This window comes from Ostrea edulis, chromosome 8 (genome assembly GCF_947568905.1).
Source record: "Ostrea edulis chromosome 8, xbOstEdul1.1, whole genome shotgun sequence".
Lineage (NCBI taxonomy): Eukaryota > Metazoa > Mollusca > Bivalvia > Ostreida > Ostreidae > Ostrea > Ostrea edulis.
This window is the reverse complement of record NC_079171.1, coordinates 58513209-58762125: the sequence shown is the minus strand read 5'-3', so window position 1 is coordinate 58762125 and position 248917 is coordinate 58513209. Positions and strand designations below refer to the sequence as shown.

The 248917-nt window shown below is 35.4% G+C and overlaps 3 protein-coding genes and 3 long non-coding RNA genes across 9 annotated transcripts; 4 read left to right on the top strand and 2 right to left on the bottom strand.

Moving 5' to 3' along the window:
- Positions 1-11178: 11178 nt before the first annotated feature.
- Positions 11179-188747, top strand: LOC125663411 (receptor-type tyrosine-protein phosphatase mu-like). 3 transcript variants are annotated; one of them, XM_056146744.1, is made up of 18 exons: positions 11179-11260; positions 11335-11435; positions 12765-12937; positions 13029-13116; positions 13290-13366; positions 13698-13734; positions 13932-14029; positions 14522-14650; positions 15886-16028; positions 16786-16921; positions 17795-17944; positions 18071-18170; positions 18283-18356; positions 18546-18671; positions 18915-19037; positions 185617-185741; positions 186635-186770; positions 187109-188747. In XM_056146744.1, the coding sequence occupies exons 2-18, from the start codon at positions 11360-11362 to the stop codon at positions 187178-187180; spliced, it is 1863 nt and encodes a 620-aa protein (XP_056002719.1). In that variant the 5' UTR covers positions 11179-11260; positions 11335-11359; the 3' UTR covers positions 187181-188747. The 3 variants fall into 3 exon arrangements, with proteins under 3 accessions (XP_056002719.1, XP_056002720.1, XP_048748561.2); XM_056146745.1 differs by lacking the exons at positions 185617-185741; positions 186635-186770; positions 187109-188747 and adding exons at positions 20216-20340; positions 23344-23479; positions 23840-26363; XM_048892604.2 differs by lacking the exons at positions 11179-11260; positions 11335-11435; positions 12765-12937; ... (10 more) ...; positions 18546-18671; positions 18915-19037 and adding exons at positions 175526-175622; positions 176709-176881; positions 176972-177059; ... (9 more) ...; positions 184172-184297; positions 184541-184663.
- On the bottom strand, positions 33688-38375 carry LOC125663410 (uncharacterized). The gene is made up of 3 exons (XR_008797849.1): positions 38139-38375; positions 37183-37365; positions 33688-35004 (listed from the first exon to the last, which is right to left on the bottom strand). It is a non-coding gene; the product is annotated as an uncharacterized LOC125663410 (long non-coding RNA).
- On the top strand, positions 46870-53390 carry LOC130049326 (uncharacterized). The gene is made up of 2 exons (XM_056146746.1): positions 46870-46934; positions 47145-53390. The coding sequence occupies exon 2, from the start codon at positions 47176-47178 to the stop codon at positions 48838-48840; it is 1665 nt and encodes a 554-aa protein (XP_056002721.1). The 5' UTR covers positions 46870-46934; positions 47145-47175; the 3' UTR covers positions 48841-53390.
- LOC125662044 (uncharacterized) lies at positions 92219-94725 on the top strand. The gene is made up of 3 exons (XM_056146758.1): positions 92219-92663; positions 93317-93461; positions 93727-94725. The coding sequence occupies exons 1-3, from the start codon at positions 92321-92323 to the stop codon at positions 93953-93955; spliced, it is 717 nt and encodes a 238-aa protein (XP_056002733.1). The 5' UTR covers positions 92219-92320; the 3' UTR covers positions 93956-94725.
- Positions 125588-141306, top strand: LOC130049340 (uncharacterized). The gene is made up of 6 exons (XR_008797844.1): positions 125588-125656; positions 127952-128687; positions 128865-129002; positions 129936-130070; positions 136873-136911; positions 136946-141306. It is a non-coding gene; the product is annotated as an uncharacterized LOC130049340 (long non-coding RNA).
- LOC125667573 (uncharacterized) lies at positions 128079-137090 on the bottom strand. 2 transcript variants are annotated; one of them, XR_008797847.1, is made up of 3 exons: positions 136992-137090; positions 130148-130306; positions 128079-128134 (listed from the first exon to the last, which is right to left on the bottom strand). It is a non-coding gene; the product is annotated as an uncharacterized LOC125667573 (long non-coding RNA). The 2 variants fall into 2 exon arrangements; XR_008797848.1 differs by lacking the exon at positions 128079-128134 and adding an exon at positions 129924-130047.
- Positions 188748-248917: the final 60170 nt, after the last annotated feature.

Genomic DNA, 248917 nt, shown 5'->3' with positions numbered 1-248917 from the left:
TTGCAGTCAATCTGGTTCTTAAACCAACCTTTTCTGCAAAAGCGACAATGAGTAAGACTCCGTTCCGTGGCCTAGGAGCTTCCCATGCAATTGATGGAGATACAGGCGCCAAAAAATCATGCACTACTATGGACGTCTCTGGGGAATACGAAAGTGTCTGGTGGAAAGTGTGGCTGCAGAGGAATTTTAACGTTGCTGAATTAAAAATTTATTTTCAACCATCTAGTAATGTATTCACTATAAATGGGAGAATACGTTAAAGGCAGAATGTAACCTACAAACAGAAAGTGAAAAAAAATTTAAAAGGGACACATTCACAATTCAACGGTTATTGAATCGTTACCTTGTTTTAACTCTTGGCATCATTCACCATTCAAAACATGGGTTTAGGGACAGAGGATGACGCAATAAGCTAAAATTAAATAATCCAATGAGATTCCTTGTTTAAGATGCGAGTTTCATAAGAGAAAAACATAATTATTTCCATGGGTACTTTTCTCAACATAATGAACATTGAGTGTTGATTTTATATGCAATTCAATTGACATTTCACATTTTCGTCCCTTAAAAGTTGTACCTACTTATCAATATATTTCAACTATAGATAACTTGATCAATTTGTTGAAACACAATCGACAAACATAACTGGACAATCCATCGTTTACATGCAGTTCGTATTTTAAAACTTCTCAAAATGAATTTCCGAAAATCAATCGGCGGTCACAAAGTCTATAGGATGGTGGTGATACCGTGCCATGCTTGTTTAGTTTCGTTTTAGTCCGATTATAAAAGCCGCTGTCTGATTGGTTCCATGCTACAGGATGCAAACCTATCATGTGTTCTGTCTCGAGCCTATCTTTTGAATGGTGACTGATGTCAAGGGTTAGTCCCAGGAAACGAATCAATAACCATTGACTTGTGACGATGGAGAGATAAATGTTGTTTAATACCCACTACCCCACGATTGGGGTATCTAATGGTGTGGAAAATAGGTTTATGTTAAAATTTTAGACAATTGTGACATCTGCTTCTCTTTAGGCTACCCCTCTTTTTGGAAAACGAATGCTACGTGTCTAAAACATGACTGAATTTCAAATTATCTAACATTAATCGTTTCAGCGATATATCGGTCAACAGGATTTTCAATATACGTTTATAACAATGAGTCCTATACACCTCCTAGTGATGTGTCAGGGACACTGGTGTATCAACACGATCCAGATACTGGTTGCCCACCATCACAAATGACCATAATTGTAAACAGAACGGGACAGGGCATAGCTTTCTATAACACTAGACAACGGGCCATAAACTCGTCGTGCACTGACAGAAGTCCGGATAAAAAGGTGGTAGAGATTTGTGAAGTAAATGTACTTGGTACGTCTCTCTTTCTCTCTATCTCTCTCTCTTCTCTCTCTCTCTCTCTCTCTCTCTCTCTCTCTCTCTCTCTGTGTCTATCTCTGTATCTGTCTCTGTATCTGTCTGTCTGTCTGTCTGTCTGCCTCTCTCTCTCTCTCTCTCTCTCTCTCTCTCTCTCTCTCTCTCTCTCTCTCTCTCTCCAAAATCTAGTTTACATTAACCCTTCATTTACATATACTGTGACACTCACAGACGCATATATGTACTTTGAAATTACTTGGTCGTTTCATAGACAAGATATTCAATAAACTTAGATGTAAGTTATTGCTCATTGTTAGGATGTGATGACACGCGGTATGGAAATTGTTCGCAGTTGTGTGACAAAGCATGTCGATACCAACAATGTGATGCCTATAATGGTGAATGTATTTATGGATGTAGTAAACCGCATCATACTGGGCCAAAATGTACAGGTATTGTTGAGATTTTATGTTTCTTCAAAAAGAGCTGTATTTGGAATGAAATCTAACGATACATCATGGTCACTATTGAGGGACATGAAACTATATTACATTTTTAATAAAGTTTAAAGAAAACAATTGCATGTTGTCAAAGACATTGGGTTGGGTATTGTTTCACGTCCCGTTCAATAAATTTTTCACTCATAAGGAGACGTCACCATTGCCGATGGTGGGCTGCAAAATGTTGGCCTATGCTCGGACTTTATGGCCTTTGAGCAGGAAGGAATAATTCTCAGAGCACACCTGTTGTGACACGGAACCTCGGTTTATTCGGTCTCATCCAAAAAAAAAACGTCCTATTTACTCGTCTCTTACGAAAAAGAAGGGATATTAGGAAAGTACTCTAACCCGGATCCCAATGGGACCAAAGTAGTCTCGGCTGAAATTTGGCTTGGTTGAATATTTGGATTGATGCCTTGACCGAATCTCGGAGCAGTTCTTCATAATTAATGTATGGAAATTTACTTTGAGCTTTGAACGGTTTTAGGATTTAATGTGCACTTAGCTGAGATTAGAACCAAAGGTAGATCACTGCATACTTCATATGACCATAGATATAGTTTCAATACCTCGGTCTGGAAGATTCACGAACCAAATATATGTGGATTGACCTGAAGGATCCAGAATGAACACGTTATATAAATTCAGTCTCCGATATTCAAAACTACATTGAAAAGTGAAATACTTGGATGTTTCTAATTTTTATGATAACGATGTGAAGACGTGATAAAGATACACAAAACACTTGTGTTACCGTAGGTTCATATTGTGCAGTATGGAATGTAGGTCATGTAATATTGTATAAAACGTTGCTGAATCCCACAGCATAACTACAATTTCAACATAAACATTTTACAATCAAGTGTTGTACGTCTTCTTCATTTTTTATGCTCGTTTGTAGATTGTGCAGACGGATACTATGCAGAAAATTGTTCATTGGTCTGTGGTCACTGTAAAAATAACATGCCTTGTAATCAGACTGGATATTGTCCTGTTAACTGTTCCAACGCTGGACATTGGATGTATCCAAAATGTCAAGGTAAATTTATGATACCCCATAGTTTGTGGTTTGATATGATTTATATCCAACAAGGAGTGTGGTTTAAATTGACTGTAGCTGTCCTAATGGGGCTGTTATGCCATCAGGAGTCATTTATAGGGAGTGTTTTGCATACCGTATTGCTGAAGACCAGATGGTTTTCAACATTATTCATGAAAGGTGAAACTAACGAACATTGATCAATCTCATAACTCATATAAGCAATACAAAAACGGGAGTTGGGCACACACGAACCAATGGATATACCAGAGGTGGGATCAGGTGCCTGGGAGGAGTAAGTATCCCCTTTCGACTGGTCACACCCGCCATGAGCCCTATATATTGATCAGGTAAACGGAGTTATCCGTATTCAGAATCAGTGTGTCAAGAACGGTCTGACAATCGGCATGAAGCACGTTGGACAGCATTTGACCCAATGACAGGTTGCATTGGCAAACATACATCGTTATAATGACCATAGAATTTGGAAAATGCTAACTTTCAACTAAACAGTCGGAACCTTTGCACCATCAACGTGTTCATCAGTAGCCTGCTTTGATTTAAAAATTGACCATCAACAGAACAAGCTCTTGCGTATCGAATCAGTTGAGAAATATACGTGTGATAATAGAATATTGCTACATAAATATGGGAAGTTGACGATAGAAAGGTTGAAATCACCCCGTTTGTCATAAAGTGGATTTGTTAGTTTGCCGTTAACATCTACTTTCATTAACATATTTAAGTCTGAGTCAGAAGTTGACGACTCTGTGGTGTCTTTTATTTCGAGTTCACTAGGATATATCGAATCGACATATGAATGAAAATTATTATTGTTAATGATACGTCGTCGATATATTTAAATATCGGATTGAAGGCCACAGTCAGATATTCTATCTTATCATGTACAAGTTTTTAAAATTAATTCTGCTTCATAGAAATGTAAAACAGGTCAGCTAACAAAGGATCACAATTATTGTCCATGGGAATTCTAACAGACTGTTGGAAAACGTGATCACCAAAGACCACGAAGATATTGTCAATGAGTAACTCCAGCATATTTTTTATTTGAACTTCAAAGTACTTGTGTGGAATCAGAGTGGCATTTAACAAAAACTAATTTTTGGATGATTAATCACTAAATAGTAATATTTGTGTTTTCCATTTTTGTTGAAGAAGCAACAGTCTATGATGTCAACAACTCTAATGTTCAATTTATTGTGAGGAATGATCGTGTAAAGTGTTGAAAAGTTATACGTTTTGATGTCGTTCATTTGAGAAACGTTTTGCTATTTCAAGTTTACTAAACGTTCTTATAGAACATTGTTAAACCAATTAAGGCTTTCTAAGTAACCCGGTGCAAAGTACTTGTGCACCGACTCTAAAACTTTACTTCCTGCTTACTATAATAAAATCCACCACCCTAAATTTATAACTTCATCATATACGTATATTCAGTAAACAGGGATACTTCATACACATGTCATGCTAATCCACCGCTATCAAATACACATTAATGAAAGGTGAATATAACGAACAGTGATCAATCTTACAACTCATATAAGCAATACAAAGTAGATAGTTGGACAAACACCAACCACTGGACACATCAGAGGTGGGATTAGGTGCCTAGGAGGAGTAAGCATCCCTGGTCGACCGGTCACACCCGCCGTGAACCCTATAATTCTGTTTCATAGGGATGTAAAACAGGTCATGTAACAAAGGAACACACTATAATACAAAATATGTATTGTGACCCTAGCTCGAGGCCTCTGCAAGTCGACTTTTAGTACCCGATGTCTCTACAGCTCAGTGGCTAAGTGTTTCGTTACTAGCTTGAAAATACGGATGTATATTTAATTGGTGCGATAAAATTTAGAAATTAATTTCAAAATTAAGGAATATCTCTCTCTCATGCATAGCTCTGATCCTTGGACGAATTTGGCTCCAGTTTTTATGGCACTCTATTTTCCTTTTAGCTCCTACAAGTTTATTGTTATTTCCAAAATTTCGTCTTCAGCATCACTGAAGAGACATGACTTGTCAAAATACGCATCTGGTGCATGAAAGTTGGTACCGTGTGGGTTTTACATAATTAATGAATTCTAAATTCAACACACCGGAAATATGTGGTTCCTGTGCAACTGAATAGCAAATTCTAAAATCATCCCAGTTTGCTAATTCATTAGAGTGTAAACAATCAACGGTCCAATTAGATCCGTTAAAATTAACAAATTTAATACTGACTATAAACTAACTGGGGGAGACGTTCTTGTGTGTTTTTCAGGACAGAATACCGAGTACACCTACTATCAAAATTCACGTCAAGAACTGATATTAAATCTCTAATTAATGAATAGATATATTATTCCTTCAATGCCTTAACGTTCCCTTTCTTGTACTATCTGCATAATTTCTAATCTAAAGCTGAGCACTTCGAAATTCATTGCTTAAAACAATTACTTAAGACAGGAAATATCTCATCTTCGATGCATCAGTCGGAGCCAACTTTTGTCATCTGGAATTGCAGGACTCTGTCGACGCGGAATACGTTTCGCGGTTTTTATATCTTGACGCATTGATGCAGCTATTACGCCATGTACCGTACATGAAACACCTAAAACAGTATGATGAAAAGAATGATATCTTCCGACTTACTTATATAATTCGTATATAACTTGTCAAATCTTTGATTTTTAATTCAATCTAAGCATTTTGTTGCTAAAGTATCTAAAATTATCAACGTGTCAGTATGTCATTCATAAATTCGGAAGATATTCGACTTTATCATATGAATTGTCTAATTATCCTGCGAAAAACATTGTCGAAGCCGAAAGAGATGTAACTGCGCATGTCTGGTGTACCAAACAGTGACTTGTGATTACAGAATGCTTAAACTTTATTAACCAGACATGCGCACTGAAGGTCCAGAAGCAAGCTAGGGATGCACAATTGGGTTTCGGAAGGTAAACAGACATCTACTTTGGTTGATGATCAAACTAGGCCCTTATGATACACAAGTAATAGACAAGAAAAAAAATATTACACTTTTAAGTGATATCAATCTTCAACTTTATCGCAATTACCCTAATAAGATATATCTCACGAGCGGAACATAACGTTAAACATCTTTTCCCTCTGGTCCACAGATACATGCATACAATATTTCAAATATGCCCCAGAGTGCATGAACTCCATTGGGATCCTGGGTAGGGGGCTAGTGAGAGGCACCAATTCCGTTACGACGGGTCAAAGTGTTAATAATGACAATTCCAACACCTGACATGTATGCCCATTTATGTAAAACCAATGTTATTAATTAAAAGTGAGCTGTATATATGTTATAGACAGGACTACAATGTAAATTAGTTCATATAACTGATTGTGCATTCCTGTATAAATAAAGGATAGTATTATTATTACTATTATTATTATTATTATTATATACAAATTACTTTATCAAAAGTGCTGCACAAAGGGGAAAACTCAATGCACATATCCAGTGCGGCCATACAACTGAACAACGCACATATAACGTTAAAGTTGTTAATGATGGTCTGGGTTTGAAACTTTTCGTTCATTCCATTCATGATGTACAATATTTTTAGTCCAGTATGTTAGATGTACGATGATTAGATAGAGTAGGAAAACCATAAACATGCATCTCAAGTAAATTCCATGGTTTGTCTCTTCAATAGAATGTGGAATTGGTTTTTACGGAGAAAATTGTACTCAGAAATGTGGACACTGTATCGATATAAATGATTGTAATGACATAACAGGAGTATGCAGAAGCGGGTGTCAGTTACACTGGAATGGTTCTAAATGTGATGGTAAGTCCCCATCTATAGAAGAATATTTGATTGTTTAATTAGACGGAGCTCATTATTGGTTTTCATCTGAACAGTCAACAGAGGTTGTCTTGACGAGATCATTTAATCGCGAGGTTGCAAATGTCGCCCATAATTATTGATACCATCTAAATATCCAAAATGTATTCCTGGAAATTTAACTTTTTTTCAAATATTCAAAGAAAGAAAATTAATTAAAGAATATATCAAAATAAGTTCGCAGTAGGCTTGCTATTTCTTTTTATCTGATGTAGATTTATTTTCCATAAATTTGCTTAGTTAACGTTGGCAAAAACGCCAATGTATTATGGGATATGTATTGATTTTAATTTTTTTCATACGCCTCTAATTAACAATGAATGTTTCGATATAGTGCCTATTTACGAATGCAAAAGAAAGGGGGGAAACTCATATGAATATATAGTTTCCTATAACCTATTATACTTATTACGATGTTACAAAGTAAATCATAAAACATATTTTCAATAATTCCAGCAATGCCACAAAGTTTTATCGTGAAATGTATGTATTCACACGTGAACATACGACACTAAACATCGGATCTAACTAGATTTCAACAAAATGTTCCTTTATTGTCGCAAATAACCAACAATGACTTTTAACAGAAATTGCAGAGAAAACACGCAACGAATGTAAATATAAAATAACTAGTTTTCTTAATGGTATATAATAAATTATCAATACTTGATAGCATTCCATGATTAATTTCGAACATTCTACCTAAATTATACTTACATTCATTTCTACGACGGTTTTACTGATATTTAATCTGGTGACTGTCATCCAGTGGTTAGAAGCAACATGGGGTTAATCTGGGTTTTTTTTTAACTTCTCATTCGAAAGACTAGTGACTCACTTTCAAGGAAACGATTACGTTGCATCACGTGGTTTATTGATGTGGTATTTCAAATTTATTTTGGTTTCTGATTCCGTAATACATTACATGCGTAGTTACTATTAGTGGATGGTGTAGTAAACACTAAGACATGTAAAAAAAAAAAAAAAACATACGCAGATGAGTGTGTTTAGAAACCTACCAACACGTTGTTGTTTTGCTGTATATGAAGTTAAATGAAGCTCTGAACCCAAATAATCAAGACCATTTCTCCTGATAAATTCCATAAACTGTATGCAGCTTTTCGGATTTAGAAGGTGGGTGGGTGGTAAAGATGGTCAGTTTATATTAGGAATATAATGTGAGCACATGGATTGTCCTTTAAACTCCTCTCACAATTTCAAAGCTGGGTGCTTTGTAAACAAATTGAAAATGTGTGCATTGCAAAGATTTGCTTATGAACATGTGGATATCTTGTTAAGAGAAGTTTATCGAGGTGGATTCATAATGAAAGGAAAGTGCTGGATTCATATAATAATGAGTTTATGTAAAACATGTTTTTTTTTCTTCATAAATTCTTAGAAAAGCACAATTTATCTTTACATAAAAAATCCCATTCTGCAAGATTCAAACCTATGATCTTCAGGTTTATAAGTTAACCTATATATTGAATAAGCTACCCTGAATAGATAAATGTAAACGACTAGGTAATATATTGCTGACTTTCCTTTAATCATATGTTACAAAGCAAAACATATCACCGCTTGATGATGGTTGATACATTTATCTATTCAGGGTAACTTATTCAATATATAGGTTAACTTATACAACTTCTGGTATTTTGCCATATTTGCTAATCAATGTCACAAACAAATCTTATATCAAAAGACCCGACATAACTTTCGAACGGTGTACCGTTGATAATTATATTGTTACATTACGATAGGGTTCTGAACTTCTAGAAAATAAGTTGATGTCACAGGCATTTCAACAGTTTTGATTTCAATCACCATTTCACAAATTCTGTGGCCGTGGTCAAATAAAAACTTAGGCTCCTGTTGTGTTTAAGAATCCGTGCTTGCCCTATTTTGAATTTGCATTTTTATAGTAATTATGAGATTGATTCTGTTTGTTATCTTCACCTTTTCGTTTAAGTGTATGTTTGTTTGTTTTTTAAGTTTGTGCTGACGGATACTATAATGACAATTGCACCCTGCGTTGTGGACACTGTAAAGATAACATGCCATGTAATCAGACAGGAGAGTGTCCTTTAAACTGTACCAGCGTTGGACATTGGCAATATCCAAAATGTCAAGGTGAAATGTTAAACGCTTGCAAGCATCTACACTGTACAAAAAGCTCCTCTGAGAATAGATACCTCAACGACTACAGTGGCTGTTAGGATGTCCGGAAATGCGAACCAAAGTCTAAGTTGATACTATTCATTATGATAATAATATTTGCATTGGCTTACGCGATTCAAATTGAAACGAAGTTTCTGAATTTGACAGTTAAATCATGTATGCATGAATTTCCCTTGTCGAACGATGAGTGTCGAATTTGAAAGAAATGGTGAAATCAAACGTTAAACAACACGGGGTTGCTCCGAGTAAATATTGTAACCATCCTTGATAATTACGTACCTACCATCTGCATCAAAAAATCCTCGATTGCAGTTTTTATTCCTTTAATGGATATTCCCTCTCTCTAGAAAATCCAAGTCAAATGTAAGCATTGAAATTTAACAACTTAAAGTGATATAGAGTTTTCCTTTCTTGTATTTCTTGTATCTTATGATTGCATTTTCCCCACAGCATTATTTCTTTTCAATGTCAGATTGTGTGGATGGTTTTTATGGATTCGAATGCAACAAGACATGTGGGCATTGTATGGACAATACACAATGCAATAAAATAACCGGTCATTGTGTTAGTGGATGTAAAGGACACTGGATGGAACCGAAATGTCAAGGTTAGGAATATATATATATATATATATATATATATATATATATATATATATATATATATATATACAAAGTACTGAAATGACCAAGGACACGAACAACTAGATTGTCAAATGTTCGTCGGGACAAACGAAAAGAATTACATAATGTGATCAATACTAACAGAGAATAATAACAAAAACTACATATAAATACATCTAGCACAACAACTACACTGATCTACAAACGTATTTATAACGCAGACTACATGCTCTTTTGGTTTTTAGGCTTGCCAATCAATATTAAAAGTGGAACGAATTCGGACATCCCTTTTTCGTCCAAAGAGCTAATCCAATATATATATAAAGCACAGAAAATTTCACTTTATTTGGATACGCACTTCCGCCCCTACCCGGGGTTGAACTCGCGACCTGTGGAACCAAATCTCCTAGCAGCATACAATCAGGGCGCTAGTCCGCTCGACCATCTAGGCAAGTCAAAAACTTGCTTTCGATGACGATGGAATTCTCGCCACGCTGCCACACGCTACACGGCCATTGAGAATGGAAATGTGATACAGCTATTTAATGTACATTTAAGAGAATCATACATGATACACATTGGATTTGAAATATTTTATATAAAGCATGGGGATAGCAATGAACTCTTAAATGAACATAACTGACCTAAGTGAAGAAATATTTAACACAAATCTTTATTTCTAGAAAACAGCAAAGTAACAGATAACCCCCTTTCTATAACCCTTCATTTGTGCTTTGTAATTGTACATATTTGCAGTTTTCATGTTGACTGATTCCAAAATTGAATTTTGATGGCGACATATCACTTCACGTGCAAGTTGGAAAAGGAAACAAAATGATTGATTGCAAATATAATAATCATTTCCTCGTTTTTTAATGAAATGCGGCAATGCAAAATGTGTTTTAGATTTGTAAAGTTGATTATTTCTAGTCTCCAATAAAATCGATCTATCTACCGCTAAATTCCCCTTGTAATGTGATACCACAGCAAAATGTTCCAGGAAGAACCCCCTATATTTGCATTTAATTGTTAAGCCGCTCTTTACACAATCAATTACTCCGTATATCTTATGAAGATGCAGGGCTCACAATCGACAAGGGATGCGTACACCTCCTAGGTAACTGATCCAACCTCTGGTATGCTCATGGGCCCGTGCCTGCCCGACTCCTAATGTTGTACCCATTATAGGGATTATGTAAGTGGTCACTATTCGATATCTTCACTTTTCATGCTCCTTCGCCATTTGCACGACACATAAAGGGTACTTTTGGATATGGCTTTTAAAAGAGGGTGTTGGGGTAGCCATTGGCACGATACAGAACCCCTAATGTCCTTTCCCTGACCACGATGCATAGGCCAGGATCTGTTGTACTTAAATTTTAAGCTGACTTCGTTCCAATCCAGAATTATCGACCACAAGTAAACAATCAATATATCTATCAAGATCATTTGCTGAGAACATTCGGAAAAAAAATCTTTCAATTAAGCGGGTATTAAAATATATCTAGCCGTTGTTGATATCTGTATACATTACTGGTGTCCGTTTTTAGTTGTAGAACAAAACTCCGACATCGGTGTTGTTGCTGGGGGAATCGCGAGTGGATTGTTATTTGTGGCAGTAGGAGTGACTATTTTGATAATCATAAGGTAATAAATTTCCAAGGTTTTGCAATTGAATCCATATTAAGCGTCAGAGCAGTGATGAATTCATTGATTGACAGACGACGAAGATTGGGACAAAAAGCGATGGAATCTAGGAATTCAACACCAGGAGCGTTTTGGAAAACGAAAAACAAGGCAAATGGAAATAAATATACGGAAGGTATATATTCATGTATTCCTGTATGTCTGTTTAGATTTATCCACTATGGCTATCAATTCCTCAAACTCAATAGGAAACAGATGTGTAAGACTTTATAGTGTTAAATGGACTTATTTCGAATTTAATTGGATGCATCAACCCGAGATAAGAATGATAATGAATATCGCTAATCGGTAAAACGCCGTCGATATAACTTAATGTCAAATTGAAGACAACTGCAAGATATGTTTTCTTTTTCCCATATAGAAGCTTTTAAATAAACGATGACTCGTATGATTATAAAACAGATCAATTAATAATGGAGCACAATTCGTCCAATAGAATTCTACATGTGATTACCACTATACAGTGAGGATGACACAGCTAAAATCACTATAAACATATGTCCCATAGATTGATGTCTTAGGCAGATGTGAAATAAATCCGGTATACGAACGAACGTCAATGATAAAGCAGGTTGGTTTTATATTGTGTTATATCCCGTTCGAGAATGATTAATTCATATTAAGACGTCACCATTGCCGGTGAAGGACTGGAAAACTTAGGTCTATGCTCAACGCTTACGGTCTAAGAGCAGGGATGGTTCTTTATCGTGCCACACCTGCTAAGAAAGCAAGGATACCGAGGGTTTAATCCAGATCCCAACGGAAGATGCCAAATATTAAAAAAGCTGCTTTCAAGTCTGCTTTCTTTAATATATATAGTATAATCATATTAGGAGTGATTGTTTCTTTTCCAAGCTTCCGGAAGAATACCCCCATGAGGATCCAGTTACAATAGGTCCTCAGTACCCCTTGCTTGTCGTAGAAGGCGACTAAATGGGGTGGTCCTTCGGATGAGACCGCAAAAACCTAGGTCTCGTGTCACAGCAGGTGTGGTACGATAAAGATCCTTCCCTGCTCAAAGGCCATAAGCACCAAGCATAGGCCTAAATTTTGCAGTCCTTCACCGGCAGAAATGACGTCTCAATATGAGTGAAATATTCTCGAGAGGGACGTAAAACAATATTCAATAAATCAATCCGGTAGAAGACAAGGTTACTAGTCTTCAAAAATGACATGTCTTGTCACAGTAGGTGATGACATGATACAGAACTCTCACTCCTACGGTAGTAAGTGTCTTTTCAAAAACCATAACCGTTATTCTTATATTTTACGCTGGTGGATTACTTAAGGGACAGTCACTACTTATGTATTCGGTATCTTGACGCAGCACGGGAACAGTGCATCGAACACTGGTCTATCGGTGACAAAGCAAGTAGCTTAACCTCTCTCTTTTATCTCAACAGTTACTTTTCTTTAAAAATGTGGACGTACATCTGTATTTTAGAAACCCCTGACACTGGATCACTAGAAGAACAAGAACTGACGGTGACTACCTCTTCAGATGGTGGTTATTACAACATCGCATCTGTCAATTCCTGCATTCGCGTTGAGGATCTTCAGAGAATAATTGCGGAAAAGAATCGTAAAGAAAACAACATATTCGCTGAAGAATATAAGGTAGCCAGCTATATTCAATAAAATATTTATATATTAAAAAAATATCGTCCGTAATGAATGTTGTGTAGTTATGTAACCACTTCATTTGCAGATATTACCGACGGGAAACACTGAGATTTGTCGAACAGCGCAGAGACCTGAGAATGTGTCAAAGAATCGCTTCAAAACAACGTTTCCTTGTAATGTTAATAAGTTTATTCTAATTTATGCTAAGGTTTAAAATTAGAGAACGCATTTTTAGTTATTCCTGGTTTAGTCTGATCCCTTTCTAAACGTCACTAGCTTTATGTACCAAGTGCAAAGGAAATTATATTGTTTCCCGTTTTGTTAACATATATTCGCCAATTAATAGATGAACACTCGAGAGTCGTCCTGGAAGAGAAATGGAATCCGTCTGACAACGACTACATCAATGCAAACTATATCAAGGTCAGTTCATTTAAATGTACATACGTGTAATATACATGTACAACCACTGTGATAGCTTTCAAAATCAAAACAATATCATAACAAAATCGTGACCTTGCTCTGAGCTTCATTGCCGCTTTCATTGTTGCAACCGAGATGTTCTCAAGAATCATCCAGGTATTCATTTCAAAAAATAATTGTTATGATCTTAGAAACAAGATTAAGTCTTATCTACCATTGAAATTGATAAATCGACACAACAAGCCTAGTTAAAGTAATGAAGCTATACTGAATAATGAATCGGGATTGAAAAAATTCAAAGTTCATACACACTCAATAATCATATTTCCAGGATAATGACGGGAACGCACGATTTATAGCTGCACAAGGTATGTTCATCAATGAAATTATGTGAAAATCATTTAACATAAGTGTTTGTACTTAAAAAGTATTACTTGTATATCAAAATATGTGTCATATTGATTTTTCAGTTACAACAGAAAAAGATAATAAAGAAACAACATTATTAATAATTCTGTTAAAAATTATCAAACAATTTAGGATTCCAATCGATTTTTGCTTCTAGGTCCTAAAAAGACGACACTTAAGGATTTCTGGAGAATGATGTGGCAGGGAAATATCAAAACGGTTGTTATGCTAACAAATATTGTTGAAAACGGAAAGGTGCATATTCTTTATTATCAGTACCAGCTTTAGTTAGAACGGTGAAACGCACTGATTTGATGATTTAATGTTCGTTGCATTCATCAGAGTCACATTAAAAAAATTAAAGTTTGATGAAGTGGATTAGAATGTCGATAATTCTTTGTTATCAAATGTATCTTTGCAATTAGAAAATATAAGTCAAGCGATTCAGAACATAATCCCTTTCTTTCAAAGTATTTGTAGTGTCGAATATCAGACAAGTAACTTCAGCATTGCATGGTGGTCGCCACATCGATTTATAAAAAACAACAACATTGGTCTCATAAGTATAAATAATGCAAAACAAAACAAGCTATCGGATAGAGCTAAAGTAGTTAGTGCGAGGAGATTGACAAATATCATGTCAGGGCCAGCTTTCATTCGACAGACTTTAATCAGGTCGGTCAATAAGATATTGCATTTCTTTTTTATATATATAGATATTTCATAAAGAATTGTTAATTTTTTCAGAATAAATGTAGCATATACTGGGCAGATAAAGACGAGCCCCTTTGTATCGGCCCGTGTACAGTAACTCTGTCCGAGGAAGTTGTTTACTCTTTCTATGTTGTTCGAAAACTCTGTGTTCAGAACAAGGAGGTAAGCTTTATTGTTGTGCATTTAGATTATATATGCCCCTTTCTCGGTTACAAAATTGAAACTATCAAAACTACTCTTTGATTTCTTTTCTTTTTGATCTCAATCTGAACCTTAAGTTTGATGGAGATATTCATTTATTATAGTTTTACTGCAAAAAGAGAAAACTACAAGTCTTAGTTTAATTACACTTGAAATATATCTTAGCATTTGCTTTCAGAGAGGGATCAAGGAAGCCCCCAATGCAAAATGCATTTTAAGATAACTACAGTCAAAACATACACTATTTTTTTTTTATTTGCTATTGATTTTAAAATATGTAATCTTTTTGCTATTATCTATATATTATGTAAACATTATATTGCTTTCTTTACAAGAGCATCAATAAAATTCAAGAACAATTATCAATAATTGGCCCTGCCCTTGAACTAAAACCTCCATCCCTGGGATCCTGAAATTTGCAATGTGGTAAAGTATAGCACTGCCCTTTTCAATGTCATTTAAGTGTTGATTTAGTGACAATGCATTAAATATGATATTGATATTGCTTACACATGATACTGCAGTCTGAACCTCTATCTTGGAAAATATTTCGCCATTTACGATTGGTGGGAACTTCCTCGTTCTATGTGATTGTGTTTCTAATTTCTCTTAGAGATTTGCGGTCCTAGATGTTTTCATTTTGGAAAATGGTAAAATGTTTCCCGCCCCCAGACTCTGGAGGTAAAGGAGTCCTGAAATTTATTATGTATGTCTCCCTTTTCCCCAATACCGAATTCGTAATTATTGGAATGGTAGTTATCAAGAAGTTTAAAATGTTCAATAGCAAACGGACGACGATGAACGCAGACTGATCACAATACGGTTCTTACGAAGAGACAGCCACTACCTATTTCACAGTACATTGTTCAATTGCATTTCTTACGACTGCATGTGCCATAAACTTAGGACTTCAAAGTATGTAGTAATTGCCCCTTTGTCAAACGTTCAACATTTAAAAGTGATAATCACGGGTCTTTCGCATATGACATTGATAACGGAGATCTCATGTCGCGGCAAGCGGTGTTGCGATAAAGAACCCTCACTGCTACAGTCCTGAACGCTATGCATAGGTCTATAGATTTGGAACTTTACCTACGGCTGGTGACGTTTCAGTATTAATGAAAAATGTTCGACGGGATGTAAAAAACAAACAAACAATCTAGCTAGCTTAGCTTGTTTTGTATAATGTTTCACAGGTCATTCGTAAGCGCACCATCACACAGTATCATTACACAGCCTGGCCTGACCACGGGACCCCAGAAGAAATCAGTCTCAATCAATTTCACAGAGCTGTGCTAAAAACACACCAGCGAAGGTCACCGTTACTCGTTCATTGTAGGTAAGTTTAATATTCTAAAAGGATCCAGACAGGTAAGATTTGTTTTCTAAACTTATATAAGTAATTCAGATAACTTATCTAACAAGATTCAGGAAAGATTAGTATTCTTATAACATTTGGTTAAGATAAGGATTCTAACAAAATTCAAGTAATGTATATATTGATATTGAGAGTTGTGTGGGTTCAGAAAACGAAAGAATTGTCGGAATGGTATGATCGTGTATGACAAAGGTGGGGATAACAAAGAATACGAATATAAGAGTAGGAGAAACACGGGGCGCCATATAACCCGAATAAACTGTAACTGCATTTTGTGATAAAACAACGGGCTATCTATGTTTTTTATTGTAATTAAATTACAGAATTCAAATCGTAGAACGGTTTTATGGTTTACTTTTAATTCATATTTTCGATGAAAATCTGAAAGTAGGGAGCATAAGGAGCTAATTACATTTTTTTTTTTAGATAAAACTATACAAGAAATATTTATAATGAAACCGCTATTATGTATATAATGTTCTTAGGAAGCATGAATGACATTTATTATGATGATATTGAAATGATTGTATACTACTTAGTGGTGGAGTCGGAAGAACAATGGTTATCTATTGTGAAATGATTGTACATTGCTTAGCGCCGAGGTCGTCTTTAGTGAAATGAATGTACATTGCTTAGTACCGGTGTCATTTATAGCACAATATTTTTACATTCCTCATTGCCAGGATAATTGATAGTAAAATGATTGTACATTGCTCAGTGCCGGTGTTGGAAGGACGGGAACATTCATTGCATTGGACACACTGCTGGAAGAAGGACGGAGATCTGGAGAAGTTGACGTGTTGGAGTTTGTGAAATCGATGAGGGAGGACCGCATGACTATGGTTCAAACAGTTGTAAGCTTGACTTATTTTAGTACTGACACAATGGTGCCTTTCAGGTGTATAGAACTCATCAACACGATTATAATTCATTCAGCCCAGAAGCTAAGTACTTTGTTACTAGCTTGAAAAAACGGATGTATATTTAATTGCTGTTATAAAATTTAGAAATTCATTTCAAAATTAAGGAGTATCCCCCTCAAGTATAGCTCTTATCCTTAGACGAATTTGACTCCACTTTTTGGCACTCTGTTTTTCCCTAAAATAGCTAAAAAAATTCATTGTTATTTCGGATTTCAACCATTTCGGTTGAGCGTCACTGAAGAGACATTATTTGTCGAAATGCACATCTGGTGCATCAAAATTGGTACCGGATAAGTTTTACATTATGACCTCTGGGTCCTGCTGGTGGACTGTTAGTCCCCGAGTGTCTCTACAGCCCAGTAGCTAAGTACTTTTTAGTTTTACATTGATATCTGATTATTAGCTCACCGGGGCGAGTGTATTGTAAACTGCGTAAGTACACACTTTATGAGAAAAAAACTTTTACCTTTGCAATACTTTTGAAGGTGTGTATAGCATAAGTAGGATATATATATTTCACAGAAAGATTCATCATGTCCATTTATTACCACGGCATTTGATCTAGTGACTTTACTTTTGACCTTACTTTAAAATACTATGACCTTGACTGTATAATCATTTTGACATTTCACATACTACTCGCCTTGCACTTTAACCTACTTTTCAAAAGCTTAAAACTTAGCTACATGTATTTATATAGAACCACGGACGACATAGCAATTATAGTGGTGGTTTTCCTTTTCATCAGAAATATGAACTTTCTATGAATGAGTTACAGGTAAAATCGTTTCACTCTGCCTACAGGAACAATACGTCTTTCTACACAAAGCTCTGTTGGACGGGTTACAGGGATCCTGCGCTGCGATATCAGAGAGTGATTTCCAACTCAAAGCCAAGGACATGCTGGAAGAGACCTTCCCTCTAAATCAAAGACAAGTGTACTGTGAATTTAAGGTACGCTGTGACTGAAATAGATTGATAACTTATTATGAATGATCATAACCTGTGATATCTATAAATGTTTGTAGAGTGTAATCATGGAAAACATATTTTTGACTTCTATTTTTTGCTATTGTTTAGAAATTATTGACACTAAAGCCTGTCTATGACGATGAGGAGAAAGAAGATTCTAAAACACCTGAAAACCTAACGAAAAACGTATCCGTTGACATCTTACCCGGTAAACATACTCGTATTTGAAAGAAATTTTGTTGAACAAATGATCTTGAACAATCTCGTCCAATGCAATCAATGATGAATATTTGTATTTAGCTCAAACTCTTTCTTTTTAGTTTCAAAGCATCGTCCCTATCTAGCAACGTATATAAAGGGCCGGAACGACTACATCAATGCTGTGATAGTTCCAGTATACATTAGTTTGATATAGTCATTTCTAATGCTATTTCAATTTAGCAACATTAAGTTGTTTACTCACTTCAAATGTATAATATCTAAAATAAATTATCTTTTAAAAGTAAATTCACTCAATACGTGGTTTACAAGAATAGTGGCTAGTTTGTAAAAGCAAAATGCGATTTAAATTTCTTTGTTCCAGTCCTTCACAAACCCCATAGGATTCATACTTACCCAGAAGCCTCTTGTGGACACGGAAGTGGACCTGTGGCGGATGTGCATGGACCACGATACTGACGGAATAGTGGTTCTCAATGATAAAGACGAGGTGTGTATATCAGGGATACGTAGAGTAGTACTCAATTTATCAAACGTCCATGTCATATGGAGAAAAAATATACCTTTTCAACTTCACCCAGGAAGTCTTACAAATTATCAGCAATCTTACAAATCATAACAAATTAATGAATGTCTGTGTATCTACATAATTGCAGTATCCTATGGTATGATGTTTGTTGTCTCGTTTTAATTCTTCTATGGATATGACAAGCTTCGCCATCTTATTTCAAAGGAGAACATATGGGTCCCGTCTAGAGGGTCATCACGGACTGTACCGCCATTCAACATTACAGCAAAGGACACAGGGAGCACGATGAATGACGTGATACAAGGTGTCATTGGAGTGTCTGATCAAGTAAAGTACTGATTACTTATATGTACACAGTGGTTTAACTCATAAATCATTTGGAGTATATAAGGATTTCACAAATTCTGACCGACGTGACGTGAATTCGGATCCCTGTAACGAATTCAAAGTCGTCAAAGGGAAGGGTTTTATTTTATCATGTAAACATATACCGTGACATGGAACTTTCGTTTTATATATCAATTTTAGATGGGTTTATCTTCCCTTCATCTCGATATTATGTTCCAACTCTATTAAAGCACACACATCCCCATACCATAACTCTGAACTTACAGTCGCTTTGCAACCGTGGCACTACAAAAATCTACGTCGGGACTCCAACCCTCTGCATTTTTCTCCCTTCCATAAACACGATTGTTTTCACATACACATATAAGATATGTGTCTGTAAGAAAAACAATAGACCGCTGATTATGTGCTCTCTCTCTCTCTCTCTCTCTCTCTCTCTCTCTCTCTCTCTCTCTCTCTTAATCATGACATGCATTTCTGTTGACAATTGCAATTTTGGAATACACCTCTAGAGAAGCAATTTTCTTTAGGTTGAACGTCCCAATCACTAGTTTACTGCTGCCAATTCCTATTGAGATTAAACTCCGTTTACCTGATCAGGATATGGGGCTCACGGCGGGTGTGACCGGTCGACAGAGTAAGCTTACTCCTCCTAGGGCACCTTATCCCACCTCTGCTGTGTCCAGGTGTCCATGTTTGCCCAACTATCTATTTGTATTGCTTATAGGAGTTATGAGATTGATCACTGCTCGTTATCTTCATATTGCATCAGGATCAAGTATATTTACAACAAAATACTGTACCTCGGTGATACCTCAATGGAAGATTTTATTCTTAAATTTAAAACAACTGCGGGAATGGTCGATGTAGACAATGAACGTTTTGCCACATTTTCAAATTCTTGACGTTAAAGTATAAAGATACTAATACATTTATTGACTGAGATTGGGGATGTCATTTTATATTCCATAGTCATGAATTCTTATGTCGCCTTTCATATTCGTCATGATAAATGACACTTGCTTTCTCTTTTAAAAAAATCGCATCTTTGTGTCACACTGTATAGCAAGATACCATGTGGCTAGCAATCATATGTCATGTGACTAGCGTATTTGAAATTTACTGATCTACTGTTCATTGTGGTTATTTTTATTTAGGATCGTCACAAGTTGATAGACGTATTTCATCTTCCTGCCAATGACGACGAGTCAATTCTGAAAGGAATAGAACTGTTACTGGAGAAAACAAAAACATCAATATACAGAACGATCGTGATAAGCAAGTATGTCCCTCTCTATAGTGATAAGCATATAGTGTATCGGTTGTGTTATTTACATTTATTTTTTTGTTAGTATCATTGTAAGTCCCATTTTTAATGTTTCGTCTTTGTGAAGAGAGATACTACCAGTCGTACGTGCAGTCCCATAAATTATCACCCCTGTATGGCGATCCGCTGTGGTAGCTTTTTATTAGGTCATTGTTTACCATCACAACAATGACAAAGGTCGTGTTGTATCTCAGTTACCATCACAACAGTAACAAGGGGCTGTTGTATCTCGGTTAGCATCACAGCAGTAACAAGGGGCGTGTTGTATCTCAGTTACTATCACAATAGTGACAATGGGCGTGTTGTATACCAGTTACCCTCACAACAATGACAAGGGTCGAGTTGTATCTCAGTTACCACCACTACAGTGACAAGGGGCGTGTTGTACCTTAGTTACCATCGCAACAGTGACAATGGGCGTGTTGTATGTCAGATACCATCAGAACAATGACAAGGGGTATGTTTTATCACAGTTAAAGGATCATTGGATTTCAGCTATACTACCAAATGCTTTTAAAACGACATCTAAAAGCATAGCTGCAAATATCCCCACTAAACCAAGGAGAAAGACGACTTTTATTTCTCAATTATTCATTGAATATTCCATAGTACAATACCTTTGCCCTTGGTATTTTAGCTCACCTGAACCGAAGGTTCAAGTGAGCTATTCTGATCACATTTTGTCCGGTGTCCGTCTGTCTGTCTGTCCGTCTGTCCGTCTATCTGTAAACTTTTCACATTCTCGACTTATTCTCCAGAACCACTGGGCCAATTTCAACCTAACTTGGCCAAAAGCATCCTTGGGTGAAGGGTTTTCAAGTTTGTTCAAATGAAGGGCCATGTCCCTTTCAAAGGCAAGATAATCACAAAAATGCAAAAATAGGGTGGGGTCATTTAAAAATCTTCTTCTCAAGTACCACTGGGCCAGAAGAGCTGAATTTTACCTGAAAGCTTCCTGACATATTGCAGATTCAAGTGTGTTCAAATCATGGCCCCCGGTGGTAGTATGGGGCCACAAGGGGGGGTCAAAGTTTTACATACAAATATATAGGGAAACACTTTAAAAATCTTTTTCTCAACAACCACTAATCCAGAAAAGCTGAGATTTACATGAAAGCTTCCTGACATAATGCAGATTCAAGTTTGTTCAAATCATAGACCCCGGGGTTGGGATGGGGCCACAATAGGGGATCAAAGTTTTACATACAAATATATAGGAAAAATCTTTAAAAATCTTCTTCTCAAGAACCACCGAGTCAGAAAAGCTGATTTTTACATGAAAACTTCCTGACATAGTGCATATTCAAGTTTGTTCAAATCATGGCCCCCGGGGATAGGATGGGGCCCCAAGGGGGATCAAAGTTTTGCACACAAATATGTAGGGAAAAACTTTAAAAATCTTCTTCTCAAGAACCACTAAGCCAGAAAAGCTGAGATTTACATGCAAGCTTCCTGATATAATGAAGATTTAAGTTTGTTCAAATCATGGGTCCCTGGGGTTGGATGGGGCCACAATAGGGGATCAAATTTTACATACAAATATATAGGAAAACTCTTCAAAAATCTTTTCAAGAACCACTAAGCCAGAAAAGCTTATTTTAACATGAAAACTTTCTGACATAGTGCAGATTCAAGTGTGTTCAAATCATGGCCCCCGGGGATAAGATGGGGCACCAAGGGTTGAATCAAAGTTTTACACACAGATATATAGGGGAAAACTTTAAAAATCTTCTTCTCAAGAACCACTAAGCCAGAAAAGCTGATTTTTACATGAAAACTTTCTGACATAGTGCAGATTCAAGTGTGTTCAAATCATGGCCCCCGGGGATAAGATGGGGCCCCAAGGGGGGATCACAGTTTTACACACAAATATATAGGGAAAACTTTAAAAATAATCTTCTCAAGAACCACTGAGCCAGAAAAGCTGATTTTTACATGAAAACTTTCTGACATAGTGTAGATTCAAGTTTGTTCAAATCATGGGCTCCGGGGGTAGGATGGGGCCACAAGGGGGATCAAAGTTTTACATACAAATATATAGTTAAAATCTTTTTCTCAATAACCACTGAGTCAGAAAAGCTGATATTTACAAGAAAACTTTCTGACATAGTGCAGATTCAAGTTTGTTCAAATCATGGTTCCCGGGGGGGGGGGGGGGGTAGGATGGGGCCACAAGTGGGGGGGGGGTCAAAGTTTTACATACAAATATAGAAAAAAGCTTTAAAAGAACCATTGGGCCAAAGAAGTTGACATTTACATGAAAGCTTTCTGACATAGTGTAGATTCAAGTTTGCAAAGGGTAGTTTGGGCCATAATAGTGACCAAGGTTTTACATGCAAATATATATGGAGAGTCTTCAGATATGGGGCAATGTGACTCAGGTGAGCGATGTGGCCCATGGGCCTCTTGTTATCAATTGCAACTGAGTTACAGTTATGAACAATGAGCGTATGTTGATAATATAGTATGTTTAGGTTAGCGACCGGGAATTCTGATAGAAATGAAAGTAAAATGTTAAAATGTAAAAGAATCAGTATTGAAAAAGCATTCGGATATGAATTTAGACGTTTCACACACTCATACTTTTCATGAAGAGTTACCATCACGTTTTTTTTCAAAATAAATTTATTTCTTAAATATCTTTTATTTATATCTATCAGCCATTCAAGTGTTCAAAACGTCAAACAATACTGTAAATGGGAAAATGATTTTAAGTTCGCTATGTTGGCGGTTGGGGATTTTCCCGCTAAATTAAAACAACCACTAACAGTTTGCAAGAGTGACACAATACCATTTGAACAATTTTAATTCGGCGAAAATAAAACCACGGGAAGTCCACCAATATAAAAAGCCGTAAACATTTAGCACCGCGAAATTAAAACCGCACACGGTATCATACTGCATGCTTATTAATATAATCTACACTATGTTTTCAATAATGATCACGTTTTTCTATAGAGATGGCGCAGGCGCGGCTGGAATATTTTGTGCTGTTCATAATGCAGTTCAAGAATTAAGGATGGATGGGGAAATAGATATGTTTACTATTGTGAGACAGATCCACGTCAGAAGACCGGAAGTTATTGGGAAGCTGGTGCGTATGATGCGATGCAGATATTTTATCTGTTATATCTTAAGAAGCACATTGTAATTGGAATTATCATATGTTATTTTGATACGAAATTCACGTTCTGGTTGAAATCTTATAATATTATACGGAATAACAATTTACAACTCACATTCTCCTTGTTATAATGATAGATGATATTTGATGATAATGCAAAATTCGGACCGTTTTTTTTTTTTTTTTTGTTTAAAAATATAAAAACTATTTACAATTCATTGAGAAATTTCTTTCTCATTTCTAAGAATTGACAGTAATTTTTTTTAATAAATTGTTAACCGATGAAGTACGTTTTGAAATAAGAACTGTGAATTATATATTACATTGTAGGATGAGTACAGGCGTTGCTACGGCTTGTTGATGACGTTGTTGGAAGCTCAAGGAATATATGCAAATTTATAGTTAAGCGCGAGACAACCTCTGTCGCTGTCAGCAAATTATCTTCAGTTTTGTCATCTACGTATTTATCGACGGTGCGCCTTTAAGTGTTCCTAGACCATTTGTGTTTCCGATTTCCCTCGGGAGTTAACGCTACAGATTCTCGTGTTGTTGTGATGTTTTTATCTAGAAATATAGGTTATCCACTTTCGTTGTCGTATTTGGATAGCTATTCCAAAGTTTTTCCTTTATGTAATTCAAAGCTCCACACCTTGTAAAAATGCACGTTCTTGTAAATGTATATTTTATCATGTTTGAACATTTTGAAATTCCCGATATGAATGAGGAAACAATACATTTTATTTGTCCTTTTGTCTGTACGTTAATCATCTGTGAAATAGGTCAAGCATTTTTTTATTTATACAAGATGTACACTTTATACTTGATGACCGTAGAGGCCAATGTTGCAGCTGTGAGTTTGTTATCGAAAGGACCAACACTATTTAGAAAAGTCACATTCGGCAAAACTGAAGTTGTTGTGGTCCAGTGACACAATTCAATGTGTAGGATGCAAGGTGAAGATAACGAACACTGATCAATCTCATAACTCCTACAAGCAATATAAAATAGATAGTTGGGCAAACACGGACCCCTGGACACACCAGAGGCGGGACCAGGCGCCCAGGAGGAGTAAGCATCCCCTGTTGACCGGTCACACCCGCCGTGAGCCCCATATCCTGATCAGGTAAACGGAGTTATCCGCAGTCAAAATCAGTGTGCCAAGAACGGCTTAACAATCGGTATGAAACACGTCAGACAGCATTTGACCCAATGCGAGGTTGTATTGACGAACTACATCGTTATAACGACCATAGCATTTACGAAATGCTGACTTCAATCGAGACTGTTGAAATCCCTGTACCATCAACTTGTTTGTCAGTAACTTACCTCGATTGAAAAACTGACTATATCCAGAACAAGCTCTTGCATATCAAATCAGATGAGAGATATAAACACCATATGCAGGTGACGATGAATTACTTCTATATAAAATTAAATATGGGAAGTTGACAATGGGGAAGCTGAAATAATCCCGTTTGTCATACATTTGAGTTGTTAGTTTGCCGTTAATGTCTACTTTCAATAAAATATCTAAGTATGTAGCAGAAGTGGACGACTCTGTGGTGTCCTTTATTTCGAGCTCACAGGGATATATCAAATCGACATATGAATGAAAGCTATCATTGCTAATAGACAAAACGTCATCGATATATCTAAAAGTCGAATTGAGGGTCACAGCGAGATATTTTTTTCTTCTCACGTAGAAGTTTTTGAATAAATTCTGCTTGATATGAATATAAAAACAGGTCAGCTAACAAAGGATCACAATTCGTGCCCATGGGAATTCCAACAGACTGTTGGAAGACCTGATCACCAAAGACCACGAAGATATTGTCAATGAGAAACTCTAGCATATTTTTTATTTCAACTTCAGAGTACTTGTGCGTGGAATCAGAGTGGTGTTTAACAAAGTTTTTGAATGACTAATCACTAGATATGAATATTGAATATGGATAGAATAACACATGTTACTTCTAAATCAACATGATGATGAACACCACAAAATTTCATTCAACAGAAACCGTTTTCGATAATTGAATGTTGTATCAAATGTTTATGTTAATTGTTGGTTATCTATTTGTGTTATGTTCTATCGAAAACGTGTCGATGATATTGAGATGTCACCTTATGACCATTTCAACCTATACCTGACACTAAGGATCGGTGCAATGAAGATGTATTAATGTGTTAACATCTGCGGCTATCTGTAAACTCCGATTTGAAGGTCAAATATTTGCGACAGCCGAGCGTTTTGCGAAAGAGCAACCATTACTTATTTTTAGGTGGATGCTGTTTTGCATTAGCGGGACTCAAACTCGGGACCTAATTAAAAAACAAACTGCGACCGTTTGGGATGTTTCCTGTAATTGTATAATGTTTGTGTTCATCGTTACTCGATCATCAGTTTGTAAAACGTGTCAGGATCTCCCATCATCTGTTTACATAATTCAATATATTGTTCGTGAATAATAAGTAAATCACTGTTCGAATACCAAGTTCAGTTAATTTATCACTGCTGTCCATATGATGATGAGGGAATAAGTTGGAAAATCTAATCAACGTCACCAAACACGTGTTATCACCTCTAAACGCCAGTCGCCATGTTCCTGTCGCCCCTTTATATATTATAATTATATGGTTTTTAAGTTTTTGATGCACAATGGATTTTTTGTTTTGTTTTTCTGTTATTGCTTTATATCGTCTGAGATGTTTTTTTCACTGCATTCGTAATCAATCAATGTGTTTCCTGTCGCATTCATAATGGAAACTTTAACTATGTGTATGTCAAAGACATAGCTTTAGTTGAAAATGTATAATAATCCGAATAAACGACCATTCCTATCCATAAAACAGTGACTGTGTTGCGTTTTTTTTATTCTATAATATATCTAACGATACCAATATCTTATGTAAAAACTTTTACTTATGCAACATTTATAAGAAAATCAGAGTTTAGTTTACGTCAATCGTTAAAGAAGACGTTTATACGAACTTCGTTGTGTTGGAAATTGTATGCTAATTTGTTACATAGTTTAAGTAAAATCGTGCTTCAGTTTTAGACATATTTAATATCCCAGTAAATGGGTCGAATGGACCTGTACTGGATCCCTAAACTACATAAAAATCCTTACAAAGAAAGATGCATTGCTGGATGCAGTAAGTGGTCTACCAAGCCACTATAATTGTTCCTCACGAAAACAGCTGGGAAGGAGAAACGCCAAACATACAGTTCGATTAAATATGCCAGAATGTGGATTATAAAAATTCTAAAGAACCTTTAGTAAATTTGAAATCGAAAAACCTTTCTCAAATCAAGAATATCAAAACGTATGCCTCTTTAACACTTTACACGACCATTCCTCACGATAAATTAAAGACTATATTTTTTTGACATCATAAACAGTTGCTTGAACAAAAACGGAAACAGGACATATTTATATCTAGTGATCAGTCATCGAAAAAACTTACTTTGTGAAACAACAATCTGATTCCACGTACAAGTACTCTGAAGTTGAGACAGAAAAATATGCTAGAGTTCCTCATTGACAATATGTTCGTGGTCTTTGGTGATCAGGTCTTCCAACAGTCTGTCTGAATTCCCATGGGCACGAATTGCGCTACTTTGTTAGCTGACCTGTTTCTGTATTCATATGAAGCATAATTTATTCAAACACTTCTACGTGAAAAAAAACGTCTACGTGAGAAGAAAAAACCCTCTTGTTGTTGCATTCAATTCGAGGTTTAGATATATCTACGACGTTTTGTCTATTAACAATGATAATTTTAATTCATATGTCGATTCCATATCGAATTAAATAAAAGACAGCATACCGTCGTCCACTTCTGCCCCATACTTAGATATCTTATTGAAAGTAGACTTTAACGGCAAACTTGCGACTCAACTGTTTGCCAAATAGGATGATTTCATCTTCTCCATCATCAACTTCTTATATTTATGTAGCAATATTCCATCATCCCCTGTATATGGTGTTTATATCTCTCAACTGATTCGTACACAAGAGTTTGATCTGCGTCTCGTCAGTTGTTAAATCCAGGCAAGCTACTGACAAACAAGTGGATGGTAAAGGGGTTACAACAGTCTCGATTGAAGTCAGCATTTCACAAATTCTATGGTCGTTATAACAATCTAGTTCGTCAATACAACCTATCATTGGATCAAATGCTGTCTGACATGTTTCATACCGATTGTTAGGCCGTTCTTAACACACTCATTTTGGCTACGGATAACTCCGTTTACCTGATCAAGATATAGGGCCCACAGTGGGTGTGACCAGTCGACAGGGGATGCTTACTCCTCCTAGGTACATGGTCCCGACTCTGGTATATCCAAGGGTCCGTTTCTGCTCAACTTCCTAATTTTATTACTTATAGGAGTTATGAGATTGATCACTGTTTGTTATCTCCACCTTTCATGTATACACCATTTCAGCGTTAGGGTTTGTGATCATCACAGCTATTTTGTGTAGAAGTACCATATCTTATCAGGCGAAATAGTAGTCACAGAAAGTAAAGAGATAGATAAATGAAATGCTTTTAGATTACGTGAGTGCAGGTGCATGTATGTGTCTCTGTCTGTCTGCAAGCGTACGTGCATGCGTGTGTGTTCGTAACATTTTGAGACTAACGTACAGATATACATTCAGTGGTTATACACTTCCAAATCTTGATCAGTTTTCGTTAATGGTGCTACAAAAGCAGTTGAGCTTTGAAGGAAGATGTGTATAAGTTATGGAATCAATAAAGTGGAGACCAATATTACATTAAACATTTCCACTAAACTAAACACCCATACCGTTCATATTGATAACACTGTTGTCAATGTTGTAGAAGAACAATGGTTATTACAACTGGTTATTACAACTTGTCAATGCATCCACTAAGGATTTCTGTACCGTCATTACATTGACTAAAGAAATATGTGACGTCATTACATTGACTAAGGAAATCATTGACGCCATTACACCCACTAAGGAAATATGTGACGCCATTATATCCACTAAGGAAATATGTGACGTCATTACACCCACTAAGAGAAGCCATGACGTCATTGCATCCACTAAGGACATCTGTAATGTCCATCAATTAAGTTCCCTGCTGTTAACACTCTGATAAAATCAAAATATCTTGTACCTTATTATCCTCGTTATCCGAGCTGGAAAACAATAAATCCAAACAGTCGTGTTCAAAATCGTGGTTGTCACATCACTTTGTTTCGGCGTCCTCTTTAAGAGTAGATTCTGTATATTTCCTGGATAACAGGGTTAGGTATACATTGGACACATCTTGCGTGTTTTACTGCAGATGACAGACCGCGTACTACGATGTTCTGGACTTGTATGCAGAATGTGGAAGAGATCTATTTTAACAAGTGTATTTCACGGCCGACTTCTTCACAAGGATATGTCGGTAAGTATCATCCTACGATAACACTGATTCAATTTTTGATGTAAGGAAAAACGTTTACACCAATGATTATGCAACGCTCGTACCCTATCTCTACATCAAAGATAAACTTCAAATGGCAACACGTACTTCCCTTAACTTCAAATTCGCTTTACAGTGGCTGAAACGAACAAATTTTCTCAAACTGGTATACCATTGTATCAATTTCACTTGCATATGACTATTCAGGTTTGCTGGGTACTGCCTGCACTATTGCATTGTTTCGGATGTTTCACAAGCATGAGGGATTGTTATGGAAAAATAAAAACTGGGTTTTCCAAACTACCTAATCCAAAAGTAAAAAGAAAATGTCAATCAACTCGTGCCGAAATGCAGACGGTAACATGTTATCATATGCATATGTTTTCAAACTATGTAACGGTTCCTCATTTCATTACAATGATTTGGACAAGACAAACAATTTCTTTGGTCTAAAACCCTCACCTTTCATTGAGTACAATTCATGGAATGCTTAACATTTTATATAAGTCAAACATTGGCGACAAAGGGGGGATAGGTATCGTATGAGGTCTACTCCGTAGTGAAATCCTTCAGACGTTTAAATCATTTACTACAGCTTTAGCACACTTGTCCCCTGCTTGAATGATAGATAAGTCTTTGAAGCATCCATGCGCGCAGTCGGATATGTGGGTGTTGAAGAGGAAAGCGGTTGCAATTAAGTAATTCGTAAGTGCATTTTAAAGACAACTTTATGACAAGCAAGCTGATTTCAGAGAGATATTGTCCAAAGAATCTTTTTTATGATAATTTCAGAGCAGTTGTGCGTATAATCAAATTGGCGTTTAACAAACCTGAGGCGTATGTAACGAACAGTTAGAATGTTGGACCATTCTTAACACATTGAATTGAATGCAGATTACTCTGTTTACCTGATCAAGCTATACAGTTCATGCCGGATATGGCCGATCAACAGAGGATGTCTTCTCTCCTTTAGGCACTTCGTACCACGAATTGTATATCAAGGCGTCCGTGTTATTCCCGCTCGTACTTGGGTCAACTGTATGAAAGGTGAAGATAAAGAACAGTGATAAATCTCATAATTCCTATCAGAAATACAAAATTGAGAGTTGTGCAATCACGGACCCCTGAACACACCAGAGGTTGGTTCAGGTGCCTAGGAGGAGTGAGAATCCCCTGCTGACTGGTCACACCCATTGTGAACTCGATAAGATAAGTTTAATTCTGGGGCAAGTTATACAAGGATAACCTACTTCGGGTCAGTTTACGTTTTATAATCCCCGAATTAACGTCATTCCTTATAATTTAATGCAAGAGACAAAGATGCTAACCTTCGTTTATCAAAATGTACATAAACTTGGAAAAATACAAGTCATCTTAGCCGCGCGATGATTCACTTAGCACCAACGACTCGAAGCGTTTTGCTGTGAAGGTCGAAATCTTTAATCTTAGTTCTACGGGGTCTAGTCATTAATCAAAATACTGTATCGAAAGTGAAGTTTGTCATGATAGAAAATATATGCAGACTATGCATGCAATGCGTATTTCTTTGCCCTTTAAAGATAGAGATCAACTGATCTCCGACCGATTGAGAAAATGCGGGAAATTGCATTGTTAAGGCCTACCCAAAATACATTTTCAAATATCAGAAAATGCATTAATTTGCGGTTTCTAAGTCTGTAAAAACTTCTATTACATGAAAACCTACCTTTGTATGCAACTTTGTCGCTAATACTAAATCCGACACAAGAAAATATGTAAGCAAGTAACAAATCGCGATGCATATAAAGCTTCAGTCCTAGACTGGTGTACTGCAGGGTGGGAAATAATATGGAAGCCAAATAGTAATTCAATACTGTATTATGGTTATGGCTTCACAAGAGGAAAACAACTGAAATTAAATATAAACCACAAATAAATTCCTGCACAAAAAATTCCTGATTTAGAAACATTTGACAATTTCACTTAACTGGCTTTGGCAACAATATAATATGGCAAATCTAAACAGTATGAAAGATTCCTAGGTAAATCCATCAATGAATTTCTGCTCTATTTTCAAAGTAAACAATCGTTTAACACCTAACCCGAATTTTCTCACCTATGTTTCAAGAATTATCGAGCACGTGCTTGGTATTACTAAATTATACAACAACATATATAAATGCATTTACATCAGTGTTCTAATGAAAACTTGCATTGGTGTGGCACCCAAATGATTAAAAAAGAACAAATTTGCAGTAAACGTAGCAGCCTGCTACGTTGACGAAGTCCCGTACTCATCCGTATGGACGGAATTGAGTTTTCCGGAAAACACGGCAGCACAATCCACATGTCAATGTGTCTGACGTCATGTGATAAATGTGACGTATGAATTTTTGTTTGCTCTTTTGAAAGACGGATCAAGCAATGGAGCAACCCCTCCCCCTTTCCCCAGTGGTAAATGAACATGGTAATGCTTATTTTGGGAAATCATTAATTCGAAGAGATATCCTTGTTTTAATCTATTATTCGACCATACATACAGAGAAAGATGTTTAACAACAGTGATTTGCGTACAAGTATATGCTAATATTGACAACGAGAAAACAACATGTGTATCAAACCAAAGTATCTTATTGTGCACGTTGACTTTCTATTCCATAGAAAGCTGAAAACAGAGCTGCAATGTAAATTTAGAAAGAGAGAAAAATAGTTTTGGCATCTGGTTGTCAAGGATGGGTGTCCCCATACCAAACCAGGTTATACACAAATAACTTGCGTTCCTCAACTGGAATTTGACCAATCAGAGACAAAGATACAATAAGAATTAAATTATTATAAAATGATTATCCTAATATTAATTTTACTGCAAATGATAACGATCTGATCTTGTAAAATTATTATTCTAATGCAAGTTTTCTTCGTGTTGATTGATTTAATGCTAGTTTCATCGCGATATTTGTGCTTGCATGCTAGCTTTCTCCAAAATTCTGATTTGTTTATGATTTATTTATATCACTCACTTTGCATTTGACCTATATTAATGTATTAATATCTTTTTTACATTGATTTCCTATCTACTTTTGACCTACATTCATTTCTGATCCGTATTCATTAATTGAAACAATACGTCGAAATATAATAATGTAATTCAATGCCTAGGGAAACTTAACACATATGACCAACGCTTACACTGAGGTTGAAAGATTTTATTACAAAATCCATCCATCCATCAATTTCTTCATAGTCGTACTGGCCACTCCCCTCCTGCGCCTGTCGGGGGTAAGGGTGTTGACGTCATTAATGCAGCTTTGATCATCATATTCGGGATATAATAAGGTAATGAAATCATTCCCAAAGTCCTCCACGACTGTTTTCAAGTTGGTATACTCAGCTTCACCACATCTGTATCTGGCGACTCGTAAACGCTGCCGTATTTTCTCCTTGGCCACCCTTCAACAAAATCAACGTATCAGCGAACACGTGTCTGAAGCAGCATCAGTAATACTAAGGACAGGAAGTCCGGATCAAATACTTTCAGTGTTTTAAATCTCCACCGGAAATGGCTGGTGTTTTATTTCGATTTTCATCTAGTAGACTGACAAAACATTTTGAAGTAAAATATCTCTTAATGCATGCGACTCTTCCAATTTCTGAAACAAAACAGTATTTTATACAAATTCAACATCTTAACTTGAGTCTCGTAGAGATCCGCGTTTTAGTAGGTCCTCAGTACATTTGCTTGTCAGAAGAGGTGACTAAAAGGAGAGGTCGTTCAGATGAGAACAGAAAAAGCGAGGCACGGTGTCGCAGCAGGAGGGACACGATAAAGACCCCCCTCTCTTCGAAGGCTGTAAGCGCCGAGCATATACCTACATTTCGAAGCCCTTCTTCGGTAATGGTGACGTCTCAATATGAGTGAAAAATTCTCGAGAAGAATGCTAGATAATACACAGCTGGTCAATTTACAAATCTTAATTCAACGGTATTAATACCCGATTCACTTACGTCTCGTCTGAGAAGTTGGTAGAAATGAACAACTGAAGATGGCAAACAGCGTCCAATCTCATAGAGCATGACAATGTGGAGATAACAGTCATCAATCTTAAGTCCTATAAGGAAATGTGAAGATAACGAACAGTGATCAATCTCATAACTCCTACAATCAATAAAAAATAGATAGTTGGACAAACATGGACCCCTGGACACACCAGAGGTGGGATAATGTGCCTAAGAGGAGTAAGCATCCCCTGTGGACCGGTCACACCCGCCGTGAGCCCTATATCCTGATCAGGTAAACGGAGTTATCCGCAGTCCAAACCAATGTGCCAAGAACGGCTTAACAATCGGTATGAAACATGTCAGACAGCATTTGACCCAGTGATAGGTTGAATTGACGAACTAGATCGTTATAACGACCATAGAATTTGCGAAATGCTGACTTCAATCGAGACTGTGGAAACCCCTGTACCATCAACTTGTTTGTCAGTAGCTTACCTCGATTTAAAAAAAAATGGCAATACGCAGTACAAGCTCTTGCATATCGAATCAGTTGAGATATATAAACACAATATGCAGGTGATAATGGAATATTGCTACATCAATATGGGAAGTTGACGATGGAGAGGGAATAGACATTCAAGATTTGGACAAATCCGGACCCCCGGATATACGAGATGTAGGAGGAATAAACATCCTCTGTCGACTGGTGACACCCACTCTGAGCACTGTATGTTGATAAGGTAAACGGGGTAATTTGCAGTTAAAACCAGTATGTAAAGAACGGTCTAACAATTGGTATGAAACACACCAAACAGCTTTCGACTGAGTTATAGATTGTATTTGCAAATTAGATTATGACGGTCATATAATTTGAAAATAAAATGTTAACTTCAAACGGCGTTATTGAAACTCCTGTAACAATGCTATTTCTCGATATCCTGTCTCCATGTTACAATATTGATTATATGCAGATCATGCTCTTGAACGTCGAATCGTCTGAATGGCATGTAGATGACAATGGAATACTGCTAGACATACATAGCATGTTGACAATGACAAAGCTGAAGTAATATCCTCTGTCATAAAGCTCACAATAGAACAGATGATGTCATCTCCTTTGTCATAAAGTTCACAACAGTAAAGCGGACGTCAGCTTGTTTATCATAAAGTTGTGTACAGAATTAATTTCACAGTCGACTACTTATTTGCAACGATTCCCACCTTCCTCGTCTTCAACAGGGCGCATGCATTCCTCATAGAAATCTTTATCATTGAAGCAGTGAATAAGAGTGTTCATGGCTGAAATAAAGCATTGACAAGAGTAACGATTTCACTAGGATGTACAGCTAGCTTCTGTGAAAAAACAAGAGTTCTCAATAATACTTCTCACCTTTTCCCGCCGTTGTTTCAGTATAACAAAAATGTTAAACATTGTATCATTTGCCTTCTATTTCTGACGTAATATTTTTATTTGTGTTTAATTGTCAAAAACATTGTAATGAATTGAAGACAGTTTAAGCCTGGGATAAAAGGTAGAAATAACGAACAGTAATCAATTTCGTATCATAATTGTTTTACCGTCTGCGTTTCGACACAATTTGATGGACATGATCTTCGATCCCTTCACTGCTTTCCTCGAAAAACGTGGCCCGCATGATGTCGATTTCATTTTTTCATAACAATCACTGAGTGTGGCGAAATATCTGATACGCAATAAGATGTATATGTGATTATCCATCAAAATGAAAATTCATATGGAAGTGAAATTAACAAAACCTAATGATAGTTTGATAACAATTTGTTCATTTTATCCATGCACTATAAACCGGATATAACAAATCCAACACTTACCTTTGGTGTAGATAAAGAATAATTGTGTTGCAACTCATATTTTTTTCTCTTTAAAACGAAGTTAAATGTTGAATTATAGGAATGCATCACTTACTCACATGCCCTTGTGAAGAAATCGGGCGGGAAATACAAACTCCCATCAGATGTTGCGACCAGTTTTACATTCTCCTCACTCACATTCTCCATACAAGCCCTGTACCTTCTAGAACAGTATCCGTCAACTGCAATTGAATAAACTATATGTTTCCAGTGTGCATTTTCCTAAAAATGTTGTTTTTCGATAGCACAAAAATGGTTGATGGGTTGTATGTTACTTAACGTCCTGCTCGAGAACTTTTCGCTCATATAGATGTAGATAAGCCACCAATGCCGGTGAAAAGCTGCAAAATTTAGATTTGTGATCGGCACTTACGGTCTCTGAACAGGGATAGTAGAGGTGAGCAATGTATAGGTAAAGCGGAACAGTGTCACCCTGCATTGACAAGGGGGTCTATAGTGAAAGAAATATGGAAGTAATAATTCACCAATCATACACAATATACATATGGATATCGATAAACTCGTGACGGATTTTCAGAGAGAGAGAGAGAGAGAGAGAGAGAGAGAGAGAGAGAGAGATAGTACATCTCTAAATTTGTCATGTTTGGGGTAGTGTTTACAAAGATACCCTAGTCTAAACCGTATATTTCAAAACTCGAGTACAAAGATAAACAGAAAACATATATTTGCTTAACCCTTTCTCTACCGGTACTTTTTAGAGGTTTTTAAAGACAAGATGACAGTGTCTTTTAAATCGATTTAAATCAATATGTGCCTTCATTTGATGTAGGCATATGACATATATTTTTGTTCACAATTGGACGGAGAACAATTTTCTAAAAATGTTGTCAGGATATTCCATGACCTTAAAGAGGTCTACAGGGTCAAAGGTCAAATAAGTGCAGATTTTTCAAACATTTTTTTTTCAGAAATATATATATCATGACCCCTCTCACTAGATTAGAACCAAAAATAGGAAATTCTAAATGTATGAGCTGATGTGCCTTTTAAAATACTACAACAACATTACAATCAAATTAATTAATTTTATTGAAATATAAATATTTTTGGTTGCTAAGTAACAACACTCGCAGTGCAATTTTGACCAAAATTTGCCTTTCTGCGGCCATTTGATACAATTTAAACATAATTGCATATCATGGTTATTAGTAAATGCCACATTATTTTGAAAATATAATATGTAGGCAGATCTTAATGATTTAATTTTTTTTTAACAAACATTATGAACACATGGGAGATAATTAAGGTCAAAGGTCATAAATTCAAAAGTTGTACGTAATGTACGTTGACATCGTTTTTTAACAATATGATGTTCTGTGAATATCTTCCACTAGATAGAATACTGCAACATCAAAAATAAAGATCTCTAACTGTTCATTCAAAATAATTTGATTGTTTTTTTTACATCAACTATATTTGGTTGCTAAGCAACAACACCGTAACAAATGTTATTATAAGGTACTACCCGTTTTTCCTCTCCACGTAGGAATGTTCAAGTACATGTACATGTACTTGCTTTGAATCACTATATCTAACTGCACTTACATCATGTTTAACAAGAATGTGCTTATTGTATGCAACCTTTTAAAACCTCTGGTGGTTAATTACATGTACACAAGCCATTTAACATATTGAAACAAAAATGTACATGCAGTAAAATATTACAGATTTTAAGAACTACACACATTTTATGTGTATTGCATTACATTCACTTGTGATACATCTGACATCAGAAAAAAATATGCATTGAGAACACAGTATATTCATAATTTTCTCTTTTTACATGACAAATTTGCACAATTTCTAACATCTTCCCCTTCTTTACTGTGCCATTTTTTTAAAACAATTTGATCATTTGATAAACAAAGAGGAACTTGACATGATACACAAAGTACAGATGTCTTATAACTTGGAACCTTCTCATTCATAAAAATTGCCTCAGCATTACAAAATGTACAGTATTTCCTTTTATCTAAAAATTCAGGTATACATGCAATAGGACTTTCTTTTGATACACACTTTTCATTTAAACCCATCAGTGACATGGAAATTGATTCGCGGAATTCAAGTTGTCCATATACAGAAGAACAATTTGTAAACTGATTGGCATGTAATTTTCTAAATTCTTCAAACATAATATAAGAATTAACAACCATGATATCATGCAAATGAAAAAACAGAACTTTCCACCAATGATACTGTGTTCTAATATAAGACGGATATTTACTTGTATAGCCAGATTAATTGTGGTAGAGGGTAATTTTATTGCAATGCAAATTATAATTCACTTTAACCTGAAAATCATTGTAACAGTACTGGTACTATAGAACTATCAATACCTGCACAGTTCCTCTTCAGTGAGAGGCTGTCAACTTCCTTGGGAATCATACGACAATATTTCCCCTCTAGATACAGCCATTTCAGCATAATGGTTGGTGGCAACACAGATGGAAAAAACCAAAGCTTCCGTCAAAAACAGCTTCAAAAAATCTACTGGTTCTCTGAACAATCTGGCCCCATATCTAAAAGAAAATTCCAAATAAAATTAGTATTAGCCGTCATTCCCTATTTCATGCTAAAACAAATCAGTTATAGACATCTAAAAATTCTGTGCACATGCACGCACGTGCTGTTGAGTAATTTGACCATGTTGATGTATTTCAAGTCTAAATATACATGTATGACTACAACAGAAGTTTCACAACAGTTCAATGAAAAATGAGAAATTAACAGCAACTCAAAACTACGAGGACCAAAATCAATGCATGTGAGCGTAAGTAAGACACATTATTTTGTTGATGCTATTCAATAGGTATTTGATCGATATACTTACAGTATAAATTTCATATTGTTTCCATCATTTAATATAAAAAAGTTATAGTGATTTGAAAATCGACCAATCAGAATTTAGCATACGTGCATGCACGTGCTGGAAAGTAATTTTGACTATAGATTTGAGTTAAGAACATCAAGATAAATTTTTAACCTAAGTTTCAAAAGATTCTGTTGAAAAACAAAGAAAGTCATGGTCATTCAAAGAAATGAACCTTCAAACGACAATGCACGCGCATGTGCATGTACATTTGCAATTTTTATTACACCGATCTGTAGATATTTGGCACGTAGACAAAAAAGTCACAAGAAGAAGGAATAATAATACTAAGAAACAGAGTAAAACCAATATGTTCCCAAACTCCGTTTGGGAAACATGCTATGTGTTTGTATCTTCTATGTTTCGCATGTACATTTATGTGATATCTAGTAATGCAACAATGGGTTTCACCCTATACACAACCTCAAGAGTTGTCCCATCTGAATGCCAGGTTGTCGTTCCGGGTGAAAAGCTACAGTTCTTGGATCCGGTGCCCCTGTGTCCTCTACATTAGCATCCTTCCAATGCATGTCTGGATTTCCCAATGGATCCTCGCTAGCGGAAGATAACTGGGAACTTCCCACTGAGGACTGGGATTCCAATACCCTTTTTAAAGATGAAAAAATAATTACAATTAAACATTCCTGATCTAAGCTTTAAAGCAATGTAATCTTCAAGGAAGCAGTGGATAGCTTCGCTTGGAAGTATTGGTCAATTCATTTACAACTAGAGATGCCCAGTGGCGGCTTTAGAGGGGATGCAGCCGCCACCCCCCCCCCCTTTAAAATTTTCAAAATTAAGGTAAATCGTGGTATTGTGCTCAGAAAAATGTACTAAAGAATGTAAGAAGCAATAATTTCTTCCACTCCCGGAGAAATAAATGACAAAATCTATTGATTTCTTGAATTACTTTATTGGGAGAAGTTAATTTTTTTCAAAAACTATTAAAATTTGCGTCATTTTATTAATTTCACCTCTTAAAAAATGATAGACAATAGTACAAAAGATTAAATAGGAGATATATTTAGTCAAAATTAGAGAAATCTAGGCAAGATGGGGCACTTGCTCATCATCTCATAGCACACTGGTTTTGAATAATCAAACTATGTCTCAGTAAAGGCCTCGGTTCCATAGGACATAATCATTTCAACGATAGGCCTAGAGTATTCTAATACTAACAGCACACCTGCCACACCAGCACCAGCAGGTATGGATAACATGTGATTTATTGTCATATATGATTAACTACATGGGTATAAAATGCATGTACTTAGATACAATGTAAAAGGGAACCATGATTTTTCTATTAGCCTTTCGAAAATCGACCCCCCCCCCCCCCGCATTTCGTTTTTGCTACAATATGAAAAAAATAATTCAAAATATGATAATGAATTATATCATCACAATATGATTTTTCCTAATTATTCATGTTTGATTTTTTTTTTTTTTTGTGGAAATAGAAAGATAGGATTTTGATCAACATAGAAAATCAGCACACGAGCGACCATGAATGCCGGGCCCGGACAAATTGAACACATTAAATCATATATGTTCAGCTCTTAATAAAGAGTTGTATGTTGCATACTTGGTGTAGATATCATACATATAGATACTTTCTTTCACGAAACGACAAATTATGGCATCATATTGTAAATTTCCATAAAACGACAAAACCACAAACAGCTTTTCGCGCACTTTTTCCTAGTCAACTTACATGTCATTTATAGTGAATGCAGAGTCGCTTGGATCGTCATCAAATGTATCCTGCAAAAGGAGGTCCAATGCATCTTCTTCATCTGACGATAGCAGGTCGTTTTCCATAGTGAAGGTTGTATATAAGCGTTAAAGCGTTGAAATCTTAGCGTTCGCTGTGTTGTTTTCAGTCAAACGGAAACACGTGTTACTCCTGCACACTCAGTAAACCCCGGATCCGGATCACGGAAAAAAGCGTCGGACTTGTTAATTTTTTCTTTGTTTGGCAGAAAAAATATATAGCTATACCGAAAAATGTTATATGATATTTATATCTAAATCTGATGTATTTTTTTTCAATGTATACGTACTCTACCGATACATTCTCAATATGTGTTTCATGAACTTACAAATGGTTTGTGTAAAGTTCTGATATATAGATCTACTTGTATCAATAATGGTTTTATTGGGGTTTTTTTAAAGCAGAGAATACCAGGGTAATTATTTCATACATGTGTGTATATTGATTTAGTGTATCAAAAGCAAGTAACCAATAGAGGTCAATACACATATTTTACACTACCTTATTGTGCGACGCGGGTCGATCGGATTCAGCGACGTTATTTTGTCAGTAATTTTGATAAAAACCGCACCGCATGTCCCAATTTCATTTTATCGTTGTATAAAAACTACCGAGAATTATAACACGAATAAGGGCTCATAAAAAAGGAAATTCCCTCTATTTTTACAGGCTGTATTTACTTTTCCCTATTTCAATATACGAATATAGGTAAAACGCCGATTCGTTTTAAAATTGAGAAATTAAAGCGTAAGAACACGTATGTGTGCAAACAATTGCTATTTTCTTATTACATTGCCGGGCATTATAAATAATTTTTATATACACTGAAGGCAGGGAATATATGCTTTTCAAACATATAAAAAATATTGCATTCAGAGGGACAATAAAAAAAATGGTATCGAGGGGGAAAATGACCTTGCGACAAAGCGTTGCGTCATATTTAGACGAAGCCATCTTTCACTTTAAATGCTTTTATTGATTTAATGGTTTTATTTACTTAATTAAAATTTACATAGTTAAAAAATAGAGAAAATTTCCAAAAATATGATATATAGATCATATATCTTATGGACGTAGTTTCAAAGATTTAGAGGCACTCTTTTTGCGTAGTCTTGTTTTTACGCGCCACCGGTCAAATTGACCGGTACGGTAGAGAAGGGGTTAAGATAGTGATTCCATGGGTCATTGAAAAGTAATGAATTTATGAATCCTTTTAATTTTTACATATTTTGTAGTTGGCAGTATCTCTAACTCATCATGAAAGTATCATACATGGTTTTCACGGAAATTGTAACGCTACGGTTGTCATAGTAACCTTTCTTGTCAACTTTCTGTAATAAATGGTATAGGTGTTTTAGATGGTGTTTAAAAAAGATACAACAGGAGTAAGTGATACAAATTTTATATAAAATTGATATATAATTTGTATTAAGATGTCCATTTATTTCCATATGAAGTAGTAACACGGCTCCTTATGAGCAATTATGCAATTTTCAGAAGGCAATTATTCACCAAAACAGACATATTTTCACCACCTGAAAAATAAGTGACTAATGAATTGTTTTTATTTTTATATATGTTTTAACATATGTTAGTAGAATTTTTTCCTGAAAGTATCAATACTGGTTTTCATGCATACTATGGCCCTATGAGCACTACAGTTACCCCCCCCCCCCTCCTTACATAAATTATGTAGGTGATACTACGATAAATATGCATCTTACATGTATTTATTTTAACTCTTGTTAAAACTATAAATGTTTTGATGTTTACTATTGAATTAATTTCACATAGAATGATAGTACTGTTGCTTTTGGGATGTTTTTATTACCCTCTGTTTGAAATTACGTGTATATTCATGCTCTGTAAGTGTGTGTTAAAAAACGCGGGAAATGACACACAGCCGATGTAAGCTGTGCATTGTGACGTCGTATTACCTGTGACTTTTTCTTCTTCTCTCTTTTCAAACCAAGCGATTATCAAAAACAACAAAACTTTCATTATTTTTTTTTTAAATTATAAGAAATAACTAAACTAAATGAGAAAAAACATGAACAACAAGTGCTGTTTTCGAAATGCACACCTTTTTATTTCTTTTAACATGAACGTTACATAATAATTAGAGTCCCTCGATTCTCCGACGATCTCAAATTTAAGTGGAGGATGGGAATATTTGTAGCAAAAAAGTGTTTTAAATCTCTGTATAGTGTACTTAGGAAAGATATGATTAAAATTATTGATATTTTTTGCTCCAAATGACGCTATTACATAACGTGTTTCCTCGGCCTAAAGGTTTGGATTGGATATTACATTTATGTGCACAAACACCATATACATGTTATGAAAATAGCATTATATATCATAATTTTAATAGGCCTAGTGGTTTGCGAATTAAATTTAAGTTTTGTAAGACTGAAAATTAACCGGGGAGCGGGGGGGTGTATATGAATCATGGAGACGTAAACTATTACTATTATTTAAAACATAGGCCTAATTAAATTTTCATTTGTATTTTATTTTACTTTTATATTTTTAAACATATTTTCACTTGATCCTGTGTTTGGTTAGCTTTATCCTGTGTCTGGTTATATCTGACAAGTCTTTGTTTCCATTGTCTGTCATCATTACTGATGCTTAGCGCTTGATGTATTCCGGAATCAGAAATGAAAATAGTATCTTTTTAGATAATACATTAATAAAGCACGTGATGCCATGCAATCACTACCTTAAAAACATCTACCAAGACATTTTAAATCAATCACACGAACATTAAACAATTTGTTAAAGTATAAATGAAATGATTTGCAAAATAAATGTAAATCAGTTTTTTGTAAGTGAATTCATAAGTGAACTAAATAATATCTATGATTAAATATTACTTAGATCCAAGTTATTTTTATTTCCTTTCTAAAATTTCAAGATTCAGTGAAATGGTAAAACAAATATAAAAACCGAATTCCCCTTTCAAATGTTCGCTTTCCTACAAATGAAAGAGTGAGTAAAACATATTTCAAAGTTAACATCCCCGTCTTCCTATGAGTCGGAGTTTTCAAACGCACGGGTCTTACAAGAAATTGTCTCTTGGAAGCGGTATGGCTTCTCTGCTAAACAACCTGAGAGTGATCTGGTCGGAAATGGCCCCCTCTCTGATTATCGTTTTAAAACTAGTGAATATTAAGCACCATTGAGACTCGAGTTCGATCCACGTGATCGGCAGTGGTTGTATGTGAGAAGGACAGTTTGTCTTTTACCTGTCTGCGTTGTTTCTGTTCTCTTAAAAGCCCCGGCAATATTTGTGGTGGCGTCGTCATCATCAGTAGAGTTATTGTACCAACATTACCGCCATGGTTTCTAAGAAACCGTTCCACCTTCATTGGTGCAGAGAAGGTGTTGCGCGTCTCATGTTAATTTCCCTAAAGGTGTTGCATGGACAATCGAACAAAATAAGTTAAAAGTGTATGTTACGGCGCTTTTCCCCCTATGGGAGGAAATATATCCCGGGCCTGTTTTTCCGGGGTGAGGGGGTGAGGTCTATATGCGGGGAAAAGTCTACGCTACAACACCGGAGATATTTAAGATGGCGTCGTCATCATCAGTAGAGTTAGTGTTGATGGATATACCAACATTACCGAAGTGGTCTCTAAGAAACCGTTCCACCTTCATCGCTGCAAATTTGCTCAAAATATTCGCCTAAGCGCCCTCCTCCTCCACCTATGAAAAATAAAGAAGTCAAGTGTTACATGTGCCAAAACGTGCCTATCATTTAAGATATAAAGGAAAGCAAATATATATATAAATATATGTGTAAGGTTCTGAGATAAACATCCCCTTACACCGAGTATATGAACCGAAAATCGTGGTTTGACCATTGACCTTTGTACACACACAAACATACACAATAGTATGAGAAAGAAGTCATACTATTCTTCCACTATGTATAATGGGATGGCGTCGGGGGTAGGGGTAATTAGATGATATGTTTAGAACGACTTAATCAGTTTGATGTAGTTTTCTTCATGAGAGGTAAATGACTATAACAGTTCCATTTAAATGTGCCTGTGATTTAATTAAAGGTATCTAGGAACGTTTTCCCTTGTTTTCTGCGGATGCGTTATACTTCTAAATGCCGAGCGTTTGGAAAGGATCAATATTTACCTAATTTAACGGCTTAGGTTTGACGCCTCCATGGTACGGGCGGGACTCGAACTCACGACCTCTACCACTTTTATTACCAATTTTAGCCCCAACCTATTTCATAAGGGGGGGGGGGGGTTGATGAAACTTAAATCTCCTCTACCTAGATATATTAGCATATCAACACGATTAATCATGGTTTTCGTCTAAACGTGAGAATATTCTATTATATCTTACTATTATTATCTATTTATTTATCTATTTTGTATTGCTTATAGGAGTTATGAGATTGATCACTGTTCGTTATATTCACCTTGCATTAATCTGCATGTAAAATTACTACTAGGAATCATGACTTACGAAAACTTGAATCAACTTTATGTCAAAAACCTTTCATGTAAACTTTGACCTTTCTGACCCAGTGGTTCTTGAGTAGAACTCTATTTTTACCTTTTCTTGATTATGTCCCCTTTAAAGAGGGCAGTGCCATTCACTTCAACAGACTTGATTCCTCGTCACCCAAGGGTTGTTTGTGCTAAGTTAGATTGAAATAGGTCCAGTTCTTGAGGAGATGCAAATGTGAAAAGTTTACAGACAGACAGACAAAACAATGTGAGAAAGAGAGGTTACTAGAACTTTCAGGTCAGGTTTACAGACGGACAGACAGATCACTGTCAGGTGAGCTAAACACAAACCATTCTTTATTCATCTTTTAATTCACTAGTTCAACAGAACCTAGACTATTTATGAAATAAAACTCAAACACGTAATATAGGATAAGCTCGCATGCACGAGTGCAACAGCAGTTTAATCATACACTATAAATTTACATAGATATCTGGAGGTTTATTGTTGCACTCAATTCAATCTAGAACAGACAAAAATACAAAAACATGTAACATTTTTCTTGTCATTTTCTCACTATAGGGCGCGTGATGCAAGCTTTACTTACACTTTAAAAACACACAGGTAATCAGTGGCGGATTTAAGGCATCCTTACCCCCTAAACTTTTCAAATTCAAGGTAAATCGTGGTCTCTTGATTAGAAAAATGTAAACGATAAAAGAAGCAATAATTTCTTCCCCTCTCAGAGCAATAAATGACAAAATCTTTCAATTTATTGAATTACTTTTATTGGGAGAACTTACTTTTTTTTCCTATCAAAAATGACAGAAAATAGTAAAAATGACTAGATAAGAAACACATTTGAAACCCTATAAAATCTGTAAAATCCAGGAGCTTCAAGGCGGGCCCAAGATACCCTGCGTAGTTTACCTATTGCTTAACTGTATACAGATAAGTTTGAATTGACTGGTGATGAATAACGTGTATAAGTAAAACTTGTGTAACGCGTCCACTGGTGATTTCAATATAATTATCTGTCCTGATAAGAAGTAGCTGGCGTGCAAATTCAAAATGTTGCATTTTAAAACAAACGTTGAGTGCCATTAACACGGCATGCACACTTCATTCCCGGATATATGATTTCCGACCATCTTTCGATAAGCTCTTTGCCTACATTTCCGAAATTGATACGGTGTATTATTTCAGGAACACCCCCAACAAAAACCTCGGTATTTTGGCTTTACACATGTGCAGATCTCTTAAAGTCTGCTTATCATGTTAAGTTTATAGTCAGTATACAGAAAAGGCTGTACAAGTCTGCTGAGCGTGTTAAGTTTATAGTCAGCATACACAAAAGTCTGTAAAATTCTGTTTAACGTGTTCAGTTTATTGTCAGTATACGCAAAAGTCTGTAAAATTCGGCTTAACGTGTTCAGTTTATTGTCAGTATACAGAAAAGTCTGTAAAATGCTGGTTAGTGTGTTAAGTTTATTGTCAGTATACACAAAAGTCTATAAAATTCTGCTTAACGTGTTCAGTTTATTGTCAGTATACAGAAAAGTCTGTAAAATTCTGGTTAGCGTGTTAATTTTATTGTCATTATACAGAAAAGTCTGTAAAATTCTGCCGAACGTTTTAAATTTTTGGTCAGTATACATAAAAGGCCGTTCTGATTGCTGTACACTATTTATAGTAATATTCTGTAGTTTTCTGTTTCTTGCAATGATAGGGACTATTTCATCATTGTCTAACTGCGATATCATGTTATAAATACAAACAATGGCTTGGGATCTCTGAAGACTTTTATCCGCCTCCACAAATCCGACTTCCATCCATACACGCCCTCCACATCGGCTTGGAGGGGGTGTACATTTATTGTACCTGTCGAACGGGAGGAGTACAGTTTCAGCAAATTCAATGCATGAATGTAGTTTTTTTCGGATATAAAAACTCCCAAAAACGTCCTTCTACCAATTACGGGTGGGTGGGTTAATTTGCCTGTATAGTACGATGTTGTACACCATATTGACCTGGAAATATGTAACAGTCGATTGATATTTATCTATCTATCTATCTATCTATCTATCTATCTATTTATCTACATATCTACCTATCTATTTATCTATCTATTGGATATAATTAGGACAATATGATTAATCTAATTCATTTATGACGCAGGGTATAAATGATAATTAATTTGATATTAATGTAAGGGGATGTCAGACGTTTGATTTTGCCTTTAAATATTTACAATGTATCGCTTTAATGTTTTGGAAAAAATTAACAATACCATGATTTTCTGAGTATAGATAAAATGTTTACTGGCTACATTTACTAAATGATTTAAATCTCAGTATCGCGTCAATTCGAAACTGTTTAATATGCATGTAGTGATTGTTCCTTCGCGAAGCACTCAATGGAACTATGTTTATTTCTGTGAAATTCAGATACATCTAGAACTATGTAAATTTGTTTGGATTTTTACTCTCGATGATAGTGAAAAGAAATTAACGTCGCGCCTGTACATGTATAGTCTTTCAGATATGACCTTGAAAACGTAACTCCTGTGTTATGTTAGGCATTGACACGATAAAAAAAAACCTTCAATGTAAGTGCTTCATCTTAATCAGGAGTTGCCTTTTCATGAAACTGAGACAATAGTAATAATTACTATATAAACATCCCCTCCCCCACCCCACATACCCACATATACTGTATACACATAAGCACTACTAATATGAGTAAGTATTTTTGTATACGAACAATAATGAAGGAAATCATAAATACATTGAAACGATTGAAACGATTATATCTTCTGACGTCAATGTTGACAACGCTACCCAGCATGATCTAGGTCAAATTCTATTTAAATAGATAGTGTATACAGGCTGACGCACTGCACAGGTATTTAATCACAGGACTAGACGGAAGGTCGAAATAACAAGGAAGCCATGTTGGATTTTCAGGTGAGACGAAATATGTGTCCATATTTTTGTGATCAAATAGATGAATCTGTTCATTTTTACAATAATTTCTTAAAGGGAGAGGGCGTAATGTAATACATTGATGCCTGTTATATAAATAATTGCAGTTTATATAACATACTGTAAATCTGGCTGGTCATGCGTTTCAACAAGTCAAACTCTCTAATTGAGATTCCCTATTTTAATTAATAGTGAACTCCTCATGTGACCCCTGAGATCAGAAATGGACCCGTTACGCAGAGCCCAGATTATCCTATTGTGTGACCTCTGTAAAACTGCCCACCTACAGAGTCACTGTGAACGTTGTGATATAAATCTATGCCAGACCTGTGTTGGGAAACACCTCTCGGATTCGTCGATAAGACACAAAGTCGTGCCCTATAAATACAGAAAGTCTCTTAACTACTCAAAATGTCCAGACCACGCTGAAGAACTCTGTAAACATTATTGTAAGAAATGTGAAATTCCTGTCTGTTCTACCTGCGTCTTCTCAAGTAAACATGAAGGCCACGATATATTAGATATTCTGGAAACACTCAGCGCTAAAACAGAAAGTTTACAAAAAGATCTGGAAGAACTCGAGACAAAAATTTACCCGCGATATCAAGAAATGGCGTCCGATGTCCAAACTGAGGAAGCCGAGTTAGAAGCGAAATATGGGAAACTGATCACAGCCGCTGACCAACAAGGAGAAATCTTGCACCGGGAGATCACCGCCATTGTCAACCAGCGGAAATCTGACATTCAGGAAATGAAAAACAAACACTTATCTACCCTAAATAAAAATACAGATGAAATAACACAGAAAAATACTGAACTCAAACAGATCATTTCCGAATTGAAATCAATTCTAAAATCAAATGACGTCTCCTTAACCTCTACTTACAAATCTAGGAATTCCGAATTTAGAACATTACCGCCTAAAGTCCGAGTTACAGTACCCAGTTTTTCTCCTCAGAAAATAAACAAAGATCACCTCAATGAAATGTTTGCTTCTCTGTCGCCATTATCGATTAAGACAGAACATGGTGAAATAATGAAGTTCACAGAAGCTGTATCGCCTTCTCCAGTCAAACCACTGCTCGATGAACCGCGCCTCACAGCCACCATAAACACAGGGTATAGAGCACTATATGGTGTTAGATGTCTCAGTGAAGAACAAGTCTGGACACGCGGGGATAACAACACCATGAAGCTTCTCAACCTCTCGGGTAACCTCCTGACATCAATAAAAACCAAGTCGATGAACTGGCCACGGGACATAACATTGGGACGGGACGGAGGTCTTGTTTTTACCGAACCTATGAATAGAACTGTGAACTTAGTGAAGAATAAACAGATACAGACCGTAATCAGACTACAGGGGTGGATTCCCTACTATCTCTGCAGTACCTCGTCTGATGATCTCCTGGTTACCATGATGAGTGATGATTCCAAACAATCCAAAATTGTGCGTTACTCAGGTTCCACAGAGAAACAAACCATTCAGTTTGATGGTGAGGGTCGTCCTCTCTATTCATCTCTTCCTTTTAATACCATTAAATACCTCAGTGAAAACAGGAACCTGGATATCTGTGTGTCTGACAATGCTTCTAATGCAGTAGTGGTGGTCAATCAGTCAGGAAAACTCCGATTTAGATACACAGGTCATCCCTCTAATACCAAGCAATTATTTGATCCAGTCGGCATCACTACAGACAGCCAGAGTCACATCCTGGCAGCAGACTGTAACAATCACCGTATCCATATCCTAGATAAGGACGGACAGTTCCTACGTTACATTCACTGTGATTTAAAGCTTCCATTAGGTTTATGTGTGGACATAAGAGACAACCTCTTTGTGGTTGAGCGAGTCACCGCTACAGTGAAGAAAATCCAATATCTATAAACACGGTGTTAATTACACATATCTACGCAGTGTTAACTACACATCTAAATAAGGTGTTCATTCCACATCTAAACACAGTGCTAATTACATGTCAAATGAAAACGTCATTTACATATGTGTGTTGATTACACCGACTTGTTCACTACATCTGGTTGTTAATTTCAACTTAGTGCACTTTACATTACTGTGTTAATTACAGCTCTGTGTTAAATACAGACCTATGTTTTGTGATGTGTAATTAACATTTACGAGAAAAAATAAAAACAAATTTAAAGAAACGCGGCTACTCAAACAAAGAAGTAGAAAAACAACTTTTATAAGTAGATAAACTAAATCGTTCAGATCTGCTGAAATATAATAAAAAGAATCAATGTGATCATGTTCCCTTAGTACTTACCTATTCAAAAGGGCTTCCAAATATTCACAACATCTTAAAGAACCGTCACCAAATCCTGGAAAATTCTGATCGTCTAAAAGACGCGTTTAAATCCAAATATATTGTTGCCTTTAGAAGAGACAAAAATCTTAAAGACATTCTAGTTCATAAAAGAACATAATCATTTATTTTTTAAGAAAGGAAATCTGTGCGAGCCGTGTCGTGCTAAGAAATGTATTATTTGTAAATATGTTGTCAAAACAAGCCAGTTTGGGGATGATAATGGAAACATTTATCACATCAAAAAATATATTAATTGTAAATCTTGCAATGTAGTGTATGGAGTTTTTTTGTAAAAAATGTAAAAAGATTATGTATGTGGAAAAAACTGATGGGACTTTATATCAGAAACATGTCTTGAATTTATCACTCATCAGAAGGGAAACTAATGACGCTGTGGCTGTTCATTTTTATTCCGATTTTCACACCATAGATGATTATAGCATAATAGGCATTGAAAAACTGTACAAGAATGACATTTACCGGAAAAATAGAGCAAATCTATGGAAGAAAAAGTATAATACATATGTACCAGTTGGTATAAACAAAAGGGAACATTACTGTCTATAAACTATCTTAATGAAAATGTTTGCGTGTATGTAAATGTGTACTATCTATTTAAGTTTAAAAAAAAATATATGTTTATTTATATGCAAGAATTTACTTTATACCAATTAGAGTTCACTTACATGTATGGTTTAAATAGGTTATTATAATAACTCTCGCAATTTTTCGGATATTTTTGGCGCAATTTTGATACATGACGCTGCCTTTTAGGTGTATATACATTGTGACGTCATAATACGTTGTTCATCTTTAGTTGCTATACATTTTAATAATTCCAATGTTATTTATTACAATTGTTTTGATTGGAAAACATTAAAGCTGAACAAGAGGTTACACATCAATAAATCCGAAAACGCGATGTATTCATATACGCATGAAAACAAATAACATAGTGCGAGGAAACTATTCATTTTTTTTGCAATTCTTAATAAAGTGAATTCAGTTTGTGAGTAAAATGTTCGGAGTTTAAACATCGATAAATTCTTCAAAAATAATGTTTAATCCTATAATAAACACGACTGATGAAGGCCGGTAACACGGTTGAAATATTTTGAAAAGTGTTTTAATGTTTTTTTATTCTTCTTACAAAAAAGAAGAGACTTTGGATATATATATATGTAAGACTCTGAAGTGCGATGGTTGCTCCAAAGTGCGATGGTCACGCCAAAGTGCGATGGTCTGCGCCAAAGTGCGATGGTTTCTTAACGTTACGGACGCCAAAGTGCGATGGCCACGCCAAAGTCCGATGGTGCGGAGTTCAGTAACGTTTGTGACGTCACGTCACTGTGACGTAATTCTTTCAAAATGAAACCAAATGAATGCAACACGGACGGCAGCAACGGCAAGGTTTACACTGCTGAGGATAGTGAGAACGGCAAAGAACATTTGTTGTCAAACTCTCTACTTCGCCCAAACATTCTTTAATTCATGATCATTTATTACTTGTGACGTACACATAATAAAATCCTGGGGATATGCTATAATGCAAAACATTCTAAACGATTTCGCTTTGGAAATTTTTGTGTTTAATAACACGACAACTAGATGGTAATGAAATAAGTTGAACTTCTTATTTTTTATGCATGAATTTTGCACTGATATTTTAGTGAAACAACACACGGTTGGTACAGTCTGTACCAAAACACTGTGTCGTTTACAAACCAATGGATTTCGGCGTGTCACACCATCGCACTTTGGCGTGTCAGACCATCATACTTTGGTGCATGAGTGTCGACCATCGCACTTTGGTGTGTCACACCATGGGGGTTTGACGCAGACCATCGGGGTTTGGCGTGACCATCGCACTTTGGAGTCCCATCGCACTTTGGAGTATTATATATATATATTATCCATATACAAACTTCTGTTAACTAATTTGAATGTGTTACTAATTATATATTTATATACAATCTTTTATGGACTAATTTGACTGTGTTACTAGTTATTTATCTATACACAATCTTTTTTTTTGGGGGGGGGGACTAATTTGACTGTCTTACTAGTCATCTATTTCTATACAATCCTTTGTGAAATAATTTGACTGTGTTACTTGTTATTTATCTCTATATAATCTGTTGTAGACTAATTTGACTATGTTACTAGTTATTTATATATATTCAATCTGTTGTGGACTAATCTGAGTATCTTACTAGTTAACTATCTATATACAATCTTTTGTGGACAAATTTAACTTTGTTACTAGTTATTTATCTCTATACAATCTGTTGAAGTCCAATTTGAAAGGTGAAGGTAACGAACAGTGATCAATCTCATAACTCCTATAAGCAATGCAAAATTGATAGTTGTGCAAATATGAACCCCTGGACACACCAGGGGTGGGATCAGGTGCCTAGATTGAGTACATATATGTAAGCATTCCCTGTCGACCAGTCACACCCGCCGGTAGCCCTATATTCTGACTATGTTATTAGCTATCTATATGCATTTTTTAAAACTAATTTGACTGTGTTCCTAGTTATCTCTCTGTATACAATCTTTTGTGGACTAATTTGACTGTGTTACTAGTTATCTATATACAATCTTTTGAGGACTAATTTGACTGTTACTAGTTATCTCTATACAATCTTTTGTAGACTAATTTGACTGTGCTACTAGTTCTCTGTCTCTATACAATCTGTTGTGAACTAATTTGACTGCTGTGTTACTAGTTATCTATACATACACAATGTTTTATGGACTAAGTTGACTTTATTACTAGTTATATATGTAGGACTCCAAAGTGCGATGGTCACGCCAAAGTGCGATGGTCTGCGCCAAACCCGATGGTGTGACACTCCAAAGTGCGATGGTCCACACTCATGCGCGAAAATGTCATGGTTTGACTCGGCGAAATCAATTGGTTTGTAAACGACAGTGTTTTGGTACAGACTGAACCAACTGTGTGTTGTTTCACCAAAATATCAGTGCAAAATCAATGCACAAAAAATAAGAATAAGAACTTCTTTCATTACCATCTAGTTGTTGTGTTATAAAACACCAAATTTCCCAACGCGAAATCGTATAGAATGTTTTCTATTATAACACGCCCCCAGTAATTTAATATGTGTACGTCAAAGTAATAAATGATCATGAATTAAAGAATGTTTGGGCGAAGTAGAGAGTTTGACATCAAATGTTCTTTGCCATTCTCACTGTCCTCAACAGTGTAAACCTTGCCGTAACTGTCGTACGTTAAGAATGATGTAACAATAACGTGACGTCACAAACGTTACTGAACTCAGCACCATCGGTCTTTGGCGTGACCATCGCACTTTGGCCTCCGTAACGTTAACAAACCATCGCACTTTGGCCCAGACCATCGCACTTTGGTGTGACCATCGCACTTTGGAGCGACCATCGCACTTTGGAGTCTTACATATATCTCTATACAATCTTTTGTAGACCAAGAGCAAGGTACATTAAGCTCCAGTTTTCGCCTCAAAATTAGGGTAAACATAAAATGAGGTTTCACTTGGTTTAATCATTATGATTATGCACTAGGGCATTCACCCTGATGATACATGTGGAAATTAGTGACTTAATATCTTATGTGAGGTGACATCATTTTCGTCATTTGCGATTGAAAAGATTTACCGAATTCGGCGAAATTGGCTGTTTTTCTTGCCTTTAAAATCATTTTTAAGATAGAACACGTGCATCAACCATAAAGATGTTTTGTGTGCACTTAAATCATGTTGAAAGTCAGTAACAAGCAACATTTCTACGTTGTTGATAAATGCGCAGACTATCAAATTTAACGTAAACCGTTCCCCACGTTCGGTTCGGGTTAGAATAGGTCCTCAGTACCCCCTTGCTTGTCGTAAGAGGCGACTAAATGGGGTAGTCCTTCGGATGAGACCGCAAACACCGAGGTCTCGTGTCACAGCAGGTTTGGCACGATAAAGATCCCTCCCTGCTCAATGGCCATAAGCGCGGAGCATAGGCTTAAATTTTGTAGCCCTTCACCGGCAGTGGAGACGTCTCCATATAATTAAATATTCTCGAGAGGGATATAAAACAATATTCAATCACTCATTCATCTGTAATACAAATTTCGATGTTGATGGTGTTCATATATATATATATATATATATATATATATATATATATATATATATATATACAAGTTTAATGAATAAATGATATCGATATGTACAGCGTATTAAATTTTATAAGACTCTACGTAGTTTGCATTGAAGAAGATAGTATGTATACAGAGAATTGGAATCTTCGGGACGCTATTTCCGACTCTAATTTTACTCGTTTTATGTTTGATACGGATACGCAATGGTATCAACGCAATTAATGTAACACATGACAAAGTTTAATCACATATTCTTTTTTTATCATGGATAGTTCATGGTATGAGTTATCTCTTTAAATTGCTGTGCATATACTGTGCCGGCTACAGTTCGTATCTAAATACATGTCTAAATACTCCTTGCCAGTCATAATATTCTAACGTGCATGTAGGCTAAATATCTCTTATTGGGTATGTTGCATTATAATTTCAAATGCTATTCTAATATTGTATTAAGCATTATGTCAGACGCATCTAATGATTGCCATCTGGGAAAAAAAACACTCATTATACATAATATGTATGTTATCAATATTTTAGTATTTTATTATGGATTTGGACTGGGTTTTTTTTAAATGCACATCTGCAACCGAATGCAATCTTTGTTTATAAAATCAAAAGTTTAATATTACAAATATCGAAAATGAAAGTCGCGATAGCTTAATCGGTACCTTTATATCAGAGCATAATAGTGCGACAGTTCGAATGCAAAATTCAGTTATATTTTCCCCGTAAAAATTGAATTAGTAGCAAGTCAAACATACAGGCTTTAAATATATACACTTGAAAATCAATTCACTACAATATATTTTTCATAATTTACATGCTGCAGTAGATGTATTTTTATGACATGCATGTTTCCTATCAAAACCATTCCAATGTTATCTATCTGTCGTTTATATTACAAAGTTGGCGAACTCATTTTGGAAAGGTTGCTTCATGATATATGGTAATGAGATACTCGCATCTACTCTGCTGTAAGAGTGAATGTTGGTAGTTGATAGATGAACGATGTAATATTTAGATATCTAAATTATTACTAATTTGTAGCTCAAAAGATAAAGCATACGCTTGTATTGTGTGTTCCATGGGGGCAAAACCCAGTGAAGCCCGATCATTGCATGCAAAAAATAGATAAAAAACATTTCTTCAGAAAACATTTTGCAATTGATGTCAACATATCTACAACTCTAGTCGTTTCTCGTTTAAATTTTCGCAAGCATTAAGTACTACCATAAAGGGGGGGGGGGGGGGTGATAAATCAAAATTTGCATGTAAAATTTGTGGAAAAACTACATTCTCAAATCAAAAGAATGTGTGGGCCAAATCCTCCTGTTGCTACGTGGTTGTAATAAGTATTTGTTTATAGAATCACCTTACATTTGTTGATAACTGGCGCACGTGTTCTGTGACATAGTCTTATTTAAGAATACATGATCGCTAATCTTTGGTTATACTATTTTCCAATCCGATTAAAACCAGATCATCAATCCGCTCCTCTATTGGCCATGTCGCGTTCATGGCCAAAAGAGGCGCGGATTGAAATCTGATTTTAATCAGATTGTATTATTTTCATCATTAAATCGTGGAACTGGTTTTGAAGTAGTAGAACACGATTTTCACACATAAGGATACCTTTATTTTCCTGCATTTACACTCTAACCATCTCACTCACCGTCGGTCACTCAGAATTTAGTGGTATGTGCACAAAACATCGCTTAATCGACTACTATAGTATATCCGAATCATGCTCAGATCTAGAGTGGGGGTCTGGACCACCCACCCCCACCCCCCACCCCTCTGGAAGTAAAGTTGCATGTAATTTGTGCACAAAGTGATGAGGACTGAACCAGATCACAATATTATCATGAAATCATCTGTATGCAAGGTGAAGATAACGAACAGTGATCAATCTCATAACTCCTACAAGCAATACAAATTAGATAGTTGGGCAAACACGGACCCCTGGACACACCAGAGGTGGGATCAGGTGCCTAGGAGGAGTAAACACCCCCTGTTGACCGGCCACACCCGCCGTGAGCCCCATATCCTGATCAGGTAAACGCAGTCAAAATCAGTGTGCCAAGAACGGCTTAACAATCGGTATGAAACACGTCAGACAGCATTTGACCCAATGCGAGGTTGTATTGACGAACTAGATCGTTATAACGACCATAGAATTTGTGAAATGCTGACATCAATCGAGACCTTTGAAATCCCTGTACCATCAACTTGTTTGTCAGTAGCTTACCTCGATTTAAAAACTGACTATACCCAGAACAAGCTCTTGCATATCGAATCAGTTGAGATATATAAACACCATATGCAGGTGATAATGGAATATTGCTACATAAATGTGGGAAGTTGACGATGGAGAAGCTGAAATCATCCCGTTTGTCATACAATTGAGTTGTTAGTTTGCCGTTAATGTCTACTTTCAATAAAATATCCAAGTATGAAGCAGAAGTGGACGACTCTGTGGTGTCCTTTATTTCGAGCTCACAGGGATATATCAAATCGACATATGAATGAAAGCTATCATTGTTAGTAGACAAAACGTCATCGATATATCTAAAAGTCGAATTGAAGTTCACAGCGAGAGATTTTTTCTTCTCCCGTAGAAGTTTTTGAATAAATTCTGCTGTATAAAACTGGAACGATTGTTTGATATATTTTCCTAGCTGCAGCACTGTAACTCTCTGACAAAATATTTTGACGGAACTTTTCAGAGAGCTACAGTGCTGCAGCTATCCTTTTCCCAATATACATAATTACCGGTGATCAATGTAAACATACTAACCAAGCAGTATTCTTGACTTTATTCAATTTCACTAGAAATCTTTGTGGAAATAATGCATGTTCTCAACAAAGCACAGGAATTTGAATACAGCAATGCTATATTAATTTCAGCAAAGTATGATATTTTGTAGCATTAAAGTTTGAGCACTCGATATTTTCGTTGTTTAAACTTCAAATAATTCAAATAGCCGACGTTATAAAAATAAAATAAAAACATTAAACAATTGTTCAGTGCACATATTCTCAGATCCATGGAAATCGTCCAGCATGCAGAAAATATCCCGAAGAGGTGTCTGACAAAATCAAGTGACGAAGTCCTTGTACACAACTATGGCTTCGAAAAACATGTGCCGGCCATGATTACGGTCTCATGATATCGTGGTACTTTTGCACGATGATGAATATCTAATATGAAGATCGAATGAAACTTTATTGGCTTTTTTATAACAATTTAATTATTTACATATTGTTAAGTATAACATTTTCTACAATTTTACGTTCTCTAGTAATTTTCTTGAGATCGATTAGGTGAACAACATGAACAAGCATACGATATGTCTCCGAGTGAAACATTACTTAACCGCCGAGTTTCACCTAAAAAAATACAGTATATTTGGTAAATAATGCGCACCCCTTTCTCACACCAAAAATCCTTTTAAAAAATGCATATCATCTTCGACAAAATACGGTACTATGCTACACAACAACGTATTCTTCATAATAGCCAACCATTAATATGGTGGTTTGATGTGAGAATCGGGAAAAAAGAGGCTAGATTTGGTCATCAAATTTCTTTTTTGGGGGGAGGGGGTCTCAAATGAAAAATTTGCATCTAGGTTTTGTAATTTTCCCCACACCCCCACCCTCTATAAGAGGGAACAAGCCCCCATCCCGCAATCTTCCCCTCGTCACAAATCAACAGGACTAGTAAACTATAGATTCTAGTAGTCCTTTTGACTAGTGTATTGAAAAAAAACCTTGGAGGCAAGAACTGATTAGATCTGTGTAATGAGTTCTTCTTGGATTTTGTCAGATTGAGCAAATACTAACGCTGAGTTGTAGAATAAACAAGAACAAATGTATTGTTTAAATAAATAAATAAAAAAAAAAGATATACACACTCACTCCTTTCACTCTCAACACAAATTTACATGAATAAGGAATTGGCAATATAAATATCTGATACGTTGTAAACAATTCTTTTGGAAAGTTCGATAGTACGTATGCAAGGTGAAGATAACGAACAGTGATCAATCCATAACTCCTACAAGCAATACAAAATAGATAGTTGGGCAAACACGGACCCCTGGACACACCAGAGGTGGCAGTAGGTGCCTAGGAGGAGTAAGCATCAATTGTCGACCGGTCACACCCGTCTTGAGCCCCATATCCTGATCAGGTAAACGGAGTTATTCACAGTCAAAATCAGTGTGCCAAGAACGGCTTAACAATCGGTATGAAACACGGCAGACAGCATTTGACCCAATGCGAGGTTGTATTGAAGAACTAGATCGTTATAACGACCATAGAATTTGCGAGATGCTGACTTCAATCGAGACTGTTGAAATCCCTGTACCATCAACTTGTTTGTCAGTAGCTTACCTCGATTTAAAAACTGACTATACGCAGAACAAGCTCTTGCATATCGAATCAGTTGAGATATATAAACACCATATGCAGGTGATAATGGAATATTGCTACATAAATGTGGGAAGTTGACGATGGAGAAGCTGAAATCATCCCGTTTGTCATACAATTGAGTTGTTAGTTTGTTGTTAATGTCTACTTTCAATAAAATATCTAAGTATGAAGCAGAAGTTGACGACTCTGTGGTGTCCTTTATTTCCAGCTCACAGGGATATGAATATTTCCGTTTTCTGTTTTTGTTGAAGAAGCAACTGTCTATGATGTCAAAAAGTATAGTCTTTAATTTATCGTGAGGAATGGTCGTGTATAGTGTACATCGATTATGGATGATGACAAATATGCTAACTTCATACAAAGCTTCTATCGTCAAGGAATGAAAGTACAACCAGCAATAATAAACTAGGATTACTAAATTTCAGATTTAAAACTAAAGTTAGTATATTTCAGATCTAAAACTAGGGTTAATAATGATAATATAGTCCATTTCAGATTAAAACCAGGATAGACAGATTCCAGATTTAGAACCAGGCATGTGAAATCAGGATAAGTGTTTTTCATGAAGGGACATTAAATTTCATATTTCAATAAAGGACTAGTAAATTTCAGATTTAAATCCTGAGATACTGGTTTTTAAGTTTAAATACGAAATACCAAATTCTGGATGGAAAACACAAAGTATTGAATTTTAAAACCACGGCTAGAATAAATTCAGTAAAACAATTGCTCATCAATTTCAGATTTAAAACCACGGTTAGTAAGATTGCAGGTGTAAAACTAGGACAAATAGATTTCATATTTAAACCAATGCTAGTAAATTTCAAATTTAATAAAAAGGCTAGAATATTCCAGTTTGAAAACGTGATCTGGTAAATTACAAACGCGTAAGAATGATATGGGTCCCCTGTTGACCCGTTACACTGATGAAGAATCTGAAATTATCCCGTTAGTCATGCAATATAATTGGAAGTTTACCGTTAAGATCTATTCAATAAATGTTTAAATATAACATAGATATGAGAGACTATCTTGTGTTAAGATCCATTCAATAAATGTTTAAATATAACATTGATATGGAAGACTCTCTTGTGTTGAGATATATTCAATAAATGTTTAAATATAACATAAATATGGACGACTCGCTTGCGTCTTATCTGGAGTTTACTGGAATTTATTGAACCAACAAATAAATGAAAATGAAGATTGTTAATAAAACGTATTACTGTTCGTTATCTTCACCTTCCGTCTTGAGTTGGAGATCATAGCAAAAGATTCTATTCTCCTCGTGTAAAAACTTTTGAATAAAGTCTGCCTCAAAACAATATAAACATGGTGTTAGGTAATAAAGGAACACAATTCGTGATCAGAGGAATTTAAACAGACATATAGCAGACAGGGGATGCTTACTCTTCCTATACAGCTGATCCCACCTCTTGTATAGCCAGGGGTCCGTGTTTGTCCAAGTCTTTATTTTGTATTGTTTATAGGAGTTGTGTGATTGGTCACTATCCTTTATCTTCACCTTTCACCTTTCACCTTTCTCGTAGATAGTTAATGTAGGTCCAAAGCACCTTTTTATGATAATTTCAGAGCAGTTGTGCGTATAATCAGATTGGCGTTTAACATAAATGAAGCGAATGTAACGAACAGTTAGAATTGGTACTGCACTCGTCATATGTTGGGTCATTCTTAACATATTGAATTGAATACGGATTATCCCCCTTACCTGATCAAGCTCTACAGTTCATGCTGGATATGGCTGATCAACAGAGAATGTTTTCTCCTTAAGGTACCTGATACAACGAATTATATATGAAGGCGTCTGTGTTTGTCCCACTCGTACTTGGGTCAACTGTATGAACGGTGAAGAAAAATAACAGTTAATTGAAATAATACGAAGAAAATAGAATAATGCAAGGTGAAGATAACGAACAGTGATCAATCTCATAACTCATAATAATGTTATTTAATGCTTGCGGAAACTAAGAATACATAACCAACGATTACACTGAGGTTGAAAGGTTTTATTACAAAATCCATCCATCCATCATTTTCTTCATAGTCGTACTGGCCACGCCCCTCCTGCGCCTGTCGGGGATAAGGGTGTTGACGTCAATAATGCAACTTTGATCCTCAAATTCGGGATATAATGAGGTAATGAAATCATTTCCAAAGTCATCCACGACTGTCTTCAGGTTGGTATATTCAGTTTCACCACATTTGTATTTGGTGACTCGTAAACGCTGCCGAATTTTTTCCTTGGCCACCCTTCAATAAAATCAACGTATCACTGAACACTTGTCTGAACAAAATTAACGTATCAGTGAACACGCGTCTGAAGCAACATCAGTAATACTAAGGGCAGGGAGTCGGGATCAAATGCTTTTAAGTGTTTTGAATCTCCGCCGGAAATGGCTGGTATTTTATTTCGATTTTCATCTAGTAGACTGAGTAAACATTTTGAACTCAGTATATCTTAATGCATGCGGCTCTTTGAATTTCTGAAACAAAACAGTATTTTATACAAATTCAACATCTTAACTCGAGAGTAGGTCCTCAGTACACTTGCTTGTCATAAGAAGTGACCAAAAAGGAGAGGTCGTTCGGATGAGAACACAAAAAACGAGACGCGGTGTCGCAGCAGGAGGGACACGATACAGATTTCTTTCTGCTCAAAGGCTGTAAGCGTCGAACATATACCTACATTTCTAGGCCCTTCGGCAATGGCGACGTCTCCATATGAGTGAATAATTCTCGAGAAGAACGTTAGATAATACACGGACAGTCAATTAACAAGTCTAAGTCCAACAGTATTAATACCCGATTCACTTACGTCTCGTCTGAGAAGTTGATAGAAATAAACAACTAAAGATAACGAACAGCGTCAGATCTCATAGAGGATGAAAAGGAGGAGATAACAAACAGTCATCAATCTTAACTCATATAAGGAAAGGTGAAGATAACGAACAGTGATCAATCTCATAACTCCTACAATCAATACAAAATAGATAGCTGGAAAAACACGGACCCCTGTACACATCAGAGATGGGATCAGGTGCCTAAGAGGAGTAAGCATCAACTGTCGACCGGTCACACCCGTCGTGGGCTCTATATCCTGATCAGGTAAACGGAGTTATCCGCAGTCAAAATCAGTGTGGCAAGAACAGCCTTACAATCGGTATGAAACACAGCAGACAGCATTTGACGCAATGATAGGTTGTAGTGACGAACTAAATCGTTATAACGACCATAGAATTTGCGAGATGCTGACTTCAATCGATACTGTTGAAATCACTATACAATCAACTCGTTTGTCTGTAGCTTTCCTCGATTTAAAAACTGACTATACGCAGAACAAGCTCTTGCATATCGAATCAGTTGAGATATAAGCACCATATGCAGGTGATGATGGAATATAGCTACATCAATATGGGAAGTTGATGATGGAGAAGGAATAGACATTTAAGAGTTGGACAAATACGGATCACTAGATATACGAGATGTAGGAGGAATAAACATCTTCTGTCGACCGGTGACACCCACTCTGAGCACTGTATGTTGATAAGGTAAACGGGGCAATTTGCAGTTAAAACCAGTATGTAAAGAACGGTCTTACAATTGGTATGAAACACACCAGACAGCTTTCGACTGAGTGATAGATTGTATTTGCAAATTAGATTATGACGGTCATATAATTTGAAAAAAAAATGTTTACTTCAAACGGCGTTGTTGAAACTCCTGTAACAATGCTATTTCTGGATATCCTGTCTCCATCTTACAATATTGATTATGTGCAGATCATGTTCTTGAATGTCGAATCGTCTGGAGGACATGTAGGTGACAATGGAATACTGCTAGACATATATAGCAGGTTGACAATGAAGTAATATCCTTTGTCATAAAGCTCACATTAGAGCAGATGGTGTCATCTCCTTTGTCATAAAGTTCACAACAGTAAAGCGAAAGTGAGCTTGTTTATCATAAAGGTGTGTACATAATTAATTTCACAGTCGATTACTTACTTGCAACGAATCCCACCCTCCTCGTCTTCAACTGGGCGCATGTATTCCTCATAGAAATCTTTATCATTCAAGCAGTGAATAAGAGTGTCCATGGCTGAAATAAAGCATTGGCAAGGGTAACGATTTTACTATGATGTACAACTAGCTTCTGTGAAAACAAGAGCTCTCAATGATACTTCTCACCTTTTCCCGCCGCTGTTTCAATATTGCAGAAATGTTAAACATTTTATCAGTTGCCTTCTATTTCTGACGTAATATTTTGTTTGTGTTTGTTGTCAAAGATATTGTATTGAAATGAAGAAATTTTCAGCCTGGGATGGAAGGTGAAGATAAGGAACAAAATCAATTTGGTATCATAATTGTTTTACCGTCTGCGTTTCGACACAATTTGATGGACATGATCTTCGATCCCTTCACTGCTTTCCTCGAAAAACGTGGCCCGCATGATGTCGATTTCATTTTTTCATAACAACCACTGAATGTGGCGAAATATCTGATAAGCAATAAGATGTATCGGGGATTATCCATCAAATGAAAACCCATATGCAAGTGAAAATAACAAAACCCAATGATAGTTTGATAACAATTTGTTCATTTTATTCATGCACAGTAAACCGGATATAACTTGGGAAGATATCCAACACTTACCTTTGGTGTAGATAAAGATTAATTGTGTTGCAACTCATATTTTTTCCTCTTCAAAACGAAGTTAAATGTTGAATTATATAAATATATCACTTACTCAAATGCCCTTGTGAAGAAATCGGGCGGGAAATACAAACTCCCATCAGATTTGGTGACCGGTTTTACATCCACCTCATTCACATTCTTTATACAAGTCCTGTACCTTCTAGAGCAGTATCCTTCCACTGCAATTAAAGAAATGTTTCCAGCGTAAAATTTCCTAAAATGTTGTTTTTTGATAACAAAAAAGTTGGTGGGCTGTATATTATTTAACATCCTGCTCGAGAACTGTTCACTCATATATATGTAGATAAGCAACCAATGCTGGTGAAAGACTGCATAATTTAGAGTTATGATCAGCACTCACGGTCTCTAAGCAGGGGTAGTAAAGATGAGCATTGTATGGGTAAAGCGGAACCGTGTCACCCTGCATAGACAAGGGGTGGGGGGGTGGGGGTCTATAGTGATAGAAGTATACAAGTAACACTTCATCAATCATAAACAATATACATACGGATATCCATAAACTAGTAACGAACATCCAGAGAGAGAGAGAGAGAGAGAGAGAGAGAGAGAGAGAGAGAGAGGCGGGGAGACGCGCTCACGCTTCACTACAGGTTGGGGAAATTAAATGCTAGACAAATAAATATCGACACAAGATTTTATAAAACAAATGTCATATATAGTGAGCGCACAGTATTCACTCACCTTTCCAATTCCGTTACTATCGTCTCATAATCTCGCATGACAAGACGCGCGGTGGTACCTCTACACAAAATAGCTGTGATGATCACAAACCCTAACACTGAAACAGGAGTCATGTCTCTGATAGTATGGTAGTATGGTGTATACATGTGTTACATCTATTGTCTTATAAACACCTGTTTCCCAAAATTAATTCGACAATTACGGTTGTTAGTAAAGTCATTATTATGTATTTTAACACAACCATAACATTCTCGAATTGCAGAAAATTGTCTCTTGTTTGTTTACTCCAGTGTGAATAAATTATTGGTGAAGTTTAATTATTAGCAACTGGTATATTTATACTTAATATAAAGTAATGGAATGTCAAATGAAACATTTATATGGCGAGTGAAGAGTTCAGACACCCAAATGTGCTCTTTAATGTGGCTTCTATTGCGAATTCAACGAACTTAATGTCAAACCGTCCTCACTGAGAGTAATTCTGTGTCATCTCTAATCACTGTACATCAATAGAATGAACGTGATGATAAATCCAGCTGTCACCATGGTATAAGACTGATAGTCTACTGAAGACATTTTTTTTTTCAAATTGATCTTATCAATGAAATATTGACATTTAAAAATCAGTGAAATTCAAATTGAGATTTAAAATTCGATTCAGAATGACAAAGAATATTCGTGTGATTTTAACAAGGCAAAGACATATATTGTTGTTTTTGTCATGAGCACTAGTGTTTTGTTATATTCGTTTGCTTATCGAGAATTGTCAGGGAATTGTGAATTACTCAACTTCACCTTCCATCCCGTTTTTTTTTTCTCTCTAAACAATGTTACACACTAGACTATAGTTTTATATATGTATATGATCTTTCAAAGTATGCACAAAAGTCATATTCATTTACAGAAGAACGAAAAATACAAATCATTTTGACATTCACAACTCACCAATAAAAAAACCCCATAAATTTCACAGTTCATGAAGAGGTCATTACGAACATCATAACCATGCATTTGATTTATCTCGCATCACTGTGAAAGTAGAGAAGAAAAACTTAAGTTTAATACATTTTCACTACATGGTTATATTGGCCCAACCGTATAGGGCCTGAACCTCTGACGCAGGGGCCATGCATTTCACAATTCAAGTAGATAGCGTCAATCCACCCTAATTATGATTTTAGTTGGGTTTTTTTAAGTTCATATATCTGGCAGTAGAGAATATTTTTTCTGATGCATCTGGTGCATCAAAATTGGTACCGTATAAGTTTTACATTATGACCCCTGGGTCGAGGCCTCTGCTGGTGGACTGTTTGTTCCCGAGGGTCTCTACAGCCCAGTAGCTAAGTACTTCGTTACTAGCTTGAAAATACAGATGTATATTTAATTGCTGTTATAAAACTTAGAAATTCATTTCAAAATTAAGGATTATCTCCCTCATGCATAGCTCTTATCCTTGGACGAATTTGGCTCCACTTTTTTTGGCACGCTGTTTTTGACTATATTTAGCTCTAAAACTTCATAGTTATTTTGGATTTCAAACATTTCGGTTGAGCATCACTGAAGAGACATTATTTGTTGAAATCCGCATCTGGTGCATCACAATTGGTACCGTATAAGTTTTACATCCAATACATTTTCACTAAATTGCCATTTTGACCCCGCCCTAGGGCCTGAACCCTAACCCAAGGACCATGAATTTTACATCTTTTGAACACCATAAACATACATTTAGGAGAAGAGAAGAACATTTTCTAAGATTTAATACATGTTCATTATAGGGCCTGATCCGCTCATTAAAGGGCCATGAATTTCACAATTTGAGTAGAGGGTTTCTTGGATATCATAACCTTGCATTTACTTTTTTTTTCTCTCACATGTGTGGGAATAGAGAAGAACATTTCTCAAAATGTGTTGGTTTTTTGTTTGTTTGTTGTTTTTTATGCATATTTTGTCCCGTCCTTGAAGCCCGGGGGGGGGGGGTATTGTTATAATTTCACAATCTATATTCCTCTTATCCTAGAAATGCTTCATATCAAAAGTGGTAATGAGTGATCTTGTAGTTTTCAAGTAACTAAAACTGTAAAATCTTTAAAGGACGACGCAAGTCGACGGATGAAAACCGATGGAAATATGTCACCTGAATTTTCTCCGTTGACCAAAAGACTCAAAGGAGATGTAAAACAAAGAAAATTGTTCTGATAGTCAAAACTATTACAACAATATTTCTTACTGAATTAGCAAGTAGCAATTTAGCTCGGTGGTGAGATGCCTTCCAGATTGTTCAGTTTTTAAGGTTTCCTGACTAGAGATTTCCCGACATTGGATTGACATTCAAACGCGATCCCTTGCATTTCCTGTAGATAGCAAATTATTATGTTTACAAAGATTTCGAGTTCACTGGGATAGTCAGCTTGCAAGGTGAAGATAACGAACAGTGATCAATCTCATCACTCCTACAAGCAATACAAAATAGAGAGTTCGGCAAACACGGACCCCTGGACACACCAAAGGTGGGATCAGGTACCTAGGAGGAGTAAGCATCCCCTGTTGACCGGTCACACCCGCCGTGAGCCCCATATCCTGATCAGGTAAACGGAGTTATCCGCAGTCAAAATCAGTGTGCCAAGAACGGCTTAACAATCGGTATGAAACACGTCAGACAGCATTTGACCCAATGCAAGGTTGTATTGACGAACTAGATCGTTATAACGACCATAGACTTTGCGAAATGCTGACTTCAATCGAGACTGTTGAAATCCCTGTACCATCAACTTGTTTGTCAGTGCTTACCTCGATTTAGTTCATTGTCTGACAATTAATACTAAATTCACATAATTTTCATCACCTCTCCGCCACTTTCAAACTAAACTTGATGAATGTTGAAGATAAGGATAATCAGGGTGTGAAAATCGAAGTTGGGTGACATAAACTTACAGGAGTTTTACCTCCCCCTCCACTAACTATTTAAATTTAGATTTTTATCCTACAATCAATGCGATGCAGTGATCATGCTCCTGGAAAAATCTAAATATCATACTCTGATAAATCTCTTTCTTTCTCTCGCACTCTTTTAAAAACCAAAATCAAAGGGATATGGGTGTGTTGCAACCTCCGCCCCCACCCCTCCCTTCTAGATCAGCTTCTGTAATATACATGCGTTGGTTGCACATGTAATTTCTGCATATCTAATCGTGTTTTGGTTGTCCATTCATTCATTCTTTATTTCCTCATTATGGGATTGAATATAGATATATTAATTACATGCAATTACATATATATGACAAAATATAGAGGAAAACAAAATGATAATAAGCAGGGTGATGATGATGATATATACAATGAACAGATACAGAAGAAAGAATAAATATTTTCATACAGACTGACAAGATCGGTTGAGTGATTAGTTAGCCATCACTGGCAGATGACGTATGTAACGCTGATATGTGGCTGTAGCGTTGCTTAAAAATTTGAAGTTTTAATTTGAAAAACCTCAAGATCACAAGGATCTAAATTAGTATTTGATATACGACCCAGGATAATACAGTATATATCTTTGTCTGTAAGGCCACACAGTTCTGCAGAGAGATCAATGCAATGGTTGTTTGTGATGTCATTCCACCAATTACCTCGAATGTCGGCAGTTATTGAGCACGAACAAACAATGTGTAAATAGATTTAGGAAAAACACACTCCACACAGCTGACAATAATCCGGGGAATCTCGACGTCGATCAGTAATCAGTTTGCAAATGAATTTGCACAATCGAATTTCGAAACAATTATTAGGTATGTACCAAAATGACGAGGGTTGACGCCCGTTAAAAATTGTAAGAAATCGTGAGAAGTCATGGTCAGAAGACATTCTCAGGTATCGCATTTCTCTATGAGTTCTGGTGGTAGCAGAGCGTACAAAAGTTTTCCAGGATTGTTTGGAAGGAAAGGAACCGTTCTCTATCCACTGATGTAAGTAGTCAATGAGGTTATATATGGTCAGGAGCTGGACGAAGTCAGGTATAAATCCTACTTGGTTATTTGTTAATCTCATTAAGTATGAAAAAAGTCTAATTAGAAAAGTTTGTTTCGGGAGAGCTTGACTGGACATCCGACATAAACGACCAAAGAACAGAAGTTTCTGTGCGTCTATTTCCACTGAGATTGGAATAACGTTGAAAAGACTTTCGCACATGTCAGATCGTATTTGGCGCGGGAGATTCTGCGCCGATTTACAAATAGAATGTTGAAACACTTTGAGACGTTGAAAATCTGCTGTTGACATGTTGTTCCAAAGTTCACAACCGTACAGAACAGAAGGTAGCACAACGGATTTGTACGGTTTTGACAATGATAAAGGGTTGAGATATGGAGAGCCGATATCTGTTAAGGCGTAGAATGATTTTTTTCCTTTCTCACAGGCATTCTTGATATGGTCTGACAGAGATCCTTTATTATTCACAATTATACCCAAATGAGTATGCGAGTCCACACGGGATATAGTTTTTCCCCTAGAGTCCATATGCAATCCTGGTTAGTATGTCTGCTTTTGGAACGGTACACAGCAGCAATTTTAATGGACCATTGTAAAGCCTTTGACTGCCTTCCTCATGAACTACTTCTTCTTAAACTAAAAGCATATGGTCTCTCAAAAGCAGCACAAGAGATGTTGAGTATCTATCTCTCATGTAGAAAACAGTGTGTTAAAGTAGGGGAGCACACCAGCATCATGTCAAATATAATCAAAGGTGTGCCACAAGGGTCTATCCTCGGCCCCATACTCTTTAACATCTTTATCAATGACCTCTTTCACTTTGTAAATAAATGTAATCTCTACAACTATGCAGATGACAATACTTTATCAAAATCAGATAAATCTTTAAATCATGTAATAACAGCACTTCAAGATGACAGTAGATCTCTGATTAAATGGTTTAAATCAAACAAAATGCAGGCAAATCCAGAAAAATTCCACGCTATCTCTATTGGAAACAAAACACACAATGAAAACATAGTTTTTTAATTAGATGGGATAAAAATTTCATGTGATGAAGAAATAAAATTGTTGGTAAATTGAAAAGATTCAGGAAAGAGCTCTGAGGTTTATCTATGGTGACTATAAAAGTACATACGAAAACCTATTAAAACAATATAAATTGCCTTCACTGAAAACCAGAAGAATGTGAACAATAGCTTTAGAAACTTTTAAAATTATCAACAAACTGTCCCCATTTTTTTTTACAACATCTAGTTGTTATAAAAAACCATTCATACAAATTTAGATATACAAATACAGCGAAAGTACCAAGACCTAGAACAACCAGGTACGGGATTAAATCTTTCAGATATGAGGCAGCAAAGCTCTGGAACTCTTTGCCAAACGAAGCAAGAAATATTACATCATATAATCTATTCTCAAATTATATTCAAAATTGGTATGGGGAATTGAATTGTAAATGCAGCTCATGCAAATTCCAGCCTCTCCTGCCTAAATCTTAAAGTTTTGATCTAACTTCTAACTATGCTTCTAAGCTTACATGTACAAATTTTACTGTTTTATTTTTACTCCGCTCTGTTTCTTAGGTATGCATATTTATTTATTCTATGCATATATTCATATTTTTATGTTTGTGTTGCAAACTGTTTTCAGTGCTGCATGCGCATCTTAATATAGCTAGTCCCTGCGTATATATATATGCATGACTTGTGGTGTCTGTATACATGTATGCGTCCTGTTTTATTTCAAATTTCTGTTTTCATGTCTATGCATGCAATTATATATCATTAGTGCTTTGTGTTTTTTTAATGCTATATAGTCGGTTAAATAGCTCTTAGCTCATGTTTAGTTCCGACTTTAAATAAAAATTACTTACTTTTACTTACTTACTTACTTGCAGTATACAGGATTTGTCAGCGTTGAATTTGAATTGCCATATTTTTGAATATTCGTTTGCTATGTTTAACATACTTTGCAAAGATATTGGTGTTAGGCCTATCAAAGAAATATCATCTGCCAATATGGGACAGTTACTTGCCACATTTAATAGCTTTGTACAAGTAGAGCAATGTTCTAAGGTATCAAATAATTCATCAATGAATACCAAATATAAGAATGAGGACAACACACCACCTTGATATACACCCTGTAGCACATTGAACCATCTTGATTGTGTTTGATTTACAACAACGGAGCCGGATGTATTTATGTGACAATCATTAATAATCGACCAGCATTTGCTAATTACACCTAACTTCTGCAGTTTGTAGAGTAGACCATGTCGCCAGACAGTGTCAAATGCTTTGGAGCTATCTAAAAAACCTACATAGACATGGCTACCTTGTTCTAAGTTGTAATTGGTTGTCTCTTTTAAATTGAAAGACGCAGTTAGGCAACCTAGTTTCTCTTGGAATCCCTGTTGCTGTTTATTAGGAAAGGAATGATTGTGGAGAATAAACTTTGAGATTCGGTCATTCAAGACACTTTCGAAAATTTTAAGGAAGCATGGCAATAGGGTAACCGGTCTGTAGCTATTTGGGGATGTTTTAGGTTTATTTCCTCCTTTATACAAGGGAACAATGATTCCTTGCTTCCAAACAGATGGTATCTTGCCCTGAGATATGATCGAATTAAATAGTTTGATAATGCATGATGTTAATCAATTTCCTCCAAATATTATATGTTCATATGTAATTTGATCTGGGCCTGGGGCTTTCCTTCTTTTTAGTTTGTCGATAATTGGGAAAATGTCAACAAAAACAATTGGATCACCGGGAATGCCACCTGATGTTTTGGAGCAATGTGATTCTATTTGTTTATATTTATCTTCGATGTCCTGAAGAAATTGTTTATCAAATATATCATCTTCAGATGGAGTGTATATGTGTTTATAGTGTTTGACAAAGGCCTCCGCAATGCTTTTGGGGTCGTTGTACACATTTCCGTTATCATCATGAATTTCTGGATAGGTTCGTGTAATTCTCTTCTTTCGTTGTTTTACAAGCTTCCAAAATAAACGAATATCGCATTCAGCTGCAGAATCCAGTTCACGATAGACCTCTTTCATATGGTGCTCGTACTCCGTATATAATGCAATTGGAAATTGTCTTTTGGCGCGTTTATATTGCCGGTATGACTCGTGAGTCATTACTCTTGGTCTTCCCTCTGATATCCAGATGCGACGTAGTCTCCTTTCGTTTGCATGGGGGTCTTTGATCTCTTTTGTCCACCCGGGGCGTGTGTGTGGATTAAAATTAGAATGAGGTATACTACACACTGCATTGTTTAGGAGAATTTGGACGAGGTCGTCGAAGAATGAATTTGCGTCGGAGTCAGATTGAATTTGACGAGTTTGCAGTTTCTCTAAGGAAGCATCGTTCCGTGACTTATATAGTACAATGTTGTCGGAGTTTGCCTTATGCCATGCCGGTATTTGTAAGTTAGGGCAAGCTAAGAAAAGGTTTGTATTACGAATTTCTAGCTCCACAAACACAGGTAAATGATCAGAAATACTTGAGAACAAACCCTGCTCATATACTTTGTACAAAACAAGTTTGTTAAACATTGGTGAAATTAAACATAGTCTAACATTGTGCGTTTTGGAGCAAAAGTAAACTTTTCACCACAAATATCAAAATGAACAGTAGGAATAATAATACCACAGCGGATCATAAAGCTAGAAAATATATCATGTTTGTTTGCATTTGTATGTAATGAACTAATGCAACTACTATTAAAGTCACCTGCTATCATGACGTAGCCATATTCTTTGTAATAATTGTACAAACTTTCAACAATATTAAGTTCGTCAATATAAGAATCTATGTTGCTATCTACTGGTAAATAAACTCCAAAAATATAAACATTTTCCTTACCACATTTCAGTTCCAGTCCTATAACTCTCTTTGAGTCAACATGAATTTCTTTAACTGTATACACAAGTGATTTTCTGATCAAAAATGCAACACCACCCTTGCCAATGAAATAACTATTGCCTTCTGTATATGTATCATTGGTATCTACTTTGACAATGTTGAAATAGTCATTGTGAATGGTATTTAAATACATTTTACCGTTGTGTTGATTTTCAAGCTTGTGTTCTGATATAACAGTTATATCGCATTTTGTAGTGTCTAATAAAGATGACAAACACATAGTTCCATGTTAGCACACGCATGATGGTTATAAGAGGCAAATAAAGTGGCAAAAAGTTAGCTAACTTTATCATAATAATATGATGTCATTCTCTGTTGTAGTTTATTGGTTTCACTTCACCAATCATCACTCTGATGGTTTGACCCACATTTCTCTTCCCATCTTCGTTGGCTAAGCCACTGTCGACATCGTACACCTTGTGGCCAGAAATCGGCATTTTCCACTAGGTCTGAATGTTGTGCAGAAACATTTAATTTTGCCGAAAGAAAACGTCCTTTCGGTTTTAAAAGTACAAAATGTGAAATTCTGGCCCCCTTCTTTTGGATGTAGTTTTGGATACCAGAGTTTGTTGATTCCATGTTGATCCCTGATAAATAATATCTCGCAGTTTTTTAAACGTAACACAGGCTTGTCCATTGTATTGTACTGACCTAAACAACTTATTGGTTTTGTCTCCTGTTCCCATTCGACTGTCATGTGTGTGTTCGGATAGTGTATTCTTCCTAGACCGTGACGATTTTACATGTACTTCGTCTGGCGGGGCTCGCGGCAGGAAAACTTGTTCAACTTTCAACTTTCAAGTTTTGATTTCATATTGTCAATGGTTTTGTTTTTCGCTGATATAGAAGTTTCTAAATCATTCACTCGTTGTAATAATGATTGTACAACGACTCTTAACTCTATGATATCGACTTTTGACATGTCTGTCGCCTTCATTTTTTGTTTGTCAAACACATGTTCAATACCTGTCTTGTCACCCTGAATAAACATATGTAAAACATAACAATCTCCTGCATATCTCTGAGCACTTTTGGTTGATTTCCTATTTAGGAGGTTACCTTTCGGACAATCATTATGTGATCTTGCTCGAGAACAAAGAACGTTCCGGTACCAACATATCATGTCCTCATTATATGAGCTTGTATCTAACAGTTTAGCTATATACATGTCCTTCGGAAGATTTTGTAGACAACTGTCTAACCTTTCGATATCTGTTTGTTGAAGAATGACATCATTAGAGCTAGGGAACTCTGAATTAGCCAAACTGTCATTAATGTTACTTTGAGTATTGCACTGATCGTAATTACTACTCACAGATTCTGAAGTGAAAATGCGTGTAAACTCGTTGTTTTCCTCATGGAAATCACATCCAATAGAATTCACTAGTAAGCTAGTTGCTGTGGAGGGATCTGAATCAAGATCTGGATATACAGAGCTTTGCAATGTTGATGAATTTGTCGGATCTTTGGTTGTCAGTAGAAGATCGTCATGTTCAGTGGCAGTCATTTTTCCCCAGGTTCTGTAAATGACTGTATAATATAGAATAACCTCCTTTCTTATAATAGTTAAATACGTCTTGCCGTTTCTGGGGTGTTGCTAGTCTCTGACAGTTCATCGATGAAATGTTTATAGTATTATTCATTAATAGATCAAGCAACTTCCAAGCAAAATATCCCATACAAAATGCCCGATATAGCACACATCACTTTTATACTGTAGCATTTTTGCATTTACCTGTACAGGATAGCGAAAAAATACAATAGTACCGCCAACGGTACATAATACGCCCGTGAAAAGCTAATATAGGGTGTTCTTTTTACACCATTTGTAGACCTAATATCAATAATCATCAAGCTATCAAAAATTTGATTTACAAAGTGATCAAAAGTTCATTGTCTGACATAAAATACTAAATTCACATAATTTCCATCACCTCTCCGCCACTTTCAAACTAAACTTGATGAATGTTGAAGATAAGGATAATCAGGGTGTGAAAATCGAAGTTGGGTGACATAAACTTACAGGAGTTTTACCTCCCCCTCCACTAACTATTTAAATTTTGATTTTTATCCTACAATCAATGTGATGCAGTAATAATGCTCCTGAAAAAATCTAAATATCATACTCTGATCAATCTCTTTCTTTCTCTCGCACTCTTTTAAAAACCAAAATCAAAGGGATATGGGTGTGTTGCAAACCTCCGCCGCCCACCCCCACCCCTCCCCCTATATACATGCGTTGGTTGCACATGTAATGTCTGCATATCTAATCGTGTTTTAGTTGTACAAAATATTGAAAATCAATAATGAAGAATTGATTATATGCTAGAAATATCTTGATCCTCGCCAAAAAGATGTAGACGACTAATATTTACAGAATCCTGACCCAACATTGCCTGCAAAAAAATCACAAAATGAACACATAGATAAGATCAATGACTAAAATTATTTTACAGTCACGTATTAGTTTTTAATAATTACAGAAAAATCCCTTAATAGGCACTTAAATCGGATATACTAAATCCTTATATTGACGCTATGAATTGTAAATCGGATATACTAAATACTTATATTGTCGCTATGAACGTGATGTGCGTCTCCTACATTCAGAGGGAAATAACTCGTGCAGCATTATGACAAATATATTCCATTTAGAGGTCTAATTAATTAATTTTAAATGCAACGCCATGCACGGAAATGAAATTATATTTAGTCGAGGTGAAGTCTTTATATCGATCGATCGGACCAGCGTAAACTTCCCGGAATAGGCCGAGCGATGTTCCGATTGACGTAAACTCTGCATGTATATAGCCTGGCCTCAGCCTGGTCTGGGTTCAAGAGTAGGGGCTAGGTATGGTGGCTGATTTGTGCCATTTTACAATGTGTTGTCTTTTCGTTATTTTGAGGTGAAAAGTAACTACTAATATCACTTTGTCGTCTTTTCGCTATTTCGGGACGAAAGGTTACTAAACATCATGTTGTCTTTTCGCCTGGAAATAACAAAAAGACGATAAAGTGTAAAATGGCAAAAATCATCTGCTATATCTAGCCTCTAGGCTAGCCGCTACGATTTTGAACGCAGTCTACTATTGATTTTGGAATTGTGAATTAAGTTAAAATCTTATAAGACTAGTTATATTATTGAGCTACCGATAACTTGTTACTTTATGTAATTAGCGATTTTTTTTTTCACTTAGTTCGTTCATCTCCGGATTCGATCAAAATATTTCTAAATTTTACTATCCTTAACGTTGTAATTTTCTCGCGCTTTCAAACAAAGAGATTCTTTGGAACACCTTTTCTGATACTATTTAGTTGTTACATTTCCCAAAATATTTCCGGCTCATAAATATGGTACTTGCCCCAATGTTTCTTTTGCTACCTTTTTCAGTCCCGTCAAATGTTCATGACCTGTAGTAAGAGTTACCCCTCTTCCCACGTAAACGTATTTCTTATCCTCTTTTTTTCACGTTTTCAATACGTATGTGATTACTGATGGTAAGGGAGATGATCTTTTTAATGCAGCATTGAAGAGGAGGGGGTATGAATTGCGTTATAAGCATGAGTAATGTATAGCAAACAATGTGTGTATTTAAAACAAGATTTGTATTCTAGTGGGAAGTTAACATAGCATATTATTCTGAGAGAGAGAGAGAGAGAGAGAGAGAGAGAGAGAGAGAGAGAGAGAGAGAGAGAGAGAGAGAGTGTGTGTGTGTGTGTGTGGATGTCTCTAATTTGATCATGTTTCGGGTGGCGTTTATCGCGACACTAGTCTAAACTCGCGCGCACAGGTAAACAGAAAGAATTACAGAAACTTAAAAAGCAATTAACGAGACTATTTGAATCAGTCACGCGAACATTATGTCTAACAATTTGTTAAGGTACAAACGAAATGATTTGCAAAGTCAATGCAAATAACATTTTTTGCAAGGGAATTAATTGATCTATTAAGTATCATAGAAGATTGAGTTTTGTTTAAATGTATGGATTAAAAACAAGATCCGTGTTCTCATGCGAGGTTAATACAAAACTGCTAGCTCTTTTTAAGAGAGAGAGAGAGAGAGAGAGAGAGAGAGAGAGAGAGAGAGAGAGAGAGAGAGAGAAGGTATATTTCCAAATTTGTCATGTTTCGAGTAGTGTTTACAAAGAGTCCCTAATCTAAACCGGATATTTCAAAACTTAAGCACACAGTTAGACAGGAAGCATTATATAGGCTTTAAAAAATTTACTGAGACAAATTAAACCAGTCACACGGACATTAAATAATTTGTTAAAGTATAAATGAAATGATTTCCAAAATAAATCTTTATCACAGGTGTTTTTTTTTTTTTTGGTAAGAATTCATAAGTGAACTAAATATTAACGAAGATTAATTAGTACTTAGATCTAAGTAATTTTTTATTTCATTTCTAAAATTTCAAGATTTGGTTAAATGAAAAAAAAAAATATAAGACATGGATTTCCCGTGTAAGTGTTCACTTTCCTACAAATAAAAGAGTGAGTAAGAAAAATGTATCAAACTTAACACTCCCGTCTTCTCATGTGTCCGAGTTTTGAAATACACGGGTTTTACAAGAAATTGTCTCTTGGAAGGGTATGGCTTCATCGCAAACACAAACTGAGAGTGGCCTGGTCGGAAATGGCCCCCTCTCTCATTGTCGTTTTAAGACTAGTTAGTATTAAGCACCGCTGAGACTCGCGTTAGATCCGTGTGATCGGCGGCGGTTGTATTTAGAGGGTATGGTGGTCGCCCGCTCGGATAGTATGTCTTTTACCCTGTCTGTGGTTTTGCTCTCTTAATAAAGTTAAAACTGAGATAATTTTAGGACATAGACCCGGTGTTGTAGCATATAATTTCCCTCAGAAAAAAACGGGCCCGGGATAGACATTACCTCCGGAAAGATAGGTCTGGTATAGAATTTCCCTTAAAAAAATCGGGCCCGGGACAGACATTGTCCCCGGAAAGATAGGTCTGGTATAGAATTTCCCTCAGAAAAAACGAGACCGGGATAGTCATTGCCCCCGGAAAGATAGGTCTGGTATAGAATTTCCCCATAGGAAGAATTAACCCGGGTCCAATCCCCCCTCCGACTAGGAAACACCATTCCAGTATAGAATTTCACCCTGGATGACAGTAACCCCCCCTTTCTTACATTTTAGCTATGTATCCGTTTCCAGTTCTATTACTAGAATTATCTTGCTTATCTAGACCCAGGAATTGTTCGTATTATTGTTTTATTATTTTGAGCAGGGTCTTGTGTATCACCATCATCATCTTATGTTTTCTTTATATAAAAAAGAAAATTATTGAAATTGTGTAATGGTATATCAAAAATAATTCAGACATCCCAAGTTTTTGTCGTTGGTTAATAGTATCTAACATTTGAAATAGTGAATTTGGAAAGAAATCAATGTTGTTGTTTGTTTTTTTTAAATTCAAAATTTGGAATTTGAATAAACGGGAAAATTGAATTACTTTAATTTATACAGTGCGTCTATTTCATTTTTTCTCAGATATTTTAATTGTATATCTTTTAGTCGACTTTTTACAAAAATCCTAATAATAAGTCTTTTGGGAAGGCTGTTACATTTACTATATGCAATTCAAAGTTTTCAGCGAGAAAACAAAACTTCAGCATCTTAAAAAATATTCGTTTATTTTTTTAATATCGTAATACATGTATTAATGAACGCATATCTTTTTCATTAAACTATAACAATTTAACAGCACATATTTGTTTCTTTTTTAAAAACTCTTTTAATAACATGTACCTCTTCATAACAATAATAACAAATTCCATTGATTGTTATGTACTATTGCATGGGTTTGCTTCATTCTATATTTATTCAAAAGCTTATGCACGAGAAGAAAAAACCTCTTGTTTTGGCCTTCAACTCGACATTTAGATATACCAACGACGTTTTATCTATCAGCAATGGTCATTTTCATTCATATGACGATTCGATATACCTCGGTGAAATCTAAATAAAAGACACCACAGTCTTCCACATTTGCTTCGTACTTAGATATTCTATTGAAAATAGATGCTAACGGCAAATTAACAATGAAATCCGGATACAGGAGGGGGATTTTATATCAGGGCGGTTTCTCCGTCCAGTGGGAACTCTATACCGACTCTGTACATGTACATTATTTGCTGGGGCGCTTTTTCCTCCTATGGGAGGAAATCTATCCCGGGCCTGTTTTTTCCGGGGTGAGGGGTGGGGTGGGGTGTATCTGTTACAACACTGGAGATATGTGCGGTGGCGTCATTATCAGTAGAGTTCTTGTTGATGCATGTACCAACATTACCGCAGTGGTTTCTAAGATACCGTTCCACTTTTATGGCTGTAAATTTGCTCAAAATATTCGTATTTGATTATTCTTGGGTCTTAAGTTCCCCCTCTTCCACCCGTGTTGGTAATAGGTATAAACTACCTTTTTCTGAGTGTAAAAAACAAATGGCATGACAAACCGAACCATATTTCTACTTCGATGTCCAGTGCGCGTGACTTTTGACCATTAGACCCCCAAATCGATAGGGAACATCTTCATCCCATGGGTAGTCCATATGTATGATATGGTGACTGTAGGTGGAAAGGATAACGCTTTAGAGCTCAGAAACATTATTGCTACTTCGATGTCCAGTGCGCTTGACCTTTGACCTTTTGACCCAAAAATCGATAGGGAACATCTTCATCCCATGGGTAGTCCATATGTATGATATGGTGACTGTAGGTGGAAAGGATAACGTTTTAGAGCTCAGAAACATTATTGCTACTTCGATGTCCAGTGCGCTTGACCTTTGACCTTTTGACCCAAAAATCGATAGGGAACATCTTCATCCCATGGGTAGTCCATATATATGATATGGTGACTGTAGGTGGAAGGGATAACGCTTTAGAGCCCGGAAACCATATTGCTACTTCGATATCCAGTGCGAGTGACCTTTGGACCCCAAAATCGATAAGGAACATCTACATCCCATGGGTACCGTAGTCCATATGTATGATATGGTGACTGTAGGTGGAAAGGATAACGCTTTAGAGCCCGGAAACCATATTGCTACTTCGATGTCCAGTACGCTTGAACTTTGACCTTTTGACCCAAAAATCGATAGGGAACATCTTCATCCCATGGGTAGTCCATATATATGATATGGTGACGGTAGGTGGAAAGGATAATGTTTTAGAGCCCGGAAACCATTGCGTCTACAGACGGACGGACAGACAGACGGACAACGTGATTCCAGTATACCCCCTCCCCTCACAACTTGTTGCGGGGGTATTAAAATATATCAATATATGTGTGGGGTCCTGATATGATCATCAATATTGGTAACATATTGTATAACAATGAAAAACGTTGTGAGGGAGTGTGTTCAAATTCCATTTCTTTTTAACTCAAAAGCGCTGTAGTTTTACCATTCAGCGGCGAAAGCAATGCTTCTATTACGTCATAGGTGGCTTGATAGGCGAAGTTTCCTAAATCTTTCCATGAAAAACTCTAACCATTTATTGTGGACTCACCTTACACCCAGATGTCCTGTCTTAACTACCCCGGGTTCAGACTTTCAAGTACCCCGGATCCTGACTTTAACTACCCCCGGTCCTGACTTTTTAATATCACTTGTCCTGACTTCTAACTACCCCGGGTCCTGACTTCTAACAACTCCGGGTCCTGACCTTTTACTACCCCAGGTCCCGACTTTTAACTACCCCGGGCCCTGACTGTTAACTACTATGGGTCCTGACTTTGAACTACCCCGGGTCCTGACTTTTAACTACCCCGGGCCCCGACTTTTAACACCTTTAGATACTTACACAACACTACGATTAATCATGGACCGGACCTTATGCTGTTTCTAACGGTGTGTCTCTATACTTCTCACATACAACTTTTATTCCCTATTGACGCCCCATCTATTTCATGGTGGTGCAATTTGAAGAAACGAATCCGCACTACCTATGGATTAACGATGGTTTTCGTCTACACTTGAAAAGAAGATTCTAAAATATTTTAGTATACATCTGCATGTAAAATTATTCCCAGGAACCATGATTTACACAATCTTGAATATATTTCATATCAGAAACTTCTCATGTAAATTTCAACTATTCTGACTCAGTGATTCTTGAATAGAACTATATTTTTAGCTTTTCTGGATTATGTCCCCTTTGAAGAGGTCAGGGTCATTCATTTGAACAGACTTGATTCCTCGTCACCTGAGAATCATTTGTACCAAGTTATGTTTGAATTGGTCCGGTTGTTTTGGAGAATATTTGAAAATTTTACAGACGGACTGACAGACAAAAAATTGTGATAAGGTGAGTTTACTTGAACTTTCAGCTCAGGTTTGCAGACAGACAGACGGACCAGCGTCATGTGAGCTAAACACATATCATTCTTCTTTCACAACAGAACCTAAACTATTTATGAAATAAAACTCAAACACGCAATATAAGATAAGCTCGCATGCGCGAGTGCAACATAAGTTTAATCATACACGTGTAAATGTACATAGATATCTGGAGGTTCATTGTTCCACTCAACTCAATCTATAACAGAAAAAAAGAGTAATAATACAAAAACATGTAACGTATTTCGTGTCATTTCCTCACTAGAGGGCGCGTGGTGCAAGGTTTACTCACACTTCAAAAATACACAGGTAATTTACGTATTGTTTATCTGTATACAGGTAAGTATCGCATTTACAGGGAATGAATGACATGTAAGTGAAAGCTTGAGTGACGAGCCCTCTGGTAAGATGGTAAGACAATGATTTCAATAAGCAATGTAATCTTATTAAAAAAAAAACAATTAGCTAGCGTGGATTCAAATTGTTGATTAAAGTGCCATTAAAACCACAGGAACACTTCAATCCCAGATACATGGTTTCCGATAATTTTTATAAGCTTTATGTTTACATTTCAGAAATCAAAGTCGCATATCATTTCACCCCCCCCCCCCTACACACAGTCCGTAAGGATCTTAGATAGAGTAGATCCCTAGTACCCCTTGCTTGTCGTAAAAGGTGACTAAATGGAGCGGTCATTCAGATAGGAGCCGCACGTGTCACAGCAAAGATCCCTTCCCGTTCAAAGGCCATAAGCTCCAAGCATAGGCCCAAATTTCGCAGCCCTTAGTCGGCAATGGAAATATCTTTATACTATACGAATGCAAACTTCTCGAGATGGACGCCTACACAATATACCCCCCCCCCCCCCCCCCCGACTGTCAGACGTTGGATTTTGCCTCTAAATGTTTACAATGTCTCGCTTTAATGTTTTGGAATAAATTAACAATACCATGATTCCCGGTGTATAGATACGATGTTTACTGCTTACATTTGCTAAATGATTTCAATCTCAGTACCGTGTCAAATCTAAACTGTTTAATATATAGGTAGTGATTGTTCCTTCACTAAGCGCTCAATTGGACTTTGTTTATTTCTGTGAAAGTCACACGTCACTCACATACATGTAAGTTTGTTTGGAATTTTACACTGGATAATAGCGAGAAGAAATTTACAACGTCGCGCAAGCATAGTCTTTGGCACGATAAACAACCCTCAATGCAAACTAGTCTTTGGCACGATAGAAACCCCTCAATGCTACGTCCGTAAGTACTTCGCCTAAATCAAGAGTTGTCTCTATATAAAACTCTGTCCAAACTGAGACAGTAGTAGTGATTACTATATGACCCCCCCCCCCCCCCATTACTATATGAACACCCCCCTCCACCCCGTACACAGGCACAATTGATATTGTGAAGTATTTTTGTACACGGACTATTTTCTACACGGACTATAATGAATGCATTGATACAATTATATCTTCTGACGTCAATGTTGACATCGCTACCCAACATGAACTAGGTCAAAACAAACTTTAAAACTCTATTTAAACAGATAGTGTATATGACGCACCGCACGGGTATTTAATCACAGGACTAGACGGAAGGTCGAAATAAAAGGGAGGCCTTGTTGGATTTTCAGGTGAGACAAACTTGATATCCATATTTGGGTGATCAATAAGATAGATCTGCTCATTTTTAAAATAATTTCACATAACTCTTAAGAAGAAGGGGGGGGGGGGGCGTATTCAAAATGCATAGACGTCTCTGATGTAAATGGTGGCAGTTTATATAACATACTGTAATTCTAGTTGGGCATCTGGTTCAACAAGACAAACTCTTTAATGAAGATTCCCTATTTTCATTAACAGTGAACTCATGTGACCCCGGATATCAGAAATGGACCCGATCCGCAGAGCCCAGATCATCCTATTGTGTGACCTCTGTAAAACTGCCCACCTACAGAGTCACTGTGAACGTTGTGATATAAATCTATGCCAGACCTGTGTTGGGAAGCACCTCTCGGATTCGTCTATCAGACACAAAGTCGTGCTCTATAAATACCGAAAGTCTCTTAACTACTCAAAATGTCCAGACCACGCCGACGAACTCTGTAAACATTACTGTGAGAAATGTGACATTCCTGTCTGTTCTACCTGCGTCTCCTCAAGTAAACATGAAGGTCACGATATATCAGATATTCTGGAAAAACTCAGCGTTAAAACAGAAAGTTTACAGAAAGATCTGGACGAACTCGAGACCAGAATTTACCCGCGATATGAAGAAATGGCGTCCGATGTGCAAACTGAGAAATCCGAGTTAGAAACAAATTACAGAGAACTGACAACAATTGCCGATCAACAAGGAGAAATCTTACACCGGGAGATCACCGCCATTGTCAACCAGCGGAAATCCGACATTCGGGAGATGAAAAACAAACACTTATCTACCCTGAATAAAAATACAGAAGAAATCACACAGAAAATAGCGGAACTCAAACAGATCATGTCCGACTTGAAATCAATCCTAAAATCAAATGACGTCTCCTTAACCTCTACTTACAAATCCAGGAATTCCGAATTTAGAACATTACCGCCTAAAGTCCGAGTTACAGTACCCAGTTTGTCTGCTCAGAAAATAAACAAAGATCAGCTCAATGAAATGTTTGGTTCTCTGCCGCCATTATCCATTAACACAGAACAGAGCGACCCAATGACGTCAGCAGAAGTTGTATCGCCTCCTCCAGTCAAACCACTGCTTGATGAGCCGCGCGTCACTGCCACCATAGACACTTGGTATAACGGACTATACAGTGTAAGCTGTCTGAGTGAAGATCAAGTCTGGACACGCGGGAATAACGAAACCATGAAGCTGCTCAACCTCCAGAGTAAACTACTGACACCAATACAAACCAAGTCAGGGAACGAACCAACATACATAGCAGTGACACGGGACGGATATCTTGTTTATACTGACCCTAATAAAAGAACTTTAAACTTAGTTAAGAATAAACAGATACAGACCGTGATCATACTACAGGGGTGGGTACCTGTCTCTGTCTGCTGTACCGCCTCTGATGATATCCTGGTTACCATGGTCAGTGATGATGACAAACAATCCAAAGTCGTGCGTTACTCCGGCTCCACAGAGAAACAAAGCATTCAGTTTGATGATCAGGGTCGTCCTCTCTATTCATCTAGTCGTTACACTAGTAAATACATCAGTGAGAACAAGAACCTGGATATCTGTGTGACTGACTAAAGAGCTAGTGCAGTGTGGTGGTCAATCAGTCAGGAAAACTCTGATTTAGATACACTGGTCATCCCTCTAATACCGAGCAATCATTTCGTCCAGTCGGTATCACTACAGACAGCCAGAGTCACATCCTGACAGCAGACTATCACGATCACCGTATCCACATCCTAGATCAGGATGGACAGTTCCTCCGTTACATTCACTGTGATTTAGAGTATCCATGAGGTTTATGTGTGGACATCAGAGACCTCTTTGTGGCTGAGTGCGACACTGCTAAAGTGAAGAAAATCCAATATCTATCAACACAGCGTTAATTACACAGCTCTACAGTGTTAATTACACATCTAAAAACCCTGTTAATTACACATCTAAACACAGTGTTAATTGCATTTTTGTGTTGATTACATCTGCTTGTTGATTACAGCCCTGTGTTAATTACAGCCCAGAGTTTGTGATGTGTAATTAACATGTACTTGTGTTTGTGAGTTTAACAGATAGAACATTAGTCTCTCACTGCTGTTTAGTAATTATATCTTACAATATCTGTATTATTATATCTAATCTCAGTATACTAATTAATAATTAGATTGTTTACTAGTTAATTATCTATATACAATTAGACACATGTTAATCATGAAATGTAAATAAAGGTATATCAGTTCTTGTGATGTACTAAGTCACTTTGTCAGTATTTTGTGTGTAGCCTTGAATTATAGTACATCTATACAAGTACACATATACTTGCTTGTGTTGTGATAAAATACTAATTATTCTGTTTGTTAAAGGACACATGACACAAAAAATCATTTGTCTGTAATCATTGCCTTTATAATCCTTAAGTCAGATTCTCACACTGAATCTGTTAAACACGCATCCGTTTCACAGCTAAAGCTGTAACACTGTACTGATAAGCAGCCTGACCTCAATATGCATATTCTAAACCCCAGAGATCGGAAACAGTCGGGGTGACGTCAGAGATGAGCTACAGCATAGAGATGCTAAATGCTTCTACAGAAGAGATACTATAAATCTTTCGTATCACTGATCAAGACAAACAGTTTCCCTACTTACCAGTAATGCGTTAAATGTTAAGTCATAAACAAAGAACATGCGCACTCATATTTCTTTGTATCTTAAGAGTTATTCATATAGTTTGTGAGGATGCCGTATTGTGCTGTTTATAATTGTTCAACCTCTTCAAAAGTGGACAAAAATGTGTCATTTTTTCGCTTCCCAAAAGATGCAGGTCTTCAAAAAGCATGGGTACATTACTGTCGAAGAAGAGACCTTACATTAACCAAATGCAGTAAAATATGTAAGAAACACTTTACGCCAGATCAGTATTCTCGTTATCCACCCCGTTTAGCTGAATTAGGTTATCCTAATGCTCGTGCTCAGTTAAAAGATGATGCTGAACCCGATGTTGAGTGGCCTACCCAAGGTGAATGTTCAACTTCATCAAATACTGAGAAAAAACCATCTGGGTATGGTGCATATAAAAAGCGACAAAGACTTCAGGTAAAAAAAAACTTCTTTTTTTTACAATATGATTACGCATGTGCTGCAAGTTAACTGCTTTTTACTATTCGTATTTTGTATCAGGATTCAAATTTAAAATTGGGGAGGGGGGTGCAAAGCTAGAGAAAATTGTTACCAAAAGAAAACTAAGATCATTTTTTATAATCCCTATGTTATGGTAGGTTTCTTACATTATTTATATGTGAGATACATTTTTATAGATAAGGGGTTCAGAATGCCATGATGTCAATGCATTAGACATGTATAGAATTTTTGTGGATTTGTTTTTCAATATATACATGATATACATACTGGTACATATCTATATATGTTTAGCAATTTAGAACTTGGGAGGGGGGGGGGGTCAACAACCTAAATCTGCTGCAAATGTGAATATCAAAGTTTAAAGTTTATTACATGATTTTCAAGAATATTTTACTACAATTGAATCTTTGTTATTTCTTAAATGACTTTGTATATATTTAAAAACAGGTATTAAAAGAGACTATGATAGAAAGTGATGATACTGATCTCAGTGATCATAATGTTGCAGAAGAAAGTGTAAATGTAGATGCAGATGTTTCTGAAACTCAAGCAGTAACCCCTTCATCTTTGAGTAATGTTTCTGCAGAATTTGAGCCATCAACAGTTGATAAAGCCATCCAGGTGTTTATTCCTGACATTAAAGTCAAAACAAAAACAAGAAGAATACAAACAGGAAAGTCAAAAATAGGTTTCAAGACAGTTGATGCTGAAGTTCAGTGCAGTGAAATTCAATACTGTGTTAAGTGTGGTCACACTGGTCTAGAAGACAATACAAATAATGCAGAAAGTCAAAATTATAGGGTCTAATTTCTTCTGGAGCAAGGGAAAATCCTTCTGATAAGTCTTCAGCCATTGTATTGAGTACGTTACGTTACGGTGAGAATTTGCAAGAAGCTCACCTCTGACGCATATAACACACACGTGACTATTATCTCATTAACTGTCCCCACTGCTCAGAGAACTGTTTTGGCTGGTGTTTACAGATTACTATTTCCAGCTGTGTCTTGTTATCAGATGCTCGTTTAACAGATTCAGTGTGATAATCTGACTTAAGGATTATAAAGACAATGATTACAGACAAATAATATTTTGTGTCATGTGTCCTTTAATTATGTATTTCAATATCTGTTTGATTTTACAATGTATAAATTAGATAAACATGATACAGAGTTCAGTCTTACATTATTACTGAGTACTTACTTAGAATTGTAGTACTGTAACAGAGAGTGACCCCAAACGTCCAATCTTCATCACAGATTTTCACATTCAAGGTCACAGTCTGCTGTTGACCATCAATAACATCACAACACTCCACAGTCCTACAAAACACAAAGTGTAATTATATCTAACTGTATTGTCAACAATTGTCTGTATTTCAGAACTTAATTATCTTACAAAATGTCCAGTCTATTACAGTGTGTGGTATATTTACATGTTTATATATATATGTGTGTAAATGTAACAGGAAGGAGAAAACTCGTGCTTCAACTGGAAATCAAATCCGAGACCCCTGTATAACTAGTCAGGTGCTCCAACTATTGAGCTACAGTGACCGGTCTATATCAGAGACCCGTGTACATGTATTACTTATCAGGTATTCTAACTATTGAGCTACAGTGACCGGTCTAACAGAGACCCCTGTATTACTAATCAGGTGTTCTAACTATTGAGTTATAGTGACCGGTCTAACATAGACCCCTGTATTACTAATCAGGTGCTCCAACTATTGAGCTACAGTGACCGCTCTATCAGAGACCCATGTATTACTAATCAGGTGTTCTAACGTATGAGCTACAGTGACCGGTCTAACAGAGACCCCTGTATCACTAATCAGGTGTTCTAACTATTGAGCTACAGTGACCGGTCTAACAGAGACCCCTGTATTACTAATCAGCTGCTCTAACTATTGAGCTACAGTGGCTGGTCTATCAGAGACCCGTGTATTACTAATCAGGTGTTCTAACTATTGAGCTACAGTGGCCGTTCTATCAGAGACCCCTGTATTACTAATCAGGTGTTCTAACTATTGAGTTACAGGGATCGGTCTAACAGAGACCCGTGTATTACTAATCAGGTGTTCTAACTATTGAGCTACAGTGACCGGTCTATCAGAGACCCGTGTATTACTAATCAGGTGTTCTAACGTTTGAGCTACAGTGATCGGTCTAACAGAGACCCCTGTATTACTAATCAGGTGTTCTAACTATTGAGCTACATTGGCCGGTCTATCAGAGACCCATGTATTACTAATCAGGTGCTCTAACTATTGAGCCAGTGACCTGTCTATCAGAGACCCCTGTATTACTAATCTGCAGGTGTTCTAACTATTGAGCTACAGTGGCCGGTGCACCAGAGACCCGTGTATTACTCATCAGGTGCTTTAACTATTGAGCTACAGTGGCCGGTCTATCAGAGACCTCTGTATTACTAATCAGGTGTTTTAACTATTGAGCTACAGTGGCCGGTCTATCAGAGACCCGTATATTACTAGTCAGATGTTCTAACCACGGAGCTATCCAGATCGATATCCATGGTTCATCTTAATATCAGCCTATGGATAGGTCAATAGTTAGAGCACATGATTTGTAATACATGGGTCTCTGAAAACTGGGCACCTAACTAATAATACAGTGGTCTCTGAAAAACTGGGCACCTAAATAGTAATACAGGGGTCTCAGATAGACCAGTCTAGGTAGCTCAATGGTTAGAGCACCTGACTAGTAATACAGGGGTCTCAGATAGACCGGTCATGGTACCTCAATGGTTAAAGCAACTGACTAGTAATACAGGGGTCTTGGATAGACTGGCCATGGTAGCTCGATGGTAAGAGCACCTGACTAGTACAACATGGGTCTCTGATAGACCGCTCACGGTAACTCAATTGTTAGATCACTTGACTAGTAATAGAGGGTTCTCCGATAGACCAGTCATGGTAGCTCAATGATTAGAACACCTGACTAGTAATACAAGGGTCTCTAATCGACTGGTCTCGGTAGCTCAATGGTTAGAGTAATACAGGGGTCTCTGATAGACCGGACACGGTAGCTCAATGTTTAGAGCACCTGACTAGTAATACAAGGGTCTCCGATAGACCGCTCACGGTAGCTCAATGGTTAAAGCAACTGACTAGAAATACAGGGGTCTCTGATAGACCAGTCATGGTAGCTCAATTGTTAGAGCACCTGACTAGTACAACAGGGATCTCTGATAGACCGGTTATGGTAGCTCAATGGTTATAACACCTGACTAGTAATACAAGGATCTCAGATAGACCGGTCATGGTCGCTCAATGGTTAGAGCACCTGAATATTAATACAAGGGTCTACGATAAACTAATCACGGTAGCTCAATGATTAGAGCACCTGCCTAGTACAACAGGGGTCTCCGATAGACCGGTCATGGTAGCTCAATGCTTAAAGCAACTGATTAGTAATACAGGGGTCTCTGATAGACCAGTCATGGTAGCTCAATGGTTAGAGCACCTGACTAGTAATACTGGGATCTCAGATAAACTAGTCATATGGTAGCTCAATAGTTGGGTTTTTTTTTGTTTTTGGTAGCTCAATAGTTAGAACACCTGACTCACACAGAGGTCTAGGATAAACCGGTCACGGTAGCTCAATGACTGGAGCATGTGACTAGTAATACAGGGGTTTCGGATAAACCGGTCATGGTAGCTCAATGGTTAAAGCAACTGACTAGTAATACACGGGTATCTGATAGACCAGTCACTGTAGCTGAATAGTTAGAGCACCTGACTAGTAATACAAAGGTCTGCAATAGACCAGTCACAGTAGCTCAATAGTTAGAACACTTGATTAGTAATACAGGGGTCTCAGATAGACCGGTCATGGTAGCTCAATGGTTAGAGCACCCGAATAGTACAACTGGGGTCTCTGATAGACTGGTCATGGTAGTTCAATTGTTAGATCACCTGACTAATAATACAGGGGTCTCTGATAGACCGGTCACTGTAGCTCAATGGTTAGAGCACCTGACTTGTAATACAGGGATCTCTGATAGACTGGTCATGGTAGCTCAATGGTTAAAAGATCCGACTCATACAGGGGTCTCAGATAAACCGGTCACGGTAGCTCAATGACTGGAGCATGTGACTAGTATTATAGGGGTTTCGGATAGACCGGTCATGGTTGCTCAATGGTTAGAGCACCTGACTAATGAAAGGAAGTAAAAGTGATCAAGTTCACATACCCCACGTTCCAACATTGCTTAACAATGTCTCACATAATGAATGGTAATGCTATGCATTGCCGCAAGAACAGCACAGACGGGCTCAAAATTCAAAAGGGGCATAACTCCAAGAAAAATAATTGAATCAGAATTTTCTGGGAATATGCACATCTACACAGTGTGTCCTTATTAACTACAAATTTTCATCAAATTCTGTTAGGGCTGTTCCATTAAAACATATGAGGTACCCGGGGAAGGCACTTTAAAATTTGGGTAACCACCCATAGAAGCATAAAAATGTAATGAGGGACCACTCACAGAAGCAATTTTAGATAGTGCGGCACCACCCATAGAAGTGAAATGAATGTATAGTACACTTTTTCTTTAAATTCAATATGTATGAATGACTATGTATAACCCCTGAATAGAGGTCTATTTTCAGATGTTCCCAAGCATGATAGTAAAGAGAAGAGTATCTTGGGTCTCATCACCATTCAAATAACTGGCCATCAATGAAGCTTGATCATAGAACCATCGATTTATTTTATCAAGACTGTCTTTCTTAAACACGATGAACTAAATCAATTTTATAAGTCTACCTGTTCATAAAAAGCCTAGTATTGTAAATGTTCAAAAACAACTATTAAAAGTTTTAAAATTGACTAGTATTTTGAGTATTAAAAAACAAGAAAATGTGTCTCTGCAACACTGATGTCTTAGATATTTGTTACACTACGGCTCATTGCATTGTTCACAAGGATGTTATGGAATGACAACTGGATCCTGTGATCTTAACCTTTGTAAAAAAAAAATAATAGGGTTCTATGTCATTCTAAAAACTATGTACCAAGTTTGATAAACAGTCATCACTGAATGAAGTTGATTTTAGAGAGTGTCCAAATGCTATAGAATAACAACAACTTCTTTGGGAAAATGATAATAAAAAGCTGAGGGACTTGATCCATTTCTGACAGTTGAAGACTTTTGTATCCCTCTCCAAAATTGTGTATTTCAGGTGGTACCCAACACCCAAAGGAAATAACTCTGTAAAAATTAGCTAAACCTTTTAATTCGATTTGATATCAAATTTAGAGCATCTCAGTGATCAAAAGTGTGCTTGATGAAATTTCTACATGTATATATCTATTGAAATTATTCAAATGAAAATGTGTGGTTGAAATTTCTTGAAATTAATATAAATTTTCCTTCATTGGTCAAAGTAGATGAGTATAAAACAAATTTTAAAGAAAATTAAATGAGCGAAATTTATGCTAGTAATGGTGTTGGGTAACCCCATTAAAATCAATAATTCTGTAGTCATAGTTCAACATAAGATGACAAATACTAATATGAATAGGTAGAACAAGTTTTAATGATTGGAAAAATATTCTTTAAACTTCAACACAAAATACAGTTCTAATCTATATACAAAAAACAGTGCACAACCAAAACTATATAGATTGTCCAAACTCTAACTTTGGTACTTTATACTCCAACATTAAGTCAATTATTTGAATTGGCATGCTACACAACAATCACCAACTTTTTTATATACCAAATCACCCAGGGTGGACACAAAATTGAAAATAATAATGCCAATCCGAATAAGTTGCCAATTTGACAAAGACAATTATTCTTTAAAAATGGCTATTCAAAAATTGGATAAAGCATTTGTCAAATTTAATTGTAATATGACTGTTCAAGAAAGGCCATTGCATATTGCTTTAAAAAAGTCACTGACTTGTGTATATATCGGTAACAAATACCTAGAATTCAAAACCATGTCTATAAAATAATAGGTAAAACTAGCTGCAAATTTCTGAAATTCAATGTCACGATTTTGACTTCCTAAACTTTTGAGGGAAAAGTTTTTCCAGTGTCTCATATAAAGAAGTATCAGATATATTTATACTTTTGATTTCCTTGTCCACAGTAACTAAAAAGTCTGCCTTAGATTTTCTTCCAGTGTTTGTTGGCTTTTGAAAGTGTGTGTGCAATACCTTTAACTCAGCAATTGTTAGTAACAATATTGGACTGTCTTTAAAACTATCTAACAATTTCTTCTGCTTTAGTTTATTTCGTTCCTTTTCTTTGACATCTTCAACATACTTCACTATTCTGTCTTCTTTTGCTCCTATAAGATTACTGATAGGTACAAGATCTGAGCTTGATAATCTATCTGGGTCACTCTCCGTCAAATACATTCAACTTCCGATTGTGAAGTCATTTGCATATGCCATATAAAGTAGTATTTACATCAATGGACAAGTATGGAGGCGAAAGCTATTTCGTCGGTATTGAAAAGGTTTAGATTTAATATCAAGTTAAAAACCGAACAGCAGACTGCAACAATATGATTTCCTTTCTTAGTCGAAGTGGTTCAAGTAACTAAATTTTCGCGCCGATTCTCAATGTTAAGCCTTTTCATTAGATCCACCTACGAGATTTCGCGATAACAAGCATGACGGAGCAGACGAAGAATTTTGCATGCTGCGCATTATAATTAATGAAAAACACCTTTATTAGACATGCCCGAGCACAAAGTTGGTACTCCTTTTGGTGTAAACAACATTTGGGACTAGATCTAATGCACAGAGTTTATTATCGGTTATTCATAAAATTATTTTGCACCATTACGGAGATCCTATGGAGTTGTAGCCTCATCCCGAAAACGTCAGAATAAAAAAAATTGGATAGGGCTACATTATTGCAGCTAAAAAAAAAATCAAAAACCGTTTCAATGGACCACGAGCACGTTTCGTTTTCCATTTTGGACAAGGGAGATAATCCTAATTTCCGGTCGCTATAATTTTAGAATCAAACCGGAAACGATAACCGGATCGCGGAACCTCATCGACCGAGATAAAATGAAGACAGAAAACGGCGTTTGTTTCACATTCTACTTTCAACCCTTCCCTTCTCTTGTTGCATTCCTCTCAGTTTCGGTAACAAAAAAATAAAGATTTTATCAAAACAACCACCCACGGATGCAGTTTTCTGGCAGTAGGTACGCACCATAGATGCACTTTTCTACCAATGACAAGTACCCATAGATTTTTTTTAATTGCCGTCCCCGGGTACCTCATATGTTTTAATGGAACAACCCTTAAGCGATCTCTGAGGAATTGTACTGACAACAACAGGACAGACGGACTTGAAATTCTAAGTTTAAAAGGGACAATCAGAATTTCCTGGGAATATGCACATCTACACACCATGTTTCTATTAACTACAAAGATTCACGAAATGATGTTGAGTGTTCTCAGAGGAGTTCCGCTGACAAGAAAGGTTCAATAGCATTTAAGAAGATGTAATTTAGGTGTTTTACACACCAATACTATATAACATGTTTGGCATCGCCCTGAGGTCAGAACCCCTACCCCAGGGATCATGAAATTTACAATTTTGATAGAGGCTTTCCTGCTTCACATCCCTATGCATTTAGTTTTTCTTACACATGTATAGTCGTAAAGAAGATTTTTAGAAAATTGGTCAAATTTGGGCAGTTTTTGCCCCGCCTCTAAAGCCACAGGAGTCCAGGGCCGGGATTCATAAAGATTCTAAGATTTTTCTTAGATTTCCTACTTAAGTACTAAAAAAATTCTTAGCTAAGAAAAATACTTAAGTATCAATTCATAAACAAGTTAAGCACTGTTCTTAGCTAAGTACAGTTCTTAGTAATTTAGAAAACTTAAGTTGAGTCACCCTAGCAACGCATAGTATTTCCCAAACTAAAGGTGGAACTCTTGTGCGATGGAGGTCGTATTTTTAACATGTTTTACGTCACATCTGTCAAATTTCGCAGACGTAAACATGGAAAGCCACAAACTCAAACGAAAGCCAAACTGGAGTAGTGAGGAGTCCTTGGCACTCACTACTCTTGTTGAAGAATACAAGGATGTTGTGAGAGGGAAACTAAGTCCCCAGTTAACCTCTCAAATGAAGTCGAAAGCGTGGGGGGAGATTGCGGTAAAACTTCGTGCTATGAGTGTTGGGCCAACTGGAACGGCAGCAGAAGTTGAGAAAAAGTGGCACAACATCTTCTCGAAGACAAAAACGGAGATTTCCAACCACAGACGTATAATTACTGGTACAGGTGAGTTGGTGATGAAATTGTAAATTATGGTGAATACAAGTTTTATGACCAATAGATAGGTGCATAGGCCTACATATACTGACGAGTACGCGAGTGTTAGGAGAACTTGTGTATCACATTAAATATACAAGTATACTTATGCATCCCATTAACACAGTGAGATTAAAAGGCGTATTTTATCCAGGCAAATCTTTCATTTCATTTTCATTGCAAGGAATTATACCGATGAAAAGATAATGTGGGGTATTTACCTTTGTTCGTTTTGGCCACTCATTTCGCTCACAAGTCGTTTCGGCCCCTAGTTGTTTCGACCCCTTTATCTTTTAAATTGTCTTAATCATTTAAGGAACTTGAAAATCATAACAGCATTCCTTATGACATTGTTATTCAACAATCATACATGATTTCAGAAATTAATGTAACATTTCATGTGATAAAAAAGACCACCCCCCCCCCCGCCAATTAAATATTTGACATGTCATATGCTTTTAAATTCATGTTATTTAAAACACGTACATTTCTTTTATAATTCTATACAGTGCATTACAGTAATATTATATTTTAACACTTTATAAATCCTGTAGGATAAAAAGAAATCCACACAGTATGTAGCAATTCAATACATTTTTACAGAAGACATTTTTTTTTTGCAGGTGGTGGTCCTCCTCCGAAGTCATTGAGTGCTGTAGCGGAAGCTGTTACTAGTGTAATTGGGGCAAATAACACTTGCCTAATGGGTATAGAGGGAGGCATTGATACGTCCCTGCTAAACCTAGATATACTTGGTGATGAATCTGTGTAAGTAACTTAATGAGTAACATCATTTACTATTTAAAATTGTATCATAATAGGTGTCAAATTCTTTGATTGATTGGAATCTACCATGACAGAATTAATGTTTGTAATTTGATTTGTGTAAATAAATTAATGATATATCATATAAACATCAAAATAGAAATAGAACAACAATTATTAAACTAATCATCCAAGTCATCATTTAATCATTCTCAAATGGATTAATACAAGATTCATAAAGAATAATATATTCCTCTTCCCATCATAGGGGAATCCATGTAATTGAAGGACCTCCAGATACAGATCCCCACATTCTTGGATCAACTCCCCTAGAAGTAACATCTGTCCTGGAGTCTTCATTGCCATTGGTAACCTCAGGCAATAGCAGCAGGGACATTAACCTGAAAAGAAAAATGGAAGAACTAACTTGCAGGAAGCTGGAACTAGAAGTCCAGTATTTGGAAATGAAAATAAGAAAGCTTAAAAAAGAGGAATGAACCATCCTTAGATTAAGAGACTGATCAATATTTTTGCTGTTGTTTGTCAGCATCTTCAGGCAGTTCAGATTCAAGTATTCAAATTCATGGCCACTGTGGTTAGGGTGAGACCAGAGTAGGGGAAACATTTTATATGTGACTATCAGAATATGATATATTTTAAAAACTATTTTCTCAATAGAATCAAAGTTGCAAGCATTGTCGAATGTTCATATTAGTTCATTTTGTGAACCCTGAGTGTAGGATAGGGCCACAATAAGGGATCAGAGTTGTACATGGGATTATATATTTAAGTTTAATTTTAAGTCTTTAAAAATCTTCTTATGCACTGCTAGCTATGATTATAGTCATGATGATAAGCAAGCATCCTCTGCTATTGTATATTCAGTTTATTCAAATCATGGCTCTAGAGGGTACAGTGGGGCCACAACAATGGATCAGATTTTTACATGTCAATATATTGGAAACATTTTTTTAGAAATCTTTTAAAGAACTGCAGGGCCATGGTTGTCATATCAATGTAGTATAGGAAGAGGAGAACAATTATAAGAACAACTTAACAGATAACAACCCAAAAACAAACTGTAACTTTTTTCTTACTGTGTGTTACGATTTTTTAATAACTGTAAATCTTATATGACTTTTTAAGGAAATTTTGCATATTCATATAAACTGTTAATTTTTTCAGTTTCCATAAAGCTTGATAGTTTGTGACATTGTTTATCAAAGAATTATTTCATTCTCATTACTATATATAAGTCAAATTGAATCCCTAAAATTGATGACTATATATACATGTGACTTAATTGTCCAAAATTTATTGTTTTACATTAATTATGAGTATCATATTACAGATATAACTATATCGACAAATTTCTGTTACAACATATTTTTAAAATAATTTACAAGACATACAATTAGTACTTGTATATGGTAACTGTTAAAACTCTGCTCGCTCTTATGAAATTTGTAAATGTGAAGTTTGTGTATGTGTGATACCAGAATTTTTGCATTCTGAAGAAAACATGAATGAAAAGTTTTTTTTTTTTTAAATTTAGTTGCACACTGTATACCAGTAAAATATATGAAATATAATATCTGCCTTTGACTGTTATTCATGAAAATTATTTATCAATTTATTTGACTCAACTTTGTATAATTCTTAAACTAAATAAATTGATGATCATGATAAAAAACATGTCTGTAGTAGATTTGTTTTCATTCTGGCCAAAATTGAAATATGTTTGTTTGTCCATTTCTGATTGGAGGATTATAGACAATAGTTAAGAGGGTAGGAAATATTTTACATGTACTTTTTTCTTTCTTTTTTTAAATTTTGATACAATAATCAATTGGTATTAGTATAAAGTAATGTTGAATGTCTGATTTAAAGAAAAAGAAATTTAATGTATACTAAAATGATTTAAAAGGAAAACAGGGGTTGAAAATTATCATCAGTAGGTCAGATATAAGGGCAAACAAACAATTTCTGAAACAAAGCCACATTTAATAATGCATGAATTCAGTTTTTAAAATATGTGAAATATAATTTTTATGCCCTCCTTTGAAAAAGAGGGGGCATATTGTTTTGCACCTGTCGGTCGGTCGGTCGGTCTGAATCCAGTCTAAACCTTTCCACAATCATCAGCTGGGCAAGGTATCTGTCTAGATTTGCATATGTTGTGCAAAACGCAGCAAGCAATGATGACTTAGCACACCTTTCCTGGAGAAAGGCGGATTTCTCCATGCAGAACATGGAATCTTCTCTTAAGTTGGCCTATCCCTCTCTCTACAACACTTCTTGTTTTCTTGTGAGCCCTATGATTGAATCAAATCTATATAATATATTAGGAAAACTATAATAACAAAACAAAAAAATAATAATAATAATGGTATGTAAAATTTATGAAAATGGGATGGGGGTAATTTGAAAATCTGAAGAAAAACCATTGTCAGGGTGTCAAGCCACTTTTGGTTTAAATAATATAGGATTATAAGATTATTTTTTTTGCAGTTTATTGGGCAAATATTGGGATTTTACTACAGATTTAACCACAAGTTTGTTATATTGAGCTGACAGAAGGACTGACATTGATCAGCATATAGACAGTTTCAAAATGTTAGAAGTGGATAAATTGAACATTTGAAATAAAATAGAAAGGTTTGAAATTGCTTATTTGAAACTAATATAATGAAATGGAGAAAAATATGATCTAGATGACATGGTATAATTTAGTTCATATTTGCCCAGTCCATTGATTTTAATAGCAAGCCATGCTTATAATGACAATCTTCAAATGGATTGCTGATTCAGTAAATGTTAAAATAATAAGAATATATGCTAAAATGTAAATTAAAGAAGTTTCGAGATAAGTATTTCAGTTTCTTAAAAAGCCATTCTCTTAAATTAGTGTTGTTTTGTCAAAAATACATGTAACAAAAATACATATCTGAATGTATCATAGGTATGTTTGTATCAATAAGCATATGGCTTAAATTTTGCTGCCAATTGGCTACACCTACATAGGGCTTTATAGGGGGACTTAGAGGGAAAATATAGGAACCTTCAAGTTTATAGGGAAATATAGGAATAAATAGGGACTTTGTACTGTGCTGGGAATGACAAAATTTTTAATAAAAGCAGTATGTTTCATATGAATTATTGTAGTAAAAAAAAATTCCCACCCACCCCATATAATCAATGCTCATCTATTTTCTTTAAAAAAAAAAAAAATCTCCACATTTCTTTACACTAAATGTTTTTATTGAAATAATTTTTAAGTTTGAATTTTTTGATTTAAAAAAATAATGGACATAAATATCTATTCTGGTAAATATTACCCGAGTTTGTGACACAGGTACAGGTGACATGGCTATATAAATGTACCACTCTTTTATTTACAAAATAATATTAGTAATGTACCCTTTACATGTCAGTTAAATATAACAATCAAAGTAGATTTACATTGTTAAAAAAAATCTTGTAAACATAATGTTATTTAATGATTGCTAATAGATAAGAATACATTTTTAAATGTCAGTTTGGATCCGCCACTATACTGAGTGTAGAGGGCGCTTTTGAGCAAAGAGAAAGTAGGACTTTCAGTACAGCCATGAACGTGGATCGAAAAACAATGATTCTCACCTGTTATGATTTGTCTGACAACCTTGATTGGGATGCAAAAATGGAGTCAAGAGCCATCTCTTCGAAGGATACCCACTATCTCCTAGTAAGTGTGTATGGACAGGTAACCTTCCTTGGTCAAACAGTACTTTGAGACCGCTTTCGTTCAGAATCCTAGCGTCATGCGTGGAACCCGGCCATTTTGTTACGACATCAAGGATTTTGTAGAATGGATCAAAGACCACCTGTGTGTTGATGCTATGGTAATGGTGTCTATTTACATACTCATTTTCATATTCACTCGGGGCAATTATTTGAATGTGAGTGCCGTCAATGGTCCCAACAACTCCCGGAAACCCAGCGATAGAGAAAAATTCCTCTTGGTTTTTACGAATGTCAGGAGTATTCTGTGGGAATTTAATGAATTGTGTAACAATTCTTTGGGAGGACAGACTTTGGAGGGTTGCAGTTATAGCCCTAGACACGGTGGACTGGGAAACACCCATGTCGTCTCCGTTACACAGCTGCATCTTTCCAGTGGCAACAAATCGTAGAGTCAGCAAGATTTTCTGAAGTGGCGATACTGCATGATTTCTCTCTGAACTACTGATAATTTCATGTGCAATCAAACTTTCAATGAAATAAATACCGACTGAATCCAGTCTAAACCTTTCCACAAGTTGTGCATCACTGTACTGAGCTAAATAGTCCTTTCTTTCTCGAAAACATCGCCTGTGTGCTCTATTGGCGGCCATTATGATTCTTGACTTAAGTTTTTCTTAACAATTTAAGACTGCTAAAGACTACACTTAAAGTTAAGAACTGTTTAAGAATTTTCTTACACTTAAGTTGTTTTATGAATAAAACTAAGTAGAAAAACTCAAAATCTTACAATTACTTAAGTTTTTTATTGGTTTAAGAATTTTCTTATACTTAAGTACATTCTAAGACTGTTTATGAATCCCGGCCCAGGAATTCTGAAATTTACAATTTATTTCCCCGTTGTCTTGAAGATGTTAACACACCTAACACGACAGGCAACGCATGACAACGGATGTAGACCAATTGCAATAGGTCACCTGAGTTTCATTAAAAATATTAATGCTATTTTACATATGCCCTGGCCATTTCATGGACCATTTCACATGTAAATCCCTTAACAAACCTGACATTTCATGGAACATTTACATGTAATTCCATTAACAAACCTGGCATTTTGAACACCGGTAGAGCTATCCAGGTCCTGCAATATTTCAGAGTCTCGGGAAAATTATCCTCATCAATCAACAGCATGTCTCCAGAAACCGTTACCCTACAAAATTCATTTTCACATTAAATATTGGTTAACCACAAACTGATCCTTTACACCATTATATCATGCTTTTAGATCACAAATTTATACTCAAAAGATCGATACTATGATACTGAATGTATCAAAATGAGACCAAACCAGTGCACATGTATGAATACTGAGTCCTAGAAGTTCTATGAAAGCTCTATCTTAAATAGTTCAGGAGATAATGAAGAGGTCAGATTCTTATTAAAAGTAGATTTAGGTCATAAGGTCAAACACTAAATCAAAGTCTTGCCATAAAAATATATACACAAAATATAAAACCTTTTTCCTTAAATAGTTTAAAAGATATTAAGTAGGTCATTTTTTTGGAAAGTAGGTGGAGGTCAAAAGATCAAATGTGATTGTACCACAAAGTCGTCTTGTCAACAAGAACCTATAAACAAAATATGAAAGCCCTACCTTGAATACTATTGAAAATATTTGGTAGGTTACAGTATGAAAATATAGGTATTGTCATAGAAATTTAAATACGAAATATGTTCAGGAGATATTGAATACGTCAGAATGATCGAACTCCCAGGTTAAGGTCAAACTTCACAAAATAAGGTTTTTCCATAAAGAATATATATACAAACAAGAGGCCCATGGGCCATATCGTTCACCTGAGTCACCTTGGTCCATATCAGAAGACTTTCCATATATATTTGCGTGCAAAAACGTAGTCCCTTTTATGGCGCCAACCTACCCCTGGAGACAATGGTTTTTGCAAACTTGAATCTACACTATGTCAGAAAGCTTTCATGTAAATTTGAACTTCTTTGGCCCACTAGTTTTTGAGAAGAAGATTTTTAAAGATTTTCCCGATATATTTGTATGTAAAACTTTGATCTCCCCTTGTGGCCCCATCCTACCCCCAGGGGCTATGATTTGAACAAACTTGAATCTGCACTATGTCAAAAATCTTTCATGTAAACATCAGCTTTTCTGGCTCAGTGGTTCTTGGGAAGAAGATTTTTAAAGATTTTTCCTATATATTTGTATGTCAGACTTTGATCCCCTATTGTGACCCCATCCGTTCCCCGAGGGCCATGATTTTAACAATTTAGAATATGTTCTATATCAGGAAGCTTTCATATAAATCTCAGCTTCTCTGGCTCAGTGGTTCTTAAAAAGAAGATTTTTAAAGATTTTTCCTATATATTTGTATGTAAAAATTTGTTCCCCTTGCGGCCCCATTCGACCTCCGGGGGCCATGATTTTAACAATTTAAAATCTACACTAAATCAGGAAGCTTTTATATATTAAATCTCAGCTTTTCTGGCTCAGTGGTTCTTGAGAAGAAGATTTTTGAAGATTTTTCCTATATATTTGTATGTCAAACTTTGATCCCCTATTGTGGCCCCATCCGATCCCCGGGGGCCATGATTTTAACAATTTAGAATCTGCTCTATATCAGGAAGCTTTCATATAAATCTCAGCTTCTCTGGCTCAGTGGTTCTTAAAAAGAAGATTTTTAAAGATTTTTCCTATATATTTGTATGTCAAACTTTGATCCCCCTTGTGACCCCATTCGACCTCCGGGGGCCATGATTTTAACAATTTAGAATCTACACTATATCAGGAAGTTTTCATATATTAAATCTCAGCTTTTCTGGCTCAGTGGTTCTTGAGGAGAAGATTTTTTAAAGATTTTTCCTATATATTTGTATGTAAAACTTTGATCCCCTATTGTGGCCCTATCCGATCCCCGGGGGCCATGATTTTAACAATTTAGAAGTAAATGTTAGGGGTCTAAATACTGATGTTAAAAGGAATAAGTTATATTCATGGCTATTAGAAACGAAAATAGATATTGTAGTTTTACAAGAAACACATTTTGTTAAAAAGTATGGAAGTAAATATAATCTTGGTTGGAAAGGAAAATCATTCCATAACTACAGCGACTCAGTATTTAGTAAAGGGGTCTCAATTTTATTTAGAGAAAATCTTGATATTGAAGTTTTGAATGTTAAAAGGTCTTTAGACGGTAGAAAAAATCTTTTAAATGTTGATAGAAAGGGTAGTATATTTTCTATTGTTAATATATACGCTCCCAATACGAGTTGTAAAAGATGTGATTTTTTCAAGAATTTAAAAAGTTTTATTTAAAAAAAATGTTTAAATGACAAAATAATTCTCTGTGGATATTTCAACTGTCAATTAAATGATAAACATGCCAAAAGTATAGATTCGCTTAATAATATAGTAAATAGTTTTGATTTAATTGATTTCTGGATAAGAAATTATCCCGACATGTGTGGTCTGACATGGTGTGATGCTGATAATAATCCAAAAAGTCGGATAGATTATGTTTTCATTAATGATAACTTTTGTCCCAAATTTAGCGGAATGATAATAAGAAAAATTCCAGGCACTCACTCCAAGGGATCTCGAATGTCTGATCATAGATTTTTAAAATTTCACTTTATAATTTCAAACGATAAGAGAGGACCAGGGTACTGGAAATTAAATGTATCACACTTACAAGATGAGAAATATAAAAACGGAATTAAAAACGTCATAACCAACATTGACAATTCATTAAACCCAATTGATAAATGGGAACAAATTAAACGCTCAGTAAAAGAATTTTCGATAATTTTTTTCAATATTTAAACAAAGATCGGTTAAAAAAAGGATTAAAGCAATTGAGGAAGAAATTGAAAAATTAGAAACTGGGAGACCCGAAGACTTGAAATACAAAAAACTTAAAACTCTAGAAGCAGAGCTAGATTGTATTTATGATAAAAAATCTAAAGGCGCACAAATAAGATCAAAAGCTAAATAGATAGAAAATGGAGAGAAAAGTACTTCTTATTTCTTAAACTTAGAAAAACGGCATCAATCCTCAAATGTCATTACAGAAATCCTAAACTCAAACAATAAACAGATAAACAAACCTAATAAAATATTAGGGGAAATGGTTGATTTTTATCAAAATTTATATGCTAGTAAAAATTAACTTAGATGATGAAATCATTGACAGTTATTTGTCGGAAGTAAATATACCACTATTAAGTGATGAAAATAAAAACATGTTGGAACTTTTCCCAACTTTCGAAGAATGTACGGAGGCGGTTTCTAATATGAAAAGTGATAAATCACCTGGACTTGATGGTTTGCCTAATGAATTTTACCAAATTTTCTGGAATGAAATTGGACCATATTTTTATGATGCTCTAAAAGAGATTTTTAACAATGAAACAACGACACATACTCAAAGATTATCAGTAATATCATTGGTTTTTAAAAAGGGAGCAAAGAATCAATTTAAAAATTATAGACCGATAAGTTTGACAAATACTGACTATAAAATAAATGCCATTATTTTTGCTAAAAGACTGCAAAAAGTTTTATCAAGTATAATTAATGAAAACCAAACTGCTTATATTAAAGGACGTTATATTGGGGAAAATGCAAGACTCCTACTAGACATATTTGAATATTGTGAAACTGAAAATTTGGAAGGAATAATACTATTATTAGATTTTGAAAAAGCATTCGATTCTGTGGAATGGAATTTTCTTTTTAAAGTGTTGAATAAATTCAATATAGGAAATAATTTTTTCTAATGGACTAAAATTCTATATACAGAACCAATCTTTAAAATGAAAAATAATGGATGGCTTTCTAGAATATGCTCGATGACATTTAGGATTAGACAAGGGTGTCCTCTATCAGCCCTCCTTTTTCTTTTTGTAGCAGAAATCTTAGCGGTTAGAATAAAAAACAATAACAGCATTAACGGTGTTGTGATAAATAATTCTGAAATAAAGAGTATACAGCACGCAGACAATTTAACAGTTGTGGTAAATAATGATATTTCTATGAAAAATGCCCTAGATGAAGTAAATAAATTCTGTGAAAGTGCTGGCTTTAAAATTAATATCAACAAAACTGAATGTATTTTGCTTGGAAGATTGAAAAATCAGTTTGAAGAACTTTCTGGTATTAGAGTTACAAGTAAAGCGGTCAAGTGTCTAGGCATTTTTTTAGGTCACGATAAAGAAGAATGTTACAATAAAAATTGGATGAGAATATATAATGAAATGGAAAAATTGTTTGAATCCTGGAAAAGAAGAACATTAACACTTTTTGGCAAAGCATGCATTATAAATACACTTGCCATTTCAAAATTAACATATGTATCGTCAATTCTATGTCTTCCTGATAAAGATTTTATTAAAAAAGTACAACGATTAATCTTTAATTTCATTTGGGATAAAAAAGAAAGGATCAAAAGAAACACTTTGGTTGGAGAAGTAACAAGAGATGGTCTTTCAATAGTAGATGTAAAATGCAAATTAAAAGCATTAAAAGCAGCATGGATACCGAGATTATTAAATTCAAAGGGAGTCTTACTTGAAATTTCAAATAATTATTGTAGAAAACTTAACTTTGATATATACTATATGTTAAAATGTTCAACTACTGATGTGGGGAATTTGAACAAAACTAAATTACCACTATTTTATAAAGAAATGCTGTGTTGCTTTAATGAATGTAAAATCCAACTTAACTTTGATAAAAGATTACCTGATGATATTTTACAACAACCATTATGGAATAGCACAAATCTGAAATATAAAGGAAAACTCATTTTCTTCGATACTTGGGCGAGATCTGGTATCTTATATGTTAGTGATTTATTTGATGATGGAATTTTTAAACCGCTAGAACATTATTCAAACATTAATGACAAATCTAACTGGCTATGTGAATACAAAATTATTATGACAATCACGAGAAAAATTCGATAACTAAACGATTTTTCAAATTCAAGCTGTGTAAATAAACAAAATGTCACTAATTTTAACTTCCTTCTTGGATTTACCAATATACTTAAAACATCAAGTAATATTTTTTATAACAAGAGGCCCATGGGCCACATCGCTCACCTGAGTCACCTTGGCCCATATCTGAAGACTTTCCATATATATTTTTGCATGTAAAACCTTGGTCCCTATTATGGCCCAAACTACCTTTGGCAAACTTGAATCTACACTATGTCAGAAAGCTTTCATGTAAATGTCAACTTCTTTGGCCCAATGGTTCTTTTAAAGCTTTTTTCTATATTTGTATGTAAAACTTTGACCCCCCCCCACACTTGTGGCCCCATCCTAACCCCCGGGGACCATGATTTGAACAAACTTGAATCTGCACTATGTCAGAAAGTTTTCTTGTAAATATCAGCTTTTCTGACTCAGTGGTTATTGAGAAAAAGATTTTAACTATATATTTGTATGTAAAACTTTGATCCCCCTTGTGGCCCCAACCTACCCCCGGAGCCCATGATTTGAAGAAACTTGAATCTGCACTATGTCAGAAAGTTTTCATGTAAAAATCAGCTTTTCTGGCTCAGTGGTTCTTGAGAAGAAGATTTTCCCTATATATTTGTATGTAAAACTTTGATTATCTATTGTGGCCCCATCCAACCCCCGGAGCCCATGATTTGAACAAACTTGAATCTGCATTATGTCAGGAAGCTTTCATGTAAATCTCAGCTTTTCTGGCTCAGTGGTTCTTGAGAAGAAGAATTTTAAAAATGTTCCCTATATATTTGTGTAAAACTTTGATCCCCCCTTGGGGCCCCATCTTATCCCCGGGGGCCATGATTTGAACAAACTTGAATCTGCACTATGTCAGAAAGCCTTCATATAAATCTCAGTTTTCATGTAAAAATCAGCTTTTCTGGCTTAGTGGTTCTTGAGAAGAAGATTTTTAAAGTTTTTCCCTATATATTTGTTTGTAAAGCTTTGACCCCCCCCCCCTTGGGGTCCCATCTTATCCCCGGGGGCCATGATTTGAACAAACTTGAATCTGCATTATGTCAGAAAGTTTTCATGTAAAAATCAGCTTTTCTGGCTCAGTGGTTCTTGAGAAGATTTTAAAAGTTTTCCCTATATATTTGTGTGTAAAACTTTGATCCCCCCCTTGGGGTCCCATCTTATCCCCGGGGGCCATGATTTGAACAAACTTGAATCTGCATTATGTCAGAAAGTTTTCATGTAAAAATCAGCTTTTCTGGCTTAGTGGTTCTTGAGAAGATTTTTAAAGATTTTTCCTATATATTTATATGTAAAACTTTGATCCCCTATTGAGGTCCCACGTCGCGGCAGGCATTGGCACGCTAACGAACCTTCACTGCTACGACCCTGAGAGCTAAGTATAGGTCTAAGTTTGTGGTACTTCACGTACAGCTGGTGACATCTCAAAAGGAGTGACAAATTCTCGACCGAAAATTCATGTTCCCGGCCTTTTCCGAAAAGACCCGAGAAGTTGTTATTGCTTTCAAGATATAACATACAGATTTTAAAAGAACTTTTTGTACCAAAGAAAGTGAGAGAAAATAGAAGACCCCGAAATGACAAAAGAAAAAAACATTTTGTCTAAAATGTTGAACCATAGGGTTTGAGATGCAATTGTCGTGCCTTCTACGTCTAAATTCTCTTGCAGCGAAACAAAATTATAAAAAAATTCAAAGTGTCATTGACTAGCGTGCAGTTTTACCTGTGAAAATTCCCTCCACATTTTAACACCCCCCATGGTTGTGTACCAGAATATTTTCAGTTAAAGGATTACCCCCCCCCCTCCTATACAGGGGCGGATCCGAAACATTTACCAAGGGAGGGACGCGACACTATATTGCACTTTTTCCGCCAATGAAGTTTCCTTTTAAAATAATATCTGCTTTTTAAAATCTACCAAAAGGAGGGGGGTTAAACCCCTGGTCCGTTATTTCCCGCCCCTCTAGATCCGCCACTGATTAGCAGCAATACGCGATCAAGAGAGTGATCTATTCAGGTTTTGTAAGTGACATAATGACCATTACGCAACAACACAAACGGAGAAATTTCATTTTTTTCTTCTTTCTTGTTTAAATCGGAATTTCCTTTTCAAATCAAAACGAAACCCCGATCGAGAAAGTTTCTCAAACTCAAAAATGAGTCGGAGTGTTTGTATTTGTATCGAGGTAATTCAATGAAATAATCAATCTAATCAATAATTATAAAATGAAGTATGCTACTACAAGGGAAATGAGATTTTTTTTTTCTTCATAATTTGCTTAGATGTAATTCATTTTTGTTTTCACGCATTTGTTTTCACTTTCCCGTCTTCCTAAGTTTGAATGCTTATAGAAAATCAATACAATATGTTAATATTAAATTCAAACATCAATTTTATCATGTTGCATTTTTACACAATACCGAGAACTGCATTTTATTAAAACTTTTCGCTATTTTTGAGTAAACCAGGGAATGGATAATGCGATATTAAAAGACAACTGCTCTGCATTTCTTTTGGGAACCTCCGGGCCCCCATCATGGCGTTTCATTATGTATAAAAGTACGCGAGCGGACCAATCACTGACATCTAAGGATCATAACTCAAGAGATATAACTCTTAATCAAAACTTTCCAATTCATTTCGCCAGAGTTGTCTTTCTTTTATTTTCATTTTAACGGACTAATATTCGTTGACACTCCTACTTGTCATTACTATTTTTGTTGTTTTAATTGATAAACAGAATTGATAAAATGGTCAGTTATGGAGTCAAGCCTTCAGAGCCCCTGCCTGGCAATAGAACCGACACCTGTAATTACACCCATGTATGTATTGTCTACATTTTAACGTGATTTAGGACGAACAGTCTGATTTCGGATTGAGAAAATCAGCCAATTAAATAGTACGCATGTGTTACACCCTAAATCGTCGCCCCATCCCAAATCGTCGCCGGCGACGATTTGGGATGATATTTCACCGACAATTTCGGACAACATTGCAATATGCGTTAAGAGTAAAAGTTTTCCTAAATTATTCACGATTGTGAATAAAAATGTTAACGTTGAAAGAGAGATAACTCTTGCAGCAGCTCGTGAAACTAAAGATTACTACACTAAACAGTAGTTGCTTAGCTTTGATGTCAGAATGTTTAAAAGGTACGTTCCTTTGTTTCTGCATGAAATATATTCTGTAGATGACCTTGATATACTTTTTAAATTTCTGTCCAGTATTCCGTGTGTTGTAAATTAGAATGGACTCTGTGAATGTCACGGGTTTCTGTTTTAGGAATTTCAGGGTACACTTAGACTTGCTCAAGTCTCTATGTTTAATAATCAGTGCTCTCTTTAATACTTTTTATTAATGCCAAACTTCTCTGAATTAAAATGAACACGGAAATATCTAATCTTCTAAAGCCATATCATAAGAATTAAATGAGTTGTCTATAAGTGATTTAAAATTCAACCAGAAACTAATCTCTTAGATGTTCCATGTCCATAGGATTGAAACATACTTCCTATTGTTCACTTATAGTTTGTCGTAAGTTTCAAAACACTTTCATTCACCTTATTGACTTTACTTGCACACTTAAGGCAAACTTTATCAGTATGGATGTCTGGATTTATATCAATGTGCAAGTAATATCTTCCAATTAACACAAAATATTCTTGCAAAATTACCATTTTTGTACATTCTTTTCTGCTTTTCCAAATTATGCAATTAGTTTTTATACTGCATCAGTAAACTTAAAGAAGTCCTTCAAATGATAAAAACAATAATCACTATAATAAGTTTGGCTCCACCATAAAACCAAACCCTTACCATCTAGAATCATGAAATTTTCAATTTATGTCCCCCTTGTCCTGAAGATTGATTGATGTTCTACGTCATGTCCCGAAGATGCTTCATACCAAATTTGAAAGGAACTGGAACAGTAGTTATCAAGCAGTTAAAACAGTTCTATTTTTCACACGTTTAATAACTGGCCATTTTGGCCCTACCCTGATACTAAAACCCCTACCCCCTGAGATCATCAAATTTACAATTTTGGTAAAGGACTACCTTGTCTTTCTAAATATCCATTGAGTTACAATTTAGTATCAATAACACAAAAGAAGATGTTATCTAAGCGTTTTACACATAAACACTATATATCACGTTTGGTTTTCCCTGGGGTCAGAAACTCTATCCCGGGGATGTTGACATTTACAGTTTTGGTAGAGTCCTTCCTGCTCTGTATCACAATGCTAAGCCAAGATTAGTATACGACGCAATTTATAACTAACCCCCCCCCCTACATTAAAATGATTATCTCCCTTGCCATCAGTAATCTTGATAAATATATCAACAATAGATTGAAATCATCAAATAAAATAATCGAAATGAATAAAACTCGAATTTGTTCACGGTACAAAAATCCGATTCAATTTTTCAACAGCTGGTAACACATCTAGGGACAGGTAGCTGAGAGTTCGCCCGCGGTTTACCTCATTGTGAGTTTTCCCGTTGTGGGAACCCGATAAACAGTGGTTGTCCGTAGTGTATTCCCTGAATCTGTGTCTTCGCTACAAATAAATCTGTCAAATTGTTTATGTTTCTCAATTATTTGTCTTACACCTATTATTATAATAATAATGAAATCAACAATTTTCGATTTATGAAGAGAAACATCAATTCGCGTTTAATTTCGTTAATATATGCGGCGAAGATAAGGTATTTGCATTGGGAGGAAGATTTTCCTAAATCAATCATGATTGAAAAAATCACGTGACATGTAATTCATCATTGAAAAAATTCACTTGACATTTAATTTTTGATAAAAATATTTACGTGGAAAGATAGGTAACTCTTGCTGCAGCTCATGGAATTTGATTGGATTATGACTGAGGATGTACATGTATAATATACAGATAATGAATAGCAATCGAATGGCATTGATGTTAACATGTTTTCAAAAGTATTACTACTGAGATAAGTGTAGGTCGCCGTCTCATTCCGATAGTCTCTGTCCATAAACACGCCGGGTGTTTGGGTTCTAAAAACTAAGTCGGACACCAAGATTTAAAACGCCTTTTTGGGATTCACTGTCACGGATCTCAATATTCACAAGATAAATTAATTCAACAATTATCTTTGCTATAACCGTACGTTGCTCTGACATTTTGAGTGTTGTAAATGGATTTGAAATGTACACGGTCGTTTTATTATCAGAAGTTTACGAGAAATCAACGAATGTTTCACTTTACTCGCCTATATGTAGTAGAGGAGAGCGAGATTCGATTTTATGTGTGTTTATATACCCCACCAACCTATAATAGACCATGCATTAAACTATTAGCTTTTATCTCATAATCTATATCTTTATAACAACGGATTAAAGAAATTGAGCACAATAGAGTTCGGGTTCCCTTCTGTTCAGTGATACTACGATGCCAATCTATAACATAATCGATAATTTTGACTATATACCTAAATATAGAAACAATCTTCCCATTAAAACCCCACCCCTTACACCGTTACGAGTGCATGTGAAATATAGCATTTACTTGTACCGACCGACTGACATGCGCCGATGATGAAGGAGTTCGTACAAAACTAAAGCAGTTTGCGTGTGATAAACGGATATAGAATTTGTAATGAAATTTATTGTTCATACCTGACCCGACTACTACAATCTACTTCGTTTGTACTCAAACGTCCTAACACAAAGTTGGAAAGGTCCCACATTGGGGAATACTCACCAGGGCGATAGGATAAAGGGGTACTGAAGAATCATTTAAATTCGTGGGGACCAATTTTTTGTGGATTGCTGAATTTTTACGGGTTCGTGGGGACGTAATTTCATAGATTGATATATTTGTAAGAAAGATAACTCTGGAATGTAATTATGATTTTTTATTCGTTGAGGATGTAAATTCATGGTTGAGGGGTACCCACGAATTCCACAAAAAATGATCCACCACAAATTCTAATGATTTCACAGTACTTAGAATAATCTAACTGTGTCTCAGGACACGCCCTCACCACCGGGTCCGTAGGACAAATTATTATTTTAACGATAGGACATTATATCTAGGGGTGGGGGTAGCTGCAAAGGGTTGGTAAAGTAAAGATATCTAACCCCTAAAATAAAACTCAAAACAACGAGTTTAACTAAATCCAAAGCTTAAAATCTTTAATAAAGTGTGTGTGTATGGGGGGGGGGGGGGGGGGGGGGGCTTTGGTGCATGGATTCAATTCATCAGTTCAAACTTACATTTCATATTTTTAATTGTCCTAACATAGCATTGTATGGATGAAGAAGTTGACATACAGCGGTCAGTTTTAATTGTCCTAACATAACATTGTATGGATGGACAAGTTGAAATACAGCGGTCAGTTTTTATTGTCCTAACATAACATTGTATGGATGGACAAGTTGATATACAGCGGTCAGTTTTAATTGTCCTAACATAACATTGTATGGATGGACAAGTTGACATACAGCGGTCAATTTTAATTGTCCTAACATAGCATTGTATGGATGGACAAGTTGACATACAGCGGTCAGTTTTAATTGTCCTAACATAGCATTGTATGGATGGACAAGTTGACATACAGCGGTCAGTTTTAATTGTCCTAACATAACATTGTATGGATGGACAAGTTGACATACAGCGGTCAGTTTTAATTGTCCTACCATAGCATTGTATGGATGGACAAGTTGACATACAACGGTCATTTTTAATTGTCCTACCATAGCATTGTATGGATGGACAAGTTGACACACAGCGGTCAGTTTTAATTGTCCTAATATAACATTGTATGGATGTACAAGTTGATATACAGCGGTCAGTTTTAATTGTCCTAATATAACATTGTATGGATGGACAAGTTGACATACAACGGTCAGACATGTACAGAGAAGAAGACCGGAAATCATCACAAACCTGGTTAGACAAAACTGGAAATCAATAAAATGTAAGAGCAGCCAAATTCATATGTTTCATGCAGAAATTGGTACCAGAAGTATTGTAATTGTCAAAACAGCATTAGATACTAAAACCTTGATTTTTTTTAAAATACCATTTTATTGCCTATCGTTGTTTTTTTTCTTTCTTTCTTTCTTTTGTAAATTGTGTTTGTAACGTCACGTGATCATAAATATTTTTTTTTTTGAAAAAGGAGATTTTACTGTCCTACTCCGTGATTATATAAATAGATAGGAAAATGGGCTACATTTTAATCCGATCAGTGATTTTATAATTTTCAGAAAGTATATAACTCATATAACTTGTTAAAAACACAACCACATTTATCCCAGCAATAATATAAACCAATATCACATAGGGGCGAATCCAGGAATGTGCGGTTTGGGGGCGCAACTTTATGAGGCAGGGGTGGGGGTTACCTTGAGGCCCTCAGTGGGTCCAGTGATGCCCAGGGTACGAAGCCCCTGGAAGCTCTTGGATTCTACAGGTTTTATAGGACTTAAAATATGTCTCCTACGTAGTCATTTTTACCATTTTCTGTCATTTTTGATAGAGAGAAATCAATGAAATAACGCAAATGTTAAGGGTTTTTGAAAAAAAATATATATTTTAACAATAAAAGTAATTCAATAAATCAAAAGATTTTGTCATTCATTGCAAGTGAAAGAAATTATTGCCTCTTTTTTTTCTTTACATTTTTCTAAATAGAGGACCACGATTTACCTTAAATTTGAAAATTTTAGGGGGGGGGGGGGCTGGTGCTAAATCCCTGTCCTTAACGATTTGCTATATAATGCATTTGGTCTCCCTGATAAAAGGTATATATTAAGGATTTAGAATTTGTTTGCTGTGTATCTTGTTGTCTATAATTATTTGGATAAAAACAGAAAACATTTTTACAAGTTGTGTGTCAGAAAAATATAAAGCCCGACACCACACCTCCTTTGCAGTTCAAGAAAACCTTGCTGTGATTCATTCTGAGAAAAGGTACAATGTAGTTTTATGTTGTTTATTCAGCACATGCACATGTAATATCAGTGATTTATTTTGGAGTGCGTCCCGTATAAATTACGCATTAACTCCGCATCCCAGTGGATGCATAAAAATTGAAATTTAAAAAAAAACGGGATATCATTTAATTTGGGAACAATGCTATTTCTGGAAAAACTACTAAATTTCTATTTCAGCCTGAGTGACTGGTTAGTTAGTAGCTAAGTATATCAATTATCATTTTTTCTTGTAGTGTAGAGTACATTTATGTAAGTATATTTGTATGTATGTATATACCGAATAAACATTTATTCAGTTATTTATTTTATCTTATCACCTGGTGTCGCTGTTTCTGTCCGAGGATGGAATATATGTAAACATGTGACGAGGATGTGACTTACAATCTGTCCAACAAACGTTTGAATTTTTACCATGTTTATACTTATCTTTCTTATGCTAGTGCTCAGCGCTTTGAATTCGTTATTATTGCTTGATAGATTTATCATATAATACCGAAGGTTGACGGTATATTGTAAATTCTTTGCAGTCCTATTTTATATATTTTGATACGTACAATCGCTTTCAAACAGTATTGTCAATCAAATAGAACTGTATAATCAGATATGAATTGGAGTTCTGAGTATGTCTTTTCTGTGTCTGAATAGTTTTTGTGATGTTAAGAAAGAAATTATTTTAAGGAAAGAAAGAATGTGCGCGTTCTATATAAAAAGAAAAAAAAAATATATGTTTCGTAAATTGAATTGAATGTAAATTATACTATGCAAATTGATCTGTTCTTAAATTGTTGCATTTAAATATATACCTTTTGCGTATATTGTATCTTGACATATTTGATATCCTACACTAGGACTCTATAGTGGTCTACTAAAATTTCGCAATTCGGTGGATTCTTGTATTTTACAATGTTTTTATAATGATGCACCATATGTAGATGCACAAAAATATTAATCAGAAATTATATAAAAATATTCTTTTCAGCGAACTTATTTCATTTACTGAGAATTGAGACAAAAAGTCCAATACGCTACGAGAGAAAATAACATAAAATCATCCCCATAAATTATGAAGTCGCCATGGTTACTACTTGTACAATCTATATCAGAGATCTGAATCTATTGTTTTATTATTTTGTTGATGAATAAATCTGATCAATGTCATTCATAAATGGATTGTGTTCTTTGTTGCGAAATACAATCAGCTACGTTTTCGTTATAAATCGGGTATCGTAAAAGTTTCCAGCATTCTGATTCTTTATATCTCATATAAGGAGTACATTTGTCTTTTGAATGACATGTGGATGAAATTGGCGGCAAGATAAAGAATACCAACACAGTCAAATGATCCCCAGACAATTGTGTTTTACAAGTGAAATGTAGTCTTTTACCAATTCCAACAGTATACAGGAAAGTAAATCAACGTAAAATGTTTCTATTTAACATCCATAATTTTGTATCACTATCACCGTCTTTGAAATACATAATTTACACACTTAGTCATTAACACATGGTTCATGTGGTGTTTCCGAGATCGCAATACCCGTATCAACCACCACCATACAAAATAAAAACACCGCACGTATTCACATCCACTGAAAAAAAAATGAATATTAAAGTGAAGACTTGATAAACAACATAAAATTCTACTACGAGATGTATTCCGTTCAAAAGCACCATTTATTTCAACAGTAGTTATAAAAAGAAGGAATTGGTTGGGAGTTTAATAAACTTCTTAAATTCAAGATTTGATCGTAAATTTAACGATAAATATTTGTCCTATCAAACTTCTTCACTTAAGCTACGGTGGAATATCTTGACTTTACGACAGCCTATGGGATATATTGTGTGTCCAGGGGTCCGTGTTTGCCCAACTATCTATTTTGTATTGCTTATAGGAGTTGTGAGATTGATCGATGTTCGTTATATACAGAATTCTAAAGTCAGTATTTTTCGTAGAAGTTTAGCCAGATCTTTTTAGACTTAAAAATAGTTTGATAGTTCTTGGTTGTGGCAATTACAACAACAATCAATCAGTGTATGGAATTCTTGTATTACTAGTTAAGTGATTTAACCACTGATCATGAGCTAACTAGACAATGTAATATCACTACATGTAAAACAATATAACAGTTAAACCAGATATCATACAAGAACTCTTCATATCGAGGAGGCGAAACACAGTTTCAGAAATAAATGGTAAAACATCGCCATGCTATCCTGACAGGAAAACAACAATTCAAATTCAATATTTCTTTGCACCTACTGCTTATCAATCACCATCAACTCCATTTTTAGACAATACAAATGTTTCCAGAACAGGATAAGATTATAGTTTTAGTATTCAGTTATGTAAGTCTTGGTAACAATAAAAATTACCCTGTAAACTGTTCAAGACAATCGACAGGTAATGTCAATAGACTCATGCCTTGTAACTCAAGATTATCTGACAATGTGTGAATTTTGGAACGTACATCGCACAATACAAAGTGCATGTGAAAAGTGAAGATAAGAAACAGTGACTAATCCCAGAATTCCTATAAGGAATACAAAATAAAAGTTGGGCAAACATGGACTCCTGGACATATTAGAAGTGCGATCAGGTGCCTAACAGGAGTAAACACTCCTCGCCAGCCGGTCACACCACCTTGATGCCTATGTCTTGATCAGTTAAATGGAGTAATCCATAGTCAAAAGCAGCGACAAAAACAGTGTGTCAATAACTGCTTAACAAATAGCCCGTGGTTGTTCTTCATTACTAAATCACTGGTATCTCATAAAATCAAATGATAGATATGCTGAACGAACCATGTACAAGAACTCCTGTAGAAACATGATCATGTCCCCTGTGAAATTAAATATATGATGCATATAACGATAGTGAAATATGTAGGTTATGTACTAGTCAAAGACAATCGCAATGCTAAGCTTGATCTTCCAAGATACTGAGTAGATATTTCCAAGTAACCAGTCATTTGAGTTGTGAACTTTGTCCCGGTGACTTGTGGATCATTCATAGGAGTTATGAGATTGATCACTGTTCGTTATCTTCACCTTGCATTATTACTTTAGGGTCACTTATGTACCAAATCAAATATCTCCAAAGATATTGAGCGAATTATATTTTTTTTATGTTCAGACTATCTTGACTTTTAATATTGTGACCTCCAAAAATGAATAGGGGTAATTTACTTATCAGTATTACCAGTGTATCAATTTCGTTCGATGTCTTCTGTACAAAGGCTTCTCGACATATTGATCAGAAGATGTACTTACTTTGTCCAGCTTCATCTTTGACCTTGTGACTTCCAAAATCAGTTGGGTACATCTACCTATCTAGCATATACAAGAGTGTATCACGTTTGATGTTTATCAAGCAAAACGGTTTTAAAGATATTGACTAAATATTATCTTACTTTGCCTAGTTTAGCTCTTAATCTTTGCTTCTGTGGCCTGAAGATCAAAAAGGGCATTTACCTTTTAGAAGGAAACTAAAGTATCGAGATTGATTTCTGTCAATGATGGCTCGTCAATCTACAAACGTTTAACATTTAGAATGAGCTCTCCCGGCAAATAGGTGAAAGTAACAGGCCTTTAAGAATAGAGCTGAAAATTCTATACTTACCTCGAATAAAAATCCTAAACAAACACATACGTATTCTTTAAAAAGGTAATTGGTGGATTGAAAACAATATCTGTTGAAAGAAATAACCTTATATTACTGAATATTGGTTAGAAAAGAGAATTGAAGAGGGTGGCAAACAGTGAATTTCCGAAAGGGCGATGTGGAAATCAACTTTCTCTTTGTACAGGGTTTGAATGTTTTCAACCTTATCACCTATATATGCCAGCAATGCTTTGTAAATTTGTGGCGAAAATGAAGGTGCTCGGAACCCCGTCCCCTCTAAATCGGCCATTGGACAATATATCCGTTCAAAAAAAATAGAATCTAGTTCTGTATAATTTTTGCAATATATACTGCATTGTAACCTTTACAAACTGAAAAACCATGTCTATGATTACAAATAATATAAAAAAGAACGCTTTTGAGCAACGGCAAATGAAAGTTGCCTAAACGGATGTTAAAAGCCTGTATCGGAGGAGGGATCTAGTGGTAGCATTGATTTTGTGAACCATATTCAGATAGCAGAGAGTTATTGATCAATATTAGAATATTGACTCAAGTTCATCACCAGAATCTTGAAAGAAGGTATGCTCTTCTTGTAAGTTTGCATCTCTGGGCACAGAATGGATTTACTGTCAACATTCTGATAAGCTGTATTTTACAGTGAAATTCACAATTGACAGCCAGTGGGCGTGATTTACTTTGTTATGGTTTACACCGGATGATACCTGAACAGCTCGGCCATGGTTACATACAGAGTTAGCTATGTTTGACATACTTAATATCAGCCTCCAAAACATAAATCGAAAATACAATTTTGTTTTCTATTTGCATTGATTGTGAAATCATCCCTTTGTACATTTCATAATGCTGAGTGTTCAAAATCCTTACACCGGGGTCACTGACTGTCAACTATGAAATAAAAGATTAATTCTCAAATAAATACTCCAACAAATGACCCATGTTTTGCACATCTTTGGTAGCATTGTTCTCACAAAAATTCAATCTACACATATGCATAGGTAAAATGTCCGTGCCATTGATGCCCTGGGTGAAAATATTCCGCCTTGAAGTTTGGAAGTTATTTTTTCTCGACATATTGTTGGACACTCCATCTCCGTGTTGTAAAATCATTCCCCAAAGCCTGTCATGTATCTTTCTTCCCCAGTTTTGAGTCCCGGAATGAGGTGGTGTAAATAGCTCCATTTCCCACCGTAATTGCCATGTGTTTGTAACTGTGATGCATGCATAGTTTGCATAGGCTGAATGGACATTCTTCTTTGTTACTCGGTATCTTAAAGGATGATAAACTTTTTTTCATCATCATTATTGACACTGCATTAAATTCCCAAACACCCAGTAGATTGCATGTCTGTTTGCACCTCTTTGTCCGCGCATTGTGGTGGTACACATGTTTAAATGGTTTTGTATCGCCAAATGTATCTTCCTGTGAGTGTAATGGGTCAAACTAAGGGCGAAAACTCAAATAACTATACAAGTTTTAAGAGGTATTTTTCAATGTATTTCACTAATATCCAAAATATATTTCTGCTTATCCTAATTTTGCTTAGAAAAGACCACAAAACGTTCTCTAAATGATTGCTCAGCAGGTAGTATTATAAATTATAATTGATGTTGAGATGTGAAGTCTAATCAACCTCTTACATGATAGGTTTATTACTTCATGAAATTTGGCCCCTTAGTTATCGGCATGCTGGAATTTATTTTTAACTTAGCTTCTGAAATAAACACCGCTCAGCACCACATTTGCTTAGTTGCACTACCAATGGATTTTCAAGTAGGTCTTGATCGGCCTTTAAAGTTTGTTTGACAAATTGACAATGCTTTGAGAGCATTTTATTCTGGATTGCATCAAATCTCAGTAAAAAAAAAAGGATTCAAGAAGCGAGATACCCTTAAAGTAAACAATGCAATAACAGTCATTCTTATACGCTTTTAGGAATTCCTAAGTTTTCAGAACAACAAATATTAAGAGTAGAATCCATTGTATTTTTAACAGTAGTACGGAAAACAGTCTGGTTGTTTAAAATATAAATACAATCTTGTTTTTACAGAACTCTGACAGTGTGGATCATCTTCAATATCAACACCAGGTTGATTTCAGGGCAATGTTAAGGGTATTAGCGTATTGCTTGAGGAATTGAAAAGTATCTTATATAAGATAAGGGTTGCATCATCACCACATATCAATGCCCAACTACATCAAATGCACAATAACAATGGAGGGAATAATAAAAGTACGAGAAATATATGGGGTCAGGGATATGGACGACTATCAGGAAATGCGCGTTGTCACTGAGTAACCTCTACAAAACTAAGCTTCCGCCTATCTCAATTTATCTTCATGATACGAAACATTTATTTGCATACCGTCACGTTTTTTTTTTTAAATACAATGATAAGGGCATATGCACGTATTTCGCAGGAACTAGACATAAACCGAATAAAAAGAAGAATATGTCCAATAGTACGTAGTGCATGCAAAACAAATATATCTGAATAGATGTATCACTCTAATAGTTGAACATTTACTCCAATAAACTTGAATTATAAGATACATTTATTCATATGTTGACGCCTTTCTTGATATTTTCGGAAGATTTTAGTTATTTGATAAATGATAATAAACACAATTTGCTCGAGGCAAAAACACAATACAGTCCACGAGTACACCCCGAAAAACACAATACAGTCCACGAGCACACCCCGAAATACACAATACAGTCCACGAGTACACCCCGAAAAACACGGACCGCCGTTGACCAAAAACCCATGCTTCACCGTGGGCAAAGAAAAAAGTCGGTGCCTTTGAAGTTGCGATTTCCGTGCCAGCCTTGAATCCGAGAACCCTCCGCGTAACACGTTGTGTCCACGGAGGATAATATTTCAAAATACTAATAAAATATTAATTATTCAAATCAATATATGTATTCCATGGCCGATTTTAAAGTGTTTAAATATTGATTTGATTTAAATGAAGATTTCTATTTTACACATATTTGAATAATTTGTAAGTTGTGGAGTAATTCCTATTCATATCAACTATCGTTCTTATTGTTATAATTTGTTTATTTGATTGAGGGCATCGTGCATTGAATCAATACCATGTTCGAAAGTTCTAAACTACCGAGAGAGACCGGTTTTTATCAATACCGACGTTTCCAAAGCTCCGAACAACCGATTAAAGACGTTTTGTTTTTATTGTACGGCTTCCTATGAAAAAGACGCATGCGTGATACTTACATTACCTAGAGTACCCGCACTATTGGACGGAAAGTGTGCTGCCTACTGTCACTGTGTTGTTGACGCTGCTAAGCGTTCATGATTACTTCTACTTTTAATGTTGGCACAAAAATCATGTTGGTGCTGCGAAATGCTAATAATTACTGATACATTTTAATGCTGCGATGTTTGTGTTTCTTTAATTCGTAAGTATCCATATCGGTGTATCAAGTATGAACTTATTTCAATAAATACACGAGGTACAAACTGTCGGTTGTGTGCAGTGCTGGTTTATAGATATACACGCGGTTTGGATTTGTCTCTTTGCAGGAGGTGTGAAAATCGGCCATGGACATTATAAACCAGGTTATTTAAGGTGGTGTTTAATTTGTGTTTCTAAAACAATTTTTCATGATATGTGTATTGTTTTTTAGAGTATTGAAAGAATTACAACGGTACCAAACACGATCTATGTTCTGTGAAAACCTGGTGTTGAACATTTTCATTTTAATCCCTTTCCTTAATTTCTTCAATAAAATATTCTTGAATTCATTGTTTACTAATTCTAAGGAGTAATGCAGGTAATTCGTGTTTTGAAATGTAAATTAGTTTTCAGTGAATGAAAAGCATCCACATTCTAATTACCATCTCTCTCTCTCTCTCTCTCTCTCTCTCTCTCTCTCTCTCTCTCTCTCTCACGCAACACACACACACAGAGACAAACAAACAAACTAACGAACAAACAAACACACAGACGCGGTGTTTAAGGCACAGTATTTCTTCATTATATTGTTTAGTATGCATCTAACCAAATGATGAAAATGAACTTAATTCAATATATAAATCAAAATCTATGATTAACAAATAGGAATTTATAACCGTCATTACAGCATATCAATAGAAGCAAAAATCCAAACCATCAAATGATATCTTTTTGAACATAGATTCCTTAATCCTATCGACTTAACAAATTTGTTGGCAATTCAAATGTTGGACGAGTTTGGCAGGGACTACATAATGTGGCGGAAGGATTGTTTAATCAAAAAGTTCTAAATCTGCATGATTCTATTCTTTCCGTTTTATCCAATATATCGTCAATATTTATACCCCTATACTTGTACTTCAAATTATAATTTATTATAATAGTAGTAGAGACTTAAAACTAATTCAAACGTTGTAATTCAATAATTTGGTCGACGAGTTTTTCCCAAACACTTATTCTAAGCTTGAATTAACATACCTGATATGTTTATAAAAATTAAGTACTTTTGTCAATAATTAATAATAATAAAAAAACAATCTACGCCACCCATCTTTAAAGACTTTGTAATGTATGTGTAATTTTGAAAACAAGTAATACCCCTAAAATATCTTCTAAACTATCAAATGATAACGTGAATTTTTGGTACCCCAAGTTCAAAAACCGTTATTCATTTCCATTAGAAGTATTTTTAAGGTTATGTATATGTTTTATTCAATGATCGGGTTGTGTTGTTTATGCTGCGTTGACATCAACAGACAAATCAAGGATAGGTGATAGAATCGACAGGGTATTTAATTTTTTTTAAATGGCAAGTTTAAGACACTTAAATTCATTAACAAGCATTATAACCCAAGTTTTTTTTAATTTCATAGTTCACCTTCAATGTAAAATGTCAAAACTGTCACAACAATCGTAAGCCCTATATCTTCATTGGGTAAACGAACTAATCTTTAGTTTCTTTTGTTGTGTTCAGAGATCCATGTTTGCCCTACTTTAAATTTGTTTATAGTTGAATATGAGATATATCCTGCATGTTATCTTTACTTTTTCTCTTTTTAAATTGTGTTCCGGTTTGTGCTGATGGATACTATGGCGACAGTTGTTCATTGTAATGTGGTCACTGTAAATATATCATGTCCTGCAATCATGATGGATTATGTCCTCTGAGTTGTTCCGACGCTGGAGATTGGCAATATCCAATATGTTAAGGTGAGCAATCTACATCCATAGCTACCTTGAACAAAATATATGGCAAATATAATTTAATTATAAAAATCTACATCAGACAATACAAATATCCCTGTTATTCTATTATTAAAACTGGCATCAAATAAACTTGGTCTTAGTTTGTAGGCCCCAACATCCTCTCATCATTTCTGAAGATCCCATGTCTCCATCAGTCCTGGTTCTCAAGTTATTCAATTTCTACGATCAAAGTTTACACCTATGCTTAGTGCTTACGGCCTTAGGACTGGAAGTTTTTTAACTTGTCGACGTCTGCCACATCAGGGAGCCTACATTCCGAAGGTCATATCCGAAAGATCTGTGACTCTTACTTCTAAATACCAGGCCTTTGGAGAAGAGGCAACCATTACCTATATATGAAGGTAAAGGCCTCACGGAAATTGTGTCTGGTCGATAAGGGATACTTACTACCCCTAGTATCTTATACGTCTGGTATAAGATTTGATCAATGTTCGTTATATTAACCTTTCCAGTTTTTATTTGAAAATACTATTTCATTATATATTTGTCGAAATGCGCATTTGGTGCATCAAAATTGGTACCGTATAAGTTTTACATTATGACCCCTGGGTCGAGGCCTCTGCTGGTGGACTGTTAGTCCCCGAGGGTCTCTACAGCCCAGTAGCTAAGTACTTCGTTACTAGCTTGAAAATACGGATGTATATTTAATTGCTGTTATAAAATTTAGAAATTCATTTCAAAATTAAGGATTATCTCCCTCGTGCATAGCTCTTATCCTTGGACGAATTTGGCTCCACTTGTTTGGCACGCTGTTTTTGGCTATATTTAGATCTAAAACTTCATAGTTATTTCGGATTTCAAACATTTCGGTTGAGCATCACTGATGAGACATTATTTGTCGAAATGCGCATCTGGTGCATCAAAATTGGTAACGTATAAGTTTTACGTATTAGTAAAGTTAGTAAAGTAATATGCAATTTGTGAATGTACCTTCGTATTATCAACAATTTCCTTGAGCATGAAAGATGAAGATAATGAACAGTGATCAGTCTCACAACTCCTACAAGCAATACAAAATATATAGTTGGGCAAACACGGACCCCTGGACACGCCAGAGTTGGGACCAGGTGCCTAGGAAGAGTAAGCATTTCAGCAAAACTATTGATCGCTTCATGGTTCTATCTGTTGTTGTACTGTGCGTGAATTCTGCTACAAATGTGATTCCGGTTTTCAACGATAACATTGAATTTTATATTACATATTTCTGTTGAGAAATCTTTGAGCAATGTTTCCTGAAATATCAACACAGATTAGTCTTGGTAAATATATAAATTAAAACACTGTGTTTCTCTTAATTGCAAATGGGGAAATAAAACAACTTTTTCGTGTATCTCGAAGTTAATGCTTACCATATCTCCGCGGGAATATTTTTAACTTTTTTCCTGATGTACATGAAATAATTTAATAGTGTTGGTGTATTTGCAGTGTGTGCATATGTTTAGTATGTACATGAAGATAAGGGATGCTTACTCCTCCTAGACATCTGATCCCACCTCTGGTATATCTAAGGGTCCGTGTTTTTCCAAACTCTCTATTTTGTATTGCTTATAGGACTTATGAGATTGATCACTGTTTGCTATCTTCGCCTTTCATGATTGTATACCGCTAGTGTATTTGTAGTTTGTGCAGATGGCTACTATGGAAAAGGCTCTACAGAAATATGTGGCAAATGTGAGGACGGCAGTACGTGCGATAAATCAAATGGGAGTTGCAATTTTAGTCGCAAAGATCAATGGTTGCCTCCAATTTGTCAAGGTAAATGTATTATGTAACAATGAATTTGATTGCTTAATTGTCATTCAGTGACATCTGTATGTCGTCAATGACATAATGCAATATAAGGTTGTGGCTAGTGTCGGAATGAAAGTGGATGTTTTGATAACATCGTCCTTTATTCAATTCAATTGTCTGATCACGTTGCAAATGATGATTTGGAATAAAGATGCAACATTTGGAACATGATACACTATTGGGGGTCAGGCTTGGACAACGCTTAGTAAAGTTGATTCATTTGATGATGAACTTATTTTTGATGAACTTATTTTTGAATTACCTTTCGTGAAATCAATGCTGATATGGGCACCTGATACCACCTCTGATGTGTCCAGGATTTCGTGTTTACCTACTTGCAATTCGTATTCGTTATGGGATTTATGAGTTTTTCATATGGATCACATTTTGCAATCTTCATTTTTCACATGCATTATCCAAATAAAGCAGTTTTTCCTATCTGGAGTTTACTATCTATTGTTTTTAATTGTGCCTTTGATTGCGGACATTGTAAAGATGGATGGCCTTGTTCCACTGACAATGGAAGTTGTATAAATGGTTGTGAAGAGGGGTGGAGAGGCATATCGTGCTTGACGGGTCGGATACATATCTCTATTTCTTGTCATCTCATCTCAGTAATGTCATTATGCAAGTATTTGATGATTTCAAATTTTAAAAGACTTTAAACATTAAGTGCGGCTATAAAACTTTCATTAGGACTGACGTGGTTTTGAATTCCCAAGTGCTAGAATATTTAAAATATATAAATTTACACTTTGAATAAAGTCGATATTGACTCAACGTCTTAATGTTGAAAACGTTCCACGTAGGATCACAACTCATAATTTTCATTCATATATCGATTCGACACAACCTTGTGAACTCGATATAAGACACCACAGAGTCCTCCACGTCTGCTTCTTACTTAGATACTTAATTGAAACTGCGTATTTTATGCGGAAACTTATAAGATAACAAATGGTTTACACAAGGTTTCAGTTTGGAAACCTCAATTTTACAAGGGTTTACGGAGTCTGTAAACCTAGGCCGTCCCCAATTCCAGGTGGTTTAAATAGCGGAAACTTGCTGAAACCTAAGGTTTCTGTACTATTTCCTCACTACTAAAACTGGTCGCCACCCTAGGTTTCAATAAGGTTTCCACACTACTCACACTACTTTACAGCCTTTGTCTATGCAGTGCGGAAGCCTCCAGAAACGTATTAACATGAATAGCCCACCCTTCTCTAAAATATAACAACATGATTGAATCAAGGCCATGTACATCCAGTCACACTTTAGTATTAATGCAAGGTGAAGATAACGAACAGTGATCAATCTCATAACTTCTACAAACAATACAAAATAGATAGTTGGACAAACACGGACCCTTGGACACACCAGAGGATATGTATTGTGCTCCTGAAATTTACAAATCTTTGAGCAAGAGTTTATGCAAACCAATTCTGTTTAAATAAAATATTACTTTAGGATTTCGGTTTTTTGTTCGTTAAGGAAACTAACCACTAAGGTTTTGAGCAGAATTTCGAAGTTTGTTATAACTGTTTAAGTACTGTCTCAATACTTATTTCATTGATCCACATATATTATGTATTTATCCAGTTAAAGCTATGTTTGTCAATTCAAATTTTAAACGTGTTTCGAAAGGAATTCATGCTGTGGCGGAAGTATTGTTTGATAAGATAAAATATCTACCTCTGTCATTTCCCTGTTATCGAGTAGTTTGTATAGTTTTATACCACTATACACTCATTTCAAAATAATTTTTTGCGATTGAAATATTTCTTTCCTGAATTTGGTTGTTATATTTTTTTTTTCTAAACAGGATTCCTAAATAAAAAAAAGATCAACATTACTTTACTAAAATTGTGTATAATTTTTGGATTTCCGTTAGAAAGTCAAACAATTGATACATAATTCCACTTTTCTAAGTGTTCTTAGTTTCATTTGAAATTTAACAACAATATTTGGTAACTTGTATACAATTTTAACAGGATACCCACTGGTCTTATCAGTCAACCGAGTATGAGTTAAAAATATCGCTAGTCAAAAGGGTATGGGACATAGAACACATTTCATGTTTTTCATTCCTAAGCTAAATTCTGATATTCAGCAACAGTATCAAACAACATGTGTTCTGAAAGTGACTATACTGATGAAAGATGTTACACGATACATGTACCATTAAGACAGTGCGACTAATTGGGAGTTGTCTTCGAATCAAAACCCCGGAGTTGCAAAATTTACAATTTTGATACATCCTTTCCTGTTTTACCTGAATACCTACTGCAAACATAATAATTTTGGCCCCATCCTCGAAATCATCAACCAATCCCATCCCCATCCCCACTCCCACCTGGGTTTTTAAAAAAATGCAATTTTGGTATAGGATGACCAACTCCTAATCTTTTTTTAAAATATGAATTGCATTAAAGAAGACATTATTGAAATATTTTACACATATACACTTATAAGTATATACAATACTAAGTTTGGATTAACCCTGGGTTCAGAATCATTACCCTGGGACTTATGAAATTACCCATTTTGGCAGTGACCTTCCTACTCCACATTACTATATATTTAGTTTGTCGTAAATTTACTTTTTGTGGCGAAAAAGATCTCTAAAAACTGGTTATTTTTGGAAGTTTTTAGCCCATTTCCAAATCCCAGGAAGTTCTGAAATTTGCAATTTATGCACTCTTGTACCAAAGACACTACATATGAAATCGGAAAAGAATTAGAATATTACGTAGTTACCAAAAAAGTTAAAAATGTTCAATTGTGAACAAATGTTTATGCTGGTCAATTGGTAAACAATTCACCAATGAATTCGTACAATATATCTAATATGTTTATAACTCACAGATTATATATGATGTTTTTTAACTACCAACATATCGTATATAGCTATACTGCCATTATATAGGTACATCACTTATTAACTATCAATATTGTTACAAGACAGAGGTGTGTATCAATTTCATGATCGATTCGTATCCAATACGTTGTGTTGATTATAATCTATACTAGTAAGTAAATTATATGGGTAAAAAGTAGATTTCAACACACTTAAGTTCAAGAACGCGATGACTCCATGTTTTCTTTCGAATTATATAACCTCTTCCAAGTAGAGCTTAAAATGTACTTCAAAAAGAAAATGACAGTACAACCTATATAGCATATTTGTTTCATTTATTTCAATTAACATGCACAATGTAGAGAAATGCTTGAGATAGAAGGTCAGATAAGGAAGTTAAATATGTGTAAAGTATTAACATGGATCAGAACATTAGATTAATAGGACAAAGATAACACATAACAAATAACGAGTAGCAAGACAAAAGCAACAGACATGTCATAACTTTGCAGATTCAGAGCTTGTTTATAAATATATATGTTTGTGATATTTCAGAAATATTAATCGGAAAACAAAGTTCCGTTGTAAAAGTATTTCTTAAAATGCCATTTTAAAACACGATCTCCTTCCTGTCATCTTTTATCAGGAAAATCTTAATTTAGTATTATTTCTGAAGCAGTGTTCCTGATACTTTCATATGCTTATTGACAATATCTGGTCGCTTTATTGACTTAATGTTTTATGTAAAATGCAATGTGTTAGAGACGGAGAATTTCATGACTCTGTTATTTCCAGCATAATATACATTACGTTAAACACACAGCTATGAGATCAAAGCCATAAAGCTAGAATTGTTTAATGTCTGACACGGATGTATGAAAATGTGGGTTCTGAAACACGTGTGGGTGCTGTTATTTGCGATGAATTGTGAATGTTTTGGTAAGCCCTCTCAATATCTCTATTTCTCTCCCTTAATTTAGTAAACGAAACGATAGTGTAGCAGTAAATGTTAAAGGCATTTTCTTTTTATTACACTTTTCTTTGTTTTGTTTTGTTTTAATTTAATTTAGGATTTTGTTTGGTGCGAGGATTCCTATTTTCTGTATTTTTTTTATTTGCCGAGAATAAAAAGTGATATTTGCGTAGCAAAAGAATTCAAAGATTGCCACGACAGAGTTTTATTGCAATTTGATAAATTAGTTATAATAAAACAAGTAGACCTATGAACAATCTTTCTAAAATTATGTTTTTATTAATCAGTGTCTAGCCATGTGATATACAATATCAATAGATTTTTGAATTATATCATCACATTTATAAAGTACTCACCACTATCAATAATCTTTATTTAATATTCATAAAGCGGAGGAATACGTGCTGTCTTACTTCTACATTATCCCCTACATTTCTCTCAGATGGGCTATTTTACTCTACCCGCAATATGCTTATATATACTCCAATGTGATTATTGCACCCAGTGACTTTCTAGCTAGATCGGACTGGGCTAATAGTAATGAATAGGGAATGTGTATTTTTCGAAAATATTACAGTATATTTACTCTGCAAAACCTACTCCATTTATATCAAGTATTCATGCTTGGTTGCGACAAACTCCACTCGTGCCAACCAAGATGTCTCCGATGAGGATGTTATCAGAATCAAATAGTGCTTCCTGTTTTGAATGATTGACTGGTCAGATGTTGTGCAGTTTATACAAATCAAGAATCTGATCAGGAAGTACAATTTATATATGGTTTCATATCAAACATGAATACTATTCAAATATAAAATACATTATAAAATACATTTGGACGAAAATACGGATATTATTCGCGCAATCCCAAATAGACAGTTAATAACACGCACGCATAACACCTGTCTTTGAGAAACACATAACCGCTTAAGGTCAGTTTGTGTATACATAATCAAATTAACAATATATAGATGGAGATAGTTATACTTAGATGCTTTATATACCTCTGGTATCTTCTACAAGAGTAACATTGATGTTTTTCTTCGAAAGTAATATTAGTTTTGGTTTGGACATAAACAAAATCAATTACTGGTGTGGAATAACAGGTCTTTCTTTAAGGTAGATTAACAATACATGAAATGCCTACCTTAAACAATTCAGAAAAAAATCTTTAAGTTACGTCTTTTTTATAAATGTAAGTCAAAATCCAAGATCAAGGTTTGGACGACAAAATCAAAAGGGAAAGGTCTTGTCAGAAGGAAGACATATGTGAAATATGTGTCACTCACTATACCAATACTATGTGAAGGTTAGGCTTGAAATCAAACTTTTAAAACTTCGGTCAAACTACACGATGAAGGTAACAAGTTAAAAAGCCATGGCGTCAAATAAATTGTATTCGCATAGGTGATCTTAAAACAAAGTATGAAAGCGTTACAATAAATAGTTCAGAAGATATTGTCCAGATTAGATTTCCCTAAAGGTACGTCAAACTCCATGATGAAGGTCACATGGTGAAATATATATATATCTATTTCTTTCCTTTCATTTGCTTTATTTGATTCATTTAAAGCACGTATTAATTAAAAATTAAACGTATCTGAGGATTATAAAATGAAAGCGCTTGCGTTAAATTTTTAACTTTGTGTACTGTTTATTTTATTTCTTTTAGTATATATATATATATATATATATATATATATATATATAGCACTATAATCCAACTTAAAATTGTTCTGCGTATAATCAGTTTTTAAATCGAGGTAAGCTAATGACAAACAAGTTGATGGTACAGGGATTACAACAGCCTCGATTGAAGTCAGCATTTCGCAAATTATATGCACGTTATGACGATCTAGTACGTCAATACAATCTCGCATTGGGCCAAATGCTGTCTGACGTGTTTGATACCGTTTGCTAGACCGTTCTTGGCACACTGATTTTCACTACGGATAAATCCGTTTACCTGATCAGGATATAGGGTCACGGCGGGTGTGACCGCTCAAGAGAGGATGCCTACTTCTCCAAAGCACCCGATCCCACCTCTGGTGTGTCCAGGGGTCTGTATTTGCCCAACTATCATTTTTGTATTGCTTATAGGAGTTGTTAGATTGATCAGTGTTCGTTATCTTCACCTTGCATATCCGAGTAAATCAAAGATACTTTCTTGAATTATATCAACACAATTGAAGTCAGAGTATGTTAAATTCCGTAAAATCCGGATATGATGATTGACGGAATATTGATTTTCTATTTTCTAGTTGATCTTGTTGATGAATTTGGAGGCAACGCGACGATGAGTGAGCGTCCTTTTTATGATTACGTGGCTTCCAATGCAATTAATGAAGATACAGGCGCCCAGAAATCATGCGCCGTCATGGACGTCTCAGGGGGATATCAAAGTGTCTGGTGGAAAGTGTGGCTGCAGAGGAATTTCAACGTTGCTGAAATAAAGATCCATTTTCAACCAGCTAGTAATGTTTTCACTCTACGAGTAAATGGGAAAATACGTTAAAAGCAGAATGCAACACACAAACGGGAAATTGAAATAAATAATAATTGTTGTTTAACACCCACTACCCCACGCTTGAGGTTTTAATCGTGTGGAAAATGAGGCATATGTTGTAAATACAGTGTGAAATCAACTTCTCTTTCAGTTCCCTCACTTTTTTGTCGAAATACTATGCTACCTGTCTGAAACATGACTTGACGAATTTAATAATATCTAAAATTATTTGTTTCAGCGATATATTGGTCAACAGGATTTTTAATATACGTTTTTGACAATGAATCCTTTATACCCCCTAATGATGTGACAGGACGTCTAGTGTACCAACATGACCCATCTACCGGGTGTTTACTACAGCATATGAATATAACTGTGCACAGCACACGGCATCGCTTTCTATAACACTAGAGAAAGGGTCCTACAATCCAACTGTAACGACAAAAATGAAAATAGACAGTTCGTAGAGATTTGTGAAGTCAATGTACTAGGTACGATAGCTATCTTTCTGTATCTCTTTTCATTTCAAATATAAAATGTTTGTATTACTACTTCATTTAAACATACTATGACACTCTCAAATACGTAATATGCGATTACTCGATCATTCCATAGCCTAGATATTCTATCAACTAAAAATTAATTATAACAACTCTGTTGATTGTTAGGTTGTGATGCCACGCGATACAGTGAAAATTGTTCTCATGAATGTGACAGAATATGTCTAAACCAACACTGTGATGCCTATAATGGTGAATGTATATATGGATGTAGTGAACCGCATCGTGCTGGACCACATTGTACAGGTATTGTCGGAATTATTTTACCCATCATAATCTGAGAGCATTGATAGACATGAATCTATATTGTACTTATTCAGAAAAGTTTTGGAAGCAAAAATACATGTTGTCAAATACATTAAGGAATAAAGTACTATACATAATGATATAAGTTCATGAATGGAAAATGCTTTCCGAATCTTCTACACATAACCTGTATATGCTACTAGATGTGTTTGTTTTCAAACGTGGATAATGGACTACGTTGAATTCCACAAGCTGCGAACATCACTAGATAATTTAATGCACAAATCCAATATGAAATTTACAGGAAATAGCAACAACAATGTAACATCGACACGCGTGTCATACACCATAGAAGTTTGATTTGATGTAAAATATAGCATTGACAAAATGAAAACTGACTTTGGTAATCACCTTTAAACATTCTGACAATGTCATAAATAAGACATGCTTTCAATGGAGTAGGCCATAAAAATAAAAAGATGCTGAATAGCACAGGGTTCCTGCAAGCTGCAAGCCATGACAACGTTAGATAACTCTATAGCAATGTCTCCACTGCGCAATAATAATCATAACTCCTGATCAGATAAAACATAAAAATTACAAAAAATGCAATTATGAAACACGCGGATGTTTACCTGACCCCATCCCTGGTATATCCAGGGGTCCGTATTTGCCAAACTTTTTTATTTTGTATTCATTTTTGGAATTACAGAATTGATCAGTATTCGGTATACTCGCCTTCCATGTACATAACCACAGTTCACCGTGCTGTGTATCATGCCAGCGTGCATTTAAAGAAATAAGAAAAAATCAATATTTCACCAAGTTTTGATCATATTGTTTTAACTTTGAAAATATGTAACATCCTGAAGATTACAAAACATATGTAAAATGATTTGAATTCGCCACCCCCAATTTTGTATCTTATTATAGACTGCCAAAAGGGATACTATGGCGTAAAATATACACATAAATGTGGTCACTGCATCGACAAACACGACTGTAATAAGACAACTGGCGTCTGCTTCAAAGGATGTCTGCCGCACTGGAACGGGCCGAAATGTGATGGTTAGTATTTCAATTATTTACATTTGGTGATATAAAAACGTTACATATGCATTTAACGTTGTGTTTCCCATATATACCTGTAGCAATCAGCTGTGTTCGATCGCTGGTGCCAAGATAGTTCAGTTGGTAGAGTAAATGACTAGAGATTCAGGAGACCAGGGTCCGAATTTCGGTCTGGTCGGATGTTTTCCCTTCTTGTTATAGTGAGTACCGTAGACTAAGATCTGAGTTGATGTCTGCAAGTATGAAGGCATTTAAAGAGGAGTGAACGTAGCAGTCAGTCGCGTTACATTTTCTCCATTCCCGATACACACCTTTGTAAACCACTGCTGTAATGTTCTTGATTTCATTTGGAAATTCGACATTCTTACTGTTTGCTAATGTTTGGTAGTTTTTTTGACTGCACTCTCTTATATGTATGCTCGTTTGTAATTTTTGCTGACGGATATTACGGAAGAAACTGTTCGTTGCGTTGTGGTCATTGTAAAAACAACATGCTCTGCAGCCAAGATGGATTATGTCTTGATAACTGTTCCGACGATGGACATTGGAAATATCCAACATGTCATGGTAAATAAAGGATATCCATTGATCGTTTGGTATGAATTGTAGCGAACGAGGTGTGTGATTTCTATCTCTGATGGGGTAGAATAAAAAGTCTACCATAACTACCCTAAAGGGATTAAAAAACCCAACTCAGCAGCACTCATTTATATGGTAACATGTAAAACATTGCATTGCTAAGAGCAGAGAACAGCATACTCGTCAACATATTTCACATTTAGGCAAGATACGAGATAATCTAAATTCCCTTATTCTCAATACCTATCAATAGTCATGGTGTAAAAGAAATCTATACAGTTTTTCAGGAGAATTAATGTACTAGTACGTTCGAAAATGTCCGGATAAACAGACAGACAATAGACGCAATAATTTCATTATACATATCCCAAGGCGTACTACACGCTTCGTTCTCGATTAGAATCGTTCCGTTCTGTTCCCACATCACACATTTCCGTTCAATTCATACAGTGTTCCGTCCTCAGACCAAATTGCTCCGTTCTCAGATCTAGCCGTTCTGTTCTCATTTAAAACCGCGTTGGTTCCATCAAACTGTATGTTTCCGCATCCACAGTACACGACACGAGTTTTATGCGTGTTCCACGCAACGCGGTGGAACAAATTTGCCCCAAACACGGTGGACCTTTAAAATTGTCGGCACCTTTGAAGTCCTATTTTTCCGGGCGAGCTAGACATTGAAGTCCACGGAGGATCTCCGTGGATGCCACCGCGCATCTCCGTGGATGTCACCTGTACCTCCGTCGATGCCACCGTGTACCTCCGTGTGATAAAACAAAGAAATAATTTCCGAAATGATTCACCCAAAAAACCTATTCGCTTGGCCAGCATGCATGCCCCCACCCCATTACTTATTTAGAAATTAGCTATAAATCATTCAATTCTTGTAATTGTTGTTTAATGATACGTTGGTGTTTTCGGTACATATCCGTATGTAGACTTCCCAGCAGACGTTCACACCTTTTTATGAAACGCCCAAATTCTCGACATCCTGTATATAAACACCTGTGTTATTCCTACCACTCGTCGGTACATTGTTTCACGGCACGTGCATGCAGCACAATTTCACCAAATAAAAGAAGGGTCATGAACAACGACAATCACATGCCAGTAATTTCAATTTGATAAACAGCAGTTCAAAGAAATGTGTACCATAAGCAATAGTTTATTTTTACGTAAATTTTTCATTGTAATTAGGAATATGTGATTAAGGTCAGCTATATACAAGTACATGTTTACATTGGATATGAATTTCATTATGTACTCAACGTGAGCAAAGAATCAAAATTTTATCACCTAAATAAATAAATATTGAAAACATCTTTACTTTTAAACAAACCTTTAGAAAACTCCGTACTTTCATTAAGAAAATAATAAAATAAAATGTGCTCCCCTACCTAGAATACCCATACTTCACATTAATAATAATACGTCTTTTTTAGTTTTTTTTTTCTAACTTGATAAATAATTTATTACACTCATGTATTATTTACTAAATGTATATATAACACTTTTTTGTCTTATATTTTTGTATACCATTGCATAATGGTGATGAGATCCAATAAATTGAATTGAGTACATGTAGTCTTGAAATATCACAAAGTAAAGAGTTGACAACGATTGAAATAAAAATGCAGACGTTTTCTCGTTTATTCAGTAACTCAATAACTTGCGCGTCTTCTGAATGACAGTTGTAAAACAAACGTACTAGGTTTTGGTCAGTTATAACATAATACGGGGGTAAATTCATCTAATCTCCGCTAACAATGGGTTTTGAGTCAACTGTGCCTTCGTGGACGAATAATCTCGACTAGCGAATATGGGAAACCTAGATAGTCCGCTTGCATTAACATGTATTATGAAGGTGCAATCGAAAAATTATCCAGTAAATCCAATGATGTTGCAGTATATATAACATGTATTTATTTCATTTTTGACTGAGAAGGAGATAGACAGCTAAGCACGTAACATCGTTTTAGAAGGGGGGGGGGGACTCATTCATTAGTCCTAACCCGGACCAGCCAAAAAATTTAACATTGAAAGAAAACAAAATGGGAAGTAAAAAAAAATATCACAATGAAAGGGGATGGATAATTAATCAGAAAGAAATCGTACTTTCAAGATTTATACTGAACGTATTAAACTTCCCGTATCTGCATACATTCATGAATATTATAATCAATGATTACCAATGCTCTCTCTCTCTCTCTCTCTCTCTCTCTCTCTCTCTCTCTCTCTCTCTCTCTCTCTCATTATCTAATGCATCTAAAGATTAAATTAAAGATTTTAATAATCGATAGCGTATATGAACAAAAGCTAATAATCGTTAAGTCATTTCTGTTTATATGTATATTAGTTTTTTTTTTTTTTCATGAACTAGTTGCATTTGACACCGAGGATTTACTTCCTTAAATAGTGATTACAAGCACGTAGAATCGGAGAGGGTGTGCTTTGAAAACTTGAAAGGTTTTCGTAATCGGACAATTTAAGCACCATTTTTGTTGTTATTTTATTGTTTATCAAGAAATTTTCACAACTTAACCGGCAACATACCCCTTCTGATACATTGAAAAATATAAGTAATGTTAGCACGGGGCTCTATAAAGTCCATTCTGCAGTTTGGTCATACTTCGTCATTCAATAACTTATTCAAAATAAAAAAAAATGTACTATGATGTATGACTATAACAATTGCCTGTGTATAACTTGTACATTCCTTGCAAATTCGAAGGGGTTTTCGCCTCAGTAGAACAATGGAGGTCAGCTAATCCGTGTATTGGAAATCAATAGAAGTGCTTAGCTTCTTGCGGAAAGTGTGAAATATATTGGGTCGGCGCAAGATACCCGTGACTAGAACTGATATCGCGCCGACCCAATATATTTCACACTTTTCATGAGAAGTCAAAACCCAAACTAGTTAACTGTAATTTAGTTATACTGTGACAAGACCCTAGCAATTTGCATGGTATATACTTATTATACAAAAATCATTGCATTATCCAGACACTCCCGATGAACATTTTTTTTAATGAAAACCTCTATTAAAGTATATCGAACATAAGTCTCGGTCAAATGTAATTAACTCGGGATTTTAAAAATAAATAATTCCATTTTTTGTATTTTTGCTTCTATTAATTACGTAATAAATTAATTCCAATTTGTTAATCATCGACAATGCTCTAATTTATATATTGGATCAAGTTATATTTGTCAAGATGCATATCAACACAATATGATGGAGGTAATTATGTTAAACAGCGCATTTGTCAGAGAGAGAGAGAGAGAGAGAGAGAGAGAGAGAGAGAGAGAGAGAGAGAGAGAGAGAGAGAGAGCACATCGGTAATTATTAAATATCCCTATCACATGTTGTACATGTATGTTTTTCATTTACTGAATATATAAATTCGCATTCAAAACAGGAATTGCCTGCAAGTACGCATTATTTAAACATAGAATTTAAGAATATTTTAATGAAGAAAGAAGATTAAAAGAAAAAAAATCAAAACCAGGTTTTCTTAAAAACATAATATGTAGTGTTTGGTATCGTTGGAATCGGTTCAATATGCTGAAAAACAATATAAGTATCAGGGGGGAAATTATTGACATTTTTTCTTTTTCTTAAAATTCCACCCTTATCTTGATTATTTGGCTTGCGGCACATTTTCACATCTCCCGCAAGGCGCCCGTGGCCAGAACAAAGCTCTTAGCAGCTGTGTGTATTCGCAAATAACACACACCGTGGAACACGGAGGACAGGGTGTATCTCCGTGGATTTTCCACCGTGGTCTTTCCACGGTGGGTTGTATAAAACTCGTGTCGTGTACTGTAATTCGGAACTCTCCTAGCATGATTGAGTCGTTTATATCAACATGCTGCTCAGTTAGGGACAGAGAAGTTATTTTTTGGATGAAAAAGATAACATCAATGTGTCATAGTCAATGTTTATTCAGGATCAGATTGCAACTGGGTTTCAAAAGAAACAAAACGTCAAATTACATGCTCATTGTAAATGCGATTAAGTCTTAAATTCAAAAAACAAAACCACATATTGACATAATTGTTGGAAAAGAGGAATTATTCAGGTGTTTACCTGGCCATGATATAGGACTCATGGTGGGTGTGACCGGTCGACAAATGATGCTTACTACTCCTATGCACATGATCCCACATCTGGTACAACCAGGGTAAGTGTTTGTCAAACTATCTATTTTGTATTGCTTATAGGAGTTACGAGATGTGTCACTGTTCGTTATCTTCACCCTGCATTCATCATTTTTATCCATTCTTTATTTTGGCAAGAAAAAAGAAATCTATGTAAACTCGTACGCGTGGATAAATCTCAATTAAGTAAACATTTATGTCACTGTTCGTTATGGTCAGCTGTCCTTCATTTGTTGTTTTCAAGTGCGAGTGTGAATTGAGAAGCTATGAATAACTAATGCAATGTTGTTTTACTATACGAATGAATGGACACGGAGTCCAAGATCAGGTACAATTAGCCTTCTTGGTATATCTCTCTGGGTCATTAAGTATAAAAACAACTACTTACATGAGCTGTATATTACATGGATACCATTACATATCTGTATCGTCAATTTGTTCAATGCAAGCACAATCCCTTAAAAAAAATAAGAAAATGCCCAGCGTGGCTTGTTTATAAACGTTATTCAATTATTTCTTTAAAACAACAGTTCCGTATATTTTTTATGTTAAATCATTTTGAAAATATAACTTGCATCATGATAAATCATAGGGGCCTCCGTGGCTGAGTGGTTAGAGCATTGCGCTCAAAATCACACGTCCTCTCACCTCTGTCGGCGTGGGTTCGAATCCCGCTCGCGCCGGTAAGTGAGCAAGTTTCCCAGTTTACTTTCGGAAGGTCGGTGGTCTCTTCCCAGGTACATTGTATCTGGGTTCTCTCTTCCACCAATAAAAACTGGGTTCCACCATATAACTGAAAAATTGTTGAGTGTGGCAGAAAACATCAAAACAAACAAAACATGATAAATCACCAATGTCATTCACATTGCGCATGTACATCAATATTGACTATATTATTTACTGGGAACCTTTCACATATCTTAAAGCATACTATCAAACCAGTAGAACGGTGTACGAACGTTGAATGACTTAGGAACGAACAGTTTTGATTGGGACACGAACGGTTAAGGTTTGAACGGAAAGATTCGCAGCAAGAACGAAGCGCTTTCTATCAAGAACGGGACGCTTTAAGATGGAGAATGAACAGCTTAAGACGGGAGCGAACGGTTTGGCCTTGATTTCAAATCCCGTATTTCGATCGATTCTTTCTATGTCGAGACATTGGGATCAAGAAAGATGGGAAATAGAGAATGAATTGAAGTTTTTCAAACGATTTATTGGAAAATGTTACCGTTTTAAAATAAAAAGAAATGGGGAATGAAAATGAAATGAAGCATGATATATTTATTTATGCGGAACTTAAGCTCAGAAACAATAATTACCTGTGTAACGTTATTGATACAGACATTCTTTTAAGAATAATTCTGCTTGGACCTGTTCAGGTTTTGTAACGCTGTGTTATCTCAGAGACACTGCTCTTTTTATTCTGGGTGCAGCATACTTTGTGATGACACAGGTCTTAAAAGTGAATAATAAGTAGAAAACTGTCCAATATGCCAGATTTCGAATGGGCCAGTACTGGTCTGAAAATTTTGCGCCTTAAAACTTAAGCGTATAACCGTAATTAGATTGCACACTACCTGACAATGTCCACGAAATCAGACCACTATTCACGGTATAACAGTTTTCAGTTTGTCATTCATATAATGCACTACGTTTTCGATTATTCCGTTTGAGGAGAAGAAACAACGTGCATTCAAAACCTTGCCCTTAAATTGTCGCACAGGAAAAAAATAGAACATTTGATTTGGAGCGCGAATTGACTTCCTAATAATCAAGTTTATTTACTGCATAAGATATCAATAAATATACCTGATCCACCATATTATTAAAAACAATGATAAATTCATTGGAATTACATATATCGTTAATTCAATTCATGTGCATAACAATTCAAACTCCCATTTAAAAAGTCCTTCCTCTGTGTTATAATATTTAATTTTGATTCCCCGTGTGTTTGCAGAATTTCATCTAGTAGATAAAAAGGAAATAAAGATCAAAACATTATATACATGTAGAAAATTTGCATAACATAATCTTTAGTATTGTTCTTTATTTTTAGTATATCCTGACTCGAGCAGTTTAGCATTTGCCAAATATGGTAAGGCGTCATTTTGGATCATTTGTAATTTCAGAGAAAGGTTCCTCCAGTGGATTGCACATTGCTATAATCTCTGTTACCCCAACACTCCTGGTCATCTCCGTATTGGTGAACGTTATTCTAGTTTTCCGCAAACAGAGACGGCAATCCTCAACACAGCATGTAAATAACCAACCAGAACAAACTCATACCGAAATGGAGGAAACACGAGAGTACGACAAAATAGGTGTCAGAAATACGGACGAGTATCAAGAGATGTCGCCCACTGTCATTGACCAATCTCCTCAAGACAGAGCTTCCGCTTATATCAACTTATCGTGATAAGTAGCGCATTTTCCCACACAAATAATTGTATCTTCTTTTGAGATAACGATAAGGACACCTGTTACCTAATTGACAATCCTATCAAGTTTTTTTTTTATGGTTTAGTAGAATAAAGTTAAGAAGTGTTATCCGGAAGTAAACATATTTTATCGACACTGAAATGGTATGTCTATTCTGAACTTTACCTCAAGGATTGTACCATGTTTTTGTTTATATATAGATTGCTTATTATAGAATATAACGTTTAAGACAAAATGAGTGGTGCCAAACTCTAGAAGCTGTTTCATTGGGTTCGGAATTAACTTTCAAATAAAAAATATGCCTTAAACGGAACTTGTACTTGCATATTCAGTCTATGTAAACAAAAAATGCCACGCGCCTTGTTTACATATCAATGAATTCTGAGCTCTGTATCTCCCAAACACCGTATTAACTGACACTCAACTTCTTGTTGACCGCCAGAAATACTTCATCTTAGCCTTCTAAACAATAAAAAGGAAAAAAGAAACATAATTTGAAAAGGTTCAGCTCAAATCCTGCCCATGTCCCTTTCAAAATCATAGATAACATAAAACAAAACTTCAACTAACTTACTAATGTTAAACAAATTGAAACCGTGTATAGTGTTTTATTTTTCGATATTCCATAGTCATGATAGTTATTTCTTAATCAGTTACACTGTCACTGGACTACCAGTAAGATATTTCCTCCAATCAGTTTTACTATTACCGTACTACAAATACGAAATTTCTACTTAATCGATTACACTATTACCGAACTACCTCTACGATACGTGAAAAGTGTTGATCACTCTCAATACTAGCTGAGGTCCGTACATGTGTCAGCCGAATTATATATCCGGTGTCCAGGTTGATATAGCACCTCACTAAATATTCAGGGGGCCCGGGTTCGAATGTCAGTGTGGTCCGTTGCATTTAACCCCTCCCGTTATTTCCTGGAACTGACAGGTGAAAATGCCTGCCACGGGGTAAAAATCCTTGGTTGATCTACCCAAGTGCATGAGATTTTTAGTTATCTTCAAATTCAGATATCCCGTGGTGATCAGGGTTAGAATAAATCCTCAGTACCCCCTTGCTTGTCGAAAGAGGCGACTAAATGGGGCGGTCATTCGGATGAGACTGCATAAACCGAGGTCCCGTGTCAAAGCAGGAGCGGTACGATTAAGGTCCCTCCCTGCTCAATGGCCATAAGTGCTGAACATAGGCTTAAATTTTACAGCCTTTCACCAGTGGTGACATCTTCATATGAGTGAACTATTCTGGATAGGGACGTTATACAATATTAATGAATTAATCAATCAAATTCGGAGACTTTCCTTATTTGTAATGACAATGCCTATGGCGTGCTGACGTTAATTTCTCGAATCAAACATCACTGCATGGTAACTATGATTTCCACGGTGTGGAAACTATGCGCAAACTATGTGAAAACTTAAGATAAGAAATGGCTTACGTAAGGTTTCAGTTTGGGAACCTCAAGTTTACAAGGGTTTGCGGAGTGCATAAACCTAGGCCGTCCACAATTCTAGGTGGTTTAAATACCGGAAACTCGCTGAAACCTAGGGTTTCTGTACTATTTCCGCACTACTGAAACTAGTCGCCACCTTAGGTTCCCACGTTTCCACACTATTCACTTTACAGTCAAGGTTTATGCAGTGCAGAAGCCCCCAGAAACTTATGAACATGAATAGCCAACCCTTTTCTAAAATATAATATAATTGAATCAAGGCTATATACATAAAGTCACACTTTAGTATTTGTGATACATATTATGCTCCTGAACTTTACAAATCATTCAACAATGGTTTGTGCAAACTAGTTCTCTATTAATTGAATAAATTGTTTTAAATCTAAGATATTACCAACCACACAGACGTTTGGATATTACTTTAGGATTTCTGGGTTTTTTCTTCGGTAGGGAAATTAACCCCTTTGCTTTTGAGCAAAATCTCGAAGTTTGTTTTAACTGTTTAAGTACTAGCTCAATACGTATTTCATTGATTCACACATATTATGCATTTATTACTTAATCTTACTCAGTTCAAACTATGTTTTACTAATTCTTTACAAGAAAACTATGTTTTACTAATACTTTACAAGAAATACAAGACAGAGCTCTTCTAATTTTACCAATTTTGGTAATCATACTTATACTCCAACTGCCCTTTCAAAAGACGAAATTCTTCAAAACCATGCTTCAGTTTTAGACACATTTAATATTCCAGTCAATGGGTCGAATGAATATGAGTTACCGTACCTATACTGGATTCCTAAACTACATAAAAACCCTTACAAACAAAGATACATTACTGGATCCAGTAAGTGCCCTACCAAGCCCCTATCTTTGCTCCTTGCGAAAATGTTAACAGCTGTGAAGGAGAAACTTCAAACTTACTGTGCGACTACATCCAGAAGTGGTGTTAATCAAATGTGGATTCTAAAAAATTCTAAAGAACTTTTAGTAAACTTGAAATCACAGAATTTTTCCCAAATCAATAGCATTAAAACCTATGACTTTTCAACACTATACACGACCATTCCTCACGATAAATTAAAGACTAGACTTTTTGACATCATAGACAGTTGCTTCTTCAACAAAAGCGGAAAACGGAAATATTCATATCTAGTGATCAGTCATTCAAAAACTTACCTTGTTAAACACCACTCTGATTCCACGCACAAGTACTCTGAAGTTGAAATAAAAAATATGCTAGAGTTCTTCATTGACAATATCTTCGTGGTCTTTGGTGATCAGGTCTTCCAAGAGTCTGTTGGAATTCCCATGGGCACGAACTGTGCTCCTTTGTTAGCTGACCTGTTTTTATATTCATATGAAGCAGAATTTATTCAAAAACTTCTACGTGAGAAGAAAAAATCTCTCGCTTCATTCATATGTCGATTTGATATATACCTGTGAGTTGGAAAAAAAGAACACCACAGAGTCGCCCACTTCTGCTTCATACTTAGATATTTTATTGAAATTAGACATTAACGGCAAACTGACAACTCACCTGTATGACAAACGGGATGATTTCAGCTTCTCCATCGTCAACTTCCCACATTTATGTAGCAATATTCCATTATCCCCTGCATATGGTGTTTATATATCTCAACTGATTCGATATGCAAGAGCTTGTTCTGGGTATAGTCAGTTTTTAAATCGGGGTAAGCCACTGACAAACAAGTTGATGGTACAGGGATTTCAACATCTCGATTGAAGTCAGCATTTCGCAAATTCTATGGTCGTTATAACGATCTAGTTCGTTAAGACAACCTTGCATTGGGTCAAATGTTGTCTGATGTGTTTCATACCGATTGTTAAGCCGTTCTTGGCATACTGATTTGACTGCGGATAACTCCGTTTACCTGATCAGGATATGGGGCTCACGGCGGGTGTGACCGGTCAACAGGGGATGCTTACTCCTCCTAGGCACCTGATCCCACCTCTGGTGTATCCAGGGGTCCATGTTTGCCCAACTATCTATTTTGTGTTGCTTGTAGGAGTTATGAGATTGATCACTGTTCGTTATCTTCACCTTGCATTTATGTTACAAGAGCCAAAACAGAATATTTTAGAAGATATTTGATCATTTCAGCAGCAATTTTATGGAACTCGTTACCCGATTTTATAAGGAAATGCACAACTACCACATATTTTAAATCAGCCTATCTAAGACATTATCTTAATCCTCAATGATGCTCATGTTATTGTCTCTTTTCATTTAGTTCTTATCTGTATGTATATAAATTGTGATATTTCCATGCTTTGTGATATATGGTCTCGATATGTATATATGTTATAGACAGGACCACAATGTAAACTAGTTTATACAACTAATTGTGCAATCCTGTATAAATAAAGGATATTATTATTTGTCAATTCAGATTTTAAATGGGTTTGGAAAGGAATTCATGCTATGGCGGAAGTATTGTTTGATAAAATAAAATATTTACCTCTGTCATTTCCTTGTTATCGAGTATTTTGTATATTTTTATACCACTATACACTCATTTCAAATTAATTATTTGCGATTGAAATATTTCTTTCCTGAATTTGGTTGTTATAATTTTTTTAAACAGGATTTTTAAATGAAAAATTCTACACTATTTTACTGAAATTTTGCATAAAATTTTGGATTTCCGTCAGAAAGTCAGACAATTGATACATAATTCCACTTTTCTATTTTTTTAAGTTCCATCTGAAATTTAAAGGCAAGATTTGGTAACGTGTGCACACTTTTAACAGGATACCCACTGACCTTATTTGTCAACTGAATATTAGTTAAGAATATTGCTAGTACAAAGGGCTGTGTAATATAGAAAACATTTCATGTTTTGCATTCATAAGCTACATTCTTATATTCAGCAACAGTATCAAACAACATGTGTTCTGAAAGTGACTATATTAATGAAAATTGTTACCTAATACATGTAACATTAAGACAGTGTGACTAATCTGTCCTCGAATCAACACCCCAGGATTGCAAAATTCGCAAATTTGATATATTCGTTCCTGTTCTACTTCAATCATAATAATTTTGGCCCCATCCTAGAAATCATCCCCCCCCCAGTTTAGAAAAATGCAATTTTGGTATAGGATGACCAACTCCTTCTAAACATTTATCTTTTAAATATGAATTGCATTAAAGAAGACATTATTGAAATGTTTTACACATATACACTCATAAGTATATACAATACTAAGTTTGGATTAACCCTGGGTTCAGAACCATTAACCCGGGGATTATGAGATTACCCATTTTGGCAGTGACCTTCCCGCTCCACATTACTATATATTTAGTTTGTCATAAATTTACTTTTTGTAGCGAAAAAGATTTCTAAAAACTGGTTATTTTTGGAAGATTTTGGCTTCTGTAATTTGTAATTTATGCACTCTTGTACCAAAGACACTACATATCAAATCGGAAAGGAATTAGAATATTACGTAGTTACCAAAAAAGTTAAAAATGTTCAATTGTGAACAAATGTTTTTGCTGGCCAATTGGTAAACAATGTACCAATGAACTCGTACAATATATCTAATATGTTTATAACTCACAGATTATATATGATGTTTTTTAACTACCAACATATCGTATATAGCTATACTGCCATTCTATAGATACATCAATTATTAAATATCAATATTGTTAGAAGGCATAGGTGTGTATAAATTTGATGCAATGACCGATATTTTATCCAATACCTTGGATTGATTATAATCTATACTAGTAAGTAAATTATATGGATAAACAGTAGATTTCAACACACTCAAGTTCAAGAACGCTATCACTCCGTGTTTTCTTTCGAATTATATAACCTCTTCCAAGTAGAACTTAAAATGCACTTCAAAAAGAAAATGACACAGTACAACCTATGTATTTGTTTTATTTATTCCAATTAACATACAAAATGTAGAGAAATACTTGAGATAGAAGGTCAGATAAGGAAGTTAAATATGTGTAAAGCATTAACATGGATCAGAACATTAGATGAATAGGACAAAGATAACACATAACAAATAACGGGTAGCAAGACAAAAGCAACAGGCATGTCATAATTTTGCAGATGTTGAGCTTCCTTATATATATATATATATATATATATATATATATATATATATATATATGACTGGCGTCATGAGAAAAGGGCCCTTATTTTTCGACGTCACAATTCACAGAAACGACGTCAAAGTTCGTGAACTTGAAACGTCGAAATCGCGGCAACGTAAAAAAAAATATGTTTGTTGGTTGCATTTGCTTACATTCTGGATGCATTAATTATATAAATAATCACATGGCAGTTCCAACATAGACTGTATATGTCCGAGAAGAATTCTAGTTAGATATTATGTGCCATTAATTGTACTGAACGGGTACAAATACTTGTGTTTGTTAATACATATGCAGTCTAGTAAATACGTACGGGTTTCCAAATAAAAATGTTATACACCACGCTTTGTTAATATGCTGAGTCGTACCGATATTTGTTAATTACGCCAGTTACAAAACACGGACAAGTCACGTACGCACGGAAATAGAAAAAAATGTACAAATCACTGATTCATCTTGCACGTTCGAAGTCAAAAATCAATAGCATATTCTATATTTCAAAAAATGCACGGAAAATTTTATCATCTGTGCAAAATGAATCCGTGATTTGTACTATTTTTATCTATTTCTGTGCATCCGCGACTGTCCGTGCTTTGTCAACCTCGTAGTACATATTGTTCCTAGTTTTGATGCACCTTTAATTTTAGATTTATCTCACATTTACAGATCTATGTACAGTCCTGTATACTTGTACCGTACATACACGTAAAAACTAATCGAAGAAATCGATCTATTTTCCAAACATACTGATATGTTATATGGAGCTGTAAAATTAGATTTCTGATAATCCACCATTGTAATTCAAATTGAGACAAACATTTCAGGTCAAATAATAATAATACAGTTACTAATTATTTAGTGGAAGTTTTATGTCTAGGGCTCAAAAGGTGTACTATTGTATGTACTTTAGATGATTAAACACAACTTAATATCGCCATTTAAAGTAGTAAATAGTATCTATATATATTACATTTAACCATAACGAATATCAAATAATTTGATTTCAGCTTATAATAACAAAAATTAAGAAAAAGTGCTTACGAGTCACGTAGTACAAAGTAAGGGGGGGGGGGGGTTACGGAGAAGTTGGCTAATATTATCGACAAGCCAAAAACAAACCTCAGATAGATGTGTTATTTTGTCCAAAGGTCACAATCCCGGGGGGAAAGGGGAAGTCACTAAATAGATCTTGTTTAATGTAAAAATAACTATGCATGTAAAAATAGCGGAAAATGAACGTTCTGAAAACAAGGGGGACAACCTATCAATGCATAAGGCTCTTGCATATTGTACTTGTAAGAGTACTAGCATTATGTATAAGATTATTTCGTTGTGCATGATACTTGTATGAAGCATGTGAAGAATGAACTTCCAAGTCACATGGCAACAATGGACTCGCCCTTTCGTTTCCGTACTTGATTTTCCAATACAGTGAATACGGATTGCCACTCCCTGCAGTACCCTATGTCAAATATACAGCCCAAATCTCATGCACTTCTTTTGCCAGCATCCTCGAAAATGATATGATTTTTCACAAGATACAATTCTGTGAGGGAGCAATTGTAGATCTGTCATAATTCATGTTAGAGGCGGAACTAGCTAAATTCATGTTTATTTGGTAAAGTTCTACAAATTTTAAAAAGAATATTTATTTAAATGATCTCTTTTTACAGTTGCTATGGTGTCCTGAAGATATTGACAAAATAGGAAAAGAATTATATCAAGGTTCAGGTGGGATTCTGCATTTAAGCCAAAACATGCTAGTTTTCGATCCATTTCGCCTCCCCAATGTCAAATACTTGCATATCTATGTAAACTTTTACTATTTCACGCACACAAACTGAATAAATGCGACGTGTGAACAGCGAATATTCATACATAACCGCTACATGTATTTCATTTTATTACTACATGTCCGGTGGTTACGCTGCCATATTGTGAAACATTGCATCTATATCTTTAGTGCAAATTATGATGCAAACAAAACAACAAATAGTAAGGTGGGGCTGTCAACAATTTATGTTTTCTTTACATTAAAATCGCCCGTCTCAGATTTAATGTTTGTCTAAAATGTAAATTTTACTCGATGCCGCGTGTTGGTCACTGTCTCAAAGGAGGAGAAACGAAATTTCTCAAGGTACAGTCATATACAAAAGTAAAAACTTTACGCGCTTCAAAAAACATTCAAATTACCACATCATATGTGACTGCTGTATTTCAGTTTGATTTTTTTTATTCACATGATTTTATTTTTAACTTTGGGAAAACGGTTTCTAAGTATTACAAACGATCTATTGCAAAATAACGGAATGCATTTTTGTTTTCAATTTAAGATATAATTCCATGGGTATGAAGTTCTAAATATTGAAATATTTCTGCATCTCGACACGCAGTTTACTATGAATGTGTAAACCTTACTAGAGAGAATAATAGCACGTATACGTGCGCGCCCTCCGATGCCTCTTGCTCAAAACAACTGTCTCGGGTTCATTAAACCTTGAATTTCTCCCCAAAATTCTAGATAAGAGGGACCCTCTAGTTCACAACACCAAGAAAAATTCACCTTTTCGGGGCATTTATGGAAGGGGCGGTAAAAATAGTAAAATCCCTACCTTATTCATGAAGACTATAAGATCGGCGTTGGTGGTTCAAATGCCGTCCCATCGCCCTAACACTGTTTTATTCATGGTACATCATACAGATGTCATATGCATTCGCGATAGTTGTGCAGGTTAAATAATACATGTATATAGTTTCTCTGTAATTAATTGATAAACATATTTTGTGTTGGATAGCGCTCTTTTGTATCAAGTCTGATTCTTTTATTTTATTAGATCAGAATAGAAATCGCTACGTTATGCCTTACTTTTGTTGGTGCATTTTGGTCGGACCATATAAAGATTTCATCTGCCTGACCGCATAAAAAATCTAGCAGATACTGGATTCTCGTACATTTATTGGTATCTCTCAACGACAGTAGTTTTAATGCTTTATTTAGTTAAAATATAGTTTACATTTGCGATAAACAATGGTTTTCTTCAATCTAATTAAAATCAGATCCTACAATACGCTCACAATATCGCTACGATACGCAGCGTATACGGCGCGGATCTAAGAAGTCTGATTTTAATTAGATTGTGGTTTTCTTTCAAACCTGGTAAGAACAGTGTAAAGTGAAATGCACGCGCGTAGTCACCGCTCACAAAACGTTGCTGTAGTGGAACTGGAATACACAATTTTTTGTAATCTGTCGGGTATTTCAAAGTGTGCTATTTCGAAATTTTCACTTTCTTTCCGGTGTATGACGAAAAGCTAATTACATTGTGTCGAAACAGAGCTGTTGATATATTTAACAGGCGACTACCGCGGGTTTTATCTAAAGGTGAGATAACTATATATATGATTAAATACAAAATGAACTTATATTATCATGAATCAAACTCATAAGACAAAAATACATGTACCGTCAGGCAAGATCGTTTGTAAAAAAAAATCAGTCAAAGATGTACCGTGTCTCGCAGTGGCGGGTCTAGAGGGGGGGGGGGTTGGGGGTTACGGGGATTGCACCCCCCCTTTTGGATTCGCTAAATTAAAGAGAGAGAGTGAGAGAGATAGAGAGAGGGGGAGGAGAGAATGACTATAGAGTTATTTATTTTTTATATAGTTTGTATCTGTAATATTTTATTTTATTTAAAAAAAACCGAATTACTGGGAGTAAATCGGAATGCATTTTAAAACAGGATTCGTTTTAAAATCAAGAGTGACAGATCTACGTCTGATAATTATACAATAACATTAATCCAAATTTGAATTAAGAAATACAAATTGATAGCATCCCTGTTAAGTTGTCGTTTAATTATATCAACGTACGTTATAGCAACTCTCATTTCAGTGGCGGATTTAATGGGGGGGGGGGGGGAGCCGCCCCCCCCCTCCTAAAATTTTCAAATTTAAGGTAAATCGTGATATCTTGTTTAGACAAATGTACTAAACGATAAAAAAAGCAATAATTTCTTCCACTCCCGGATAAATGAATGACAAAATCTTTTTGCTTTCTTGAATTACTTCATTGGGAGAACTTAATTTTTTCCAAAAACCCTTAAAATTTGCGTCATTTTACTAATTTCACCTGATTAAGAATGATAGAAAATAGTAAAAATGACTTAAATAGGAGACATATTTTAAGCCCTATAAAATCTGTAAAATCCAGGAGCTTTCGGGGGCTTCGCCCCTGGGCCCCCACCCTGGACCCACTGGGGGCCTCAAGGCGACCCCCAAACCCCCTGCCTCATAAAGTGGCGCCCTCGTAACAGCAATTCCTGGATCCGCCCCTGCATTTCCTCTTCACCCCCTTTGAAATTTTTTTTAAATCCGCGCCTGTCTCGCTCTGCCTGAGGAATGAATGATCGCCGACAAGTAATGTCACTGAACTATATTTATTCATTTACTATTTAACCTTAAATTTATTCATTCATTTATGCATATTTGTGTTTAAAGTGAGTTCTAAACACATAAGTAGAATGATTGCGTAAATGTGACCTTAATCTGGAATGGTAAAATTGATGCTACGTCTTTCCGTGCGAATTCACCGGTGTTCCTGGTCGTTGGAAATTAAAATATTACCATTTCTATATACTGTTTCTTTTTCCCCACAATATAAGATCAAATATTTGTGTTTGAAATGAATACATGACAGTAATTGGAATTCATTTCATGGACACGCAATACAATCAGCATAATATTTGACGTATGATGTTACAATTTTTTTACTTTGACGTTTCTAATATTTTTACAGATGTGTCCCAAAAATTGCCATTAAAACGTTAAATAACGTGATATGAGCATAAATTTGGTATTTTTGTGAACAGAAAATGATACATAATAAAATTCTAGGAAAAACTAAAATTGTGAAATTTTGACCGTAAGGGCCCTTTTCTCATGACGCCAATCATATATATATATATATATATATATATATATATATATATATATATATATATATATATATTAAAAGAAATAGAATAAACAGTACACAAAGTTAAAAATTTAAAGCGAAATTTATAACTTTGTGTACAGTTTATTCTATTTCTTTTAATATTTTATACCGGACACTGTGATTTTTAAAAAAACCCACAATACAGATGTATATATATATATATATATATATATATATATATATATATATATATATATATGTATGTATATATATATATATATATATATATATATATATATATATATATATATATATATATATGATATTTCAGAAATATTAATCAGAAAACAAAGTTCCGTTCTATAAGTATTTTTAAGCATTTTAAAACACGATCTCCTTCCCGATCTCTTTTATCAGGAAAATCGTAATTTAGTATTATTTCTGATGCAGTGTTCCTGAAACTTTGATATGTTTATTGACAATATCGGATCGCTTTACTGACTTAACGTTTTATGTAAAACGCAATGTGTTAGAGACGGAGAATTCCATTACCCTGTTATCTCCAGCATAAGATAGATTACGTTAAACACACAGCTATGAGATGCAAACCATGAAGTTAGAATTGTTGAACATCGGACACGGATGTATGAAAATGTGGGTGCTGAAACACGTGTGGGTGCTGCTATTTGCGATAAATTGTGAATGTTTTGGTAAGCCCTCTCAATATCTTTATTTCTCTATTTATCCCCCTTAATTTTGAATGTTTTGGTAAGCCCTCTCAATATCTCTATTTCTCCATTTATTTCCCTTCATTTAGTGAATGTTTTGTTAAGCTCTCTCAATATCTCTATTTATCTATATCCCCTAATTTAGTAAACGAAACGATAGTGTGGCAGTAAATGTTAAAGACATTTTCTTTTTATTACACCTTTCTTTGTTTTGTTTTGTTTTAATTTAATTTGGGTTTTTGTTTTGTTCGAGGATCCCTATTTTCTGTATTTTTTTTATTGCGTAACAAAAAAAATTAAAAGATTGCCACGACAGAGGTTTATTCCAATTTGATAAATTAGTTATAATAAAACAATTAGACAGGATATAGGGCTCACGGCGGGTGTGACCGGTCAACAGGGGATGCTTACTCTTCCTAGGCACCTGATCCCACCTCTGGTGTGTTCAGGGGTCCGCGTTTGCCCAACTATCTATTTTATATTGCTTGTAGGAGTTATGAGATTGATCACTGTTCGTTATCTTCACCTTGCACCTATGAACAATCTTTCTAAAATCATGTTTTAAGTAATCAGTGTCTAACCATGTGTAAATATTAATAATTTCGTGAATTATATTATCAGATTTATTAAGTACTCACCACTATCAATGATCTTTATTTAATATTCATAAAGCGAAGAAATACGGGTTGTCTTACTTGTACATTGCCCGTCTACGTTTCTCTCAGATGGGCTATTTTACTCTACCCGTAATATGCTTATATACTCCAATGTGATTATTGCATCCCAGTGACTGTCTAACTAGATCCGACCGGACTGATAGGAATGTATAGGGAATGTGTATTTTTCGAAATTATTAAAGTATATTTTCTCTGATAAATCAGCAAAACCTACTCCATTTGTATCAAGTATTCATGCTTGGTTGCGACACACTCCACTCGTGCCAATCAGGATGTCTCCGATGAGGATGTTATCAGAATCAAATAGTGTTTCCTGTTTTGAATGATTGACTGGTCAGATGTTTTGCAGTTTATTAAAATCAAGAGTCTGATCAGGAAGTACAATTTATAGATGGTTTCATATCAAACATGAATACTATCCAAATATAAAGTACATTTGGGCGAAAATACGGATATTATTCGCGCAATCCTAAATGGACAGTCAATGATACACACGAACACCATCTGTCTTTGAGAATCACATAACCGCTTAAGATCACTTTGTGTATACATAATCAAATGAACAATATATAGATGGAGATAGTTATACTTCGATATTTTATATACCTCTGGTATTTTCTACAATAGTAACATTGAATTTCAAACAACCCTAGTAAAAAAGTACTGGTATCGAATAGCAAGTCTCTCATTAAAGGACACACCTCATGTTCTCAAAGTATGCAAAATTATATGCATTTTGTCTTCTTTTTGCTTATAGTAATTAATTCTAGTAGTTCGTTTGCCGAAATTTTTCGATAATTAACCACAATACAAACTTAAATCTAAGCCTCGATTTAAAAAAAAAAAGTCTAGTTAATTAGATAGGCAGTTACGTGGTACATTGACGTTATATGCGCCCTTCGGATTGTGAAAGTGCTGTGAGGTATTATTAAAAGCTCAGCTTTTAGGGGCCTGATTTATTCACCATGGGCAACAATTAAAGAACACAACGCATGTTTCTAAACTTTTTCATTTTTTCAGCAAAAATAACTCTTTTTATGCCTAAAACTACTTTAAATGTGTTTTAAATGAAATATTTTGCGTACTTTTCGAGTTTGAAAGCGATGAAATTCAAATCTTGCGATATGCATATTTTCGTTCGCTAGTTTACGTGCCATTTTGTGTGACGTCATATGCGCCCTCGGGTTTGAAAACATCTATTAGTCATTTCACAGATTAAACAGATTAGATTTAATCGACAAAAAACCAATTGTCACGTTAACGGTTTGTAAATAATAACGCATTAAGATGTTTTTTGCCGTGCTCGGGTGTACTAGTTGTCGGTAGAAAGGATTTGAAGAGCAAAACAGAATGTATGCTATAGGCCTACCATTGTTTATAGCTTCGATATATCCATTTTCTCGCAGTTTATCAGGGTCTCTGTCCAAGCGAAGTTTGAAAAGGTGACTGGGTGTGTTTTTTTAAGGTAAAGTTCTTGCTCCAACAAAAAAATTATCCACGTCTTTTTTCTCGTACCTTCCTTCGAAAAATTGAAAAATACGCAGTCTAAATCCTTTCTACCGACAACTATTACACCTGAGCACAGTACAACACATCTTAATGCAATATTATTTACAAGCCGTTAACGTGATAATTGGGTTTTTGTCGATTAAATATAATCTGTTTATGAAATGGCTAATATATGTTTTCAAACCCTAGGACGCATATGATGTTACACATAATGTCGCGTGAAATATGCATATCGCAGGATTTGAATTTAATCGCTTTGAAACTCGAAAACTACGCAAAATATTCCATTTAAAACACACTTAAAATAGTTTTAGTCATGAAAAGAATTAATTTTGCTGAAAAAAAAAAATGAAAAAGTTTAGAAACGCGCGTTGTGTCCTTTAAGGTAGATGAACAATGCATGACATCCCCACCTTAAACACTTCCAAGAAAATTGTTTAAATTCCGTTTTCTTAAATGTAAATCAAAATCCAAGGTCAAGGTTGCGAGGTCAAAATCAAAAGAGAAAGATCTTGTCAAAAGTATGTATCACTTACTATTCCAATGTCATGAGTTTATTAGGCTTGAAATCAAAATTTTAAAATTTCGATCAAACTAGACAATGAAGGTCACAAGGTCAAACATCATGTCGTCAAATCAAGTTTCTTGACATAAGGTATAGTTGTACAAAGTGTGAAAGCGCTATGATATATAGTTCAGAAGATATTGTCCAGGTTAGATTCCCTTAACGGTAGGTCAAACTCCATCATGAAGGTCACATGTTTAAACGACATATCATATCACAAGCAATCTCTCTCTCTCTCTCTCTCTCTCTCTCTCTCTCTCTCTCTCTCTCTCTCTTTCATTGAACTTATAGTGATAAACGCATTCAACTGTGAGCAAATTCTTAAGATATCAGACTTTATAACGTTAAGAAAAAACAACAACCGTAGAACTGCTATGTGTCCTAATCATGCTGAAAACAATTAAATTAAAGAAATGTTAGATTGAAAGTACTGATAAGAATGATTAAACAATTAAATTAATGAAATGTTAGATTGAAAGTATTGATAAGAATGATTAAACAATAAAATTAATGAAATGTTAGATTGAAAGTATTGATAAGAATGATTAAACCAATAACTTGTTATTGGAAACATTGATAATGGAATTAAACCAATGAAATAGTATTGGAAAATATTGATAAAGAAACAATCAAATCAGTGAAATTCTATTGGAAAATATTGATAAACAACAATCAAATCCCTGGAATTTGTTTGCAAAATATCAATAAAAAACATCAAAATAGATCAATGCAAGATGATTGGAAAATAGCATGTTTTATCTGCCCCTTGTCTATCTTTTTTTAACACGTGCATGTTATTTAGAACGTCAAACTATTTTTATCATATCGATGAAGTCATCACGGACATAGTACATTAAAGTTTAGATTTATCAAACATGTCAATTCATCAAACATTTCAGCGTACTTTTACATCCATGGCCTGATGTCAGTTCATATACTTTGTATTGATCATTTTTGATATTGAAACTCGTCACATATACATGGAGAGCTCTGTAAATCTCAATATAAGAATAAAAAATTCAATGTTACCTTAATACTGTTACATGTATCACAAGCGATGAATTACATCACATACAGTACATCACATGTCTGACCATCTGCAGGAGAGGGGTCGCAGTACTCCAGTGGTAGATCGTTCGCTTTGTAACCGGGAGGTCGGGAGTTTGAACCCCACTACGACAAGAAAAAAAGAAACGATTGTAGTATAGGGATTCCCGAAATATGGCGCGAAAATATGTATATATGTATAACACGTATACGGCACTCTTTGTGTATTCGTATCTTGAATCAGAAGAGCCAAACTACACGTGCGAAAGCGCGAACTATAATTAATCAAATGAGTACTTATTTTTCGTTGGATATGAAAGGTAATGTAAATGATATACATATGATGGGTAAAAAATCGCAAAATTAAGCCCAAATTGGAATTCCTTGTGTAAATTGAAGTTTAAAAACTGTGCTTTTAAAGAGTTTTCCTTTTTAAAAATTGAAACAAAACCAGAATGAAGAAGACGTACAGTTTGATTTGTTAAGTCATTCTCCTGAATATTCACGTCACTGTTGTTGATGTAAGCATGTGGGATTGTGGGAGGATATGTATTCTTCCTATTTTACAAAAAAATATTGGAGCAAATACGACATTAAAGAAATAAATTAATAAAACGTTTTTATTGACAATTTCGCTCACAGACACTTCCGAAATGGAGAAATGGGGCAGCCCCCAATAATATTGCTTTATCTTTTTTAAATCTATATAATTGACTTACACTCGGGCGCCCCCAAACTCTCTCTTAATTACGGTCAAACGCCAGTGGGACTTCTAATCAATTTTATTATATGGAACATTGGCGAGTTTCACGTCTCGGCATCCGATGCAAATATGCAAATCATGGTGATTTTCATTTTAAGATGTCTTTGAATAAGTATAATCGGGTTCAATATATTTGTATAAAGTCTAAAACAATAATATTTGAGTCCTCGTCTGTTGAAAAATGATGATGATTACCTACAGTGCTTCATGAAGTTATGGGTTAACGGAGTGCATGGAACTTTAATGAATATTTGAAGCTAAGTTTGAACACAAATATAGTAGGAAAATAAGTTTAAGGACAATTTGGTATTAAATTGATGAGACGACGATGCAATAATATAACATATAAGACCTGAACCGTGCACATTTTTTTATACGCTGTAAATCAAAGGTTTTTATAAGGGATGGATATGTAGCTCTCTGATCTGTCCCAACAATTTCTCAGAGAGCTTAAGTTCTGCAGCTAACCTTCCTACGTTTTGTTTTTGCTTGGATTTAACCATAGACATATAAGAAAGCGACCGCTAACTGGTGACGCCCCCTGGGATGTGTAGGAAGCAACGTCCTTTGTATGAACACACTGTTGTTTTAAGGAAAATAGACACACAGGGATTTAGCTATGGCAGCCTTTCAAAGAGATTAATACACTGTGTGGCTTGCATGGTCGAGGTTTATTGAATATTTCGAACAATATTGAAACAGTGAATTTTGAATTATTTATTTTTTCATATTGTTTTTAGATTGCAGCTGATTGATGATAAATAAAATTTGAAAACAAAACACAATCTGGACTGGCCTTAGAGAGTTCTCAGACATATATGAGTCAAAAGGAATAAATATTGCTGGCCTTGGCGACCGGAGGCGAGAGCTTATGTGATCCTCTCACTCAAACGTGCATGTATTTCGGATCAATAGGTTATCCAAACATTACAATGACATTGTGGTAGCTTTTAAAATTATTTAGCTCTTTTCCTTGGACGAATTTGGCTCCACTTTTTGGCACGCTGTTTTTGGCTACATTCAGCTCTAAAACTTCATAGTTATTTCGGATTTCAAACATTTCGGTTGATCATCACTGAAGAGACATTATTTGTCGAAATGCGCATCTGGTGCATCAAAATTGGTACCGTATAAGTTTTACATTAGCAAAGTTTTGATAAATGACAAACGGAGAAACTACAGGCCCCTGAGGTGTGGATAGCCTGTGTAGTGTAGAGATCTGCTGTACTCCTCCTTCTAGAATGGTTATTTTTACAGAACCAATTATGTATCCAAAAATATATTATTTCCCACCGATCACCCCCATATTCAGTTTCTATCTTCTGTAAGCTTTTGAGATGAACACATGTGAAAAACTAATATATGTAAAGGTGTGCAACAAATCATATAAACAAACAAGGGGCTACCTGCTTCGAGACCGATTCACGACGTATAAACCAACTTCATCGAAGGAATTTCTGCGAAGATCTCGTTAGGCTAATGTTGTTCTACCTGATATGTCACTTATCCAAATCCCATGTCATCTGTTTTATTTGTTGTATTCTCTCAGTTTTTTTTTATATGGGAGATATTAATGAACATGAACTGAGTTATATGGGGTTCAGTCAACGAGGCCGATTTAGATGAAGAGGTGTTTAGCTTTTTACTTAAAATGGAGCCGAGTCGCATTTCACCGTTCCTACGACACAGCCAATATCCAACATCTCCTCCAACATAATGCAGCATACAACCAGTCACCACTATCTACCTTTATATCTAATTCAGCTTCTAACCATTGTACCTTTAATTTGGTATATAATCCATTTGATTCTACATAGTGACCGTACCTGACCTGAACGCACAGCCAATTTTGTTGATGTTTTTATTGTAACGGATATGAATTCCTTCGTGCTATTTCAAAACCTTCATTCACGCTTTTGGATGAGAGAAACTATGTTTTTCTATTTTTAAAGAATAATTAAATGATAAGATATAACAAATATAATTCTTTTTTATACATGTATCAAACGAAAAAAAATGGACGGACCATTGTTTACCAATGCGACATGATGAAGTTTTGCGTCCAATTGTTCGTTTGATGCATGCATCAAAAAGCAATTATAAGTTTCATTTCTTAAATACTGTGAAATGTTTGCTACCTCATATATATATCTAGATGTTTACATTATTTTGTTTCCCGTTATTCCGATACTTGTCTATGCTGTTCATAAACACGAATTCTGCCGTGTAAATTTGTGCTCGTCTTTCCGATGTAGAATTGGTATCTGCCTCTACAGGTTATAACGTATATAAGAGTTTTGAATTCAAAAGACGTCTGATTTACATGATTTTAGATTACAACAGGGAAAACACATTGCAGATAAAAACAGTCCCGCGTGCTTAGTGCAGATGGACTCTGGACGATTTTTCTTACTAAGAAATCAAATGAATTTTTCATCCAATCGCCATTGTTGTTAAGTCAACACTTCAAAAGCTATTGAATGATATACATTTTCGGGAAGTTTCTAGTATACCGGTCCCCAGAAGCACGCGACTGTGCATATACAGTTATTTCCCGTGCCGTTGCTAAGCGGAATGTAAACACGCTGCCATTTGCATTTTCGCCTTGGATGCTGGGCAATGAAAATTGTGCGATAAATATAAAAGCCCAACGGCGTTAGAGTATACTAAGCGGGTGCTTGGGGCGGCAGCCCCCGACAAGTCAAATGTAGTTAAAATTGTCTTACCTTACAACATAAAATACTCTATAAGCTGATGTTTGCATTAATCAGATCAAGGGGTTGAAGAACTAGTCGTGGTTTGGCAATCAAGGGTTCCGAAGTAAGGTTGGGTACGAGTATCGAAGGGTCATATACAGATTTAATGAGTTCTAGAAATTTAAGGAATATATCTTGGCAGTCTGTAAGATATTTTTTTTTCTGATGCAATACTGACTAAAATAAGTATCGTACAGAGATTTAACTGTTCTGCTGACCGGTAATGACTTGTTTAATACACAAAGTAGATTCTATATTATTAGTGTGTGCCCCTGTATCGGGATCTACAAACTTTATAATTATAGTTGTACCGGACTGTATCTTGGATTTTATTATTTCAATCAGAGTTTCTCGTGTTCGATCTACTACTGTTGTAAAAAGGCACCTTTTCGTCTCCCTTTCAATGCCACCAAAAACGCGGACACCGTCAACTTTCTGTCCCTTGTGAAATGTTCTTTTACCAAATTTTGTCAATATAAAAAAAATCCTACTCCTATTTTTTTCTGAATTCTTCTCTAAAATATGCAGGTGCACACTTCTCTGGAATAATTATACCAATCAACGACAGTTTGACTTACAATTTCAAGTTCGTGTCTCACGAAACTTTTACTAGCTTTGTATATCCAGAAATATGTTATTAACAAAACTTTTTTTAGCGTTAATTTGTGCTTTTCAAACCAGTTACCAGTTATGGTGGAAATTTTGTTGTTGCATTTTTTGTTAGAACATCTCCATACAAATCCGTTGATTGAATATGACGAATCCTTTCTTAATTCAAATTCCCCGTTGTTACAGCTGCCACAGATTTTGCCGTCCAAATTTATCAAAACAGATAATCCTAGTGAATCAGCTCTCTTACATCAGCAGAAATAGAAAAAAATTCAGTTTTAGAGGCATTTCATCGCAAATCAGCTGTTCAATTTGTTTACATCAACAACGGTGACGTCGTATCATACAAATATTCATGAGAATTACGTATACAAAGCGCACGTGACCCTTTTACTCAACAACGTATTCCATTTATTTTGAAGCAAAAAATGCACGTCTTCTTGCATTATTTTTCATTTCGGATTTTAAAAACTGATTTAAAAACAGTTTTTTAGACTTTAAAAAAAAAAGAATTCGAATTTGGACTTATTTTTGTGATTTTCCCCCGTTTTAGCGATTTTACTGATCGCTAACGCGATCGTATATATATACTAAACCACCTTCGGCGGCACACATTTTAGCGCCATATTTTGAGGACCGGTATACTAGAAGTGATCCACATTTTCTCTGAAATTAAAGGAGGTCCCTTGTGCCAGACATGTGCTACATCGTAAATCTTTACAATTTCTTACAGGGTTAGTCGATTTTCTGAATTTGGATAGACAGAGCATTCTCATTAGGTTATTTGGTTTACAATCTGAATATGACGCTCATCGTCCGTAGTCTCAATGAAATTTTGAAGCAGATGAAGAAATACAAGGCGTACTTTCTAATTTTAAACCCATTAACGGCAAACTTAAACATGCATCTTTTTATTGAATTACATTTAAACAGATGACATGGATGTGTGTGTTTAAACATAATATAATTTATATATTTTATAGTTAATCTGGTTCAGGATCAAGGCTTGACAGGAACAGCAACAATGAGTAAGAGTCCTTGGAACATTGGTCTAGGAGCTTCCAATGCTATTGATGGTGATACAGGCGCCAAAAAGTCATGTACCGCTATGGACGTCTCTTGGGGATACGAAAGTGTCTGGTGGAAAGTGTGGCTGCAAAGGACTTTTAACGTTGCCGAATTAAAGATCTATTTTCAACCTGCTAGTAAGGCATTTACTTTGAATGGGATAATTCTTTAGAACACGGAATGCAACATATAAACTGAAAATTAAAAAGAAATGTTTGATACCCACTCCGCAACGATTAAGGTTTTTAATGGTGTGGAAAATTATGTCTATCTTTGTTTTACTTGCTTATTCAGAATTTTAGAGAGTTGTGAAATCAACTTCTTTTAGACTGCCCTTTTATTTGAGAAAGCAATGTTAACTGCCTAAAACATGAATTGCCCAATTTCATCATATCTAAAATTTTCTGTTTCAGCGATATATCGGTCAACAGGATTTTCAATATACGTTTATGACGATGAGTCCTACAATCCTCCTAGTAATGAATCAGGAAGTCTAGTGTACCAACACGATCCATCTATCGGGTGTCCGCCAACTATCACGACTATAATTGTGAACAGAACAACACAAGGCATCGCTTTCTATAACACTAGACAAAGAGCCATGAACTCCGCATGTAAGCCCGGGGATCCAGATAAAAAGGTGGTAGAGATTTGTGAAGTCAATGTACTGGGTATGTCTCTTTCTTTAAAGAAAATATCAGCTCCTTATATTGATAACCCATTTACATGTATTTTAACGCTCTCCAACGCATACTTTGCAATTACCTGATCATTTCACACATCAAACAAAAAGCATGAAATTTCAAGTACTTGTAACCTAGCTCCAAAGAAACACACGTTGACGGCCTTTGAGCAGTGGGGGTTCTTTCCTACACCAACTGTAACACGGGACATTCGTTTTTAAGGTCAGTTCCGAGGACCCGTGACATTCACACCTGATGACTAGCGTTTGGCGATGAAGCTCTCACTACTTGTTTTTAGCAAAGTTCTACAATTATTTATAAGCATTTTAAAACACGATCTCCTTCCTGTCATCTTTTATCAGGAAAATATTAATTTAGTATTTTTTCTGAAGCTAACAGTGTTATCAATCATGAAAGTTTAACCGGTATTTATTCTCAGTTAGATTGCACTTGAGAATTCTATTAGATTTACATATTAAGTCAAAATAAAGTTACAAACTTGATGTTCTGGAGGCTTTGCCCCCTCCCCCCTCCAACCCCCCTCCCCCCTCCGACCCCATCAGGGCGAACGGGGACCGAAAGACGACCAACATACCTCTTGTCTCTCTGATATTTCCCACGCCTCTTTAAATTGAAATCCTAATTTGTTATCTTCACCTTTCATCAGATTGTCCTTGTAAAAACTTCGATTGATTGACTGTATAATTTGGGAATGCTTAAACATTTTAAGTTATAAAAAGGTCAGTAGTTTATTTATGTTGGTTGAATCTTTCTTCTCAATGCACCGAGTGCAATCCATGATGTTTATGTTCCTGCTCATTCTTTCTCCTCCATACCATTAATTGATTGATTGTATCTTGCTTAACGTGTCGCTCGAGAAATTTTCAAGGGTTTGACGAAGAAACTGTCACTACCTGTTTTGACGACTTAGGCCTGTCACGGCCAGGTTTCGAACTCCGGCCTTCCGCATGCAGGGCGAACGCTCTAACCTGTAGACCACCGCGGCAGTGTAAAAACTTCAAATAAAGTCGTCAATTCATAATATTCATTTAATAATGGATACAAATCAAAATTATTGATTACAGTAATAGCGTCATGTTTCTATATTTCAATATTTTAAGAAGCTTTTATTCAGAACTTGTATTCATGTCATCCGTAAGGAATTATTTATGAAAATCAAATGATTTCCTATTTCCCTGTGCGCACTTTCTAACACAACCGCAGATAGGCCTACAGTGGCAGATCAAGGAATTGCTGTTGGGGGGCACTTTATGAGGCAGGGTGTCCAGAATTTTGCAGATTTTATAGGGCTTGAAATATGTATCCTATTTAGTCATTTGTATTATTTCCCATCATATTATGTAACGTGAAATTGATAAAATTACCCAAATTTTAAGGTGTGTTTTTTTTTTAAAAATAAGTTCTCCCAATAAAGTAGTTCAGGAAATCAGGGAGTAGAAGAAATAAATGCTTCTTTTATCGTTTAGTACATTTTTCTATACAAGATACCACAATTGTCCTTAGATGTGAAAATTTGCTGCGCCACCCCTCTCCTCCTCCCCTATTAAATCCACCACTGACCAATATTCAACCTAAGTTACATATCATTGCACTCTTTATTGTTAGGTTGTAATCCAACACGATATAGTCAAGGTTGTTCTCAGGAATGTGACAGAAGATGTCTCAACCAACACTGTGATGCCTATAATGGTAAATGCATATATGGTTGCAATGAGCCGCATCGTTCTGGACCGTATTGTGCAGGTATTGTTCAAAAAGGTTGATTCAGAATGAATTTCATGGTACGTTATTGATATCATTGATGGACAGTTGTCAACAGGCGTTCATGCGGCAACGTAACTTGTGGAATGGTTTACGGCTACCACAACCACGGCGAGGCAAACAATGTGATGTCAATTCGCGAATTATATGGTCGTTAATAAGATGTAGTTTGCCAGTATAACCCATCTTTTGGCCAAATGCTGTTTGACATGTTTCATATCAATTCTAAGGCCGTTCTTGGCACACTGATTTTGATTACGGACAACTCCGTTTACCTGATCAGGATATAGGCCTCACGGAGTGTGACCGGTCGACAGAGAATGCTTACTCCTCCTAAACACCTGAATCCACCTCTTGTATATCCAACGATCCGTGTTTGTCCAACTCTCTATTTTGTATTCCTGTATGGAGTTATGAGATTGATCACTGTTCTTTTTCTTCACCTTTCATGAAAAGCAATTCACCATAGAACAATTTATCGAATATAGAAACGTCATGGAATTCTCGGCAGAAAAGATACAAAGGTTTACAATTTAAACCCAATCATCGGCGTTACAGAGCGAAGTATATATTTACTATTAAACCAATATAAGATTGGAATATTCTACTGTTCTGCATCAACGTTTACCACTACACCTTTTTTATTTTACATTTTGTTACAGATTGCAAAGACGGATACTATGGAGTAAACTGTACACAGGAATGTGGTCGTTGCACAGATATACACGACTGTGATACGACAACAGGTGTCTGCTTAAAGGGATGTCTGCCGCACTGGAATGGATCGACATGTGATGGTTAGTGTTGAAAGTAATGTACAGGGAAAAGGTCCGTGAAATAAAATTTATGACAAATGTAGACTACTGCGTATTTTGGTAGGAGAAAAAGCTTTTTAAAAAAATAGGTAGTGATCTTAATTATAGTGCTTTAATTTGACAATTTTACTGATATAAAATGTTATAACATTTCGGTTGAGCATCACTGAAGAGACATTATTTGTCGAAATGCGCATCTGGTGCATCAAATTTGTTACCGTATAAGTTTTACAATACGATCGTATACCATACTGTCATTTAATTTCATTTAATAATGTTTTATTGTTTTATTCTAGTTCTATTATTGTGAAACACATTGGGATAATTTGTTTTACATATAGTGCTATCTAAATATTATCATTATCATTGTTTTTATCGTTATTATTATTAATAATGATGATAAAAACAATGATAATATTATTAATAATATGATTTCAAGATATCGATCTTGCAGAATCACAGACCATGGATTGATTCAATTAAGGGATAAAGAATGAGATTCATTTAAAAGTTATATCATATCAGTCTGATATATCCCAAACTACATTGAAAACTTAAACACTTGAATGTTTTTGATCCGATACTTATGCAAACAAGTGATGTATATCATTGATAGAATGTTCTTACTTTCGTCTGAATATTTATAATGTTTACGATGAAGGTTTATTAAAATGTCTTTCGATTGTAGTATGTCATTTATATATTCGTTTGTAGTTTGTGCTGGCGGATATTATGGGGAAAACTGTTTATTGCATTGTGGTCACTGTGAGGATAACAAGCCCTGTGATCAGCATGGACACTGTCCGGTTAACTGTACCACCGCTGGACATTGGATGCATCCAAAATGTCAAGGTGAATACATGTTTTCCCAGAGTTTGTGGTTTGATATGATTTATATCCACCAAGAAGTATGGTTTCTACCCTAAAGAGATTGAGAGGAAGATTATAAAACTTTATAATAAAAGTATACTACAACTGTCCTAACGTGACTAAATATGCCCGAAAGAATAATTTATAAGGGGCATTTCACATTTTGTATTACTGAAGACGAGAAAGTGAAGGTTTTCAACATTATCCATGTTTCAAAATTATGAATACAACACACAGGATAAACATAATTCCTCTAATCGCAACACCTATCACTGAGCATGATGTAATAAGAAGTATTTACATGTTCAGGAAAATTTATGCACCAGTCGCAAAAAAGAAATTCCAAATAAAATCGTATCCGGGGACAGACAATGGACATAATTAGTCCATCATACAGATGATGAAGTGTGCTAATACACTAAAATCGTTCCGTCCCCACACCAAACCGTTCCTTTCAAATCGTTCAGTGTTCCGTTTCACCGTTTCGAGACCAAACCATTCCATTCTCATCTAAAATCGTTACTTTTCCATAAAGTGTTCGTTTCTGCAAACCGTACATTCCTGCGTGGTCATTCGGAGTTCACTTAGCTTTATATAATCATTGTATACGAACATGGCGCTCGGTCGGGAACGAAGAAGACGAAATAAATTTATTGATGAAAGGAACACAAAAAATGTGCCGTAAGCGATTTTTATTCCGAGTATTTCTTTAGTGTAGTAAACCGACTGTACTAACGGACTGTACCCATACACTGGTACTAGTAGAAAGTTTAACCAGGGTATTCCTGAACTATGGTCAACACATCGGAATGAAAGCACAAGTGAAGGAGTTTATAATCAATTTCTGATATTGGGTTAATTTATTTTGTAATTGATAAAAATAACAATTTACTTAGACAAATAAGTGTAAAGTAGTATTGAAATTGAAATAACAAAAATGGAATATCCATAGTTTTAAGTATCCATTAACTGACTAAATTAAAAAAGAAGGACTCAATAGTGCAAGGTGAAGATAACGAACAGTGATAAATCTCATAACATAATATGAGAAAAAAATATGTAAGGAACTGTAACGAAATCAAAAATGAAAAACAAAATCTACATATGCCCTTACTGAGCCTCAATAATACTGAACATTTTAAAAAATAGAAAGGAAACTAGCTACATCTTAACCTGTCAAGACTATAAGTTATCTAAAGTATGATTGACTCTGAAAAATATTTATACTACAAATATAAAACTTCTTACTACTGTCCACTAAACTTAGAACCAGGACTTACTAGGGAGAATTAATAAACTTCAAAATATGCTGATAGCCTATCAAAATAGTGTTGAATACTCTTAACCTTGATGCTGTTTTGCAGTTCCAAACACCTACCCATGTTTATTTTATGTTTGACCTATTCAGAGCTTTAAAACCTTCAGGTTTATTTGCTCAGAATAAAAGAACCACGAGGTAAATTCCTAACCAAGTAAGTGAAATTGATCAAACATTCTTGTATACCTTGGATTATATCCACTAATTTAATTATATTCAATAACTTAAACCAATCAAAACCAAACAAACTATGCTGGTTTATCCAATCGCGAAACAGATAGCTTATTCACATATCCAAACATGAAAAGTACTCAAATGTAATAAGAAACTAATTTTACAAATCATGGCTTTGAATTAAATTCAACTCTACATAATAAAAACATCAAATCCGCAAAAAAGCATATGCTAACTGTAAGTGCATTTAAATCTTCCATTGTTAAAAAGTGCATGTTTTGCCGATTTTTTTGCAAAACAAAGATGAATAAATCACTGAACATTTAATGTTTAGGGAATCCCTGCTAAAATTTGTTTCCAAGGGGATTCTGATAATGTTTTCAAATATATTGTCAGAGGAATACATTGAAAGATTGCTTTATAGGGTACCCTGCTCAACGCGTACAATTTTCAATATCGGCCGATCTGAACGAAATTTGGTACATGTATGATGGAGTAGATAAGGATGGGAAATACAACTATGAAGTTGCAGATTCCAAATTCTACAAACGCCTCAAACTTCTGAATTGGGGAACCCCTGTATTTCAAGCATCGACAGCTGTCTCGCTTCCCCAAGTTGCTCGCTGCTAGACTTTATAAGTAACAGGATAAAATGGTTTAGCGAAATTTTGCATCTTGAACAAAATTAACGAAACATGATCTTCCTCAGTACAACATAATAACTGTTCTTAAGGATGGAGTCTTGTCAAATTCATTGTTATTAAAACGTTTTCATTTTATTTTCACAGAATGTGCATTAAGATACACTTAATTCAAAAACATGAAGAAATCATGAGGTCATCAGCCTTAATTTTGCGTCAAAGTGAACGGAAGTTCACTTTCTAAAAATAGCATTTCTTTGGATAAAATTGCAAAATTGAGCCATACCTTACACAAGTGTTCATAGACAAAATACTTTATGTTGATTTTCAAATATCTAAATAGTATGAATATACAGTACGATATGTCAATTGTATATTTTAGGGGGAAACATTGATATATACCTTTAACTTGTTCATATAAATTCGAATTTACTCTGTCTAATTTCAAAATATACCTTTTTTGAGCCAAAAACATTAAATTATATAATAACCATATAATTACAAATTCCTATGATTTTGCCTAATGATTGGCAATTCCTTATAGTTTTTCTGCAAGAAAAAATGTACGTCATCACACATTTCAGAAAGGTGAATATAACGAACAGGTGAGATCAGGTGCCTAGGAGGAGTAGCATCCCCTGTCGACCGGTCACACCCGCTGTGATCCCTATATCCTGCTCAGCTTCACGGCGTTATCCGTAGTCAAAATCAGTGTGCCAAGAAAATGGGCTTTTTGGAAATTGTACATTCTTTTAAAGTGACTATATTTATAATATCAAAAATTATCAGTGTTATAAGCAAATTAGCAGTCATGATTTGTTATGATGCTTTGAAAAATATGATTTTTTTTTTGTAAAGAAAAAAGTAACGATCATTTGCTAGCTGCTTTCGTGAACTAAAATTTTCAAGCAATCTAATCCGAATTTTCTCTATATTTTTTTCTTAAAACTAAAATACAGTTTTTTAAAACTCATTTATAATTATAACGTAACTTAGGCATTTTAATGGTAAAAACACTTTGTGTTGAAATTCAATCATTTTCATTTAATAGGATAATTCGATTTGGTACATTTGTATCAAAATTCAGAGAACAGTATCACAGCCGTGTACATCGATATTGATGCAGTTTGCACATCATTTCTTGCAGTGATCTCTCTCTCTCTCTCTCTCTCTCTCTCTCTCTCTCTCTCTCTCATAAACATAATTTGTTAAATTGAGTAGGGTATACAATAAGCATTCATATTGTTAACATTCACACATTGCTGTTGTAAATGCATAATTACTTTAGTTTGGAATTTTGAAACAAAATTAAGCATCTATTCCTGCTGAAATTTTCAAAGAATTGAGTTCAACATCTTTGATTCCTATAATTTATGAGGCTTTTGTTGTAATAAGTATTCTTGGAAAGAGATATAGGCCCTGAAGCATACCACTACACCACTTGCACGGAATGGTACGAAACGATTCTTGCACGGAACGGTGAACGGTTTGCACGAAACGCTGAACGATCTGCAAGGGACGGTGAACGGTTTTCACGAAACGCTTTACACGAAACGCTGGCCACTTAATAGGCGTGACTTATACGCTTTTTGAACGGTATGCACGAAACGGTAGGCGTGGCCTGCCTGCTTTTGGTTTTTTTCGGTATTATTTGGTTCATCCTTGGGCTAGTTTAAACAAGTAATAGTTTCAATAGAATGACAGTATTCTAGATATCAAAAAAGGCTGAGAAAGAAATGATAATGATTCATTTTAAAATGGTTGCTCATGTACGATACGGTATATTTCAGTTTTACTTATTAGATCATTGCCTTATGAACACGTTGGAATAAAAGCAATTTTTTTTTTTATTTCGGAAATAAAAGAAAAAATATACAGAATCGTACCATTATGGAATATTGATTAATCACATTTTATTGATTCATTGCTATATTAGATTCATTGAAACTGAATATGAAATGATCGCGTCTGTTTCGCTATTTTTGTACATTCATTCTAAGTGTTGTAAAAATACGTTTACAATTTTTATATTCCAGGCCTCTTCCGAAAGACTGATGTTAAATAGACCTATAAATTTTATATGCATGTGTACGTGTATGAAAATAGATAAAATGATTTCAAAAAACGTCACATCAGGATAGGTTGAAACATTTCTGGACGGGGAGAGGGTTTTGAACGGTCTGCACGAAACGATAGGCATGGCCTGCACGCTTCGATTTGTTTGGCATTATTTGTTTCACCCTGGGGTTAGTTTAAACATGGAATAGTTTAATAACTTATAAACACATTGGAATAAACGGAAATGATTTTTTTTTACTTTGGAAATAAAGGAAAAAGATGCATAGACAGTATTGTCATGGAATATTGATTATTCAACTTTATTTGTTGCTCTATTAAATTCATTGAAAAGAGTTGCGTCTGTTACGCTATTTTTGTACATTCAATCTGAGTACGATTTGTATATCCTATGCTTTTTCTCAAAGACATATGTTGGATTATCCTTTAGAATTCCACATACATGTACATAACAACAAATAAAATGATTTTTAAAAAGATCGTCACGTATTATAGATTGGAGCATATTTTTGTTTTGGGGGGTGATGGGGTGGGGGGTAGGGTTGTATCTAAACATCATATTAGTCAGTCAATAAGATCCTGTTACCTTGGATAAGAAGGGAAAATAAGATACAATCAAGCATATAAATGAATAAATAAAACAAATAATGACTACGTGTAACTACAAAATAATAAGATACAATCAAGCATATAAATGAATAAATAAAACAAATAATGACTACGTGTAACTACGGTAATGATCAACATATATGCGAGCGGATCTAACATCCAATATTAATCAGATTCCTGGATTTGCCTCAATTCTAACCTTATAGAAAACTGCATTCATTTTTGAACGAATCTAACATCCTTCGTTATCTTTACCTTGCATCCAATTTTAATTAGATTGTTGCATTTGCCTCACTTTTAAAGCTATAGAAAACTGCATCTATTTTTGAGAGACAAAAGATATAAACACCTCTTTTGTCATATTTCATTTGCCTCCGCCGATTTTCACATCTTCTGCACGAATGCTTATTTCATATATCCGGATTAGCTCAAGCTGATCACCTTGAAATTTACAGAGAATATGCATTCAAGTTATACACAGGTCAGTCTTTCCATTATACGGACATTTCCGATAAACAACTTTGATGACTATTTTTTTTTCTTTGAAGAGAGAAATTTACCATACAAGTGTAACACATAAATTAATACTATATACAAAAAAAAAAAAAAAACTACCGAAGGCAGAGATATACAAGTCCCTGCAGTTGCTAAAAACTACCAAGGGTGATAAAATGGTATCGGATTTTGCTCTGCCTGATGGTTTTATAATAAATTAGGTTTCCCCCTGATTATTTCCAAATGTTCACCGTTGAAAGCCCGTCTTAGAGATAGTTTGAAATGATTGTTCAAATTCCAAACAATGTTTACCTGTCCTACATTCCATTCGGAAATTACTTACACGGTCTTTATGTTTCTCTGGGCGTAGATTGAACGATCTGTACGTTTCTATGGACGTGGCTTGATCATACACGGAACGATTCTTGCACGAAACGATTTGCACGGAACGCTGAACGGTCTCCACGAAACACTGAACGGTTTGCACGTAACGCTGAACGGTTTGAACGGAACGCTGAATGGTCCGCACGGAACGGTGAACTGTTTGCACGAAACGAAACACTTTGGAGGTGTAGTAGCACGCTTCAGGGTCTGTAGCAAGAACACTTTTCCTCACCACACACGGCAGCTAACTGTGTTATAGGAGAGTCGCTAGCTGGAAAACCAATTAACACTAACATATGATACATGTTTTCATTTAAGAACTTCTTTTTTCAACTGATCAATCAATTTAGATATTGTACAGGTAGTAAAAAGTAACAAACCTAATCCTGTTGATTCCAAGTCAAAGAATACAAGTGGGGTGTTGGAGGAAAATGGTGCTTGCTGGAGTGCTGTTTGACAATTGGCTCTGGTGTCATTGTCATACCAGTCTCATTAAATGCAGTCCCACACTTGAAATGTTCTCCATCTCTCGTCTCCATCACTACCTAAAATTGTGATAGTCATCATTATCTAGCTTTAATGAAATGTTGTGATGAGAAGTTTATATTCTTAATAAGAGAAAAGTATCAACGTTTTTTTTTTAGTTTGGAAATTAACTTTTCTGCCAGTTATCCACTGTGAATCTACCTAGTGAAAAATACAGTTCAATAATTTAAACATGCATAGAATATTTTCAATTCTTTTTTGATAATTTGTAATCAAACATTGAATACTTATGAGCATGAAAGTTGAAGATATCGAACAGTGGACGATATCATACCTCCTATAAGCAATGCAAAATATACAGTTGGGTAAACACGGACCTCTGGACACACCAGGGGTGGAACAGGTGCCTAGGAGGAGTCAGCATTCCCTGTCGACCGGTCACTCCCACTATGAGCCCTATATCCCGATCAGGTAAACGGCGTTATCCGCAGTCAAAATCAGTTTACCGTACATGGAACTCCTAAAGCACAATTTTCTCAATAATGTAATATCTCCTGACTTACTAGAGTGATTAGCATACAACTTGTTAGTTTATATATGAATTTTAATGTAATCTAAATATTTTATTTATGAAATATTTTATCTAAAACTATTGACGTGTCAACAGGGTATTCCTTAATCTGGAAAATGTCTAATTTCATCATTCGGATTCTGTTATTTTCGTTCGAAAAGCAGTAGCTAGAGTTGAACAATATTATTATCGAACTGCCTATGGGCGAAACCGGAAAAGATGTCACTGTGCATGTACAGTCTACCAAACAGCAACCTGTGCTTATATAATGGTTAAACTTTAGTAACCAGATATGCGCACTGAAGGTGTGGAAGGAAGCTCGGCATGTACAACTAAGTTTCGGAAGTCAACTAGACATTTACTATGGCCTAATAACATCCTGGTAATAAACAAAAGACAATGTATTAAAAGTGCTGCATAAATGAAAAACAAATGAAGGCACATATCCAGTGCAACGATACAACTGAAAAATGCTACATAAAATCAAAGTTTTTAACATTCTAGTTTCTGAAACCATTTTGTTCATGCCTAGTCCAGCATCATGTATACACGAAGAAAGAAAACATGCATGATCAAGGTAATTATGTGGTATTTTCTATTCAACAGAGTGTGACATTGGATTTTATGGAGAAAATTGTACGCATAGATGTGGACACTGTGTGGATATAAACGATTGTAATAAAACATCAGGCTTATGCAGGGACGGGTGTCAGTGGCATTGGAATGGGACTAGATGCGATGGTAAGTGTATATCTATGTAAAAATATTGAATTACTGAATTAGAAATAGCACCCTATTGTTTTCATCTCAACAGAGATTTCCTGACTTCAGATCATTTCATTGCGAAGCTGCATGTATCGCCCATAATTCATCGTGTCAGCTAAATACTCAAAGTACAAAATGTACTCCTGAGAAACTTACAGTATGTATCAAAATAAGTTCGCAGTAGCCTTGTTATTTATTTCCCATACATTTGCATAATTAACATTAGTATACTTTCATGTAAAATAGTCTAACCTGATTGGTCGAGAAGCATTTGAAAAAAGCATATTGTTACCCTCTGAGAACAGAAAACACGCGCCCCAGGATGATAATATCTAGCAACGGGTAACAGTACTTGACAACTGGTGATATTATTAAAAAATATCACATGCGTCAAATTTATGCGCGTACGGTTCGCCGTATATTGCTAGACGACGTCGTTTCAGCGTTTGCAATAAACGCGAGTACTCGCATCGAAATACGAAAAATCGCATGACAGTGATTGATCAAATGTCAACAGACGTACGTTTTTCTGCTTTCCAGTTTACATAACATTCAGTATAATAAAACAAATATTGGGTTTCATTTATTCACAATATGCAGAGACTCCAATGTGTTATGGAATATGTCTTCATTTTGATACTCCTCTATTAATCAGCAATGAACTTGTCGATATAGTGCCCAGCGCGGTGCCGATTGAAGAATGCAAAAGAAAAAAAAGTTTATATGAATATATAATTTTCTATAATCTATTGTACTTCTTACGAGGTAAAAAATGAATTATAAAAAGCATATTTTCAATAATTTCAGCAATGCCACAGTTTAATCATGAAATGTATATATTCATGAAAGGCGAAGATAACGAACAGTGATCAATCTCATAACTCTTATAAGCCATACAAAACAGATAGTTGAGCATATGAGAACATACCATAGGATCTAACTAGATTTCAACAAAATATTCCTTGATTGTCGCAAATTTTAACAGAAATTACACAAAAAACACGCAACGAATGTAAATATAGAATAAGTAATTATCTTTGGTGTATGATATATTATTAATACTTGATAACATTCCGGATGCACATCTAAATTTAAACATTCTACTAAAATTATACTTACATTCTTAGTCAATGTACTGTGTTCATGTACGCATTCAGTCATTTCTACAACGGTCCTATTGATATCTAATCTGATCGCTTTGATCCAATGGTTAGGAGGAACATGGGGCTAATCTGTTTTTAACTTCTCATTCGAAAGACCAGTGACTCTCACAGATAAATTGTATAAGCTGCATGCAGCTCTTCGGCTTTTTCGGGGGTTGGGGGTAAATATTTTTAAAATAAAAGTCACGTTGTTAAAGATAGTCAGTTTTCTTTAGGAAATATAATATGAGTACTTGGTTTGTCCTTTTAAGTCCTCTCACTGTTTTAAAGCTGTGGGCTTTGTAAACAAATGGAAGATGTGTGCATTGCAAAGATTACCTCCTGAACATATGAATATCTTGTTGAGAGAAATTTAACGAGGTACATTCATAATAAAAGGAAAGGACTGCGTTTACATAATAATAAGTTGATGTAATATATTCACATAAAGCATCAAACCTACGATGTTCAAGTTTATAAGTTAACCCAAATAAGCTTCCCTGAATATATATGAAATTTAAACGACTAGGTAATTAATATATTGCCGATCTTCCTTTAATTATATGTTACAAAGCAAAGTATGTTACAGCTTGATGATTGTTGATACTACCTTAAGTAAAGTTATATGCTTTTAGGAAATAAGTTGATGTCACAGGGATTTCAAAAGTTTCTCTATCAGTCAGCATTTTGCAAATTCTTTGGGTTTGGTCAAATAAGAATTATTACCCGTCGTAGGCAATTGTTGTGTTTAGGAATCCGTGTTTGTTCTATTCTAAATGTGCATTTTTATAGTAATTCTGAGATTGACTCCGTTGTTTTCTTCACATTTTTCCGTTTATGTGTATGTTTTGTTTTCCAGTTTGTGCCGACGGATACTATGGCGACAGTTGTTCATTGCGTTGTGGACGCTGTAAAGATAACAAGCCTTGTGATCAGACTGGACACTGTCCTGTAAACTGCACCAATGTTGGACATTGGCAATATCCAAAATGTCAAGGTGACATATTAAACACTCGCAAGTATCTACATTGTACAAAAATATCTTCTGAGAATAGATGCCTTGACGATTACAGTGGCTGTTAGGATGTCCGGAAATGCGAGCCGAAGTCTAAATTGATACGATTCATTATGAAAATCATATTTGCATTGTCTTACGCAGTATAAGTTAAAACGAAGTTCATGAATTTGACAGGTAAATCATTTACGCATAAGGTTTCCTTGTCGAACGATGAATGTCGAATTTCAAAGAAATGGCGAAATCAAACGTATGAACACCACAGGGTTCTTCGGATTAAATATTGTAACCATCGCTGATAATTACTTGCCTAAAATCTGCGTCAAAATGCCACAATTGTTATTCCTTTAATGGTTATTGTCTCTCTCTCTCTAGAAAATCCAAGTCAAATGTAAACATTGAAGCTTCACTACTGAAAACGAAATAGGATTTTCGTTTCTTGTATCTTATGATTGCATTTCCCCCACAACATTCTTTCTTTACAATGTAAGATTGTGTGGATGGATTTTATGGATCCGAATGCAACAAGACATGTGGGCATTGTATGGACAATACACAGTGCAATAAAACAACTGGTCATTGTGTTAGTGGATGCAGAGGAAACTGGATGGAACCGAAATGTCAAGGTTAGGAGAATATATATATATATATATATATATATATATATATATATATATATATATATATATATATTGATATATTGAATATTAGTATTATTGGTATTCATTATCATTACCATGATCTTTATTGTATTTTTGAAAAGGTTGTGTGGACTACTTTTATGACGAAGTTTGTTCAAGTAAGTGCGGAAGCTGTGCAAATAATGCAAGCTGTAACAAGATGAATGGGATATGTGATGATGGTTGCAGTGGGAATTTTCAATTGCCACTGTGTCATAGTAGGTACTAATGTTATCGAAAATGTACTCACGTTATGTATATTGAAACAAATACAATAAGTTTTAGTTTAGTGGAGAGCATATTTGCAAGGTAATGTTATCTGTTTGCAGAACAAATCATCATTTATGAAATTACCACCCTATCTACTTCAAATTATACGATTGATAACCGTACTGATATCGAGAAAAAATATGAAATAAAGTAAATAAACTTACAGATCCGCCCAAAAAAACACCGCATTTTCATAAAAAAAAAAATATTTCTAGAAAACAGCAGAGTAATACATAACCCCTTCCTATAACCTTCATTTGTGCTTTGTAATTGTACATATTTGCAGTTTGTTTACATGTTGATTGATTCCAAAATTGAATTTCGATGGCGACATTTCACTTCACATGCAAGTTGAAAAAGGAAACAAAATGATTGATTGCAAATATAGTAATCATTTCCTCGTTTTTTATGAAATGGGGCAATGCAAAATGTGTTTTAGATTTGTAAAGTTGATTATATCTAGTCTCCAATAAAATCGGTCAATCTACCGGAAAATTCCCCTTGTAATGTGATACCACAGCATAATGTTCCTGGAAGAACTCCACATATTTGCATTTAATTGTGTACAAAAAATAAAGAAAATGTGCCTTTCTCTGATTGTCATCATTTTCGCCATGACAAAATATCTTGAATGATTTTCACTAAAAACACATACATATAGTATGCAAAGGGAGTTTATTCTGCATCAAAAACGCAATCCTTGTTAAGGACTTTATAAACAACTTGAAAATTTTAATTCTCAACAATTTTCTGATTTTATTTGAAGTTTGAACGTGTTGTTAAACCTTAGACAATTTTCAAGAAAATATTTTTCGTATAGAATCTTAATTTGTCTATCTAACTTCTGTCACAGTTTTAAGTTAGGTAGGATCTTTTCTTCGTGCGATGCAAAAGAAAGTATCTTAATAAACGTTGATATCGGAGTTAGAAGGAGTCCGCAATACCCCTTGCGTGTCATAAGAAACGACAAATTAGGGTGGTCCTTCGGATGAAACCGAAGTCTCAAAAGGGACATTAAATAACACACAGAGAAAGAGAGAGAGAGAGAGAGAGAGAGAGAGAGAGAGAGAGAGAGAGAGAGAGAGAGAGAGAGAATGTGTGTTACCAAGACATTCACAAGATGTTGCATATATTAACAGAGAGAAAATTTAAGAAAGGCTTATAAACCTAGGTAAAGTTCTACAACTCCTGGCTGAAGAATACATCCTATATGATATTGTGACGATCATATCATGTGCCATTTCCAATATTTTTGTTTTTAGAATGTATTGAGTTTTATGCACAGTTTCTTGGATTTTCTTATTCAAATACCTAACTTGGTGCATGTTATGCTAGCAGATTTTATGTATTTCTAGAATGTGTTGGTAATTTTTACGGCCCACATTGTAATTTAACGTGTGGACACTGTAAGGGAAATGGAACGTGTGACAAAGGGATCGGGAAATGCACTAGCGGATGTCAGTCCTCGTATTCTGGAGATTTATGCCAAAGTCTTCGTTAGTATATGTGAACGTTTCTTACATTGTTTCTTACATTATTTCTTTACTCTTAGTGTATTGTTCATGCATGTCAATATAAATGAGAAACAATATATCTTAGGTATGTCATGCTATTATTGAAAACAATAAGATAACCGTTAATATGATATATATATATATATATATATATATAGAGAGAGAGAGAGAGAGAGAGAGAGAGAGAGAGAGAGAGAGAGAGAGAGAGATTTCAAAAAGTTTGGGTGAACATCACTGAAGAGACACTATTTGTCGAAATGTGCATCAGGTGCATCAAAATTGGTACCGTATAAGTTATATATATATATATATATATATATATATATATATATATATATATATATATATAGAGTCCAACTATATTACCTGTCCTATTAAATAATTCTAGGTGGTTCTATCAATATCCCGTTTTATTAATCAACTTGCGCAACTTATAGAAACACATAACTTTCAGATTGATGTACATGGCATGTATTTGTTTTTGTTGTTGTTGTTGTTGCATAAAATCAGTGTTAATGGTCGTTTATTTGATGTGACAAAAATTCAAAACATACGGTAAATGAAATACCCTGCACTCTGCCGTATTCTGTATTTTTCCGTCTCTGTCTCTATGTGTGTGAGGCTGTGTTTTATACGTGCGTTGCAGCTCTCTGCTACCACCCAACATGAGTTAAATATAATAATTCATCTTAGTGGTTGTTTGGTTGAACGCTTAGTAACTGGAAAGTAGAGAAGTAGCGAATTTTAGCTCCGCTCGTGCGATGGTCACGTAAAACCTAAAATAAAATAAAGAAAGTGATATGATAAGTATGAGTGTATTCGGCGTATGAACAGCTTTCTACACCAAGACAGGCTACTGGCAAACAACTTAATGTTACAGGGATTTCAACAGTCTCGATTAAAGTCAACATTTTACAAATTCGATGGTTGTTTTAACGATCTATTTTGCCAGTAAACATTTCATCGAGTCAAATGCTATTTGACATGTTTCATACCAAATGTTAAGCCGTTCTTTACACATTGCTTTGGTTACCAATTACTCCGTATATCTGATCAAGATACAGGGATCACCTTGGGCGTAACTGATCGACAAGGGATGCTTACTCCTCCTAGGTAACAACTGATCCCACCTCTGGTAAGCCCATGTGCCCGTGTATGCCCGACTCCTAATGTTATACTCATTATAGGGATTATGTGAGTGGTCACTATTCGATATCTTCACTTTTCATGCTCCTTCGCCATTCGCCATATAAAGAATACTTTTGGATATGGGGGTGTTGGGGCAGGAATTTGCGCGATGCAGAACCCCTAATGTTCTTTCCCTGAGCGCGATGCATAGACCAGGATTTGTTGTACTTAAATTTTCAGCTGACGTCGCCCCAATGCAGAATCATTGAACACACGTAAACAATGATGATATCTATCAACATCATTTGCTAAGAACATTGTGACAAAAATCTTTCAATTAAACGGGTATTAAAATATGTCTAGCCATTGTTGATATATGTATGCATTACTGGTGTCCATTTTTAGCTGTAGAACATAACTCCGACATCGGTGTTGTTGCTGGAGGAATCGCGAGTGGATTGTTATTTTTGGCAGTCGGAGTGGCTATTTTGATAATCACAAGGTAATAAATTTCCAAGGTTTTGTGCAATTGAATCCATATTAAGCGTCAGAGCAGTGATGAATTTATTGATTGACAGACGACGAAGATTGGGACAAAAAGCGATGGAATCTAGGAATTCAACAACGTAAGGTTTTTGGAAAACGAAAAACAAGGCAAAGGGAAATAAATATATGGAAGGTATATATCTATGTATATCTGTCCAGTCATATCCACTATAGCTATCAATTCCCCACGTGTTACATGAACTTATTTCGAATTAATTGGATGTATCGACCCGAGATAAGAATGATAGTGAATATTGCTGATAGATAAAACGCCGTCGATATACCTCTGGTGTGTCCAGGGGTCCGTGTTTGCCTAACTATCTATTTTGTATTGCTTATAGGAGTTATGAGATTGATCACTGTTCGTTATCTTCATTTTGCATCTTAGTCAAATTGAAAACAACCGCAAGATATTTTTTCTTCTTCTCATATAGAATATTTTGAATATAAAAACATATCAATTAATAATGGAGCACAATTCTTCCAGTAGAATGCTAAATGTGATTACCAGTATACAGTAAGTATGATACAGTTAAAATCACTATAAGCTCGTGTCCCATACATTGATGTTTTAGGCCGATGTGAACGAAATCCGGTATAAGAACAATGGTAAAGCAGGTTGGTTTTATGTTGTATTATATCCCACTCGAGAATATTTCACTCATATGGAAACGTCACCATTGCCGGTGAAGGCTGGAAAACTTAGGTATATGCTCAACGCTTACGGTCTACGAGCAGGGAGGGATCTTTATCGTGCCACACCTGCTGTGAAAGCAAGGATACCGAGGGTCTATTTTAATCCAGATCCCAATGGAAGATGCCAAGTATTTACAAAACCTGCTTTCAAGTCTCTTTTCTTTAATAGATATAGTATAATCATAAAAGGAGTGATTGTTTATTTTCCAAGCTTCCGGTAGAAGACAAGGTTACAAGTCTTCAAAAATGACATGTCTTGTCACAGTAGGTGATGACACGATGCAGAACTCTCACTCCTACGATAGTAAGTGCCTTTTTAAAAACATAACCGTTATTCTTATGTTTTACGCTGGGGGAATCCTGAACGGACAGGCATTACGTATGTATTCGGTATCTTCACGCAGCACTGGGGAAATCCATCGAACCCGGACCTATCAGTGACAAAGCAAGTAGCTTAATCTCTTTCTTTTATATCAACAGTTACTTTTCTCAAAAACCCGATGGACGTACATCTCTATTTTAGAAACCCCTGGCACTGGATCACTTGAAGAACAAGAACTGACGATGAGTAATTCTTCAGATGGTGGATATTACAACATTGCATCAGTCAATTCCTGTATTCGGATTGATGATCTTCAGAGGATAATTGCGGAAAAGAATCGTAAAGAAAACAACATATTCGCTGAAGAATATAAGGTAGCCAGCTATATTCAACAAAATATTTATATATTAAGAAATATCGTCCGTAATGATTTTTTTATAGTTATGTAACCATTTCATTTGCAGAGATTACCGACGAAAAACACTGAGATTTGTGGAACAGCGCAGAGACCTGATAATGTGTTAAAGAATCGCTTCAAAGCAATCTTTCCTTGTAATGTTCATAAGTTTATTCTAATTTCTGCTAAGGTTTAAAATTAGAAAACGCATTTTTTGTTATACCTGCTTCAGTCTGATTCCTTTCTAAACGTCACTAGCTTTACGTATCAAGGGCAAAGGAAATGATACTGTTTCCCGTTTTGTTAACATATGTTAACTAATTAATAGATGAACACTCGAGAGTCGTCCTGGAGGAGAAATGGAATCCGTCTGACAACGACTACATCAATGCAAGCTATATCAAGGTCAGTTCATTTAAATGTACATACGTGTAATATACATGTACAACCACTGTGATAGCTCTCAAAATCAAAACAATATCATAACAACATCGTGATTTTGCTCTGAGCTTCATTGCCGCTTTTATTGTTGCAACCGAGAAATTCTCAAGAATCATCCAGGTATTGATTGCAAAAAATGTTGTTAAGATCTTAGATACAAGATTAAGTGTTATCGACCATTGAAATTGATAACTTAACCCCACAAGCCTAGTTACAGTAATGTAGCTATACTGAATAATGAATCGGGATCGAGATAAGGAACTAAGTTCTTATATACTCGAATAATCATATTTTCAGGATAATGACGGGAACGCACGATTTATAGCTGCACAGGGTATGTTCTTCAATGAAATTATATGAAAATAATTTAACATCAGTGTTTGTACTTAAAAAGTATTACTTGTATATTAAAAGATGTGTCATGTTCATTTTTCAGTTACAAAAGAAAAAGATAATAAAGAAACACCATTATTAATAATTTTGCTAAAAATTATCAAACAATTTAGGATTCAAATCGATTTTTGTTTCTAGGTCCTAAAAAGACTATGATTAAAGATTTTTGGAGAATGATGTGGCAGGGAAATATCAAAACGGTTGTGATGCTGACAAATATTGTTGAAAACGGAAAGGTGCACATTCTTCATCATCAGCACCAGCTTTAGTTAGAAACGGTGAAATGCACTGGTTTGATGACTTAATGTTCGTTGCATTCATCAGAGTCACATTAAAAAAATTAAAGTTTGATGAAGTGGATTAGAATGTCGATAATTCTTTGTTATCAAATGTATCTTTGCAATTACAAAATATAAGTCAAGCGATTCAGAACATAACCCCTTTCTTTCAACGTATTTGCAGTGTCGAATATCAGACAAGTAACTTCAGCATTGCATGGTGGTCGCCACATGGATTAAAAAAGAAATAACGACATTGTCTCATAATTCTAAATGATGCAACACAAAACAAGCTAACGTATAGAGTTAAAGTAGTTAGTGTGATTAGATCTGACAAATATCATGTCAGGGCCAGCTTTTATTCGACAGAATTTAATCAGGTCGGTCAATAAGATAATGCTTTTCTTTTTTTATATATAGATATTTCATAACGGGCTGTTCTATTTTTCAGAATAAATGTAGCAGATACTGGCCAGATAAAGACCAGCCCCTTTGTATCGGCCCGTGTACAGTAACTCTGTCCGAGGAAGTTGTTTACTCTTTCTATGTTGTTCGAAGACTCTGTGTTCAGAACAAGGAGGTAAGTTTTATTGTTGTGTATTTAGATTATATATGCCCTTTCTTCGGATATAGATTGAAACTATCTAAAATTTCTCTTTGATTTGTTTTTCTTTTTGGTCTCAATTTGAACCTTAAGTTTGATGGAGAGTTTCATTCATTATAATTGTACTACAAAAAGACAAAACTACAAGTCTTAGTTGAAATATACTTGAAACATATCTTAACATTTGCTTTGAGAGATCGATCAAGCAAACCCCCGAATACAAAATGCATTTTAAGATAACTACAGTAAAAAAAATACACCAATTTTTATTTGCCATTACTTTTGAAATATGTAATATCTGGGGTTGTTTTTGCTATTATCTATATATCATGTAAACATTATATTGCTTTCTTTACAAGAGCATCAATAAAATGCAAGAGCAATAATTAACAATTGGCCCTACCCTGGAACCAAAACCCATATCCCTGGGATCATGGAATTTGCAATGTGGTAAAAGATGGCAATCTCCTTTACAAGGCCATTTAAGTTTTGATTTAGTGCCAATGCATTAAATATGTTATCAAAATTGTTTACACATCATTTTGATTGTATCGTCAAGGTTGGTCCTATTCTAAAGTCAGAACCTCTATCTTGGAAAAGAATTTACCATTCACAGGCCTCTTTGTTCTATGTGACTATGTTTCTAATTTTTCTTGGAGATGTGCGGTCCCAGAAGGTTTCAATTTGGAAAATGGCCAAATGTTGTCCCGCCCCAAAACCGTGGAGGTAAAGGCCTCCTGAAATTTATTATTTATGTCTCCCTTTTCCCCAATACCGAATTCGTAATTATTGGAATGATAGTTATCAATAAGTTTAAATTGTCATATAGCAAACGGACGACGATGAACGCAGACTGATCACCATACGGTTCTTACGAAGGGACAGCCACTACCTATTTCACAGTACAGTGTTGAATCATATTAGAGAGAGAGAGATCGATCATTCATGCAAAATGCATTTTAAGATAACTACAGTAAAAAAATACACCTTTTTTTTTATTTGCCATTAATTTTGAAAGATGTACTCTCTGGGTTTTTTTTTTTTAGTTTAATTTTGTTTTGCTATCATCTATATATTGTGTAAACATTATATTGTTTTCTTTACGAGAGCATCAATAAAATGTAAGAACAATGATCAACAATTGGCCTTACCCTTGAACCAAAACCCCTATCTCTGGGATCATGACATTTGCAATGTGGTAAAGGATGGCACTCTCCTTTTCATTGCCATTTAAGTTTTGATTTAGTGACAATGCATTAAATATGTTATTAAAATTGCTTTCACATGATACTGCGTGTATCGTCAATGTTGGTCCTGCTCTAAAGTCAGATTCTCTATCTTGGAAAAGAATTTGCCATTTACAATTGATAGAGGCTTCCTCGTTCTATGTGATTGTGTTTCTAATTTCTCTTAGAGATTTGCGGTCCCAGAAGTTTTCATTTTTGAAAATTGTCAAATTTTGTCCCGCCCCCAAACCCCGGATGTAAAGAAGTCCAGAAATTTATTATTTAATTCTCCCTTTTCCCCAATTCGTCACAGGTCGGTAGTCATCAAGAAGTTTAAAATTTCAATAGTAAACCGACGAGGATGAACGTAGACCGATCACATTAGGGTTCTTACAAAGGGATAGTGGTCCCAGAAGTTTACAATTTGGAAAATGGTCAAATGTTGTCCCGCCCCCAAACCTCGGAGGTAAAGACCTCCTGAAATGTATTATTTATGTCTCCCTTTTCCAAATACTGATTTCATAATTATTGGAATGATAATCATCAAGAAGTTTAAAATGTTCAATAGTAAACGGACGACGATGAACCCTGACCGATCCCAATAGGGTTCTTACAAAGGGATAGCCACTACCTATTTCACAGTACAGTGTTGAGTCGTATTTCTTACAAATGATTAAGTGATCAACTTCAATATTTTAGCTAGGCGTGTGTTCTGTATTGTTTTACATACCGTCAGTAAGCGCAACATTACGTATCCCATGTTGATTTCTAGCTAAGTGTTTATATATAACGAACAGACATATTTCATTTATTCAACAATTATCAAAACTTATTTCTGTAAGATCAAATTCAATCATCGATGAACAACGGATCTATCTTCCTACCGTATCATTGTAAGGTGAAGATAACGAACAGTGATCAATCTCATAACTCCTACAAGCATTGTAAGTTGCTATTTAAAAAAAAAAAGACAACTGCCTTAGATCTGCTATTTTACTTTCATGTTTTTGCAATGTCAACGTAATTTACTGAAAAGGAAAGTATGTTTCTAATTAATTTTACGATATTTACTAATCAATTAAGATGCCATTATAGCTTACAGAGTTCCGCTCAGATATGAAACAATATTAAAGATGCAAGTAGGAACTCTAGAGCAAGCGTTTAGGAGTTTATTGGCAAAATAGTTGTTTATTGATAAGTTTAGATTTTGCACAGCTTTCGCAAACGAACATTATTCAGTTGATGTTGAATTCTAGCTAAGTTTACCGGTTGCGGTAGCTCAGTGGTAGAGCGGTATCGTCGTTACATGGAGGTCGTGAGTTCGAGCTCCGCTCGTGCCATGATTGCGTTAAACTTAGGACTTCAAAGTAGGTAGCAATTGCCCCTTCGCCAAACGTTCAACATTTTAAAGCGATAATCACGGGTCTTTCGCATATAACATTAATAACGGAGGTTTCATGTCGCGGCAGGCGCTGTTGCGATAAAGAACCTTCACTGCTTCGGTCCTAAACGCTATGCATAGGTCTATAGATATGGAACTTCACCTACAGCTGGTGACGTTTCAATATTAGTGAAAGATTTTCGACGGGAAGTAAAAAATCAAAATATCAACCAATCTAGCTAAGCTTGTTCTGTATAATGTTTTACAGGCCCTTCGTAAGCGCACCATCACACAGTACCATTACACAGCCTGGCCTGACCACGGGACCCCAGAAGAAATCAGTCTCATTCAATTTCACAGAGCTGTGCTAAAAACACACCAGCGAAGGTCACCGTTACTCGTCCATTGTAGGTAAGATGATCATTCTAAAAGGATCCAGGTAAGATTTGTTTTCTAAACTTATATAAGTAATTTGGATTACTTATCTAACAAGATTCAGGTAAGATCAGTATTCTGATAACATTCGGTTAAGATAAACATTCTAACAAGATTCAAGTAATGCATATACTGATATTGATAATTGTGAGGGTTCAGAAAACGACAGAATTGTCCGAAGGGTATGATCAAATATGACAAAGGTGGGGATAACGAACAGTGACCGACCTCATATTTCCACAAAGAATACAAATATAAGAGTAGGACAAACGAGGGCCTCCATATAACCCGAATAAACTGTAACTGTATTTGTGATAAAACAACTGGCTATCTATGTCTTTTATTTTATTAATCTACAGAATTTAAATCGTAGAACGGTTTTATGGTTCACTTTTAAATCATATTTTCGATGAAAATCTGAAAGTAGGGAGCATAAGGAGTTAATTACAATTTTTTTAGATAAAACTATACAAGAAATATTTATATTGAAACCGATACTATGTATATGATGTTCTTAGGAAGCATGAATGACATTTATTATGATTATATTGAAATGATTCTGTATTACTTAGTGGTGGAGTCGGAAAGAACAATGATTATCTATTGTGAAATGATTGTACAGTGCTTAGCGCCGATGTCGTCTTTAGTGAAATGACTGTACATTGCTCAGTGCCGGTGTCATTTATAGCACAATATTTTTACATTCCTCATTGCCAGGATAATTGATAGTAAAATGATTGTACATTGCTCAGTGCCGGTGTTGGAAGGACGGGGACATTCATTGCATTGGACACACTGCTGGAAGAAGGACGGAAATCTGGAGAAGTTAACGTGTTGGAGTTTGTGAAATCGATGAGGGAGGACCGCATGACTATGGTTCAAACAGTTGTAAGCTTGACTTATTTTAGTACTGACACAATGGTGCATTTCAGGTGTATAGAACTCATCAACACGATTATAATTCATTCAGCCCAGTAGCTAAGTAATTTGTTACCAGCTTGAAAAAAACGGATGTATATTTAATTGCTGTTATAAAATTTAGAAATTCATTTCAAAATTAAGGATTATCTCCCTCAAGCATAGCTCTTATCCTTAAACGAATTTGACTCCACTTTTTGGCACTCTGTTTTTCCCTCACATAGCTCCAAAAATTCATTGTTATTTCGGATTTCAAACATTTCGGTTGAGCGTCACTGAAGAGACATCATTTGTCGAAATGCGCATCTGGTGCATCAAAATTGGTACCGTATAAGTTTTACATTATGACCTCTGAGTCGAGGCTCTGCTGGTGGACTGTTAGTACCCGAGGGTCTCTACAGCCCAGTAGCTAAGTAATTTTTAGTTTTACATTGATATCTGATTATTAGCTCACCGGGGCGAGTGTATTGTAAAGTGCGTAAGTACACACTTTATGAGAAAAAACTTTTACCTTTACAATAATTTTGAAGGGGTGTATAGCATAAGTAGGAGATATATATATTTCACAGAAAGATTCACCATGTCCATTTATTACCACGGCATTTGATCTAGTGACTTTACTTTTGACCTTACTTTAAAATACTATGACCTTGACTGTATAATCATTTTGACATTTCACACACTACTCGCCTTGCCCGTTAACCTACTTTTCAAAAAGCTTAAAACTTAGCTACATGTATTTATATTGAACCACGGACGACATAGCAATTATAGTGGTGGTTTTCCTTTTCATCAGAAATATGAACTTTCTATGAATGAGTTACAGGTAAAATCGTTTCACTCTGCCTACAGGAACAATACATCTTTCTGCACAAAGCTTTGTTGGACGGCTTACAAGGATCCTGCACTGCGATATCAGAGAGTGATTTCCAAATCAAAGCCAAGAACATGCTGGAAGAGACCTCCCCTCTGAATCAACGACAGCTGTACTGTGAATTTAAGGTACGCTGTGGCTGAAATAGTTTGACAACTTATTATGAATGATCATAAACCTGTGATATTTATAAATGTTTGTAGAGTGTAATCATGGAAAACATATTTGTGACTTCTATTTTTTTGGTATTGTTTAGAAATTATTGACATTAAATCCTGCCTATGACGATTCTAAAACACCCGAAAACCTCAAGAAAAACGTATCCATTGATATCTTGCCCGGTAAGCATACTCGTATTTGAAAGATATTTTGATGAACAAATGATATTGAACAATTTCGTTCAATGCCATCAATGATGAATATTTGTATTTAGCTTCAACTCTTTCTTTTTAGTTTCAAAGCATCGTCCCTATCTAGCAACGTATGTAAAAGGCCGGAACGACTACATCAATGCTGTGATAGTGCCAGTATATATTAGTTTGATATAGTCATATTTAATGCTATTTCAATTTAGCAACATCTATTTGTTCACTCACTGTAAATGTATCATTTCTAAAATAAATTATCTTTTAAAAGTAAATTCACTCAATACGTTGTTTACAAGAGTAGTTGTTAGTTTGTAAAAGCAAAATGCGATTTAAAATCACTGTCTTCCAGTCTTTCACAAACCCCATAGGATTCATAATTACCCAAAAGCCTCTTGTGGACACGGAAGTGGACCTGTGGCGGATGTGCATGGACCACGAGACTGACGGAATTGTGGTTCTCAATAATAAAGACGAGGTGTGTTTATCAGGGATACCTAGAATAGTACTCAATATATCAACCGTTCATGTCATAAGGAGAAAATATACCTTTTCAACCCCACCCCAGGAAACCTTACATATTATCATCAATCTTAGAAATCATAACAAATTAATGAATGTCTGTGTATCTATATTACTGCAATATCCTATATTATGATGTATATTGTCTCGTTTCCATTTCTTTTATGACTATGACAAGCTTCGCCATCTTATCTCATAGGAGAAAACGTGGATCCCGTATAGAGGGTCATCCCGGACTGTACCGCCATTCAACATTACAGCAAAGGACATAGGGAGCACGATGAATGGCGTGATACAAGGTGTCCTTGGAGTGTCTGATCAAGTAAAGTACTGCTTACTTATACGTACACAATGATTTAATTGATAACGAATTTGGAGTCTTTGAGGACTCCACAACCTGTGGGCGACGACGTAACTTGAATTTGGACCCCATGTAAGGCACTGGGAGTCGTGACAGGGAAGTTGTATTTTCGCGTGCAAACATATACCGTGACATGGAACTTCCGCTTTGTATATTAATTTTAGCTGGGTTTATCTTCTCTTCATTTCGACATTATGATCCAACTCTATCAAAGCACAACTATTTCCAAGCATAATGCTGAACTTGCAGTAATTTCGCTGCTGTGGTACTACAAAAATCTAGGTTGGGACTCCAACCCACTCCAGCTTTCGTTCAATCATAAGCACGATTGTTTACACTTACACATATCAGAGATTTATATATAAGGGAAACTGTAAACCGCCGATTTTGTCCTCTCTCTATTAATCATGGTATGCCGGTACTTCTGTTGATAATTACAAGTTTTGGAACACACCTCTAGAGAAGCAACTGTCTTTAAGTCGAACACCCTAATCACTAGTTTACCGCCACCAATTCCTATGGGAGTAGGATCAAGTTTATTCACAACAACACATTGTGCCTGGGTGATACCCCAATAAAAGATTACATTCTCAAATTTGAAATAACTGTTCTGATGACCGAGAAAGATTATGAATTTATTGCTATATTTTCACTTTCTTAAATTTAAAGTACAAAATTACAAATACATTGCAATGGGATTGGAAATATGATTTTTCATTCCGTAGTTATTGATTCTGATGTCACCTTTTATATTCGTCATAGTAAATGACAGATGTCTTATCTTTAAACAATTGTATATTTGTGTGATACTGTACTCGTAGAAGGATATGCCATGTGGCGATCAATCATATGTCATGTGACTAGTGTATTTGAAGTTTACTTATCCAGTCTTCATTGTCGTTATTTTTATTTAGGATCGACACAGGTCCATAGACACATTTCAGCTTCCTGCCAAGGACGACAAATCGATTCTGAAAGGAATAGAACTGTTACTGGAGAAAACCAAGTCCTCGACATACAGAACAATCGTAATGAGCACGTACGTCACTGTATGTCTGTGTGTTGATTGTGTTCTCTACATTTCATTTTAGTTTGTTATTGTAAGTCCCATTTTGAAATGTCTTGCCTCTGTGAAGAGACACGCTACCTGCTGAAGGTGAAGTGTCATAATTATCACCCCTGTATGGCGATTAGGTATGAAAGTTCTTTATTACGCCATTACAGTCCTTCGCAATGGCCACAAGGGTCGTGTTGTATCTCAGTTAAATCACACAACAGTCACAGGAGGTGTGTTGTATCTCAGTTAAATCACACAACAGTCACAGGAGGCGTGTTGTATCTCCGTTCAAGGATCAGTGGATTTCAGCTATACTACCAAATGCTTTGAAAACGATATCTAGAAGCATATCTGCAAATATCTCCACTAAACCAAGGAGAAAGACAACTTTTATTTCTCAGCTATTTTTTGAATATTTCATAATCCAATATATTTGCCCTTGAAACATTTATAAATTGTAACTGAGTTATGAACAATGAGCGTATGTTGATAGGATGATATGTCTAGTTGATATATTTATAGATTGTCACAGAGTTATGAACAATGTGCGTATGTTGATAGTATGGTATGTCTTGTTCAGCGATTGAGAATTCTGATAGAAATGAAAGTAAAATGTTAAGATACATTAAATCAATTTTGAAAAAAAACAACATTCGGATGCAAATTTAAACGTTTCGCGCCAGCATACTTTTCATGAAGAGTTACCCTAACTTATTTTCAAATTAACATTTATTTCTTGAATGTTTTTTGATTTATTTTATTTCGCAATATTCATCAATCATTCAACTGTTTAAAACGTCAAACAAAGTTATTTTACATACTTAATGATATAAACTACAGCTGATGTTTTCAATAATAATCATCTTTTTCTATAGAGACGGCGCAGGCGCAGCAGGGATATTTTGTGCTGTTCATAATGCAGTTCAAGAATTAAGGAGAGATGGGGAAATAGATCTGTTTACTATTGTGAGACAGATCCACGTCAGAAGACCGGAAGTTATTGGGAAACTGGTATAGAAGATGCAATGCAGATATTTTATCTCTTATATTTTATGTAACACGTTGTAATTGGAATTATGATATATTGATACGAAGAGCATGGTCTGGTTGACATTTTATGATATTATACGGTATAACAGTATATAACTCACATCCCTATTGTTATAATGATAGATGATTTTTGAAGAACATACAGAATTCGTACCAGCTTTCTTTTATTTAAAGATATAGAACTATTGAGAATTCATAGAAAATGTCTTTTATTTCTAAGAAATGAAAATCCCACACTCTTAACAAATTGTTAACCGTTGAAGTTTTGAAACAAGAACTGTGAATTAAATCTATTGTAGGATGAGTACAGGCGTTGCTACAGCCTGTTGATGACGTTGTTGGAAGCTCAAGGAATATACGCAAATTTATAGTTCAGTACGAGGCCGCCTCTGTTGCTGTCGGCAATCTCTCTCCAGTTTTTTTTTCTAACCACGTCTTTACTGTTGGTGCGCCTTCAGGTGTTCCTAGACCATTTGTGTTTGCGATTTCCATGGGGAATTCACGTTACAGATTGTCGTGTTGTTCTGGTATTTTTGTTTAGAAATATAAGCTATCACTTCCGTTATCGTATTTAGATAGCTATTCATATATGTATACATTCAGTTTTTGCTTTATTTACTTCAAATCTCCACACCTTTTAGAAATACACATTCTTGTAAATATGCTTATATATTTTATCAATTTTGAATAGTTTGAAACTCCCGATATCAATCAGGAAGGTATTATTTTCATCTCTGATTCTGTCCGTATGTCAATCAACGGTAAAATAGGTCATATATTTTTTAATCATGCAAGATGTACACTTTATACTTGATGACGTTGGACGTCAGTGTTGCAGCTGTGAGTTTGTTATCGAAAGGACCAATACTATTTAGAAACGTCACATTCGGCAAAACTGAACTTGGTGTGATCCAGTGGAATATTTCAATGTGTAGGACAAAATGACACATGTTACTTCTAGATAAACATGGATATAAACACCACAACATTTCACTCAACAGAAATCGTTTTCGATAATTGAATTTTTTATCGAATGTTCATGCCAATGTTTGTTATCTACTTATGTTATGTTCTATCGAAAACGTGTCGATGATAGTGAGACGTCACCTGAAGACAATGTAAACCTATACCTGACGCTAAGGATCATAGCAGTGAATAATTATTAATGCGGTAACATCTGCCGCAACTTGCAAACTCCGATTTGAAGGTCAAATATTTGCGACAAGCGAGTGTTTTGTGAGGGAGCGATCATTACCTTTTTTTTTGGTGGATGCTGTTTTGGCATTAGCGGGACTCAAACTCAGGACATAATCTATAACACACTGCGACCGTTTGGGATGTTTCCTGTAATAGTATAATGTTTGTGTTCACCGTTACTCGGTCATCAGTTTGTAAAACGTGTCAGGATCTCCCATCATCTGTTTACATAATTCAATATATTGTTCGTGAATAAGTAAATCACTGTTCGATTACCAAGTTGAGTTAATTCATCACTGCTGTCCATGTGATGATGAGGGAATAAGTTGGATAATCTAATCAGCGTCATCAAACACGGGTTATCACCTTTAAACGCTCATCGCCATTCCTGACGCCCCTTATTATAATTACATGTATATGTTTTTTAAAGTTTTTGATGCACAATGGGTTTTTTTTCTTTCTTTTCCTGTTTTTGCTTTATATTTGCATATTATAATTAAATGTATATGGTTTTTAAGTTTTTGATGCACAATGGCTTTTTTTTTTTTTTTTTTTTTTTTTTGGTTTCTCTGTTTTTGCTTTATCTCGTCTGAGATGTCTTTTTCACTGCATTCGTAATCAATCAATGTGTTTCCTGTCACATTCATAATGGAAACTTTAACTATGTGTATGTCAAAGACATAGCTTTAGCTGGATATGTATAATAATTCGAATAAACGACCATTCCTATCCATAAAACATTGACTGTGTTGCGTTTTTTTTTTAATTCTATAATATATCTAAAAACAACACTATCTTCTGTAAGAACTTTTACTTATGCAAAATTTATAAGAAAATCAGAGTTTAGTTTACGTCAATCGTTAAAGAAGACGTTTACACGGACTTCGTTGTGTTGGAAATTGTATGCTAATTTGTTACATAGTTTAAGCAAAATCATGCTTCAGTTTTAGACACTTTTAATATTCCAGTAAATGGGTCGAATGAATATGAGTTAACGTACCTATATTAGATATCTATACTACATAAAAACCCTTACGAAGAAAGACACATTGCTGGATCCAGTAAGTGTTCTACCAAGCCCCTATCTTTGTTCCTCACGAAAACAGATGGGAAGGAGAACTTCAAACATACAGTTCGACTAAATATGCCAGAATGTGGATTCTAAAAATTATAAAGAACTTTTAGTAAACTTGAAATCGAAAAACCTTTCCCAAATCAATAACATCAAAACCTATGATTTTTCAACATTATACGCCAGCATTCCTCACGATAAATTAAAGACTAGACTTTTTGACATCATAGACAGTTGTTGAACAAAAATGGAAAAGGGAATATTCATATCTAGTTATCAGTCATCGAAAACTCACTTTGTTAAACACCAATCTGATTCCACGTACAAGTACTCTGAAGTTGAAATAGAAAAATATGCTAGAGTTCTTCATTGACAATATCTTCGTGGTCTTTGGTGATCAGGTCTTCCACGATTCTGTCAGAATTCCCATGGGCAGGAATTGCGCTCCTTTGTTAGCTAACCTGTTTCTATATACATATGAAGAATAATTTATTCAAAAACTTCTACGTGAGAAGAAAAAAACCCTCTTGCTGTGGCATTCAATTCGACGTTTAGATATATCTACGACATTTTGTCTATAAGCAATGGTAACTTTAATTCATATGTCGATTCGATATCGATATAAATTAACTCGAAATAAAAGACATCATACAGTCATTTACTTGTGCTTCATACTTAGATATCTTATTGAAAGTAGAATTTAACGGCAAACTTGCGACTCAACTGTATGACAAACAGGATGATTTCATCTTCTCGATCGTCAACTTCCCATATTCATGTAGCAATATTCCATTATCACCTGCATATGGTGTTTATATCTCTCAACTGATTCGATACACAAGAGTTTGCTCTGCGTATGGTCAGTTGTTAAATCCAGGCAAGCTAATGACAAACAAGTGGATGGTACAGGGGTTACAACAGTCTTGATTGAAATCAGCATTTCGCAAATTCTATGGTCGTTATAACAATCTAGTTCGTCAATACAACCTATCATTGGGTCAATTGCTGTCTGACATGCTTCATACCGATTGTTAGGTCGTTCTTGACACACTGATTTTGAGTACGGATAACTCCATTTACCTGATCAGGATATAGGGCCAACAGCGGGTGTGACCTGTCGATAGGGGATCCTCACTCCTCCTAGGCACATGATCCCGACTCTGGTATATCCAAGGGTCCGTGTCTGCCCAACTTTATATATTTATTGATTAGAGGAGTTATGAGATTGATCACTGTTTGTTATCTCCACCTTTCATGTATACACCATACCATCAGAGACATGACACTTGTTTCAGCGTTAGGGTTTGTGATCATCACAGCTGTTTTGTGTAGAAGTACCACTGCGCGTCTTATCAGGCGAAATAATGAGACAGTAGTTACAGAAAGTAATGGTAGGTGAATGAGGTGCTATTAGATTACGTGAGTGCAAGTGCATGTATGTGCCTCTGTCTGCATGCGTGCGTACATGCGTGTGTGTTCGTGAAATATTGAGACAAGCGTACAGATATACATTCAGTGGTTATACACTTCCACATATAAACCATCTTGATCAGTTTTTGTCAATGGTGCTACAACAGCAGTTGAGCTTTGAAGGAAGATGCGTATAAGTTACGGAGTCAATGAAGTGGAAACCGATATTACATTAAACATTTCCACTAAACTAAAACACCCATACCGTTCATATTGATAACACAGTTGTTAATGCTGTAGACGAACAACGGTTATTACATTTTGTCATTACATCCAACAGGGGATGCTTACTAATCCTAGGCACCTGATCCCACCTCTGGTGTGTCCAGGGGTCCGTGTTTGCCCAACTCTCTATTTTGTATTGCTTGTAGGAGTTATGAGATTGATCACTGTTCGTTATCTTCACCTTACATTTAACCATCGAGTTTGTATCTCTGCTGGTGGACAGTCTGTCCCCGAGGATACTTGTCGCTCGATATATGTTCCTTCATGAATATACACAATAACGAAACAATACTGGCTGACACATCGCCCAGTGTAAAAAGGTGTCACTCTGTGGAGTCTATAAGGGACACAGGCTCCTACAGATCGGTTGGTGTCCCTCGGATTATCCTTCGAGATATTAAAGATTTGTCGTATGTACAATCGTCAGATTGTCAGCTTTGGTACAGAAACCAAAATTCTTATACCCGAATTAAAGACTGTTTTGTTCCTTTAAGAGATATATTTGATAATTTCTTTTCAGACCTCATGCGTTCTACCTCAAAATGTTCTGCAAAAAATTACAAAACTTGTGATATACTGATCACTAAATATTCATTTAATAGTAATCTAGTTCGTCAATACAACCTCGCATTGGGTCAAATGCTGTCTGATGTGTTTCATACCGATTGTTAAGCCGTTCTTGGCACACTGATTTGACTGCGGATAACTCCGTTTACCTGATCAGGATATGGGGCTCACGGCGGGTGTGACCGGTCAACAGGGGATGCGTACTCCTCCTAGGCACCTGATCCCACCTCTGGTGTGTCCAGGGGTCCGTGTTTGCCAAACTCTCTATTTTGTATTTCTTATAGGAGTTATGAGATTGATCACTGTTCGTTATCTTCACCTTGTATCCACTAAGGATTTCCGTACCGACATTACATTGACTAAAGAAATATGTGACGTCAATACATTGACTAAGGAAATCCTTGACGTCATTACACCCTCTGAAGGAAATATGTGACGTGATTATATCCACTAAGAGAAGCTATGACGTTATTACATCCACTAAGGAAACCTGTAACGTCCATCAATTAAGTTCCCTGCTGTGATTGAGGAAATGCGGAAATTGCATTGTTTAGGCCTACCCAAAATAAATTTTCAAATATCAGAAAATGGAATAATTTGCGGTTTTTAAGTCTGTAAAAACTTATATTATATGAAAACCTACCTTTGTATGTAACTTTGTCGCTAATACTAAATCCGACACAAGAAATTATGTAGGCAAGTAACAAATCGCGATGCATATTGAGCTTCAGTCCTAGACTGGTGAACTGCAGGGTGGGAAAATAATCTGGAAGCCAAATAGTAATTCAATACTGTATTATGGTTATGGCTTCACAAGAGGAAAAAGACTGAAATTAAATACAGATCACAAATAAATTCCTACACAAAAAAATCCTGATTTAGAAAAAAAATGATAATTTCACCTAACTGGCTTTGGCAACAATATGATATGACAAATCTAAACCGTATAAAAGATTCCTAGGTAAAATTCGACAATGAATATCTGCTATATTTTCAAAGTAAACAATCGTTTAAGACCTAACCCGAATTTTCTCACCTATGTTTCAAGAATTATCGAGCACGTGATTGGTATTACTAAATTATACAACAACATATATAAATGCATTTAGATCAGTGTTCTAACGAAAGCTTATATTGGTGTGGCACCTCAACGGGTTGATTAAGCACAAATTTTCAGTAAACATAGCAGCCCCGATGCATTGACGAAGTCCCGGTCATAAAGTGCTCATCCGTATGGAGGAAATTAAGTTTTCCGGAAGCGCGGCAGTACAATCCACATGTCAATGTGCCTGACGTCATGTGATAAAATGTGACGTATGAATTTTTATTTGATATGTAGAAAGATGGATCAAGCAAGGAACACCCCCCCCCCCCTTTTTTTCCCAGTGGTAAACGTATTTCAAAATGAACAGGGTAATGCTTATTTTGGGATATCATTAATTGTAATAGATATCCTTGTTTTAATATATTATTCGACCATACATACAGAGAAATATGTTTTACAACAGTGATTTGCGTACAAGTATATGCTAATATTGACAACGAGAAAACAACATGTGTATCAAACCGAAGTATCTTATTGTGCACGTTGAATTTCTATTCCATAGACAGCTGAAAACAGTGCTGCAATGTAAATTTAGATAGAGAGAGAGAGATAGAGAGAGATAGATAGAGAGAGAGAGAGAGAGAGAGAGAGAGAGAGAGACCAACGTTTCAAATTGGGGAAATCAAATGCTAGACAAATAATCGACACAAGATTTAAAACAAATGATAAATATAATGAAAACACGATCTTCACTCACCGAGCCTTTCCTTTACTATTGTCTCATAATCTTACCTGATAAGACGCGCGGTGGTACCTCTACTCAAAATAGCTGTGATGATCACAAACCCTAACACTGATACAGGAGTCGTGTATCTGATAGTATGGTAGTGTGGTGAATACATGTGTCTCATCTATTGTCTTATATACACCTGCTTCCCAAAATTATTTCGACAATTACGGTTGTTAGTAAATTAATTATTACGTATTTAACACAACCATAACATTCTCAAATTGCAGAACATTATCCCTCGTTTGTTTATTGACCGACTTTACTCCAGTGGGAATAAATTATTGATGAAATTTGATTATTAGCAACTGGTATCTTTATACTTAATATAAAGTAATGTAATGCCAAATGACCATTTATATGGTGAGTGAAGAGTTCAGACAGTCGCAGTCCTTTTTAATGTGGCTTCAATTGCAAATTCAACGAACTTAATGTCATACCGTCCAGACTGAGAGTAATTCTGTGTCATCTGTAATTATCACTATACATCAATAGAATAAACGTGATGGTAAATACAGCTGTAACCATGGTATAAGACTGATAATCTACTGAAGACATTTTTTCCGATTGATCTTATCCATGAAATATTGATATTAAAAACTTAGCGAACTTCAAATTGAAATTCAAAATTCGATTCACAATGATATAGAATATTAGTGTGATTTTAACAAGGCAAAGACATACATTGTTATTTTTTCACTTAGATGCAAGGTGAAGATAACGAACAATGATCAATCTCATAACTCCTACAAGCAATACAAAATATATAGTTGGGCAAACACGGACACCTGGACACACCAGATATATTTCCCTGTTTAAGGTTGATTGATCCCCATGTAATGTCATAAGTTTTTGCAAAAATCTTAATAATTTAAACTTTGCACATGATATATATATATATCTCCCTGGGGATTTTTATTCACTGTATATACTAACAGATCTGGTAAACTATTAATACTGAAAAAGTTTATATTTTTCATAGATAATCAATTATTTATGATTTTTAAAATCTTGTTAAGGGCAGTAACTCCTCTGCTGGAATTTCCTCTACTGGATGTCTATTATACATTGGTTTCCCTAATATCCACACTTAATCTATACATATTTATGAATTAGCAGTATTTTAAAACTATTGATATTTAAATTTTGTAATTTCAAAAAAAATTTATCTATTTTTATTATTCTGGTTAACGAAAATGTCTGATTTTCTGATGATGACGTATACTTCTGTTTTTGTGTGTGTGACATCTTTAAAAAGGTGGCAACATATACATTTTCTTTGGTTATTAATTAAATTAAACTATACTGAATGGAAATTAATAAAGTTATTCCACTTTTAACCATTAATATTGACAAGTCACATGAGGATTGAGCTACCTTAAGATCACAGAGCCTGGATTGTGTATGGATAGATCTGTACCTTTTAGTTTGTCACATCCAAATACATGTACATGTATATCTTTTCATTGTTTATTTCTTCTCGATTCACATAGGAGCTAATCGAACGCACCTTTACCCTGTTCTGGACCTCTTTTAAAACTGTAAACACCCTTTATCAAACCTCAGTGTAAAGGAGCATTAAACCACCAGTCTGTGATCTCAGTATGAACGGGGTAGTCCAGCGAGAAGGACGCATTCACCTTCTCAATAATTTCAAAGCTATCAAGTACATATTACCAGTAACATACCAGTATTCAGAAACACTTTAAAGCCACTTTTATCTGAATATTGCTTTTGTTCTGTTTTTCTATTGTGAGTTTTATTTTGATAATTTTAAAAGTATTTTCTTTGTTGAAAAGGTCTTAGAGCTTCTAATCGTCATTATTCATACCTTGTGCTGCTATATACTGTTATTTGCAACGCAATGCATATATGTTTTAGGGTACTAAAATCCCGAGTATACTACGATACCAAAACATACGTCGGGTTCGTATTCTCTATATAAAAGATTAAACTAACAAGAATGATTTTTTTATGAATATCGAGGAAATTGCCATAATATAAAGAGATTAATGAACAATATCGTATGTTCCATGCGGCTGATTCCATTATACCATTTCTATTTTAATTCATTTGTTAATGCGATGCAGGTGTGAACTGCGTGTATATGAATTTTGATAGCTGCAAAAATCTAGGTATCTAACCACATACTGGGACAGATCAGAGAGCTACAGATCCAACCCTTGCAAAAACCTTAGATTTACGGCGAACAAAAACATTTGCTCGTTTGAGGCCTTGCATCGCTCTATTCTTGCATTATCGTCTCATAGATTCAATGTAAAAAAGATCGTAACATATTTCCCTGCTATATTCGTGTCCAAACATACCTTCAAACATTCAGTGAAGAACAAAATACAGTCTTGCCCTGCCAAGAAAATTCCCCAAAACACTAAATATGGTATTTGAGAATGTGTAATTAAAATAAAGCAACTATTGTGGTTTTTTTTACTCTCAATAGAAACTGTAATCCTATATCAAATTGACGGCGTCGCCACTTTAACATTAGTTTTGACGTAAATATACAAGGGTTCTCCCAAACAGTTGTATAGTCAAGCGATATTTTCAAACGTCTGATAACGTAGAAAAATCAAATGTGTAGCACATGTATAGAAGTTGAAACTTTCAATAGCATATCATTATTTCTCTTACCAGTCGCGTGCCTTCTCGTTTAAAAGATCATATGGGTCACAGTGCAGTTGACGAATATAGAGGATTATGATCTCGCTCTCCCACAATTTTGTTTATGCCATCCATAGTAAAATAAAGGTATTAAGGAATGAAAAATTCCGACTCCGACGTTGATAGATATCATGCATTAAATAAATATGCATGAAAGTATAAATTGACTGATATTAACTTATTTATAAGTGATTAAGTCACAAGTAAAATTTGATAATCTTACAAGCGATCTTATACCATAATAAACACATAAATCAAAGAAATACAAAATTTTGGAAAAATTGAAACAAAACATTTTTTCTAAAAAATTCAACTTGTCCCCAGCTCTTGGCCGGGTCGGTATTTGCAGAATATACTTATTTAGATATCAAAAACATTCATGTGAAAATTTAACCGCGGTAGACGGCTGGGGAGGCATTACATTTTTCTGCATTTTGTGATTAACAGACGTAAAAATACCATTTTTGGACTCACAAATGAAATCCTTCCATCTGCACGTTTAAGTGTTTGGAAATAACAGGGCTTATATATGCCCAAACCGTATCTTGTTTTTCCCATATAACCCCACAGCTTCAAATGATTTCGTTTGATGACGTAGCCATGTTAGGTAGCCCGTCATATTCGAACCACGTTTCTACTGGTATTTCTTCATAATTTTCGTTACAGATCATGTGTTTATTTTTCACTTATTTAAACACTGATAATTGATATAAATAAAACTTGTAGTTTTTCTCAAGGTAACATAAGCTCTTGATTATAGAAAATGTTACAAAACACATGACTGATCCCCTACGCTCTGGTAGCAGGAATAGGCAACGCGCCAGACCATTGGAAGCCGCGTAGCCGTGAGTTCACTTACATGAACAATTATTATTTAACCAAACCGGTATGATTTATCATCTAAAATGTTTAACTAGAAATAATTGTGAGGATATTAGCTCATATCTAGACGATATTGTGTAAGTGTTGAAATGAATCGGGATTTGAATTAACTGACTATCTAACTTCAACATGGCTAAGTCAACAAACAAAATCATTAAAACTGTGAGTTTGTGGGTCGTATGAGGCTTTAATGTATATGTGAAGGCATGTTTGGACACACGTATGATTAAAAACTATGTTTGGAACTTTTTTCAATTTAAATTGATTAGATGGCAATGCAAGAACATAGCGATATACAGCCTCAACCATGTGTGTGTTTCTGTGCGCCGTAAATAGAGAGGTTTTACAAGGGGTGAATCTGTAGCTCTTTGATCCGTCCCAATATCATTTCAGAGAGCTACAGTTCTGCAGTTTGAATTTTAATGAATATATTACGCCTTTTTCTGATTCCTGGAGTAACAAAAGGCATGAGAGCCGAATGTCAATATAAGAAATAAATGTTATGTTTGAAATTACATGAGGGTGTAAATTACAACGCCTCACGCAGCATGTTAAAGCGATTCATGAAGTTCGTGTGTGTTGACGTAGAGTGTCGTATTCATTGCAGCATGTTAACCTCAATCTTAAAGTGCCGTATTCATTCCAGCATGTTAACGTTATTCATGAAGTGTCGTATTCATTCCAGCATGTTAACGTTAATCATAAAAAGTCGTATTTATTCCAGCATGTTAACGTTAATCATAAAGTGTCGTATTCATTCCAGCATATGAACGTTAATCATAAAGTGTCGTATTCATTCCAGCATGTTAACGTTAATCATAAAATGTCGTATTCATTCCAGCATGTTAACGTTAATCATGACGTGTTGTATTCATTCCAGCATGTTAACGTTATTCATGAAGTGTCGTATTCATTCCAGCATGTTAACGTTAATCATCAAGTGTCGTATTCATTCCAGCATATTAACGTTAATCATAAAGTGTCTTATTCATTCCAGCATGTTAACGTTAATCATAAAGTGTCGTATTCATTCCAGCATGTTAACGATAATCATGAAGTGTCGTATTCATTCCAGCATGTTAACGTTAATCATAAAGTGTCGTATTCATTCCAGCATGTTAACGTTAATCATAAAGTGCCGTATTCATTCCAGCATGTTAACGTTAATCATAAAGTGTCGTATTCATTCCAGCATGTTAACGTTAATCATAAAGTGTCGTATTAATTCCAGCATATTAACGTTAGTCATAAAGTGTCGTATTCATTCCAGCATGTTAACGTTAATCAGCAAGTGTCGTATTCATTCCAGCATGTTAACGCTAATCGTAAAATGTCGTATTCATTCCAGAATGTTAACGTTAATCATAAAGTGTCGTAATCATTCTAGCATGTTAACGTTAATCATAAAGTGTCGTATTCATTCCAGGATGTTAACGTTAGTCATAAAGTGTCGTATTCATTCCAGCATGTTAACGTTAATCATAAAGTCTCGTATTCACTCCAGCATGTTAACGTTAGTCATAAAGTGTTGTATTCATTCCAGCATGTTAACGTTAATCAGCAAGTGTCGTATTCATTCCAGGATGTTAACGTTAGTCATAAAGTGTCGTATTCATTCCAGGATATTAACGTTAATCATAAAGTGTCGTATTCATTCCAGCATATGAACGTTAATCATAAAGTGTCGTATTCATTCCAGCATGTTAACGTTAGTCATAAAGTGTCGTATTCATTCCAGGATATTAACGTTAATCATAAAGTGTCGTATTCATTCCAGCATATGAACGTTAATCATAAAGTCTCGTATTCACTCCAGCATGTTAACGTTAGTCATAAAGTGTTGTATTCATTCCAGCATGTTAACGTTAATCAGCAAGTGTCGTATTCATTCCAGGATGTTAACGTTAGTCATAAAGTGTCGTATTCATTCCAGGATATTAACGTTAATCATAAAGTGTCGTATTCATTCCAGCATATGAACGTTAATCATAAAGTGTCGTATTCATTCCAGCATGTTAACGTTAGTCATAAAGTGTCGTATTCATTCCAGCATGTTAACGTTAATCATAAAGTGTCGTATTCATTCCAGCATGCTAACATTAATCGTAAAGCATCATATTCATTCCAGCATGTTAACTGCAATCATAATATAATAATAATAATAACAATAATAATAATACACTTATATAGCGCTTTATCTAAAAATACTCTAAAGCGCTGTACAACATACTAAAATTTACAATTGATAATTAAAAGAAAAACCATAGAATACACAACGAATAATCCTTACACATATAAGCATGAATGCAACATTATGTCATAATGGATAAGAAGTACAAAACAAGACAATTTAAAGTATAAAATATGATGCAAGCATATAATATATGGAAAAAAAAAACAAGTAAAACTACCCAAAGGAATCTAAAACACAAATGTGCCCAAAGTTCACTAAATTTAACAGTACATAGCTATTTAAAGGTTTTAGGATTGACAGAAAAGATGAGTTTTTAACAGACGTTTAAAACATTCAAGATGTTTGGCGATTTTGAGCTGGCTAGGCAGATTGTTCCAGAGTGTGGATGCAGCCTTGTCGATTCGGCGTTCACCGTAGGTCTTAGTTCTGACTGATGGTACAGTCAATAGATTTGCGGTTTCTGAACGCAGGACTCTTGTCGGGTTGTATGGAATAATGAGTTCCATTAGATATCCTGGAGCCAGGTTGTGGAGACTTTTAAACACATAAAGGAGAATTTTGTACTGGATACGATAATCAACGGGAAGCCAATGAAGATTGATCAGAACAGGTGTGATATGATCGTGTTTTCTAGTCCGTGTAATTATCCTTGCAGCGGTGTTTTGAATTCGCTGGAGTTTGTTTGTGAATTGTTTGTTGATTCCATACAATAAAGCGTTACCATAGTCAAGCCTCGATGTAACGAGAGAATTCACTCGAATTTTACAAGCATCATCAGTTATAAACGGTCGAATGCTGCATATCCGACGTAGATGCATGTAACATGATCTTGCAAAGGAACTGCATTGTTTTCCATTGTAAGGGATTTGTAGAGATACATTCCGAGATTTTTCACACTTTCAGTATCAGAAATGATGCCTCCATCGAAAGTTATGTTGAAATAAAAAAATGTCGTATTCATTCCAGCATGTTAACGTTATTCATGAAGTGTCGTATTCATTCCAGCATGTTAACGTTAATAATAAAGTGTCGTATTCATTCCAGCATGTTAACGTTAATCATAAAGTGTCGCATTCATTCCAGCATGTTAACCTTATTCATGAAGTGCTGGAGTTCATGCTCCCATGTGTTTCAAAAACCGAAAATGTTTCTTCACGTTGAGAAGTGAATGCCCTCAGGTGTTTCAAAAAACAAAAATTCTTTCTGAAATCAATAAGTCTGATATCAGTCATATATCTTTTCAGGTTGGATAGTGAATGCAGGTAAAAGTTATGATAAAATGACATATTCTGGGCATTACTAAATTTCAGAGACTTTCATACATTATTCATTTATTCAACACGGCTATTTCAACAAGCAAACTTAGATATATAAGATTTCCCCTTTTTATATATAGTAGTAATTTAAAGAACCAATTAAATGAATTTCAGAACCAACGTTTACACCCCTCTCCCTCCACGACTTAGGATCAACCTTTACCCCCCCTCCTCCATGACTTAGGATCAACCTTTACCCCCCCCCTCCTCCACGACTTAGGATCAACCTTTACCCCCCTCCTCCACGACTTAGGATCAACCTTTACCCCCCTCCTCCACGACTTAGGATCAACCTTTACCCCCCCCCCCTTCTCCACGACTTAGGATCTTCCTTTACCCCCCCCCCTCCTCCACGACTTAGGATCAACCTTTACCTCCCCCCTCCTCCACGACTTAGGATCTACCTTTAACCCCCCCCCCCTCCTCCACGACTTAGGATTTGGAGCTGTGTTATATGTGTTTCCTTTTCTTGTCCAGAATTTTCAGGCAATTGTAAAGTCAATTTCAGCTTGTCTCCCCGTTTTTTTTAAATCAATGTTACATACCCGATTACATTGTGTATGCATGTGTTTGATCTTTCAAAATATGCACACAGTTCCTATTCATCCACAGAAGGAAAATGAAAGTTTGAAAACCATAAATCATTTAGACATCCCCCAACATTCGCTCAAAAAAAAAAACACCATGACCCATGAATTTCACAATTCAAAAAGAGGATATTACGGACATCGTAACCATGCATTTAATTTACCTCACATGACTGTGAAAGTAGAGAACAAATAATAAAGTGTCATATACTTTTATTAAGTGCTCATATTGGCCCTGCACTATGGCTTGGACGTTGTTTCATCAATAAGTGCAAATTTTCAACTAACTAAGTCTTACGCCGACTACGTAACTTTAGTTCCGTATAATCTTAGTTTAGCGCAAACCGCGTTTCACGAAAGGACGTAAATACATGCGTACGTTACTACTCGACTAAGTTTTCAACTAAGCCTACGTACTTAGTTATCGCATCCTGAGATTGCGTACATCATACTTCGTTGTTGTTTTTTTTTTTTTCACTTTTGTCGTCTGGACCAAAATAATGAACGAAAAGAACGCAAATTAAATGCACAAGCGGAATTGGGAGGAGACAGAGGTGGCCGTGTTGGCAAAGGCAGTTAAACTTTCATATACGATACTATTTGGGCACTGCATATATACTAAATCAAACATATCACCCCCATAAACACAATTTGTTTTTATCTATACAGACCTATGTATATATTTTACATCTCTTCTTCTACAAAAAGTAGTTGTTTTATGATTTCAAAGGTTATTATATTTTAAGTGCATGTAGGTCGGGACGATACATCTACATTGTTTATAGATATTTTAAACTATATATCTATACTTTAATTGGGTAATTAATGTAGACTCACAGGCCTAAATGTGTTTGGACAATTTAAAACGTGTGCATATTCTATAATTTGGGATTATATACAGGCATGTAGCATCGTTTTGCAAAGTGACCGGGGGGGGGGGGGTGCAGCTGGGACATAAAGATGTTGGCTTTTCAAATAATCTTATAACGCAAAAAAAGTAGTTTGTCCTTTCTGCAAAATCCTAATTCGGAGGTGGGGTGGCGTTAGCTGCAATAATGTAGCCCTCTCTGATTTTTTTTTTTTTTTTTTTTAGGGAGAGGGCTACAACTCCTTAGGATCTCCGTAATGGTGCAAATGCGGGAGTGATTCACTCCCGCAACATTTGCGCTCATTCTAAACATTTCCTGACTTTCTTTACGTAAATAAAATGATATTCTATGTTTCTTAGTCAATATATAAATTTACAACCTGCAACTTAAGATTTGTGAGGCTCTATTCTACCGTTTTCAACAATTTCGATGAATTCCAATGTCTCGATTCATATTTGTGCGCCATGTTTGATGTACTGAAGTTTCAACTTCCGATTGTCAAGTCATTTGCATATGCCATATAAGGTAGTATTTACATCAATGGACAAGTATGGAGGCGAAAGCTATTTCGTCGGTATTGAAAAGGTTTGAATTTAATATCAAGTTAAAAACCGAACTGCAGAGTGTAAATTCTTTCTGCAACAATATGATTTCCCTTTCTTTGTCGAAGTGGCTCGAGTAACTACATCTTCGCGCTGATTGTCAATGTTTAGGTTTTTCATTAGATCCACCTACGAGATCTCGCGATAACAAGCATGGCGGAGCAGACGAAGAATTTTGCATGCTGTACATTATATTTAATGAAAAACACCTTTATTAGACATGCCCGAGCACAAAGTTGGTACTCCTTTTGGTGTAAACAACATTTAGGACTAATACATAGAGTTTATTATCGGTTATTCATAAAATTATTTTGCACCATTACGGAGATCCTATGGAATTGTAGCCCTATCCCGAAAACGTCAGAATTAAAAAATTGGATAGGGCTACATTATTGCAGCTAGGGTGGCGTGGGTGGTGTTGGAATCTTTTGCAGTGATATCCACAATTTCTTCTCTCTCAGGTCTCATTTCTTTAAATCGTGGGGGTTCTATAATATTCTATTATGAGTGCCTCAAAACATTTTCCTACAAACATCGTGTGTGTGTGTGGGGGGGGGGGGGGGGTAGACTTCTATTAATGTTCATGGTCATACCTCACTGAGTAGATTTTATTCATAATTTCCTCTCATTCACTTACAGTACAAAATTTTTAAAAAATCGTATTGTTAAAAAAAGTGGAGTAGCAACGCAGGGTGACCCTCCACCTCCCATTCACTCCGATTCACATTATATACATGTTCATGTAGATGTTTATATATATATATATATATATATATATATATATATATGTGTGTGTGTGTGTGTGTGTGTGTGTGTGTGTGTGTGTGTGTGTGTGTGTACGGATTATCCTGCACACCACTTATCACCGAAATTCGTTAAGTATCAAATAATTGTTACGAAGACCCTTTTTTATTTGGAAGAACTTTATTATTGATATTTTTAAAATCTTTCTCTCATTATGGTGATCAAATGTACGAAGATGTGAAATCCTGTAGCTTAAGGTTCGGTCTGTATCCTGCCCACAATGTACAGACAGACGGACGACGCCATATCTTTGAAGGGCGTATAATAAATAGCTTTGTATTGATAAAATAATCTTGGTCTAAACGACACTTTCTATGTGCATCGATGACCTACAGAGTGTGTCCTGTAGATGGAAATTCCTAAAGTTGAGACCCGTCACGTTCGGAGCTCCATGACAAATTTACAATGCACAAAATCCTGGACAGAAATTCAAAAGCAAATGAAGGTCATCAATAGAATACATTTATGGTACCTAATGTATATGCATTTATGTCCATGAACTGCAGTAAGAGTTATCTCTCTTTCTACGTAAAAATTATATGTCAACTGAATCTTTCAATCTTGATTGATTTAGGAAAACTTTTACTCTGAACGCATAAACCTTATCTTCGCTGTCACGCATCTCAACGCATATAAGATTAAAAATCGTAAGGAAGATGATTATTGCGATGCAGCATTGTGTGAGGAATTTTATGGAATTCGTTACCAGATTTTATAAGAAAATGTACAACTACCACATCTTTTAAATCAGCCTATCTAAAACAGTATTTTGATCCTCCATGATACTCGTGTGTTTATTGTCTCTTTTCATTTAGTTCTTATCGGTATGTATATAAATTGTGATATGTCCATGCTTTGGGATATATTATGTTTTTGATATGTATACATGTTATAGACAGGACCACAATGTAAACTAGTTTATACAACTAATTGTGCAATCCTGTATAAATAAAGGATATCATTATTATTATATCATTATTATGTGTGTATGTGTGTGTGTGTGGGGGGGGGGGGGTGTTATGGATTGCGTACTTTACACAAGTATAATGTATGTCAAATAAGGTATGGATTTAAAACAAGGTTTGTATTCCAGTGCGAAGTTAACACAAAACAGCATTCTTATTTTGAGAGAGAGAGAGAGAGAGAGAGAGAGAGAGAGTGCATGTCTCTAACTTGATCATGTTTCGGGTAACGTTTACCGAGACACTAGTCCAAAATATCCGCACAAAGGTAGACAGGAAGTACATCAGCTAAAAAAATCTTTTAACGAGACTAATTAAATCAGTCACGCGTACATTAAGTCTAACAATTTGCTAAGGTACAAATGGAATGATTTGTAAAGTCAATGCAAGTAATTTTTTTTTCTTTTTTGCAAATGAATTGATTAGTCTATTAAGTGTTATAAAAGATTGAGTTTTGTTTAGATGTACGGGTTAAAAACAAGATCCGTGTTCACGTGCAAGGTTAATACAAAACTGCTTGTTCCTTGAGAGAGAGAGAGAGAGAGAGAGAGAGAGAGAGAGAGAGAGAGCATCTCACATTTGGTCATGTTTGGGGTAGTGTTTTCAAAGAGTCCTTAGTCTAAACAGGGTATTTCAAAACTCAAGCACACAGATAGACAGGAAGCTTTAAAAATGCTTAAATACATTTACCGACACAATTTAAATCAGCCACGCGGACATTAAACAACATGTATAAATGAAATAATTTGCAAAATAAATCTATATCACAGGGTTGTTTTTTTTTAAGAATTCATAAGTGAACTAAATATTATCGAAGATTAAATATTACTTAGATCTAAGTAATTTTTATTTCATTTTTAAAATTTCAAGATTCGGTTAAATGAAAAAAAATATATAAGACATGAATTTCCCATGCAAGTGTTCGCTTTCCTACAAATAAAAGAGTGAGTAACAAAAATGTATCAAACTTAACATTCCCGTTTTCTCATGTGTCCGAGTTTTGAAATACACGGGTTTTACAAGAAATTGTCTCTTGGGAGGGTATGACTTCCTCGCAAACACAAACTGAGAGTGGCCTGGTCGGAAATGGCTCCCTCTCTCATTGTCGTCTTAAGACTAGTTAATATTAAGCACCGCTGAGACTCGAGTTAGATCCGCGTGATCGGCGGCGGTTGTATTTAGAGGGTATGGTGGCCGCCCGCTCGGACAGTATGTCTTTTACCCTGTCTGTAAGATTTTTGTTCTCTTAATAAAAGTTAAAACTGAGAGAATTTTAGGACATAGACCCGGTGTTGTAGCATATAATTTCCCTCAGAAAAAACGGGCCCGGGATAGACATTGCCCCCGAAAAGATAGGTCTGGTATAGAATTTCCCTCAGAAAAAACGGGCCCGGGATAGACATTGCCCCCGAAAAGATAGGTCTGGTATAGAATTTCCCTCAGAAAAAACGGGCCCGGGATAGACATTGCCCCCGGAAAGATAGGTCTGGTATAGAATTTCTCTCAGAAAAAACGGGCCCGGGATAGACATTACCGCTGGAAAGATATGTCTGATATAGAATTTCCCCATAGGAAAAATTAACCCGGGTCCAATCCCCCCTCCCACTAGGACACACCATCCCAGTATAGAATCTCCCCCTGAATGACAGTACCCCCCTTCTTACATTTTAGCTATTTATCCGTTTCCAGTTCTATTACTAGAATTATCTTGCTTATCTAGATCCAGGAATTTTTCGTATTATTGTTTTTGTTATTTTGAGCAGGGTCTTGTGTATCACAATCATAATCTTATGTTTTCTTTATACAAAAAAGAAAATTATTGAAATCGTGTAATGGTATATCAAAATTCATTCAGACATTCCAAGTCTTTGTCGTTATTTACTAGTATCTAACATTTGAAATAGTGAATGTGGAAAGAAATCAATGGGTTTTTTTTTAATTCAAAATTTCGAATTTGAATACACGGGAAAATTGAATTACTTTAATTTATACAGCGCATCTATTTCATTTTTTTTTCAGATATATTAATTGTATATTTTTTAGTCGACTTTTTACAGAAATTGTAATAATAAGTCTTTTGGGAAGGCTGTTGTATTTACTATATGCAATTCAAAAAAAAAAACAAACAAACAAAAAAAAACTTCAGCATCTTAAAAAATATTAGTTTATTTTTTGAATATCGTAATACATGTATTAATGAACGCATGTATCTATTTCATTAAACTATAACAATTTAACAGCACATATTTGTTTCTTTTTTAAAAACTCTCTTAATAACATGTACCTCTTCATAGCAATAATAACAAATTCCATTGAATGTTATGTACTATTGCATGGGTTTGCTTCATTCTATATTTATTCCAAAGCTTAAGCACGAGAAGAAAAAATCTCTTGTTTTTGGCCTTCAACTCGACATTTAGATATATCAACGACGTTTTATCTCTCAGCAATGGTCATTTTCATTCATATGACGATTCTATATACCCCAGTGAGCTCTAAATAAAAGACACCAGAGTCTTCCACATTTGCTTCGTACTTAGATATTCTATTGAAAAAATATGCTAACGGCAAACTAACAATGAAATCCGGAAACAGGTGGGGGAAATTCTATATCAGGGCGGGTTTTCCGCTCAGGGGGAACTCTATACTGACTTTGTACATAGGGGAAAATTATATGCTGGGTTGTTGTTTCCCACTAGGGGAGATCTATCCCGGACATGTTTTTCCAGGGGGGGGGGGGGGGGTATATGCTACAACACTGGAGATATGTGCGGTGGTGTCGTCATTATCAGTAGAGTTCTTGTTGATGCATGTACCAACATTACCGCAGTGGTTTCTAAGATACCGTTCCACTTTTATGGCTGTAATTTTGCTCAATATATTCGTATTTGATTATTCTTGGGTCTTAAGCTCCCCCTCCTCCACCCATGAAAAAAAGTCATGTTAAATTCGCCAAAACGTGCCTATCATTCAAGACATAGAAAGAAGCAAATATCAATATATGTGTGGGGTTCTGATATAATCATCAATCTTGGTAACATAATGTATAACAATGAAAAACGTTGTGAGGGAGTGTGTTAAAATTCCTTTTTTTTCAACTTAAAAGCGCTGTAGTTTCACCATTCAGCGGCGAAAGCATTGCTACTATTACGTCATAGGTAGCTTGATAGGCGAAGTTTCCTAAATCTTCCCATGAAAAACTCTTACCATTTATTGTGGTCTCACCTTACACCCAGATGTCCTGACTTAACTACCCCAGGTTCAGACTTTCAAGTACCCCGGATCCGGACTTTTAACTACCCCGGGTCCGGACATTTTAACTACCCCGGGTTCAGACTTTTAACTAACCCGGATCCTGACTTTTAACTACCCCGGGTCCGGACATTTTAACTACCCCGGGTCCGGACTTATAACTAACCCGGGTCCTGGCTTTCAACTACCCTGGGTCCTGACTTTTAATACCACGGGTCCTGACTTAACTACCATGGGTCCTGACTTCTAACTACCCCGGGTCCTGACCTTTTACTACCCCGGGTCCTGACTTTTAACCACTCCGGGTTCTGACTTTTTACTACCCCAGGTCCTGCCTTTTAACTACCCCGGGTCCTGACTTTGAACTACCCCGGGTCATGACTTTTAACTACCCCGGGCCCTGACTGTTAACTGCTATGGGTCCTGACTTTGAACTATCAAAGGTCCTGACTTTTAACTACCACGGGTCCTGACGTTTAACTACCCCGGGTCCTGACTTTTAACTACTCCGGGCCCCGACTTTTAACACTGTAGATACTTACACAACACTACGATTAATCATGGACCGTTTAACGTTGCGTCTCTATAATTCTCACGTAAAACTTTTATTCCCTATTGACGCCACGTCGTATTTCATGGGGGTGCAATTTGAAGTCTACACTTGAAAAGAATATTTTAAAATATTTTAGTATACATCTGCATGTAAAACTATTCCCAAATTTACCATGAATAGATTTCATATCAAAAACTTATCATGTAAATTTCAACTTTTCTAAGTCAGTGATTCTTGAGTAAAACTATATTTTTAGCTTTTCTGGATTATGTCTTCTTTGAGGAGGGCAGGATCATTCATTTGAACAGACTTGATTCCTCGTCACCCGAGGATGATTTGTACCAAGTTAGATTTAAATTGGTCCTGTTGTTCTGGAGAAGATAAGATTTCAAAATTTTACAGACGGACTGGCAGACAAAAAAATGTGATAAGGTGAGTTTACTTGAACTTTCAGCTCAGGTTTGCAGACGGACCACTGTCATCTGAGCTAAACACATATCATTCACCATTCAGCTTCTGATTAACAAGTTCAACAGAACCTAAACTATTTATGAAATAATACTCAAACACGTAATATAAGATAAGCTCGCATGCGCGAGTACAACAGAAGTTTAATGATACACGTGTAAATGTACATAGATATCCGGAGGTTCATTGATCCACTCAACTCAATCTACAACAGAAAAAAAGAGTAATAATACAAAAACATGTAACGTATTTCATGTCATTTCCTCACTAGAGGGCGCCTGATGCAAGCTTCACTCACACTTCAAAACTACACAGGTAATTTACCTATTGTTTACCTGTACACAGGTAAGCTTTGCATTTACAGGGAATGAATAACATGTAAGTGAAAGCTTGAGCCTTCTGGTAAGACAATGATTTCAATAAGCAATGTACTCTTATTCACTGATAAAAAAAAAATAGCTAGCGTGGATTCAAATTGTTGATTAAAGTGCCATTAAAACGACAGGAACACTTCAATCCCGGATATATGGTTTCCGATAACTTTTAATAAGCTCTATGTTTACGTTTCCGAAATCAAAGTCGCATATGATATCATTTCACACACCCCCCCCCCTCCCCCCTCCAGTCCGTGAGGATCCTAGATAGAATAGATCCCTAGTACCCCTTGCTTGTCGTAAAAGGTGACTAAATGGAGCGGTCATTCGGATAAGAACCCCAAAACTGAGGCCCCGTGTTACAGCAAAGATCCCTTCCCGTTCAAAGATCATAAGCTCCGAGCATAGGCTCAACTTCCTCAGCCCTTCGTCGGCAATGGAAATATCTTTATACTATACAAATGAAAACTTCTCGAGATGGACGCCTACACAATATATCCCCCCCCCGGAAAACCAAAGCTAGGTGAAAGGTGAAGACAACGAACAGTGATCAATCTCATAACTACTACTATACAAGCAATACGAATTTGAATATAGAGAGATGTGCAAACACGGACCCCTGGATATACCAGAGATGAAATCAGTTATCTAAGAGTAAACATCCCCGGTCGACCGGTTACACCCGCCGCGAGCCCCATATTCCGATCAGGTAAAGTGAGTTATCCGTAGTCAAAATTAGTGTGCCATGAACGGACTAGCAATCGGTATGAAACAAGTCAGACAGCATTTAACTCAATGTATTATAGATCAACACATGTGAGAATTTCCAAAAGTCTGTAAAATTCTGCTAAGCGTGTTAAGTTTATTGTCAGTATACAGAAAAGGCCCTTCTGATTGCTGCACAAAATTTTACAGTAATAGTATGTAGTTTTCTGTTTATCGCAATAATACGGAATATTTCATTCTTATCTAACTGCAAGATCATGTTATAAATTTGAAAAATGGCTTGGGATCTCTCAAAATATCTATTCAGCTCTAAAAATCCAACTTCCACCTGTTAACTCCCTATAGATCCGCCACTGTGGTACTACAAGTGATCAGAAGGATACAGGTTAGGTATTGTACCTGTCTAACGGGAGAGGTACAGTCCAGGTCAATTATTTATTAAGAAATAAAGTCAATTATCGGAAAACTCCCAAACGCCCTTCTATCCGATACACGGGAAATAACTTGTCTGTATAGTACGATGTTGTACACCATATTGACCTGGGGATATGTAACCGTCGATTTCTATCTATCTATCTATCTATCTATCTATCTATCTATATATATATATCTATTGGGTAGAATTAGGACAGTATAATTAATTTCTATGCATTTACTATACAGGGAGTAAATGATAATTAATTTGATATTACTATACGGGGCTGTCAGACGTTTGATTTTGCCTCTAAATGTTTACAATGTTTCGCTTTAATGTTTTGGAATAAATTATCAATACAATGATTTCCTGAGTATAGATAAAATGTTTACTGGCTACATTTACTAAATGATTTATATCTCAGGCATTATCATGTTATTCGCTCCGCGGAGCGAATTAGCTTGTATACTACGTACATAAATATAGCATTTATTCCGTAAATGTGAATGCATGATTTTTGCTTTTATAAACGGAATAAATAGCATGATTATAAAAAGTCAATTTATGCCCTTTGTTTATTTCTGTGAAAGTCACACGTCACTCACATACATGTAAGTTTGTTTGGAATTGTACACTGGATAATAGCGAGAAGAAATTTACAACTTCACGTCTGCAGTCTATGGCACGATAGAAACCCCTCAATGCTACGTCCGTAAGTGCTTCACCTAAATCAGGAGTTGTCTCTATATAAAACTCTGTCCAAACTGAGACAGTAGTAGTGATTACTATATGAACAACCCCCCCCCCCCCAACCCCCCCCCCCCCCACACACACACACACACACACAGGCACAATTGATACTGCGAAGTATTTTTGTACACTTACTATAATGAAGGGATTTATACATACATTGAACCAATTATATCTTGTGACGTCAATGTTGACATCGCTACCCAGTATGATCTACTCTGCATGTCTTCATATATCATTATGATGAAGAGTTATGGAACGTTTCATAAAAATCCAAGATTACCAGTGTGTCACCTTCTGCATGATTCTTACATGGACTGCTACTTAAAGTCATGTTTCACTAAACGATCGTAGAACGTCAACGTAGACTTAAACCTGAACATAGCACGTACGTACGACCGTTTCACTAATAAATGCGACTTGCGATTTACTTTTAATATTGATTTTAACTAGTTCTAATTGTAACGGGGACCGTTACAGATGTTCCCCAAACCTCCCCCAATTAAAAAGTGATGTCCTTGTGAATCTATAGGAAAAAATCATTTTATTTTAGCCTTTAATTACATGTAGTACGTTCAATATGGTCATTTCAGTACCAAGAAATGAAAGAAAGCGTTGCACGTGCATACACGCGTACGCGTGTATGATTCCGAATTTTTGTTGATGTCGTTCAACAGGCATTTGTATCATATACCCACAGTATGAATTTCATAACATTTCCACCAAATATAAGGAAGTTATAGCGATTTTAAAATCGTCCAATCAGAAATCAGCACACGTGCATGCACGTGATGAGCAGTAATTCTAACCACAGCAATTTGTAAGGAGTACCAAGATACATCTAAACCCCTAATATGAATAGAATTTGATGAAAAACAAAAACGTTATCGTCCTTTAAAAATTGAACATTTAAAAAACGTTGCACGCGCATGCGCGTGTGCGTTGGCATTTTTTGTTACACCAACATATAGATACACATATTGTCTACATATGCTGTGAATATCATCTCATTCGCTTCATAAATAAGATAGTTACAAACGTTTTAGCATTATCCAATCAAAATGAAGCGCACGTGCATGCGCGTGCAAATTGGTAATTTTGACCATGGAAATCAGTTAAGGGTCTCAATATCTACCTATGATATGAATTTCAAGCCATTTCAATGAACAACAAAAAAATTAGACTGATTCCAAAGTTAGCGTACAAATTTTGTAATGCGCATGCACGCGCATGCGTGCGCGTGCTGACAAAATAACTATTATTTTTCATATGTACAAATGATATACTATCATCCTATTTAGGTTTTATATCGCTTCCTTCAATATTCTGATTTTCCATTTTTTGTACCAAAATTGCAATGCACGTGCTCGCGCGTGCATGCACTTGCAAACAAAATGACTATCACTATGCACATCTACAAACGCTATACTATCATCCTGGAAAGTTTCATATCGATCCCTTTTGTAGTTTCTGAGAACACTACCGGACAAAAAAGTACCGGAGAAAAAGAATAATAACTAGACACTCATTACTAGTAATGAGTAGGTCTTCCGTTAGACCACTTCCGGTTAAGAGCTTTCTGTTCCTACAAAAACCATTTAAATGTATCAGAAAATGTGCCTTAACAATGAATGAGAAATGTATTACCGAAATTTTAACTCCTTTCTCGTAACTTCCGGTGACGACCGGAAGTACTATTCAGATGCGTTTTCCTATAAATGAAAGCGACTCTTTACTGTTGATATTCCCTGAGAATTTCACGTCTCTATCTGAAAGAATTCTCAACAAAAAGAAGTAGACTAAAGAAAGAAAAAGTAGTAGGTTACTACCGACCGGAAGTCAATTTTGAAAAACAAAATTATCAAAACTTTAGAAGTTGATACTTTTATTAAGACATGTGAAAATCATATGAAAGACTTCAAATATACGCGAGATTTATGGGGACAAAGAGACGAAAAGTAAAAAGGTATTTTATCAAGAAACCGGAAGTAGTCGTTTTGACTACCGACAGAGTCAATATTCTTTTGACACTTTGAAAGAGAGTTAATAAACTAGTATAGGTTTCAATTTAAAGGAAAAAGTTTGAAATTTGCGATTCTTTCCCTCACTTCCGGTGACGACAGGAAGTGAGGGTCGACATATTCAACCCCCTACTGCACTCTTACCAACGGAGATTGATCATCCCTGAATATTTGATGAACCTATATTTTACCTTTTCGAAGTAAAATGCTGGACAAAATTCCTTTTGAGAAACAGAAAATCGGCCATATTTTCCGACCGGAAGTGAATTTTGTAAAAACAAAAATAATTATAGGAAGGTCATTTCATCAGACATTATTCCTGAAAATATCAAGAAAATATATCCAGACTCGAAGAAATCGGACAATCGACATTTTTTCAAATACTTCCGGTAGAGACCGGAAGTGACGGATGAAAAAATTGAATGTATGTGTACAATGGACTAATGTTAGTTGATCAACTCTAGAAGTTTCAAGCATCTATCTATATTCATTATTGAGAAAGTGAAAAGACAAGGTTTGAATATGTCCACCCCATATCTCACGACCGGAAATGAATTTTACAAAAATATTTAAATATACTCTAGACATTTATAGTATCTATAACATATATAAAATTCAAATCATTAACTTGTTTCATGACCGAGATTTATGGCACTGAAAAATGAGAGAATGAATAGTCTTTCTTTGATATAACCGGAAGTTGGAAATTCAACTTCCGGTGGGGTCAACATTTTTTGAGAATTAGAACGAGACCTAGAAAACCGATATAGGTTTCAATTTGAAAGAAAGAAGTTTGAAATTTATGATTCATTAATCACTTCCGGTGACGACCGGAAGTGACGGCCGACATTCTTAACCCCCTCCTGCACGCCTACAAAGTGAGATCTATTCACTCTGAAAATTTGGTGACTCTATCTTTTACTGTTTCTGAGAAAAACGCTAGACAACGAAAACAGCTAATAAGCCGTATTTGCCGACCGGAAGTGAATTCTACAAAAATATTTAACGTTATTCTATACATTTATATTGACTATAATATATGTAAAACTCAACTCATTAACTAGTTTCATGACCGAGATTTATGGCACTGAAAAATGAGAGAATGAGTGGGCTTTCTTTTATATAACCGGAAGTTGAAGATTCAACTTCCGGTGGGGTCAACATTTTTTGAGAATTAGAACGAGATATAATAAACCAAAGTAGGTTTCAATTTGAAAGAAAAAAGTTTGAAATTGATGATTTATTTAATCACTTCCGGTGACGACCGGAAGTGACGGCGACAAAAAATAATACGTGCATGCACCATAGAGAAAATACATCTATCATCCCTGAAAGTTTCATTCGATTATCTTTAGTGGTTTTCAAGTTTACCCCCGGACAAACTTTCTTTCAAAAACCGGAAAATCGGACGTATCTGACGAACGGAAGTGAATTTTGAAAAAATGAAAAAAATGCCTCGAGGTACCATCGTTGTCTATAACCTGTGAAAGTTTCAGGAAAATCCATCCAGCGGTCTCGGAGACGAAAGGGAAAAAAATAATAATAATAATAATAATAATAAACAGTAGAATCACTAGAAGGTCTTCCGTTCGAAACGTTGGAAACGGAAGACCTTAACTAGAAACTCTTTACTAGTAATGAGTAGGTCTTCCGTTAGACCACTTCCGGTAAAGAGTTTTCTGATCCTACAAAAACCATTCAAATATATCAGAAAATGTACTTTAACAATAAATGAGAAGTGTATTATCGAATTTTTTACTCATTTCTTGTAACTTCCGGTAATGACCGGAAGTACTTTTATGATGCGTTTTCCTATAAATGACAGCGACTCTTTACTATCTATATTTCCTGAAAATTTCACGTCTCTATCTGAAAGAGTTCTCAACAAAAAGAAGTAGACTAAAGAAAGAAAAAGTAGTAGTTTACTACCGACCGGAAGTCAATTTTGAAAAACAAAATTATCAAAACTTTAGAAGTTGATACTTTTATTATGACATGTGAAAATCATATGAAAGACTTCAAATATAAGCGAGATTTATGGGGACAAAGAGATGAAAAGAAAAAGGTATTTTATCAAGAAACCGGAAGTAGTTGTTTTGACTACCGACGGAGTCAATATTCTTTTGACACTTTCAAAGAGATTTAATAAACTAGTATAGGTTTCAATTTAAAAGAAAAAGTTTGAAATTTGCGATTCTTTCCCTCACTTCCGGTGACGACAGGAAGTGACGGTCGACATGTTCAACCCTCTACTGCACGCCTGCAAAGGGAGATTGATCATCCCTGAATAATTGATAAACCTATATTTTACCTTTTCCAAGAAAAATGCTCGACAAAATTCCTTTTGAGAAACAGAAAATCGGCCATATTATCCGACCGGAAGTGAATTTTGTAAAAACAAAAATAATTATAGCAAGGTCATTTCATAAGACATTATTCCTGAAAATTTTAAGAAAAGATGTCCAGCCATCTCTGAGAAATCACTCGAACAAATCGGAAAATCGACAATTTTTCAAATGCTTCCGGTATAGACCGGAAGTGACGGACAAAAAAATTTAATGTATGTGTACAATGGACTAATGTTAGTTGATCAACTCTACAAGTTTCAAGCGTCTATCTATCTTCATTTTTGAGAAACTGAAAAAACAAGGTTTGAATATGTCCACCCCATATCTCACGACCGAAAGTGAGATTTACAAAAATATTTCAATTTACTCTAAACATTTATAGTGTCTATAACATATGTATAATTCATATCAGTAACTTGTTTTATGACCGAGATTTATGGCTCTGAAAAATGAGAGAATGCATAGTCTTTCTTTGATATAACCGGAAGTTGGAGATTCAACTTCCGGTGGGGTTAACATTTTTTTTTAATTAGAACGAGACCTAGTAAACCGATATAGGTTTCAATTTGAAAGAAAAAAGTTTGAAATTTATGATTTTTAATCACTTCCGGTGACGACCGGAAGTGACGGCCGACATTCTCAACCCCCTACTGTACGCCTACAAAGTGAGATCTATTAACTCTGAAAATTTGGTGACTCTATCTTTTACCGTTTCTGAGAAAAACGCTTGACAACGAAAACAGCTAATAAGCCGTATTTGCCGACCGGAAGTGAATTTTACAAAAATATTTGACGTTACTCTAGACATTTGTAGTGACTATAATATATGTAAAACTCAACTTATTAACTAGTTTCATGACCGAGATTTATGGCACTGAAAAATGAGAGAATGAATAGTCTTTCTTTGATATAACCGGAAGTTGAAGATTCAACTTCCGGTGGGGTCAACATTTTTTGAGAATTAGAACGAGATATAATAAACCAAAGTAGGTTTCAATTTGAAAGAAAAAAGTTTGAAATTGATGATTTATTTAATCACTTCCGGTGACGACCGGAAGTGACGGCGACAAAAAATAATACGTGCATGCACCATAGAGAAAATAGATCTATCATCCCTGAAAGTTTCATTCGATTATCTTTAGTGGTTTTCAAGTTTACCCCCGGACAAACTTTCTTTCAAAAACCGGAAAATCGGACGTATCTGACGAACGGAAGTGAATTTTGAAAAAATGAAAAAAATGCCTCGAGGTACCATCGTTGTCTATAACCTGTGAAAGTTTCAGGAAAATCCATCAAGCGGTCTCGGAGACGAAAGGGAAAAAAAATTAATAATAATAAACAGTAGAATCACTTGGAAACGGAAGACCTTAACTAGATGCGATCTCGTTGCGAGCAACGAGTGGGTCTTCCGTCCAATTTTAGATGTGATGAGATAAGAATTTGACTGAGATTTTCGTTCATAAATAATGATACAAATATATTGTTTAGACGTACAATTTAGCTTCGGTAATGTTTTACAAATATTGATCATTTAAGTGCTATGAATTAAAGAATCCCTGCCGCTCTCGGCCACTAATGAAAGGGGTCTGCCTTTTTTTTCGACAAAAAAGTTAATAATGTTATTTACTGCGATACAAATTCGACTGATCAGGGAAGTCATGTCGCCCCGAGGCTTTTTATATATATATATATCATTCTAGATATACCTCGCAAAACTGAACAAATTTTGTTCTACATGTCCAAAGGAAATTGTCTTGAGAAAAAAGTTATTTATTGCGACATTTATCAGACTGTTAAGGCGAGTCATAAGGCCCGTGGGCCTTTTTCTTGATATCATTTGAAAGATCTTGCAAAACTGAACAACTTTTGTTCTACATGTCTTATCAAAAGTTTTTCGAGAAAAAAGTTATTGATTGTGACATTAATCAAACTGTTCAGGCGAGCCATGAGGCCCGTTCGTCTTTTTCATGATGTTGTTCGAAAGATCTTGCAAAACTGAACAACTTTTGTTCTAGATGTCTTATTAAAAGTTTCTTGACAAAAATGTTATAGCTTGCAACAATAACTCAACTGTTCAGGTGAGCCATGAGACCTGCAGGCCTATTTCTTAACATCGTTAGTTAACGCTTGCGAAACTAAACAACTTTTGTTCTACATGTCTTGTCAAAAGTTTCTCGAGAAAAAAGTTATCAATGTTATTAATTGTGATACAATTCGACTGTTCAGGCGAGCCATGACGCCCCGAGGCCTAGTTTTTGATATCATTAGATAGATCTTGCAAAACTAAACAACTTTTATTCTACATGTCTTATCAAAAGTTTCGTGAGAAAAAAGTTAATCATTGTAATAGAAATTCAATGGTTCAGGCGAGCCATGAGGCCTATGGGCCCATTTCTTGATATGACACGAAAGATCTCAATAAACTGTACAACTTTTGTTATATATGTCTAAGCAAAATATTTACGAATAAAAAGTTATGATTTAAAACGTGGAAAAAAATGGAACACTTTTTTAAACTCCATTTTCGACCCCTACCGAGCTTCCATACTAGGCACTTCCGGAAATTTTTAAAACCGATGTGCACAACTACAACATGTCGTCTAACATCACTGAAAATTTCAGCACTCTAGCTTTTATCGTTTTTGAGATTTTGGCTGGACAAAATGGTCATCTGAAAATCGATAAAAGGGGGATAACTTCCAACCGGAAGTGAATTTTCAAAAATCCAAAAAAAGATATAAACTTCAAATAGCAATGTATCAACCCTTGAAATTTGAAGTAAATCGGTCAAGCCATCTCTGAGAAATCCTCTGCACAAAATCGGTAAGGAAAAAAAAAAAGAATAAAAATAATAATAACTAGACACGATCTCGTTGCGAGCAACGAGTAGGTCTTCCGTCCGATTTGTTGATGCACTCGGAGTTAAAAAAAAAAAAAAAAAGACAAATAAGTCCCAATTTAGTTTCCGACTTTAAGACACTTTAGATATAATCAATTTTTCATATCATAAGCTTCTGAAGCAAAGTTGCGGTGAAATTCGACTCTCCAGGCGAGCCATAAGGCCCGCGGGCCTATTTCTTGATGTTATTTGTTAGCCCTCTATAGACTCAACAACTTTAGTTCTATATGTCTTTACAAAATATTTACCAGTTACAAGTTTTTGAAATCGACTGATAGCGACAAAAATCGACTCTACAGGCGAGCCATGAGGCCCACAGACCCATTTTTTGATATTGATCGATAGGTTATGACACATTGAACAACTTTTGTTCAATAATGCTTTTCAAAAAATATGTCGTTTTAAAGATATGAGGCGTCAAATATTGACGATTTTGGCCCTTAAAATCTCTAATTTCGTAACATATGACCTACTTTTTGATTTGATAAGATCAAACTCGTTGAGATGAACATTTCCGCTTCTACAACTTATTATAAAATATTAATAGTTTCTGAGATATTCTCAAAAACATTTGGACCCTTCTGAACCCCTAATTCAAAGGGCCAGCCCGTTTTGCTTGATATCGTAAGAAAGGCCTTGTCATTTGAAACATTTTTTGCTCAACAAGTATTTAGAAATTCTTTACCGTTCTCGAGTTATCTCTACAAGAAATATTTAGGGGTCAAACTGTAGCTCCCTAACGGGGCCACATAGGGAAAAAACGAAACGTACATATTGTTTAGATTATCATTCTGAACAACTTTTGTTCAATAATGCTTTTCAAAATATTTGTCGTTTTCAAGATATGAGGCGTCAATTCTTTATGATTTTGGCCCTTAAAATCCCTTATTACGTAACATATGACATACTTTTTGATTTGATAAGAACAAGCTCGTTGAGATGAACATTTCCGCTTCTACAACTTATTATAAAATATTAATAGTTTCTGAGATATTCTCAAAAACATTTGGACCCTTCTGAACCCCTAATTTAAAGGGCCGGCCCATTTTGCTTGATATCGTAAGAAAGGCCTTGTCATTTGAAACATTTTTTGCTCAACAAGTATTTAGAAATTCTTTACCGTTCTCGAGTTATCTCTACAAGAAATATTTAGGGGCCAAACTGTAGCTCCCTAACGGGGCCACATAGGGAAAAAACGAAATGTACATATTGTTTAGATTATCATTCTGAACAACTTTTGTTCAATAATGCTTTTCAAAATATTTGTCGTTTTCAAGATATGAGGCGTCAATTCTTTATGATTTTGGCCCTTAAAATCCCTTATTACGTAACATATGACCTACCCTTTGATTTGATAAGAACAAGCTCCTTTAGATGAACATTTGCGCTTCAATGACTTATTACAAAGTATTAATAGTTTCTGAGATATTCTCAAAAACCTTTGGACCCCTCTGGGCCCCTAACTGAAAGGGTCAGCCCCTTTTGCTTGATATCGTAAGAAAGGTCATGACATTTCAAACATTTTTTGTTCAACAAGTATTTAGAAATTCTTTACCGTTCTCGAGTTATTTCTAGAAGTAATTTTTAGGGGCCAAACTGTAGCTCCCTAACGGGGCCACATAGGGTAAAAACGAAATATGCATATTGTTCAGATCATCATTTTGAACAACTTTTGTTCTTTATTGCTTTTCAAAATATTTGTCGTTTTCGAGATACAAGGGCTAAAAAAATTATGGTTTTGGCCCTTAAAATCCCTTATTACGTAACATATGACCTAAATTTTTATATGAATAGATTTGGATTGTTGAGATGAACATTTTTTGTTCTTTGACTTATACCAAAATATTAACGATTTTTGAGATATTTGATCTAGACTTTGAGCCCTTCTAGATCCCTAATTTAAGGGGCTAGCCCCTAAATCTTGATATTTTCGAAAAGATCTCGTAAATGTGCACAACTTTTGTTCTACATGTCTTAACAAAATATTTGCAAGAAAAAAGATATTGGAGATCAAAGGTCAAAAATCGCCGAAATCGGCGAAAAATTTTGGCATCCATTTTTTCAGGTCCAGGCGAGCGGTTAGGCAAATCGCCTCCGGTAAAATCGAATCCCCCACAAATCTTCTAAAATGTTTACTCTATCTTGTGTAGAAATTTCGAGACTCTAGCTTCAAAACTAACGGAGGAGATGCGTGGACAACAAGGCCCTTCAAAAAGTCACTAAAAAACAGATAACTCCTGACCGGAAGTGACGTCAAGCACGAAATTTTGCAAGGAAAGTCTTGTCACCAAAAGACATCTTTCCTGAAAATTTCGTGAAAATCGATTGAGAAATGGCTGAGAAAAACGCGTGTACTACCAAGGAAAATAATAATAATAATAACTAGAAACGATCTCGTTGCGAGCAACGAGTAGGTCTTCCGTCCGATTTGTTGATGCACTCGGAGTTAAAAAAAGAAAAAGAAAAAGACAAATGAGTCCCAATTTAGTTTCCGACTTTAAGACACTTTAGATAAAATCAATTTTTCATATCATAAGCTTCTGAAGCAAAGTTGCGGTGAAATTCGTTTGAAATTCGACTCTCCAGGCGAACCATAAGGCCCGCAGGCCTATTTCTTGATGTCATTTGTTAGCCCTCTATAGACTCAACAACTTTAGTTCTATATGTCTTTACAAAATATTTACCTGTAAAAAGTTATTGAGATCGACCGATATCGACAAAAAATCGACTCTACAGGCGAGCCATTAGAACCATAGGCCTATTTCTTGATATCAATCGATAGATCTCGATAAACTGAACAACTTTTGTTCAATATGTCCTTACAAAATATTTACCAGTTACAAGTTTTTGAAATCGACTGATATCGACAAAAATCGACTCTACAGGCGAGCCATGAGGCCCACAGACCCATTTTTTGATATTGATCGATAGGTTATGACACATTGAACAACTTTTGTTCAATAATGCTTTTCAAAAAATATGTCGTTTTAAAGATATGAGGCGTCAAATATTGACGATTTTGGCCCTTAAAATCTCTAATTACGTAACATATGACCTACTTTTTGATTTGATAAGATCAAGCTCGTTGAGATGAACATTTCCGCTTCTACAACTTATTATAAAATATTAATAGTTTCTGAGATATTCTCAGAAACATTTGGACCCTTATGAACCCCTAATTTAAAGGGCCAGCCCGTTTTGCTTGATATCGTAAGAAAGGCCTTGTCATTTGAAACATTTTTTGCTCAACAAGTATTTAGAAATTCTTTACCGTTCTCGAGTTATCTCTACAAGAAATATTTAGGGGCCAAACTGTAGCTCCCTAACGGGGCCACATAGGGAAAAAACGAAATGTACATATTGTTTAGATTATCATTCTGAACAACTTTTGTTCAATAATGCTTTTCAAAATATTTGTCGTTTTCAAGATATGAGGCGTCAATTCTTTATGATTTTGGCCCTTAAAATCCCTTATTACGTAACATATGACCTACTTTTTGATTTGATAAGAACAAGCTCCTTTAGATGAACATTTCCGCTTCAATGACTTATTACAAAATATTAATAGTTTCTGAGATATTCTCAAAAACCTTTGGACCCTTCTGGGCCCCTAATTGAAAGGGTCAGCCCCTTTTGCTTGATATCGTAAGAAAGGTCATGACATTTCAAACATTTTTTGTTCAACAAGTATTTAGAAATTCTTTACCGTTCTCGAGTTATTTCTAGAAGTAATTTTTAGGGGCCAAACTGTAGCTCCCTAACGGGGCCACATAGGGTAAAAACGAAATATGCATATTGTTCAGATCATCATTCTGAACAACTTTTGTTCTTTATTGCTTTTCAAAATATTTGTCGTTTTCGAGATACAAGGGGTAAAAAATTTATGGTTTTGGTCCTTAAAATCCCTTATTACGTAACATATGACCTAAATTTTTATATGAATAGATTTGGATTGTTGAGATGAACATTTTTTGTTCTTTGACTTATACCAAAATATTAACGATTTTTGAGATATTTGATCTAGACTTTGAGCCCTTCTAGATCCCTAATTGAAGGGGCTAGCCCCTAAATCTTGATATTTTCGAAAAGATCTCGTAAATGTGCACAACTTTTGTTCTACATGTCTTAACAAAATATTTGCAAGAAAAAAGATATTGGAGATCAAAGGTCAAAAATCGCCGAAATCGGCGAAAAATTTTGGCATCCATTTTTTCAGGTCCAGGCGAGCGGTTAGGCAAATCGCCTCCGGTAAAATCGAATCCCCCACAAATCTTCTAAAATGTTTACTCTATCTTGTGTAGAAATTTCAAGACTCTAGCTTCAAAACTAACGGAGGAGATGTGTGGACAACAAGGCCCTTCAAAAAGTCACTAAAAGAGAGATAACTCCTGACCGGAAGTGATGTCAAGCACGAAATTTTGCAAGCAAAGTCTCGTCACCAAAAGACATCTTTCCTGAAAATTTCGTGAAAATCGATCGAGAAATGGCTGAGAAAAACGCGTGTACTACCAAGGAAAATAATAATAACTAGACACGATCTCGTTGCGAGCAACGAGTAGGTCTTCCGTCCGATTTGTTGATGCACTCGGAGTTAAAAAAAAAAAAAAAAAAAAAGACAAATGAGTCCCAATTTAGTTTCCGACTTTAAGACACTTTAGATAAAATCAATTTTTCATATCATAAGCTTCTGAAGCAAAGTTGCGGTGAAATTCGTTTGAAATTCGACTCTCCAGGCGAACCATAAGGCCCGCAGGCCTATTTCTTGATGTCATTTGTTAGCCCTCTATAGACTCAACAACTTTAGTTCTATATGTCTTTACAAAATATTTACCTGTAAAAAGTTATTGAGATCGACCGATATCGACAAAAAATCGACTCTACAGGCGAGCCATTAGAACCATAGGCCTATTTCTTGATATCAATCGATAGATCTCGATAAACTGAACAACTTTTGTTCAATATGTCCTTACAAAATATTTACCAGTTACAAGTTTTTGAAATCGACTGATATCGACAAAAATCGACTCTACAGGCGAGCCATGAGGCCCACAGACCCATTTTTTGATATTGATCGATAGGTTATGACACATTGAACAACTTTTGTTCAATAATGCTTTTCAAAAAATATGTCGTTTTAAAGATATGAGGCGTCAAATATTGACGATTTTGGCCCTTAAAATCTCTAATTACGTAACATATGACCTACTTTTTGATTTGATAAGATCAAGCTCGTTGAGATGAACATTTCCGCTTCTACAACTTATTATAAAATATTAATAGTTTCTGAGATATTCTCAAAAACATTTGGACCCTTATGAACCCCTAATTTAAAGGGCCAGCCCGTTTTGCTTGATATCGTAAGAAAGGCCTTGTCATTTGAAACATTTTTTGCTCAACAAGTATTTAGAAATTCTTTACCGTTCTCGAGTTATCTCTACAAGAAATATTTAGGGGCCAAACTGTAGCTCCCTAACGGGGCCACATAGGGAAAAAACGAAATGTACATATTGTTTAGATTATCATTCTGAACAACTTTTGTTCAATAATGCTTTTCAAAATATTTGTCGTTTTCAAGATATGAGGCGTCAATTCTTTATGATTTTGGCCCTTAAAATCCCTTATTACGTAACATATGACCTACTTTTTGATTTGATAAGAACAAGCTCCTTTAGATGAACATTTCCGCTTCAATGACTTATTACAAAATATTAATAGTTTCTGAGATATTCTCAAAAACCTTTGGACCCTTCTGGGCCCCTAATTGAAAGGGTCAGCCCCTTTTGCTTGATATCGTAAGAAAGGTCATGACATTTCAAACATTTTTTGTTCAACAAGTATTTAGAAATTCTTTACCGTTCTCGAGTTATTTCTAGAAGTAATTTTTAGGGGCCAAACTGTAGCTCCCTAACGGGGCCACATAGGGTAAAAACGAAATATGCATATTGTTCAGATCATCATTCTGAACAACTTTTGTTCTTTATTGCTTTTCAAAATATTTGTCGTTTTCGAGATACAAGGGGTAAAAAATTTATGGTTTTGGTCCTTAAAATCCCTTATTACGTAACATATGACCTAAATTTTTATATGAATAGATTTGGATTGTTGAGATGAACATTTTTTGTTCTTTGACTTATACCAAAATATTAACGATTTTTGAGATATTTGATCTAGACTTTGAGCCCTTCTAGATCCCTAATTGAAGGGGCTAGCCCCTAAATCTTGATATTTTCGAAAAGATCTCGTAAATGTGCACAACTTTTGTTCTACATGTCTTAACAAAATATTTGCAAGAAAAAAGATATTGGAGATCAAAGGTCAAAAATCGCCGAAATCGGCGAAAATTTTTGGCATCCATTTTTTCAGGTCCAGGCGAGCGGTTAGGCAAATCGCCTCCGGTAAAATCGAATCCCCCACAAATCTTCTAAAATGTTTACTCTATCTTGTGTAGAAATTTCAAGACTCTAGCTTCAAAACTAACGGAGGAGATGTGTGGACAACAAGGCCCTTCAAAAAGTCACTAAAAGAGAGATAACTCCTGACCGGAAGTGATGTCAAGCACGAAATTTTGCAAGCAAAGTCTCGTCACCAAAAGACATCTTTCCTGAAAATTTCGTGAAAATCGATCGAGAAATGGCTGAGAAAAACGCGTGTACTACCAAGGAAAATAATAATAACTAGACACGATCTCGTTGCGAGCAACGAGTAGGTCTTCCGTCCGATTTGTTGATGCACTCGGAGTTAAAAAAAAAAAAAAAAAAAAGACAAATGAGTCCCAATTTAGTTTCCGACTTTAAGACACTTTAGATATAATCAATTTTTCATATCATAAGCTTCTGAAGCAAAGTTGCGGTGAAATTCGTTTGAAATTCGACTCTCCAGGCGAACCATAAGGCCCGCAGGCCTATTTCTTGATGTCATTTGTTAGCCCTCTATAGACTCAACAACTTTAGTTCTATATGTCTTTACAAAATATTTACCTGTAAAAAGTTATTGAGATCGACCGATATCGACAAAAAATCGACTCTACAGGCGAGCCATTAGAACCATAGGCCTATTTCTTGATATCAATCGATAGATCTCGATAAACTGAACAACTTTTGTTCAATATGTCCTTACAAAATATTTACCAGTTACAAGTTTTTGAAATCGACTGATATCGACAAAAATCGACTCTACAGGCGAGCCATGAGGCCCACAGACCCATTTTTTGATATTGATCGATAGGTTATGACACATTGAACAACTTTTGTTCAATAATGCTTTTCAAAAAATATGTCGTTTTAAAGATATGAGGCGTCAAATATTGACGATTTTGGCCCTTAAAATCTCTAATTACGTAACATATGACCTACTTTTTGATTTGATAAGATCAAGCTCGTTGAGATGAACATTTCCGCTTCTACAACTTATTATAAAATATTAATAGTTTCTGAGATATTCTCAAAAACATTTGGACCCTTATGAACCCCTAATTTAAAGGGCCAGCCCGTTTTGCTTGATATCGTAAGAAAGGCCTTGTCATTTGAAACATTTTTTGCTCAACAAGTATTTAGAAATTCTTTACCGTTCTCGAGTTATCTCTACAAGAAATATTTAGGGGCCAAACTGTAGCTCCCTAACGGGGCCACATAGGGAAAAAACGAAATGTACATATTGTTTAGATTATCATTCTGAACAACTTTTGTTCAATAATGCTTTTCAAAATATTTGTCGTTTTCAAGATATGAGGCGTCAATTCTTTATGATTTTGGCCCTTAAAATCCCTTATTACGTAACATATGACCTACTTTTTGATTTGATAAGAACAAGCTCCTTTAGATGAACATTTCCGCTTCAATGACTTATTACAAAATATTAATAGTTTCTGAGATATTCTCAAAAACCTTTGGACCCTTCTGGGCCCCTAATTTAAAGGGTCAGCCCCTTTTGCTTGATATCGTAAGAAAGGTCATGACATTTCAAACATTTTTTGTTCAACAAGTATTTAGAAATTCTTTACCGTTCTCGAGTTATTTCTAGAAGTAATTTTTAGGGGCCAAACTGTAGCTCCCTAACGGGGCCACATAGGGTAAAAACGAAATATGCATATTGTTCAGATCATCATTTTGAACAACTTTTGTTCTTTATTGCTTTTCAAAATATTTGTCGTTTTCGAGATACAAGGGCTAAAAAAATTATGGTTTTGGCCCTTAAAATCCCTTATTACGTAACATATGACCTAAATTTTTATATGAATAGATTTGGATTGTTGAGATGAACATTTTTTGTTCTTTGACTTATACCAAAATATTAACGATTTTTGAGATATTTGATCTAGACTTTGAGCCCTTCTAGATCCCTAATTTAAGGGGCTAGCCCCTAAATCTTGATATTTTCGAAAAGATCTCGTAAATGTGCACAACTTTTGTTCTACATGTCTTAACAAAATATTTGCAAGAAAAAAGATATTGGAGATCAAAGGTCAAAAATCGCCGAAATCGGCGAAAATTTTTGGCATCCATTTTTTCAGGTCCAGGCGAGCGGTTAGGCAAATCGCCTCCGGTAAAATCGAATCCCCCACAAATCTTCTAAAATGTTTACTCTATCTTGTGTAGAAATTTCGAGACTCTAGCTTCAAAACTAACGGAGGAGATGCGTGGACAACAAGGCCCTTCAAAAAGTCACTAAAAAACAGATAACTCCTGACCGGAAGTGACGTCAAGCACGAAATTTTGCAAGGAAAGTCTTGTCACCAAAAGACATCTTTCCTGAAAATTTCGTGAAAATCGATTGAGAAATGGCTGAGAAAAACGCGTGTACTACCAAGGAAAATAATAATAATAATAACTAGAAACGATCTCGTTGCGAGCAACGAGTAGGTCTTCCGTCCGATTTGTTGATGCACTCGGAGTTAAAAAAAGAAAAAGAAAAAGACAAATGAGTCCCAATTTAGTTTCCGACTTTAAGACACTTTAGATAAAATCAATTTTTCATATCATAAGCTTCTGAAGCAAAGTTGCGGTGAAATTCGTTTGAAATTCGACTCTCCAGGCGAACCATAAGGCCCGCAGGCCTATTTCTTGATGTCATTTGTTAGCCCTCTATAGACTCAACAACTTTAGTTCTATATGTCTTTACAAAATATTTACCTGTAAAAAGTTATTGAGATCGACCGATATCGACAAAAAATCGACTCTACAGGCGAGCCATTAGAACCATAGGCCTATTTCTTGATATCAATCGATAGATCTCGATAAACTGAACAACTTTTGTTCAATATGTCCTTACAAAATATTTACCAGTTACAAGTTTTTGAAATCGACTGATATCGACAAAAATCGACTCTACAGGCGAGCCATGAGGCCCACAGACCCATTTTTTGATATTGATCGATAGGTTATGACACATTGAACAACTTTTGTTCAATAATGCTTTTCAAAAAATATGTCGTTTTAAAGATATGAGGCGTCAAATATTGACGATTTTGGCCCTTAAAATCTCTAATTACGTAACATATGACCTACTTTTTGATTTGATAAGATCAAGCTCGTTGAGATGAACATTTCCGCTTCTACAACTTATTATAAAATATTAATAGTTTCTGAGATATTCTCAAAAACATTTGGACCCTTATGAACCCCTAATTTAAAGGGCCAGCCCGTTTTGCTTGATATCGTAAGAAAGGCCTTGTCATTTGAAACATTTTTTGCTCAACAAGTATTTAGAAATTCTTTACCGTTCTCGAGTTATCTCTACAAGAAATATTTAGGGGCCAAACTGTAGCTCCCTAACGGGGCCACATAGGGAAAAAACGAAATGTACATATTGTTTAGATTATCATTCTGAACAACTTTTGTTCAATAATGCTTTTCAAAATATTTGTCGTTTTCAAGATATGAGGCGTCAATTCTTTATGATTTTGGCCCTTAAAATCCCTTATTACGTAACATATGACCTACTTTTTGATTTGATAAGAACAAGCTCCTTTAGATGAACATTTCCGCTTCAATGACTTATTACAAAATATTAATAGTTTCTGAGATATTCTCAAAAACCTTTGGACCCTTCTGGGCCCCTAATTGAAAGGGTCAGCCCCTTTTGCTTGATATCGTAAGAAAGGTCATGACATTTCAAACATTTTTTGTTCAACAAGTATTTAGAAATTCTTTACCGTTCTCGAGTTATTTCTAGAAGTAATTTTTAGGGGCCAAACTGTAGCTCCCTAACGGGGCCACATAGGGTAAAAACGAAATATGCATATTGTTCAGATCATCATTCTGAACAACTTTTGTTCTTTATTGCTTTTCAAAATATTTGTCGTTTTCGAGATACAAGGGGTAAAAAATTTATGGTTTTGGTCCTTAAAATCCCTTATTACGTAACATATGACCTAAATTTTTATATGAATAGATTTGGATTGTTGAGATGAACATTTTTTGTTCTTTGACTTATACCAAAATATTAACGATTTTTGAGATATTTGATCTAGACTTTGAGCCCTTCTAGATCCCTAATTGAAGGGGCTAGCCCCTAAATCTTGATATTTTCGAAAAGATCTCGTAAATGTGCACAACTTTTGTTCTACATGTCTTAACAAAATATTTGCAAGAAAAAAGATATTGGAGATCAAAGGTCAAAAATCGCCGAAATCGGCGAAAAATTTTGGCATCCATTTTTTCAGGTCCAGGCGAGCGGTTAGGCAAATCGCCTCCGGTAAAATCGAATCCCCCACAAATCTTCTAAAATGTTTACTCTATCTTGTGTAGAAATTTCAAGACTCTAGCTTCAAAACTAACGGAGGAGATGTGTGGACAACAAGGCCCTTCAAAAAGTCACTAAAAGAGAGATAACTCCTGACCGGAAGTGATGTCAAGCACGAAATTTTGCAAGCAAAGTCTCGTCACCAAAAGACATCTTTCCTGAAAATTTCGTGAAAATCGATCGAGAAATGGCTGAGAAAAACGCGTGTACTACCAAGGAAAATAATAATAACTAGACACGATCTCGTTGCGAGCAACGAGTAGGTCTTCCGTCCGATTTGTTGATGCACTCGGAGTTAAAAAAAAAAAAAAAAAAAAGACAAATGAGTCCCAATTTAGTTTCCGACTTTAAGACACTTTAGATATAATCAATTTTTCATATCATAAGCTTCTGAAGCAAAGTTGCGGTGAAATTCGTTTGAAATTCGACTCTCCAGGCGAGCCATAAGGCCCGCGGGCCTATTTCTTGATGTCATTTGTTAGCCCTCTATAGACTCAACAACTTTAGCTCTATATGTCTTTACAAAATATTTACCTGTAAAAAGTTATTGAGATCGACCGATATCGACAAATAATCGACTCTACAGGCGAGCCATTAGGACCATAGGCCTATTTCTTGATATCAATCGATAGATCTCGATAAACTGAACAACTTTTGTTCAATATGTCCTTACAAAATATTTACCAGTTACAAGTTTTTGAAATCGACTGATATCGACAAAAATCGACTCTACAGGCGAGCCATGAGGCCCACAGACCCATTTTTTGATATTGATCGATAGGTTATGACACATTGAACAACTTTTGTTCAATAATGCTTTTCAAAAAATATGTCGTTTTAAAGATATGAGGCGTCAAATATTTACAATTTTGGCCCTTAAAATCTCTAATTACGTAACATATGACCTACTTTTTGATTTGATAAGATCAAGCTCGTTGAGATGAACATTTCCGCTTCTACAACTTATTATAAAATATTAATAGTTTCTGAGATATTTTCAAAAACATTTGGACCCTTCTGAACCCCTAATTTAAAGGGCCAGCCCGTTTTGCTTGATATCGTAAGAAAGGCCTTGTCATTTTAAACATTTTTTGCTCAACAAGTATTTAGAAATTCTTTACTGTTCTCGAGTTATCTCTACAAGAAATATTTAGGGGCCAAACTGTAGCTCCCTAACGGGGCCACATAGGGAAAAAACGAAATGTACATATTGTTTAGATTATCATTCTGAACAACTTTTGTTCAATAATGCTTTTCAAAATATTTGTCGTTTTCAAGATATGAGGCGTCAATTCTTTATGATTTTGGCCCTTAAAATCCCTTATTACGTAACATATGACCTACTTTTTGATTTGATAAGAACAAGCTCGTTTAGATGAACATTTCCGCTTCAATGACTTATTACAAAATATTAATAGTTTCTGAGATATTCTCATAAACCTTTGGACCCTTCTGGGCCCCTAATTTAAAGGGTCAGCCCCTTTTGCTTGATATCGTAAGAAAGGTCATGACATTTCAAACATTTTTTGTTCAACAAGTATTTAGAAATTCTTTACCGTTCTCGAGTTATTTCTAGAAGTAATTTTTAGGGGCCAAACTGTAGCTCCTTAACGGGGCCACATAGGGTAAAAACGAAATATGCATATTGTTCAGATCATCATTCTGAACAACTTTTGTTCTTTATTGCTTTTCAAAATATTTGTCGTTTTCGAGATACAAGGGGTAAAAATTTTTATGGTTTTGGCCCTTAAAATCCCTTATTACGTAACATATGACCTAAATTTTTATATGAATAGATTTGGATTGTTGAGATGAACATTTTTTGTTCTTTGACTTATACCAAAATATTAACGATTTTTGAGATATTTGATCTAGACTTTGAGCCCTTCTAGATCCCTAATTGAAGGGGCTAGCCCCTAAATCTTGATATTTTTGAAAAGATCTCGTAAATGTGCACAACTTTTGTTCTACATGTCTTAACAAAATATTTGCAAGAAAAAAGATATTGGAGATCAAAGGTCAAAAATCGCCGAAATCGGCGAAAAATTTTGGCATCCATTTTTTCAAGTCCAGGCGAGCGTTTAGGCAAATCGCCTCCGGTAAAATCGAATCCCCCACAAATCCTCTAAAATGTTTACTCTATATTGTGTAGAAATTTCAAGACTCTAGCTTCAAAACTAACGGAGGAGATGTGTGGACAACAAGGCCCTTCAAAAAGTCACTAAAAGAGAGATAACTCCTGACCGGAAGTGACGTCAAGCACGAAATTTTGCAAGCAAAGTCTCGTCACCAAAAGACATCTTTCCTGAAAATTTCGTGAAAATCGATCGAGAAATGGCTGAGAAAAACGCGTGTACTACCAAGGAAAATAATAATAATAATAATGAAGAAGAAGAACGCGAACAATAATAGTAAGGTCTTCCGCAGGAGACGGAAGACCTTAATAATTAATAATAGTAAGGTCTTCCGCAGGAGACGGAAGACCTTAATAATAATGAAGAAGAAGAACGCGAACAATAATAGTAAGGTCTTCCGCAGGAGACGGAAGACCTTAATAATGAAGAAGAAGAACGCGAACAATAATAGTAAGGTCTTCCGCAGGAGACGGAAGACCTTAATAATAATAAGAAAAGTGAAAAACCAACAATAGAATAATAGAAGGGTCTTCCGCTGAAGACGGAAGACGACGGAAGACCCTAATAATAATAAGAAGAAACAGAGTAAAAACAATATGTTCCCAAACTTTGTTTGGGGAACAAAATAATAAAAAACAGAGTAAAAACAATATGTTCCCAAACTTTGTTTGGGGAACATAATTAACTCTACGAGTGGTCTAGGGCTATCGTAAATGCTCCTACATGAACGTAAATAAGCAAAATGGCCTGCCTGAGGTCATGTTGTAGTAGCCATTTACCTGACTGAGTTTGTTTCTACTTTATAGGAAGAAAAAGAAAAAAAAATCACAATAACTTACAGGGGAGAGGCTATAAGCCCGTGAACTCAAATGCCAAAAAGCTCATGACTCCGATTGTAAACATATATTTTGAATACGTCAGCCGTTTATATGTACTTTTTTAAAAGGAAAAACGTTAATATTCTTTCATTTCACAGAAGGAGAGAAAATTGATCACTGATATAAGTGTAAGTTTACAAGCAATTTAAAGATTTCAGATATTTTAAAAGCGATTGGCAATATATTGGAAACCAACAGGGGTTGCATCGGTGCTTTTACATGTACATGTAATTGAATTCATCGTTAGAACTTGAACTAAAATAACAATATTAGTTTGAACTTTCATGCAGAAAATACTTTGTACTTTAGAATGATTTTTTTTCTGCAAGATTTTTTCCCGAAAATTTAGAAACGTGCTTTCGGTAAAAGCAGAAATGAATTCATTTTAAGTGCGTCTACCAATAGATTGATTACAAATGCGGTTTTCTTTCTTTTAATGTCACTAGACTCATTAGGAAAAATAAACTCCAGAACTATGCAGCTTTGTTTTTATTGATATCTAAATCAATATATGGATCAGGATCTGAATTATATATTTTTTTCGTGACCATATAGATATTGGTACTATTAATTAAACAATAAAATGTTTTTACCCTTGTAGTTTGCAAATACCACTTATGCATAATAGTATATTGACATTGTATCATATCAAATATATCCTCAACACGAATTTCACTGATTTATGAATACCAATATCTTATCGAATACGTTTGGATTTGAAATTTCGACGTGCAGTGGTATGCCTATTTTCAGTATATGTCTATTTAACCAGATCTAAATGAAAATATTTATGTATATTTTAAAGTACACTCAAGCCTGAAAGTAATCACTATGGCATGTTACAGAAACATTAAAACACATATATGGTACAATGCATGCATGTGATTTTTCTGAATACATGCATTTATACATGTATATTGGTGAATAAAGTGCATACGCTTAAAAATAATCTCGGTCTTTATACATTTTGTTTTGTGGTTTGGTTTACCATTTCTTACACTGTGTAAATGAAGAAAAACTTGGTAAGGGGTACAATTCTATATCAAACGATCAATATACATGTGTAGCAGCGCAACATGTAATAACCAGATATGTAACATCATTTGTCAAGGGAGAGGGATTCGAATTTTCAAAAATGTTTGCCATACAAAATGACGATGCAAATTTTTAAAAAAAAGATGAACAAAAGCAACAATAAACAAACCAAAAAACACAAACAAACCAAAAAGTTTTGTCCGATGTTCATTATCCTAATTCGTGAGAGGGGAGGGTGTGAGTGAAAGAGCCTTTCTCTTTCAGTGCCTCAATAATCCCCCACACTTCATTTCCCTCAATCGTTGGAGGTTGGAGGTGGGGTAGGATGGTTGGAGTCATCTGCTATAAGTGCCTCATATTTTTTTTTACCCAATCTTCGGTTTCTTAATTGATAGTAGTCTTTGTGATGTCCTATACCTTAGTATCAGACATGTTCGTGTTACCTGTCGAACCTACCCGCACAACTGATGTGAAGTGAAGGGTAGCAAACCTCTTCTCTTTATATATCATGTAAACCCCGATACATATAACAATGGAATATTCATCTAATATGGCGGATATGCAGAGAAATATGGCGGACACAGAAAATTTTACGATATTAATTCATGTCAGTTTAAGTCCAAGTTATGACTTCAGGTAGCTCTCTACACTAAAGCTTATACTCTGTATGCCACCACGTCATAAGATGACGATTTAATTGTTTTGTGAAATTATTTGTATCGATCGATTTGTTTGTTTAGCATCGTAGCTCAGTAGTTAAAGTATTGGGCTGGTGAACCACAAATCTCGAGTTCAAATCCCCAAAAGTCTTTTATTTCTATTAGTTGAAATATTTTTGTTTTAAAATCATTTCTTATCCAAATATGTATATATATATATAGGTAGGTCTCGAGTCCAAATCATCCAGTCTTCATATTCATAGAAATACTATTTTGAAAATTGTGGGTTTTTTAAAATCCAAAATTGCTTATTTTCTGCCTTTTTGAGATATGTGCTCATTACATATCATCCTACCATTCAGAATTAAATCATTTCATGCTGATTTGAGAAAAGCTTTCAGAGTTTAGTGAGCTACCTCAAGTGTGTTTTTAGCTCACCTGAGCCGAGGGCTCAAATGAACTTTTCTTATAAAAATGGTACGTTGGCTGTCATTAGCGTCGTCGTTTTCAACTTTTCACATTTACATCTTCTCCAGAAACACTCGCCATTTTCAATCAAACTTGGTACAAATCATCCTTGTGTGAAGGGAATTCAAGTTTGTTCAAAGGAAGACAATGCTATTTTCAAAGGGATAATCACAAACATAGGGTGGGGTCATTGAAAAAAAGTGAAGGATTCCTGAAATATTGCAGATACAAGTTTGTTAAAATCATGGTCCCATGGGGAAATTGGGGCCACAATAGGAGATCAGAGTTTTACATGCGGATATATAGGGGAAATCTTTGATTTTTTTTCTCAAGAACCACTGCACCTGATAGTGGATAATTACACAAAAGCTTCCTGACATAGAGTAGATTTAAGTTTGTTCAGATCATAGTACTTGATGGTAGGGTGAGGCCACAATAGGAAATCAAAGTTGTATATGCTGATATTTAGGAACAAGAGGCCCACGGGCCTCATAAGTTGTATTATATAGTGAGTAGATAACTAGATGAAGTAACGGGTCTCGTACCTAGCACTGTACAAAGTGTAGATGAAGTTATTGGCATCATATATAGTACTGTATAGAGAGTAGATGAAGTCCCGGGCCTCATACACTGTACTATATATAGTGGAGATGAAGTCACGGGCCTCGTACTTACTACTGTATAGAGTGTATATGAAGTCAGGGGCCTCATGCATAGTACTGTATGGGTGTTGCTAAAACGCGGAACGGAAAACGGAACAGAATTTAAGAATTAGAATGATAAATGTAGCTAAGATAACACATAAAATCGGAAGAAGATACTTTGTTATGATTTAAATCAAAATTTTGGAATTTGTTTACAAGCGGTAAAACAATTTTATCTTAAAATTCTCCATCATAAGTTGATTAAGCGAAGTTAAACGTTTGTATAAGAATTTACAAAGCGTTTTACAAGAATTTTGAAATGTCGGTATTGACAGATGTGTTAGCGAGCAGTGACACCTATGGGTAGAGAATGGAATGAACACACGTACTTTATATCCCCCCCCCCCCCCCCGGGTGGCAAAAGGTCAATATCTTTAACGCACATTCACATGTAAATTTATGCATAACAACGTGTATGTGTACACCTGCAACAGGGAGTGTGGTTTGTATATATAATACAGTGTATTTGTACACCTGCAACACGGAGTGTGGTATGTATATATAACACCGTGTATATGTACACCTGCAACAGGGAGTAACACCGTGTATGTGTGTATACCTACAACACGGAGTGTGGTATATATATATATAATACCGTGTATTTATGTACACCTACAACACGGACTATGGTATGTATATATAACACCGTGTATGTTTGTACCTACAACAGGGAATGTAGTATGTATATTTAACACCGTGTATGTGTACACCTGCAACACGGACTGTGGTATGTATATATAACACCGTCTATGTTTGTACCTACAACAGGGAATGTAGTATGTATATATAACACCGTGTATGTGTACACCTGCAACACGGAGTCTGGTATGTATATATAACACCGTGTATGTGTACACCTAAACACGGAGTGTGGTATGTATATATAACACCGTGTATGTTTGTACACCTAAACACGGAGTGTGGTATGTATATATAAAACCGTGTATGTATGTACACCTACAACAGGGAGTGTAGTATGTATATATAACACCGTGTATGTGTGTACCTACAACACGGAGTGTGGTATGTATATATAACACCGTGTATGTATGTACACCTACAACAGGGAGTGTGGTATGTATATATAATACAGTGTATGTGTGTACCTACAACACGGAGTGTGGTATGTATATATAATACAGTGTATGTGTGTACCTACAACAGGGAGTGTGGTATGTATATAACAACGAAAGTTCGTGATCTTATTAAGTCAGTAAGTTCAATAATCATTATTCCTACTGTATCTTTTCAGTTTCAACACTAATCCACAGGACATCGGTAAATGAACGAATTTTCACATATATTCATTCCAAATGAGGTAAACCTTTTTTTCCACACTGGAATCGTTTGCTTTGAAATTTGATGTGATACATAAAATTAATGTATATTGTACCAGGTGTAGAACTAAATTCAAATTCAGTTATCTTTTAAATTTAAACATATCGAGTTCGATTAAAAGCATGTTCTATTTAAACAGCCTATGTTTGGGGAAAATTGCTCAAAACATCATTTTATCTTTAACAATGATGTTTTCAGGGTAGGGGGATATTCATTGGGTAGGCTCTTAACTCTTTTTGGGGGATATCAGCCAGAATAAAGTAGTACAATTTGAAAGGGGTCCAATACGCAATTTCCGAGTTACCCAATAGTTCCTTCCCTTTGTGGAACTCTTATGTACAGTGAGACGCAAAACATACTTTCATGCACACGCGGTGGGTACAAATGCTCATCACTGCCTTCATATATTACTTAAATGATGACTATCAGACATCATGCAACCACCCAAACTGCTGGGACACACACTTTTAATAAGTTTATGAGTATTTGATAATAAAATAGCTCAAACAAAAATAGATAATCACCATCTTTCTTTGATTAAAGTATCACTCTTGCGATCGAGGAAATAAAAATTATTTCATATTTTGATTTAATGGCCTAATTCAAACAAATACATGTATTATTCTTGATATGGTCAGTTTAATGTATACCAACGGCTAATATGAACAAAATTTACGCTTTCATAACTTTTATCTTTATTTACATTGCTAGTCTATAATATATGTGTACATCTTGTACCCACCTAAACGTTCATCAGAATACTAAACGTACCTCCATCACAGGAGAGCTGATATCTCGGAAGTTGCGTATTATAATTCAAGTCTTTTTCAGTATATTTATCTTTTTTCTTCTTCATTTGTGAAACAACACACTGTCATAATCAGGGGGGGGGGGGGGGCAAACCCGGGAAAAGGGATGGTACCAACAGGCACTTGCTTAATATTTTTATTGAAACTTAATATGCCAAATATCAAGCAAGCACCTGTCAAAAGAGTCTTAAACTAAATTTGATCTAAAATGGTTACATCTCATATTCATCCCATATCAGCCCTTAGAGGTTAGAGTGTTCGCTCCGCATGCGAGAGGCCGGGTTTCGAATCCGCGACAGACCTAAGTCGTTAAAACAGATTGTGACAGTTCCATCGCCAAATATTCGGCATCAGCCGTGACGGGTCCTCGGAGATTTCCTTAAAAACGGATGTCCCGTGTTGCAGTAGGTGTGACACGCTAAAGAACCTTCACTGCTCAAAAGGCCGAGCAAAGGCCTAAATTTGAAGCCCTTAACCCGTCTTGATGACGTCTCCATATGAGTGAAAAAATTCTTGAGAGAGACGTTAAGCAAGTTACAATCAATCGACCATACCAGACCTTTGTTTGAATATTCGCTTATACACATATAAACATTCCTGTTAAGAAACAAAAACGACTAAACGCGCATAGGCACAAAATGATGGCGGTGATCGAGCTAAATTTGAAATGTATAATCAGCAATTATTAAGTTTAAGTTCAGCAATTGTGTTTGGTTATTTCATGACTATTTAGAAATGAGAATATTATTAAAATGTTCCAACTTTGTCTGTATTTTAGATTAATTGATTAATTCTACAGTATTGTACGCCCCTCTCAAAAATTTTCACCCATATGAAGACGTCACGATTGCTGATGTAGGGCATCAAAATGTAGGCCTATGTTTCGCGTTTACGGCCTTTGAGCAGGGAAGGACCGTTATCGTACCACCTCGGGTTTTGAGTTCTCATTCGAAGGATCGCCCAATTTAGTTGTCTCTTACGACAAGCAAGGGATACCGGGGGCCTATTCCAACCAAAGTTTCCAAGTGAATGTACAGTATAACTCGAATATAGCGAACACGGATAAAGCGAAATTACGGCTATAGGGAAGTGAAATCGATTTCCCCGGTAAATTCTTCATATATTCCATATAAAAACATGCGTTTATAACGAACACGGATATAGCGAATTTACGGATATAACGAAGTAAATTCCTATTCCCATTGAATTAAAAATGAACGTAAAAATCACCTTTTATAACAATTTTATTTAAATTTTAGACTCGTTGTGATTTTTAACAATTGCTTTCCATTACCATAAAGGATCCACACTTATTACGAAATTTCTGTTTGTATTTTTTTTAAAAGAGTCTGTTAACAAAAACAATAATTACATATAGGTTTAGCAAATATATTGTCGGTATTATTTAAGATTCTCGTTCATCAAATTTGAAGTTTGATTGTAAAGAAACAAGTAAATGACATTTTAAAACAACTCAACCTTACTATTGTCTGTTCGGGCGAGTATGCTTTATTTTGATTATTTACAAGCGGTAGAGCAATTTTACCTCATCATTCTGCACCATGAATTGAATCAGCCAAAAATATAATTAAAAGTTTACACAGTGTTATACAAGAATCGTGTAGGTCCTAATTTCAGGATTAACGATGTGTAAGTGTTCTGGGTAAAAAATAGAAAATATCACACAGTCTGACACATAATATGTTCTCTTTTTTCGTTACAAAACGCCTTTAACCCAAATATATTTACACATAATACAGGGTACGTGTGTATTTACACTGTTCATGTTACAACAGGGTATGCGATATGTATAAAACAGCGATATCATAATTCATTATCATATTAGTCAACAAGTTGGATATCTTGTGTAAGCTGGATTTATTGACTTAGTGACGGCCGTACCCCGATCCTCTACTATTGTAAATAGGCGATCCGCTGTTTATATCTAATCTAACTACTGGTATCTGATTATCATTAATGAGAGACATGATTTATCTGTTACCGTCCGACAGTGTAGTATTATGAAATAAATCGGTTAATTCCTCTTACCAAGGTCGAAAACTTCATCTTAGTTTACAATTATTCTCTTTCAATCGGTTGTTTTTGTTTTCAGCTGTACGTCTCTTCGGGTTCAACACCTCTCCGTAGTATACCGGTAAATATATGAACATTCGTTTTACATCAATTGATCCCAAGTGAGGCAACCCTTTTATACACCCCGGGGTTGTTCGCTTCAAAATTTGATGTTATACATACATATAATGAGACAACCTTTTGATTTAATTCAAGCGTAATTCATCAATACGGCCATCAGACCCCCTGCCTCATAAAATTGTGCCCCCCCGTTATTCCTAGATCCGCCACTGACACAGCGTATATACTTGTACTGCCATTGTTCATATTGCAACAATGAGTGTGCCATATATAAATCAGCGATAATTCATTATCTTATCTAGTCAACATTTTGGACTTTTTGTTTAAACAGGTTTTATTTACTTATGACCGCCCTACCCAGATCGTGTACTTTTGTAAATAAGCGATTGAGAAGTTTTGCTTGACAGTGTATTTCTAATCTAACTACTGGTACAATTCCTATCTAACACCCTTTATCAAATACGCTATATCTGTTATCCGTCTTGCTATTTCATTTACACATCAGCAGATAAATTTGTTAATTTTTGTCATTAGGGTCATAATTTCACCATAGTTTACATTGGTTATGTTTCAAATGCTTCCCCACTGCATTTCTTCGGGTTGACCGCCTGTCCGCAGGATACCGGTACATGTATAAACTTCCACTTTACCTACATCGCTCATAAATGAGTCAACCCTTTTATACACACTGAGTTCGTTTGCTTTAAAAATGATGCTACCAAGAGTAGCGTTAAATTAAAATTCAAGTTGAATTATCTTAAAAATGTATAATGTAATTAAAAAACATATTTGATTTTAAAATGCTATGTTTGAGGAAAATTGTTATAAAATAAATTATTTCATCCCTTTCAGTAAAACTTACATGGTATCAATTTTGATGCACCAGATGCGCATTTCGACAAATTATGTCTCTTCAGCGATGCTCAACCGAAATGTTTGAAATCCGAAATAACTATGAAGTTTTTGAGCTATTATAGCCAAAAACAATATGACAAAAAAGTGGAGTCAAATTCGTTTATGGATAAGACCTATGCATGAGGGAGATAATCCTTAATTTTGAAATGATTTTCTAAATTTTGTAACAGCAATTAAATATACATCCGTATTTTCAAGCTAGTAACGAAGTACTTAGCTACTGGGCTGTAGAGACCCCCGGGGACTAACAGTCCACCAGCAGAGGCTTCGACCCAGGGGTCATAATGTAAAACTTATACGGTACCAATTTTGTTGCACCAGATGCGCATTTCGACAAATTATGTCTTTTCAGTGATGCTCAACCGAAATGTTTGAAATCCGAAATAACAATGAAGTTTTAGAGCTATTATAGCCAAAAACAGTGTGCCAAAAAAGTGGAATCAAATTCGTTTAAGGATAAGAGCTATGCGTGAGGAAGATAATCCTTAATTTTGAAATGAATTTCTAAATTGTATAACAGCTATGAAATATACATCCGTATTTTCAAGCTAGTAACGAAGTACTTAGCTACTGGGCTGTAGAGACCCTCTCTGGGGTGGTGGGTGGGGGTGGTGGTGGATAGGTTTATAAAATTGCTTTTAAAAGGTGTCAGCCACAAAAAGAAGTTTAAAAAAAATGAAAGGTTAAATTTAGAAGTCTTAAAATTAATTTCAGTACAAGGAATAATTATTTTATTTTTAATACAACATACAATCGGGAAAAATGGTGTGGTAATTACAAGCCACTGTTTACATTGTGGTATGTTTTCATATAAATAAGTTATGATGACTTTAAAACCCATACACGTATTCATTGGTATGAAGTATATCAAACGGTAGACTTTAAGGATGGCTTTGCTTTCTCTCTGAAATTTCTGCTACCCTTGTTCATAATAAGCCTTTTAATTTTACCAAATGTTGCCTTCCTCATGATTACATCAAATATTTTCCGTTTTCTGTTTCGTGTTATACATCCAAAACAAAGGGGTTGAGGTGTACCCTTCTAGATCCGCCATTGTAATTTGTCTAACAGCTAAAAACAGCTAAAAAGAAGTTCAAAATGTCATCATACAATTTACTTTTTACTCAGTGGCGGATTTAAGAGAGAAGCACCCCCTCCCCTTCTAAAATTTTCAAAGTTAGGGTAATTCGTGGTATCTTATTTAGACAAATGTAAACGATAAAAGAAGGAACGTTTTCCTCAACTCCTTGACAAATAAATGACAGAATCCTACGATTTATTGAATGGCCTTAATAGAGAGTACTTATATTTTCCAAAATACCCTTAACATTTGAATCATTCTATTAATTTCACCTTGCTAAACATGACAGAAAATAGTAAAAACGACTGCATAGGAAACAATTTCTAAGCCTTCTAAAATCTGTAAAATACAAGAGCTTCCCCTGGCTTCGCCCCCTGGGCCTTCACCATGGTTTCCCCTGGACCAACTAGGGGTCTTAAAGCCCCCAAAAACCCCTTCCACATAAAGTTGCGCCCCTAACCACCCCACCTTGATCTGCCTCTGTTACTCATCCATTCTATTTTGTGTCATGCAGGAATGTTTTACCCTTGTACAGGACCGGATCTGAAAAAGGATGAAATAAAATGGCCCCCAATATATTTATTAAAATAAATTTTCCTGTTTCATGTTAAAATTCACGTGATTCAACTCTTTAGCATTTGCACTTTTATGAAATTAAAGGTTACATGACACATGCATTCGCCACAAACGGTATATAACTCTGCGTTTAAGCTCGGAGTTTTCTCATCAGCTGAATTTCTCATAGGAATTTGGTCCTGCCCATACTTTCACAGATCTGGAAATATATAGACGATAGTAGATACAGTTAAATCATTTAGGCTATGGTTTTATATTATCAAAAACATTCAAATTTCGTAATATGACGTATGGCGATAAACGTAGCCCATATCGTTGAAGTTTCACCAGTAGCCTCTCCATTATGGAAACCTGTTTGAACAAGATGCCTACACGGAGTAGATCGCTCTATACAAAACACGATATCACGTGATTCGGCTGCATTGTTCGCTGTTTTAGGAACATAGACACGCCTTCAACGTCATGTACTTTACACAGAGTGTATTCGATACATACGGCATATATGTATATGTATTTTATTTACCTGTACACTAAATTTTGATAAATTGTATATAAACACGTTGATATCAATTTCAGAAATAAGTTGAAGTTTCTGAATCTAATTCTCTAAACAATTGATTATATATTTCCATTGTTTACATAACATGCAGAGTGAAATGCACTAGTATGGGTTTCTTTCTTTATTATTTTTTTTCTACACATACGCAGATTGCTTGTGATGGGGCTTAAACATTAATTGACATTTCGACATTCCTCGCAACAACAAACAAAGGGAACTATTACAACTATCCAGAAACCATCGTCTCTGGCGTCTATTTAGCCTATACATTTTTCACTTTTCTACATAATAATTACTTATATTGACCACGGAAAAGGGGACCACCTCTAATAGCTGTTTCACCTCACCCTTTTCCAAAATAGGAGTGTGATCCAAATGTATACATCGTCAGCTATATAATTCCTCTTTGTAAGTGTGAAGAACCCAAACTAGTGAAAAAATAAAAAAGTGCTTAATAAACAAACAAAAACAAAATGACCTGTGCTTTTTTTTTTTAAAATCACACCTTTCTTCCGTCCCTCTTGATCTGAGTAAGGGATAGGAAAATACTGAAAAGCGCTAAGCTGACTTCATGAATTCTGTATGTAATGTTAATGAGCAGAAACAACATTATAAAAAAGGTTTATGCATTATTCTTTATTTTCGCATAACTAAGTAGTACATTTTCTGTAAGAAAATAACAAATATGGATTGGAAGCAATGTCCTGAAACTTTTCAACACGTTGAAATATAAATTTTATATGATGTTATTAAAACAATGGTCACTATGATAATTTTGATTCCACACTAAACTAAAACCCTGTCCTTGGATCATGAAATTTACAATTTTGGTAAAGAACACCTGTTCTTATTAAATATCTATAATCAGAATTTAGTATCAATAACATTACCACCGCTGCGGTGGTCCAGCGGTAAAGTGTTTGCTCTGTATGCGGGCGGTCGAGGTTCGAATCCCGGCCGCGACAGACCTAGTTCGTTAAACAGGTAGTGACAGTTCCATCACCAAACTCTCGGCATCAGGTGTGAATGTCACGGGTCCTCGGAGATGGCCTTTAAAACGGATGTCCCGTGTCACAGTATGTGTGGCACGCTAAAGAATCCTCACTGCTCAATGGCCGTAAGCGCCGAGCATAGGCCTAAATTTGAAGCCCTTCACCGGTCTTGGTGACGTCTCCATATGAATTAAAAATTATTGAGAAGAACGTTAAACAGGATACAATCAATCAATAGCATTTAAGGTTATGTTATTCAAATATTTGACAAATGAACACTTTTTACCCTGTCTAGCTCTCATCCATCTTCCCAAGGCAAGGGTTTTTAATCCGCTCTGCTCCGGTCCCTGGATCATTAAATGCTCTACATGACTATGCATTTTTTTCTCTTACAGATGTGTTGTTATAAAGAAGAACATTGTTGGTAGAAAATGTGAAAACAGTTGTACTGGTAGTTTTCTGTATAAAATGTTCAATTGTTATTACGCAACTAACTTACTGTTGTGTTCCAGTTAAATAGTGTATGAAATATTTTTTAGAATACAACTGAAATGAAACAAATCGATAGTTTGATACATATATGTAAGTCACTTATAATAGAAAGGAACAAACAAACTGGACAAAAAAGAAAATTACACATAACCACGTACTCTAACAAATGCCACATGTCAAAACACACCAATAATGCAGGATTATGAAACACTTTATATCCATTGCATTACCTTACCAGAAATCATTTAAACACACACATAAACATGCATCTATATAACTTGTATTACAGAATCCAGTGCATAATTATCTGTATATAGCAATCAAACCATGAAAGTGGAATTGTTTTCTGTAATCAATAATGAAGTTATTTTCAATTCAAAATCAGGTTGGAGAGAATCTGAATCCAAATAAGTCCGATAAATCCACGTATAACTGAAAACAAAATTTAGGAAGTTATTTCAAAAAGATGTTCATCATACATGTGCAATATTACTTTGAAACTGAATACTGCGTCATCAACAAGAAAGTTAGTGCAAGAAGATATACTAATTCAAATATGATGATGAATTAGACTAACATATAAGCATGTATTTACATTTAGCAATTGTAGTGATTGTTTGTTATACGTAAATTTAAAAAAAAAACCGCAAGAGTTTGTACACAGGTACATTAAACGCTGTACTCATCAACTTATGTGTATTACACTTCTTGTGTAAAAGCACATATTCATATTGCAAAGGAGACTCATCCGTTTGTCTGAATGAGACATAATCCACATTGCTATTGTTTTAACTTTATGAAACAGTTCTTTATATGAAAATGCTAATAACGTTAGCAAAAAATCACAAGATTCGAAGCTTGTGTAGGAGTTCTAATATGAAAAAAAAAAAGTAACAGAAGTGACTCGCAATAAATATGCAAAATTTACAACATGTAAATGTAGCTAAATAAGAATCCCAAATTAGGCACTGAAAAGTTACAAAAGTAATTTTAAACGGTAATGTTCAAACTGCTGTTAAAAATAATCAAGAGGCATCTCACCAAAAAACTAAATGCATCTTTTCTATATGAAAAATCGTTCAGCGAAAACAAAATGTGGGGACAGGGAACAACGATAGTACATCCATGCCCCTCCCCCTTCTTCATCATTTGTACGTTCGGAAATACATGTAGCATATGCATGTCATTGTCAATTGTTTGTTTGAAGTACAAAGAAATCGAAAACACGAATACTTTTCGTTGTATGTAGCGTGCTTTGGACCACAAACCATTTCACATTCATGCTTGACACAATGACAATATCTATGTAACACTTGTTCTAAACATATGTATTTCAGTATACAGCCCTCGTAAAATTCCACGCGGTGTTTTGAAGACTTGAAACCGGGATATTGTCTTCTATAATATAATATAATGGTGTACCTTTTATCTTTTCCTTGCCCCAAGACTAATATTTTTAGTCTCATTTTTGAAACTAAATCACGAAATCAAATTTGATTGTGTTGACGATGATTCTGAAGAACATCTTGGTAGTTTAGAAATAATAAAGTAAGCTTAAGTTACACCGTTGCATCCTCTAAATTGCTGCATGGCCGACTTACAGATATGATCGGGGAAGGTGTAAGCAGTTACGCAATATCATCCTTCTGGGACACCGATCTCTGTCCTTCGCTGTCAAAGCATAATCGTGCACACATTCTTTCTCGTTCACAATGGACGCGGATGAGTTAATTTTTTACTGTGGTGTACACATTTTTGCTGCGTCGGACAAAAAAATTGCTGAGTCACAACAGCAGCCAAAACACACGTGGAAAACCCTCCTGATTCGTGTATAACTTAATGACGTGGATTCTAATTATATATTGCACCATGCAAATTGATTTTCCTGGCCTCTAAGCGCTATGCGAAGGTAACAATGCAAAGGTACCCTAGCTAAAACGGTTTCATATATATATTCTTATTCAATTTTAAGTTTTGAATCACTTTAATTATTACAGACGCAGATTCAAATGGAAATTTTAACTGAAGAATGATTATCATCTGTGTCGCACTTTCCCCAAGAATGAGGACACAAATATCACCCTTTTTATACGTATTTTATTCACCGTTCAACGAACTGTATTTCCGAAAAAAAATGCAACTTCAGATATGAATGTTATCCCCGTGCTAGATCGGTTGCAAATTTACGACTACTTTAAACACGACTTGACTACAGCGATACATAAATTCGCCTATAGGTGGCGATAAACCGGAAACATGATGACGAAAGCAAAATCCAACTGGCGGCAATAACTGCTTTAGCTACGCTTAGCGCTTAAAAGGAAAAAGAAAATCAGTGTCGGTAGTACGGTTTGAATCGGGTCTGGGTGGTGTTTAGTTTGGCGGGCGACGGTCTTTTTTATCTTTTATTATGTGGGCGACGGTATTATCCGTTATGACATGTGTACTTAATATTGAACAAAGCATAATAGAGTATTCAGTGTGTATAGTTAATGAGTGTAACATATTAACGGCAAACTGACAACTTAACTGTATGACAAACGGGATGATTGCAGCTTCTCCATCGTCAACATCCCATATCTATGTAGCGATATTCCGTTATTACATGCATATGGTGTTGATATATCTCAACTGATTCGATATGCAAGAGCTTGTTCTGCGTATAGTCAATTTTTAAATCGAGGTAAGCTACTGACAAACAAATTGATGGGACAGGGGTTTCAACAGTCTCGATTGAAGTCAGCATTTTAACAAATTCTATGGTCGTTATAACGATTTAGTTCGTCAATACAATTTATCATTGGGTCGAATGATGTCTGACGTGTTTCATACCGATTGTTAAGCCGTTCTTGGCACACTGATTTTGACTGCGGATAACTCCGTTTACCTGATCAGGATATAGGGCTCACGGCGGGTGTGACCGGTCAACAGGAGATGCTTACTCCTCCTAGGCACCTGTTCTCATCTCTGGTGTGTCCAGGAATCCGTGTTTGCCCAACTATTCATCTTGTATTGCTTGTAGGAGTTATGAGATTGATCTCTGTTCGTTATCTTCACCTTTCATCTAAAAAAAATAATCATGGTTAATAGTCTAATTAAAGATGTACATGTGTGTTTTGCTGAAATGCCGATGTATATGCGAGTGGTTTGTTTATCTTGTTGTTAATTCATTTTCTTTATTCACTTTACTGTGTTTGGCATTTTCTAGGCTATAATTGATATATACTGGGTATACCTCTGTATATGTGTATATCAAATTCTATATAAGTATGTGTACACATGTACAGTGTATATTATTAGTAGTTCATTTATTAGACATGATTTTTTTTTAAAAAATAAGTAATCACTAGGCTTATAACGTTGAACTAAGGGTGAAGTATTTTCATTGGCAAACAACATTCAAGATAATATAAATGATTCTATATTTAAAACAATTAATATATTGAAGGTCTGTATTTTTTTCTAATTCATTGCGTGGGTCAATGTATATCTTATTTGAGCTAAAAAAAAAAGTTATATGTAAAATTATAAAAATATTGATTTATGAAATTGATACCTGTAGTCATTATTTGTGACAAATCACCAGCTTCAAAGTGTTGTACCACCTTTTCTAGTCTTCTGTGGTTTTCTGTCTGTTCCCCTTCTTCCGTTAGTCTCAAAATCATGTGTCTATAATTTTTTTAAACGACAATATGAGCGTGGCATCTGACAATAGTGTTAAATATGAAGTACAGTGTGTGTGTGTGTGTATGTGGGGGGGGGGGGGGTAATTGCCTGAAATATCTGTGATGACTCCTCCACATGCATACATTTTTAACTGTATCTGTATTTCAGCCATAAGAACATTGACGGCTTTCATCTTTTTGTGTTAGAAATATCCCAGTTTGACATTTTTGTTGTCAATATAAACACGGAAGTTACCTATAGAGTAGCGAGTTCAATGCTTATTTCTTATTATATTTCTAAAAAAAAAATAATATTTAATGGCTATTAGTATGCAACACCGGAACCCCAAAATACATATTAAAGGTAAAACACATACACATTCACACAAAAGCGATTTATTCTCCTCTCTTAAAATATGTACTTCGTACTATAAAAGGCATTGCTTAAATATAGCTTTGCCCTGCGGAGATAGCTATGCGCATGTGCGAAAGTTATTCGCGAGAAATAACGTGAAATCGTACTTCCGGGCACTTGTCAGGATAGCATTTTCAATAATATACTAGAATCGCTACGTTCAAAACAACATAGAGCATACTACAAAATGCGAGAGAGAGGTGGATAACAACTGGGTTTAGAAAATCTGTTCTAGATAGAGCTCTGAGTTATTACAGCAGTTGTTCAAGCGTCAATACGAGACATTTTCCAACAAAGTACAGGTATGTCTACATTATCGAGTCGTCTACATTAGATGTACTGTACAGTCGTTTGCATCATATACACCCATACATCTATATCTCAGAGTTTAGTTCAAGATATCGAAAGTCCTCGACCAAAATCTCAGCAATATATTTGCGTAGTTCTGATCAGACTGATTCTTGATTGATGTTGCGGTACCCCCCCCCCCCCCCCTCCCCCAAAATAATCTTCATCGAGTAAAAACGCTAGATACCTAGAAAAGAATTTTTAAAAAATCATGTTGTGTATAACATGAATATATAGCCCTATTTTATTCTATGAATTTTGAACCTTTTACAGTTTCATTTAGAAAGTTATCAAAATTATTTCTTAAAGATATTTCTATAAAATGAAGACATAACTTTTTACTGACACCAATCATATCACTGCCATATTGAAATCCCACGGGTCAGTTTTGTTTCCACTATGTAGCTGCAGTAATTTATAATAGTATAGTATACATACATTTGGTACGTAAAACTGCATACAGGAACATATTTAGAAATTCGTGTGGGGGGGGGGGGTGTAAATACGCGACTTGCATCTAAGATTTTTTGATTGATCTGAATTTCAGCTGAATTATCAATAATCCAGATAAAAATAAAAACCATAGCATTGTCTTAGAGATGAAATTGATGAAAATGACACAATATTATGGGGGAGGGGGGTATAAGATGAGATATATAAACACCATATGCAGGTGACAATGAGTTATTTCTACTTAAAATTAAATATGGGGTGTTAACGATGGAAAAGCTTAAATCATACCGTTTCTCATATAGTTGAGTAGTGTTATTTTGCCGTTAATATCTTCTTTCAATAAGATATCTAGGTATGAAGCAGAAGTGGACGACTCTGTGGTGTCTTTTATTTCGATCTCACAGGGATATATCGAAGTGATCCATTCGTGTGACCCGGTTTTGCCCACCCCATTCGAGGGCAGGGATATATTGACGTGATCCATTCGTGTGACCCAGCACTTCCGCACTCCCTCCGAGGGCGTGGTTTAAACAATGCTGAATATCTTCTTATTACTGAAGTTTTGCATCAGATTTATGTGTTCTGGTTAATTGGCTCTTACAATATTGAAACACCATGTTTAAGAATT

What these genes read in the sequence shown, in the direction of transcription:
- LOC125663411 (XM_056146744.1), top strand. Translation starts at nt 11,360, where the DNA reads ATGGAATCTAGGAATTCAACACCAGGAGCGTTTTGGAAAACGAAAAAC. An exon ending in TCTGTGTTCAGAACAAGGAG is followed by an intron (nt 14,651 to 15,885) that starts GTAAGCTTTATT and finishes AATGTTTCACAG; the next exon opens with GTCATTCGTAAGCGCACCAT. An exon ending in TGACTATGGTTCAAACAGTT is followed by an intron (nt 16,922 to 17,794) that starts GTAAGCTTGACT and finishes CTCTGCCTACAG; the next exon opens with GAACAATACGTCTTTCTACA.
- LOC130049326 (XM_056146746.1), top strand. Translation starts at nt 47,176, where the DNA reads ATGGACCCGTTACGCAGAGCCCAGATTATCCTATTGTGTGACCTCTGT.
- LOC125662044 (XM_056146758.1), top strand. Translation starts at nt 92,321, where the DNA reads ATGGAGGTCGTATTTTTAACATGTTTTACGTCACATCTGTCAAATTTC. An exon ending in ACGTATAATTACTGGTACAG is followed by an intron (nt 92,664 to 93,316) that starts GTGAGTTGGTGA and finishes TTTTTTTTGCAG; the next exon opens with GTGGTGGTCCTCCTCCGAAG. An exon ending in ATACTTGGTGATGAATCTGT is followed by an intron (nt 93,462 to 93,726) that starts GTAAGTAACTTA and finishes TTCCCATCATAG; the next exon opens with GGGAATCCATGTAATTGAAG.